Consider the following 288358-nt stretch of genomic DNA (forward strand, 5'->3'; position numbering starts at 1 on the left):
AGGGCATTGTAAATGGCCCTTAGCTCCAGAATATTTATGTGAAGCGAAATTTCCTTGGAAATTTCTTCCCTGTGTGACTGCACCCCAGCCCCGAAGGCTGGCATCCGTGGTCACTAGGACCCAGTCCTGTATTCCGAATCTGCGGCCCTCTAGTAGATGAGCCCTCTGCAGCCACCACAGCAGCGACACCCTGTTTCTTGCTGACAGGGTTATCCGCTGTTGTATCTGTAGATGGGACCCGGACCATTTGTCCCACAGGTCCCACTGGAACGTCCTTGCGTGGAACCTTCCGAATGGAATTATGCTTCGTACGAAGCTACCATTTTTCCCAGGACTCGTGTGCATTGATGTACCGACACCTGTCCTGGTTTTAGGATGTCTCTGACTAGAGATGACAACTCCTCGGCTTTTTCCACTGGAAGAAACACTCTTTTCTGGTCTGTGTCCAGAATCATTCCCAGGAACAGAAGACGTGTCGTCGGGACCAGCTGTGACTTTGGAATATTGAGAATCCAGCCGTGCTGTTGTAGCGCTTCCTGAGAGAGTGCTACCCCCACTACCAACTGTTCTTTGGACCTCGCCTTTATCAGGAGATCATTCAAGTACGGGATAATAAAAACTTCCTTCTTGCGAAGGAGTATCATCATTTCGGTCATTACCTTGGTAAAGACCTTCGGTGCCGTGGACAACTCCAACGGCAGCGTCTGGAACTGATAGTGACAGTCCTGTACCACACCTCTGAGGTACTCCTGGTGAGGAGGGTAAATGGGGACATGCAGGTACGCATCCTTGATGTCCAGGGAGACCCTGTAATCCCCCTCGTCCAGGCTCGTAATAACCGCCCTGAGTGATTCCATCTTGAACTTGAATCTTCTGATATAAAAAATTCAAGTATTTTAATTTTAAGATGGGTCTCACCGAACCGTTCTGTTTCGGTACCACAACCATTGTGGAATAGTAACCCCTTCCTTGCTGAAGGAGGGGCACCTTGACAATCACTTGTTGTGATTATAGTGTTGAATAGCCATCAACACCGCCTCCCTGGCAGAGGGAGTTGCCGGTAAGGCAGATTTTAGGAAACGGCGGGGGGAAGAACGTCTCGAACTCCAGCCTGTACCCCTGAGATACTACTTGAAGGACCCAGGGATCCATGTGAGAGAGCCCACTGGGCGCTGAAATTTCTGAGACGGGCCCCCACCGTACCCGGGTCCGCCTGAGCAGCCCCAGCGTCATGCTGTGGGCTTACCGGATGCAGGGAGGACTTCTGCTCTTGGGAACCAGCTGTGTGCTGCAGCTTTTTCCTCTACCTTTGCCTCTCGGCAAAAAGGATGAGCCTCTAGCCCTCTTGCTTTTCTGGGGCCGAAAGGATTGTACTTGATGATACGGTGCTTTCTTTTATTGTGGGGTAACCTGTGGCAAAAAAGTCGATTTCCCAGCAGTAGCTGTGGAAACGAGGTCTGAAAAAACCATCCCCAAACAGTTTTACCCCCTTATAGGGCAAACTTCCATGTGCCGTTTCGAGTCGGCATCGCCTGACCATTGCCGAGTCCATAACCCCCGTCTGGCGGCAATGGACCTAGCGCTTATTTTTGATGCCAGCCGGCAAATATCCCTCTGTGCATCACGCATGTATAAGACCACGTCTTTTATATGCTCTATTGTCAGCAAAATATTGTCCCTATCCATAGTTATTTTCCGACAGGGAATCTGACCACGCAGCGGGAGCACTGCACATCCATGCCGAAGCAATGGCTGGTCGCAATATAATGCCCGAGTGTGTGACTATATCTTTTAGGGTAACCTCCTGCTTTCTATCAGCAGGTTCCTTCAGGGCCGCCGTATCCAGAGACGGTAGTGCCACCTTTTCTGATAAGTGTGTAAGCGCTGTATCTACCCTATGGGGTGTTTCTCCACATGACCTATCCTCTGGCGGGTAAGGGTACGCTGCCAATAACCGTTTAGAAATTATCAATTTCTTACCGGGGGAAGACCACGCTTCCTCACACACCTCATTTAATTTCTCAGATGCAGAAAAAACTACTAATAGTTTTCTCTCACCAAACACAATACCCTTTTATGTGGTACCTGGGGTATTATCATAAATGTGTAATACATTTTTCATTGCCTCAATCATGTAACGGGTGGACCTATTTGGAGGGTACACTAGTCTCATCGTCGTCGACACTGGAGTCGGTATCCGTGTCGACATCTGTGTCTGCCATCTGAGGTAGCGGGCGTTTTTAGAGCCCCCCATGACATTTGAGACGCTGGAAGCTGAGTAGCCGGCTGTTCTGTGTCGTCGACCTTTTGTGTAAGGAGTTGACACTTTCACGTAATCCTTCCATAAGTCCAACCACACCGGTGTCGACCCCGCAGGGGGTGACAACATATTTACAGGTATTCGCTCCGCCTCCACATCATTATCCTCCACATACATGTCGACACAGCCGTACCGACACACAGCACACACACAGGGAATGCTCTGACAGAGGACAGGACCCCACAAAGCCCTTTGGGGAGACAGAGGGAGAGTATGCCAGCACACACCAGGGCGCTATATATCACAGGGATATCACCTATAAAAAGTGTTTTCCCTTATAGCTGCATATATATTGTATACTGCACCTAAATTGTGCCCCCCCCCCCTTTTTTTAACCCTTTCTGTAGTGTATTAACTGCAGGGGAGAGCCAGGGAGCTTCCCTCCAACGGAGCTGTGAGGGAAAAATGGCGCCAGTGTGCTGAGGGAGATAGCTCCACCCCTTTTTTGCTGACTTTTCTCCCGCATTTTTATGGATTCTGGCAGGGGTTAAAAAGCACCTATATAGCCTCTGGGGCTATATATGGTGCCAGTTTGCCAGCCAAGGTGTCAGTATTGCTGCTCAGGGCGCCCCCCCCCCCCCCCAGCGCTCTGCACCCATCAGTGACCGCAGTGTGAGGTGTGCATGAGGAGCAATGGCGCTCAGCTGCAGTGCTGTGCGCTACCTTGGTGAAGACTGATGTCTTCTGCCGCCGATTTTCTAGACCACTTCTTGCTTCTGGCTCTGTAAGGGGGCCGGCGGCGCGGCTCCGGGACCGGACTCCGAGGCTGGGCCTGTGTTCGATCCCTCTGGAGCTAATGGTGTCCAGTAGCCTAAGAAGCCCAAGCTGGCTGCAAGCAGGCAGGTTCGCTTCTTCTCCCCTTAGTCCCTCGTAGCAGTGAGCCTGTTGCCAGCAGGTCTCACTAAAAATAAAAAACCTAAAACTAAACTTTATCTAAGAAACTCAGGAGAGCCTCCTAGAACGCACCCTTCTCGGCCGGGCACAGAAATCTAACTGAGGTCTGGAGGAGGGTCATAGGGGGAGGAGCCAGTGCACACCAGGTAGTCCTAAAGCTTTCTATTTGTGCCCAGTCTCCTGCGGAGCCGCTATCCCCATGGTCCTTACGGAGTCCCCAGCATCCACTAGGACGTCAGAGAAAAGTAATTTTTATACAATCAAATAATCAAGTCAAATATCGCCAGATGGAGGAAAGACTGCGTCATGCAGCCTTGATGAAGGGAAAGATTCCGAAACCGGTCGGCACTGTATAACAGGAGAATCTTCGTGTTAAAGAGTTTTACCGGACGGAGTTGTGTGCTCCTTTGGAGACGGGTTCCGGGGCCAGCTTCTCCTTAAGTTGACATCATAAGGGCACATATCTCTTAAAAATCCGGTAAACCTCCAACTTTACTTTTTCCTCCATCTGGGGATATTTGAGCTGTGTTTATATCAGTGAGACTCATTATAAAGGCATCATTCAACGCTGTTTGAAATATTTATCTTTGGTAATTCTCCATCTATTACCATTTTTTATATGCATTGGTAACCTTTTACTTTTATTATTTGATAACAGTAGAAAAAATAAGTAATATAACAACAATATTTCTATATTTCTTTAATGCCATGTGTGTTAATGCTGGAGCATAAAGCAGGTGATATAGTATAAAGAAAATAAAAACACAAGAAAATAAAAAGGTACATTGAATCAAGAAGCCACAGTTTGAAGACAAAAGACAGCAAGAAATAATATGAGCATCAAACATATAGGTCAATGACCCAAATGTAACGGCATAAACATGGTAACGCTAAAATAGAATGCTTCAGGGGGCGTGGCCAAGCGGGACGTGGAGTAGCTGCTCTGGCTGAGCGCTCTCCACCTCAAACATCCTGGTGAGATATCCTGGGGTACCCCTCCGAGCCCAAAACCTGCATAACTGGTGGGGGAAGGTACCTGGAGTGTGTGGGGGACCAGTGCTGGTCATCTGCGTGGTGGATCTGGCCGCGGGCGCCTGTTTATTCCCCCCTGGATCTGCGGGCCCGGGGCTGACGCCGTGACTTCCGGCCCCAGCCCGCCCATTCCTGCTGCCGGCTGTGGCCTCCACGGGGTGTTTCCTGCCTGGAACCCGATCGCGGGCGCTCCCTGGGCCGTGCTCCTGAGCCATGAGGTGCAGCCGGACAACCCCGTGGTGGACCGCCAGACATCACCACATCGAGCCGCCGGAAGTTGCTGCTGCCCTGTGGCGCGTCTTCGCCAGCGGCCGCGGCCTCCCTGTGCCGGCTCATTCCTGCTGCCTTCCCGCCGGGACGCTGATCGCTGCGGCTCACTGGGGGGGTGAGTGAACTCGGCCGGGGATCGCTGGACATTACCCCTGTGTGGGCTGGTGAGTCTGCCTCTTCCCTGCTGGCTGATACATCGGAGTGCTCCTATACAGTATACTGCATTGTGGTGGTCCTGCCCCTGGTGCTGCGCATTTCTACCCTTTATTCTCTGTGAGCCCTCACCTGCTGCTGGCTCAGCATCTCCATACAACTCCTGCTCCTTTATTATATATTGTGTATTAATTGGCCCCACGCCATATTTACTGCTCCAGTCTCCGGGAGGTGCTGTGATTTGTGGATCCCCCCCCTGCCTCACGTGTGTGCACGCATTGAAATTAATTTACTGGCAGCCGTGGACTCTACTAATTCTGTGCGGTTGCTGTGTCTCTTTTGAGTGGCCGATCCTGATTTGCTCTAATATATCTAACAATGGTGAGGAACCACCATAAATCTGCCGCGACCCGGCTTGCGCAGTACTTGCATAACCCTGGACGGCATGCGGCGACGCCGGATGGAGGTGGGGATACCCCTCCACCGGTGTCCCCCAGTCAATCATCCTCCTCTGGGGAGGCACCTGATGATGTGCTGCAAAAGGTGTTGGAGGCCCTGGCGGCTAGCGAATCCCGTCTCTCTGACAAGATAGGTCAGGTACAGGCCGATCTGACTCTAATCCATCACGATATCCAGAAGGTAAGAGAACGGGTCGGAGAAGTCGAGACCCGGACCTCCACGTTAGAGGACAAGATCTCACCGCTTAGCTCCCGTGTTACCGCCATGGATGGCCAGCTGTCCGACATAAAAGGCAAGATGCTAGATATGGACGGCAGGCTGTGGAGGAACAACGTCCGCTTTGTGGGACTTCCTGAGAAAGAGGAGGGCATGGCCCCGGATCAGTTTGTTGAATCCTGGCTGAAAAATTCCTTTGGGGCTGACTCCTTTACGCCTTTCTTCACCGTTGAACGGGCTCACAGAATCCCCTTCAGGCCGCTGCCGCCGGGGGCGCCACCGCGCACACTGATAGCGAAATTTCTCCACTACCGTGACCGGGACGCTGTTTTATCTCTGGTGCGCACCAAGGGTCCCCTGATGTGGAACGGCTCCAAAGTTTCTGTATTCCCTGACTTTGCGCTGGAGGTGCAAAAGGACCGTGCACAATTTGTTCCGATTAAAAGACGCCTTAATCTACAGTATGCAATGCTCTTTCCCTCTAGGCCAGAGGTTCCCAAACTGTGTGCCGTGGCTCCCTGGGGTGCCTCGGGACACTTGCAGGGGTGCCCTGGGTTGGTGGTCCAGAACCAATTTAAACTATTCGTGGTCAATATAATAGGCAAAACCAGTGCTGGTGGCTGCCAGTCATAAAATATGTGGCCAAACAGAAGCAAATCTTGTCCCTCACCACACAACTGACCCTAAGGATGACATATAAACGCGATCTACTGAATGTAATATTTCTTTCTAAATTTCTCAATATGACATTTTTGGCCTAGGGGTGCCGTGAAAAAAATTCTGATATTCTAGGGCACCGTGATTCGAAAAAGTTTGGAAACCACTGCTCTAGGCTAAGGGTGGTGGCAGACGGAGAAACTAAATTCTTTGCTACACCCCGGGACGCTGCCATGTGGTTGGATTGATGGGGCCCGGCCAGACGGGCGCTCGCGGCTGATCATTAATGTCGGCTGTATCCTTCTATATATGCTAATGTTTCTTGCTGATATCCATGTTACAGTTTGCTACCTGGTCAATGCTAAGTTGCTTCGGCTGATGGTTATCTTCTCACTTTACTGATGTTTGTATTTAAGGCTCGGGGTGGGGACTCCACACCTGTTTATGTGAGGGTGGGAGACCTACGCCCTTGTCTTTTGGTCATTTCATTCATTGCCCGTTTTATGTTGGTATAGTTTGCTTTTTCTGTGTTATGGGGGGACCAGTTATTGGGATAAGGTATGCCTAAGTTTGGGTGGGTATACAGGTAGGGGGGGCAGGATGGGAGGAATTGTATGTTGTTATTTATTTATTTATTTTTTTCTCAGTGTTGCAGACGCTATGGGCTTCTTGATTTTATTGACTGTATTTGGTGCTGGGGTGGTTGGCTTGCCGGGGATACACGGGACCGGCCATATATGCTATCTTGCCTTGACCTATGGCCTCTAATCAACTCAAACTTCTAGCCTGGAATGTCCGGGGGCTGAATGACAAAGTCATGCGTTCATTAGTGCTCTGTCACTTTAAACAATATGGTGCGGATATTATTTGCCTCATGGAGACCCATCTGGTGGGGGCGAGAGTCCTGGCCCTTAAGAAACCGTGGGTGGGCTGGCCATACCACTCCACCCATACGTCACATTCGCGGGGTGTGTCAATCCTAGTTCGAAGGTCGGTCCCGTTTGTCCTTGAGCAGATCCAATTGGACCAGTGGGGCAGATATGTTTTTCTAAAGTGTCAGGTTTACTCTTTGTCTTTGCTTATCCTGGCTGTTTATATACCGCCCCCTTATTCCCCGCAGGTTCTTAAAAAGGCAGCCGAGTTTATTACATTATACCCGAATGTTGCTATTGTTTGCCTTGGTGACTTTAATAACGTCATTGACCATGCCTTAGATAGAACTAGACTGTCCCCTGATGCTTCGGTGGGGCGCGGGAGGGACTTTGCACTGCTGCTGGACAGTCTGGGCTTGGTCGATGCGTGGAGGGTCCAAAATCCTGGTACACGACAGTATTCTTGTTTTTCTCCTACCTACTTATCCTTCTCCAGGATAGATTTGGCCCTCACCTCCAAGGGCTTACTGCCCAGGCAGGTGGATGTTCAGTACGCTATCAAGGGAATCTCCGATCATTCCCCGGTAATTCTATGTTTGGACATGGGAGACGTTAGGGGGGCACGATTTTGGAGGTTTAATTCCCTTTGGCTGACTCAGCTGGGAACCGGTGCGGAGCTGGTGGAGATGTGGTAGGCCTTTTTGTTGGAGAATCAGGGTTCAGTGTCTGACACAGTATTATGGGATGCCTTTAAGGCATATGTCCGTGGCACCCTGATCAAGGCTGTGGCCGTCTTGAAAACTGGTTATGCCCATGGTGAGCGTGACCTTGAGGCAGGATGGGGAGGCTGGAGCTGCAGTATATGGCTGACGGTCTTGACACTACGAGGGAGAGGTGGTTGCTTGCGCAGGCTAAATGGCGTGATTGCTTGGCTGATAAGGCTAAGTACCGTCTTCTCTATGCTCAACACACATACTATGCGACGGGGGATAGGCCTGGCAGCTTTATGGCAACATTGGCGGGTGCGGACAGGGTATCTCATATGGTGTCTGCAATCTGTACCATTGATAATGTGACCCATTTTAACACCCCCGATATTGTGGGGGAATTTGTAGACTACTATAGACGGCTGTATAGTTTCAGGCTTACTCACACTGCGACGGAAATAAATAATATTCCATTACCCACGTTGTCCCGGGACACAGTAACTTTCTTAGACTCCCCTTTAACGCTAACCGAGGTGGAGTCTGCTGTTAACTCTTTTCCTGGAGGGAAGACCCCGGGTCTTGATGGTATACCCATGGAGCTTTATAAAAAGCACCTCCCTTTTTATGGCCCTAAACTCCTTGCTGTATATAATAAATTACTGGTGCAGGGTAGGTTGCCTGACTCTATGGCTGAGGCCCTAATTATAGTTCTCCTTAAGCCGGATAAAGACCCAACACGGGTCGAATCTTATCGTCCGATTTCCTTGTTGACAACGGATGTTAAGATTTTAGCTAAAATACTAGCGACAATGCTTAGTGCTGTGATTTTACAATTGATACATGAGGACCAATCAGGGTTCATGCTGGGCCGGTCTACTCTACCTAATCTACGTAGACTCTATACGCACCTCCAGGCTCCTCACGAGGGGTCCCGCTCCTCAGCTATAGTTTCCCAGGATGCTGCTAAGGCGTTTGATTCTGTGGAGTGGGGCTTCTTGTGGGGGACATTGGACCGATTTGGTATTGGACCTATTTTTAAAAGGTGGGTCCAACTGCTTTACTCTGCGCCTCGGGCTAGAGTTTCTGTTAACGGCCACATATCCTCCACTTTCTCTCTACAGAGGGGGACGAGACAGGGTTGTCCGTTGTCCCCGATCCTATTTGCTCTGGCCATAGATCCTTTGGCCTGTATTGTTAGATCCTCCCCTCGGGTGGCGGGCCTCCAGTTGGGTGGCAGGGCAGACAAAATTGCTCTTTATGCAGACGATATTATGCTGTTCGTACCTGATTATTTTACCACTATGCCTCATATTTTGGAAGTAATTGACACTTTTGGGGGATTCTCTGGTTTGTCCATCAATTGGGATAAGTCATGCATCATTCCGCTTAGGGGTCCCTGTCCTGTCGGCCCGCCCGGGGGCCTGCTGCTTCGATGGGTGGACTCCTTTAAATACCTGGGGGTATGGGTTACCAACCGGTTCTCGCAATTTATTGATCTTAATATACGTCCACAAATGGACTATCTACGGTCTCGTGCCAGGGTGTGGAGTAAATTGCCACTTACTGTTACGGGAAGGATAAACCTAATTAAAATGGTAGTATTACCCAAAATGCTGTATGTCCTCCAACACTCCCCTGTCTATCTCCCCCAGAGATTGTTTAGTATTATAGATGGTCTCTTGTCCTCACTGGTTTGGTCCAACCGTAGAGCTCGCATTAAATTGGATATCCTAACTAGGCCTCGGAACTTGGGTGGTCTGGCCCTCCCTAAACTTAGCTTCTATTACCTAGCAGCTCAATTATTCCATCTAATTCCTTGGGTCTCTGACTCGTCTGGGGACTTATTAATCTCTTACATATTGCTAGCATCTAAGATCAATTTATCACCCCTCCAGCTCCTCCTTAGCGATAATGTAGCACTCCTTAAGATGCCGTTGGTTAAACAAGCAATAATGGTTTGGAGACAGGTACACTCGGTTCTGGGGGGGGGGGGTTGGGATCCTGACACCCCATTGATGCACACTCGTGCTCTCACACATTTCATGTCCCTACAAATGGGATCGGTGTGGGGACGCTGGGGAATTTCTTCCCTTAATCAACTGTACTCCTCGGGCACGCTTATTTCTTTTGGGCAAATGCAGGCTGAGTTTAATGTACCTGCATCCTATTATTATAGATATATTCAGCTCCGACACGCATGCGCGTCTCAGTTTAGCGATGCTCCACCTCTCCTTCGGAAGTCCCCGGTTCACCTGCTCCTGACAGATACTTTGGGTTCTGGGACGGTTTCTGCTCTCTATTACGCTCTGCTTGGTGCCCATCATTCTGACAGTCTCTTGCACCTTAAAGCTAAATGGGAGGCTGATTTGGGACCGGTTTCTCTAGAGGTATGGGAGGAGGCCTTGGGGAGTTCACGTACCGCTACTACCTCGGTTCGAGTTCAACAGATACAATTGTTTATATTACACCGAGTCTACATCACTCCCACTTGTCTGGTTAGCATAGGGGGACGGGGTGACCCTGGGTGCCCGAAGTGTGCCTCTATGAATGGTACCTTCTGGCATTTACTGTGGGCCTGTCTGGTGGTGCGGAACTTTTGGCAAGCGGTGGTGCGGATGATGGCCTCCACGGGAATCCCCTTTGACGTATTTACCCCTCTTGTGTGTATCTTGGGGGTCATAGACAAGGAGATTTTGGATGCTAATTCTAGAAGATATATTCTTAATTTATGTGCTTTGGCCAAGGTACTGATAGCTCGTTCTTGGATGGCGACTACGGGCCCTGATATCAACAAATGGATCCCGTTAGTAAACTCGGTTGTGTCTCATGAAAAGTTTGTCTATATGTCTAGGAAAGCCCCGGATAAATTTTATAAGATTTGGGATAGGTGGGTTTCGTCCCCACTATACCAGTGTACCCGGGCTTCTGCCTCGCACTGATACCTGGTCATTTCATATGTCACCATTGCATGTACCACTGTAAAGAAAGCACGACACTCGTTTTGTTAACCTGTAATTGTTTGCAACTTTATTAATGTAGATGTGTTTGTATATACGATTATGCTGAATTATATGTATGTACACATAGCGCATGTCCTTTTATGTTGGTTTGTTATTGTATTGTTATGATTGTCTGTCTGTTTGTTTGTTTGTTTGTTTGTTTGTTTGTTTGTTTGTTTGAAAAATTAATAAAAACAGATGGAATTTAAAAAAAAAAATAGAATGGTTCAGATTATCACTTTTTCCAAACATTTCTTATCAAGCAAACTAACGTGGGGAACCAAGGAACATATTGGTGCTTCATGGCAACATAAGAGCACAAAGAGTAAATGGACAAGCATTAGCAATACAAATGCACTAAAAGGCCCTCTAAGTGATGGAGAAAGGGAGGTAGGTGGATAAGCAGTTTATTGTCCTCTATGATCAGTTGTGTGATTGTGTACGGAACCTTTCAGGGGCTGGGTAGCCTTGTTAGGGGCTGGGAAGTCTACAAATTTTCAATGACAAGACAAAGTCTATAAAAGCCTGCCCCTCTCTCAGCGGAATGGTAACAAGCATTGTAGGGTGCCTAGCAGGGCCAGTTCTAGATCTTGTGGCGCCCAGGGCAAACATTTCCTTTGCACCCCCCATTTAAAACACCTGAGGCGTGCATCAAAAATATTGGGGTGTGGCTTAATGGGGAAGGGGGTGTGGCCACATAATAGTACCAATCCACATTACACCGCACAGTTGTGTACGCCAGTCACATTACACCACATAGAGTAACCCCTTATACACATTATGCCATGTTAGAGCCCCTTATACACATTACACTAAACATTACATTAAAGCAGAGCCCCTTTATACGCATTACGTCAGGTAGAGACCCTTTTATACCCGTTACTCCTGATAGAGCCCATTATACACGTTACGCCAGGTAGAGCCCCGTACACATGTTACGCCAGGTGAGACCTGCATGGAAGGACAGTAAAAATATCAAAGGGAGGTGGGCAAAATAGGGCATACAACAGTGGTTGTTACACCAGTTATAGCTGACAAAAATTGTCGTCCCCCCCCCCCTCCAATATTCTGCTAATATTTAAAGTTTCTGCATAAGTTGTTCTTCCACAAATGTATTCTGTTGTTAGTTTCCCACCTACAGTTAATGACTTAGGGGTACATTTACTAAGCAATGAAAAGAGCGGAGAAGTGAGCCAGTGGAGAAGTTGCCCACGGCAACCAATCAGCACAGAAGTAACATCTATAATTTGCACACTATAAAATGATACAGAGCTGCTGATTGGTTGATGGGGAATTTTCTCCACTGGCTCACTTCTCCGCTCTTATCACTGCTTAGTAAATGTTCCCCTAAATGTGTCTTACGTCCTAAGATTTACGGCAGTGACATTTAATTTCTCAGTACAAAATTCTACCTCCCCACATCCCTAATATTCATAACAGGTAATTTATCCTGAAGTGCTCAGTCTGCTGCTTAATAACAATGTGACGTGCTTACAGCCTCTGGCCTCAAGTACCACGCTTAGCGATGTGGCAGCGCCCCACCAAACTGCAGAGATGCAGTGCTGCAACTACTCCCCCCTCCGACCTTTGTACGGCCACTTCTAGAATGCAGTCAGATGTCATCGCGCACTGCAGAGAATTCTGGGAAAGTGGGAGTGTTGGCGCTGACTGCGCTAAGCTGCCTGTACTGAATTTAAATAAACCATGGCAACCTGTGAGCATGCGTGGCACCAGCAGGGTGACTGTGTCGGCACACTTATGGCCGCAGCTCCCAGAGCAATAGCCCTACTTGCCCAGGGCAAGAACCGTTCCTGGTGCCTAGCTCAACATGTAGTACCAAGCTAAAAAGTAAAAAAATAACTGCCTTCAGATACGGTAAAAAAAAAAAAAAACACTGGAGGGAAATGAGCACTGCCGTGGAGAGGGAACAATGCAGTCACAGGGGCAGCTACTTATCATTGGAGGTCCAACAGGCAACTTTAACTGATAGAGAAGAGAAACAGCTATACCTCTGAACCACCTCCAGGTCTTGAGCAGCTGGAAGAACCTCCCGTCAAAGCCCTGGCATGAGTTCCAGATTTCAGGGGATAAGAAGATGCCACCACTTTGTCCATCTAGGACATCTGCCCATCAATATTCAACAACAATATTCCTATGGAAAAGATGTGGAGTGGGCGGGAGGATTGTGTTATTGTCAACTATGAGGGGGGATAGCTAGCTTAAATAGGGAGATATTAAATTAGAAGATGCATACGGTCACTCAGGTGACGTGGCAGGGGAACAGTTGGACCCATGACTTTGAGAGAAGGTGAAAGGAGTGGACCAGGGATAGTTTTCAGTTGGTGAAGCAGTGACCCACCAAAACCATTAAGGCCAGATATCTTCTGGCTCTACTAATAGCACCAGTAGCAGATAAATATCAGTGGTCTTTTTTTTTAAGGAAATGGACACTATAATATAATCATGCCATTTATTTATAAATTAGGTGAGCAAACTAGGACCAAACTGGTTCCTAAGAGAACCATAGAGAGATATACTGTATGATGATGAACCAAGGAACCCTTATAAGTATTCTCATGAACAGTAACATCCCATCATCCTGGCAGAGTATAGAGCCAGGATGAATCTTCTTCTGAAGAGGCCAGGAGATAACCTTGGTCAGCAGAAATAGCGTGACATTTGTTGGAGTATAAACATGTGGCCTGGAACAGACTACTGCCACTGTTGACCTTCTTCATCAAGTCCATAGAAATATGCAGATAATTAAAGTGCCAGAAACACATGGTAGTTTTCAGATGAGGCTTCTTCTTTTCCTGGGGCAATGGCAGAATCTTGTTCTTCTCTCTGAAATTAGAGAGTAATACGACTCTGGTAATCTGGTTGATGTTTCCAGAGCAAAGATAAGCTGGCCACACACTGTCCAATCCATCCACAGATGAATAGAATGTTCCTCTGGTGACAACCTGAATTCTAGACATGAACATCAAAATCACCAGGTAGGTCCATGGGGTCTCCAGTACACACACATTTTCATTTTATTAATTTTCTGAATCTTTTCATCTTAATTTATTGCAGTAATTTAAGAAGGCTCAATACAGGGCCACCTAGTTAAGCAGATCCCTCCTCCTCCTTCTCTCCTGAGGGAGTCTTTAGGGCCCTGAGTAAGAATTGATTGTGCCAGTATGGGCTGATAATAGTGCTGTGTCTTTTGCCACATATTTTATATAGGATGGTCTTCAGGTTGCCGGTGGCGGGCTTCCTGACGACCACCATACCGGCGCCGGAATCCCGACCGCCGGCATTCCAACATCTTTTCTCCCTCTTGAGGATCCACGACCCCCCTGGAGGGAGAATAGATAGCGTAGCGCGCCACCGTGCCCGCAAGGGGTTCATTTGCACGCGCCCAGCTGTCGGTGTGCCGACGGTTGGGATTCTGCTGCCGGTATGCTGGTCGCCGGGACCCTGACCGCCGGCAAACCATACTACACCCTTTAGATAGTGGACATTCCAGTATATGGTTCGATTATACATGTCAGTGCTTGCTGCACATGTGTAAGAGATAAGAATTGTTAACATTATTGTGTACCAGCCAAGTACTTGTTATCATATTGTAGCATCATATGGGGATAAGATCCACCCAGATTCCAGGTTAAATACAGGAAATACTGCACTTGAGACTACAATACATAGTTGATGTCTATCATGTAACTATCTAGATGTAGGAAGATGGCCGAGGCTCCGTGGAACCCACACCCAGTTATTTTGAAAGGGGGGTTTCAAAACAATTGGTTACAGACCAATAAAAAAAATGTATTACATTATGGGAGTTGCATAAGGTATGCACTAAAGAGAATTCTTATTTTATAATTTAACCTGTATACTATTGTAATGCCACAAATCCGGTGCCGGAACTTAAACTACATGTGGGTATTAAATAAATCTGGTTCGGTCAAGATCAGAGAGGCAGATCTGCTTTACCCCTCAGACACAATGATGACACACGGTACAGGATCCAACTCCATTTTATTATTCTATGCTCAAGGGACAGTGATCAGAATGTGTAACAATTACATTAACAAAGTATGTAAAAATTGTGTTGAGAACTCGTTGTTTACGTACACAACAAAGAAACTTGAGTATAAGCTGGCGTTGTCTCTATAATAGGTCAGTCTCGTATAACCAGCAATAACAGTAGACGGGTGAATTGCAGGATTAGGTCAGCAAGCTGGCGTCTTTATATAACACAGTCTCGTATAACGGCCCTCATTCCGAGTTGTTCGCACGCAAGCTGCTTTTAGCAGATTTACTCACGCTAAGCCACCGCCTACTGGGAGTGAATCTTAGCTTCTTAAAATTGCGAACGACGTATTCGCAATATTGCGCTTAGACCTCTCTTAGCAGTTTCTGAGCAGCTCCAGACTTACTCGGCATCTGCGATCAGTTCAGTGCTTGTCGTTCCTGGTTTGACGTCACAAACACACCCAGCGTTCGCCCAGACACTCCCCCGTTTCTCCAGCCACTCCCGCGTTTTTTCCAGAAACGGTAGCGTTTTTTCACACACTCCCATAAAACGGCCAGTTTCCGCCCAGTAACACCCACTTCCTGTCAATCACATTACGATCAACAGAACGATGAAAAAGCCGTGAGTAAAATTCCTAACTGCATAGCAAATTTACTTGGCGCAGTCACACTGCGGACATTGCGCATGCGCGCTAAGCGGAAAATCGCTGCGATGCGAAAAAATTTACAGAGCGAACAACTCGGAATGACCACCAACCAGCGATGATAATTGAGCAGGTAAATTGCGGAAACAGGTTAGTAAGCTGGCGTCTTTATATAACACAGTCTATATAACCCGCCTTTGTAATAGCAACAAGCACACAGGTATACTAGCTTTAAGTACCCTAGCCGCCTCACTACAGCTCAATATTACCATAAGGAACTTTCTTCAGCAGAAACACGTTAGCAAGAGGAAGCAACATTGCCATAAACCATACATTGAACACCTTAAATACATATTATGCCAGCACTATACTCCTACAATCTAACCACAATACATATTCAGCATTTAACCTTATATGTACAACATTTTCTTATATATTTTCCCATTTCCTTCTCTGGCCCTGAGAGTCGGCAGCGGAAGGGCAACCAGGGTCTCGCCACCTGATGCGGCACTTCTGCCACCGCCGACCCAACTCCTCATCTTCGGCGCCACCCGGGATGCAGAGCACTGCACCGGGGTTGCACCCTTGTGTCAACGACTGCTGAGCTACGCTGCACCGTCACCGAGTGCTTCCTACAGCCCCACTGTGTTCCGTCTCTCCAGGGATCTTCTCTGGGTCCTTCTTACAAGGGGGATAAGGGTGTCCTCCATGGTACCTGTGTGCCCGTCGCCTGCAGGTCTTCTCTTCTGCGGCTGGATGGCGTCTCGCACTGCTGGTCGGGATCTCTTCAGGGACTCCGGCTACTCGTCTGGTCCGTCGCTTCCCCGGGTCTTCGGTGATGAAGCGCCGCCAGCCTCTCCGCACTGACAGGTACCTCCACGGGCAGCTCTCCTCCTCTGCGAAGTCCTCACCGATGCCGAACCAACACAACCAGGATCCTCTTCTCCTTTGCAGCTTCGCTCTGGTCCTCGGGTCTTCAGTCCTGGTAAGTTATTCTCCCGTCGCTCCTTTTCCTCTGCTCGATGGCTCCCACAGATTCAGCAATCCAATCCCGACTCCCCCTTTCTATGCTGGGTACCCGCTTATATGGGTCTCTATCTGCTCAGTGCTCCCCTGCCCTAGGTCCTAACTGGTTCCCTAGCCCCAGTAATACAACCTGGGGGCCCAATCAACAGGGGACAATCTTCCCGGGCCTGGCTGTTGCTGGCCAGAGGGGGGGGGGCAGCTCTAAATATAGTGGCGCCAATCTACCTGCCCAGGGCTGACAGGGTCAGTCTGTTTTGTTCATGTGTTTGTAAATCCAGTCATCAGGACACAGAGACATGTGAGTTCACTGCTGTGCTGTTTATTCCCTCACCAACTCCAGGCACACTGCACACTGGACCACCCACTTCCCAGCATCCCCCTGGTCCCAGGGACCATCACTGAAGATTCAGGCTTACCCAGATTAGTAAGGGAGTGTCTACAAATATAAGCATTCTAATACACTAACATCACACAGCTCATGTTATCCTATGGGCTATATTGATTTCTACCCATATGTGAGGGGACAATTTACCCAGGGGGACCCCTGTTTGTCAATATAAACAAAATAAAAATAAGAAACACCTACATATGTGGGGTGTTACACTATGGAACAATGTAGTACATAAGATGAATTCTCTAGCTGCTAGTGCCTTACCCTACCCTTCCCCTTAATGCGTAAACCTAACCCCCCCTCCCCCCCTTTCTGCAGCCTAAACCTCCCTTTTAGTGCCTAAACCTAACCCCCCACCCCGTGGTGCCTAAACCTAATCCCCTCCTCGCAGCCTAACCCTACTTCGCCCCCCCCCCCCTCCCCACAGCCTAACCCTAACCTCCTCGGTGGTGCCTAAACCTAACAGCACTTTCCCCCCACCCCAGCCAATTCCTAACCTTCCTGGCTATACTTACCTTTGGGATCCCGGCTGTGGGTATTCTGGTGTTGGGATGCTGACCTGGTCGGGATTCCAGCGTCTGTGCTCTGACGGGTGTCGGGATTACAGCATCGGTATTTCGACTATCAGGATCCTGACAGCTGGGAACTTGAATGTATACCACAACTGAATAGCAGGCGCAACTGATTGCAGGAATAATCGGAGACGAAGAGTTCCCCAAACATTTCATTGTTATTCAATTCAACATTAGTCCATTCAGCACCCTCTGTGACGCCGACGTTGGCATCCCCATGTCATTCTTCTGCGCTGGGATCCTGCGAGCAGATGGCCCCAGGGAGTGTCGATAGGTATATATAGGTAAATCCCTTTTAATGAAAAGCTGAACTGAATAACAATGAAACGTCGGTGAACCCCTTGTGTGTTGCCTGATTATTCCTGCAAGTGCAGCCTGCAATTTAATAGTGTGTGTCTATATATACGAGAACAGCCATCATCATTACGCCCCCAGCACCCCTGCGTAAACAGACAGCATAGCCACCATCCCCCCTATAAAGAGACAGCACGGGCACATCATCACACCCCCCAGATCACCCCCCTTCCCAGATAGACAGACGCTGCACCAACAATAAGCCCCCCCCACCTTTCCCATAGACATGCAGGACAACACCATCACCCGCTCCACATAGATAGACAGCATAGCACCATCATCCCCCACCCCACCCCATAGACAGGACAGCACCATCAACCCCTCCCCCCACCCCCTCCCCATAGACATTCAGGAGTACCAGCGCTGCCCCTGGCATGTGTCTCACCTGGTACTGCTCCACGGAGTCACGTGCCTGGTCGCTGGCAGGGTCAGTGAAGCTATAAGCAGCGCTGCTACAATGTCTCCCTGCACCACCGGCATCAGCGCCTCTATCCTCTCACAGAGGAGGAGCTGGCAGCTCCTCCTACGTGTCAGCCTGAGCGGCCAGCCTCGTGAAGTGAAGGGAGCTACTGTGCGAGCCGAGGCTGAGCTGTTACAGAAGAAATAAAAACTCAGCTCCTCCGCAATATATTGGCAGCCAGGGGGCGTTTCTAGGTACTCGGAAACCCCCCCTGCGTGCCCGTATGACACCCTATTTTATGAAGCTGAATAACCTGTATTGCCTGAGTATCTCAATGAAGCTAAGTATTACCCTTTACGTTTGTTTGTTTGTTTGTTTGTTTGTTTGTCTCTTATAATAAAGTGAGTTGATGTTATTCAGTCCACTGGTCACATGTATCTATGTTCACTTCAATCAAAAAAGTCCCACCATTAACAAGATCACTCAACCTCCTCTCCAGAGTGAGTCTTCATGTGAGCCTCGAGCAAGCACTTCAGTCGGAAACTTTGACCACACTCAGAACATGGGAACGGCTTTTCCCCTGTGTGAATCGTTTGGTGTACTTTAAGACTGTTTTTATTGGCAAAATAATTCCCGCACTCTAAACACAAGTAAGGTTTCTGCCCAATGTGGATTCTCTGGTGCTGACGTAAACCTCCCTGATCGTGGAAGCATTTTCCACACTCAGAACAAGAAACCGGTTTCCCTCCTGTGTGGATTAATTTGTGACGTTGGAGACTTGAGTTGCCTGTAAAACATTTTCCACATTCAGGACATGAGTACAGTTTCTCACCAGTGTGGGTCCTCTGATGCCGCACAAGATGGGGCTTACAGTGGAAAGCCTTCTTGCACTCCGAACACTCAAATGGTTTCTCTCCAGTGTGAGACCTCTCATGCCGAATGAGACTTGATGTAATACTGAAGGACTTTCCACATTCAGAGCATGAATACGGCTTCTCGCCTGTGTGAGTTTTTCTGTGAACACGAAGATTTGACTGAGAAGGGAATGATTTCCCACATTCTGAGCATATAATTGTGTTACCAGTATGAACTGCTTGATGTACTAAAAGCTGAGGACGGCTGGAAAATCGCTCCTCACACTCAGAGCATGGAAACGGCTTCTCACCTGTATGTGTTCTTAAATGTCTGTCAAGGTTTGGTCTATAATTGAATGTTTTTCCACACTCAGAACATGAAAACAGATTTCTCCCAGTGTGATATGCATGATGTCTCGTGAGGTTTTTTTTGCTGGTAAAACACTTCCCACACTCAGAACATGAAAATGGCTTCTCTCCTGTGTGACTTCTTCCATGCTCCACCAATGTCTGATTACTAGTAAACTGTTTCCCACATTCCGCACATGAATAAGGCTTCTCGCCCGTGTGGCTTCTCTCATGCCGGATTAGAGAGCATTTCCTGGGAAAACACTGCTTGCATTCAGAGCACTGAAATGGCTTCTCACCCGTGTGGGATCTCTGATGTCTTATTAGAAGGGCCTTACGGAGAAAACATCTCCCACATTCAGGGCATTTCATCTTTTTGTTGTGGCATCGCTCATGTCTGGTCAGCTTTGTTTTTGAATCAAAGCATTTCCCACAGTGACTACACTTATTTGCATCTCCAGCTTTGTGACTCTGCTTATGTCTGACAAGGTCGGAGTTGTTAGAAAACCTTACATCACAGTCAGGACACTCGTACCCTCTCTCTGTGCCCGGTCTTGCTTTAGCAGCAGTCCTCTTTCTCTGCTTAGTTACTGATGTGTTTTCGGTATCAGCATTTTGGCGGTTTCCTTCTTCAGAAGACTCTCCATCTGATGCTGTGGGACTCCCACCTTCGTATGACCATTCCGTATCCGAATCTCCAGATGACTTTTCTGTATCAGAGCCTAGAGGATTTCCATCTTCAGGTGAAGACATGTCCATGAGATCTTCTACATATGTTTCTGTGTCGGCCATCTGATACGTGTTCTGAATCTGAGAGACCTGGGTCTTTATGCGATATTGAATCCCTGTTTTTATTTTCCACACGCTTTCTTGTTTCTGGTTTATATTTACTATGATTTTGAATCTGGACTTTTGGATCAGACTATTTATAACACCCAGTGAAGAAATAGCGACAGGAAATGTTTCGTGTTTGTTTTTGACCTCTGATAAATCTGTTGGGAGAAGCAATCATAAAGCATTCATGTTAATGAATATATTCTATCACAGCAAAGTCACACAGCCTTCCCCTCATCTGTATCTCCTGTATCTGCTCTTACCCTTACTAACAAGACCGCTAGAACACTAATAAATGGTCCCATCATCTCCCGTGTATTTCTCTGCATCCTTCTAGTCATCTAACTGGCACCACACTGACTGTGTGGCTGCCAGGCTGAGGGGGACATTTACTAAGCAGTGATAAGAGCGGAGAAGTGAGCCAGTGGAGAAGTTGCCCCATCAACCAATCAGCAGCTCTGTATCATTTTATAGTATGCAAATGATAGCTGTTACTTGAGTGCTGATTGGTTGCCAGGGGCAACTTCTCAACTGGCTCACTTCTCCGCTCTTATCATTGCTTAGTAAATGTCCCCCTTAGTCTCCTCACCAACCCTATTTGCTGTAACCCTAATATGGGCATTGCAGTGACTACCCATTCCCTCCAGGGAGCCCTCCACATAAAGTCCTCAGCAACCCCGAGTCACAGTATCAGGGCACTGAAGGCTCTTGCCCGTTCTGACCCCTAATAAAGGTACATGGAATAAACCAAGAACAATTTCCAGACTGAAGCAAGTCTGCTGGGCGCATCCTGCAGCTTATACCTGGTGCTGTTATGCATGGGTACAGGACAGAGCTGAACGCACGTCAGTTCTGCAGACAATTTTGCTCTGCGCATGTTCCGCAGCCTACGCTCCTCTCCTTGTGATGCAGATTCATACGCAGCTCAGCCACGTCTCCACTTGCAGCAATAGCGATCTAACTGGGCGGCAATGAGGCGGTCAAAGTAAGGCAATGTTCAGTGAGGGCGTGCCAAGGGCATTGTGGGCTTTGCAGGGTTGTGCGTATGTGGAGATAAGCCTGTTTTCGGACATCTGTACACCGTAACGCCTGTCTCAACCCTCTCTCTGCCCCCTCTCTTCCTCTCTCTTTTTTTTACTCTCACCCCTCTCTCTCCCCCATCGCCCCCTCACTCTCTCTATTTCATTCTCTCCCCCTTTTTCCCCACTTCTCTCTCTCCTTCTAAGTCTTTCTCTCTGTCCCTCCCTCTTTCTCTTTTTCTTTCCCCTCTCTCTCTCCCCTACCCCCCCCCCTATATATTGTTTTCTCTCTCCCTCTTTCTGTCTGTCTCTTCCTTACACCTCTTTCTAGCTCTGCCCCCCCCCCCACACACACACACACACACACACACCCCTCCTCTCTCTTTCTCTTTCTCTCTCTCTCCGTCTTTCTATGTCTCTCTTGCTTGGTAAATAGACTCTTTTATCTTTCCAGGATATGTCATCACTCGTAGCCCTCCATGAAAAAATAGAGTGACATCCTGACACCTTATAGGAACCTGACGCACACAATGACACAGTCATCACCCAGACACATCCCCTGGTGTTACTGTATAATGACCCATTCCCAGCAGTCACCTCTCCAGTCATCACCCAGACACATCCCCTGATGTTACTGTATAATGTCCCATTCCCAGCAGTCACCTCTCCAGTCATCACCCAGACACATCCCCCGTTGTTACTTTATAATGTCCCATTCCCAGCAGTCACCTCTCCAGCCATCACCCAGACACATCCCCTGGTGTTACTGTATAATGCCCCATTCCCAGCAGTCACCTCTCCAGTCATCACCCAGACACATCCCCTGATGTTACTGTATAATGTCCCATTCCCAGCAGTCACCTCTCCAGTCATCACCCAGACACATCCCCTGGCGTTACTGTATAATGTCCCACTCCCAGCAGTCACCTCTACAGTTATCACCCAGACACATCCCCTGGTGTTACTGTATAATGTCCCATTCCCAGCAGTCACCTCTCCTGTCATCACCCAGACACATCCCCTGGTGTTACTGTATAATGCCCCATTCCCAGCAGTCACCTCTCCAGTCATCACCCAGACACATCCCCTGGTGTTACTGTATAATGTCCCATTCCCAGCAGTCACCTCTCCAGTCATCACCCAGACACATCCCCTGGTGTTACTGTATAATGTCCCATTCCCAGCAGTCACCTCTCCAGTCATCACCCAGACACATCTCCTGGTGTTACTGTATAATGTCCCATTCCCAGCAGTCACCTCTCCAGTCATCACCCAGACACATCCCCTGGTGTTACTGTATAATGTCCCACTCCCAGCAGTCACCTCTACAGTCATCACCCAGACACATCCCCTGGTGTTACTGTATAATGCCCCATTCCCAGCAGTCACCTCTCCAGTCATCACCCAGACACATCCCCTGGTGTTACTGTATAATGTCCCATTCCCAGCAGTCACCTCTACAGTCATCACCCAGACACATCCCCTGGTGTTACTGTATAATGTCCCACTCCCAGCAGTCACCTCTCCAGTCATCACCCAGACACATCCCCTGGTGTTACTGTATAATGCCCCATTCCCAGCAGTCACCTCTCCAGTCATCACCCAGACACATCCCCTGGTGTTACTGTATAATGCCCCTTTCCCAGCAGTCACCTCTCCAGTCATCACCCAGACACATCCCCTGGTGTTACTGTATAATGCCCCATTCCCAGCAGTCACCTCTCCAGTCATCACCCAGACACATTCCCTAGTGTTACTGTATAATGCCCCACTCCCAGCAGTCACCTCTACAGTCATCACCCAGGCACATCCCCTGGTGTTACTGTATAATGCCCCATTCCCAGCAGTCACCTCTCCAGTCATCACCCAGACACATTGTTAGGGTCTCCTGCCCTGTGCTGCCACGTCGTCATGGCAACCGGGAGACAAGTGCTAGTGGAGTAACCTGAGCGCAGCTGATACTCCGGTTCGGGTCTTTTGCTGTGCAGTGGTTATAGGCTCTGTGCACGGCAGGGGATCCGGTGCTGGTTTTTGTGCTCACAGTCTGTGAGGTCTGAGTGGGGCGTGGACAGCACCTGCTTTATAAGGCCTCTTTTCAGGGTAAGCAGATGCTGCTGAATCTTTGTTGGTTAGTCAGTTCATGAAAGTTAGCCAGTACTGTGTAGCTTGTATTTGTTTGTTGCTTACTGCAAATAGGCCTGGGGATTTGGTATTACACTCTGCCAATCCAGACCTAGCAGTAAGACTGGAGTCAGTCGTTTAGCTTGCTGGGGTTCTGTTACTACTCTGTGAACTTAGCAAGTTTGCGGCTGTATTCTAAGACTTGCCTGTCTAATCCTGTCTCACTGTGCTAGGTGTCAGGGGTCAGTTTAGTGGCAGTAAGCTAAAACCTGTGCACTGCAAGTGAGAATTAGGATTGTGGAGACTCTCCTTGTGTCTATCATTCCATCTCTGACCAAGGAGTTTACTGCCACACCCGTTGGTAACCCTTTAGGGTTTTGCTGTTGCCCTTAGCAACAGCATTTCGGGTTCTCTACGTATTAAAACACAACATCTTGCTTTTTCCATCTGAGCAGTTCTAATACAAGGGAGATACCCAGTTCCTTAGCCTCTGGGCTTCTCTGTTCACTTTGTGTGTATTTTGTTACCCTATCACCTTCTGTGTACGTTATGTCATATTCCCCAGTTTGTCTGTGAGTCCATTTGTTTTGCATAACAGTTCAAACACCAGTACATTCCTGCAGACACTGGAGTGCATAACAGTTCTGACACCAGTACTTTCCTGCAGGCACTGGTGTGCATAACATATTCAGCAGCCTAATACTCCTGTTGAAATTTTGTGGGAATATGGAGCATACCCCTCAAAATACGTTGCAACAGGTGGTCGATCAGGTGCAGGTCCTGACTCGACAATTTAATGATTTGTCCATTAAAATGCACACCTCCCAGGCTGCTGGCGGAGCTCCCGCAGCAGCAGCACCTGCAGGGGTTAAGGAGCCGAAAGTAAATCTCCCGGATCGTTTTTCTGGAGATCGCTCGCAGTTCTTTTGTTTCAAGGAGAGCTGCAAGCTATACTTCCGGCTTAGGCCTCAGTCTTCTGGGTCGGAGATTCAGCGGGTGGGCATAGTGATTTCCTTGCTACAAGAAGACCCACAGGTCTGGGCATATGGGTTGCAGCCTGACTGTCCGTCGCTTAAAAGTGTTGATGCTTTTTTTACGGCACTGGGCATGTTGTATGATGACCCTGACAAGACGGCCTCAGCCGAGGCTCAGATTTCGATCCTTAAGCAAGGGCGAAGGCCAGTTGAGGTTTACTGTACGGAGTTTCGGAGGTTGGCCCATGATACCCAGTGGAATGACCCAGCCCTGAGACACCAGTACCGAAGAGGTCTTTCTAACCAGATAAAGGACCAACTGGTACAATATCCCTTGCCTGATAGCTTGGATCAGCTCATGCAGTTATCCATCCGGGTGGATAGACGGCTGAGAGAGTGTAGGCTTGAAAGGGAGACTGAGATTTCCTTCCTTCCCAAGGGAACCTCAGACTCTGAGGAATTTTCTGAGGAGCCTATGCAGATTGGGGCTACCCGCCTCTCCTCGCGTGAGAAGACGCGGAGGAGACAGCAGGGGTTGTGTTTGTACTGTGGGAATAAAGGTCATGTGGTAGTATCATGCCCAGAAAAGCCGGAAAACTTCAGGGCCTGAGGGTGATGGGAAATATCCTGTCAGGCCAGAAGTCAGAATTTCCCAAGAAGACTTTTATCATTCCGGTGACCTTGAAGATCCTCGGTCAAACTGTCAAGACTGAGGCCTTTGTGGACAGTGGGGCCGACGGGGTTTTTATGGACCGCCAATTCGCCCTGAAACACTCTGTTCCCTTAGTACCCTTGGCATCGGAAATTGAGATTTGTGGGTTAAACGGGGAACCATTATCCCAAGGTAAAATTACCTCTTGCACTAGCCAGATTTCTTTGTTTATTGGAGCCACACACTCTGAAAAATTGTCCTTTTATGTGACTGTCTGTACTTTTGCCCCATTGGTGTTGGGGTTACCCTGGTTAAGGGCCCACAATCCTCAATTTGACTGGGTCTCTGGGGAGATTCTTAGTTGGGGTACTGATTGTTTCAGGAGTTGCTTGAGCCTTCCAGTCAGGCTCTCGCAGCTAAGTTTGCCAGGATTGCCAGGGTGTTATGCAGATTTTGCGGACGTGTTCTCCAAAAAAGTTGCAGAGGTACTACCTCCCCATCGCCCCTATGACTGTGCCATTGATTTGTTGCCAAATGCTAAGCTTCCCAAGAGCAGGTTGTACTCCCTGTCACGTCCTGAGACTCAGGCTATGGCAGAGTACATTCAGGAGAACTTGGCTAAGGGATTTATCAGACCTTCACAGTCTCCAGTTGGGTCGGGGTTCTTCTTCGTGGGTAAAAAGGACGGTTCGTTGCGACCCTGCATCGACTTCAGGGAATTGAACCGTATCACGATTAAAAACTTATACCCACTGCCTCTCATTTCGGTCTTGTTTGACCAGCTTCGTACTGCCACCATTTTTTCTAAGATTGACCTACGCGGTGCGTACAATCTAATCCGAATAAGAGAGGGGGATGAATGGAAGACTGCCTTTAATACCCACTCAGGGCATTATGAATATTTGGTGATGCCTTTTGGGCTCTGTAATGCCCCGGCAGTCTTCCAGGATTTCATGAATGATGTGCTCAGGGAATATTTGGATAGATTCTTAGTTGTATACTTAGATGACATCCTAATCTTCTCCCATTCCCTGGAGGAACATCGGAAGCATGTACGCTTAGTCCTCCAGAAACTCAGAGACCACCGGCTTGGGGCGAAGCTGGAGAAGTGCGAATTTGAAGTTCAGCAAATCGCATTTCTAGGATATATTATCTCCCCAGAAGGTTTCCAAATGGAGGGTTCCAAGGTACAGGCAGTCCTGGATTGGGTGCAGCCCACTAGTTTGAAGGCGCTTCAGCGTTTCCTGGGCTTTGCGAATTTTTATAGACGATTTATCGCTGGATTTTCGTCTATAGTGGCGCCCTTGGTGGCACTCACTAAGAAAGGGGCGGATGTTGCTCACTGGTCTGGTGAGGCTAAAGCGGCTTTTGCCCGTCTCAAAAGGGCATTTGTTTCGGCCAAGGTGCTGCGACACCCAGATCCAGAGCGTCCTTTTGTGGTGGAGGTGGATGCCTCTGAGATGGGTATTGGGGCAGTGCTTTCTCAGATGGGAGTGTCTGATAATCGCCTTCATCCCTGTGCTTACTTTTCCCGTAAATTTTCGCCTGCCGAGATGAATTATGACGTGGGTAACCGGGAATTGTTGGCTATTAAGGATGCACTCGAGGAGTGGAGACACTGGCTTGAGGGGGCTAAGTTTGTGGTCTCAATTCTCACTGACCATAAGAATCTGGCATATTTAGAGTCAGCGAAGCGTCTCAAAGCCAGGCAGGCACGATGGGCTTTGTTTTTTGCTCGCTTTAATTTTTTGATAACATATCGCCCTGGGTCAAAAAACATCAAGGCTGATGCGCTCTCGCGGAGTTTTGCTCCAATCCAGGAGACCACCGAGGAGCCGTTGCCCATTGTTTCCCCATCATGTATTAAAGTGGGCATTACCCAGGACCTCTTATCATTAGTCCTTAGAGCACAGGAGCAGGCTCCTCCAGACCTTCCGGTAGGTCTTTTGTTTGTGCCTCCTAGGTTAAGACAGCGAGTGTTCCTGGAATTCCATGCCAAGAAGTCGGCAGGTCACCCGGGTATTGCCAGAACTCGGGAGTTGCTATCTAGGGCGGTGTGGTGGCCCTCGGTGGCTAAGGATGTGGATCAGTGGGTTCGAGCATGTGACATCTGTGCCCGAAATAAGACTCCTAGAGGGGTTCCTGTTGGCCCATTACATCCACTCTCTATCCCATCTAAGCCATGGACCCACATTTCAATGGATTTTGTGGTGGACTTGCCCAAATCCTCGGGGATGACAGCCATCTGGGTTGTCGTTGACAGGTTTTCGAAGATGGCGCACTTCGTTCCACTGGTTGGGCTGCCATCAGCCAGACGCCTGTCTGAATTATTTATGCTGCATGTTGTGCGTCTCCACGGGTTGCCACTTGATGTGGTCTCTGACCGCGGATCCCAGTTTGTGGCCAAATTCTGGAGGGCATTTTGTTCCGATCTCCAGATTTCTGTCAGCTTGTCGTCAGGCTACCATCCGCAGTCTAATGGGCAGACTGAAAGGGTGAACCAGTCCTTGGAGCAGTTCCTCAGGTGTTATGTCTCCAAGTGTCAGACTGACTGGGTTGCTCATCTGTCCATGGCGGAGTTTGCCTATAACAACGCGGCTCACTCTGCTACAGGGATCTCTCCCTTCCTTTGTGTGTATGGGCATCATCCTAAGGCCAATTCTTTTGACCCCCTGGACTCCACGCCTGGTGGTTCCTCTGTGGTTTCGGTCCTTAGAGGTATTTGGCGGAAAGTGAAGAAAGCCCTTGTGTCTGTGTCATTAGTGACCAAAAGGGTTTTTGATAAGCGGAAAAGACCCTGCAGCTTCAAATTAGGAGACTTCGTCTGGTTGTCTACCAAGAATTTGAAGTTGAGACAGCCATCTCATAAGTTAGGCCCCCGGTTCATCGGCCCTTATAAGATCACCAGGGTTATCAATCCGGTGGCATTTCAGTTAGATCTGCCCCGTTCTTTGGGTATCAATAAAACATTTCATTGTTCCCTTTTAAAACGGGCGATTAGTAATCCTTCTTCCAGTGGAAGACCTTCCCCTCTTCTGATACGTGGCCAGAGGGAGTTTGTTGTTGAAAGGATTCTTGACTCCAAGGTGGTTCGGGGTCGGCTGTCATTTTTGGTGCACTGGAAGGGGTATGGCCCGGAGGAGCGGTCGTGGGTGCGCAGTTGTGATCTTCATGCCCCCAGACTGATACGCTCTTTCTTCTCGCAGTTCCCCGATAAACCCGGTGGTAGGGGTTCTTTGACCCCTCGTCAGAGGGGGGGTACTGTTAGGGTCTCCTGCCCTGTGCTGCCACGTCGTCATGGCAATCGGGAGACAAGTGCTAGTGGAGTAACCTGAGCGCAGCTGATACTCCGGTTCGGGTCTTTTGCTGTGCAGTGGTTATAGGCTCTGTGCACGGCAGGGGATCCGGTGCTGGTTTTTGTGCTCACAGTCTGTGAGGTCTGAGTGGGGCGTGGACAGCACCTGCTTTATAAGGCCTCTTTTCAGGGTAAGCAGATGCTGCTGAATCTTTGTTGGTTAGTCAGTTCATGAAAGTTAGCCAGTACTGTGTAGCTTGTATTTGTTTGTTGCTTACTGCAAATAGGCCTGGGGATTTGGTATTACACTCTGCCAATCCAGACCTAGCAGTAAGACTGGAGTCAGTCGTTTAGCTTGCTGGGGTTCTGTTACTACTCTGTGAACTTAGCAAGTTTGCGGCTGTATTCTAAGACTTGCCTGTCTAATCCTGTCTCACTGTGCTAGGTGTCAGGGGTCAGTTTAGTGGCAGTAAGCTAAAACCTGTGCACTGCAAGTGAGAATTAGGATTGTGGAGACTCTCCTTGTGTCTATCATTCCATCTCTGACCAAGGAGTTTACTGCCACACCCGTTGGTAACCCTTTAGGGTTTTGCTGTTGCCCTTAGCAACAGCATTTCGGGTTCTCTACGTATTAAAACACAACATCTTGCTTTTTCCATCTGAGCAGTTCTAATACAAGGGAGATACCCAGTTCCTTAGCCTCTGGGCTTCTCTGTTCACTTTGTGTGTATTTTGTTACCCTATCACCTTCTGTGTACGTTATGTCATATTCCCCAGTTTGTCTGTGAGTCCATTTGTTTTGCATAACAGTTCAAACACCAGTACATTCCTGCAGACACTGGAGTGCATAACAGTTCTGACACCAGTACTTTCCTGCAGGCACTGGTGTGCATAACACACATCCCCTGGTCTTACTGTATAATGTCCCATTCCCAGCAGTCACCTCTCCAGTTACATCCCCTGGTGTCACTGTATAATGTCCCATTCCCAGCAGTCACCTCTACAGTCATCACCCAGACACATCCCCTGGTGTTACTGTATAATGTTCCATTCCCAGCAGTCACCTCTCCAGTCATCACCCAGACACATCCCCTGGTGTTACTGTATAATGCCCCATTCCCAGCAGTCACCTCTCCAGTCATCACCCAGACACATCCCCTGGTGTTACTGTATAATGTCCCATTCCCAGCAGTCACCTCTCCGGTCATCACCCAGACACATGCCCTGGTGTTACTGTATAATGTCCCATTCCCAGCAGACACCTCTCCAGTTACATCCCCTGGTGTCACTGTATAATGTCCCATTCCAAGCAGTCACCTCTCCAGTCATCACCCAGACACATCCCCTGGTGTTACTGTATAATGTCCCATTCCCAGCAGACACCTCTCCAGTCATCACCCAGACACATACCCTGGTGTTACTGTATAATGCCTCATTCCCAGCAGTCACCTCTCCAGTCATCACCCAGACACCCCCCCTGGTGTTACTGTATAATGTCCCATTCCCAGCAGTCACCTCTCCAGTCATCACCCAGACACATCCCCTGGTGTTACTGTATAACGTCCTATTCCCAGCAGTCACCTCTCCAGTCATCACCCAGACACATCCCCTGGTGTTACTGTATAATGTCCCATTCCCAGCAGTCACCTCTCCAGACACATCCCCTGGTGTTACTATGTAATGCCCCATTCCCAGCAGTCACCTCTCCAGTCACATCCCCGGTGTTACTGTATAATGCCCCATTCCTAGCAGTCACCTCTCCAGTCATCACCCAGACACATCCCCTGGTGTTACTGTATAATGTCCCATTCCCAGCAGTCACCTCTCCAGTCATCACCCAGACACACCCCCTGGTGTTACTGTATAATGCCCCATTCCCAGCAGTCACCTCTCCAGTCACATCCCCTGGTGTTACTGTATAATGTCCCATTCCCAGCAGTCACCTCTCCAGTCATCACCCAGACACATCTCCTGGTGTTACTGTATAATGTCCCATTCCCAGCAGTCACCTCTCCAGTCATCACCCAGACACATCCGCTGGTGTTACTCTATAATGTCCCATTCCCAGCAGTCACCTCTCCAGACACATCCCCTGGTGTTACTATGTAATGCCCCATTCCCTGCAGTCACCTCTCCAGTCACATCCCCAGGTGTTACTGTATAACGTCCTATTCCCAGCAGTCACCTCTCCAGTCATCACCCAGACACATCCCCTGGTGTTACTGTATAATGTCCCATTCCCAGCAGTCACCTCTCCAGTCATCACCCAGACCCCCCCCCCCCCTGGTGTTACTGTATAATGTCCCATTCCCAGCAGTCACCTCTCCAGTCATCACCTAGACACACCCCCTGGTGTTACTGTATAATGTCCCATTCCCAGCAGTCACCTCTCCAGTCATCACCCAGACACATCCCCCGGTGTTACTGTATAATGTCCCATTCCCAGCAGTCACCTCTCCAGTCATCACCCAGACACATCCCCTGGTGTTACTGTATAATGCCCCATTCCCAGCAGTCACCTCTCCAGTCATCACCCAGACCCCCCCCCCCTTGGTGTTACTGTATAATGTCCCTTTCCCAGCAGTCAACTCTCCAGTCATCACCTAGACACCCCCCCTGGTGTTACTGTATAATGTTCCATTCCCAGCAGTCACCTCTCCAGTCATCACCCAGACACATCCCCCGGTGTTACTGTATAATGTCCCATTCCCAGCAGTCACCTCTCCAGTCATCACCCAGACACATCCCCCGGTGTTACTGTATAATGCCCCATTCCCAGCAGTTACCTCTCCTGTCATCACCCAGACACATCCCCCGGTGTTACTGTATAATGTCCCATTACCAGCAGTCACCTCTCCAGTCATCACCCAGACACATCCCCTGGTGTTACTGTATAATGTCCCATTCCCAGCAGTCATCTCTCCAGTCATCACCCAGACACATCCCCTGGTGTTACTGTATAATGTCCCATTCCCAGCAGTCACCTCTCCAGTCATCAGCTGAATTATCTTCTTGGTGAGTACCAGGATCTTCTGGTCATTGTGCCTCTCATGTATCATTGAGTGAGGTGGAGGCACTGTGATGGGGCTGTAGGTTCTTTTCAGTCCTCTTGACTCATGGGGACGGCTGCTGCAATCAGTAAATGGCTTCTTTACAATTTGATTCCTGAGAAAGAGAGAACTATACGTATTACACAAATAAATCTCATTCTCATATTATAGTTCAGGCTTATCAACTTTCCGGGGCAGCTGGGGCAGCATAACAGGGGGCGTGGCCTCATCGTAGGTGGGCAGTATGGGGTCATGAATGCGCAATCGCGTCATAGTGGCCTTGTCTCACCTATTCAATGTTTACCGTTTCAGTGTGAATTGCGTCATCGGGCTCCCTAGACCACCCACAATGAAGGGCGACTGAGGAGGGCTGCGGTGGGTGAGTCCTGATCCGGGAGACTTGCCTACCTTTCTGGGGGCCCGGAGAGCCACATAATTTCTGTGTCCCTCCCAGCCGATCCGGGAGGGTAGGTAAGTATGTTATAGTTACTTTAATATAGATTGGCAATATTACATGTGAAATGGTTGTTTTGTCATGTTTGACTGATTTTAGGGTGGGCCCCCTTCACCTTGTGGGCCCCTGGACATTTGCCAGTCTAGCCACCCTGTATTTATGCCACTGGCCATACATCAGTATACGTCAGAGTTTTGACTATATGCATAATTAGAATAATACAAAGGAGGTATTTATAACTTATACGTATCTTTAACCTAATTTAGATCCCGACTGCATGACCAACTGGGATCCGGTCTTTAGGCCGACAGTAAGTAGGTCGACACTGTCTAGGTCAACCACTATTGGTCGACAGTAAGTAGGTCGACGTGGTTTCTAGGTCGATATGACTAAAGGTCGACATAAGATTTTACATTTCCTTTACTTTTTTGAACTTTTTCATGCTTTACGATTAGTGATGAGTGGGTTCGGTTCCTCGGGAACCGAACCCCCCCGAACTTCACCCATTTTACACGGTTCCGAGGCAGCCTCGAATCCTCCCGCCTTGCTCGGTTAACCCGAGCACGCACGAACGTCATCATCCCGCTGTCGGATTCTCGCGAGATTCATATTCTATATAAGGAGCCGCGCGTCGCCGCCATTTTCACTCGTGCTTTGGAGATGATAGCGAGAGGACGTGGCTGCGTTCTCTCAGTTTCTGTGCTCAGTGTGCTGCAAATATCTGCTCAGTGTGCTGCAAATATCTGTGCTCAGTGTGCTGCAAATATCTACGTTCTCTGCCTGAAAAACGCTCCATATCTGTGTTGCATTGTAGTATATAGTAGGAGGACAGTGCAGAATTTTGCTGACCACCAGTATATATATATAGCAGTACGGTACAGTAGTCCACTGCTCTACCTCTGTGTCGTCAAGTATACTATGCATCCATACCTGTGCTGCATTTTAGTTGTGCGCAGTATATAGTAGGAGGACAGTGCAGAATTTTGCTGACCACCAGTATATATATATATATATCAGTACGGTACAGTAGTCCACTGCTCTACCTCTGTGTCGTCAAGTATACTATGCATCCATACCTGTGCTGCATTTTAGTTGTGCGCAGTATATAGTAGGAGGACAGTGCAGAATTTTGCTGACCACCAGTATATATATAGCAGTACGGTACAGTAGTCCACTGCTCTACCTCTGTGTCGTCAAGTATACTATGCATCCATACCTATGCTGCATTTTAATGGTGCGCAGTATATAGTAGGAGGACAGTGCAGAATTTTGCTGACCACCAGTATATACATAGCAGTACGGTACAGTAGTCCACTGCTCTACCTCTGTGTCATCAAGTATACTGTGCATCCATGCCTGTGCTGCATTTTAGTTGTGCGCAGTATATAGTAGGAGGACATTGCAGAATTTTTCTGACCACCGGTATATATATAGCAGTACGGTACAGTAGTCCACTGCTCTACCTCTGTGTCGTCAAGTATACTATGCATCCATACCTGTTCTGCATTTTAGTTGTGCACAGTATATAGTAGGAGGACAGTGCAGAATTTTGCTGACCACCAGTATATATAGAGCAGTACGGTACAGTAGTCCATTGCTCTACCTCTGTGTCGTCAAGTATACTATGCATCCATACCTGTGCTGCATTTTAGTTGTGCGCAGTATATAGTAGGAGGACAGTGCAGAATTTTGCTGACCACCAGTATATATATAGCAGTACGGCACAGTAGTCCACTGCTCTACATCTGTGTCGTCAAGTATACTATGCATCCATACCTGTGCTGCATTTTAGTTGTGCGCAGTATATAGTAGGAGGACAGTGCAGAATTTTGCTGACCACCAGTATATATATAGCAGTACGGTACAGTAGTCCAGTGCTCTACCTCTGTGTCGTCAAGTATACTACAAAAGTTCAGTAAAATGACCCAAAAATTTAAATTAAAAGCATCTGATGAGAAGCATAAACTTGCCAATATGCCATTTACGACACGGAGTGGCAAGGAACGGCTGAGGCCCTGGCCTATGTTCATGGCTAGTGGTTCAGATTCACATGAGGATGGAAGCACTCATCCTCTCGCTAGAAAACTGCAGTGCCACTCCTAGATGGGCCAGGTAGTTGTGCGCAGTATATAGTAGGAGGACAGTGCAGAATTTTGCTGACCACCAGTATATATATAGCAGTACGGTACAGTAGTCCATTGCTCTACCTCTGTGTCGTCAAGTATACTATGCATCCATACCTGTGCTGCATTTTAGTTGTGCGCAGTATATAGTAGGAGGACAGTGCAGAATTTTGCTGACCACCAGTATATATATATATATATAGCAGTACGGTACAGTAGTCCACTGCTCTACCTCTGTGTCGTCAAGTATACTATGCATCCATACCTGTGCTGCATTTTAGTTGTGTGCAGTATATAGTAGGAGGACAGTGCAGAATTTTGCTGACCACCAGGATATATATAGCAGTACGGTACAGTAGTCCACTGCTCTACCTCTGTGTCGTCAAGTATACTATGCATCCATACCTATGCTGCATTTTAATGGTGCGCAGTATATAGTAGGAGGACAGTGCAGAATTTTGTTGACCACCAGTATATATATAGCAGTACGGTACAGTAGTCCACTGCTCTACCTCTGTGTCATCAAGTATACTGTGAATCCATACCTTGTGCTGCATTTTAGTTGTGCGCAGTATATAGTAGGAGGACAGTGCAGAATTTTTCTGACCACCAGTATATATGTAGCAGTACGGTACAGTAGTCCACTGCTCTACCTCTGTGTCATCAAGTATACTGTGCATCCATACCTGTGCTGCATTTTAGTTGTGCACAGTATATAGTAGGAGGACAGTGCAGAATTTTGCTGACCACCAGTATATATATAGCAGTACGGTACAGTAGTCCATTGCTCTACCTCTGTGTCGTCAAGTATACTATGCATCCATACCTGTGCTGCATTTTAGTTGTGCGTAGTATATAGTAGGAGGACAGTGCAGAATTTTGCTGACCACCAGTATATATATAGCAGTACGGCACCGTAGTCCACTGCTCTACCTCTGTGTCGTCAAGTATACTATGCATCCATACCTGTGCTGCATTTTAGTTGTGCGTAGTATATAGAGATGAGCGCCGGAAATTTTTCGGGTTTTGTGTTTTGGTTTTGGGTTCGGTTCCGCGGCCGTGTTTTGGGTTCGACCGCGTTTTGGCAAAACCTCACCGAATTTTTTTTGTCGGATTCGGGTGTGTTTTGGATTCGGGTGTTTTTTTCCAAAAAACCTAAAAAACAGCTTAAATCATAGAATTTGGCGGTCATTTTGATCCCAAAGTATTATTAACCTCAAAAACCATAATTTCCACTCATTTTCAGTCTATTCTGAATACCTCACACCTCACAATATTATTTTTAGTCCTAAAATTTGCACCGAGGTCGCTGTGTGAGTAAGATAAGCGACCCTAGTGGCCGACACAAACACCGGGCCCATCTAGGAGTGGCACTGCAGTGTCACGCAGGATGTCCCTTCCAAAAAACCCTCCCCAAACAGCACATGACGCAAAGAAAAAAAGAGGCGCAATGAGGTAGCTGTGTGAGTAAGATAAGCGACCCTAGTGGCCGACACAAACACCGGGCCCATCTAGGAGTGGCACTGCAGTGTCACGCAGGATGTCCCTTCCAAAAAACCCTCCCCAAACAGCACATGACGCAAAGAAAAAGAAAAGAAAAAAGAGGTGCAAGATGGAATTGTCCTTGGGCCCTCCCACCCACCCTTATGTTGTATAAACAGGACATGCACACTTTAACCAACCCATCATTTCAGTGACAGGGTCTGCCACACGACTGTGACTGATATGACGGGTTGGTTTGGACCCCACCAAAAAAGAAGCAATTAATCTCTCCTTGCACAAACTGGCTCTACAGAGGCAAGATGTCCACCTCATCATCATCCTCCGATATATCACCGTGTACATCCCCCTCCTCACAGATTATCAATTCGTCCCCACTGGAATCCACCATCTCAGCTCCCTGTGTACTTTGTGGAGGCAATTGCTGCTGGTCAATGTCTCCACGGAGGAATTGATTATAATTCATTTTAATGAACATCATCTTCTCCACATTTTCTGGATGTAACCTCGTACGCCGATTGCTGACAAGGTGAGCGGCGGCACTAAACACTCTTTCGGAGTACACACTTGTGGGAGGGCAACTTAGGTAGAATAAAGCCAGTTTGTGCAAGGGCCTCCAAATTGCCTCTTTTTCCTGCCAGTATAAGTACGGACTGTGTGACGTGCCTACTTGGATGCGGTCACTCATATAATCCTCCACCATTCTTTCAATGGGGAGAGAATCATATGCAGTGACAGTAGACGACATGTCCGTAATCGTTGTCAGGTCCTTCAGTCCGGACCAGATGTCAGCATCAGCAGTCGCTCCAGACTGCCCTGCATCACCGCCAGCGGGTGGGCTCGGAATTCTGAGCCTTTTCCTCGCACCCCCAGTTGCGGGAGAATGTGAAGGAGGAGATGTTGTTGACAGGTCGCGTTCCGCTTGACTTGACAATTTACTCACCAGCAGGTGTTTGAACCCCAGCAGACTTGTGTCTGCCGGAAAGAGAGATCCAAGGTAGGCTTTAAATCTAGGATCGAGCACGGTGGCCAAAATGTAGTGCTCTGATTTCAACAGATTGACCACCCGTGAATCCTTGCTAAGCGAATTAAGGGCTCCATCCACAAGTCCCACATGCCTAGCGGAATCGCTCCGTGTTAGCTCCTCCTTCAATGTCTCCAGCTTCTTCTGCAAAAGCCTGATGAGGGGAATGACCTGACTCAGGCTGGCAGTGTCTGAACTGACTTCACGTGTGGCAAGTTCAAAGGGCATCAGAACCTTGCACAACGTTGAAATCATTCTCCACTGCGCTTGAGACAGGTGCATCCCACCTCCTATATCGTGCTCAATTGTATAGGCTTGAATGGCCTTTTGCTGCTCCTCCAACCTCTGAAGCATATACAGGGTTGAATTCCACCTCGTTACCACTTCTTGCTTCAGATGATGGCAGGGCAGGTTCAGTAGTTTTTGGTGGTGCTCCAGTTTTCTGTACGTGGTGCCTGTACGCCGAAAGTGTCCCGCAATTCTTCTGGCCACCGACAGCATCTCTTGCACGCCCCTGTCGTTTTTTAAAAAATTCTGCACCACCAAATTCAAGGTATGTGCAAAACATGGGACGTGCTGGAATTGGCCCAGATTTAATGCACACACAATATTGCTGGCGTTGTCCGATGCCACAAATCCACAGGAGAGTCCAATTGGGGTAAGCCATTCCGCGATGATCTTCCGCAGTTGCCGTAAGAGGTTTTCAGCTGTGTGCGTATTCTGGAAACCGGTGATACAAAGCGTAGCCTGCCTAGGAAAGAGTTGGCGTTTGCGAGATGCTGCTACTGGTGCCGCCGCTGCTGTTCTTGCGGCGGGAGTCCATACATCTACCCAGTGGGCTGTCACAGTCATATAGTCCTGACCCTGCCCTGCTCCACTTGTCCACATGTCCGTGGTTAAGTGGACATTGGGTACAGCTGCATTTTTTAGGACACTGGTGACTCTTTTTCTGAGGTCTGTGTACATTTTCGGTATCGCCTGCCTAGAGAAATGGAACCTAGATGGTATTTGGTACCGGGGACACAGTACCTCCAACAAGTCTCTAGTTGGCTCTGCAGTAATGATGGATACCGGAACCACGTTTCTCACCACCCAGGATGTCAAGGCCTCAGTTATCCGCTTTGCAGTAGGATGACTGCTGTGATATTTCATCTTCCTCGCAAAGGACTGTTGGACAGTCAATTGCTTGGTGGAAGTAGTAAAAGTGGTCTTACGACTTCCCCTCTGGGATGACCATCGACTCCCAGCAGCAACAACAGCAGCGCCAGCAGCAGTAGGCGTTACACGCAAGGATGCATCGGAGGAATCCCAGGCAGGAGAGGAATCGTCAGAATTGCCAGTGACATGGCCTGCAGGACTATTGGCATTCCTGGGGAAGGAGGAAATTGACACTGAGGGAGTTGGTGGGGTGGTTTGCGTGAGCTTGGTTACAAGAGGAAGGGATTTACTGGTCAGTGGACTGCTTCCGCTGTCGGCCCAAGTTTTTGAACTTGTCACTGACTTATTATGAATGCGCTGCAGGTGACGTATAAGGGAGGATGTTCCGAGGTGGTTAACGTCCTTACCCCTACTTATTACAGCTTGACAAAGGGAACACACGGCTTGACACCTGTTGTCCGCATTTCTGGTGAAATACCTCCACACCAAAGAGCTGATTTTTTTGGTATTTTCACCTGGCATGTCAACGGCCATATTCCTCCCACGGACAACAGGTGTCTCCCCGGGTGCCTGACTTAAACAAACCACCTCACCATCAGAATCCTCCTGGTCAATTTCCTCCCCAGCGCCAGCAACACCCATATCCTCCTCATCCTGGTGTACTTCAACACTGACATCTTCAATCTGACTATCAGGAACTGGACTGCGGGTGCTCCTTCCATCACTTGCAGGGGGCGTGCAAATGGTGGAAGGCGCATGCTCTTCACGTCCAGTGTTGGGAAGGTCAGGCATCGCAACCGACACAATTGGAGTCGGACTCTCCTTGTGGATTTGGGATTTCGAAGAACGCACAGTTCTTTGCGGTGCTACTGCTTTTGCCAGCTTTAGTCTTTTCATTTTTCTAGCGAGAGGCTGAGTGCTTCCATCCTCATGTGAAGCTGAACCACTAGCCATGAACATAGGCCAGGGCCTCAGCCGTTCCTTGCCACTCCGTGTGGTAAATGGCATATTGGCAAGTTTACGCTTCTCCTCCGACAATTTTATTTTAGGTTTTGGAGTCCTTTTTTTACTGATATTTGGTGTTTTGGATTTGACATGCTCTGTACTATGACATTGGGCATCGGCCTTGGCAGACGACGTTGCTGGCATTTCATCGTCTCGGCCATGACTAGTGGCAGCAGCTTCAGCACGAGGTGGAAGTGGATCTTGATCTTTCCCTAATTTTGGAACCTCAACATTTTTGTTCTCCATATTTTAATAGGCACAACTAAAAGGCACCTCAGGTAAACAATGGAGATGGATGGATTGGATACTAGTATACAATTATGGACGGGCTGCCGAGTGCCGACACAGAGGTAGCCACAGCCGTGAACTACCGCACTGTACTGTGTCTGCTGCTAATATATAGACTGGTTGATAAAGAGATAGTATACTCGTAACTAGTATGTATGTATAAAGAAAGAAAGAAAAACCACGGTTAGGTGGTATATACAATTATGGACGGGCTGCCGAGTGCCGACACAGAGGTAGCCACAGCCGTGAACTACCGCACTGTACTGTGTCTGCTGCTAATATAGACTGGTTGATAAAGAGATAGTATACTCGTAACTAGTATGTATGTATAAAGAAAGAAAAAAAAACCACGGTTAGGTGGTATATACAATTATGGACGGGCTGCCGAGTGCCGACACAGAGGTAGCCACAGCCGTGAACTACCGCACTGTACTGTGTCTGCTGCTAATATAGACTGGTTGATAAAGAGATAGTATACTCGTAACTAGTATGTATGTATAAAGAAAGAAAAAAAAACCACGGTTAGGTGGTATATACAATTATGGACGGGCTGCCGAGTGCCGACACAGAGGTAGCCACAGCCGTGAACTACCGCACTGTACTGTGTCTGCTGCTAATATAGACTGGTTGATAAAGAGATAGTATACTCGTAACTAGTATGACTATAAAGAAAGAAAAAAAAAACACGGTTAGGTGGTATATACAATTATGGACGGGCTGCCGAGTGCCGACACAGAGGTAGCCACAGCCGTGAACTACCGCACTGTACTGTGTCTGCTGCTAATATATAGACTGGTTGATAAAGAGATAGTATACTCGTAACTAGTATGTATGTATAAAGAAAGAAAAAAAAACCACGGTTAGGTGGTATATACAATTATGGACGGGCTGCCGAGTGCCGACACAGAGGTAGCCACAGCCGTGAACTACCGCACTGTACTGTGTCTGCTGCTAATATATAGACTGGTTGATAAAGAGATAGTATACTCGTAACTAGTATGTATGTATAAAGAAAGAAAAAAAAACCACTGTTAGGTGGTATATACAATTATGGACGGGCTGCCGAGTGCCGACACAGAGGTAGCCACAGCCGTGAACTACCGCACTGTACTGTGTCTGCTGCTAATATATAGACTGGTTGATAAAGAGATAGTATACTCGTAACTAGTATGTATGTATAAAGAAAGAAAAAAAAACCACGGTTAGGTGGTATATACAATTATGGACGGGCTGCCGAGTGCCGACACAGAGGTAGCCACAGCCGTGAACTACCGCACTGTACTGTGTCTGCTGCTAATATAGACTGGTTGATAAAGAGATAGTATACTCGTAACTAGTATGTATGTATAAAGAAAGAAAAAAAAACCACGGTTAGGTGGTATATACAATTATGGACGGGCTGCCGAGTGCCGACACAGAGGTAGCCACAGCCGTGAACTACCGCACTGTACTGTGTCTGCTGCTAATATAGACTGGTTGATAAAGAGATAGTATACTCGTAACTAGTATGACTATAAAGAAAGAAAAAAAAACCACGGTTAGGTGGTATATACAATTATGGACGGGCTGCCGAGTGCCGACACAGAGGTAGCCACAGCCGTGAACTACCGCACTGTACTGTGTCTGCTGCTAATATAGACTGGTTGATAAAGAGATAGTATACTACTAATATTATATATACTGGTGGTCAGGTCACTGGTCACTAGTCACACTGGCAGTGGCACTCCTGCAGCAAAAGTGTGCACTGTTTAATTTTAATATAATATTATGTACTCCTGGCTCCTGCTATAACCTATAACTGGCACTGCAGTGCTCCCCAGTCTCCCCCACAATTATAAGCTGTGTGAGCTGAGCACAGTCAGATATATATATACATTGATGCAGCACACTGGGCTGAGCAGTGCACACAGATATGGTATGTGACTGAGTCACTGTGTGTATCGTTTTTTTCAGGCAGAGAACGGATATATTAAATAAAACAAACAACTGCACTGTCTGGTTGTCACTGTGGTCGTCAGTCACTAAACTCTGCACTCTCTTCTACAGTATCACAGCCTCAGGTCAATCTCTCTCTCTCTCTCTCTCAACCCTAATCTAAATGGAGAGGACGCCAGCCACGTCCTCTCCCTATCAATCTCAATGCACGTGTGAAAATGGCGGCGACGCGCGGCTCCTTATATAGAATCCGAGTCTCGCGAGAATCCGACAGCGTCATGATGACGTTCGGGCGCGCTCGGGTTAACCGAGCAAGGCGGGAGGATCCGAGTCTGCTCGGACCCGTGAAAAAAACATGAAGTTCGTGCGGGTTCGGATTCAGAGAAACCGAACCCGCTCATCTCTAGTAGTATATAGTAGGAGGACAGTGCAGAATTTTGCTGACCACCAGTATATATATAGCAGTACGGTACAGTAGTCCAGTGCTCTACCTCTGTGTCGTCAAGTATACTACAAAAGTTCAGTAAAATTACCCAAAAATCTAAATTAAAAGCGTCTGATGAGAAGCATAAACTTGCCAATATGACATTTACGACACGGAGTGGCAAGGAACGGCTGAGGCCCTGGCCTATGTTCATGGCTAGTGGTTCAGATTCACATGAGGATGGAAGCACTCATCCTCTCGCTAGAAAACTGCAGTGCCACTCCTAGATGGGCCAGGTGTTTGTGTCGGCCACTTGGGTCGCTTAGCTTAGCCATCCAGCGACCTTGGTGCACCTCTTTTTTTCTTTGCATCATGTGCTGTTTGGGGACTATTTTTTAAATCTGCCATCCTGTCTGACACTGCAGTGCCACTCCTAGATGGGCCAGGTGTTTGTGCCGGCCACTTGGGTCGCTTAGCTTAGCCATCCAGCGACCTCGGTGCAAATTTTAGGACTAAAAATAATATTGTGAGGTGTGAGGTGTTCAGAATAGACTGGAAATGAGTGGAAATTATGGTTATTGAGGTTAATAATACTATGGGATCAAAATGACCCCCAAATTCTGTGATTTAAGCTGTTTTTGAGGGTTTTTGTAAAAAAACCACCCGAATCCAAAACACACCCGAATACGACAAAAAAATTTCAGGGAGGTTTTGCCAAAACGCGTCCGAATCCAAAACACGGCAGCGGAACCGAATCCAAAGCCAAAACACAAAACCCGAAAAATTTCCGGTGCACATCACTATTTACTATCCACGTGGACTACAATTGGGAACAGTAACCTGTGCTGAGCACAGAGGTAGCGGAGCGAGGGACCTTGCCCGAAGCATGGCGAGCGAAGTGAGCCATACGAGGGACACGGGGCACTAATTGGGGTTCCTGGTCACTGTACAGGGAAAACAATACCCCCCCAAAAAAAACTCATGTCGACCTAGTACATGTCGACATAGAGTCCCTGTCGACCTAGAAACCATGTCGACCTACTTACTGTTGACTTAGACACTGTCGACCTAAGTCTTTTTTTTTTTTTAAGTTTTATTGACGGGCAAAAGCAATACAATCAATACACATATACTGCACAGATATACAGAACAGAGACGGTGTTGTCTAGTAAAATATTACGGCAATCAATCAAGGGAAGAAACATAAGAAAGTCAAGAGCATGAACATGGTAAAATATAAGGCGAAGAACACAGATACAATATAAACAAATCAGATCTTTGGGAGGAGAAATTATACCCCTTATCCAGGGGCAAATTAGAACGGAACACCGGAGTCTAACACTACTAGATTGTACCAATCAGTGCTTTGAAAACATTTCTGTAAGGCCTCCTTTAGTGACGGGGATAAAGTTTGAATGTATGGAAGCCATGGGGTATATTTACTAAGCTCCCGATTTTGGCTGATTTTGTGTTTTTTGTTCAAAGTGTCAACTCGGGAATTTACTAATCTCAAATCTCGGCAGTGATGAGGGCATTCGTATTTTCTTTTTTTGAAGGCAGAGAAAAAAAATACGAATGAATACACCATCTGTCAAACATGCCTGTTATTTTATACTGCTCGGTAATTTACTAAAAATTCGTATTCACAATCACTGCCGGCAATAGCCAAACACATGGAACCCCTTTCCCCGACTGGCGGGACCCCCCCCCCCCGTGACTCCTGTCAGTGAAGGTCCCACCAGCCAATCAGGGAGCGCCACGTCATGGCACTCTCCTGCTCCGGTGAGCGCTGCCGGGTGCCGGGTCCCCCATATGCTGCAATGTGACCCCGGTGCAGTAAAGTGATGCTGCAAAACGGCAGTGCACTTTGCAGCACCAAAGGGTCACAGCGCAGGAGAAGGACCTGGCGCCCGGCAGCCTCCTGAAGCAGCGCGGACCGGCTCCCTTGACAGGTGAGTATATTATCCTGCTTGGGAGGTGGGGGCGCGGCGCGCGGGGGTAGTCGCAACTTGGGGGGGGGGGGTCCGGGTGGCACCGGTAGCAGCAAATGCGCAACAGAACAACAGGGTATTTTTTATGAAAAATACCCGACGTCTTGCTGCAGAGTGTCATCGCAGGGACAGAGCTTGACCGCAAGCTCTGTTCCTGCAGGCGGTAATTGATACATCCCTGCGATGTTATCAATTATCGCAGTGTGAGTTGAGGCGAGTTTATAACCTGTCAGCCACATCCTGGATGCGGATGGTGATAAATAGGCCCCTTAGAGAGTATCTGTGGTCCACGTCCTTTCTGGCCTGCTGGATCAAGGTTCCTTATGATCCAGACATGTATATCGAAGTTCCTTATGATTGACTTTATTCTGTGGCAGAATGTGTATAATTTCCCTCTTCCTATTATGTCAGACCAAGGTCTGTTGAAATGAAATGGACTAGGTACAAAATAGACATTTCACCAACACGTTGAACCCATCATCTTTAAACCACCAGACAATTGCAGTGCCTAGTCAGTCACAACATAAACCTAACGTGAAGTACAGCAATTGGAGCCCATCACCCAAAATGTATGAAGGTTTAGCTGAGACTCAAAATTTCCAAGTCCTCACCCTTGAAACAGAACAAACCAGGAGACCAAAGCAACACGGAATCTGAGCAGAAAATAACTCAGTCAGGTTAAAAGTCTGTGTGACTTGGTCTCCAGTGGTCAGGTGTTTGTCTCCTGGGCAGAATGTGGGAGTCTCGGTGAGAACATTCAAGTTTTGTTGGATCTAGGCCTGGACAGGCATCATGGTAGCCCTTGGTCACTCTGAGTTAGCAAGATAAACTTTCGCTGGAGAACAGAAGTAACAATGGCCCTCATTCCGAGTTGTTCGCTCGGAGATTTTCATCGCATCGCAGTGAGAATTCTCTTAGTGCGCATGCGCAATGTTCGCACTGCGACTGCGCCAAGTAACTTTACTATGAAGAAAGTAAGTTTACTCACGGCATTTTCATCGCTCCGACGTTCGCATTGTGATTGACAGGAAATGGGTGTTACTGGGCGGATGCACGGCGTTTTAGGGGCGTGTGGCTGGAAACGCTACCGTTTCCGGAAAAAACGCAGGAGTGGCCGGAGAAACGGTGGGAGTGCCTGGGCGAACGCTGGGTGTGTTTATGACGTCAGCCAGGAACGAAAAGCACTGAACTGATCGCACAGGCAGAGTAAGTCTGAAGCTACTCAGAAACTGCTAACTCGTTTGTAATCGCAATATTGCGCGTACGTCGGTCGCAATTTTAAGAAGCTAAGATTCACTCCCAGTAGGCGGCGGCTTAGCGTGTGTAACTCTGCTACATTCGCCGTGCGAGCGAACAACTCGGAATGAGGGCCAATAGACACAAGCGTACGTTGAAAATTTGAGATAAGGTTTCACCAATCAGAAAAGTTTGGCAACGGGCAGAATGTTTACACAACTGTGACTGTTATCAGGAATTTTTATATATTTATATTGAGTATCCCATATCCAAATATTCCAAAATACGGAAGTTTTGACTGAGACAGTAAAACCTTTGTTTTCTGATGGCTCAATGTACACAAAGTTATTAAAATATTGGCTAAAATGACCTTCAGGCTGTGTGTATAAGGTGTATAAGAGATTTATGGTAGACCTACGATCGTTAAATCTCTTTCTGAGAGGTACACTGGATTCCACAGGGAATAACATCGGGGTGTAGAGTTGGATCTTGATCCGAGGCCCCAACAGGCTAAAGCTTTGACTGTTCCCTGGATGCACTGCACCGCCTCCACTATAGCCCCGCCTCCAGGCACTGGAGCGCAGTTTCGTTAACCAGTCCAATGCAGTTGCAGGTAAAATAGAGCCGGTAGAGATTAGCCACAGAGAGACACATTCTCACGACAGGAGAAGCTACCACCGGCTAATGCCATACAAACCCAAAGAAGCCAAGTGCGTCAGGGTGGGCGCCCTGCGGAATCCAGTGTAGTTTGCATAAAGAGATTTAACTATGGTAAGTCTACCATAACTTTACTTTTCTGCAGCGGGGTACACTTGGCTCCACAGGGAATAACATCGGGGATGTCCTAAAGCAGTTCCTCATGGGAGGGGACGCACTGTAGCGGGCACAAGAACCTGGCGTCCAAAGGAGGCATCCTTGGAGGCAGAAGTATCAAAGGCATAGAACCTGATGAACGTGTTCACTGAGGACCACGTAGCCGCCTTGCACAATTGTTCTGGGGAAGCACCACGGCAGGCCACCCAAGAAGGTCCAACCGACTGAGGAGCTGGGAGACCAGCCTGCGCATAAGCTTGTGCAATCACCATTCTAATCCATCTGGCCAAAATTTGCTTAGTCGCTGGCCAGCCATGCTTGTGAAAACCAAAAAGGACAAAAAGAGAGTCAGATCTCCTGATGGAGGCAGTCCTCTCCACATATATACAGAGATCCCGTACCACATCCAAAGACCGCTCTTTGGAGGACAAACCAGGAGAGATAAAGGCCGGAACCACAATCGCTTGGTTAAGGTGGAAAGATGAAACCACCTTAGGTAGATAACCAGGGCGGACGACAGGACAAAGCGCCTAAGTTCGACACCCTCCTAGCAGAGGCAATAGCCAGCATAAACACGACCTTAAGCGTAAGGCATTTAAGGTCCACAGACTCAAGATGTTCAAATGGAGACTCTTGTAGGGCATTTAAGACAACAGACAAATCCCATGGAGCCACAGGAGGGACATAGGGAGGCTGACCCCCTTTACAGTTGAAAAAACTGACTTGGATTCAAGATGGCCAATTTCAAGATGGCACCCATATTTGTTACATACCCTAAAAGATAGCCCACCTCACCCATACCTAACTGGGCTATTCAGTTATCCCATATCCTGTGCGGTTTTTGAAACAAAAGAGTGTACTGCGACTTTTGAATCACTATATATATATATATATATATATATATATACTTTATTCAGCCATCAACATCACGAATAAAGTCGACATTTTGACACCACAAGGGGTCTTTTTCAAAACAGACATCGGTGTCATCCTCCTTCCATGAAGACCAGAGGTATATTGACAATGCCTCCCAGGCTCTCATAATTACCTCACAACAAATAGGATAATTGGTTAATTAGTCAATGAGCCAACTCAGTCAGATAATTAAGTGCATATATTAGCCAATACCATACTTGCCACCCTCCCGGAATGGCCGGGAGGCTCCCGAAAATCGGGTGGCCCTCCCGGCCCCCCGGAAAGGTGGGCAAGCCTCCCGTTTTCCCTGCAGCCCCTCCACGACCCACCTCGGCCGCCCGCAGGAGAGAACAAGTGGGCGGTCCGAAGGGGTCCGATGATGCAATTCGCACTGAATCACGTCCTCGTAGCTCTGCCACCCGCTATACAGCGCCTATTTTCTCGGCACTGCATAGCGGGGGACGGAGCCACGATGATGCAATCCTGATGTCACGCCCCCGGACTGCCCACTTCCCTGTCGGTCACGACCCCGGACCGCCCATCCTGATGCCGGCCACGACCCAATGCACCTACAACGCTGCCTCCTCCCGGAGGAGGGGTCAGCAAAGTAGGTAAGTGTGGCCAATACATATTGTAATCACATAGTATTCAATAACACATAATGCCAGACATCTGTAGCAGTAAAATATTTTTAAGTAGCCAGACTCACAACAGCGGCAGGATCAGCACAACATCAACCATACTGCAATACAAAGGGCCGCTGGTAAGAAAATTAGCATCGAACACTGTTTAATTTAAAAATACAACAGGACACATACTTGCCAAAGGCACGAGCATAGGCGCCACAGACCTAGAAACTGGAAGACGCAGCGCCGAGAAACACATCAAAGGGACAGAGGCTTGCGTTCCTAGCAAACACTCTGTGTGACACAGGCAGGGCAGCCAAGAGAAATTCTGGGCCCGGGTACAACAACTCCCTGGAGGGGGTGTGACCACAGCATGCTGAGGGTATGGCAACTCCTCTTTGGGGGCGTGTCTAGCACATCAGAAGCACCCACTCACAGAAGCATGGCATGCCTCCCAGCCAGGGCAGTAGAGAGCCTGTCTGGGCCCAGGTACTTTTCAGGGGGCGTGGCCTAATCACAGGAGGCGTGGACCTGGGCCCCCACTGGACATTTCTATCAGACCTGGACCCACGTACTTTATACCCTCTCCCCCCCCCTCTCTTGACGCCACTGGACACAGGGGGCAGCGGCACCCGGAAATGTAATGTAGGAGGTACCTATGCTCCAAACAACTTATAAACATAACATGATTTACAATAAGGCATAGCTGAAAACGGGGAACAAGTCCCAATAGATTATAATATATGCACAATGCTGATGCTAAACCGTAATCACACATGTGCACAATCACATATGTAACTATATAGGTGGCAACCTGTAATCTACTAAATGCCCAATCACAAAAGAGGTACATGGGAACCCAAGAGGCACCGCTCAGCAATTGGGCATTTAGGGGGACATTTACTAAGCAGTGATAAGAGCTGAGAAGTGAGCCAGTGGAGAAACTGCCCATGGCAACCAATCAGCAGCTCTGCATCAATTTCTAGTATGCAAATTATAGATGTTACTTCAGTGCTGATTGGTTGCCATGTGCAACTTCTCCACTGGCTCACTTCTCCGCTCTTATCACTGCTTAGTAAATGTTCCCCTTAATCAATTTTCTTATTTGTTGTGAGGTAATTATGAGGGGTGTGGTTCGTTTTATCGACAGTGCCTAGGTCGACAATGTTTAGGTCGACCACTATTGGTCGACAGTCACTAGGTCGACATGGATGGAAGGTTGACAGGGTTTCTAGGTCGACATGTGCTAGGTCGACAGGTCTAAAGGTCGACATGAGTTTTTTTTTTTTTTTTTGTGTCGTTTTCTTCGTAAAGTGACCGGGATCCCAAATTAGCGCACCGCGTCCCCTCGCATGGCTCGCTTCGCTCACCATGCTTCGGGCATGGTGCCTTCGCTCCGCTACCGCTTCGCTCGGCACACTTTACCGTTCCAATCGTAGTCGACATGGATCGTTAAGTATGAAAAAATAAAAAAATGAAAAAATAAATAAAAAAACTCACGTCGACCTTTAGACCTGTCGACCTAGCACATGTCGACCTAGAACCCTGTCGACCTTCCATCCATGTCGACCTAGTGACTGTCGACCAATAGTGGTCGACCTAAACATTGTCGACCTAGGCACTGTCGATCTTCAGACCGGATCCCAATTATGAGAGCCTGGAATGAATTGTCAGTATACCTCTGGTCTTCATGGTAGGAGGATGTCCCTGATGTCTGTCTTGACAAAGACCCCTTGTGGGGTTGAAATGTCGACCTTATTCGTTATGTTGATGGCTCAGTAAAGTTATACTGATTTGGTGAGCGCCCTCTGTTGGTCAATTTGACCTGATTGGATATATTCGTGGAACACAGGTAATGTTACCACCTATGTGGACCAGTCTGGATCATACTTACCGACTTTTTGGCTGCTCTCTCCAGGGAGAGAGCAGCTAGGTCGGCTTGGCAGGGGGGCGGGCTGCGATGTGCGTGCAGAGGGGGGTGGGCCATGGGTGCGGCGGAGGCGGGCCGGGGGTGTGGCGGAGGCGGGCCAGGGCGTGACCACGGGGGGATCGTGTTGTGTAATCCCCGCCCCCCGCTGTGTAATGCCGCTATTACTGCCATTATACAACAGGGGGCGTGGCTATGATGACGCGTTTCAACAAGAATCGCGTCATCGCCTGCCCGGACCGCCCACTTTACTCGCTAAGTGGGCAGCCGTGCAGGGGGGGACCCCTGAAATCGGGAGACTTGCCTGCTCTTCCGGGGGGCCAGGAGGGTCACCCGATTTTCGGGAGCCTCCCGGCCATTCCGGGAGAGTAGGCAAGTCTGGTCTGGATGTGAGTGCAGATTACAACACAATTTTTATATATATATTTATATATATATATATATATATATATATATATATATATATATATATATACAGTATATATAAACAAAATGCATTGAAATACATATTTTTCTGCAACGCACTGCAGCTGCAGTATGTAAAGCCTGGTGCAGGGCACGGACACAGAGTAGATATATTTCACAGGGTGTGTGACATGATTAAATACATTTATACTTAAAGTACAGTGTGGAAGGGCTGGACAGCACCGTCAGCTAATTGTTTTGCTGGAACTCCAAAGTGCTGTCTGGGGATCTTGTCTCCCTGCCTCTGGAGCCCAAATTTGGCCCGAGAAGGTGGTAAGGTAAATCAGCAGAATCCAGGAAGTAAAGTTATGGGGGGGAACATCCCCCGTTCCGGATTTGCCTGCGCCTGGGTTGAAGTTACCTGTCCATGTGGCAAAACCATCAACCATCGGTGGCAAACCACCAATGGTTGGTAACCATCGAAGGTCATGGCTAATAATTGTGGGATATATACAAAAGCAGCCAGTATTTATCCTGCATGAACAAAAATGTATTTGCCCCCTTGCAGTGCAGCATGGCTTCTCTGGGTGCAAAGGTGGTTCCCTACTGACAATCAGAACGTGATCTCATTCACCTGTGTCAGTAAGTTATCACATAGGATGGTATGTACAACGCTCCCCTTACTGTAAATTACATTTTCCTTTTATTGGCACCAGCTCCCCCCGTCACCCCTCCGTGCTCCTCACATGCCATGCCGTGTCCTGCCATTCCTCGTCCCACAGTCTTCACTGATTTGTGTGAGTTGGGCACTTGCTCCCTACATCAGTAAGGCAGAGCTTCACCCCCTCTATACGCAGCAGGTTATGTGACCACTCATGCAAGTGTACATGTCATGATATAACTTACATTCACTATTTATTTGAACTCTATTTTTATTTAATGACAAAGGGCCTAATTCAGACCTGGTCGCAGCAGCAAAATCTGTCTCTAATGGGCAAAACCATGTGCAGTGCAGGTGGGGCAGATGTAACATGTGCAGAGAGAGTTAGATTTGGGTGGGGGGTGTTTAAGCTGAAATCTAAATTGCAGCAGCCAGTATTTACCCTGCACAGAAACAAAATAACCCACCCAAATCTAACTCTCTCTGCACATGTTACATCTGCCCCACCTGCAGTGCACATGGTTTTGCCCATTAGATAAATATTTTGCTGCTGCTGATATCAGGTCTGAATTAGGTCCTAAGTAACAACAGCAGTGATAATTCAGAGATACCGGTATTGAGTTACACAATACGTAAAAAACAAACAAGTCCAAAGTCTGTCTTCCCCTCAGAGATAAGATATGCCAGAAGCGGTCATCACAGGCTCAGACATATACATTCACTATGATATACTCACTGGGGGTAATTCCAAGTTGATCGTAGCAGGAAATTTTTTAGCAATTGGGCAAAACCATGTCTACTGCAGGGGGGGCAGATATAACATTTGCAGAGAGAGTTAGATTTGGGTGTGGTGTGTTCAATCTGCAATCTAATTTGCAATGTAAAAATAAAGCAGCCAGTATTGACCCTGCACAGAAACAAAATAACCCACCCAAATCTAATTCTCTCTGCACATGTTACATCTGCCACACCTGCAGTGCACATGGTTTTGCCCAATTGCTAACTTTCTTGTTGCTGCGATCAACTCAGAATTAGGCCCACTATACACACAGGTCTGGGACGTGCTCTGTCATTTGGAGCACCATGCTTACTATATGTACATTTAAGGTTAAATATGACCCACAGCTGCTGACAATGATCTATATACACACGGCTATACAGGAGGGCTGACTGGCTGTATGCTCCAGATTCCTGCTACAGTGACAGAGAATAGCTATTACTTACTTTATGTTCTCTTCTCTGGCATCTTCGTAATGGGCAGGGGTATGAGCTACAGCTGGATGGTGTCCCAAGCACCTCCTGCCCCCACAACCCCACACTCTCCTGTGCTGATCAGTGCAGGTAACTCGGCCCGTGCAACGTACAAGTGCTGAAGTGCAGCTGTCCCATCGTGCAGGGGTGTGGTCTCGCCTCATCCCCTCATGCTGATTGGTCAGTGCTACACCCCCCCTGTCTCCTTCCTATGCTAGGATGTTACCAGCCGCCTTCATCATATACAGCTGTGATCTCTGTGCTCAGGATGGCGGTAACTGTCCAAGGGCCGAATATAATATGTTATCTTGTCCTGAAAGCGGCATTTATTAAGGGTAAAGTGGGGAATCAACTTGGTTAAAAGGTTTACATGTAAAAGGTAGACAGACCAAAAGATTAACAGGTTAAAAATGCCCAAAAGGTCAACATGACGATGGTCGGCGCACATTTTTTTTTTTTCAACTTTTTCATACTTTACCATCCACCTAGACTACGTTTGGGAATAGTAACCTGTGCTGAGCGCAGCGGTAGCGGGGCGAGGCGCCTTGCCCCAAGCACGGCGAGCAAAGCGGTAGACTAATGGGGCATTTTTGTGGCAGAAAAGTGACAAAACACCCCCAAAAATAAAAATTGTGTCTCCTTTTTTTTTGTGTTGACCACTTCTATGTCAACCTGTTGACCCTGTCGACCTTTTGACCCGGTCAACATTTTATATTGTCTACCTATTCCTTTTAACCATGTTGACCTAATGCATGTCGACCGTTGGTGGTCGCCCGATAAACTGTAGACCCTTTTAGTGTAGACCTAATGATCCTCACCCGTTGTATGCATTATGTGAGCATCTCTGAATCAGATCCACCATATTGAAATGTGGCAAACACTTTGATTGGATCCTTGGTTCCCTGCAGTGACATATTTATAATGGGTGCAGGACCCCTGGGTCCAGGGAAGGGGGCCCTCACCATACACCCTGCACCCCATACTTTCTTACTCTTCCACAAGTTGTGGAAGACTCCTGATCTTTTCGGTAGTCCCCAGCACCCACAGAGGAGAGGCCGAATCTCCCGCATCCCACCTACTTCCTAGTGAAGGGGGCAGGAGGAGGTTATGCCCAGAATTTTCAGCTTCATGTAGAAGGAGTGGGGCTAATGATGCAAATTTCTGTAATTTGGCTCCACCCCCTGGCTATAGAACCATGAATTGCAGCCTTTTGCCATGATGGGGCGGAGCCTAATGACGTGACAGCCCGCCCCCCTTAGTGGCCCACTGATTCTCCTCTCCAGGTTTCTCCCAGAGAGTTGAAAGTAAAAGGAGGTAAATACGGTCTACTCACTTGCACCACTGGCTAGAGAGGAGGGAGCTCAGACACAGACTGTACACGGGCCCCCTCCTCTTCTAATACACCCCTGAAGAGACACGTGGGGAGGCATGAGGCTGGAAAGACACCTTTGAGCGGGGGATCATGAAGCCAGAGAAGAGGAGGGTCTGATACTGAGTTAGTGCACCTTAACAAACCATGCTGCAATACAAGGGAGCAAATACACTTATCATTCTGCATGCAGAGTAAATACTGTCTGCTTTTGCATGTAGCCCACTGAAAGGATTCCCCCTCTATTCTTTAACCCTCGATGTGATGGCCTCTCAGACGTCCGTGAGTGTAAACCTTTAGCCACAAGTCACATGCACAACACAAGCAGTAAAGATTCACACTGTTTATTGTTCGTTTAACAAAAGTATATAAAAGAAAGGATTTAGGGCGTGTATATCCCAAGTCAATAACTAATTGGACAGAACGCAAAAGGGGCTAACATAACATGATTGGCTAGGAACTGCCGCAGTGGAAGGATATGCATATATGGGCAAGTTGGTACTCAAATAGGAAGGTTATTCACACGGTATAAAAAAGATAAAGACAAGGACAGTAGCAAAAAATGTGCTGGAACATTAAGTTCTATAACACAAGCAACTCTATGACATTGAAGCAGAGACGAGCTTTAACCCTTTCAATCCCCTCTTAGAATCATTATTGTTATACTATATGATTCTTGCAAAGCTTACGTCTTTCTGCACACCAATGGCGCAATTTTTAGCCTGAGCGGGAGTTGCAGTAATTGTTGGGCATTTTAAGAAGGGTTAATCGTTGGGTTAATGATGTTCCGTGTTTATCCTTTTCATCTAGGCTTCAGCGGGCTTATAGCCCCATGGGGTACCTGTGTTCCAGGCAGCCGCGGACCATGAGCTGCAATCATTTCCCCAGTTATGGCCTGTAACGCAAATATAAGGTACCTCGGGGCTTAGGTTGTCTGTGGTGTCAGCGCGGATCTGGTAGTCAACAGACTTTTGGACAGCAGCTAGTTGGGGGAATTGGAAATAATCTAGTATGTAGGTTGCAGTGTATGTGGTGGAAGAGTTATACCATAGTGTCAGTTTCCCTTATTCTGAGTTATATCAACCTCAGTCATTGAGAGGGGAAAATGGGCCAGTAGGGCTATCAAGATAGTCCCCAGGGTAAAGATAGGGGGCATTTTCTTCATCCTCCTCTGGTCTTCTGTCTTCGCTAGGTGGGAGGTCAGGGCTGTCCGCCCCTGTTCGTACCTCACTGGAATCACCTGTTTCCTCCTCTAGGTCTGGTCTAGGAATTTTCTTTACTCGGGAAGCATGGATCCAGGTGGGACTCTCTTCTGTCAGGACTGCGGTTCGGGTTACAGCAACGACTTCCGCCTCTGGGCCATAGGTGAAGTCTCCTGGGCTCTTGCTGCGGGGGAGGATCTTCACCACTACTCTGTCTCCGACCTTAAAAGGGTGTGTTGGTTCCTGTGGATTCAGAGGGTTTTTTACAAGCGACATCATGTTCAATCTCATCAAGTTTGGTTATGAGGGCCCTGACATACTCTTCCCTTATAAATTCTAGATCTCCTTCCTGTATCATCAACGGTTTCTTAGCCCAGGGTGTGGGGAAGGGTCTACCCATTAGTATTTCAAAGGGTGAGTATCCTAGAGTTTTCTGTGGGGTCATTCTGATTTCTGCTAGGATAATGGGAAGGACCTGCTTCCATTTGTGGAAGGTACCTCCTGTGGCCTTCCTTAGTTTGTCTTTGAGGGTCCTATTCATTCTTCCTACGACCCCTGAACTCTGCAGGTGGTACGGGATGTGAAACTTCCACTCCACCTGCAGAGCTTTTACTAAGGCCTGTGTGATTTTGGCTGTAAAGGCTGAGCCTTTATCACTATTTATTTGCAGGGGGCACCCCCATCTAGGGATGATTCTCTGTGTTAGGATTCTTGCTACTGTCTTGGCATCCTCTGACTTAGTTAGGAATACTTCTGGCCAGCGAGAGAACATATCTACAATGACCAGGGCATATTCTTGTTTACCTGTACCAGGGATATGGGTAAAATCAATTTGTAAGTGTGTAAAAGGGGTGGTGGGGTATTCAAGATGCTGGTGTTTAGCTTTATTAGGGTTGTTAGGGTTGTTCCTGAGGCAAGTGATGCATCTGCTAACATACTGGTCCACAAGTGATTTGGCATTAGTAACATAAAAATCATTGGTTAGTAGGAGGAGTGTTGTGGCTTCACCACGGTGACCAACACCACGGCAATGGGCAATGAGCAAAGGGGCACTGGACTGGGGTATACAGAGTTTCCCCTCTTTGCAGATTAATCCTGATTTAGGATTTTTCTGCAGAATTGGGTAAGTCCAGTCGGAGAGATCAGTATTAGTCGCAGCAGCTTGAAGTTTGAGTGAGCAGATGGACGTTGTCAAGGGAGGGACATGCTCTAGTGAGTGCAATGAGTTCTGCAGCTTGCGCGGACTGATAAGGTATTGGTAGGGCTTCCAACACAGTGTCAGGGAGGGTGACAATGGCATAGCCAGCCTGGTATGTATTGTCATTGGGCCTACTGTAGGAGCCGTCAACAAAAATTATGTCTGCGCCTGGTATGGGAATGGTAGACATGTCAAGTCTGGGAGAAGTTTCAGCTTCAATGGAAGCAGCACAGTCATGTAGGTCGGGTGGTTCATCCTCGGGACCTTTCAAGCCTAAAAGGGCATTGAGAATGGGTGCAGGGCCAGAAGAACTAGCAGTGTACTTAATGGTAAGGGTAGGGTTACTCAAAAGGAGTACTTCATATCCACTAAGGCGTTGTGTTGACATGTGCTGTGTGTGTAAGCCTTTAAGTATTGCCAGGACATCATGTGTGGTGTGGAGTACTGTGATGTGGCCTAAAGTGAGGGTAGTGGCCATTTCTGCAACCATTGCACAGGCTGCCAAAGCCCTGAGGCAGGCAGGCATACCTTGCACAGACACTGGCATGACTTTGGAAAAAAAATGCCACGGGGCGCAACTTCCCTCCATGAAACTGTGTGAGCACCCCCGCCATGGTTTTACAATTGTCCCTTGCATATAGATGGAAAGGTAGTACATAATTGGGGAGGCCAAGTGCCGGACTTTTCATCAACATACATTTTAAACTTTCATATGCAGTTAACATTTCTTGTGACCATTGTACAGTTTTAGGTTTGTCCTTCAGTGTAGCTTGTCTCAAAATGTTATCATAATAAGAGCAATCAGAAATCCACTGTCTGCAGTAATTTACCATACCCAGGAAGGACAGTAGTTCCTTCTGGGTAGTTGGGGTGACCAGGCCCAATACAGACTGTATGCGTTGTGGACTGATTTTCCTCTCTCCCTGAGTGAGCACAAAACCTAAGTAATCAACATGCTTTTTACACCATTGCATTTTTGTTTTGGACACCTTGTGTCCACATTCACAAAGCCAGTTTAGTAATGAAACACCATCCTCTCGGCAGGCCTCCTCAGTTTGACTACAGAGCAGCAGATCATCTGCATACTGTAGCAGGACTGAACCATGGTGAGGTTGCCAGGGCCCCAATGTGGCCTGGAGACAACAGGTGCGTCAATAATCTGCACCAGGTAAGTTGTTTACCCTCAAAAGAAAAGGCAAAAAGTAATTGTGTCTGTGAATCTACAGGTATGCTGAAAAAGGCATTCTTCAAATCAATTACAGAGAAGAACGCAGCATCTGCAGGGATTGCAGAAATGAGTGAGTTTACATCTGGAACAATTGGTGCAATTGGGACAATTAACTGATTGATCGCTCTGAGATCCTGTACAAATCTTATACTGCCATCAGCTTTGGCAACAGGGTTCACAGGAGTACAGTATGGTGATACAATATGTCTGAGAATACTCTGTTGTAAGAATTGCTGTATGAGACCTTCTATCTTTTCTGGTGAGAGGGGATACTGCTTTTGATAAACAGGTTGTGAGTCGGGTTTGAGATTGGCCTTATATGGTGTGCATGAGATTAGGCCAGTGTCATATGGACCTTCCGACCAAAGAGCGGGGTTTACTTGAGCTAAGTCAGGCATTGGTGGGTATCCCATTGACTCCCATTGAAGGAGCAGTCTTTTCCAAATCACCATCATATAGGTCAAAACACAAAACACTGGTTGTTGCACCGCTGTCCACAAAAAAGGGAACTTTACTTCCATTTATAATAAGTGGCAGCAGAGGTGAATCTTTCCCTGACTGCGGGGTTGGTTCTGTCTGTCAAAGCGTCTGGAGTTCTGATAGTTATGAGTGAGTGCAGGTTTCTTTACATCAAAACACCCTGCAGCCTCTTTCTCATACAGATGTTTTTTTTTTTTTTTTTTTTTTAAATCTATCGTATTATCAGAAGTCCAGGAAGAGACGCTTTGCTTAACAGAAACTATGACAGAAGGTAGAAGGTTGTTAATGAAGGTGGAAATGAGTAAGCTTTCTGAGTTAAGCAAAGGTAAGCCAGCGTCATCTGTCCAGCAGTCCTTAAACCTTTTCCAAAACTCAGTAACAGACTCCGAGGGTTTCAGTTTACAAGCTACAGCGACAGGCAAAAAAACACAGGCAAAGGAGCACGGGTTTTAAAGACTTCCTTCATATGTGTATAGCTGCGTCCTTTGCAAGCTTTGCGCAAATAAGATATACAGCCATCGAGGGTAATAGTGGGCTTGGGACAGTGTTTTACTATTATCTAAACTCTGGGTTACTGGTGCGTTAGGGATAGAGCTAGTGGACGCACCCTCCAGCAGTGGAGTTGGAGGCGATCCCATCTGGTGTGAAAGGGTTACTGCTGCCAAGAGATCTGTGTCCTCAAGCGCAGGATACATTGGAATGCAAGGGGGAGGCGAGAGGGATTTCAAAGATTTACAGTTTCTCACTTCTTCGCTTCTGTGCTGTTGGGAACTGATATTTTTTTAATCCTCCATATAGAAAGGGTAATTACTGCCTTCCCGTAGGAATGGGTCCTGTCCTGCTTTCTCTGTCTACCCTACTAAATTATCCACCCAGGGATCAATCAAATAATAATCAGAGGTAGAACTGCGGGCCACGTATTCTTTACATGTCTCGGAGGGGGGTATACAGTTTTCTTGCGCTGACCAGAGCCCATAGTAAAAACACAATTTCCAACAACTTTCTATGCATGCATCAGCTAACCAGTTAATTAGTTATTGACAATATCACAATATCATATGCATAGTACTTTAACAAGCAATCGATAGTAATAATCTGTACGTTTACTCACCACTCGTACAGGGACTTGGAAATGCAGCGTATTGTGATAGGAAGCAAGAAAGTTATAAGGGTATTCAACAGACGTATACTTACCACCCGTCAAGCTGAATACATGAAACTTATACTCTAATATCTGTTATGGCCATAACATAATAGACAATCAAATCGAGGTAAAATCTACGTTATGTATAGACTCCCAGGTCTATTTTAAGTATCCCAGATACTAACGTCTCGTTATGTATAGACTCCCAGGTCTATTTTAAGTATCCCAGATACTAACGTCTTTGGAGAGTTGCGCTTGGACCCCCGGTCCCTTCTCAGACGTATCTTTAAGTCCCAGACATTAAAGATGTTTGGTCACGTGTTCCCAGAACACTGACACGGATTCAGCTTCAGTGTATGACCGCAATCCCGTATGGCAAAGACAGACAATAAATTCTCTATCTTACCATCCGGGGACGACCAACTGAATCGCGGACGGAGCCCCCACTTGAAAGGATTCCCCCTCTATTCTTTAACCCTCGATGTGATGGCCTCTCAGACGTCCGTGAGTGTAAACCTTTAGCCACAAGTCACATGCACAACACAAGCAGTAAAGATTCACACTGTTTATTGTTCGTTTAACAAAAGTATATAAAAGAAAGGATTTAGGGCGTGTATATCCCAAGTCAATAACTAATTGGACAGAACGCAAAAGGGGCTAACATAACATGATTGGCTAGGAACTGCCGCAGTGGAAGGATATGCATATATGGGCAAGTTGGTACTCAAATAGGAAGGTTATTCACACGGTATAAAAAAGATAAAGACAAGGACAGTAGCAAAAAATGTGCTGGAACATTAAGTTCTATAACACAAGCAACTCTATGACATTGAAGCAGAGACGAGCTTTAACCCTTTCACCCACAAAGGCTGCACAGCTTTATTTTTACCACTAATGTGTCACTTCTATTACCCCCATCAAAATGAATGGTTGCGGTGTCACCAAACAGACAAGGGCATAGCTACCATAGGTGCAGGGAGTGCAGCTGCTATGGGGCCCAGAGCTGAGAGGAGCCACCTTCCCTATCACACAGTGGCGGTTCTTGCCACGGGCAAGCGGTACTTTTGCCCGGGGCGCCGCCTTCCGGAGGGCGCCGGCGCCATCCGGAGGGCGCCGCACCAGGGCAAGAACCGCCACTGTGCCCCCCGTAGTGCCCTGCTGTGCCCCCCCGCTTTGAAGGGAACCAGACGCGTAGCGTCTAGTTTCCCTTCATGGAGAGGACCTTTGCTGTGCGGTGCGCGATGACGTCATTGCGCACCGCACAGCAAAGGTCCTCTCCATGAAGGGAAACTAGACGCTACGGTCTAGTTTCCCTTCGTCTAGAGGACCTTTGCTGTGCGATGCGCGATGACGTCATCGCGCACCGCACAGCATAGTGGCACAGACACTAGGGGTCATAATTGACCTCTAGTGTCTATGCTGTTCTATGGGAGAGACGTAATAACGTCTCTCCCATAGATCGAAGAGAACAGAAGAGAGGAGGAGAGGAGAAGAGCGGCGCCGCCGGCGGAGGGGGTCTGGATCAGGAACAAGGATGGTAAGTATACTTTTTATTTATTTTTCTTTTTTCTTTCAGCGCGCTGAGCACGCCCCCAATTGAAGCCACGCCCCCCATATTTTGCCCGGGGCGCAACAAATCATAGAACCGGCCTTGCTATCACAGTTACATGTGTTATATACAAGGGTGTAGCTACCATAGGTGCACAAAGTACAGCTGTTATGGGGCCCAGAGATGAGAGGGGCCACCTTCCCTGTCACAGTTACATGTGTTATATACAAGGGCATAGCTACCATAGGTGCAGGGAGAGCAGCTGTTATGGGGCCCAGAGATGAGAGGGGCCACCTTCCCTGTCACAGTTACATGTGTTATATACAAGGGCATAGCTACCATAGGTGCAGGGAGTGCAGCTGCTATGGGGTCCAGAGATGAGAGGAGCCACCTTCCCTGTCACAGTTACATGTGTTGTGTTTTATACAACGACATAGCTACCATAGGTGCAGAGAGTACGGCTGCTATGGGGCCCAGAGCTGAGAGGGGCCACCTTCCCTGTCACAGTTACATGTATTATATACAAGGGCATAGCTACCATAGGTGCAGGGAGAGCAGCTGTTATGGGGCCCAGAGATGAGAGGGGCCACCTTCCCTGTCACAGTTACATGTGTTATATAAAAGGGCGCAGCTACCATAGGAGCAGGGAGTGCAGCTGCTATGGGGCCCAGAGCTGAGAGGAGCCACCTTCCCTGTCACAGTTACATGTGTTATATAAAAGGGCGCAGCTACCATAGGAGCAGGGAGTGCAGCTGCTATGGGGCCCAGAGCTGAGAGGGGCCACCTTCCCTGTCACAGTTACATGTGTTATATACAAGGGCATAGCTACCATAGGTGCAGGGAGTGCAGCTGCTATGGGGCCCAGAGCTGAGAGGGGCCACCTTCCCTGTCACAGTTACATGTGTTATATACAAGGGTGTAGCTACCATAGGTGCAGGGAGTGCAGCTGCTATGGGGCCCAGAGCTGAGAGGAGCCACCTTCCCTGTCACAGTTACATGTGTTATATAAAAGGGCGCAGCTACCATAGGAGCAGGGAGTGCAGCTGCTATGGGGCCCAGAGATGAGAGGAGCCACCTTCCCTGTCACAGTTACATGTGTTATATACAAGGGCATAGCTACCATAGATGCAGGGAGTGCAGCTGCTATGGGGCTCAGAGCTGAGAGGAGCCACCTTCCCTGTCACAGTTACATGTGTTATATACAGGGTGTAGCTACCATAGGAGCAGGGAGTGCAGCTGCTATGGGTCCCAGAGCTGAGAGGAGCCACCTTCCCTGTCACAGTTACATGTGTTATATAAAAGGGCGCAGCTACCATAGATGCAGGGAGTGCAGCTGCTATGGGGCTCAGAGCTGAGAGGAGCCACCTTCCCTGTCACAGTTACATGTGTTATATACAAGGGTGTAGCTACCATAGGTGCCGGGAGTGCAGCTGCTATGGGGCCCAGAGCTGAGAGAAGCCACCTTCCCTGTCACAGTTACATGTGTTATATACAAGGGTGTAGCTACCATAGGTGCCGGGAGTGCAGCTGCTATGGGGCCCAGAGCTGAGAGAAGCCACCTTAACGGTCACAGTTACATGTGTCCAGGGCCCGTCTCATCTCTAGGCTGATTGCCTGTTGCGTCACGATGCCAGGCCCCCATGAGACGTGTCCTCTCATTGTATGTGCACACTGTAAAGCCAGCACTGTCAAGTAGCCTTAGGCCCTGATTCAGATTTGATTGCAAAATCAAACTCTCTAATGGGCAAAACAATGTGCACCGCGGGGGGCAGATGTAACATGTGCAGAGAGAGTTAGATTTGGGTGGGGTGTGTTCAAACTTAAATCTAAATTGCAGTGTAAAAATAAAGTGCACATGGCTTTGCACATTAGAGGAAGATTTCGCTTTTGCGATCAAATCTAAATCAGGGCCTTGCATGTGTCATATACATTTTTCACCACTAGGTGGTACACAGGGGCACTTGCAAACGTTTACCTTGGGGCCTACAATATATCTAGTTACACCCCTGGACCAGCTCATTATAATGTGGTATAAAATGAACTGGAGGGCATTATGTTACATATAACCTGGGGCACTGTAATGTGGCACAATAGGAAGTGTAGGCATTATAGTGAGGCACAGGGCCGGCTCCGGGGTTTTGAGCGCCCCGGGCAGGCGATGGGGGCGTGGCTTCATACAGGGGGCATTGTCACTTACGCCCCCTGTACAGTAGTAGCGCCGATGAAAGATGTGCGGTGCGCAATGACGTCATCGCGCACCGCACAGTAAACGTCCTCTCGACGAAGGGAAACTAGACGCTACGCGTCTAGTTACCTTCGCGGCGGGGGACAGCGGGGGCGCACGGCGGCGGGCAGCGGGGGCGCATGGCACATCAGCAGCGGATCTTGCCGTGGTGCGGCGCGATCCGGATGGCGCCGGCGCCCTCCGGAAGGCGGCGCCCCGGGCAAAAGTCCTTCTTGCCCGTGGCAAGATCCGCTCTTGGTGAGGCATAATATGAATTGGTGGGAGCACTGTACTGTGGGGGTCATTCCGAGTTGTTCGCTCGTTGCCGATTTTCGCAACGGAGCGATTAAGGCTAAAATGCGCATGCGCATGGTACGCAGTGCGCATGCGGTAAGTATTTTAGCACAAAACTTAGTTGATTTACTCACGTCCGAACTAAGAATTTTCTTCGTTGAAGTGATCGGAGTGTGATTGACAGGAAGTGGGTGTTTCTGGGCGGAAACTGCCCGTTTTCTGGGAGTGTGCGGAAAAACGCAGGCGTGTCAGGGAAAAACACGGGAGTGTCTGGAGAAACGGGGGAGTGGCTGGCCGAATGCTGGGCGTGTGTGTGACGTCAAACCAGGAACAAAACGGCCTGAGCTGATCGCAATGTGTGAGTAGGTCTGGAGCTACTCAGAAACTGCTAAGAAATTTCTATTCGCAATTCTGCTAATCTTTCGTTCGCTATTCTGCTAAGATAAGATTCACTCCCAGAGGGCGGCGGCTTAGCGTGTGCAATGCTGCTAAAAGCAGCTAGCGAGCGAACAACTCGGAATGACCACCTGTATGTGGCATAATATGAACTGGGTATACTGTATGGCATAATGTGAATTGGGGGTACTATGGGAATAATGTGTACTGGGGCACTACTGTGGTTCATAAAATTAACTATGGCACTACTATGGGGACAACATTAAAAACTGCTGCGGAAAGTGTCTCTCTAGAAGCACTGGACCATGGGCCCCTTCAAAATGTTGCTATGAGGACCACAAAGTTCTGACTACACCCCTGCAAACAGACATAGGGGGAGATGTACCAAAGCTGTGCGATAGTTAAAGTACCAACCAATCAGTTCCTAGCTGTCATTTTCCAAAGACAGCCTGTAAAGTGACATTAAACCTTCCCACAGGACTTACCTCCTTGTGTACTTACTTTGCACATTTCCAGAGTCCTCCTGACCAGGGCCATAGAGAACAGTGCTGGGCCCAGGTACTGTAGGAGGTGTGATCAAATCATTCAGGCGTGGCCATGCCCGCTACAAATTTAAAAAAAAAAAAAAGATTAATTGTAGCGCTGTGTAGCGGCACTGCATGTCACACTGGGGGCGCCATGCGCACAGCAGTCAGGGGCAGGTAGAGCGGAAGGTGCAATCAGTGCTAGCGCCCCCATGCACACACAGGCAGAGACAGCTGCAGCAGCGGCAACATCCTCCCTGGTAGGGGTGGCCATCGGTGGGTTATCCATCGATGGTTACCATTGATGGTACCATTGATGGATCACCTTGATGGTGTAAAACCACCTGTAAGGAAACCATACATGGTTTTACACATCGATGGTTGTCCCTTCATTATTGTAAAATGAACTGTTGGCCAATCAAAGCTGAGGGGCGTGGCTTCACAGGGGGCAGGGCTAAGCTCCGTGCCCTGACACTTTGAAGAAGAATAAAAAATAAACGGTAGCACTGAACCATCTATAGTGGAAACCATCTGGTTCTCCCTCATCTATGGTAAAAGCATTTGACAACGGTCATAGACCATCGATGATATCGAATCATCGATGGTCGATGGCCATCCTTACTCCCTGGACACCACTACAGCCCTACACACAAGCAGGCAAACGCTATCTGCTGGCGTGTGTCCGGGATGGGCAGCTGTGCTGTATATATAGGCTCATCATACTATCCCTTTAAGCCGGGACACTCATGAATTACACAGGTTCTGTGGCTGGCTGACTTCACACCTGCATGTCACCTGGTTTTAAGCAGCCACAGAACCGGCATAATCCATGAGAATCCCAGTTTAATATCATCTCCTATATAATAGCCCAGATCTGTGACTCTGTGCCTGGGCCTCTAACGCTGGGTGGAGTCACAACGCTGGGCGGAGTCACAGGCATACAGGGCGGGATGTACTAACCGCTGCGTTAAGTGCTATTTTCTCTGCGATCTCACTCACCGCTGCCCGCCGCTTCCCCTTAGCTCCCCCGTCTGCTTTCTCATCTCCTCTTCCTCCTCATCACCGCCGCGACCACTGAGTTCTCATATCGCTGCGCTCCCCCTGGCCGTTGGCGCATGCGCACATCTCAACAAGTCCAACAAGCCTGTGTGCACATACCCGGAAAAACAGTGAGATGTGCGCATGCGCCAACGGCCAGGGGGAGCGCAGCGATATGAGAACTAAGTGGCTGCGGCGGTGATGAGGAGGGAGAGGAGATGAGAAAGCAGACGGGGGAGCTAAGGGGAAGCGGCGGGCAGCGGAGCGGTGAGTGAGATCGCAGAGAAAACAGCACTTAACGCGGCGACTGAGGTTAGTACATCCCGCCCACAGTCACAGATCTGCTCAAAAATATAGGAGAGATGTCTGGATGCAGGCCATGATGATTTGACTGTCTGGTGAGTAGTTAATGCAGCGCCTATGGGCCCCATCCCCCGCACCTGCTACTGCCCCACTTGCGTCAAACCCGCTCTTCCTTCACCCGCTGGGCCTCCCAACCCTGCACCCGCCTCTTCTCCGGGGTATCTCCGATTCCCGGTCTGGCGGTGCTGTGAGCAGCCGGTGACACACAGGAGCGGCGGGGGCAGCAGATCTCGGATTTCTCCAGGCACTCCCGGGAGAAGCTGCTGCAGCTGCTGCAGCAGAGGGAAAAGATGTTCTCTAAGCTGACGCCCATCCTGCAGCAGGTGGTAGAGGCGGTGAGTGCCGGGGGACACCGGGGGCAGCTAGGCCGCAGCACCGGCACTGTTCTGTGTGGGAACCGGAGGCTGGCCTGCGGGGGCAGTCAGGGGGCAGCAGGGAGCGATGATGTAGCCGGAACACCTCATCCCAGGCCCGCCCCCGCCGATTCCTATCTCACCCCCCTGATTAGATATCGGAGAGTGTATTACACACCACACACATATACACCCCTATATACTACACAGCGCACAAATATATACACCATTATATACAGTACTACACACCACACACATACATCCCTATATATTATACACCGCACACATATACACCCCTATATACTACACAGGACACACATATACCCCTATATACTACACACCACACACATATACACCCCCATATACTACACACCACATACATACAGTATACACTCCTATATACTATACACCACACACATATACACCCCTATATACTACACAGCACACACATATACACCCCTATATACGGGTGGTCTTCTGGTTGAATCCCGACACCTGGCATACCGACACATATTCTCCTTCGTGGGGGTCCACGACCCCCCTGGAGGGAGAATAAATAGCGTGTCGCGCGTAGCGCGCCACCGTGCCCGCAGCGTGGCGAGCGCAGGGGCTCATTTGTGCTCGCCACGCTGTCGGTATGCCAGCAGTCGGGCTCCCGGCGACGGTATGCTGGACGCCGGGAGCCCGGCCGCCGGCATACCATACTACACCCCTATATACTACACACCACACACATACACCCCTATATACTACATACCACACACATATACACACCTATATACTACACAGCACACACATTTACACCCCTATATACTACACACCACACACATACACCCCTATATACCCCATTATATATACCTCAATATACCCGCCCCTCCACCACCCGCTGCACCCCAGCACCTGGCCCTTCCCCCACCCACAGCACCCCTAGACCCCTTCCCCTATCCACAGCAACCCTGCACCCGCCCCTTCCCCACCCGCTGCGCCTCCAGACCCCCTACCCCACCCACGGCACCCCCGCAGCCGCCCCTCCACCACCCGCAGTGCCTCCGGCCCTCATCTGCGGCACCCCTGCCCCTCCCCCACCCACAGTGCCTACGGACCCCCTCCCCCACCCGCGGCACCACCGCACCCGCCCCTCCCCCACCCTGCTGCCGGCCACGCCCCCCATACACCTACAACGCTGCCTCCTCCCGGAGGAGGAGGCACCAAAGTAGGTAAGTATGTCCCACCTCACACCCCACCAATCTGTCCTCAACTCCGCAGCTAGGCTAATCTTCCTCTCCCGCAGCTCCACTTCTGCCACTCCCCTTTGACAAAATCTACACTGGCTCCCATTCCCCTACAGAATCCTCTTCAAACTCCTCACCCTCACATACAAGGCCATCTCTAAATCCACTGCTCCCTACATCTCCAACCTCCTCTCCCTTCATACCCCCTCCCGCCCACTACGGTCGGCTGATGACCGTCGCTTCTCCTCTGCCTTGGTCACTGCTTCCCATGCACGAGTTCAGGATTTTGCCCGTGCTGCACCCCTTCAGTGGAACGCGCTCCCCCGCTCCATTAGACTCTCCCGACCTTGCAAAGCTTCAAACGGGCACTGAAAACCCACCTATTTATCAAATAGTACCCCTCCAATGCATAACCTAGTCCTTAGGCTGCCCCTCCATCCCTCTGCCCCACGCCTTGAACATCTCTGCTTTGCTCGCATACCACCATCAGGCTTCCTCCTGCTTCCTTGCACCTCATGTCATCTGTCTGTCACCCCTCCCCACTAGATTGTTAGCTCTTCAGAGCAGGGCCCTCTTTCCTATTGTTGTCTAAGCCCTCTTCTCGACACATTTCACTCAGCGACCATCTTTACCTGCTTTTTTTCCTACTGGGAAAGGCTCCTCTCTATCTATGGCCGCCAGCCCCAAGTAGTACAATGATTACTCCCTTGCTACTTACATCTAAGCTGTATTATGTTTTGAGAATTGTGGTGCTCTTTGTTACCTGTACTCCATTTTTGTTATTTAATTACTGTTATGCTAAGTTTTGTTTCCATGTACTGTCCTTTGTACGGCGCTGCGTAACAGCGTCCCCCTTTTTACACATTACGGCAGACAGCGTCCCCTTTTAACACATTATGGCAGACAGCGTCCCCTTTTTACACACATTACGGCAGACAGCGTCCCCCTTTTTACACATTACGGCAGACAGTGTCTCCTTTTTACACATTACGGCACACAGCGTCCCCTTTTTACACATTACGGCAGACAGCGTCCCCTTTTTACACATTACGGCAGACAGCGTCCCCCTTTTTACACATTACGGCAGACAGCGTCCCCTTTTTACACATTACGGCAGACAGCGTCCCCCTTTTTACACATTACGGCAGACAGCGTCCCCTTTTATCACATTACAGCAGACAGCGTCCCCCTTTTTACACATTACGGCAGACAACGTCCCCTTTTTACACATTACAGCAGATAGCGTCCCCCTTTTTACACATTACGGCAGACAGCGTCTTCTTTTTACACATTACGGCAGACAGCGTCCCCTTTTTACACATTACAGCAGACAGCGTCTTCTTTTTACACATTACGGCAGACAGCGTCCCCTTTTTACACATTACGGCAGACAGCGTCCCCTTTTTACACATTACGGCAGACAGCGTCCCCTTTTTACACATTACGGCAGACAGAGTCTCCCTTTTTACACACATTACGGCAGACAGCGTCCCCTTTTTACACATTACGGCAGACTGCGTCCCCTTTTTACACATTACGGCAGACAGCGTCCCCCTTTTTACACATTACGGCAGACAGCGTCCCCTTTTTACACATTACGGCAGACAGCGTCCCCTTTTTACACATTACGGCAGACAGCATTCCCTGTTTACACCTCCAGCAGCACTGTCCTGGCAGGCACCCATCCCCCCCCCCCCCCCCCCCCACACACACACACACACACGCTGATTGTTGGCCTCAGTAGTACTGCTGGAGGTGAGGCCAACAATCAGCGTGTGGGGGGATGGGTGCCTGCCAGGACAGTGCTGCTGGAGGTGAGGCCAACACTGGCAGGCACACTGTCAGTCTCAGTGCCAGTGGTTACTGATTCACCAAGTGCCGATAGGGCCGCGATACAGCAGCATACTCACTGTCAGGATGATATACAGTGAGTCTCCGTCCTGATCCTGCTGCCTGATTCGATCGGCCGCGGCGCCTCTCGTCTCTGTGTGCCTGGAAATGAAATCCAGTCCACCGCACCACTACGCTGCCCGCTGAGCCTGTCCCGCAACCCGCTCCGTCTCCCGGTTACATGCACTGCAGCAGGAGAGGAGGAGGGAGGGGGGCCCGCTGCACTGACTGACTGTGGGCGTGAGCTGGCTCTGGTCCCAGCGGCAGCTGTCAAATCAGCGCTGATCATCGCTGCGGGAATCACTAATGGAGACAGAGGCAGAGGTGTCTCCGTCTCCCTCAGGGGGGGTTTCTGAATACTCAGAACCCCCCCCCCCCCCCCGCCCCCCCTGCGTGCAGGACAGCACTGCAGCGGCGGCCGGCAGGAGGCAATAACAGACCCTCCAACATGACCCGCCCCAATAGGTACAAAATGCTCTGTTTCTGGACTTCCCTCTTAATTTATGATTTCCATCACCTGTGTTGAACTAGTTAAATGATAAGAAAGCTGTTTCTTCACAGGTGATGGCAATAATGAATTAAGAGGGAAGTCCAGAAACAGAGCATTTAGTACCTAGTGGGGCGGGTCATGTTGGAGGGTATGCAATAAGAGTGGGCGGCAGGCAGCGGCCGTGCGGATGGTGTTGCCAGATGGTGCTCCCACAGTGCAGTTGCACTGTGTGCAATGCCACTCTGGCACACACCTAGTTACAGCTCTGATTCTCCATACAATACAAATATTGAACGCCAGAAAGGCGTGCAGGGGTAAAGGGGGCGTAGCCCCTTGCGACGGTGTGAAGAGCACCCGTAGGGCGCAATGAATCACCTAGTAATAAAGTCATTATAATACATAATAATAAAACATAGCACTTGATCACGAATAAAAGTAACACCAAAGAAAAACCCTCACAGTAATGGCAATATATCATCATATGTGTCAGATACTGGCTGTAGTTACACACTGCTGCCACAAGGCCACAGGTGGCGTCTGTGTCCGCACAGCACACACGGTTTCCGGTTTGTAAGAAGGAGGGCAGGAACGAGGCTTGCGCCGCAAGACCCGGAAATTGGCTGACACGCAAGCCTCGCACCGAAAGCGGCGTCAGGCGAAGGCGAGGAGCACAAGCACCGGATGTTACGTTGAGAAGACTGAAAGCGCTCTATACCGGAGTAGTTGTGACACGCGCTAGTAACAAGTGATGCGCACGCCGGAAGGGACATCCAGAGGCACAAAGGGAACAACTTCCGGTGGGGTTACATGTATCAGCACTTGGAGTACCGGGGTCTCCTTACAGTTGTCATCAAATCGTAGCTGTGTAGGTGAGAGATGCTGTTATTCATCTTATCCATTATGTACCTTCTCATACCCATTATACACCTTATTCATTATCCATTATACACCTGACCTTATTCATTATACACCTGCACTTATTCATTATCCATTATGCCCCTGCAGTAACCCATTATACCCCTGCTCTTACCCATTAAGCCCCTGCACTAACCCATTACGCCCCTGCTCTTACCCGTCACGCCCCTGCTCTTACCCATTACGCACCTGCACTTATTCATTATACCCCTGCTCTTATCCATTATACGCCTTCTCTTATCCTTTATACGCCTTCTCTTATCCTTTATACGCCTTCTCTGGGTGTGGTATGGCTGACCAACGGTTAGCATACCGACGCCGGGATCCCAGCAGCATACCAATGCTGGGCTACCGGGAGGGGAGGGGTGGTAGCAGCGAGTGCAGCAAGCCCCTTGCGGGCTTGCTGCGGTCGCTACGTGTTCTATTCCCACTCTATGGGTGTCGTGGACACCCACAAGTGGAAATAGTCCCTGTTGGTCGGTGTGCAGACCGTCGGGATTGTGAGGGGACGGGATGTTGAGGGAGGTCATGTGACCGTTGGTCTCCTGACCGCCGGCCACATGAATACCACCCCCTTCTCTTACCCATTATACGCCTTCTCTTACCCATTATACGCCTTCTCTTACCCATTATACGCCTTCTCTTACCCATTATACGCCTGCGCTTACCCATTATACGCCTGCGCTTACCCATTATACACCTGCGCTTACCCATTATACACCTGCGCTTACCCATTATACACCTGCGCTCACCCATTATACACCTGCGCTCACCCATTATACACCTGCGCTCACCCATTATACACCTGCGCTTACCCATTATACACCTGCGCTTACCCATTATACACCTGCGCTTACCCATTATACACCTGCACTTACCCATTATGTACCTGCTCTTACCCATTATACACGTGCACTTATCCGTTATGTATCTGCTTTTACCCATTATACACCCGCCCTTACCCATTATACACCTGCCCTTACCCAGTATACACCTGCCCTTACCCATTATACACCTGCCCTTACCCATTATACACCTGCCCTTACCCATTATACACCTGCCCTTACCCATTATACACCTGCCCTTACCCATTATACACCCGCCCTTACCCAGTATACACCCGCCCTTACCCAGTATACACCCGCCCTTACCCAGTATACACCCGCCCTTACCCAGTATACACCCGCCCTTACCCATTATACACCCGCCCTTACCCATTATACACCTGCCCTTACCCATTATACACCTGCCCTTACCCATTATGTACCTGCACTTATCCATTATGTACTTGCTCTTACCCATTATACACCTGCACTTATCCATTATGTACCTGCTCTTACCCATTATACACCTGCACTTATCCATTATGTACCTGCTCTTACCCATTATACACCTGCACTTATCCATTATGTACCTGCTTTTACCCATTATACACCTGCACTTATCCATTATGTACTTGCTCTTACCCATTCACCTGACCTTATACATTATGCCCCTGTTCTTACTCATTATGTACATGCACTTATACCTTACTGTACATACCTGCTCTTATCCATTATACACCTTCACTCTTCCATTATGCACCTGCTCTTATCCATTATATGCCTTCTCTTATTCAATATGTACCTGCTCTTATCCATCTCTTAGTCATGATATGCCATCTTAGTCATGATATGCCATCTTAGTCATGATATGCCATCTTAGTCATGATATGCCATCTCTTAGTCATGATATGCCATCTCTTAGTCATGATATGCCATCTCTTAGTCATGATATGCCATCTCTTAGTCATGATATGCCATCTCTTAGTCATGATATGCCATCTCTTAGTCATGATATGCCATCTCTTAGTCATGATATGCCATCTTAGTCATGATATGCCTTCTCGTATCCATGATATGCTTTCTCGTATCCATGATATGCCTTCTCGTATCCATGATATGCCTTCTCGTATCCATGATATGCCTTCTCGTATCCATGATATGCCTTCTCGTATCCATGATATGCCTTCGCTTAGCCATGATATGCCTTCGCTTAGCCATGATGCGCCCATCTCTTAGCCATGATGCGCCCATCTCTTAGCCATGATGCGCCCATCTCTTAGCCATGATGCGCCCATCTCTTAGCCATGATGCGCCCATCTCTTAGCCATGATGCGCCCATCTCTTAGCCATGATGCGCCCATCTCTTAGCCATGATGCGCCCATCTCTTAGCCATGATGCGCCCATCTCTTAGCCATGATGCGCCCATCTCTTAGCCATGATGCGCCCTTCTCTTAGCCATGATGCGCCCTTCTCTTAGCCATGATGCGCCCTTCTCTTTTCCGATATGTACCTGCACTTATCCATTATACGCCTTCTCTTATCCATGATAAGCTCCCAGGCTACATTCATGATAATGTTTATTACTATATATCATGTAGATCAGCGAGGATGGACAAGGACAGGAGTCGCATCAATGGCCGGATATTAAGTCTCACCCTGGAGATCATCTATGTGCTGACTGGAGAGGTGAGGGAGTTTGGAATTGTCACAGTGTCATCACTCTTATCTCTATTACTAACACAGGGACCTGACTGGGGAGGTGAGGTGGTCTGGGAGTGTCACAGTGACATCACTCTTATCTCTATTACTAACACTGGGACCTGCTGGTGAGTTGAGGGAGTCTGGGAGTGCCACAGTGATGTCTTTCTTATCTCTATTACTAGCACAGGGACCTGACTGGGGAGGTGAGGGTGTCTGGGAGCGTCACAGTGATGTCTCTCTTATCTCTAGTACTAACACAGGGACCTGACTGAGGAAGTGAGGGAGTCTGGGAGTGTCACAGTGACATCTCTCTTATCTCTATTACTAACACAGGGACCTGACTGGGGAGGTGAGGGAGTCTGGGAGTGTCACAGTGACATCTCTCTTATCGTTATTACTAACACAGCGACATTAATGTGTGTGTGTGTGATTAGCACAGTATCATGTCGAATGAGAACGATTCAGACAATGCAGATTGTTTGTCGACTGGTGATGTGTTCCTATAACAGGATGAGGTACCCAATCTCTCTGAAATTGAACCTGAGGGTTTTGGCGGCATTAAATTGATGATTGTGCAGTTGAATGAGAGATTTACTCAATCTGAAAATGAATTGAAAGGTTGGAGGAGATCAGTAGAAGATGCCTTATACACGAGCTCCTCTCCTGCCTCACATCAACCCCCCCTCAGCCATTTCAAAGCGTTCACTTGCACGCATAATGAATGTCGACACAGACACTGATGACGACATCGGGGATGTTGATGACATGAGGGGAGCGGATGCTACCCTTTCAAAAAGCAATCAGGCCATGATTGCAAACATCAGAGAGGTGTTAGACATCACAGATACCACTCCGGCGGAGGTGAAAAAGGCCTATTTGAATAAAAATAAGAAACCTGTGATTACTTTCCCTGTTTCAGAGGAATTGAATGCTATGTTTGAAACTGCCTGGGAAAGTCCAGACAGGAAATTTCAGATTCTTAAAAGACTGATAACATATCCCTTTCCAGAGGATGATAGAGCGAAGTGGGAAAATCCTCCCTTGGTGGACGCATCCGTGTCCAGATTATCAAAAAAGATTACCTTACTCGTCCCAGGCACGGCTTCTTTAAAAGAACCGGCTGACCGCAAGCTTGAAACTACGCTTAAATCTATTTATACCGCTAAAGGTACTATTCTCAGGCCCACTATTGCGGCAGCATGGGTTTCAAATGCGATTGAAAAATACGCAGACAATCTATTAGAGAATATAGACACAATTGACAAAGATGAAATGATCACATCCATAAGTCATATAAAGGATTCTGCGGGTTTCATGGTGGGTGCTATGAAGGACATTGGTTTAATGGCGGCACGGTCATCATCTATGGTGATGTCGGCGCACAGAGGCTTCTGGTTAAACCAGTGGGCAGCGGACACCATCTAAGAAAAATGTAGAGTCCCTCCCGTATGAAGGGGAAGCCCTCTTTGGGGACTCATTAGATAAGTGGATATCTAAGACAACATCGGGTAAGTCATCTTTTCTTCCTTCCGCAGCACCTCCTGCAAAGAAACCATTTTTTGGCCCGCAACAAAATTATTTTCGAGGCGGGAAAGCAGGAAGAGCCAGAGGCTCCACCCCCTTTTTTGGTAGAGGAAGGGGTCGGGGGCGAGGAGGAAAACCTGCAACGGAAGTTGCTCAGGAACAGAAAAATGCAGCTGTTCCTCCATCCACGTCTACAAGACGCTGGGGCTCCCAGCCGGGAGTTCAGTCAGGTGAAAACCACAATCCACTACCGATAGGGATTGCCACACCAGCTTAAAAGCTCCCACCTGGCTAACTTTTCAGGAAACATTAGAAAATGTTATTTAAAATCTGACTAAAATTCAAAAGAAAGTCTCTAAGGCCAGTAGGACCCTGCCTACACCTGGTTTATCCTTTGTTTCTAGCCCAAACTTAATTAAAAAGGAAGTTTTATTAGATGCACTTTCTGAGGTCGCTGGACCTCTTCCTGCTACTGAGGTTTCCAGTCCACAGGTGGACGTTTCCACTGACACAGTGTTGTTTGGCAGCTCAGCTGTGGGGGAATTAAATATTTACCCTCAAACTCTTCCTGAGAAGTCTCTACAGCTGGACAGTCAGTACACTTCTTTGGATATTGAAGTGGGTACGCCGTTAGCCGCACGCTTGGATATCATTCCCGTTGAGAGGGAACGTGTCATTTCTACACGTGGGACACAGGGTCAAGAATCAGACCTGGATTCACCTCTGTCAAAAGATCTTCCAAGGCAGGGTATCGAGACCAAGAGCACTTCTTCACACAAACGTTCAAAACAGAAGGATAAACAGACGTCTAAGTCTACGTCAATTAAAGTCGTGTTGGAGGTTTCCAGCAGGTAAGCAAGTCCTTTGAAATGTCCCTCAAGGGGTCAAAAGACCGTTTTACCTCAAACTGAGGTTCTGGACACGTTGTTCCAAGTGGACAAGACCACACACAGTGGCAAGAAGGCCCAACTGGGTTCCAAGGGCGTGTTGGTTAATTGAAGTATTCCCTCCGGTTCCACAAAGAAGATCACAAGCTCTGATCGAGGCCCCAAGAGGGCTGGGGAAATTTTGTTATTGAATTCTCAAGTTAATTTTAAAAGTTCCAAAACTGCTTCCTCGTCAGGTCGACTAGGGTCGGCGGGAACCAGTTCTTTACCAAAGCTTACAGCAACTGAATTTGATGGGATGGAGGTCGAACGTCAGAAGGGAATTCCGTACAAAGTCATTCCTACCCTTATTCAGGCTAGAAAGGTGGTAACGTCAAAACATTACCATCGTATTTGGAGAAAATAAGTGTCTTGATGTGAATCAAAGAAGCTTCCTACGGAAAAGTTCCAATTAAGTCGCTTACTACTTTTTCTACAGTCGGGTGTGGTTCGCTCAAGGTCCAAATTTTGGCCTTGTCTATTTTTTTTCCAGAAACAATTGGCTGCACTCCCTGAGGTACAGACTTTCTTACAGGGTGTTCTACACATCCAACCTCCCTTTGTGCCTCCTACGGAGCCTTGGGATCTTGATATAGTGTTGGGATTCCTGCAATCGGACTGGTTTGAACCTTTAGGGGAGGTAGATTTAAAGTTTCTTACATGGAAGGCGGGCACTCTGTTAGCCTTGGCATCAGCAAGACGAGTGTCAGAATTGGGGGCCTTGTCTCATGAGAGCCCCTACTTAATTTTTCATGAGGATAGAGCTGAGCTACGTACGCGTCAGCAATTTCTTCCTAAGGTTGTATCTGTGTTTCATATCAACCAACCTATTGTAGTGCCAGTGGCTACTGACACGTCTATTTCAGCAAAGTCCTTGGACGTGGTCCGGGCGTTGCAGACGTACGTTAGGAGGACTGCTCCTGTTCGAAAGACAGAAGCACTGTTAGTGCTTTATGATCCCAAAAAGATTGGGTGTCCTGCGTCAAAGCAGACGATCTTTCGCTGGATCAGATGTACGATTCAGCATGCTTATTCTAAGGCAGGTTTGCCTCAACCAAAATCGGTTAAAGCTCACTCTACTCGTAAAGTGGGTTCTTCCTGGGCGGCTACCCGGGGTGTCTCGGCTGTTCAACTTTGCCGAGTAGCTACTTGGTCACGGTCAAACACATTTACTAAGTTCTACAAGTTTGATACTTTGGCCTCTGAAGACCTTAAATTTGGTCATTCAGTTTTGCAGGGAACATCTGCACTTTCCCTCCCCTATTGGGAGCTTTGATATCATCCCCATGGTTTTTATGGACCCCCAACATCCTCAAGGACGTAACAGAAAACAGGATTTTATATACCTACTGGTAAATCCTTTTCTCGTAGTCCATAGCGGATGTTGGGCGCCCGCCCAGTGCTCCTGTTTCCTGCACGGTTATTACTTGTTAAGTAATGGCAGCTTTTGTTGCCACCTTTTTGTCATGCATGTTGGCATGTTTTGTTTGGTTATATGCTGGTTGCATGGTTATAAATGAAGTGTGAGTTGGCGTTAATCTCGCCACATATTTGTAATTTCTTCTCTGGAAGATGTCCATCTCCTCAGGCACCGTTCCTAAACGGAGTTCTGGAGGAGGGGCATAGAGGGAGAAGCCAGCCCACACTATTAAGTTTTTTATAGTGCCAAGTGCTCCACAGGACCCGTCTATATCCCATGGTTTTTATGGACCCCAATATCCTCTACGGACTACGAGAAAAGGATTTACTGGTAGGTATATAAAATCCTGTTTTTACCCTAAAACATTTTTAATGATGTGAATACTGTGTACTGTAGGCAATACTGCAATATTCTTGTTGAGCTTTTGATGCATACTGATATTTGATGAGTCTCTCTTTAACATGCAGGATTATGCTGTTGTGAAGAAAAGAAAAGTCACGGTGCCTCCACCTCACTCACTGATACATGAGAGGCACAATGACCAGAAGATCCTGGAACTCACCAACAAGATCATTCATCTGCTGACTGGAGAGGTGACTGCTGGGAATGAGTCATTGGGGCAGATGTATTAACCTGGAGAAGGCATAAGGAAGTAATAAACCAGTGATAAAGCGTTGATATGTGCAAGATGATAACGCACCAGCCAATCAGCTCCTAACTGCTAATTTACATATGGGAGCTGATTGGCTGGTGCGTCTATCACCTAGCACTTATCACTAGTTTATCACTTCCTTATGCCTTCTCCAGGTTAATACATCTTCCCCACTGTACAGTAACACCAGGGGATGTGACTGCTAGGACTTGGGCATTGTACAGTAACACCAGGGATGTGACCGGAGAGATGAACGCTGGGAATGGGGCATTGTACAGTAACATCAGGGGATGTGACTGGAGAGGTGACTGCGAGGAATGGGGCATTATACAATAACACCAGGGGATGTGATTGGAGAGGTGACTGCTAGGACTGTGGCATTGTACTGTAATACCGGAGGTGTGACTAGAGAGGTAGTTGCTTGGACTGGGCCATTGTACAGTAACACCGGGGGATGTGACTGTGAGGAATGGGGCATTGTACAGTAACGGGGGATGTGACTGGATAGGTGACTGCTGGGAATGGAGCATTGTACAGTAACACCTGGGGATGTGACCGGATAGGTGATTGCTAGGAATGGGGTATTGTACAGTAACACCGGGGGAGGTGACTGCTGGGAATGGGGCATTGTACAGTAACAACAGGGGATGTGACCGAAGGGGTGACTGCTGGGAATGGGGCATTGTACAGTAACACCAGGGGATGTGACTGGAGAGGTGACTGCTGGGAATGGGGCATTGTACAGTAACACCACGGGATGTGACTGGAGAGGTGACTGCTGGGAATGGGGCATTGTACAGTAACAGCAGGGGATGTGACTGGAGAGGTGACTGCTGGGAATTCGGTATTGTACAGTAACACCGGAGGATGGGACTGGAGAGGTGACTGCTGGAAATAAAAAACAGCATTTCTGCACATGCGGCGCAATGCGCACGTGCGACGTATGGGCACAACGATGTAGTTTTACACAGGGTCTAGCGATGCATTTCAGTCGCACTGCTTGCCGCAGAGTGATTGACATGAAGTGGGCGTTTCTGGGTGGCAACTGACCGTTTTCAGGGAGTGTGCGGAAAAACGCAGTTGTGGCTGGGCGAACGCTGGGCGGGTTTGTGACGTGAAATCCGGAACTTAGTAGTCTGAAGTGATCGCAAGTGCTGAGTAGGTTTTGAGCTACGCTGAAACTACACAAAAAAAATTTGTAGCCTCCCTGCGATACAACCGTTCGCACTTCTGCTAAGCTAAAATACACTCCCAGTAAGCGGCGGCATAGCGTTTGCATGGCTGCTAAAAACTGGTAGCGAGCGATCAACTCGGAATGATCTCCATTGTACAGTAACACCGGGAGATGTGACCGGAGAGGTGAACGCTGGGAATGGGGCATTGTACAGTAACACCAGGGGATGTGACCGGAGAGGTGACTGCTGGGAATGGGGTATTGTACAGTAACATTGAGGATGTGACTGGAGAGGTGACTGCTAGAAATGAGGCATTGTACAGTAACACTGGGGATGTGACTGGAGAGGTGACTGCTGGGAATGGGACATTATACAGTAACACCAGGGGAAGTGTCTGGGTGATGACTGGAGAGGTGGCTGCTGGGAATGGGGCATTATACAGTAACACCAGGGGATGTGACTGGAGAGATGACTGGAGAGGTGACTGCTGGGAATGGGGCATTATACAGTAACACCAGGGGGTGTGTCTGGGTGATGACTGGAGAGGTGACTGCTGGGAATGGGACATTATACAGTAACACCAGGGGGTGTGTCTGGGTGATGACTGGAGAGGTGACTGCTGGGAATGGGACATTATACAGTAACACCAGGGGAAGTGTCTGGGTGATGACTGGAGAGGTGACTGCTGGGAATGGGACATTGTACAGTAACACCAGGGGATGTGTCTGGGTGATGACTGGAGAGGTGACTGCTGGGATGGGGCATTGTACAGTAACACCAGGGGATGTGTCTGGAGAGGTGACTGCTGGGAATGGGGCATTGTACAGTAACACCAGGGGATGTGTCTGGAGAGGTGACTGCTGGGAATGGGGCATTGTACAGTAACACTGGGAGATGTGACTGGAGAGGTGACTGCTGGGATGGGGCATTGTACAGTAACTCCAGGAGATGTGTCTGGAAAGGTGACAGCTGGGAATGGGGCATTGTACAGTAACACTGGGAGATGTGACTGGAGAGGTGACTGCTGGGAATGGGGAATTGTACAGTAACACCGGGGGATGTGACCGGAGAGGTGACCGCTTGGACTGGGGCATGGATGATGGCTGTATAATTGTGTTTGTCAGACTGGATATGGGTGTGGCAGTAGTGGCCTATTATATATTTCTCTATCGTCCTAGTGGATGCTGGGGTTCCTGAAAGGACCATGGGGAATAGCGGCTCCGCAGGAGACAGGGCACAAAAAGTAAAGCTTTTCCAGATCAGGTGGTGTGCACTGGCTCCTCCCCCTATGACCCTCCTCCAGACTCCAGTTAGATTTTTGTGCCCGGCCGAGAAGGGTGCAATCTAGGTGGCTCTCCTAAAGAGCTGCTTAGAAAAAGTTTAGCTAGGTTTTTTATTTTACAGTGATTCCTGCTGGCAACAGGATCACTGCAGCGAGGGACTGAGGGGAGAAGGAGTCAACTCACCTGCGTGCAGGATGGATTGGCTTCTTGGCTACTGGACATCAAGCTCCAGAGGGACGATCACAGGTACAGCCTGGATGGTCACCAGAGCCGCGCCGCCGGCCCCCTTGCAGATGCTGAAGTCAGAAGAGGTCCAGAATCGGCGGCTGAAGACTCCTGCAGTCTTCTAAAGGTAGCGCACAGCACTGCAGCTGTGCGCCATTTTCCTCTCAGCACACTTCACACGCGGTCACTGAGGGTGCAGGGCGCTGGGGGGGGGCGCCCTGGGAGGCAAATGTAACCTATATAAAGGCTAAAAATACCTCACATATAGCCCCCAGAGGCTATATGGAGATATTTAACCCCTGCCTGATTTCTCTAAATAGCGGGAGACGAGCCCGCCAGAAAAGGGGCGGGGCCTATCTCCTCAGCACACGGCGCCATTTCCTCTCACAGCTCCGCTGGTCAGGACGGCTCCCAAGTCTCTCCCCTGCACTGCACTACAGAAACAGGGTAAAACAGAGAGGGGGGGCAAATTTATGGCGATATTTTGATATAACAAAGCAGCTATAAGGGAACACTTATTATAAGGCTATCCCTGATATATATATAGCGCTTTTGGTGTGTGCTGGCAAACTCTCCCTCTGTCTCCCCAAAGGGCTAGTGGGTCCTGTCTTCGTTAGGAGCATTCCCTGTGTGTCTGCTGTGTGTCGGTACGTGTGTGTCGACATGTATGAGGACGATATTGGCGTGGAGGCGGAGCAATTGCCAAATATGAGGATGTCACCCCCTAGGGAGTCGACACCAGAATGGATGCCTTTATTTATGGAACTACGGGATAGTGTCAACACGCTAAAGCAGTCGTTTGACGACATGAGACGGCCGGACAATCAATTAGTGCCTGTCCAGGCGACTCAAACACCGTCAAGGGCTGTGAAACGCCCTTTGCCTCAGTCGGTCGACACAGACCCAGACACAGGCACTGACTCCAGTGGTGACGGTGACGAATCAACCGTATTTTCCAGTAGGGCCACACGTTATATGATTTTGGCAATGAAGGAGGCGTTACATTTAGCTGATACTACAGGTACCACTAAACAGGGTATTATGTGGGGTGTGAAAAAACTACCTATAGTTTTTCCTGAATCAGAAGAATTAAATGACGTGTGTAATGAAGCGTGGGTTGCCCCTGATAAAAAGCTGATAATTTCAAAGAAATTATTGGCATTATACCCTTTCCCGCCAGAGGTTAGGGAGCGCTGGGAAACACCTCCTAGGGTGGACAAGGCGCTAACACGCTTATCTAAACAAGTGGCGTTACCCTCTCCTGAGACGGCCGCACTTAAAGATCCATCAGATAGGAGGATGGAAAATATCCAAAAAAGTATATACACACATGCAGGTGTTATACTACGACCAGCTATAGCGACTGCCTGGATGTGCAGTGCTGGGGTAGTTTGGTCAGAGTCCCTGATTGAAAATATTGATACCCTGGACAGGGACAATATTTTACTGTCGTTAGAACAAATAAAGGATGCATTTCTTTATATGCGTGATGCACAGAGGGATATCTGCACACTGGCATCACGGGTAAGTGCTATGTCCATTTCGGCCAGAAGAGCTTTATGGACGCGACAGTGGACAGGCGATGCGGATTCAAAACGGCATATGGAAGTTTTGCAGTATAAAGGGGAGGAGTTATTTGGAGTCGGTCTATCAGATTTGGTGGCCACGGCTACAGCCGGGAAATCCACCTTTCTACCTCAAGTCAGTCCCCAACAGAAAAAGGCACCGACCTTTCAACCGCAGCCCTTTCGTTCCTTTAAAAATAAGAGAGCAAAGGGCTATTCATATCTGCCACGAGGCAGAGGTCGAGGGAAGAGACAGCAACAGGCAGCTCCTTCCCAGGAACAGAAGCCCTCCCCGGCTTCTACAAAAGCCTCAGCATGACGCTGGGGCTTCTCAAGCGGACTCGGGGACGGTGGGGGGTCGTCTCAAAAATTACAGCGCGCAGTGGGCTCACTCGCAGGTAGATCCCTGGATCCTGCAGATAATATCTCAAGGGTACAGGTTGGAATTAGAGACAGATCCACCTCGCCGTTTCCTGAAGTCTGCTTTACCAACGTCCCCCTCCGAAAGGGAGACGGTTTTGGAAGCCATTCACAAGCTGTACTCTCAGCAGGTGATAGTCAAGGTACCTCTTCTACAACAAGGGAAGGGGTATTATTCCACTCTTTTTGTGGTACCGAAGCCGGATGGCTCGGTAAGGCCTATTCTAAATCTGAAGTCCTTGAACCTGTACATAAAGAAGTTCAAGTTCAAGATGGAGTCACTCAGAGCAGTGATAGCGAACCTGGAAGAGGGGGACTTTATGGTATCCTTGGACATCAAGGATGCGTATCTCCACGTTCCAATTTACCCCTCACACCAGGGGTACCTCAGGTTCGTTGTACAAAACTGTCACTATCAGTTTCAGACGCTGCCGTTCGGATTGTCCACGGCACCTCGGGTCTTTACAAAGGTAATGGCCGAGATGATGATTCTTCTTCGAAGAAAAGGCATATTAATTATCCCATACTTGGACGATCTCCTAATAAGGGCAAGGTCCAGAGAACAGCTAGAGATGGGATTAGCACTGTCTCAAGAAGTGCTAAAACAGCACGGGTGGATTCTGAATATTCCAAAATCCCAGTTAATGCCGACAACTCGTCTGCTGTTCCTAGGGATGATTCTGGACACTGTTCAGAAAAAGGTTTTTCTCCCGGAGGAAAAAGCCAAGGAGTTATCCGAGCTTGTCAGGAACCTCCTAAAACCAGGAAAGGTGTCTGTACATCAATGCACAAGAGTCCTGGGAAAAATGGTGGCTTCTTACGAAGCAATTCCATTCGGCAGATTCCACGCAAGAATTTTCCAAAGGGATCTGTTGGACAAATGGTCAGGGTCGCATCTTCAGATGCACCTACGGATAACCCTGTCTCCAAGGACAAGGGTGTCTCTTCTGTGGTGGTTGCAGAGTCCTCATCTATTGGAGGGCCGCAGATTCGGCATACAGGATTGGATCCTGGTGACCACGGACGCCAGCCTGAGAGGCTGGGGAGCAGTCACACAAGGAAGAAACTTCCAGGGAGTATGGACGAGCCTGGAAACGTCTCTTCACATAAACATTCTGGAACTAAGAGCAATATACAATGCTCTAAGCCAGGCAGAACCTCTGCTTCAAGGAAAACCGGTGTTGATCCAGTCGGACAACATCACGGCAGTCGCCCATGTGAACAGACAGGGCGGCACAAGAAGCAGGAGTGCAATGGCAGAAGCTGCAAGGATTCTTCGCTGGGCAGAGAATCATGTGATAGCACTGTCAGCAGTGTTCATCCCGGGAGTGGACAACTGGGAAGCAGACTTCCTCAGCAGACACGATCTTCACCCGGGAGAGTGGGGACTTCATCCAGAAGTCTTCCACATGCTGGTAACCCGTTGGGAAAGACCAATGGTGGACATGATGGCGTCTCGCCTCAACAAAAAACTGGACAGGTATTGCGCCAGGTCAAGAGATCCGCAGGCAATAGCTGTGGACGCGCTGGTAACGCCTTGGGTGTACCAGTCGGTGTATGTGTTTCCTCCTCTGCCTCTCGTACCAAAAGTATTGAGAATTATACGGCAAAGAGGCGTAAGAACGATACTAGTGGTTCCGGATTGGCCAAGAAGGACTTGGTACCCGGAACTTCAAGAGATGATCACGGAAGATCCGTGGCCTCTACCTCTAAGGAGGGACTTGCTTCAGCAGGGTCCCTGTCTGTTTCAAGACTTACCGCGGCTGCGTTTGACGGCATGGCGGTTGAACGCCGGATCCTAAAGGAAAAAGGCATGCCGGAAGAAGTCATTCCTACTTTGATTAAAGCAAGGAAGGAAGTAACCATGCAACATTATCACCGAATTTGGTGAAAATATGTTGCGTGGTGCGAAGATCGGAGTGCTCCGACGGAGGAATTTCAACTGGGTCGATTCCTACATTTCCTGCAATCAGGATTGTCTATGGGTCTCAAATTGGGATCTATTAAGGTTCAAATTTCGGCCCTGTCGATTTTCTTTCAAAAAGAATTGGCTTCAGTCCCTGAAGTCCAGACCTTTGTTAAGGGAGTGCTGCATATACAGCCTCCTGTGGTGCCTCCAGTGGCACCGTGGGATCTCAATGTGGTTTTGGACTTTCTAAAATCTCATTGGTTTGAACCACTAAAAAAGGTGGATTTGAAATATCTCACATGGAAAGTGACCATGCTTCTAGCTCTGGCTTCGGCCAGGAGAGTGTCAGAACTGGCAGCTTTATCTTACAAAAGCCCATATCTGATTTTCCATTCGGACAGGGCAGAACTGCGGACTCGTCCGCATTTTCTCCCTAAGGTGGTGTCAGCATTTCATCTGAACCAGCCTATTGTAGTGCCTGCGGCTACAAGTGACTTGGAGGACTCCAAGTTACTGGACGTTGTCAGAGCATTAAAAATATATATTGCAAGGACAGCTGGAGTCAGAAAATCTGACTCGTTGTTTATATTGTATGCACCCAACAAGATGGGTGCTCCTGCGTCTAAGCAGACGATTGCTCGTTGGATCTGTAGCACAATCCAACTTGCACATTCTGTGGCAGGCCTGCCACAGCCTAAATCTGTAAAGGCCCACTCCACAAGGAAGGTGGGCTCATCTTGGGCGGCTGCCCGAGGGGTCTCGGCATTACAACTCTGCCGAGCAGCTACGTGGTCAGGGGAGAACACGTTTGTAAAATTTTACAAATTTGATACTCTGGCTAAGGAGGACCTGGAGTTCTCTCATTCGGTGCTGCAGAGTCATCCGCACTCTCCCGCCCGTTTGGGAGCTTTGGTATAATCCCCATGGTCCTTTCAGGAACCCCAGCATCCACTAGGACGATAGAGAAAATAAGATTTTACTTACCGATAAATCTATTTCTCGGAGTCCGTAGTGGATGCTGGGCGCCCATCCCAAGTGCGGATTATCTGCAATAATTGTACATAGTTATTGTTAACAAATTCGGGTTATTGTTGAAGGAAGCCATCTTTCAGAGGCTCCGCTGTTATCATACTGTTAACTGGGTTTAGATCACAAGTTGTACGGTGTGATTGGTGTGGCTGGTATGAGTCTTACCCGGGATTCAAAATCCTCCCTTATTGTGTACGCTCGTCCGGGCACAGTACCTAACTGGAGTCTGGAGGAGGGTCATAGGGGGAGGAGCCAGTGCACACCACCTGATCTGGAAAAGCTTTACTTTTTGTGCCCTGTCTCCTGCGGAGCCGCTATTCCCCATGGTCCTTTCAGGAACCCCAGCATCCACTACGGACTCCGAGAAATAGATTTATCGGTAAGTAAAATCTTATTATATATATATATATATATATATATATATATATATATGAGCTTCAAATTAGTCTGTGCGGTCTCTCATCAATGCGCATGCATCGGGCCCGGCTGTCATGAAACCGCTATACGGAGGCCCAAGCTCTATTTCCAAAGCCTGGGTGTTGCGTTCCTTTCAAGTGCAAGTTCTTAACCTATGAGTCATAAACACAAAGACACGGTGGCTCTTCCCTTCTGTATACATCTGGGTTCCCTGCCTACTGCCTGTATACAGCGTGCTCACTGCATTATCACACATACTTCACCATTCTGTCACATTATTATTGACGCATAAGACGATGTCCTGACATCAGGAAGAAGTAAAGTGACCGTGATGACTGTACTTCCACCTACGGACACCGGGGGGCTACTGAGCAAGTGCGTCTTTCCAGCTGTGCATGCGCAATGTGGAAGGCCCCGTGATGCAACGTGGACAGCTGTTGTGGGGGCCGATAGACAGACAGCAGGAGATATGTCCCCTCATTTCTGCTTTCCTAATTGGTGCATTTAACGGATTCTTATTGGCAATTACCAATCAGATTCTGGTTCTCCATTCTCTATTGCATTCAACAAAATTATAGAATCTGCTCGTCTGTTTTAAAAGCTCTAGTACGTCTGCCCCCTGCTGGCAGCTACCAGTGCACTATGGGTTATACATGCACGTGGGAAGCTAGATGTTACTGCACAGAGCCTATAAGTTCTCTGTAGTGATAGCAGAGGACAGGAACTGTGGGTGTGATAACACGGGAGCTCCCGATATAGTTTTTATTGCATTTTTCTTTAGCTATATGTTAGATTTTTTAAATATTTTCTAAGTAACGCGTTACTTTAAAGGTTTTACATGCAGTATTTGATTAGTTCAAACTGGACCCTAGGTCCTGAGCTCAGTGTATGGCCTGGCCAATATAGGGTAACCTTTGGAGATTAGTGTTGCTGTCTTGTTTCTCAGGAGTGGGAGTCCGTAGGAGAAGACGAGGAGGAGACGCTGAAGAGTCACTTGCCCCTCGCACCGTCCGGTAAGAGGCGATTACACAGTCCTGTTTGTGTTTAAGTCATTACATTATGGATTAATGTATAGTTATAATAGCAGTGTTCCTATTAGTCTTGGAGGGACAGGTGACGAGATCTATCCCTGCCCCTATATCACAGGCTTCCTTTTCTTTTATATTGTTCTCAAATCACTTCTCTTCATACCATCGGTACGCACAGTCCGGCCCTCCAGCTGCTGTGTAACTGCCCATCAGAACTGTGACGGGGCATGCTGGGATGTGTATTTCGACCGCAGCTGGAGGGCCGCATTTTGCCAACTCCTGTTTACTCTTCTTTTTTTTTTTTTATTCTTTTTTTTTTTTTCATTTTGCAATATAGAACATTTTCCAAACATTTCAGCATACATATCAAAAAAATAGACCGTAGATAACAGTCTCATAGTTTATCAACTGTGGTTACAAAACATAAATAAGTAGTTGCGAAGAAGAAGGATTAACAGATTCATAGATGCCATCTTAAACTGCGTAACGTTAAGCCGAAGTTACAGAATCAGAAATAAGGAGCAATCCCATAACAATATCGCTTAGTAACACAGTATTTATACAAAGTGTAAGGTAGCGAGCATTTGGAAACAAACAAAGAGAGGAAGACAAGGGGAAGAAGGGAACATGGGAGAAGAGGAAGGGGGGGGGGGGGGGGAGTAGAAAGGCCACAATCATAGAACACTGTAGAAACCAGTGTGGGGGCCTCGACAGCCTCCATCAGCCGTGAATAGTCAGGGTGCGTCATCAGCATATGTCCTAGTGGTCTTAAAGTCTATCCAAAGAAGCCAAGTAGCTATATAGTCTGAGTATTTGTCTAAGGCGGCAGAATAAACATCCTCCATATGCATGTAAAAGTCCATGCGTTGGAACCATTCCCATATTGTCGGTGGGTTAGTGGATCGCCAGTGCACCGGAAGTACAGCTCATGCCGCATTGTTTAAGTGTTTAAGGAGGGATTTCTTGTAGTGGGAGAGGGGAATATCGGAATGTGATCTTATTAGACCTTCCCGGGGGGAATAATGGATTGTCGAAAATAGGCATAAGGGATGTTCGTTTAGATGAGATTCCCATCTTGTAGCGGATCGTCCGCCATAAAGCCACGGTGGGCCCCACAGTGGGATGTAATGAGCGACTAAATTTAGGAGACCAGGGCACCGCTTGTAGGTTAAGATTGATGGAAGAAGACTCCAGGTCAACCCACTGCTTCCTATGTGAAGTGGGGCGGGACCAGTCTACAATTCTATGTAGTAGTGTGGCATGGTAGTATGTAGAAATCATAGGTAACTGTTGCCCGCCTTGAGATTTCAGCCTAGATAAATGGCTATGCTTGAACCTAGGCTTCCGTCCGCCCCAAATGAAGTGGCTTATCGCCTTGTGTGCTTCAGCTAAGAATTGAGGGGGGAGTTTCAGTGGGACGGTTTGAAAAAGGTATAGCAACCTGGGGAGAATGTTCATCTTCACTATATTTATTCGGCCTAGCCATGAGAACCTCTGCGTGAGCCAGTGCTTCATCTCCTGTCTCAGTTTGCGAAGTAGCGGTATATGGTTAATATTGACTATAGTGTTGAGTGCCGATGGGATTTGAACTCCTAAATATGTAATGTGGGATTTTTGCCATGTGAATTGAAATGACTGCGACAAGAGGGATGCCGTTGTAGGCGGGAGCGTGACATTCATTGCCATAGATTTCGAGTACTTAATTTTAAAGTTCGACAAATTTCCGAACCGTGCAAATTCTTTCATAAGATTGGGTAGAGAATTCAAAGGATTCGTTATGGCCGCCAATAAGTCGTCTGCAAAGAGGGCCAGACGATGGTTCAATTTTGCCCACCTGCAGGCCCGTAATGTTAGAGTTGCACCTGATCGCCCTAGCCAGGGCCTCCATGCATAGAACAAAGATTAAGGGTGACAGCGGGCAACCCTGGCGTGTGCCGTTGGAAATTGATATGGGTTCAGAGAGGACGCCATTCACCCTAACCCGAGCAGACGGAGCTCTATATAATGAGAGAATCCTCTGCAGGAAAACCTCTCCTAGACCCAAGCGCCGAATCACTGCCTCTATAAAATCCCAATCTACCCGATCGAAGGCCTTTTCTGCGTCTGTGGAGAGGAGCATGAGAGGAGTACCAGTTATCTGCGCGTGCGCTATCAGATCAATAACTCTAATAGTATTATCCCTTGCCTCTCTGCCCATAACAAATCCGACCTGATCAGGGTGTAGTATATCTGGCAGTAATGGTCTAAGACGATTAGCCATGAGTTTTGCAAATAATTTAACATCTACATTTAACAGCGAAATCGGCCTATAGCTGGAAGGGAGTGTCGGGTCTTTAGAGTCTTTCGGGATGACAGTAATATGGGCACTCAAGGACTGGCCTGATAGAGGGGCCGCTGATGATATGGCATTGCAGGCCTGCAGGAGAAGGGGGACGAGTTTGTCCTGAAAGGCCTTATAATATGTGACCGGGAAACCATCCGGCCCCGGGCTTTTACCGTTGGGGGACGACTTTAGGACAGCCAGCAGTTCTTCCCCAGTAAAAGGGTCATCTAGGGCCTGGGTAATGTCCATTGAGAGAGTCGGGAATGTAATTTCATCTAAAAACGTCTGTATGTTGTGCTTGTGATCTTTGCGTGCAGTTGATGTCCGCTTAGAGGTCAGATTGTACAAAGCCGAATAATAATTATGGAAAATCTCCGCTATCTCTGCATCAGAGGCCCGGGACCTCCCGTCGGCGTCCGTGAGTTTGGATATGTACGTTAAAGATCTCTGAGCTCTAAGAGCACGAGCCAGAAGTCTACCGGGTTTATTTCCCCATCTATGATATTTATGTCGACATTTACGGAACGCCCTACGGGTACCATCGCTGAGTAAAGTATTAAGAGCTTGCCTTGCTGTTTGAAGCTCAGCAAAGATGTCCGACGTCAATGTGGACTTATGAGTCAGTTCCAGTTTTTTTATTTTCTCTAGTAAGGCGTTTCTACACTCGACCTTCTGTTTTTTCAGACGGGAGCCTAGTTGTATGCACTGGCCTCTAATCACACACTTATGTGCCTCCCACAATATAACCGGGGATACATCATCAGTTGCATTCAAAGAGATGTAATCTTCTATAGCTGTCTCAATCTGGGCTCGGCAAACAGGGTCCCGAAGGAGTTGTTCATTAAACCGCCAGCGCCAGTGTTTAGGGGGGGATGACGGAGAGAGAGAGTGAGCGTAATTGGGGCATGGTCTGATATTGTCACTTGGCCGATAGTTGCATCAACCAATAGATCCAAATGTGCATGGCTCACGCAGAGGTAATCTATTCGAGAATATGAGTTATGTGGGGGTGAGTAAAAGGTAAAGTCCCTATCTGAAGGGTGCAGAAGGCGCCAAGCGTCAACCAGTTGGAAGTCATGTAAAACAGCTCTAAAGCGTCTGGACTCTCTAAGAGTATTCCGTGGAGTCCCAGAGGAGGAATCCAAACGGGGTTCAAGGACCCAGTTAAGATCTCCTCCCACCACCAGAGTACCCATCAGGTTTTGCTCGAAGAGTTCTAATGATTCCCTAAGAAACCGAGTTTGGCCTCGGTTAGGGAGGTAGAGATTTACAAAGGTGAATGTCTGGTGGGCAATGGTAGCTTTAACTAGAATCCCCCTCCCATCACCAATCAACTTTTCGGAGATATCTAGCAGTCGCAGATGCTTAGCAAAAAGAATGGCAACACCCCTAGCCTTCGCTCCAGAATAATCGTTAAAGTAACCATTGGGAAAGTGACGAGAGCGAAGTCCCGGGGCGGCCCCCTGCTTGAAATGTGTTTCCTGTAAGAAAACAACCTCCGCCCCATCAATATGCAAGGTGCGTAGTAGGCCTGATCTCTTTTCTGGGATATTTAACCCTTTCACATTGTAGGAAACAATTTTTAAGCTAGCCATACTGAAAGGAATGCAGGGATCAACAGACTGAATGGTATACCATGACTACGGCTCCGACTTATTGCCGCACTATAGATATCCTGAAATTGGTGGTGGCACGGGAGGGAAGGGGTAGGTGGGTAAACACATGAGGAAAGGAAGGAGGACATAGACGTTTTAACATAGAAAAAGAAAAGGAAAAACCAAAGATAAAACCTAGACAACAACAAATAGTAGCAGTCTCTGCATTGATAGCCATGGGTAAAAATTAAGCATCCCATGGTCTAAAAAATATACAGCAGAGAGGGGGGTCAAAGGGTGATACCGGGCTCAACAATTTGAAATAGTAGAGTAAAAGGGTATTTTAAAGGGATACGTCATGGTCCGGAAGGAAATGAGCGGGAGAAAATCAATCAACCGCCACCTCCCATCACGCCACCTAAACCCACACATTCTACAAGAAACCTCCCAGGTTAGGTACGTGAGTCACAGTTAACCTTAAGAGAGTAATAGGCAATCACTGAGCAGCAAAAGCTCACACAGTAAACAACCAATACGAAAGATCAATGTGAGCAGTCAGTGAGACAATTAAGAAAAAAGGATATCACAAGTTAGGATGGCAAACGCAGTCATGGAATGTCAGATGTTTCATCAGTCCTGCCAGTCCGATTACTTCGTCTGGAGGCATCCACTCTTTTCCAAGGCTCCCTGCGGGGTAGTGTCACAGCGGGAAGCTGCAGAGGGTCCGTCCAATTTGGCAGCGATATTAACGGTAGCCCCAGTGCGGTGCAGAAAGACGAGACACCATCATAGTCCTCAAGAACATATCGGTTCCCATCCCGGTAAAGGAAAGCCCCAGCGAAATCTGATATCTTTCTTCCGAAGAGCCTCCGTGAGGGGGTGGAGAAAATGCCTCTGTTGTAGGGTCACCCAAGAAAGGTCCTTGAAGATCTGTATGTGGTGGCCATTAAAATCTATGGTCGTGGCCTGTCTGGACTTCTGTAGGATAGTCTTTCACCTGAAAGTAATGTAGCCGGCAGATGACATCTCTAGGCCGCTCCGTGTGCGCTCCTCTCGGCCGTAGTGCCCGATGTGCTCTGTCAAACACTATTTGAGAGCTGGGGTCGGCACCAAGGAGGCCGTTGAATACTGCAGTCAATGCCGCAACCAAGCCCTGTGGCGGCACATCTTCGGGTAGACCTTTGACCCTCAAGTTATTCCGCCTACCTCTGTTATCTATATCATCCAGTCTACGTCTCATTTCAGCGGTGGTACATGAGTATCGAGATACAAGATCGTGGAGGTCGGCGAGCTTAGAGTCCGTTTCATCACTGTGATCTTCCAGTTCGACCACTCTATTTGCCACTTGCGTGAGATCAGACTGGATGGTGGAGAGACTCGCTTGTAGGGAATCATGAATCCTTTTTTCCATGTTGGACAAATCTTGTTGAATGTCCTGGCGAGTCGGAAGAGAGCGCAGTTGTAAGAGGATTGTCGCCATATCGGCGGAGTCTTTACTGGCAGGCCCGGCTTGGCAGTGTTTTGGAGAGGGCGGGGTTCCAGCATCCTCCATGATGGTTGACGGTAAAGAGCCAGAGAGAAGCGCGGAGGTAGTGGGGTCAGGAACGGGGGTGCCAAATAGAGTATGAAAGGCTGCAGCTTGTGTGGTTGCGGATTTTGCTTTTGATGCGTTACCAGAGCGGCGCCGTCTTGTCATTTGTCTGAGTGAAGAGAACAGAATCCAGAACAGAGCCCCGAGGGAGCAAAAATTAGGACATATCCCGATTAGTAGTATAGCCCGCTATCCCCTCTGTGTGGCCTGGTCATATTATAGCATAATATACGTCAGGCAAACGCCTGTAAGCACTGGAGGCAGCAGTATGGCAGCATATAGGACAGGGCTGGTTACATGCCACATTTGGCGCTCACATAGCCCCGGTGGGGAGGCCACGGTAACACTAGCGGCTGTTAGGAAGACAGACACGGAGACGCAAGGTAGGCGGTTCATACGATATGTCTCAGCTGGGCTCTTCAGGTAGCTCGTAACAGCTTGGGAAGAGAGAGTTCTTGGCAACTCTAAAGCAAAGCCGGGGGTGTCGCCCAGCCACAATGGAGGAGTCCAGGCAGACGAGGGACGCGTCGACAGGACAGGGGGCCAGGTCTGTTGTATCCGCCCCTACGGCCTTGGTAATCTGGGCTTCCCCCTCACGGCCTCGGGGCGTAACGCTAGGCAGCTAGAGGTTGTAGGGGTCTGTGTCGACCCCCCCGCTCCGTCCAGTGGGCCACCCACAGCCGCGGGCGGACTCGCAGAGGGGCAGGCTGTTTACTCTTCTTGACAGAATGCCGACCTTGCTTTTATATTATCATGATAGATCTTTTGGGGCGGGATGTAATGAATTACAAGTTCAGGAGAAATGCGGGGTGCCGGACGATCTGAGACGGGTTTTTTTTTTTTTTTTTTATAAAGAGGCAACCGTTTACAAGTCAGAACCATGCCTTGTAAATGATTGCCCCTTTAAAAATTGTCCAAACTCTGACTTGGTTATATCCCGCCCTTTTTATCGACATTGACGAGATTTAAACAAGAGAATAAAAAATCAGGAAACCTAAATTTGTTGCCACTGATCCTCAATAAAATAGTTTAAAGTGTCTATGTACTAAGACTTAGAGAGCAATAAAGCACCAGCCAGTCAGCTCCTGTCATTTTTCAGACACCACCTGTACCATGGCACGTATGAGCTGATTGGCCAGTACTTTATCTCCGCCCACTTTGTGTCTCTCTCCAAGGCTTAGTACGTAGACCCTTAAATCTTCTGGGTGAGGCAAAACTTTGTTTTCAGGGGAATAATGTTCACGCATATTATCATTATAATTTTAGGGGGGAAAAATAATTGCCATTTTCAGACCTGGGCCGTACTTTGTTCGGTGGTCATCTGACATTCTACTGCAGTTATGTTAAAAAGGGAAGCATTATCTCTTTACTCCATGATGGACAGCTGAATATATTCCCATGTGTGAAGGGCGGTGTCCTAATAGGACCTGAATCGGATCAAAAAAGCTGAGAATGCAGTCATTCGAGCTGCTGTGACATCACCGGCCCATCAGTGTACGTATAAGTCACACAAGTTATGTCTGCATAGCAAGTGTGCCGGGCTGTCAGTCACTCTGTCAGCGCAGTCAGTGGAGCACATCCCTTCCTGACATGGCAACTCAGTCATCAGGGCGTAAGAGGTTATGATGGACTTAATGATAAACGCTCCCGATATTTTATGTATATTCAGCAATACACAGCCTTTGGTACGTGTCGTTTTTACTTAGTTGATTTAGTTCTTCAATGTGTACAGTTAGCATCATCGGAGGCTTCTACTTAAGGTCCATGTGAGGGATTATTTACTGTGTGGAAAGGACTGGTGTTTGGGAGCATGTCCTCTGTGTTTTATATTCTTTCTTCCTGGTGCCTCTTATTACTGATTCGCTTCACATCCACCTAACACTTTGGGTTCGATTCAATTATCCAGGAGGTTCAGTGCATAATGGCGCTACCCGAGGTGTTAGACTGACAAGACGTGACCTAGTTTCGCTCACACCTCATACAGGAGTAAGTGACGCCTTACCGTAACACACTAATGCACACAGCCACACATCACGCAAGGTTTCGGTGGGAACTCGGGGCAAATTTAAAGTTCTCTCCCCTTTCTATCTGCAGTAGTATGGGCTGAGTTAATAAATAATTACAAATAATTGTTAATGATTATATAATGCCAGGTTATGGCGGATGGACAATTGGTGGTGTACACATAGAAGGGAATTAACATTGGAATATACGGAACTGCCCTGAACTTCATAACTGTAGTTTTGTCTTTATAGGCAGGAGAGAGAGGAATCGGCAGCAGAAAGAAAGTAATATGCCACTATATAGGTCATTGGTACGCCCTCATCTAGAATACTGTGTTCAATTCTGGAGGCCATATCTTCAAAAGGATATTAATACATTAGAGACTGTACAAAGAAGGATGACTAAAATGGTGCACGGCCTACATCACAAAACATACCCAGAAAGACTAAGAAATCTCAATATGTATAGTTTGGAGCAGAGAAGGGAAAGGGGGGACAGGATAGAAACTTTCAAATATATCAAGGGTTTTAACACAGTCCAGGAGGGAAACATTCTCCAAATGAAGAGAAGCAATAGGACACGAGGACACGCACTGAGACTGGGGGGGGGGAGGTTCATGGGAAATTTGCGGAAAAATTATTTCACAGAAAGGGTAGTGGACAAGTGGAATAGCCTCCCCTCAGAGGTGGTAGAGGCTAAGACAGTAGAACAATTAAACATGCATGGAATAGACATAAGGATATCCTTACAAAGGAATAGGGATCAAATAAGGTTTGGGGTAAAAATATAGTAAAAAAAGGGGGCAGACTAGATGGACCAAGTGGTTCTTCTCCGCTATCAAATTCTATGTCTCTAGGGCAGAGGTTCTCAAACTCAGTCCTCAGGACCCCACACAGTGCATGTTTTGCAGGTAACCCAGCAGGTGCACAGGTGTATTCATTACTCACTGACACATTTTAAAAGGTCCACAGGTGGAGCTAATTATTTCACTTGCGATTCTGTGAGGAGACCTGCAAAACATGCACTGTGTGGGCCCCTGAGGACCGTGTTTGAGAACCTCTGCTCTAGGGTATGCATACAGGCTCATACTATACAATAATGTGTTCAGACCAGGGTCACTTTTTTACTTAATACCCGAATCCTAAACTTTGCATTTCATTCTAATCAAGATCAATATCTTTTTGCCAGGTGTTTCTGAACGTACCGTGAATAAATCCACATCGACTCGCGTGAAGGAGGAACTTGGCCTGGGTGAAGACAGAGACCTCAGCCGCACAGACCTGTACACACCCACAGATCGCGCACAGTCTATATCTACGTACGTCAAGAAGGAATCTGTCTCCTGTGAGGAGGGCGATCCCCCAGACACTGACCTAGGTTCACCCACAGGTGGCGCACACACAGTACAGTCCGTTTTGTGTGGAGATGTAAATGACCTTTCCCCAGCCACTAGCGATACGCAACATGCGCCTAGTCCTACTCAGGCGGGATCTTGTGAAGAAGGAGACCTCAGTGATTACCCACCCTGCCCTGACACGTACGACAACGAAGACAGTGAAACGTACGTTGGAAATGAGTCTGGTGAAACGTTCCGCTGCAGATCACCTTCTCCCTCCAGCTCACCCCCGCTCAGCTCGGATTTGTACGTGTGCTTAGAGTGTCAGGAGTGCTTTACCAATAATGCAGATCTGGCAGTGCACCAGGCTGCCCACAGAGCCCCACACTCAGTGATATGCTCGTACTGCGGGAAGTACTTTGCCTCTAAGTCTCTGCTCTCCAGGCATCAGAGAATCCACACAGGAGAGAAGCCCTATACCTGCGCCGTTTGCGGGAAGTCCTTCAACCAGAAGTCGCTGCTGGTTACGCATTACAGGACCCACACGGGGGAGAAGCCATACTCCTGCACCCAGTGTGGCAAGTGCTTCATCAGCAAATCCAAACTCAGCCTGCACCAGAGAACCCACACTGGGGAGAAACCCTTCTCATGCCTGGACTGCAACAAGCGCTTCAGCTGCAGCACCAACCTCATACTCCACCAGAGAACCCACACCGGGGAGAAACCCTTCTCCTGCTCGGACTGCGGCAAGTGCTTCAGCCGCAGTGCCCACCTCATCCTGCACCAGCGCATCCACACCGGGGTGAAGCCCTACTCCTGCGACGAGTGCGGGAAGTGCTTCAGCCGCAGCGCCCACCTCATTCTGCACTCACGGATCCACACCGGGGAGAAGCCTTATGCCTGCTCCTGCTGCGGGAGGTGCTTCAGCCAGAAGTCATCCCTGAGGACACACTGGAGGACCCACACTGGGGAGAAGCCCTACTCCTGTGCCCAGTGCGGCAAGAGCTTCACTAAGAAGACTGTTCTTAGCAACCACCTTAAAAGCCACAGTTAAAGCCCTTTTTTTATATTCGGACTTGCTTCTGCTAAACTGTGGAACGCCTGGTTGCGTGGGATCCGGACAGAATGTCTGCATGTTCTGTTTGTCGACGTGGACATATGGTCGACAAGACAAATTTCAACATGGTTAATACAGACTCATTCGTAATGCCCACATTTTAACATTTCTGAAATGTCGACTTTTCATATCACACCCAGTTATGGGATCGGGTAGAATGTTGCCAGATTCTGACTGTCGACACGGACCTAGGGTGAAAAAGACAAATGTCAACATGCGTAAAATGCTGACATATTGTTGATGTGGTCTAAGTTTAAAATGCTGACGTGTTCATAATGTCAACATTTAACATGACTTTTCATATTACACCCAGTTATGGGAACTGGGCAGAATGTCGACAGGTTCTGAATGTTGACCGTCAGAATATAAACCTGGACATAAGGTAAAGGGAAAAAAATGTCGACATGTCCATGTCAGTATCAGAATGTCGTCAGTACAGTTTGTGCTAATTTTAGCGTTAGGCTACAATATGCAAAATACGTCGACACCGGTGTTGACATGTCAAATGACGATATTACAGTGGTTCTCAAACTCGGTCCTCAGGACCCCACACAGTGCATGTTTTGCAGGTAACCCAGCAGGTGCGCAGGTGTATTCATTATTCACTGACACATTTTAAAAGGTCCACAGGTGGAGCAAATTATTTCACTTGTGATTCTTTGAGGAGACCTGCAAAACATGCACTGTGTGGGGTCCTGAGGACCGAGTTTGAGAACCTGTGCGATATTATAAACATGTAGGCATTTTAACCATGTCGATATTTGTGAACGTCAAAACGCTTTTAGTCGGCCTAATGTCCAAGACTGAAAAATCAGAACCTGTCGTCATTCTGTTGACTTTTTATACCACACCGTAGGCATATGTCGATGTATCAAATTATGTCACATTATTAAAGCTTGCATGTGGACTTGGGTCGTTTGTAGTTTCCCTGACATCACAATCACTTTGAAATATGTATGTTTTTGGTAAACTGTATAGTAGTTAGAAAGGAAATAATTTTTTTAATATTCCAATAGTTACAGCTGCTGTTGGTATAGGGAGTAAGATGAATGAAGGGTTCGGATGTCACTGGTTGGAGAATTCAGCTACCTAATGGAACACAGTGGGGCAGGGGCACTGAGAGGGGAGCGGGTACAAGATGGCGGAGGTGCAACAAGTTAATGGAACACAGTGGGGCAGGGGCGCGCTGGGACAGGGGCGGGTGCGAGATGGCGGTGCTGCAGCAAGTTAATGGAACACAGTGAGGCAGGGGTGCTGAGGGAGGAGCGGGGCCGGGTACAAGATGGCGGCACAGCAAGTTAATGGAACACTGGTGCTGGAAGGGGGGTGGGTACAAGATGGTGGTACTGCAGCAAGTTAATGGAACACAGTGGGGCAGGGGTGCTGGAGTGGGTGCTGGTACAAGATGGCGGTGGCGCAGCACGTTAATGGAACACAGTGGGGCAGCGGAGATGAGAGGGGGGGATGGGGTACAAGATGGCTGCGCAGCAAGTTAATGGTACACAGTGGGGCAGGGGCGCTGGAACGGGGGCTGTTACAAGATGGTGGTGTTGCAGCAAGTTAATGGAACACAGTGGGGCAGGGGTACAAGGGCGCCCTGGGCAGCATATAAACCTCAAAAATAAGACTGGCAAGAGGGGAAATAGGTGCCTAGGCACTGTCCTAACCCCCGCCAGTATAAAGATTTGGTTGAAAAAAGCGGGACTGAAGCGCACCATTGAGGGGGCAGGGCTTAGTCCTCTCAGCTCACACAGCTCAGTGCCATTTTCTATGCAGACCTTCCTCACACTTCTGAATAAATATCAGGGTGCAAAACGGAGGCGGGGGGAGCACAGAAATATTTGTGCAATATATTTAATAAAAAAGCGCTGCAGTTCTGGGGCATTCCTTAGTGTTTCAGAACCGGTGATTAGACGCTGGGTTGTGGGCTGGCAATCTTCCTCTGTGTCTCCCTGACAGACTTTACTGTGGGTCTGTCCCCTATATGCCCGGTGCGTCGGTGGGTTTTGGTACACGTGTGTCGACATGTCTGAGGCTGAGTGCTCCTCCCACAAACGGCTGTGGTAGTGACCCTGTCTGTACCGCCGGTTCCTGGTGGTACTTGGTACATGTGTGTCGACACGTCAGTGGCTGAATGTTTTTCCCAAGAGAAAACGATATTAGGGACACAGACGTGTGTGGGTGGCCATGTAGGCATCACCAATATCTGTGTGGGAAAAAATTTGCATAGCAGAAAGAGTGTGTGTGTGTATATATATATATATATATATATATATATATATATCTCTATCATAGCTCTGTGTCCCAAACACAGACGTCCAAATATCTATGGAGGATGCCATGTTCATAGCTATATTTCCCTCAGACCCCTCGGGGTTGCAAAAATTTTATTTTGCCCAGTTACTACTTGCACATTAAAGACGTCACCGAGGACTCTGGCTGTTCCTGACAGAGGGGTCTATGTGTGTGTGTGTATATATAATTGTGTATGTGTATATGTGTGTGTGTATATATATATATATATATATATATAAAGTTATAATGAAAGCTGAGGTATCATTCCTCCTTCTCATGTGCAGACTCTCTCTGTGTGAGAAAGTCTGGGTCAGCCTTGACAAGATGGTTTCAAATCCTCATGAGGATTCTGATTGTTTATTTCTTTTCCCGCCGCGGACAGAATAAAGTGGGAGTCGCCCCCTGTTCTGCACGGGGCCCTGTCACAAATCCAGCAGGTCGTATGCAGGAATCTACGTTATATTCTAGTTATGTGTCCACGACTACATTAGTTAGTCCTGCCATTACATGCGCATGGGGGAGTAGTAATATTCAAATATGGTCGGGTACCTTGTCATCCGATGTAGATACCCTGGGGAATACGCCTTATGTTGGGTCATATCAAGGACACGGCAGCATACTTTCGTGCGACTGCAAGGGATATAGGACTCTTGGGTTCACGGCCAATTCTATGGCGGTCTCGGCAATGCTGGCGGCAATGCTGATGTTGACTCAGAGAAGAAGGGGAGTCTCTTCCCTATGAAGGTGACGCCTGGTTGGATGACGGCCTAGTTAATTTGATCTTGACAGCTGCCGCTGGTAAGTCCGCCTTCTTGCCCTATGTTCCCTCACTAGGGATGATGACACACCATTGTCGGATGCAGTCATTTCGGCCCAATAGATGCAGATTCCTCTTTCTTTGCAGGTAGAGGAAGGAGAAACGGGAAGAGGTCTGCAACCTCTTCAAGATCACAGGAGAAGAGATCATCCTCTGTTTTCTGCCACATCCACCTCATGACGCTGGGACTCTTGCGGGAGCCCACACTGGTGGGACCACGTCTAAAACTCTTCAGTCAGTCCTGGAACGGACCTGGACCCGGGGGCTTTTACGAATAGTGTCCCAAGGGTTCATACTGGAGTTTCCAGACGTTACTCCTCACCAAGGTTTCAAATTACCGATTCTCCTATGAACGGGGAGGTAGAATGCGACGCAATACAAGGGTTGTTTCAGGATCAGGTCATTGGCCTGGTTTCCCCTGTCACAGCAGGGAGAAGGCTTTTATTCAAGCCTCTTCGTGGTCCCGAAGCCAGACGGCTCGGTCAGGCCAATCCTAAAGCTGAAATCCCTCAATTTCTACTTAAAGAAATTCAAATCCAAGATGGAATCTCTCAGGGCAGTGATTTCCAATTTGGAAAAAGGAGTTTTTTTCATGGTCTCAGTAGACATAACAGAGGCCTGATTAATTCAGGGTTGTCATTACCAAAGTCAGATGTTGCCGTTTGGGCTGGCCACGGCTCTAAGGATTTTCACCAGGGTGATGGCAGTAATGATGGTTCTCCGTCGCTAGTAAGGAGTCACAATTATCCCGTACTGGGACGGTCTCCTGATATCGGCGAGATCAAGGAACCAGTTGGTGCGAAACATTGCACTCTCCCTGACAGTTCTTCAACAACATGTTGGCTCCTGAACTTGCCAGAATCACTGTTGATCCCAATGACGCGGTTGTCGGTTTTGGGAATAATGCTAGACACAGAACTACAGAGAGTTTTTTGCTTCCAGGGGAAAAGGCTCTGGAGATCCAGAGTCTGGTCAAACAAATTCCGATACCATCAAGAGTGTCAATTCATCAATACATTCGGTTGCTGAAAAAGATGGTTGCGGCCTACGAGGCCACTCAGTTTGGCAGGTTCAATGCCAGGGTGTTCCAGTGGGACCTGTTGGACAAGTGGTCCGGTTCCCACCTACACATACACCGGAGGATAATCCTGTCTTCCAAGACTAGAATCTCACTCCTGTGGTGGCTGTGCAGTTCTCACCTCCTAGAGGGGCGCAGGTTCGAGATCCAGGACTGGATCCTAGCGACCACGGATGCAAGCCTCCGAGGTGGGGGGGCAGTCACACAGGGGGGGAAACTTCCAAGGAAGATGGTCAAGTTAGGGCCGTTTACATTGGTTTTCTACAAACGAAGAGCAGAACAGCAATGGCAGAAACCACAAGGATTTTCCGCTGGGTGGAAAAACATACAAGCGCTCTGTCGGCGAGGTTCGTTCCAAGAGTGGACAACTGAGAAGCAGACTTCCTCAGCAGGCACGATCTCCATCCAGGAGAGGGGAGACCTCCTCCAAGTAGTCTTCGAAGAGGTGACATGTCGTTGGAATTTCCTCAAGTAGGAATGATGGCATCTTGTTTCAACAAGAAGCTTCAGAATTCCAGGTCAAGGGACCCTAAAACAGGAACAGGGAATACACTGGTGACACCGTGGGTGTTTTCAATCGTTATATGTATTCCCTACGTTTTCTCTCGTTCCAAAAATTCTGGGATTATTGAAAGGAATTCCAGCGAGCCTCATGGTCCCAGACTGGTCAAGGAGAGCTTGGTATCCAGATCTCAGGAATTACTCATAGGAGATCCCTGGTTTTTTCCTTTGCGCAAGGACCTACTGCGGCTGGGGCCATGCGTGTATTAGGACTTACCGCGACTACGTATAAACATTACTGCTGTATTTGGAGAAAATAAGTTTCTTGGTGTGAATCCAAGAAGACTCCTATTGCAAAGTTTTCAGCTAGGACGTTTTCTCCATTTTCTACAAGCAGGTGTGGATGCGGGCCTAAACTTGGCCTCAATTATAATCGGCCTTAGCGGGTTTCTTTCAGAATAAATTGGACTCCCAGAAGTTCAGACTGTCGTGAAGGGCGTGTTGCACATCCAACCTCCATTTGTGCCCCATTGGCACCATGAGATCTTAATGGGGTGTTGCAGTTCCTTCAATCACTTTGGTTTGAACCTTTAAGTAAGGAGGAGTGAATTTCCTCACTTGGAAAGTGGTCGTCAGGTTGGCCTTGGCATGCGCAAGGCGAGGGTCTGAGTTAGCGGCTTGGTCGCACAAGAGACCTTATTTGATCTTCCATGAAGATAGAGCAGAGTTGGAAACTCGTCTACAATTTCTACCGAAGGTGGTTTCTTCTTTCCACATGCACCAACCTTTTGTGGTGCCTGTGACTACCGACGCCTTCGCTGAGTCGAAGTCTCTGCATGTGGTCAGAGTTTTGAAAATTTATGTCGCCAGGACGGCTCCGTTTAGGAACACAGACTCTGTTTGTCCAATTTGCTCCCAACGAGATCGGGTGTCCTGCTTCCAAGCAGACCGCTGCGCACTGGATCTGTGGTACGATTCAGCATGCTCATCTCACGGCAGGATTGCCGTTACTGAAATAGGTAAAGGCCCATTCTACTAGAAAGGTGGGCTCGTCCAGGGCGGTTGACCGGGGAGTCTCGGCATTGCAACTTTGCCGAGCAGATTTTAGCAGACAATTTGGCTAAGTAATACAGGTTAATACCTTGGCCAAGGTTGACCTCACGTTTGGTCATTCGGTTCTGCAGAGTCGTCCGCACTCTCCCGCCCATTCTAGCGCTTTGGTATAACCCCATGGTTCTTGATGTGACCCCAGCATCCTCCAGGACGTATGAGAATATAGGATTTTACTACCTACCGGTAAATCCTTTTCTCTTAGTCCGTAGAGGATGCTTGGCGTCCGTCCCAGTGCTGCAATTGTTCATGCCGTTGGTTTGTATTCTGTGGAATGCCACGTTCTGCGGCATGCTTGAGATGTGAGCTGGTAAGATGCTCACCGTGGTTTAACAATAAATCCTTTCCTCGAAAATGTCCGTCTCCCTGGGCACAGTTCCTATAACTGGAGTCTGGAGGAGGGGCATAGAGGGAGGAGCCAGTTCACACCCATTCAAAGTCTTAAAGTGCCCATGTCTCCTGTGGATCCCGTCTATACCCCATGGTTCTTGATGTGACCCCAGCATCCTCTACGGACTGAGAAAAGGATTTACTGGTAGGTATTAAAATCCTATTTTATTCCATATAGAAACATCACTTGCCAGCGAATATATTAAAAGGACAGATTTGTGATATTCCAGAGAGAAAAGTGATTAAAATCTGTGATCTGTAATCAGCTACGTATCAGACACCAAATAAGCTTTATTTCCTTTTGTGTACATGTGTGTGTAAAGGCCTATATAGACGGGCCGATGCAGGAGAGATGTGTGCTGAGCAAACCGCTCAGCACACATCTCTCCCGCCGCTCAGCACAGCGCGATGTGTGCTGAGCGTGTGGGGGGAGATGGGGGGGCCGCTCATTTCACCCAGCGGGTGAAGTGAGCGACCCGCTAGATTGGCCTGCGTCCAGGCCAGTCTAGCAGCAACGATAGCGATGCGCGGGGCTGCGCATCGCTATTGCTGTAGGGGGTACACACGGAGCGATCTTGCTGAAAATCTAAGCAATCTAGTCAGATTGCTTAGATTATCGCTCCGTGTGTACCCCCCGTTATACCCTCATTACCTCATATAGGGTTATCTCTATATTATGGATAAACGAATTGGCCGCAGGGTTTACCCCGAAGCTAATTTATTGCGTTGTGGAACCCCGCGCACTAGTAGCTGCTAGGAAATATCTACATTAAATACTGTACATACACCCTCTGCATTTAACACGCAGGAAAACCCAACTAGATTCCGCATTTTCCAGATGTTTTACCGCACAGGGAAAAGGTTCATTAATTGAACAGCTATTCACCTGCGGCGCAATTAAATAGCTGCTGAGTAAACCCTGCTACTAATTGAATCCCCCCCTCCCCTCCTTAATATTTCTTAGACTATAGATCCTTAAGTCATTAGACTAGCCTCACCTGATTGGTTCACTTCAAGCTATGATAGCACCCCCTAGTGGTATACAGATTTAGATCAGTGTCAGTGACTGAGAGTACCACCATTCACACCTGTGCACTAGACATCACTGAGGTGCGGGCCAGGACACCCCCCTTACAGCTAAACTAAGGTGAAAAAGATAGATGTGTGCCTGGCAGCTGCCATATTTCTTTTATATCCTGCTCACAGGTATCACCTACTATGTTAGCTGCCAGTCAGTCAGCCATGTTGTTTCGGTATCAGTCTGCCTCCTGTATGCTTCATATATTATATCCTGGGAGGACCGGAAGGTGCAGCGAAAGGACTAGTAAATAGTGACAAGACTAGGACCTATACGACAGGACTAGTTACCAGCCCGTAAAAATGACGGAACAACATAATGGTAATGCCAGCGCCAGCGGCTGTGTGTGCCAGAACAGAGCAACACTTGAATTGCTGCGTTGGGTGCCATCTAGTGGCTGCCGACCTGCATAATACTTGAATTACCCCCATAGAGATGAGGAGCAGCGTTAGCCTTTTATTATATAGGGTGGCACACTGATAGCTCAGGAAGACACAGGATTTCAGCATACAGAGACAGGACAGATAGACCCATGGCCAGGACACAGGCACACTGACAGGGCGCGGAGACACACTGACCGGACCGTGAGACACATGGCGAGGAGACATTGACAGGGTGGGGGGGACACAATGACAGGGCGGGGAGACACATGGCGAGGAGACACTGACAGTGCGGGGGGGACACAGACAACACGGGGAGACACAAAGACAGGGCATGGGGACACTGACAGGGCGGGGAGACACTGACATGGCTTGGAGACACACTGCCGGTGGGGAGACACATGGCAAGGAGACACTGATAGGGCGGGGAGACACATGGCGAGGAGACACACTGACAGGGTGGGGAAACACACTGACGGGACAGGGAGCCATTGATAGGACGGGGAGACACACTAACAGACATGGCCATTACCCAGTCACACTGACAGGATGAGAAGACACACAGGGTGTGGAGACACACGGCCATGACGCAGTCACACTGACAGGACGGGGAGACACACTAGCAGAGGCACCAACAACTGGGAAAGAGACAGGAAATGGACAATGACAGGAGAGGGCGTCACATACAGGGCACCTCAGCTATATATTGTTGTGACCCACTGATGACAGGGGAGACCCCACTAATATGTGCGCACCTGGACAGATGGACGGCCTTTATCGTGAGAATGTCGACACTGGTGAAATGCCGACATTAGAATGACAAACATCCCTGGTGATCTAGTGGTGACTTACCTGGAACAGCGGTGACGTTAGGATGACCTCTGCCGGCGAGTATTGCTAAATCCCCCCTTAAGTCCCTAACCCTCCCCTCTCGCAGCCTAACCCTAATGCTAAGCTGCCGGCCTGTGTAGAATGTCAGCGTTTCAGATGTGAACGTGTTTTATACTCTGATCAGGACATCATTTGATATCTGCTAACATCTCCCTTTCCACATTTGTTTTATTACCCCGCGTTGCTGGGTCACATGGTGAGTATGTAGCGCCTCTGCAATGTAAGTGCACATCTGGGCAGGGGGCAGTAGTCCTGCACCAATACATTTCCTGCCGCATTACAGCCGTGGATTGGGCCCATCGCACTAAGCACAGGGCCACAGGTTACACTTTCCCTAATGCAGTGTTCATCAACCTCCTCAGTAGCAGTCCAGGTTTTAAGAATAGCCCATACTTGCGTGTCACCTGCAATTGAACTCCCCCCTTAGTGTGCCCAGAGGACTGAGGGCGGGAAATACTGCTGCTCTAATTGTAGTTACCATTATATGTGTGTGTGTGTGTGTGTGTGTGTGTGTGTGTGTGTGTGTGTGTGCGCGCGCGCGCGCGCCAGAACAGAGCAACACTTGAATTGCTGCGTTGGGTGCCATCTAGTGGCCGCCGACATGCATACTACTTGAATTACCCCCATAGAGATGAGGAGCAGCGTTAGTCTTTTATTATATGGGGTGGCACACTGATAGCTCAGGAAGACACAGGATTTGAGCATACAGAGACAGGACAGGGAGACCCATGGCCAGGACACAGGCACACTGACAGGACAGGGAGACACCCTGACGGGGTGCGGAGACACACTGACCGGACGTGAGACACATGGTGAGGAGACACTGACAGGGTGGGGAGACGCATGGCGTGGAGACACTGACAGGGGGGGATACACATGGCGAGGAGACACTGACAGGATGAGGAGACACACTGACTGGACCGTGAGACACATGGTGAGGAGACACTGACAGGGTGGGGAGACACATGGCGTGGAGACACTGACAGGGGGGGGAGGATACACATGGCGAGGAGACACTGACAGGACGGGGAGACACACTGACTGGGTGTGGAGACACACTGACAGACACGGCCATTACCCAGTCACACTGACAGGATGAGAAGAGACACAGGGTGCGGAGACACACGGCCATGACACAGTCACACTGACAGGACGGGGAGACACACTAGCAGGCACTAACGACTGGGAAAGAGACAGGAAATGGACATTGACAGGAGAGGGCGTCACGTACAGGGCACATTTGCTATATATTGTTGTCACCCACTATTGACAGGGGAGACCCCACTAATATGTGAGCACCTGGACAGACGTCCTTCATTGTGAGAATGTCGACAGTGATAAAATGTCAACATTAGAATGAGGACAAACATCCCTGGTGATATAGTGGAGACTTACCTGTAACAGCAATGACGTCAGGGTGACCTCTGCCGGCGAGTATTGCTAAATCCCCCCTTTAGTCCCTAACCCTCCCCTCTCGCAGCCTAACCCTAAAACCTCCTTCACATTCAGCGATATGCCGCAGAGCTGCCCGACGGCGGATAAGGGCGACCTGGTGGCGGGGGGGGGGGGGAGATGATGGGGGGGGAAGTGAAGTTTCTTCACTCCCCTCGTCACCCGGCTCCACAGCACTGCATGCTAATATGGACAATCTCGTCGATATCGGCCTGCATGCGTAAGCAGCGGGGCACCAACGATGAACGAGTGCGGGGCCACGCATCGTTAATCGTTGGTGCCTACACACTGAACGATATGAACGAGTTCTCATTCATTAATGAACGAGAACATTTATATAGTTTAGTAAAATCTATTAGTGTGCGGAACCCTTTATGCTAAGCTTCTGGCCTGTGCAGAATGTGAACGTGTTTTATACTCTGATCAGGACATCATTTGATACCTGCTAACATCACCGTTTCCACATTTGTTTTATTACCCCGCGTTGCTGGGTCACATGGTGACTATGTAGCGCCTCTGCAATGTAAGTGCACATCTGGGCAGGGGGCAGTAGTCCTGCACCAATACGCTTCCTGCCGCATTACAGCCGTGGATTGGGCCCATCGCACTAAGCACAGGGCCACAGGTTACACTTTCCCTAATGCATTGTTCACCAACCTCCTCAATGCACAGTAGCAGTCCAGCTTTTTAGAATAGCCCATACTTGCGTGTCACCCATCACCGGCAATTGAATTCCCCCCTTTAGTGTGCCTTGAGGACTGAGGGCGGGAAATACTGTTGCCCTAATTGTAGTTACCATTAATACTGTATACCCGGTATATACACAACACACACACACACACACACACACACACACACACACACAAGTGCATGCAGTCATTAATAACATGTTTTTTATTTGCAGTAGCAGGAACAACAGGAAATGAAACTCTAGATGAGCAGGAAGAGTGGGATACAATGTAACACTTCTGTCTGTCCTGCTCTGAGAGCACATGCAGGTCACCCACTCAGACACTGGGGGCCATCAAGACTTGTAACAATCCATGTGCTGCATCCTCACCCAGAGATCACACATAGAAAGCATGAACAGGTAATGCTGCAGCTTCTGTGATACAACCAGACTAAAGGAAAATATATGTGAATGCAGGTTACATAAAGCACAACCGCTTCTCAGCAGCAAAGGCGTAATATTCCCCCATATTACATGGCTAATAATAATAATAATAGCTCTTACAACCTAACCTATATAAACTGAACTTCTGAACTGTGATTTATCATTAAGTGACCAATGACCCCTGCATCTTATAAAGCTCCAGGACACATAATACTTAATCAGAGAGCTAGGCAGTAAAGTGAGTGAATGCCAACTGCTGCAAACGCTGTGCAAAATATAGTCAAAGCATTAAATACTATATGTATGTATGTATGTATGTATGTATGTATGTATGTATATATATATATATATATATATATATATATATATATATACATAATGAATGACACCCTTACTGTGTGCAAATATAACAATCACATAAATTGTGCAGGAATGAGGTAGGATGAATAGGGGGTGGGCGGGGGAGGGAGGGGTTGTGCCAAAGGAACCAGGGTAGTGGCAGCTGCACACTGCCTGCATATAGCCTGGTAGAACTGCAAGTCTCAGCATGGGAGAGACACAGGATGACTTGCTGAAACTCTTAGCAGTCCTGGCTGGTCTCTTGCTGAAGGAGGGGGCCTTGGCCAGTCCAGCAGGAGCATCACAGGGTTGGTGAATGGCTGTTGGCCTGATGGATCAACCTGGCAGCCTGGCATCTGGGTGGGGTATACACACGTTCCTCCTCCTCTGGTGGGTCCTCTTTGATGGTGAAGGTGGGGTGGACATCAGGAGCCTGTAACAATTCCCGCAGGGTTGGGGTGTGGAAGGAAAAATTCCTGGGGTCTCCTTGGGAGAAGTTGTCCATAGATGAGCCCATACTGCCCTGGTCGGTGTAATATGGGCTGGGTGAAGGGTGAGTGTAGCAGTAGGGTGGTCTGCTGCTGCTTTTGGAGGAAGGGGCACCCTGGACAAACATGTAGCAGCTGGTGGCAGGTGCTGGTGGAGCAGGTCTCTCTGGCACAAACCTGCAGCAGCTGTTGGTGGGCGCGGGCAGGGCAGGCCTCATTGGCAGAGCCCCTCTGGTTGGGTTCGCCATGGGCCCTCCTGCTGCTGGGTTGATCAGTGGGATCAGCAGCTCCTCATCTTGGTCTTGTGCTCTTCTCCGTGCGGCCATAACTCGCTGGCTCAGCTCCAGCAAGTAGCACTTCTGGCACTGGCAGTGCCTCCATAGGCAGAAATACTTGTGGCCCCGCAGGGGCGTGACATAGCCATGGTTCTTGCAGCGGGAGCATGTGAGAGTGCGCCTAGGAGGGTCCCTGCAGCTCCAAGTGTTCAGAGGGACAGGGTTGGTGGGTCTGGAGAACATCTCAGCAGCTTGCTGGCTCTAGATGCTTCTCCTCCAGGGGGTGACTGAGTAAATGAGAGGAGCTGCACTGGGGCCTGTACTTATAAGAGCTTCACAAACTATCGCAGCAGTGCCATCTGCTGGCTGAGAGAGGACCTCCCAGTCACATCATGGTAGTCTCCTGGTAACTTGTGGTTTATCACGGTCCCACCAATACTAATAATTTCATTTATATGGTGCTCTTTCTCCAACAGGACTCAAGGCGCTTATGGGCAACTTCTCCACTGACTCACTTCTCCACACTTTTCACTGCTTCATGAATAGATCCGCATTAGCACTAGATTGATCTGCATGACTTAAGACATCCTGGTACTGTGCATTTATAGACACATCCTAATACTGTGCATTTATAGACACATCCTTGTACTGTGCATTTATAGACACATCCTGGTCCTGTGCATTTACAGAGACATCCTGATAATGTGCATTTATAGAGACATCCTGGTACTGTGCATTTATAGACACATCCTGGTACTGTGCATTAGACACATCCTGTTACTGTGCATTTATAGCAGTGGTGCAAGTCGAAATATTTTCTTAGTGGTACTGAGTGCCGAAAAATGGGCGTGGTCATGTGTTGTGAGGGTGTGTGGCCTCATGCTGCTAGTGGGAGTGGCTACATGACACTAGCACCGTAGCTACACGACAGCCCCTTTTTTTTTCTTAATCTGGAGGCAAGGCTAAACACATACCTCCCAACTGTCCCGCTATTCGGACCCTGTCCCGCTGTCCCACCCGCGGGCAGTAGTGTCCCGTGGGCGGGGGGGCAGTTGGGGGGAGGCTTTGATCACCCGCTGCTCTGCTCTGCAAAGCATCCGGTGATCACTGAATACATGCTGTGCGCACGCGCACGGCATGTATTCAGAGCTAGGAGGGGAGCGTGGGCTGCCCAGCTGCTCGGGGAGCGTTGGGCACGCCCCCAAAAGGCAGAAAAACGGGCCGTTTGGTGAGGACACGCCCACTCGAGTGAGGCCACGCCCATCGCGGGTGAGGCCACCCCCCCTTTGGGTCGGGTCCCGCTTTCTTACAGCCACAAGTTGGGAGGTATGCTAAACATATATAGTAATGCCTCCAGTATAATAGAAATATATAGTGATGACCCCAATTTAATAACAATATATAGTAATGCCTCCATTATAGCAGGAAAATACAGTCACTGTCGCACTCCCAGTAACCCTGACAGAGTGGGAGGAGCCGTCATGCTGCCAAGCACCATGGTCTTGTTCATACCTCCCAACGAAAAGGGGGCGTGGTCTTGCTCGTGAAAGGGGGCGTGGCCTCGCCAAACGGCCCGTTTTTTTCCATTTTGGGGGCGTGCCCAGCGCTCCCCGAGCAGCTGGGCAGCCCCTGCTCCCCTCCTAGCTCTGAATACATGCCGTGCACATGTGCACAGCATGTATTCAGTGATCACCGGTTGCTTTGCAGAGCAGAGCAGCGGGTGATCAAAGCCTCCCCCCAACTGCCCCCCCCACCCCCACCCGCGGGACACTGCTGCCCGCGGGTGAGACAGCGGGACAGGGTCCGAATATCGGGACTGTCCCGCTGAAAGCGGGACAGTTGGGAGGTATGGTCTTGTTGCTTTGTGGCACATTATAATTGTGGTAATGGCAAAGTGTGTGGCAGGTGGTACTGCGTACCCGCTGCCAAATTCTTAAGGGTACTCCGTACCCGAGCGTACCCACATACTTGCACCGCTGATTTATAGACACATCCTGTTACTGTGCATTTATAGACACATCCCAGTACTGTGCATTAGACACATCCTGGTACTGTGCATTAGACACATCCTGGTACTGTGCATTTATGGACACATCCTGGTACTGTGCATTTATAGACATATCCTGGTACTGTGCATTAGACACATCCTGGTACTGTGCATTTATGGACACATCCTGGTACTGTGCATTTATAGACACATCCTGGTACTGTGCATTAGACACATCCTGGTACTGTGCATTTATGGACACATCCTGGTACTGTGCATTTATAGACATATCCTGGTACTGTGCATTTATAGACACATCCCGGTACTGTGCATTTATAGACATATCCTGGTACTGTGCATTTATAGATACATCCCGGTACTGTGCATTTATACTGACATCCCGGTACTGTGCATTTATAGCCACATCCTGATACTGTGCATTTATACTGACATCTCGGTACTGTGCATTTATAGACACATCCTGGTACTGGGCATTAGACACATCCTGGTACTGTGCATTTATACTGATATCTCGGTACTGTGCATTTATAGAGACATCCCAGTACTGTGCATTTATAGACGCATCCCGGTACTGTGCATTAGACACATCCCGGTACTGTGCATTTATAGACACATCCTGGTACTGTGCATTTATAGACACATCCCGGTACTGTGCATTTATAGAGACATCCCGGTACTGTGCATTTATAGAGACATCCCGGTACTGTTCATTTATAGACGCATCCTGGTACTGTGCATTTATAGACACATCCTGGAACTGTGCATTTATACTGACATCTCGGTACTGTGCATTTATAGACACATCCTGGAACTGTGCATTTATACTGACATCTCGGTACTGTGCATTTATAGACACATCCCAGTACTGTGCATTTATAGAGACATCCCGGTACTGTGCATTTATAGACACATCCCAGTACTGTGCATTTATAGAGACATCCCGGTACTGTGCATTTATAGACACATCCCGATACTGTGCATTTATAGAGACATCCCGGTACTGTGCATTTATAGACACATCCCGGTACTGTGCATTTATAGACACGTCCCGGTACTGTGCATTTTCAGAGACATCCTGATACTGTGCATTTACAGACACATCCTGGTACTGTGCATTTACAAACACATCCTGGTACTGTGCATTTACAAACACATCCTGGTACTGTGCATTTATAGACACATCCCGGTACTGTGCATTTATAGACACGTCCCGGTACTGTGCATTTATAGACACGTCCCGGTACTGTGCATTTATAGACACGTCCCGGTACTGTGCATTTATAGACACGTCCCGGTACTGTGCATTTATAGACACGTCCCGGTACTGTGCATTTATAGACACGTCCCGGTACTGTGCATTTATAGACACGTCCCGGTACTGTGCATTTTCAGAGACATCCTGGTACTGTGCATTTATAGACACGTCCCGGTACTGTGCATTTATAGACACGTCCCGGTACTGTGCATTTTCAGAGACATCCTGGTACTGTGCATTCACAGACACATTTGGTACTGTGCATTTACAAACACATCCTGGTACTGTGCATTTACAAACACATCCTGGTACTGTGCATTTACAGACACATCCTGGTACTGTGCATTTATAGACACATCCTGGTACTGTGCATTTATAGACACATCCTGGTACTGTGCATTTCTAGACACATCCTGGTACTGTGCATTTATAGATACATCCTGGTACTGTGCATTTATAGACACATCCTGGTACTGTGCATTTCTAGACACATCCTGGTACTGTGCATTTACAGACACATCCTGGTACTGTGCATTTATAGACACGTCCTGGTACTGTGCATTTATAGACACGTCCCGGTACTATGCATTTATAGACACATCCTGGTACTGTGCATTTACAGACATTTACAGACACATCCTGGTACTGTGCATTTATAGACACATATCCTGGTACTGTGCATTTATAGACACGTCCTGGTACTGTGCATTTATAGACACATATCCTGGTACTGTGCATTTATAGACACATCCTGGTACTGTGCATTTATAGACACATATCCTGGTACTGTGCATTTATAGACACGTACTGGTATCAGAGCCGTAACCAGGTGTGTGTCGGCGGCATATATGCACTGTGGTCGCAGCACCGCTGGCAACACCCGTAGTTTCGGTGTGCTGTGCAGCTGCAGGCAGCAATGCCCGATCCCACCCATTCCCACTGCCTTCAGCTTATACTGCAGCCCAGACACCCCCTCCCCCTGACGGGGGGTTAAACTGAACGGCGGATAATACTGCCCAATCCCCCCACCCATGCTGCCGTAAAACGACAGTGCACTGATGCACAGGAATTACTTCTTAAAACAAGCCTCCCCTGTGCATCAGCTCGCTATGAACCATTCCTGTAGGCCCGCAATGCTCCACCTATATGTGACATCACAGTGTATGACATCACATAGGGGTGAAGCAGTGCCGCAGAATCTTTTTTATTTAATTTTTTCGGGGAAGGGGGGGGGGGGGGGGGGATCCTGTCTATTTTGTATTTTGTCAGTCCCGGGCTCCACAATTTCTGGAGACATTTGATGCAATTACAACAATTGTGTCTGTTCCGTTCCTGCTCAGATCTGCAACTGTAACCAGCAATACTGCTGCAAGCCTGGACTGGTCTGCAAAATCAGGACTGGCAAAGAGGTCCCCGCCGAAATTTCTGCCGCCAGAACTAGGCCCAGTGACACATATAGCAGGGAAACCCATGGCATGGAGTCCCCACATCACAGCTCCCAGCCAGCACAGGGCTGTGACCTTAGGGACTGGGTCTGCAAAAGCCCACCATGTGCTGATACCACTAGGGCTCTACCCTGGCTGGTGGGCAGTGGCCTTGCACTGGGGCCTGCCACTGTCAAGGGGCCCAAAGCTAGCGCGGCATGTAAATGAGTCAAACTGACTCATTACATGCCGCTGTGTGCTGCGGGCCACCGCCGCCCACCGAGGAGAGGAGCAGCAAGGATGCAGCGGCCACGGGGGGGGAAGGAGGAGGAGGGAGGTGGAGGAGGGAGCCGCAGCAGCGCAGTGTAATTGGTGGAGGCTCTGCTGCAGCTGTCCCTCTCCGTCCACATAGGCTGTCCTCCGCTGCTCTGAATGCTGGGATGTGCTTCCCTCATCACAGCAGCGGCGGGCAGCCTATGTGGAAGGAGAGGGACAAATGCAGCGGCGCCTCCACCAATTACATTGTGCTGCTGCGGCTCCCGAGTCCCCCTCCCTCCACCTCACTCTCCCCTGTCCAGGATCTGCGGCTGCCTGACAGTGACTGCTTGCACCAACGAGCCTGACTGCCAGCAGAGACAGTAAGTATAATCTATTCTGTCTGTCTGTCTATCTATCCATCTATCTATCTATTCTGTCTGTCTGCCTTAATGTGTAAAAAGGGGACTCTGTCTGCCGTAATGTGTAAAAAAGGGGACGCTGTCTGCCGTAATGTGTAAAAAAGGGGACGCTGTCTGCCGTAATGTGTAAAAAGGGGGACACTGTCTGCCGTAATGTGTAAAAAGGGGACGCTGTCTGCTATATTGTGTAAAAAAGGGGACGCTGTCTGCCGTAATGTGTAAAAAGGGGGACTGTCTGCCGTAATGTGTAAAAAAGGGGACGCTGTCTGCCATAATGTGTAAGATGGGGACTCTGTCTGCCGTAATGTGTAAAAAAGGGGGACTGTCTGCTGTAATGTGTAAAAAGGGGGACGCTGTCTGCCGTAATGTGTACAAAGGGGACGCTGTCTGCCGTAATGTGTAAAAAGGGGACGCTGTCTGCCGTAATGTATAAAAAGGGGGACTCTGTCTGCCGTAATGTGTAAGAAGGGGACGCTGTCTGTCGTAATGTGTAACAAAAAGGGGACGCTGTCTGCCGTAATGTGTAAAAAGGGGACGCTGTCTGCCGTAATATGTAAAAAGGGGACTCTGTCTGCCGTAATGTGTAAAAAGGGGGACTGTCTGCTGTAATGTGTAAAAAGGGGATGCTGTCTGCCGTAATGTGTAAAAAGGGGGACGCTGTCTGCTGTATTGTGTAAAAAAGGGGACACTGTCTGCCATAATGTGTAAGAAGGGGACGCTGTATGTCGTAATGTGTAACAAAAAGGGGACGCTGTCTGCCGTAATGTGTAAAAAGGGGACTCTGTCTGCCGTAAGGTGTAAAAAGGGGTGTAGTGGTGCTACTGTGCGGCGTAATTTGAATAATGGTGACTACTGTGCACCGTTATATGAATTGGTATTATTTGTGGCCACACCCCTTTCCCACGAAGCCACGCCCCTATATATTTTTGCACGCGCACTGCCCATGTTTTGCATAGAGGGGGGGCTCCGATGCCGTTTCATGCACACAGCGCTAAAATGTCTAGTTACGGCACTGTTGCTAGGTATTAATTTCCCTGGCCCTGAGCAGGTCCCCCTCACCAGATCCTCTCCAGGGGTGAGGGGGTGGACTTGGACGGGATAAGGAGGGGGCAAAGAATTTGTCGCACCTGAGCCCACCGCTCACTAGTTCTGTCGCTGCCGGTGGGGCTGGGGTAGTAGCATAGTTAATCTGTGGGTTTTTGCTCATGAACTACAGGTCCCAGCAAGCCTTTTCATTACCAATTTTAATTGCTGCCAGGGCACTTGGCGGGGGTGGTCTTCAGGTTGCCGAATGTCGGGATCCCGGCGCCGGAATCCCGACACCCAGCATACCGACATTCTCCCTCGTGGGGGTCCACGACCCCCCTGGAGGGAGAATAAATACCGTGCCCGCAAGGGGCTCATTTGTGCTCGCCACGCTGTCGCAGGGAACCCGGCTGCCGGCAAACCATACTACACCCCTCGGTGGAACCCTTTGACACAGTGGCAGCTGCAGTCCATGCAGTCAGGATCTCTTTTTTTTTTTACACTCTTTTCTGTGTGTATGGCAGTGGCCATCAGCGGTCCTGATATTGATGGCAGGTTTACACCATCGGTGGCCATCAGTGGAGGCGGGACGTAGTGGGCCAGTCAGGGAAGGGTGCGTGGCTTCGCTGATTGTGTTTGGGGGTGGAGCTGTACTCCGTCAGGGGAGAAAAAATAAGAATTTACTTACCGATAATTCTATTTCTCGTAGTCCGTAGTGGATGCTGGGGACTCCGTCAGGACCATGGGGATTAGCGGCTCCGCAGGAGACAGGGCACAAAAGTAAAAGCTTTAGGACTAGGTGGTGTGCACTGGCTCCTCCCCCTATGACCCTCCTCCAAGCCTCAGGACACTGTGCCCGGACGAGCGTACACAATAAGGAAGGATTTTGAATCCCGGGTAAGACTCATACCAGCCACACCAATCACACTGTACAACTTGTGATCTGAACCCAGTTAACAGCATGATAACAGAGGAGCCTCTGAAAAGATGGCTCACAACAATAATAACCCGATTTTTGTAACAATAACTATGTACAAGTATTGCAGACAATCCGCACTTGGGATGGGCGCCCAGCATCCACTACGGACTACGAGAAATAGAATTATCGGTAAGTAAATTCTTATTTTCTCTGACGTCCTAAGTGGATGCTGGGGACTCCGTCAGGACCATGGGGATTATACCAAAGCTCCCAAACGGGCGGGAGAGTGCGGATGACTCTGCAGCACCGAATGAGAGAACTCCAGGTCCTCCTCAGCCAGGGTATCAAATTTGTAGAATTTAGCAAACGTGTTTGCCCCTGACCAAGTAGCAGCTCGGCAAAGTTGTAAAGCCGAGACCCCTCGGGCAGCCGCCCAAGATGAGCCCACCTTCCTTGTGGAATGGGCATTTACAGATTTTGGCTGTGGCAGGCCTGCCACAGAATGTGCAAGCTGAATTGTACTACAAATCCAACGAGCAATCGTCTGCTTAGAAGCAGGAGCACCCAGCTTGTTGGGTGCATACAGGATAAACAGCGAGTCAGTTTTCCTGACTCCAGCCGTCCTGGAAATATATATTTTCAGGGCCCTGACAACGTCTAGCAACTTGGAGTCCTCCAAGTCCCTAGTAGCCGCAGGCACCACAATAGGTTGGTTCAGGTGAAACGCTGACACCACCTTAGGGAGAAACTGTGGACGAGTCCGCAATTCTGCCCTGTCCGAATGGAAAATCAGATATGGGCTTTTGTGAGACAAAGCCGCCAATTCTGACACTCGCCTGGCCGAGGCCAGGGCCAACAGCATGGTCACTTTCCATGTGAGATATTTCAAATCCACAGATTTGAGCGGTTCAAACCAATGTGATTTGAGGAATCCCAGAACTACGTTGAGATCCCACGGTGCCACTGGAGGCACAAAAGGGGGTTGTATATGCAGTACTCCCTTGACGAATGTCTGGACTTCAGGAACTGAAGCCAATTCTTTCTGGAAGAAAATCGACAGGGCCGAAATTTGAACCTTAATGGACCCCAATTTGAGGCCCATAGACACTCCTGTTTGCAGGAAATGCAGGAATCGACCGAGTTGAAATTCCTCCGTGGGGGCCTTCCTGGCCTCACACCACGCAACATTTTCGCCAAATGCGGTGATAATGTTGTGCGGTCACCTCCTTCCTGGCTTTGACCAGGGTAGGTATGACCTCTTCCGGAATGCCTTTTTCCCTTAGGATCCGGCGTTCAACCGCCATGCCGTCAAACGCAGCCGCGGTAAGTCTCGAAACAGACAGGGTCCTTGCTGAAGCAAGTCCCTTCTTAACGGCAGAGGCCATGGGTCCTATGTGAGCATCTCTTGAAGTTCCGGAGCCACGAGTATAGTTCTTACTCCTCTCCGTCTTATAATTCTCAGTACCTTGGGTATGAGAGGAAGAGGAGGGAACACATACACTGACTGGTACACCCACGGTGTTACCAGAGCGTCCACAGCTATTGCCTGAGGGTCCCTTGACCTGGCGCAATACCTGTTATTGATTTATGGAATCATATTTATGAATATTAATATTTAATATATCATATATGGTATTTAATATGTGGATATATTTCAATTAATATGCATTTATCATATATATCTGCAAGTATATTATGTCAGGCTTACTAAGTGGCTGATAAATATATGCAGTCCTTATATATATATATATATGACTTATGAAATTATGAAGTTAAGATTCCTTAAAGAGAGTTCAAGCTTGAATATTACCGCTCTTTTTATATGATTCTTTATTTACAGGCAGATCAAATCGTACAGAATAAGATATACACAGTAGTGATATATATACTAATTATAATTATATTAAGCTATGCTATGTTTCCTTCGTTACATAACATAAAACAACATGACATAAGTTTCACAAACAGTTTCAATTATTATCATATTTATACTTGCAAGTTAAAGATTGCCATCCCAAGAATCATTCCTTCTGCATGTTCTCCATGACTTCTCCTCCTGACTGACTTCCTTCCTTCTCCTTCTTCGTCTCCCTCTCCCTCTTCCTTCCTAACTCCTAACTACAAGTCTGGTCCTTTTATCTCATATTTTACCAATTCAAACTATCATATTCTCATAGTTTCCAATGGAATAGGTAATTATAGGTTTGTCAGATTCCAAGGTGTAATAAAACAAACATTGAACTGGGCTGTCGTGTCCTGTTCACGGAGGCATGGTGTCATAAAAGTGTGGTGTCCACACTGCCTTAAGCAAGTATAGTATTGTAAAATCTGGAATGTCTTTTCATCCAAAGTTCTGTTGTATTGACAAGTTTTCCTGGGGTCGGTTACACAATGTTTTATCAATGGATGTGATCTCTTTTCATAGTAGTTAATTTATACTCCCTAGCTTTTAACCTTCACTGGACAATAGACAAACCAGTAGATTCTGATCTACTGTAAGCACACCTGTGAATTCCAATGACCAACAGAGCTCTGTCACATACCTATTATCATTTATGGCCTAATACCTTTTCTCTACAATGACTCTTGATCTTACTGTAACCTCTCTGGCCTTATTTATGACTAGAGCAGAATAAACCTGTTCCCTACACTATTTTTTACCATCTTGCTGTAAAACACAAATATACAGTATATCTATATAAACACATACACAAACCTAATTTCTTAAATCAGCTAAACATTACCTCATACATTCAAACTTATTTCATATCTATTCCTTACTATATATATCCACTATACTGTCCACTATGGTAACATCGCCTATTTATAATGAATTATATTTTGATTCAGACAACATCTATTGCCCTAATATTAGACTAAGTGCAGACAATTACCTATAAGGCAACAGTCGCCCCCTTGTGGCCATGAGAAATTATTTTGATTGGCCACACATTAAACTAGCGTAATTGCTTCCAAATACATTTCAAAATATTTCTTCAAAACATAACTTTTGTTGTAACCCTAATATATACCATAAGTGTAATAATAATAACCATTGTGATTTTAAAAAATCTCTAAAAATTCTTAGCTTACCTAACCTTATTCTACTTTTTAACTAAAGCAGACCAAGACTGAGGTTTTTATTCAGTATTCATGAGGAAAACTAATTTCTACAGACATTTGGAATACCATAGCCCAATTGTAGACCTTTTTTCTGTATCTGGATCAGTACATTTGGACATTTTTGCTGTTCTTGGCTGTAGCAATTTACTGGGATAAGACTGTCATCTGCGTGGTTTGCTTGCAATTGGAGACGCCTTGCGTCTGCATTATGGAGGCAGTTGAAGTAGAATTCTTCATAGCAGCTGCTCCTTTGCTTGCCATTTCGCTGTTTGACGCAGAGGGCTGTGTATTTTGCGTACTATGATCTTGAGTTTGCAACTCAGTACTTGTGATGACCCTCGGTAATGGTCTTTATCCTTGTGCGTCCTTTAAATGTTTTTCCAATGCCGCAGTTGTGACAAGTGTCCATATTGCTTTTGCACAAACAGGTTGTGATTTTGAATAGAACAGGCATATATGAAAGTCTTTTCTTTCTTTCTTTCTCTTTCTTTCTTTCTTTCTTTCTTTCTTTCTTGTAGGTCTTAATTGTCTTCGGGCAATAGTACCACAAATGGCTGTGAGTAGTACACCTACTCTGTTTACTGTATTTCCTCACTGAATAAATTACCATGCAGTCTTAAGTCTCCTTATTTTACCTTGAACCTATTTATACATCTCAATCTTAAATAAACTTATACCAGTTTAACCCATATAAAGGCGTTTTCTATCCTACCTATATTTTGACTAATAATTATTTAAAATGCTTTTGATGTGTATATAGTAACATCCTATCAATACAATAAATGAATATAATTTTGCTTCAAACAGATATTAAATATCATTTAGGAATGGCTTTAAATATATCTAATTCCATCCAATATTATTTTATATGCAGCCATGTGCATATACAGTTGACCCTGTTACGCTACAAATAATTCCCTTTGACTTGTTACAGTCTTTATTAAGAGAATTATTCATCCCACTTAATAATCTTGTCCCAATTTGTTAAAACGCGGTATACCATCCTGTATTAGATATTTAATTACTTTTGAAGCTTTTACGAAGGAAGCATAGGTAGTATCTACTGTGTAATATATAAAAAAAACATAAAATATTTACAAGGTATATAATACAATGATATAAAATATATATCAGACAAATGTTTACATATATGTGATTAAGGTATATGAAGGGATGAGACAGTTCTGTATAATCACAGTGATGAGATGTGCTGTACACTGTTTTGGGAGTGTACATGTAGTTTGAAAGACAAGTAATGATTACTTGTGATGAAAAGGTTAATGAAAACATTCCCCTTTCTTGTGAAACTGGAAAACTCCTTGAGGATTTGTCCATATATCAGTCTTTAGGGATGCTATGTAGATTTTGCTGGATAGCAGCGATGAAAGGGTTAATTAAGACCTTTTCCCTTGTAAATTGGAGTCTTTTTGGAGTCTTGCACCATTCTGTATACAGGTTGCCAGGATTACTATGAATCAAAACAAAAATACATACAATGAATATCACAGATATTTATACAGTGATTTAACATAGCTTTGCTATGCATTCTGTCCTATCTGCTGCATGTTATCAGGTACAGAATTTACAAATGTGTCTTTAAAGATTGAAGAACAAACAAACAATTGTTTCTGGCCTGTGCCAATCTTTCCTGTCACCTTGTGTGTCAATGACAGCACAATTGTCGCTGCAGATATGATGCTGGTTTAATTTGGAAACTGTGGCTGTTGGAACATCAAAGCAAACAATGGCTACATTGGATCTAACAAGTAAAGGAATGATACTACCGTATTCACTTGTGACCATACTCCCTTGTGATGCAGCCTGGTCCCAGACTGTCTCCAACCATAGCGTTTGCTGCTTGGCATGGCTTCTTGGTCTTGAAGCATCTTGTATTTCCTGAAAAATATTCTTGTGGGGAGAGAAACTTGTTAGACTTTGCCAAATATGTTTTGTAGGTTCCAGGGCCTTCTGTTTGTCCACACCTTTAATAAAATGGTTATGGCACCAGTGCATAAAAACATTTTCATCCTGGTGATCCTTTTTGTCATTGTTAATTGGTGTGTGGTTTGCAGAATGACATTCTGCATGTGGTCTCTCTGAGAGCCTGCAAACATTTGCACCATCACTAGATGTCTCTGAGTGTTGTGTGGGGGTTACAAAAGTTTGGGAACTTTGTTTGTAAACATGCATTCCTGAATTAATTTCATGGATTTTCCCTTTAAACATGTTCCCAGGTGAATACATTTCAAGGTTTGCAACTCTGGTTGCCATGGGAGTTTTCACCATGGGGAATTTCTCCACCCCTGTGTGCACTGTACTGCAGCTATCAGTGTTTAAGTCTGCTGACAATTCACCTTTGCCTAAGGGCATAACAAATTCTTCATTTACATTGGGAACTCTGAGAGTGTATTCAGCAGAATACTCATAATCTGAATTACACTGATCTTCCCCCTTACTAGACACAGTATAGGGGACATCTCCTATTGCTGCTACCTCCTTTACATTAATGTGCTGTCTGATGATAGACACATCCTGCACATTGCTACTTTCTTCCTTTACCAAAGAGGCTGTTCTGCTGGTGGTCTGTGTGACCATAGCAGACTCTGTGTGCTGCACATGGACAATGCTGTCCTGAGTCTCACCTACATCTACAATGTTCTCCCTTGTACTTTCTTTTATCTCCTCCTGAGAGGTCATGACAGTTTGCTTACAATCTGCCAGGCTTTTTGCTTCTGCCCCAAACTTTTTCTGTTTATTTTTCTGTTTAAGGGACTTAAATAATGAATGCATTTTTGCATTAATGGTCAGGCACGCCTTACGAAGACGTGAACCTGATCCTTCTTTACATTTCTGTTTGGCTTCTAAAGCCGCAGTTCTGCGCATTTTTCTTAATGCTACAGAAAACTTTTGCATTTTTAACATTGCAATCATTTACAATGCTAAATTTTTATATTCCTTGTTTTTGTACTGACGGTATCCTCTCCTTAAGATTGACCGGTGTCTTAAGGTTAAACTCTAATACCTGGTACATATATTCATTTATTTGGAAATACTCATTTCCACTGTGCACATTTTCTATTCTAGGCCTTTAAATTCTTTATTCTCATTTGTAACCTATTCCACTGTGATCTTGTACTTTGCCAGCAGGCTTACAGCCATTGGTGCTGCTTCCTAATAGATATTATGTTAGTTAAAATAACGTATATTGCACTAACACATTTATCCTAGGTTATACAGAATACAAAATTGACATTACACAATGGTAATAAATTTTCATAGATACATCCCCACCGTGATTCTGCAGATTTGGTAGCCAGCTTATAGCATTTGCTACTCCTCATAAATATTATAAATCAGATAATCAGATTCAGTAATAACAAGTCCAATTCGTGGTCGCCAATATTGATTTATGGAATCATATTTATGAATATTAATATTTAATATATCATATATGGTATTTAATATGTGGATATATTTCAATTAATATGCATTTATCATATATATCTGCAAGTATATTATGTCAGGCTTACTAAGTGGCTGATAAATATATGCAGTCCTTATATATATATATATATGACTTATGAAATTATGAAGTTAAGATTCCTTAAAGAGAGTTCAAGCTTGAATATTACCGCTCTTTTTATATGATTCTTTATTTACAGGCAGATCAAATCGTACAGAATAAGATATACACAGTAGTGATATATATACTAATTATAATTATATTAAGCTATGCTATGTTTCCTTCGTTACATAACATAAAACAACATGACATAAGTTTCACAAACAGTTTCAATTATTATCATATTTATACTTGCAAGTTAAAGATTGCCATCCCAAGAATCATTCCTTCTGCATGTTCTCCATGACTTCTCCTCCTGACTGACTTCCTTCCTTCTCCTTCTTCGTCTCCCTCTCCCTCTTCCTTCCTAACTCCTAACTACAAGTCTGGTCCTTTTATCTCATATTTTACCAATTCAAACTATCATATTCTCATAGTTTCCAATGGAATAGGTAATTATAGGTTTGTCAGATTCCAAGGTGTAATAAAACAAACATTGAACTGGGCTGTCGTGTCCTGTTCACGGAGGCATGGTGTCATAAAAGTGTGGTGTCCACACTGCCTTAAGCAAGTATAGTATTGTAAAATCTGGAATGTCTTTTCATCCAAAGTTCTGTTGTATTGACAAGTTTTCCTGGGGTCGGTTACACAATGTTTTATCAATGGATGTGATCTCTTTTCATAGTAGTTAATTTATACTCCCTAGCTTTTAACCTTCACTGGACAATAGACAAACCAGTAGATTCTGATCTACTGTAAGCACACCTGTGAATTCCAATGACCAACAGAGCTCTGTCACATACCTATTATCATTTATGGCCTAATACCTTTTCTCTACAATGACTCTTGATCTTACTGTAACCTCTCTGGCCTTATTTATGACTAGAGCAGAATAAACCTGTTCCCTACACTATTTTTTACCATCTTGCTGTAAAACACAAATATACAGTATATCTATATAAACACATACACAAACCTAATTTCTTAAATCAGCTAAACATTACCTCATACATTCAAACTTATTTCATATCTATTCCTTACTATATATATCCACTATACTGTCCACTATGGTAACATCGCCTATTTATAATGAATTATATTTTGATTCAGACAACATCTATTGCCCTAATATTAGACTAAGTGCAGACAATTACCTATAAGGCAACACTGTCCAGTTTTTTGTTGAGGCGGGACGCCATCATGTCCACCTTTGGTTTTTCCCAACGGTTCACAATCATGTGGAAGACTTCCGTGTGAAGTCCCCACTCTCCCGGGTGGAGGTCGTGCCTGCTGAGGAAGTCTGCTTCCCAGTTGTCCACTCCCGGAATGAACACTGCTGACAGTGCTATCACATGATTTTCCGCCCAGCGAAGAATCCTTGCAGCTTCTGCCATTGCCCTCCTGCTTCTTGTGCTGCCCTGTTTGTTTACGTGGGCGACTGCCGTGATGTTGTCCGACTGGATCAGCACCGGCTGACCTTGAAGCAGAGGTCTTGCTAGGCATAGAGCATTATAAATTGCCCTTAGCTCCAGTATATTTATGTGGAGAGAAGTCTCTAGACTTGACCACGTTCCCTGGAAATTTCTTCCCTGTGTGACTGCTCCCCAGCCTCTCAGGCTGGCATCCGTGGTCACCAGGATCCAATCCTGAATGCCGAATCTGCGGCCCTCTAGTAGATGAGCACTCTGCAGCCACCACAGAAGAGACACCCTTGTCCTCGGAGACAGGGTTATCCGCTGATGCATCTGAAGATGCGATCCGGACCATTTGTCCAGCAGATCCCACTGAAAAGTTCTTGCGTGAAATCTGCCGAATGGAATCGCTTCGTAAGAAGCCACCATTTTTCCCAGGACCCTTGTGCAATGATGCACTGACACTTTTCCTGGTTTTAGGAGGTTCCTGACTAGCTCGGATAACTCCCTGGCTTTCTCCTCCGGGAGAAACACCTTTTTCTGGACTGTGTCCAGAATCATCCCTAGGAACAGCAGACGTGTCGTCGGGATCAGCTGCGATTTTGGAATATTTAGAATCCACCCGTGCTGTTGTAGCAGTACCCGAGATAGTGCTACTCCGACCTCCAACTGTTCCCTGGACTTTGCCCTTATCAGGAGATCGTCCAAGTAAGGGATAATTTAGACGCCTTTTCTTCGAAGAAGAATCATCATTTCGGCCATTACCTTGGTAAAGACCCGGGGTGCCGTGGACAATCCAAACGGCAGCGTCTGAAACTGATAATGACAGTTCTGTACTACGAACCTGAGGTACCCTTGGTGAGAAGGGCAAATTGGGACATGAAGGTAAGCATCCTTGATGTCCAGGGACACCATATAGTCCCCTTCTTCCAGGTTCGCTATCACTGCTCTGAGTGACTCCATCTTGAATTTGAACCTTTGTATGTAAGTGTTCAAAGATTTCAGATTTAGAATAGGTCTCACCGAGCCGTCCGGCTTCGGTACCACAAATAGTGTGGAATAATACCCCTTTCCCTGTTGTAGGAGGGGTACTTTGATTATCACCTGCTGGGAATACAGCTTGTGAATTGCTTCCAATACTGCCTCCCTGTCGGAGGGAGACGTTGGTAAAGCAGACTTCAGGAACCTGCGAGGGGGAGACGTCTCGAATTCCAATCTGTACCCCTGGGATACTACCTGTAGGATCCAGGGGTCCACTTGCGAGTGAGCCCACTGCGCGCTGAAACTCTTGAGACGACCCCCCACCGCACCTGAGTCCGCTTGTAAGGCCCCAGCGTCATGCTGAGGACTTGGCAGAAGCGGTGGAGGGCTTCTGTTCCTGGGAAGAGGCTGTCTGCTGCAGTCTTTTTCCCTTTCCTCTACCCCGGGGCAGATATGACTGGCCTTTTGCCCGCTTGCCCTTATGGGGACGAAAGGACTGAGGCTGAAAAGACGGTGTCTTTTTCTGCTGAGAGGTGAGTTGGGGTAAAAAGGTGGATTTTCCAGCTATTGCCGTGGCCACCAGGTCCGAAAGACCGACCCCAAATAACTCCTCCCCTTTATACGGCAATACTTCCATATGCCGTTTGGAATCCGCATCACCTGACCACTGTCGTGTCCATAAACATCTTCTGGCAGAAATGGACATCGCACTTACTCTTGATGCCAGGGTGCAAATATCCCTCTGTGCATCACGCATATATAGAAACGCATCTTTTAAACGCTCTATAGTCAATAAAATACTGTCCCTGTCCAGGGTATCAATATTTTCAGTCAGGGACTCCGACCACGCCACCCCAGCGCTGCACATCCAGGCTGAGGCAATCGCTGGTCGCCGTATAACACCAGTATGTGTGTATATACTTTTTAGGACATTTTCCAGCTTCCTATCAACTGGCTCCTTGAGGGCGGCCGTATCAGGAGACGGTAACGCCACTTGTTTTGATAAGCGTGTGAGTGCCTTATCCACCCTAGGGGGTGTTTCCCAACGCGCCCTAACTTCTGGCGGGAAAGGGTATAATGCCAATAATTTATCGGGGGAGACCCACGCATCATCACACACTTCATTTAATTCTTCTGATTCAGGAAAAACTACGGGTAGTTTTTTCACACCCCACATAATACCCTTTTTTGTGGTACTCGTAGTATCAGAAATATGCAAAGCCTCCTTCATTGCCGTGATCATGTAACGTGTGGCCCTACTGGAAAATACGTTTGTTTCTTCACCGTCGACACTGGAGTCAGTGTCCGTGTCTGTGTCGACCGACTGAGGTAATGGGCGCTTTTGACGGTGTTTGAGACGCCTGGACAGGCACTAACTGACTTGCCGGCTGTCTCATGTCGTCAACAGTTTTTTGTAAAGTGCTGACACTATCACGTAATTCCTTAAATAAGACCATCCAGTCAGGTGTCGACTCCCTAGGGGGTGACATCACTAATACAGGCAATTGCTCCGCCTCCACACCATTTTCCTCCTCATACATGTCGACACACGCGTACCAACACACAGCACACACACAGGGAATGCTCTGATAGAGGACAGGACCCCACTAGCCCTTTGGGGAGACAGAGGGAGAGTTTGCCAGCACACACCAGAGCGCTATATATGTATAGGGACAACCTTATAAATAAGTGTTTCTCCCTTATAGCTGCTATATATGTTTTTATATGCCAAATTAGTGCCCCCCCCCCCCTCTCTTTTTTACCCTGTTTCTGTAGTGCAGGGGAGAGTCAGGGAGACGTCCTTCCAGCTGAGCTGTGAGGGAAAATGGCGCTTGTGTGCTGAGGAGATAGGCTCCGCCCCCTTCACGGCGGCCTTTCTCCCGCTTTTTATGAGGTAAAATGGCAGGGGTTAAATACATCCATATAGCCCAGGAGCTATATGTGATGTATTTTTTACCATAAATAGTGTTTTCATTGCGTCTCAGGGCGCCCCCCCCCAGCGCCCTGCACCCTCAGTGACCGGAGTGTGAAGTGTGCTGAGAGCAATGGCGCACAGCTGCAGTGCTGTGCGCTACCTTTCTTGAAGACAAGATGCCTTCTGCCGCCGATTTCTGGACCTCTTCACTCTTCTGGCTCTGTAAGGGGGCCGGCGGCGCGGCTCCGGGACCCATCCATGGCTGGGCCTGTGATCGTCCCACTGGAGCTAATGTCCAGTAGCCAAGAAGCCCAATCCACTCTGCACGCAGGTGAGTTCGCTTCTTCTCCCCTTAGTCCCTCGATGCAGTGAGCCTGTTGCCAGCAGGACTCACTGAAAATAAAAAAACCTAAGTCTATACTTTTATTCTAAGCAGCTCAGGAGAGCTACCTAGATTGCACCCTTCTCGGCCGGGCACAAAAACCTAACTGAGGCTTGGAGGAGGGTCATAGGGGGAGGAGCCAGTGCACACCACCTAGTCATAAAGCTTTTACTTTTGTGCCCTGTCTCCTGCGGAGCCGCTAATCCCCATGGTCCTGACGGAGTCCCCAGCATCCACTTAGGACGTCAGAGAAATACCCTAAAGCATCAATGACAAACCATCGATGTTTGTCTCCCACCCATATGTACCACTCATGATAGGCTTATTGGTATGATAGAATGTGACCGATTGTGTTATACAATGTCCCGATTGCCACGCTATTACTGACCGCTGGTGTCATGCATCAGATGGCGTATTGATCTAGCATCCGCGTGGACTACTACCAGTGACGAGCGCACACTATTAGGACCACCATCCATACCATATGAGGTGCATGTACTTTATATAACGGCATCCATCCTGTGCAGAACATCCGCCCGTGTTCTATATACTCGCTGTGGGACCTGTTCATGATTGATGCTCCATCATTAAGTATACAACTCACCGCAAAGTATTGTGCTCTGGTTGCTCCTGGGATCCGGGTTGGATATGAAATCCCGGTGGCGGGATGCCGGCTGTCATTATCCCAGCAGCGGGGCGAGCGCAAAGACTCCCCTTGCAGGGGCTTACTGCGCTCGCCACAGGTTCTATTCCCACTCCATGGGTATTGTGGACACCCACGAGTGGGAATAGCCCTGGCGAGGATGTCGTTATTCTCAGCTGTAGGGATTCAGGTGTTGGGATCCTGAACGCTGGGACCCCGACAGCCGGGATATTAACTACATCCCCTGGCATCCCTATCTCTGACACTCACTGACAATTACTAAATGCAAGCCGAGGAACACTGGCACAGATAGGGGAAGGGCAGGGAGGCTGGTGCAGACATAAGGACAAAGAGGCTGGCGCAGACAGGGGAAGGGCAAGGAGTCTGGCGCAGACAGGGGAAGGGCAAAGAGGCTGGCAAAGACAGGGGAAGGACAAGGAGGCTGGCACAGTCAGGGAAAGGACAAGGAGGCTGGCAGAGACAGGGAAAGGACAAGGAGGCTGGCACAGATAGGGGAAGGACAAGGAGGCTTGCAAAGACAGGGGAAGGACATGGAGGCTGGCACAGATAGGGAAAGGACAAGGAGGCTGGCACAGATAGGGGAAGGACAAGGAGGCTTGCAAAGACAGGGGAAGGACAAGGAGGCTGGCACAGACAATGGAAGGACAAGGAGGCTGGCAAAAACAGGTGAAGGACATGGAGGCTGGCACAGATAGGGGAAGGGCAAGGAGGCTGGCGCAGACAGGGGAAGGGCAGGGAGGCTGGCACAGATAGGGGAAGGACAAGGAGGCTTGCAAAGACGGGAAGGACAAGGAGGCTGGCACAGACAATGGAAGGACAAGGAGGCTGGCAAAAACAGGTGAAGGACATGGAGGCTGGCACAGATAGGGGAAGGGCAAGGAGGCTGGCGCAGACAGGGGAAGGGCAAGGAGGCTGGCGCAGACAGGTTAAGGACAAGGAGGCTGGCACAGATGGGGAAGGACAAGGAGGCTGGCAAAGACAGGGGAAGGACAAGGAGGCTGGCAAAGACAGGGGAAGGACAAGGAGGCTGGCAAAGACAGGGGAAGGACAAGGAGGCTGGCAAAGACAGGGGAAGGACAAGGAGGCTGGCACAAACAGGAAGGGCAGGTAGGCTGGCGCAAACAGGAAGGGCAGGGATGCTGGCACAGACATGGGAAGGGCAAGGAGTCTGGCACAGACGGGGAAGGACAGGGAAGCTGGCGCAGACAAAGGAAGGACAAGGAGGCTGGCACATACAGGGAAGGACAAGGAGTCTGGCACAGACAGGGGAAGGGCAGGGAGGCTGGTGCAGACAGGGGAAGGGCAGGGAGGCTGGTGCAGACAGGGGAAGTGCAGGGAGGCTGGCGCAGACAGGGGAAGGACAAGGGGGCTGGCAAAGACAGGGGAAGGACAAGGAGGCTGGCAAAGACAGGGGAAGGACAAGGAGGCTGACACATATGGAAGGGCAGGGAGGCTGGTGCAAACGGGAAGGGCAGGGAGTCTGGCACAGACAGGGGAAGGGCAGGTAGGCTGACACAGAGGAAGGGCAGGGAGGCTGACACAGACAGGGGAATGGCAGAGAACATGGCACAGACAGCGTAGGGTGATAGAATGAGGACACAGAGGCACACTTACCTTGTTACAGACAGTGAGTCCCACCAGCAACTGCCCCAGTGGGTCAGTCTGACACGGCCTGCATTCTGTGCACAACTACTAGCCACCTACAGTGTAGGCTATTCTGAGGAACCAGAGGAAGCGGCTGTAAGAGCTCCTGGCGAGGTGTCATTCTATGCCAGAAGCAGGTTTTCAGCTTTTGTGTGTCCTACTGATATTCCTCCGGATGACATGCAATCATGTCGATATGGCCTAAATGTCGACACTGAATGCCGTCAAAATGTTGACACGGTTTTAGGGTTGGGTTTCAACAAGGCTTAGGTGCAGAATTAGGTTTACATGTAAAATTCCAATCAACATTATGTCAGTGTCGACATAATATATCACATCCCTTTATAGAGGTATTTATTTATTGACATTTATTTATATCGGGCACGCATATTCCGTTGTGCTTTACAAGTGGAACAAGCCAATAAGAAATCAGACTGGGTATTAAAAATGACATAGAAAGAGGTAAAAGGACCTTGCCCACAAGCTTACAATCTATAGGTTTACAGTGAAACACAAGGTTAGCACTCTACACCCTGCATAGTTGCTCAGCTGCATTGGCTACATGATCCAGTCACACAGTAGTGTAGGTCTGCGGTCAGAGGGCAGAGGGTTGTGCAGAGAGAGAACACATGTAAGTTTTGTGTGAACTGTGTAGGTGGGTTGGTGAGTAGAATATCTTATGGAGGGTACATGGGTGATCATTTTGGCTGCAGCTGGGATTACTGACAGCCCCAACTAAGTGTCTGAGAAACTTTATACGTCATTTTAGGAAGTGACATTACACATTTTTTGGTCAAAGGTCATTGAATATATCTGCGATGAGATTGGGGTACCATGCGTTCAGTAATGATTAGGTCCGTCTAGGATGTCCTATCTTCCAGAAGTGACAATCTGTGACAATTCGGAGCTATAACCACAAAGGTTGGCAACTATCAGCCATGATGATAAGCAGAATGTAAGGAGAGAACACCAATCATCTTCATCTAGTATTACGCCCATTGCGTACCAGGGTAGGTGTCTGCGGACCTTGTGCCTCATCGACAGACTTTGGGAAGCCGGTCTTTGCAGGAGGTCCCAGAGGATATGAGGTAGAGGACGCAGTTGTGTAGAGTCAGGTGGCGAACATATTAAAAAGAAAGATGCAATATGCTATGCAATAGGTTCCAGCTTAAGGGTCTGGCTTGTTTTCAGTGAGATCGCCGCTAAATTTAAAGCGGCAATTCGTTCTAAGGCTGGTTTTGCCTCATATCTAATTGGCGCTACAAACCTAGCGACAAGCTTGCTGAAAAACACGCCGGTCGCTTAAACTTGGAGCCTATTGCATAGCCCCCTAAGCCTTCCAGGTATGCCATCTTTTATAGGTACAGCCAACATTCCCCCACATGTTGACTGAGCTGAAATAAACAGTCCACACCACCACACCAATAAATTATTAGTTCCCACCCCCACCATTACCTTAATAGCTACATTACATTAATAGCCCCCACCATCCCCACACAGGTACCTTCCCTCCTGTACTCTTCTGCCTGTCTCTCTCGTACTGCCTTCACATGTGGGATGGTGTACAGGACACGAGGTGCACCCCCCTCCCCCCCCATGTGTGACATGCGACTGACAGGGGGCAAAGCAGGAACACACGTAGCAGAATGATCAGGGTGACCTTCCGGCCACATTCGATAAGCACCCAGCGCCCTGGCTTGTGTCCTAGACCACTCTCCATTCCCGGGTTAGGGTAGGATTACAGGATCGGCTTCTTATAGCGTGTGTACTTACATTAAAATACCTGGCGGTTACCCAGAGCTTTCATTGGCTCCTGCACCTGGCCCCTCTGTAATGTCATCCACCGTCATTCAGAGAAGGAAGATTGCATGTACAGTGCCCAAAGCTAATTAAGCATTATTAATAAGTTATTATATTTACGACGCAGTGGGTTTTTTAAGCCACCAATTATCGCTGGATTTATAACAATAGTAATAGATGCAAAACAAGCATGATATAGTATCTAGTACTACTGCCCCTTAAAGTTCGCCGGTCAAAGCTGCCCAGAAACCCCCCCCCCATTTAGGCCAAGACTCACTTTCCCCCACGGCTAAGTAGCCAGGGAGACACCAGAGGCCAGAGCTGGCACGGCACCCGCTGTAAGTAATGGCACCTGATGTGTATACCCAGGAACATAAGTGCCTGCAGGCTGACAGAAGAAGACTTACAAGACCCCGGTGTCTGCTGCAGGTGACCGCTGGATACAGACAGTGGCTGACGGATGTGCCCTTCTACTAGAAGCTATTATCTCTATGGGAACAATCGCTTCATGCTTATGTGAGAAGGTTGAGTATACCTACAGCCTCTATGGCGTCTATGACAAACCGGGACTGTCAGACATTATAAATGAGAAGCCCTAACACACCATCCTGCAGCACTAAGGAGTAAGGAGAGCGAAGTGGTGAACTGAACTCTTATACAGAATCCTTACACTTATCCCTACAACAAACTGGGCCTGAAACCTGGACACTAACCAAAAACCCAAGCTCATACTTTCGTTTCATTTCATGAAGTGTGAAAGGATCCCTACCTCTCTTTGATTACCTCGATTTGATGGCCACTGACGTCAGTGAGAGCAATCCTTAACGTTACAGATAATACACGACACCATGTAGTTAAGAATCACTCTGCGTTTATTGTTCATAACAATGGTATATAAGGCATCATTGTCTAGGGAGGGATTGGAATGTCCAGGGAGGGGTAGGCAAAAGTAAATACTTTATTGGTTTAACTTTACTGCATAGGAGGGATAAAACAGGCTACATGGGGGGATGTAGGATACAGCCTAGTACTTCATCTAGGGGTGGTGATTTCACACAGTTCCCAACAAACTATGGGTGGAGCTATATTCATTTTATGCAATGCAAGCTAAATCCAAGGCAAAAGAAAAAGAAACAATATTTACACAATGCACAATGACAGAGGAGATTTAACCCTTCAATCCCCTCTTAGAATCATGATTGTTATACGACATGATTCTTCTGTAGAGCCCCCTTTTTGTTTCTCCAATTTTTTAGATATTGAACATAATCATCGGGGCCTTTGCTATCAGAGGAGGTGATGGGGCTAGTGGTAACATCATAATACATCAAGACTGTGTCAATACCTTTAGATGTGAGTCTCTTTCCACAGGGAATCACACAATAAACTATGAGACCTATAAAGATTAAAGTTATTATTATGAATATACTTATTTGCACAAGAGCCTGTTTCCAATTTTCAATCCACCCAAAATATTGGCTCCATGGGTTATCAACACCCGAATTTTTCTTAAGTTCTATGGATAAGGTTTCTAATTTGTTTATGGCTAAAGTAACCTTACCATTAGGACCAGTGTTGTCAGGAATATATGTACAACAGCCTTCCACCTTACTAATGTAAACACATGTACCGCCTTTTTCTGCTAGAATCATGTCAAGAGCCATTCTATTTTGGAAGGTCATTTGGGAAGTGGCTTCTAGCTGTTCAGCTATACCTTTAAGAGCATCTTTGGTATCATTAACAAATCTTTGTTGGTTATAATATATATAATTAATCCAGGCTACGTTTTTATTTATAGTTATTATAGGAAACAATGACTCAAAACCCGCAGCCACCTCATCTCTAGCTTTGAACTCATTTGGAACACCTCTTGGGACCCCTATAGTATCAATGTATACGTGTGGGTCAAAGCTACCTCCTGGGAGTGCTCTTTTCTTTCGATTAGCAGGTGTATTAGAGGGAGGAGTGGGGTCATCGGTGATCATTAGGAGTGGCATTATGACTTTGGCTAGGGCACACTCACCATACCATGGTGTGTCTAATTTAGTTCTAAGCTTCATATCCCCACATATATAATAAATGTCACCTAGTGATCTAGTTTGGTTAACTAAAACAGTTGTTCTTTTATTTGCACAGTACCCTGGTGGGAAGGTTTTTAAATTTCTACCTGTGGTAGTGTTAGATGTATAACAGGTATAGTTTCCAGGATATATGGTTATGGTGCTTCCTGGGTTGGGATTTTTTGACAATATGGGATATTCCCTTTTCCACATTTCGCACTGACTGTCATTTGTTTTGGTGTCATTAAAAAGGCTGAAAAAACAATGTTCCTGTTCTAGGGGTATATTAAGGGGCACTGTACCTAGGTGGGGCCTAGATTTGCCACAGACATAGCAGTTACTTTTATTATGTTTGCTAGCACTATACTTCATCCATTCTAACCAGAAATTGATGTCAGAGAAACCAGTTTCAATAGCTAGGGTGTCTTTAAAGGTGGGATTGTTAACGGCCATCATATCCTTGAAGGTGGTTATATGAGGTTTCAAGAGGTTGGGGCGTGGTTTAGGGGGCTTGAGCTGGGCATACTTTTCATTGTTAAACATATCCTGTAACAAGAATGGTGTAAGGGATGGGTTTAAAAAAAAGGATTCACCTAGGACATAGGTGCCTGCATCAGTAGACTGGGGATGTTTTATGCTTAATATGAATTTACTATCACATCTGTTTTGTCTATGAAGGGTAAGACGGGTAAGCAGGGACTCACCATATTTGTCTTTTCTTGAGAGAGCCTCTTTGGGCTGGTATCCATAACTATGGCCAGAATTCCATCCCACTGATCCCCAATACGCACATTTATTTCCCCAATATTTACTAGTAACACAAATATAGGCTTCAGTGGGGGTATTACGTGTACCATACTGATCACACTGCCAGGCATAATGTTTGTTAAGACAGGGAGCAATGGTACAGAAATCTATTTTATAGGCGGCAACCTCAGTATTGGAGGAGTTATACCAAAATGTGTAGGTGCCGGATTTTTGTGTAATGTCTACTTCAGCTGTAGCTTGGCAAGTGAGGACCATTAGGATTATCAACATAGTCCCCAGGATAGAGGTAGGGGACAGGTTCCTCATCCTCCTCTGTTCTTCTGTCTTCGCTAGGTGGGAGGTCAGGGCTGTCTGCCCCCGTTCGTACCTCGCTGGAATCACTTGCTTCCCTCTCTAGGTCTGGTCTAGGAACCTTTTTCACTCGGGATGCATGGATCCAGGTGGGGCTTTCCTCTGTCAGGACTGCTGTTCTGGTTACTGCTACGACCTCTGTCTCTGGACCGTAGGTGAAGTCTCCTGGGTTCTTGTTCCTGGGGAGCACCTTCACCACGACTCTGTCTCCGACTTTAAAGGGGTGTGTAGGTTCCTGTGGATTCAAAGGGTTTTTACAAACAACCTCATGTTCAATTTCATTCAGTTTTGTTATCAGGGACCTGACATACTCTTCTCTGATGAGTTCTAGATCTCCCTCCTGTATTACTAATGGTTTCTTAGCCCAGGGTGTAGGAAAAGGCCTACCCATTAGTATTTCAAATGGGGAGTAACCCAAAGTCTTTTGTGGGGTCATTCTGATCTCTGCTAGGATAATAGGAAGGACCTTCTTCCATTTATGGAAGGTACCCCCTGTGGCCTTCCTAAGCTTGTCTTTGAGGGTCCTATTCATGCGTTCTACGACCCCTGAACTCTGCGGGTGATACGGGATGTGGAATTTCCATTCCACCTGCAGGGCCTTTACCAAGGCCTGTGTAATTTTTGCTGTAAAGGCGGAGCCTTTATCACTATTGATTTGCAATGGGCACCCCCATCTGGGGATGATTTCCTGAGTTAGGATCCTAGCAACTGTCTTTGCATCCTCAGATTTAGTGGGGAATACCTCTGGCCATCGAGAGAACATGTCTACAATGACCAGGGCATACTCCTGTTTACCAATACCTGGGATATGGGTGAAGTCAATTTGCAGGTGTGTAAAGGGTGTGGTGGGGTATTCAAGATGCTGATGTTTTGCCTTGTCAGGGTTGTTGGGGTTGTTTCGCAGACAAGTGATGCATCTACTGACATACTGATCTACTAATGACTTGGCATCCGTGACATAGAAATCATTACGTAAGAGTAAGGTAGTTGTTGCCTTACTGTGGTGTCCTATGCCATGGTAGTGGGCAATAAACAAGGGTGCACTGGACTGGGGTATACAAGGTTTCCCCTCTTTGCAGATTAATCCTGTTTTAGGATTCTTCTGCAAAACTGGGTAAGTCCAGTCAGCTAGGTCGGCATTGGAGGCTGAGGCCTGTAACTGGGTGATCAGGTAGTGGTTGTCGAGAGCTGGGGGGGTCATGATGGACATGTGGGCCTGAGTGATGGGCTGTGAGGCCGCATGTTTGGCAGCAGAGTCAGCAAGAGCATTTCCAAGGGAGACTGCATCCTTCCCCCCCGTGTGTGCCCTGCAATGGAGGATTGCAATGTCAGAGGGCAGGGTTATGGCATGCAGAAGGTCAGAGATGAGTTGGGCATGTGATATGCCTTTTCCATCAGCTCCAAGGAAACCACGGCGTCGCCAAATGACCCCATGGTCATGCACGACGCCGTACCCGTATTTGGAGTCAGTGTAGATGGTGACTGGTTTATTCCGGTAAAGGTGACAAGCCCTTGTGAGAGCAATGAGCTCTGCAGCCTGTGCTGACTGGTAAGGAATGGGCTGTGCTTCCAGAATAATGTCAGGGAGAGTGACAATAGCATAACCCGCTTGGTACGTGGTGTCATTGGGTCTGCTACAGGAACCATCTACAAAAATGACATCCGCGTCGGGGACAGGGACAGGGGACATGTCCAGTCTGGGGGATGTTTCTGACTCAATGGAAGCTGAGCAGTCATGGGGTTCAGGAGGGTGGTCTTCAGGACCTTTGAGCCCCAGTAGAGCGTTGAGAATGGGTGCAGGACCTGAAGAGTTGGTGGCATACTTAATGGTGAGTGAGGGGTTGTTCAAAAGGAGAACCTCATATCCACTGAGGCGCTGAGCTGACATGTGTTGTGTGTGTAACCCTTTTAAAATGGTTAGAACATCATGAGTGGTGTGAAGTATTGTTGTGTGGCCTAGGGTGAGTGTGGTGGCCATTTCAGTTACCATTGCACAGGCTGCAAGTGCCCTGAGGCAAGCAGGCATACCTTGCACTGTGACAGGCATTACTTTGGAAAAAAATGCCACTGGGCGCAACTTTCCTCCATGAAACTGTGTGAGCACCCCCGCCATGGTTTTACAATTGTCCCTTGCAAACAAATGAAAAGGTAGTACATAGTTGGGGAGGCCAAGTGCCGGACTTTTCATTAACATACACTTTAAGCTTTCATATGCAGTTAACATTTCTTGTGACCATTGTACAGTGTTAGGTTTGTCTTTCAGTGTGGCTTGTCTCAAGATGTTATCATAATAGGAACAATCAGATATCCACTGTCTGCAGTAATTTACCATACCCAGAAAAGACAGCAGTTCCCTCTGGGTAGTTGGGGTGACCAGGCCCAATACAGACTGAATGCGCTGTGGACTGACTTTCCTTTCCCCCTGAGTGAGCACAAAACCTAAGTAATCCACATGCTTCTTACACCATTGCATTTTTGTTTTGGACACCTTGTGTCCACATTCACAGAGCCAGTTTAACAGTGATATACCATCCTCCCGGCAGGCCTCCTCAGTTTGACTACAGAGCAGCAGATCATCTGCATACTGTAGCAGGACTGAACCATGGTGAGGGTGCCAGGGCCCCAATGTGGCCTGGAGTACAATGCTATACACAACAGGTGCGTCAATGAAGCCCTGGGGTAAACGACACCAGGTGAGTTGCTTGCCCTCAAAAGAAAAGGCAAAAAGTAACTGTGTCTGTGCATCCACTGGAATGCTAAAAAATGCATTTTTTAAATCAATTACCGAAAAAAATGCAGCATCTGCAGGGATAGCTGAAATGAGTGAGTTAATGTCAGGTACAATGGGTGCTATAGGCACAATGAGTTGGTTAATTGCCCTAAGGTCTTGTACAAACCTTACACTGCCATCTGACTTAGCAACTGGGTTGACTGGTGTGCAGTAAGGTGAAATTACGTGTCTGAGAATGCCTTGTTGGAGAAACTGTTGTATCATTGGTCTAAGACCTTCAATCTTCTCTTGTGACAAGGGGTATTGCTTTTGATAGACAGGTTGTGTGTCAGGTTTCAGGGTTGCTATGACACTGGCCGCAAGGAATGAGGCCAGTGTCATAGGGACCCTCCGACCATAGAGCAGGGTTTACTTTGTCAAAATCAGGTGTAATGTCTGTTGCTTCCCACACCGGTAGGTGTGGGGACTCAACCTCCAGGCCACTGCCAGTGGGTGAAGGGAGAATGGAGATTTCGAGCCTGCTAAGAAGATCCCTTCCCAGAAGATTAATTGGACATTCAGGTATTACAGTGAAATTGTGTTTACCCATATATGTGCCTCCCGTGGTTCTGACACTAAGGGCATCTGTCAGGTAAGCATCTGTGGGTATCCCATTGATTCCCATTGAAGGAGCAGTCTTTACCAAATGACCATCGTACAGGTCGACACACAAAACACTAGTAGTTGCCCCGCTATCTACCAGGAAAGGGATTGCTCTCTTTCCTATAATCAAGGTTAGTAGCGGTGGGTCCTTCCAGTGTCTGGTGAGCTGGGCAAAGGCTGGGATACCCTCCTCCGGGCCCCGTCAGTGGGAGGGGTCCTGCCAGTCAACTCGGAATCGGACATGATCCTGAAAGGGGTTGTTGTGTGACTGTCGGGGATGATCCCGGGAGGGAGCCGGAGCTTGGGGCTGTCGGTGGTTTTGTGGGGGACAAGGGCAATCCCTTGCCCAGTGATCGTCCCTTCCACAGTTGAAGCAGGAGGTTTGTTTCCTGCTGGCAGAGTCAGGGGGGTGGGGTGGCCTGGCTTGTGGGTTTGGGTTTTGATATCGGGCTGGATTGCGGGGTGGGCCAGTAAAGTGCTGCTGGCGTCTATCTCCCCGGTTTCTCTGATTTTGGTAATTATGAGTTGGGGCATTCTGCAAGGGTTTTTTAACATCAAAGCATCCTGCAGCTTCCTTTTCATATAAGTGCTTTTCAAATTCCTTAATATTATCAGAGGTCCAGGAAGAAACACCTTGCTTAACAGGGACCATAACAGATGGCAACAAGTTATTTACAAAGGTAGAAATTAGTAAATGGTCTGTATCTACAAGAGTAAGACCTGCATCTTCAGACCAACACTTTTTAAACCTCTTCCAAAACTCAGTGACAGTTTCAGTGGGCTTTTGTTTACATGCTACGGCAATGGGAAGAGAAGCCCGGGTTTTAAAAATCTCTTTCATATGGGTCTCAATTTCCTTCCACATCTCCGTTACACCGTCCCCAGTATTGAGAGGGTAGCGAACGGCATCGTTAAGGGTGGTAGGAGTGTTTATGGTGGGAATCTTTTTCCAATCCCACCCGTTGTAATGGTCTATAACCCCATCTATGATCAGCTTCATATCTTCTTGAGTATAGCTGCGTCCTGTGCAAGCCTTTTTCAAGTAAGCTATGCAGCCGTCAGGTGCAACAGTGGGTTTGGGACAGTTCTTAACAATTCTGTCTAAATCCTCTATTTCAATGGGTTTCTTTAACAACTGATCCCCTACTGTCATAAAGGGCAGGTGCTGGGTGGCGACACCGAGGAAACCAGTGCCGGATCGCGTTGTGGAGGGGGTGAGAGGGTTGTCAGTAGCAATAGTTAAGTCAGCGTTGCGGCGGGAGGCGGTTTGTCTGTTAGGAGTCTGGACTGTAGTTTCAAGCTTGGTTACATCTATGTGGAGGGTACTGTCAGGGGGGGCTATTTCTCCTTCAGAGCCTCCTGAGCCTCCTTCCCCTCCTCCTCCTCCCCCTCCTCCTTGCATTGGCATTCGTGACAAGGCAATTGCAGCTAAAAGATCTGTGTCTTTTAAGGAGGGATATAGGGGAGTGTAAGGCGGGGGAGAAGAATTTTTCAGAAACTTGTTGCTTCTAAATTCCTCAGCTTTATGCAGTCTGGAAGTTACAGATTTTATTCTACGCTGTTTCTGCTTGATATTCTTGTCATACCAATGAGGTGCTATCGTGAGCCATTGCTCTCCTCCAGCACGCATATATGTCATGTCCCATTGTGGGTCATGATCATACCATGGCCAGGCTTCCTTGTCTTCCAGACAAAGACCTTTGACCATGTCCATATAAAAGGGATAATTAATACCGTCACGGGGGAATGGACTGGGGCTGCCAACTTTCTCTGTCCATCCTGCTAAGTTATCCACCCAAGGGTTAACTAAATAATAATCTGTGGTGGAGTTACGGGCAACATATTCCTTACATGTCTCCCCTGGTAAAGGTGGAGGATAAATGACTGTCTTACTCTGACCCCCTCCCATAGTAAAGAATACAATCTACACCAGCTTTCTACGCAATTTCTACAACAACTTATAACAACTGTCTATGCAATATCACAACAAAAATGCAGTTTAAAAAAAAACCTTCTATACAATTTCACAACAAAAAGACTTTCTATGCAATTTCACAACAAAAAGACTTTCTATGCAATTTCACAACAAAAAAAAATGCAATTTACAAAAACTTTCTATGCATGCATTAGCTAACACCAGTTAATTAGTCATTGACAATATCACAATATTATCTGTATAGTGAGAACATGAAATCTTTTGACGGGTACGCTTACCTTCGTACAAGATGTCAGAAAAATACAGCGATTTAAACAGGAAGCAAGAAAAGTGTTTTGAGTAAAGATATCTGGCAGACGAAAACTTACCAGCCGTCTGGACCAAACATAAGAACTTATCACACTACAAACATACAAGAATATATAGGCGATCAAATCGGGGTATTTTCTACGTTACGTATAGACCCCAGGTCTATTTTTTTTAAGTATCCCAGATACTAACGTCTTTGGAGAATTGCGCTTTTCTCAGACGTATCTTTAAGTCCCAGACATTAAAGATTATATGGTATCCCTGATACCTGTTTTATGTTTTTACATAAAACTTCGTAATATTAAGTCCCGGACTTAAATATTACCTTGTCACGTGTTCCCGGAACACTGACACGGATTCAGCTTCAGTGTATGACCGCAATCCTGTATGGCAAAGTCAGACAATAAATTCTCTATTTTTACCATTCAGGGACGATCACTGAATCCCGGACATAGAGCTCCCAGCTGAAAGGATCCCTACCTCTCTTTGATTACCTCGATTTGATGGCCACTGACGTCAGTGAGAGCAATCCTTAACGTTACAGATAATACACGACACCATGTAGTTAAGAATCACTCTGCGTTTATTGTTCATAACAATGGTATATAAGGCATCATTGTCTAGGGAGGGATTGGAATGTCCAGGGAGGGGTAGGCAAAAGTAAATACTTTATTGGTTTAACTTTACTGCATAGGAGGGATAAAACAGGCTACATGGGGGGATGTAGGATACAGCCTAGTACTTCATCTAGGGGTGGTGATTTCACACAGTTCCCAACAAACTATGGGTGGAGCTATATTCATTTTATGCAATGCAAGCTAAATCCAAGGCAAAAGAAAAAGAAACAATATTTACACAATGCACAATGACAGAGGAGATTTAACCCTTCAAAGTGATGTACTGAGCCTGATACATGTTTGTAAGTAAAGCAAATTGTCAAGCAACTGGGCAAAACCATGTTGCACTGCAGGTGGGGCAGATGTAACGTGCAGAGAGAGTTAGATTTGATTGGGTGATATAGTTTCTCTGCAGGGTAAATACTGGCTGCATTTGCATGTAGCCCACAATTGTTAGACCGCTTTATTTTTACACTGCAATGGACACACCCCGCCCAAATCTAACTCTCTCTGCACATGTTACATCTGCCCCACCTGCAGCGCAACATGGTTTTGCTCAGTTGCTTGCTCTTTTGCTTTACTTACAGACATGAATCAAGCCCTATGGGTGGTAGCGTGGGTAAAACAGTAAAGGCACAGAACCGTATACATCAGACAAAACTTTGCACCTTGTATGAATTATCATCTCTACAAGCTTGGCATGACAAACGTTTCCTGCTTAGTGGCCTGCGACCGAATGAGGGCTCCTCCCAGGGCAGAGTCCTTTTAAACCTCGAAACTCATCCATGTGACCCTACGATACAGCCCTGGGCAGATATAGAGCATCACTGAGGACTCTGGACAGAAGATACGCCAGAGGCGGTTTATTGTATAAAGAAACAGATGACGCACGATTAGTTACAGAGAGGGAAAACTGTACATAACTGTTCGTGTTATACAATGAAACATGAAGGTGCGTTACTGGTGCCCATTCAGAGCACTGTCCATCCTGGCCGTGTACAAAACATTCACAGGAAGAAACAATTTCCAAAGAAGATTAAGAGGGAACAGGGCCAACTCAGAGCTGGATGAAGACGAGGCCACTAGTCTTTGACTTTGTGTAAATGGAGCTACAAAGCTCTTTCCTGGTGTACTTCGTGCTGCAGAATGCGTAAGGACCGAAATCCCACTGTCAGTGTCTGTAGATGCTGTAATACCACCTGATGCTTCCTTATACACCATCACAGATCGCACCATCGAAACATCCAACAGCCCAAAGGCAGGTGCAGGTTCTCCGTCAGGATATGCCCTCCAGTGTGAGCAATTAGGACACTACAGCGACATGCCCATAAGATGGACCCCGCCCGTCCGTGCACCTCTCCATGCAAGGCATCTCTGTTACGGTGTTTCTCCATAGCGACTCCGTGTACACCACCACTGCATGCAGTTCCACATCAGGCTCAACGTGTCCACTTGGCTATGATTCCACAATTACTGAGTGCATTTTAAGTCTGGACCATAGTACGAGGCCCTCAGTGAGTCAGCGAGTTCTCCAGTGAGTGCACCCTCTGGTGTAGAAGGAGGTGAGTGCTACGGGTAAAACACTTCCCGCACTCGGAGCAGGGATACGGCCTCTCGCCCGTGTGGGTCCTCTGATGGGTGATGAGGACAGACTTCTGGTTGAAGGCTTTCCCGCATTCGGAGCAGGTGAAAGGTTTCTCCCCCGAGTGGATCCTCTGGTGCACGGTGAGGTGGGTGCTGCGAGAGAAGCACTTGCCGCACTCGGCGCAGGAGTACGGCTTCTCCCCCGAGTGCGTCCTGACGTGCTTCACCAACGACGTCTTCTGGGCGAAGCACTTGGCGCACTCGGGGCAGGCGAAGGGCTTCTCCCCCGTGTGAGTCCTCTCGTGCTTTATCAGCAGCGACTTCTGGTTGAAGCACTTGCCGCACTCGGGGCAGGCGAAGGGCTTCTCCCCGGTGTGGATCCTCTGGTGCCTGACGAAAGGCGACTTGCTGGTGAAGAACTTGCCGCACACGGAGCAGGAGTAGGGCTTCTCCCCCGTGTGGGTCCTCTGGTGTATGACCAGCAGGGACTTCTGGCCGAAGCCCTTGCCGCAGTCGGAGCAGACGAAGGGCTTCTCCCCCGTGTGGGTCCGGTGGTGCAAGATGAGGTTGGTGCTGCTGCTGAAGTTCTTCCCGCAGGTGCCACAGGAGTAGGGCTTCTCCCCCGAGTGAGACCTCAGGTGTTTGATGAGCGAGGACTGTTGGGTGAAGCACTTCCCGCAGTCGGTGCAGAAGAAGGGCTTCTCCCCGGTGTGGATCCTCTGGTGCGTTATCAGCAGTGATTTCAGGGGGAAGGATTTCTTGCACTCGGAGCAGGTGTAAGGCTTCGGCCTGGTGTGGATCCGCCGGTGCTTGGCCAGCTGAGACTTCTTCGCGAAGCACTTGCCGCAGTCAGGGCATGCCAACGAGTGAGGCCCTTTGTAGATGAGCTGGTGCTTCAGGAACTCGGAGCTCTTGGTGAAGCTCTTCTTGCACTCGGGGCAGCTGTAGGTCTTCTCCGCTATCTGCGGCGCCGGGCAGGAGGTCTGCTGGCTTGGTCGTTTATCGCACTCTCTGGGCCTCACCTTCTGCACATTACCGCCCTCTGTATGAGGCGATGTGGACTCAGCATGCGCATCCAGATCGGTGTCCGTTAGGTTGCCCTCTTCTTCTGAGGCGGATTCCTCTTTGATACGAATGGAAATGTAACTCGTTTCGATGTCTTCCTCACCAGAAACAGACTCCTCCTTTTTACGAGAAGGTGTAGATCGCGCAAGACCGGTGGGTGCATAATTATCAACATCTGTTTCATCGTCTTCTTCACACAACACCGATTCCTCCTTAACACGAGTAGAGCGATGATCTGCATGATCTGTGGGTGTATAAACGTCGGTGTCGCTCACGTCTTCTCCATCGCTAGAGCTGGACTCCTCCTTGATGGTCACTAACGTGTACTCTATCTCTGCACTGTCGGCGGCTGTATTGTGGTCTGCGTCGGTGACATTTTCTTCCTCGTTGTCCGACTGTATAATATCAGATGGAGGTTCAGGCTCTGCATGATCAGACCTCTCTGTGGAAAAGAAGTGAATGATGAGTACGGGCACATTGTAGTACTCTAACTTCTAATGGGGGGGGGGATCCGGTCTGAAGATAAACACTGTCTAGGTCGACAATGTTTAGGTCGACCACTATAGGTCGACTGTCACTAGGTCGGCAGGGTTGGAAGGTCGACAGGGTTTCTAGGTCAACATGTGCTAGGTTGACAGGTCAAAAGGTCGACATGAGTTTTTTTTGTTTTTTTAATCTTTTTTTGAACTTTTTCATACTTAACAATCCACGTGGACTACGATTGGAACGGTAACCTGTGCCGAGCGCAGCGAGGCACCTTGCCAGAAGCACCTTGCCACGGTGCACTAATTCAGCTTCCCGATCATTGTACGCAGAAAACGACACAACCCCCCCCCAAACCTCATGTCGACCTTTTGACCTGTCGACCTAGCACATGTCGACCTTCCAACCCTGTCGACCTAGTGACTGTTGACCTATAGTGGTCGACCTAAACATTGTCGACCTAGACACTGTCGATCTAATGATCCACAATCCTGATGGGGACAGACGCACCAGAGGGGGTGACCAAAATGATGGGCAAGAGTGTGGCAACCACAGGCTAATGGCAAAAAATTCTAAATTGTCTGATTGGGTCTCAAAGATCAAAATTCTAAATATATATATAGTACTAACGGTACACAAATGGCAACTGCCCCCTGCAGGGGTGGTTTAAGAGAGGACGGGCTCCATGTGGGCCCCCAGCTCTCTGACAGCGCAGTAGACTCCGGCTTTGTGCCAGAATCTACTGTGCATACGAAGGTCTCCAGAAACATGGCGCCCATGCTATGTTGCCAGAGACGTCTCTACTGCTCATGCGCAAATCACAAGGGAAAATGGGCGCCATTTTTCTGGTGACTTCTGGCTACAGCGCTGGCCATTTTTCTGGTGACTTCTGTCTACAGTATTGGCCATTTTTCTGGTGACTTCTGTCTACAGTGCTGGCCATTTTTCTGGTGACTTCTGTCTATAGCACTGCCCATTTTTCTGGTGACTTCTGTCTACAGTGCTGGCCATTTTTCTGGTGACTTCTGGCTACAGTGCTGGGCATTTTTCTGGTGACTTCTGTCTATAGCATTATCTATTTTTCTGGTGACTTCTGTCTACAGTGCTGGCCATTTTTCTGGTGACTTCTGGCTACAGTGCTGGCCATTTTTCCGGTGACTTCTGTCTGCAGCGCCGGCCGACACGGGTCTCTGGACAGGTAAGTAACGTATAATTCTATAAGTACAGGGTGTGTGGCGTGGGCCCTCCTGGTCCCAGGAGCCCAAGTGCACAGCACACACTCTATAGATACACCAATGGCCACCTGTGCTTTTGTCGCCAAGTACGTTCAGTGGCTCCAATACCGTACCCTCGCCCTTACCTCATGTACAGGCTCATCGAGTGGCCATCTGCCTTACCCTCCTGGTGAGTTAAAACCGCCTGACCCACAAGACACAGTGAGTTTGCCCATGTCCTTGGCCTAACTATGCTCTTGTTTCAGTGCTGCGTGTTGTTCCTCAGATATGTCTCTGTACATTGTATTGTACTTACGATAGCTGAAGTGATACGGTTTCTATCTGTATTTATTTCCTACGGCGCTGCAGACAATTTGTGGCGACTTGAAAATAAAGTACCACAGCTAGAACACTGTGCGCAGCTCTGGAGGTGATATCACCAGAACAACGTAAGTGATGCTGGCCAGACACTGCACTGACCAGCTGACAGGGACGGGGAGGAGGCGGCTGCCCCATAGTCGGACTTCCGGGATTCTGACCGCATCCCACAGGGTCATATTGTTTTAATCTTGCATACGTTTATGGGAAGTACATGGAACAAAGCTAGGACTGTCCGGACAGTACACCACAAGAACCTATCCACCCTTGAGACTGCATTTATCTCTTTACGGTCGGGGGTTACAGCTCCACTTACCCGGTGATGTGAGGGGTTGGTTATTCCTCATCATCACCTTCTTGCTACAACCCCGATCTCGTTTTACACACTCCTGAAATGAGAAATAGACAGTGACATCCTCACACCTTATATGAACCTGACACACACAATGATACAGTCATCACCCAGACACATCCCCTGGTGTTACTGTATAATGTCCCATTCCCAGCAGTCACCTCTCCAGTCACATCCGCTGGTGTCACTGTATAATGTCCCATTCCCAGCAGTCACCTCTCCAGTCACTTCCCCTGGTGTTACTGTATAATGTCCCATTCCCAGCAGTCACCTCTCCAGTCATCACCCAGACACATCCCCCGGTGTTACTGTATAATGTCCCATTCCCAGCAGTCACCTCTCCAGTCATCACCCAGACACATGCCCTGGTGTTACTGTATAATGCCCCATTCCCAGCAGTCACCTCTCCAGTCATCACCCAGACACATCCCCTGGTGTTACTGTATAATGTCCCATTCCCAGCAGTCACCTCTCCAGTCACATCCGCTGGTGTCACTGTATAATGTCCCATTCCCAGCAGTCACCTCTCCAGTCACTTCCCCTGGTGTTACTGTATAATGTCCCATTCCCAGCAGTCACCTCTCCAGTCATCACCCAGACACATCCCCCGGTGTTACTGTATAATGCCCCATTCCCAGCAGTCACCTCTCCAGTCATCACCCAGACACATGCCCTGGTGTTACTGTATAATGCCCCATTCCCAGCAGTCACCTCTCCAGTCCTCACCCAGACACATGCCCTGGTGTTACTGTATAATGTCCCATTCCCAGCAGTCACCTCTCCAGTCATCACCCAGACACATCCCCTGGTGTTACTGTATAATGTCCCATTCCCAGCAGTCACCTCTCCAGTCATCACCCAGACACATCCCCTGGTGTTACTGTATAATGTCCCATTCCCAGCAGTCACCTCTCCAGTCATCACCCAGACACATCCCCTGGTGTTACTGTATAATGTCCCATTCCCAGCAGTCACCTCTCCAGTCATCACCCAGACACATCCCCTGGTGTTACTGTATAATGCCCCATTCCCAGCAGTCACCTCTCCAGTCACATCCGCTGGTGTCACTGTATAATGTCCCATTCCCAGCAGTCACCTCTCCAGTCACATCCCCTGGTGTTACTGTATAATGTCCCATTCCCAGCAGTCACCTCTCCAGTCATCACCCAGACACATCCCCTGGTGTTACTGTATAATACCCCATTCCCAGCAGTCACCTCTCCAGTCATCACCCAGACACATCCCCTGGTGTTACTGTATAATGTCCCATTCCCAGCAGTCACCTCTCCAGTCATCACCCAGACACATCCCCTGGTGTTACTGTATAATGTCCCATTCCCAGCAGTCACCTCTCCAGTCATCACCCAGAAACGTCCCCTGGTGTTACTGTATAATGTCCCATTCCCAGCAGTCACCTCTCCAGTCATCACCCAGACACGTCCCCTGGTGTTACTGTATAATGCCCCATTCCCAGCAGTCACCTCTCCAGTCATCACCCAGACACGTCCCCTGGTGTTACTGTATAATGTCCCATTCCCAGCAGTCACCTCTCCAGTCATTACCCAGACACGTCCCCTGGTGTTACTGTATAATGTCCCATTCCCAGCAGTCACCTCTCCAGTCATCACCCAGACACGTCCCCTGGTGTTACTGTATAATGCCCCATTCCCAGCAGTCACCTCTCCAGTCATCACCCAGACACATCCCCTGGTGTTACTGTATAATGTCCCATTCTCAGCAGTCACCTCTCCAGTCATCACCCAGACACATCCCCTGGTGTTACTGTATAATGTCCCATTCCCAGCAGTCACCTCTCCAGTCATCACCCAGACACATCCCCTGGTGTTACTGTATAATGCCCCATTCCCAGCAGTCACCTCTCCAGTCACATCCGCTGGTGTCACTGTATAATGTCCCATTCCCAGCAGTCACCTCTCCAGTCACATCCCCTGGTGTTACTGTATAATGTCCCATTCCCAGCAGTCACCTCTCCAGTCATCACCCAGACACATCCCCTGGTGTTACTGTATAATACCCCATTCCCAGCAGTCACCTCTCCAGTCATCACCCAGACACATCCCCTGGTGTTACTGTATAATGTCCCATTCCCAGCAGTCACCTCTCCAGTCATCACCCAGACACATCCTCTGGTGTTACTGTATAATGTCCCATTCCCAGCAGTCACCTCTCCAGTCATCACCCAGACACATCCCCTGGTGTTACTGTATAATGTCCCATTCCCAGCAGTCACCTCTCCAGTCACATCCACTGGTGTCACTGTATAATGTCCCATTCCCAGCAGTCACCTCTCCAGTCACATCCCCTGGTGTTACTGTATAATGTCCCATTCCCAGCAGTCACCTCTCCAGTCATCACCCAGACACATCCCCTGGTGTTACTGTATAATGCCCCATTCCCAGCAGTCACCTCTCCAGTCATCACCCAGACACATCCCCTGGTGTTACTGTATAATGTCCCATTCCCAGCAGTCACCTCTCCAGTCATCACCCAGACACATCCCCTGGTGTTACTGTATAATGTCCCATTCCCAGCAGTCACCTCTCCAGTCATCACCCAGACACATCCCCTGGTGTTACTGTATAATGTCCCATTCCCAGCAGTCACCTCTCCAGTCACATCCGCTGGTGTCACTGTATAATGTCCCATTCCCAGCAGTCACCTCTCCAGTCATCACCCAGACACATCCCCTGGTGTTACTGTATAATGTCCCATTCCCAGCAGTCACCTCTCCAGTCATCACCCAGACACATCCCCTGGTGTTACTGTATAATGTCCCATTCCCAGCAGTCACCTCTCCAGTCATCACCCAGACACATCCCCTGGTGTTACTGTATAATGTCCCATTCCCAGCAGTCACCTCTCCAGTCACATCCGCTGGTGTCACTGTATAATGTCCCATTCCCAGCAGTCACCTCTCCAGTCACATCCCCTGGTGTTACTGTATAATGTCCCATTCCCAGCAGTCACCTCTCCAGTCATCACCCAGACTCATCCCCTGGTGTTACTGTATAATGCCCCATTCCCAGCAGTCACCTCTCCAGTCATCACCCAGACACATCCCCTGGTGTTACTGTATAGTGTCCCATTCCCAGCAGTCACCTCTCCAGTCATCACCCAGACACATCCCCTGGTGTTACTGTATAATGTCCCATTCCCAGCAGTCACCTCTCCAGTCATCACCCAGACACATCCCCTGGTGTTACTGTATAATGTCCCATTCCCAGCAGTCACCTCTCCAGTCACATCCGCTGGTGTCACTGTATAATGTCCCATTCCCAGCAGTCACCTCTCCAGTCACTTCCCCTGGTGTTACTGTATAATGTCCCATTCCCAGCAGTCACCTCTCCAGTCATCACCCAGACACATCCCCTGGTGTTACTGTATAATGCCCCATTCCCAGCAGTCACCTCTCCAGTCATCACCCAGACACATCCCCTGGTGTTACTGTATAATGTCCCATTCTCAGCAGTCACCTCTCCAGTCATCACCCAGACACATCCCCTGGTGTTACTGTATAATGTCCCATTCCCAGCAGTCACCTCTCCAGTCATCACCCAGACACATCCCCTGGTGTTACTGTATAATGTCCCATTCCCAGCAGTCACCTCTCCAGTCATCACCCAGACACATCCCCTGGTGTTACTGTATAATGTCCCATTCCCAGCAGTCACCTCTCCAGTCATCACCCAGACACATCCCCTGGTGTTACTGTATAATGCCCCATTCCCAGCAGTCACCTCTCCAGTCACATCCGCTGGTGTCACTGTATAATGTCCCATTCCCAGCAGTCACCTCTCCAGTCACATCCCCTGGTGTTACTGTATAATGTCCCATTCCCAGCAGTCACCTCTCCAGTCATCACCCAGACACATCCCCTGGTGTTACTGTATAATACCCCATTCCCAGCAGTCACCTCTCCAGTCATCACCCAGACACATCCCCTGGTGTTACTGTATAATGTCCCATTCCCAGCAGTCACCTCTCCAGTCATCACCCAGACACATCCCCTGGTGTTACTGTATAATGTCCCATTCCCAGCAGTCACCTCTCCAGTCATCACCCAGACACGTCCCCTGGTGTTACTGTATAATGTCCCATTCCCAGCAGTCACCTCTCCAGTTATCACCCAGACACGTCCCCTGGTGTTACTGTATAATGCCCCATTCCCAGCAGTCACCTCTCCAGTCATCACCCAGACACGTCCCCTGGTGTTACTGTATAATGTCCCATTCCCAGCAGTCACCTCTCCAGTCATTACCCAGACACGTCCCCTGGTGTTACTGTATAATGTCCCATTCCCAGCAGTCACCTCTCCAGTCATCACCCAGACACGTCCCCTGGTGTTACTGTATAATGCCCCATTCCCAGCAGTCACCTCTCCAGTCATCACCCAGACACGTCCCCTGGTGTTACTGTATAATGTCCCATTCCCAGCAGTCACCTCTCCAGTCATCACCCAGACACATCCCCTGGTGTTACTGTATAATGCCCCATTCCCAGCAGTCACCTCTCCAGTCATCACCCAGACACGTCCCCTGGTGTTACTGTATAATGCCCCATTCCCAGCAGTCACCTCTCCAGTCATCACCCAGACACATCCCCTGGTGTTACTGTATAATGTCCCATTCCCAGCAGTCACCTCTCCAGTCATTACCCAGACACATCCCCTGGTGTTACTGTATAATATCCCATCCCTAGCAGTCACCTTTCCCGTCATCACCCAGACACATCCCCTGGTGTTACTGTATAATGTCCCATTCCCAGTAGTCACCTCTCCAGTCACATCCCCTGGTGTTACTGTATAATGTCCCATTCCCAGCAGTCACCTCTCCGGTCATCACCCAGACACATCCCCTGGTGTTACTGTATAATGTCCCATTCCCAGCAGTCACCTCTCCAGTCATCACCCAGACACATCCTCTAGTGTTACTGTATAATGTCCCATTCCCAGCAGTCACCTCTCCAGTCATCACCCAGACACATCCCCTGGTGTTACTGTATAATGTCCCATTCCCAGCAGTCACCTCTCCAGTCATCACCCAGACACATCCCCTGGTGTTACTGTATAATGCCCCATTCCCAGCAGTCACCTCTCCAGTCAGCAGCTGAATGATCTTGTTGGCGAGTTCCAGGATCTTCTGGTCATTGTGCCTCTCATGTATCAGTGAGTGAGGTGGAGGCACTGTGATGGGGATCTGGGTCCTGCTCAGTTCTCCTGACACACGGGAACGGCTGTTGGGTGTCGCACGCTCCCCAGATGTCTTCTTCACTATTATATAGCCCTACAACACACCGATATCATCATTACTATATACAATATTCTCTTTCTCTGAAATGATGCTTTGACCAGATAAAAAGAATGACTACACTTTGGGGTTGGGGGCAGACACAGTACAAAACACAACATACCAATAAAAGGATGTCAAAAAAATCATCATCAATTGTTCATCCAATCCTGGAAAGTGCCAGGCAGGGCGGCCATTTTGGGCGCGCTACACTGGTTACACTGGGAGGGATAAGCAATGCCCGGAGACGTAATAGGCACTGGGGAACTACAAGATACAGGAAATGTGATTCTACACAGCTAATACCAACAGAATGGACATGGACTGTTCGTCTTAGCCGCAAGTGTACCAGGCGAGGCGGCCATTTTGGAGGCTCTACATTGGTTGAAATGAGCAGGATATTAGTTCCGTTTGTGTTTCATCCTAACCATGAACTACGCGGCAGGGGAAGCCATTTGTATAAATGAGAGACGCAGCGGAGGGACATATAAAAGAGAGAAGATACATGTAAGCAGCGAGGAAAGCAGGGAGTGGGGAGGCTAGGTGGTACAAGCTGCAATATGGTTACAATGACAGCTGACTGAATCAGGCCCTCAAAGACTGCCACGAGCACAAGATGAGCAGTTACAGTATTATGTGTTCAAGCAATGATGAGACGACTGAGCTGAATAGTGCAGGGCCTTCTCCCCTCAGGGCGCTAGCACTCTACTTTGTATTTGTAAAGAGCTAGGTCGGCTTGAGATAGGACTTGCTGACATAGTGTGCAGCTGTACTCAGGGCTTCCTTCTAAATGTAACGTAAAAAAAAAACCTAAAATACAGCAGCAGCTCCCCGCACTGTTACAAGGCCATGCCACCACGCTGTGTTGTGTGGAAAGTATAATTCAAGAGCATGATTATGAGTATGAGTAGGTATATATTAAGCACTGTATACTTTTTAAGAGCTCAGGTAAAAATCCAGCAAAAACATTACCATACGTTGTCTTTTGAGAAATTCAAAGGGAAAATTTAAAACAGTTTAAAGATACATTTAGCAGTGGTTTGGGTATAATAATATCTATTTACCAAATATAACATTAAGGGGGTAATTCCAAGTTGATCGCAGCAGGAAAAATGTTAGCAGTTGGGCAAATCCATGTGCACTGCAGGGGGGGGGGGGGGGGGGGGCGCAGATATAACATTTGCAGAGAGAGTTAGATTTGGGTGGGTTATTTTATTTCTGTGCAGGGTAAATACTGGCTGCTTTATTTTTACACTGCAATTTAGATTGCAGATTGAACTCACCACACCCAAATCTATCTCTCTCTGCACATGTTATATCTGCCTCCCCTGCAGTGCACATGGTTTTGCCCAACTGCTAACAAAGTTCCTGCTGCGATCAACTCAGAATTACCACCTAAATTCACTGTGACACTCCCAGACCCCCTCACCTCCCCAGTCAGGTCCCTGTTAGTAATAGACATGAGAGTGACGTCACTGTGACATTCCCAGACTCCCTCACCTCCCCAGTCAGGTACCTGTGTTAGTAATAGAGATAAGTGATGTCACTGTGACGCTCCCAGACCCCCTCACCTCCCCAGTCAGGTCCCTGTGTTAGTAATAGACATAAGAGTGACGTCACTGTGTCACTCCCAGACCCCCTCACCTGTCCAGTCAGGTCCCTGTGTTAGTAATAGAGATAAGAGTAACATCACTGTGACACTCCCAGACCCCCTCACCTCTACAGTCAGGTCCCTGTGTTAGTAACACAGTTGAGTGATGTCACTGTGACACTCCCAGACTCCCTCACCTCCCCAGTCAGGTCCCTGTGTTAGTAATAGAGATAAGAGTGACGTCACTGTGACACTCCCAGACCCCCTCACCTCTCCAGTCAGGTCCCTGTGTTAGTAGTAGAGATAAGAGTGATGTCACTGTGACACTCCCAGACCCCCTCACCTCTACAGTCAGGTCCCGGTGTTAATAACACAGATGAGTGATGTCACTGTGATGTTCCAGACTCCCTCACCTCCCCAGTCAGGTCCCTGTGTTAGTAATAGAGATGAGTGATGTCACTGTGACACTCCTAGACTCCCTCACCTCCCCAGTCAGCAGGTAGATGATCTCCAGGGTGAGATTTAATATTCTCTCAGATTCATGATTCCGGTCTTTCTCCATTTTCCGGGATGGTAATCTAAAAACAACTTATCCCCTATAGATGGTGTTCAGCATCAGTTGACCTCTTTGGGTACAGGGCCCTGATCCCTACAGTGTAAATATGTTTGAAGGAAAAAAGATTAATGTTATCACATCTTTACATATGGCAGAAAAAAGGAAGATATTGTGACAATCTTTTTAACAGGATACAAAAACAGCAATTATTTTAGTTTCCACCAAAAATGCAGCAAACACTATAATGTGACCTACAGGGATATACCCAGCCCCAATGTGTATATATGTCAGTGACAGGGATACACCCAGCTGCAATGTGTATAATGTGCAATATATGTGACTGACAGGGATATACTCAGACCCAATGTGTATTATATGTGACTGACAGGGATATACCCAGCCCCAATGTGTATTATATGTGACTGACAGGAATATACTCAGTCCCAATGTGTATTATATGTGACTGAGAGGATATACCCAGCCCCAATGTGTATAATGTGTATTATATGTGACTGAGAGGATATACCCAGCCCCAATGTGTATAATGTGTATTATATGTGACTGACAGGGATATACCCAGCCCCAATGTGTATTATATGTGACTGACAGGGATATACCCAGCCCCAATGTATATTATATGTGACTGACAGGGATATACCCAGCCCCAATGTGTATTATATGTAACTGACAGGGATATACTCAGTCCCAATGTGTATTATGTGACTGACAGGGATATACCCAGCCCCAATGTGTATAATGTGTATTATGTGAGACTGACAGAGATATTCTCATCCCCATTGTGTATAATGTGTATTATATGTGACTGACAGGGATATACTCAGCCCCAATGTGTATTATATGTGACTGACAGGGATATACCCAGCCCCAATGTGTATAATGTGCAATATATGTGACTGACAGGGATATACCTGGCCCCAGTGTGTATAATGGGCCTGATTCAGGTTGGATCGCAATACGCAATCCAACCGCAAAAACTACGAAGAGAATGGATGCGGGCACATGCACAGGGCTCGTCCTGTGCATGCGCCCACATTTTCTGTCGCACCCCGCAGAAAATGGAATCGCCTCTGCCTGTCAATCAGGCAGAGGCATTCGCAGGCTTGGGGGGTGCCAACGCTCCGTTTCCAAGGTGGAGACGGAGCGTTGCGGTGGCGGCGACAGAGATACGGGGATGTGGCGGCGCAAACAGGGGGCGTGATCGGGGTGGCTGCGTGACGTAACACGCAGCCGCTGCGACCACTAAGATGGCGGCGGACCTCCTGCGGGCGCAGCTAAGCGGCGCCGGCAGGAGGCTACTCTATTTTTAGAGTTCATGCTGAAATTGCGGCGCGACCGCAATTTCAGCGTAGTCAGCGGAAGGGGAGCAGTCAGTAAGCTGGGCAGCCTTGCCCTGCAATGGGCGGCCCCAAGCATGTGATCCAAAGAATTGCAAATTAGCAGAATTTGCAATCCTTACTGAATCAGGTCCAATGTGTTATATTACATATATCAGTGACATGGCCAGCCCCAGTGTGTACATGTGACTTATACAATAATAGCCATACACATGTGTAAGTAAGACACAGGGCTATCAGACATATAACACATCATATATAATGGTATATAATGACCTCCCACCTGTATGATATGTATGATCCTGAATTTCCCCCAGTGAATGAGATAAGGGAAGAATCCTCGGGAACCTGCAGCCAGCGGAAGATATCGCTTGGTGCCACCGGACATAGCTCCACCCATTCATTTTCCTCCTCCTCACTTTGCGTTCCACGCGACTTCCGGGTTGTGCGTTCCATATGACTTTCGGGCTCTGCGTTCCACCGTATTTCCGGGTTCTGCTCCGTCTTTGAAAAATTACATCACAGTGTGCTGGGGGAGGGGGCTGGCGGCTTTAGTATCTATTATTAGAACACTGACAACTATGGGTGCTGGTATTTGCATTTACTTCCACTGCTAAAGCATGTTACTAAGGAGGAGCTGTGTAACAAGCAATGCAAACATGGAGGTTATTTCACTGGGGCTGAGCACTATCTGTACTCATTATCACACTGATTCCCGCATTGAAGTAATCTGCGGGGTATATGTCGGCTTGCGCAGTGGTTAGCATTGCTGATTCACATTCCAGTTTATGGGCTTCTGAAAACATATGTGTGATTGAGTACATGGTCTTTGTGCTTCACTGCATGGTATGATCGCCATTATATATACAATGATCATGATTCATTTTGCCAAGGTGGTCACTGTAGTGTGAGGGGCAGACAACTGTGGCATTCCAACCTTCCAATAGCCCCGATGCCACCACGGTTGAGGCTAGATCCAAGTGGCCTAATATCAACCATGCCACCACGGCATTCCAACATCACTCAATGCAAATGGAATCAACATGCCAGTCACTTGCCCCAAATTTACGCCACATGCCATTAAGATCTGCCACCGGCTCCAAAACAGCAGCACAAGCCCTCAGATCAAACATGCCACTCTGATACCCTCACCGTACTTGCCGAATGCTAAAGGGGGCATTATCCTGCTCTGCCAAATGGAATGGGGCATGTGATGCAGGCCACCAACCGTTCCATCCACCGCCCACACATAAATCTACTCTCACCCATTTTCTCTCTCACCCTGTTATTCTCTCTCTCAACCTCCATCTCTCTATCCATCAGCCCGTCTTCCCCATGTGTCTCTCAAACAGAGAAGACTCATGACTGTGCACCTAATTCAGACCGGATCACTGCTGTGCGAATCGCAAGGCGGCTGATTATCGAACGACTGCACGTGTACAGATAGTAATGCGCAGACGCAAGGCCAAACTGTAAAAAAATCCTGCGGTTTTTTTATCGCTAGGCATACACAGATTGAGTGACAGGAAGCGGGTAATTGGGGGTGGTAACTTTTGCAATTTTCTGGCAGTGTTAGGAAAAACGCAGGCGTTCTCAAGCGTGTTCAGGGAGGGTGTGTGACGTCAGCCCCGGCCCGATCAGCCTGTTCTTATCGCACTGTAGGAGTAGGTCCTGGGCTACACACAGACTGGAAAAATCATTCAATGGTGAGTGAGTTGCGAACGGATTTGCAGCTGGCCAATGTCTGGCGAAGTTTTTGCACGGCGTACGTGTGCATTCGCAGACTTGTACAGGGCGGGTTTTCACTCTCTATGGGCGGCGGCCAGGACTGAATTAGGCCCTAAATTTGATACCATCCATTATATAAGGAAATATAGAGCACTTTATACATGTGGGATTGTGCGCTAGTGCTCCGTACACTTGGGGAAGGGATACAGATTTTTTTATTTTCATGTATGTCCTGTGCTGATGACTAATAACACCAAGGAATGAACCATTCACATGCACATCTGTGACTGCTTCCACCTCTACATTGTATGTAAGGAACACAAAATGGCCGCCAAAATGGCATCCTAGGGCAATGCAAGTGTCAGATACATATAACCCAGCATACAGACCGATACACGCCTCCTTGCACTGTTGAAAAGCATAGTTGCGAAAATTCTGCTATATTCTCAGGTATTATTATGTCTGTTCCCCCCGTGACCGTCTGCAGTGTACAAGTGAGCGCTTAAAACGTAAATTACCTCACAATACAGTAGCTATTTATAGAATAGGAGCCCTTACCACAATATTTGTCGACATTGGTCGCATTCAGACCTGAACGCTGTTGTGCGAATTCGCAAGGCGGCCGATTATCGATTAACCGTGCATGCGTACGGATCGTAATGCGCACACGCGAGGCCAAACTGCAAAAGAATCCAGCAATTTTTTTTATCGCTAGGCGTATGCAAGTTGACAGGAAGCGGATGTTTGGGAGGTGGTAACTAGCCATTTTCTGTGAGTGTCATGAAAAACGCAGGCATTCCCAAGTGTTTTCACGGATTTGCAGCTGACCGGCGTTTGCATAGCTTTTCGCACGGCGTACGCAGTCTTGCACGGTGGTGGATTTTCACTCTGTCTGGGCGGCGACTATCCAATCGCAGAACTCTGCAAATTCGCAAGGAGCGATCAGGTCTGAATTAGACCCACAGTCCATTATTGCGACATTGATCTTTCAGAGTGACACTCTATCATTTTAACTTTAAATGCTGTGTACATTTTAATATTTCGCCTTTTTCAGTTAGTTGTTTTGGGTTTTCTAATATTTTTGTCAAACTAAATAATAGAACCACAATCATACATATCATCCAATAAGGAATTACAAAACATAAAAAAACACTAAACAGCGCTTAAGTGGACAGAGGAACGAATTACAGACATAAAACCCTATTCAGCAGCAGTTGCAGTTTTGTTTTTTTTAGGCGCAGAGTGGCTATATTTTCCGTTGCAGCGGCCGAATGTGACATCACGCAGCTGCCCCAAAAAACGGACCAACCCCGCCCCCATTTTAACTGCACTGCGTCACCTCCCCCGACCGCCCCGCGAATGCCTCTGCTTGTCTATCAGAGTAGTTTGCATTACTGAGATGCGATTGCATGTCCCAGCCTGCGCACTGCGTCGCAAACCGGGGAGATGCGATCACGATCTGCCTTATTGCCAACAAGACGGAGAATTAATGAAGAACGTGAAAAAATGCAATCAAACCACTATGATCTCTACGTTGGGGAGAGACAGAGGGAGGGTGCAGAATATTATGTCAACATCCACATGTCGACACTGACGTAATATTGACATTGTTAAAATGTCAACAATGTCCTTTTAGTGTATTTCTATCCCTAACGGCAACCCTAATTCTAATGAAAATGCCAACATTTCCTACGTCAACATTCTGTAAATGTCGACATTTTAACCATGTCGGCATCACAATTGTCGATCCTCTGCTGTCAACACCCTGTCTACATTTTGATTGGTGGCTTAATGGCTGCACACCCAGAGGAAGGGTTAAAATGAAAATACAACAAACCCGAAACGTATAAATTACATTTATTGTACTAAGCTATCAAACATGGAAAATATGTTATAAATATTTTTGAAAAACTTTTTGGAAACGCCTATGAAAAACACCAACGATTTCTGCCCCCTGTGAAGTTTTCGACACGTGGAAAGACCAGACATCTCCAGAAGATGTTCCTCACACTCAGAGAATGAGATAGAGCCTATTTGTGGGTTTTTATGTGATTACAGAGCATGTTCTTGAGTCGGAAGCTCTTCCCGCATTCTGGGCAGGAAAAGGGCTTCTCTCCGGTGTGAATGGTTTGGTGGCGGGTAAGTTGGATCTTCTGAGTGAAGCGCTTGCCGCACTCTGTGCACGGGAAGGGTTTCTCTCCCGTGTGGACCCTCTGATGTACGGAGAGGTCGGACCTCTGCAGAAAGCATTTCCCGCATTGGGGGCAGCTGAAGAGGTTCTCCCGCGTGTGGACCTTCTGGTGCAGCTGCAGGCAGTGCTTCTCCCGAAACCGCTTCCCGCAGTCGGCGCAGGAGAAGGGCTTCTCCCCGGTGTGGATTCCCTGATGTTTTGCCAGGTTGGTTTTGGAGGCGAAGCTTTTCCCGCACTCAGAGCATATAAGGGATTCCCCCCGCCTGTGGCTTATCTGATGCGTCTGAAGATCCGATTTGCTTGGAAAGCAGGTGTAGCACTTAGAGCAGACGAATGTCTTTTGTGCTGTTTGGGCAGGCGGACAAGTTGTGTTTTTTAGGCTTTTACTATATCCAGGACTCTTTAATGATACTTTTCTGCTTCTCATGTGTTGACGGCTTTCTGCCTTCTCATGTTCTCCGGCGTTGTTTACTATATGATGCGTATTTTTCATGTGTGTATCAATAGAACGGTCTGTGAGATCTACTTGTTTGTTTTTAGCATGAGTGGAGGTATATGGTGTATGATCTGTGGGTGTAGCAATGTCGTTGTGTAGGAAATATCCCACACGCGGGACTGATCGCTTCCTAATATGAGTAGATGTATATTGTGTATGACCTGTGGGTGTACAAATTGCAGTATTTGTGAGGTTTTCTCCATCGCACAAGGCTGATCCCTCTATAATATGAGTAGATGTATACCGTGTATGATATGTGGGAACATAATTATCAGTGAGGTCTACTCCATCACATGAGGCTGGTTCCTCCTTACTATGAGTAGATGTATATTGTGTATGACCTGTGGGTGTATACAGGTCAGTGTGTGTGAGGTCTCCTCCATCACATGAGACTGGTTCCTCCTTACTATGAGTAGATGTATATTGTGTATGACCTGTGGGTGTATACAGGTCAGTGTGTGTGAGGTCTCCTCCATCACATGAGACTGGTTCCTCCTTACTATGAGTAGATGTATATTGTGTATGACCTGTGGGTTTATACTGGTCAGTGTGTGTGAGGTCTCCTCCATCACATGAGACTGGTTCCTCCTTACTATGAGTAGATGTATACTGTGTATGACCTGTGTGTGTATACAGGTCAGTGTGTGTGAGGTCTTCTCCATCACATAAGACTGGTTCCTCCTTACTATGAGTAGATGTATACTGTGTATGACCTGTGGGTGTATACAGGTCAGTGTGCGTGAGGTCTTCTCCATCACATGAGACCAATCCCTCCTTACCATGAGTAGATGAATACGGTGTATGATATGTGGGAGAATAATTATCACTGAGGTCTCCTCCATCACATGATATGGTTTCCTCCTTAGTATAAGTAGATGTATATGGTATAGCACAGGTGGGATTATAAATGGCAGTGTCCGTAAGATCTCCTTCCTTACCGGAGATTGATTCCGTCTTAATAGGAGTAGATGCAGTGTATATATTATCTATGGATGTATGAATATTCGTGGCAAGATTTTCCTGTTCGTCGGAGACTGACCTCACCTTAATAGGAGATGTATAATGACCTGTGGGAGTATAAATATCAGTGCCTGCGAGGTCTCCTTGTTCGCAGGAGTCCAGTTCCTTCTTAATAGGAGTACGGGTATACTGTGTATCACCGGTGAGTGTACAAAGATCTGTGATTTTCTCTTCCGGGCTTGACATTGCTTTATAACTGTTGTCTTCCAATGAATTGTTAATGACTGCTTCGTGCGATGAGGGGTGTCTTGAACCACGGTTATCTTCAGTGGCACTTTGTTCTTCACCGATAGACCCTCCAGACTGAATGCAATATGGAACTCCGCCATCTGAAGCTCTGGTATCTGTTATAAAGAAAAAGAATTGGAATAATATCGCCCATCTCTTTCCGAATCGCTGCGAGGTTTTGTCTTGTCTTAGATCATAAAAAGAATTGTTAAAGGAAAACAAAACAACAAAAAAAGCCCTCCATTTCCAAGGCTTGCAATGTATTGCCATGACAAACTTCTGTAGGACACAAGGTGTGAGAGCTTCTCGGTAGCCCTACAGGGGAGATGAAAACCACACAATTAGGGCTTTGGCACGAGATGCCCACAAGCCTTTTTCTGATAAGGATAGGGCTTGTTCTTTGACTATTAGCCCATATTATGTCTGAAATGGGCTTTAAGGTTCTAATGACTATGGGCCCGATTCCGTAAGGATTGCAAATTCTGCTTATTAGAAGAAATTGCAATCCTTGTGAATGCATGCTGACCGCCCCCACCCCTTCCCCCCATCCTTGATCAAGCAGATGCCATCTTTCTGATCGTGGTGGCTGCGTGTGATGTCATGCAGCTGCCGCGATCATGCCCAAGCCACACTCACGCCACCCCCATCCCCCCGTTTGGAGGTAGCAGCCCCTGTTTCCCCCGCCCCCGCAATGCTCTGTCTCCTACGAAACGGAGCGTTGCCGTCCAACCCCATCCCGCCCCTGCCTCTGCCTGGTTGACAGGCAGAGGCATTCACATTTTCTGCGGGCACCAGCCAGTATGGGTGCTGCGCATGAGCCCGCATCATTTTCGGAACTTTTATGGTTAGATCGCGTTTTTGTGGTTGGATCTCCACATACAGTCTTTCCAGCTCAAGCATTAACATCAAGGCCAAAAGGTAACCGCCTGCGAGGCGCCGGCGGCAGCGAGATTCCGTCCATTTAGCCGCTGGATTCAGTGTGGCAATTTTTCAAAGGCAAAACCAGGTTGGCTGGGGTCTTTATGTGCACAAACCTTTTCACCACACTATTATGTCACCATTCAACTCCTCGTCTTTTAGTTAGGGGTACAAGGCAAGGTAATCCTTTATCACCCGTACTCTTTACATAGGACCTGTCCTCTGTCCTTTATTAGTGGGCACATTAAAATTGGCAACGGGGAAGTGAAATATCCTTCATTACCGAGGCATTCCCTACCCTATTCTGTTTTTAATGGTTCAATATGGACAGATTTTAGAATATTCCATAAATCTGCCTTATATACGTGACCAAGGGGGATATAGTTTAAACTTGGAAGTAGAGAAAGAGAGAGATGAAGTATCAGCCAATCAGCTCCTAACTGCCATGTTACAGGCTGTGTTAAAAAAATTACAGTTCGGAGCCAATTGGTTGGTACTTTATCCCTCTCCAATGTTTGATACATTTCCCCCAAAGAAAGGAAGGAGACTTAACATATTTATATATGATTCGGTTGGACAGGGCAAACCCTCCAGTTTATATTGCTAATCCATAATCACCCATGTAAAGTTTATACACAGAGGAAAGAGACGGACACTATAAGACAATGGCTTTCACATACTTAGGTGGAAGAATCATCAAACCATCCAAAGAACACAATGGAGAAGAAACTCATGGCAACCAATCAGATTCTAGCTACCATTTATCGTGTACCTTTTAGAACATTACACCTAGAATCTGATCGGTTGCCATGGGCAACGTCTCAACTTCTCCTCTTTTGAAGATTTGTTAAATCTCCCCTTTAGTCCTGCGTTGCAGAAGCCAACATCCTTGACATAATAGCTGTGTACATAACTGAACCCTTTTACTAGCGCTTGGCCTATGTAAATAAAGATTAATGTTAGTCAGGACCTTCCATAGGTCTGAATTTTCCTCTTGAGGCCTACTAGCAGTGTGTAAAGGGATTGGAACTTTGCTGTTCCGAAGCCTTCAGCTGAGAACCATGAGCCCGCCCAAGAGGAGAAGGGTATGCAGCCACGTTGGGTACAAGGCAGGTCAACAAATGCTGTAGTTATCCCTGGAGCTTCTCCTCTGTGGCCGCCTCAGTTAAGTGCCTTAGGTAACAATCCTAATTTCACAGGGCTTTGTTTTTGATGTTATAGCTACTCCAGCTCCCTCCGGAGATAGAGAAGATATTTACCACCATCAGGCTGGGAGTCCTCCTGCTTCCAGGGTCGTAGTGCAAGAAGTAAGAGCAAATAGATCCAATCTAATTGCTGCCTTTGCAGCTGGGTCTTCAAGGTCTACTTAAAGATCCTTCATCAGACTAAGATATCACCCTCGATGATATGGGCGACCACTTTGGCTAGGCTGGGGCATGTAGCGGAGATGGCATCTCTAAGGTAAGCCCAGCTTGCCCTGCCGGGTGAGGTTTTGGAAGAAGCCCGCTGCGTGTTAATAAGAGGGCAGGCAAGTAGAAGTAGTGGCCTTCAATTGCTCTTGGAGCAGTCTGCCTACATGTCATCTGCTGAGAGGTCCCCCTTTTTTGTATATATGTTTCATGTGGTTATACTCTACATAGCTTGTGGGATTTTGGAACAAGGTGCTTATACCAACAGTTACAAATCAAATATATAAACATTGCATTGACTTATCCTTGCTCTTACCCAGTGATCCCATGGTCTGGTCTTCTGCCGCAGTCACGTCCTTGTAATATTCCTTTTTCCTGTACACATGCTGCCACACCTATGTACAGAGATAAGACAGTGACATCCTCACACCTTATAGGAACCTGACACACACAATGATACAGTCATCACCTAGACACATCCCCTGGTGTTACTGTATAATGTCCCATTCCCAGCAGTCACCTCTCCAGTCATCACCCAGACACATCCCCTGGTGTTACTGTATATTGCCCCATTCCCAGCAGTCACCTCTCCAGTCATCATCCAGTCACATCCCCTGGTGTTACTGTATAATGTCCCATTCCCAGCAGTCACCTCTCCAGTCATCACCTAGACACACCCCCTGGTGTTACTGTATAATGCCCCATTCCCAGCAGTCACCTCTCCAGTCATCACCCAGACACATCCCCTGGTGTTACTGTATAACGTCCCATTCCCAGCAGTCACCTCTCCTGTCATCACCCAGACACATCCCCTGGTGTCACTGTATAATGTCCCATTCCCAGCAGTTACCTCTCCAGTCATCACCCTGACACATCTCCTGGTGTTACTGTATAATGCCCCATTCCCAGCAGTCACCTCTCCAGTCATCACCCAGACACATCCCCCGGTGTTACTGTATAATGCTCCATTCCCAGCAGTCACCTCTCCAGTCATCACCCAGACACATCCCTGGTGTTACTGTATAATGTCCTATTCCCAGCAGTTACCTCTCCAGTCATCACCCTGACACATCTCCTGGTGTTACTGTATAATGCCCCATTCCCAGCAGTCACCTCTCCAGTCATCACCCAGACACATCCCCTGGTGTTACTGTATAATGTGTCCTAGGCTGGATTTCAGCCACTGAAGAGAGACTCTTGGATCTCCTGCCAGTGGACCGCGCCAGCCATTTACTAGTCCAGAGAGCCAATAGCAGCTATGCACCAGTGTGCAAGGGCAGCCTCCTCTCTGAGCCCCATTATGCCAGCACAGAACTACAGGATCAGCAAGTAGACTATAAGGACATCACTATGTAACCACCAGAGATTTGGAGGTCTGCATGGCAAAGCCACCAGTGATAAGGTCTAAATCATCTTATATGTAGTAGTAACAGAGCAATGTAATATAGCTGCACAGGGTCTTCTTATGCTGTAATTAGGGAGTCAGACTGGGTTTATTATATTATCTGTTCCTCCACTCATTAGTGGAATCATGGCACCAGAAAATAAGATTTTACTTACCGGTAAATCTATTTCTCGTAGTCCGTAGTGGATGCTGGGGACTCCGTAAGGACCATGGGGAATAGACGGGCTCCGCAGGAGACAGGGCACTTTAAGAAAGAATTTGGATTCTGGTGTGTTCTGGCTCCTCCCTCTATGTCCCTCCTCCAGACCTCAGTTAGAGAAACTGTGCCCGGAAGAGCTGACAGTACAAGGAAAGGATTTTGGAATCCAGGGCAAGACTCATACCAGCCACACCAATCACACCGTATCACTCGTGATAAATTTACCCAGTTAACAGTATGAACAACAACGGAGCATCAGATCAACCCTGATGCAACCAAACATAACCCTTATTTAAGCAATAACTATATACAAGCATTGCAGAAGAAGTCCGCACTTGGGACGGGCGCCCAGCATCCACTACGGACTACGAGAAATAGATTTACCGGTAAGTAAAATCTTATTTTCTCGAACGTCCTAGTGGATGCTGGGGACTCCGTAAGGACCATGGGGATTATACCAAAGCTCCCAAACGGGCGTGAGAGTGCGGATGACTCTGCAGCACCGAATGAGCAAACACAAGGTCCTCCTCAGCCAGGGTATCAAACTTGTAGAACTTTGCAAAAGTGTTTGAACCTGACCAAGTAGCCGCTCGGCAAAGTTGTAATGCCGAGACCCCTCGGGCAGCCGCCCAAGAAGAGCCCACCTTCCTTGTGGAGTGGGCTTTTACTGATTTTGGAAGCGGCAATCCAGCCGCAGAATGAGCCTGCTGAATCGTGTTACAGATCCAGCGAGCAATAGTTTGCTTTGAAGCAGGAGCACCCAGCTTGTTGGATGCATACAGGATAAACAGCGACTCAGTCTTCCTGACTCTAGCCGTTCTGGCTACATAAACCTTCAAAGCCCTGACCGCATCTAGTAACTCGGAATCCTCCAAGTCACGAGTAGCCACAGGCACCACAATAGGTTGGTTCATATGAAAAGATGACACCACTTTTGGCAGAAATTGTGGACGGGTCCGCAATTCTGCCCTGTCCATATGGAAAACCAGATAAGGGCTTTTATGTGACAAAGCCGCTAATTCTGACACACGCCTAGCCGAAGCCAAGGCTAATAGCATGACCACCTTCCACGTGAGATATTTTAACTCCACCGTTTTGAGTGGCTCAAACCAGTGTGACTTCAGGAAACTCAACACCACATTAAGATCCCAAGGTGCCACTGGAGGCACAAAAGGGGGCTGAATATGCAGCACTCCCTTTACAAACGTCTGAACTTCAGGAAGAGAAGCCAGTTCCTTTTGAAAGAAAATGGATAGGGCTGAAATCTGGACCTTAATGGAACCCAATTTCAGGCACAAAGTCACTCCCGACTGTAGGAAGTGAAGGAAACGGCCCAGCTGGAATTCCTCCGTAGGGGCATTCCTGGCCTCACACCAAGCAACATATTTTCGCCATATACGGTGATAATGTTTAGCCGTCACGTCCTTCCTAGCCTTTATCAGCGTAGGAATAACCTCATCCGGAATGCCTTTTTCTGCTAGGATCCGGCGTTCAACCGCCATGCCGTCAAACGCAGCCGCGGTAAGTCTTGGAACAGACAGAGCCCCTGTTGCAACAAGTCCTGTCTTAGAGGCAGAGGCCACGGGTCCTCTGTGAGCATTTCTTGCAGATCTGGATACCAAGTCCTTCTTGGCCAATCCGGAACAATGAGTATTGTTCTCACTCCTCTTTTTCTTATGATTCTCAGCACCTTGGGTATAAGAGGAAGAGGAGGGAATACATAGACCGACTGGAACACCCATGGTGTCACTAGTGCGTCTACAGCTATCGCCTGAGGGTCTCTTGACCTGGCGCAATACCTCTGTAGCTTTTTGTTGAGGCGGGATGCCATCATATCCACCTGTGGCAGTTCCCACCGACTTGCAATCTGCGTGAAGACTTCTTGATGAAGTCCCCACTCTCCCGGGTGGAGGTCGTGCCTGCTGAGGAAGTCTGCTTCCCAGTTGTCCACTCCCGGAATGAACACTGCTGACAGTGCTCTTACGTGATTCTCCGCCCAGCGAAGAATTCTGGTGGCTTCCGCCATCGCCACCCTGCTCCTTGTGCAGCCTTGGCGGTTTACATGAGCCACTGCGGTGATGTTGTCTGACTGAATCAGAACCGGTTGGTCGCGAAGCAGGGTCTCCGCTTGACGTAGGGCGTTGTATATGGCCCTTAGTTCCAGGAGATTGATGTGAAGGCAAGTCTCCTGACTTGACCACAGACCTTGGAAGTTTTTTCCCTGTGTGACTGCCCCCCACCCTTGGAGGCTTGCATCCGTGTTCACCAGGACCCAGTCCTGAATGCCGAATCTGCGTCCCTCGAGAAGGTGAGCACTCTGCAGCCACCACAGGAGAGACACCCTGGCCCTGGGGGATAGGGTGATCAGCCGATGCATCTGTAGATGTGATCCGGACCACTTGTCCAACAGATCCCATTGAAAGGTCCTCGCATGGAACCTGCCGAATGGAATGGCCTCGTATGATGCCACCATCTTTCCCAGGACTCGCGTGCAGTGATGCACCGACACCTGTTTTGGTTTTAATAGGTCTCTGACCAGTGTCATGAGCTCCTGAGCTTTCTCCATCGGGAGATAAACCCTCTTCTGGTCTGTGTCCAGAATCATGCCCAGGAAGGGCAGACGAGTCGTAGGAATCAGCAGCGACTTTGGAATATTTAGAATCCAGCCGTGCTGTTGTAACACCTCCCGAGAGCGTGCTACGCTGATCAGCAACTGCTCTCTGGACCTCGCCTTTATGAGGAGATCGTCCAAGTATGGGATAATTGTGACCCCTTGCTTCCGCAGGAGCACCATCATCTCCGCCATTACCTTGGTAAATATTCTCTGTGCCGTGGAGAGACCAAACGGCAACGTCTGGAATTGGTAATGACAATCCTGTACCACAAATCTGAGGTACGCCTGATGAGGTGGATAAATGGGGACATGAAGGTAAGCATCCTTTATGTCCAGAGACACCATAAAATCCCCCCCTTCCAGGCTTGCGATGACCGCTCTGAGCGATTCCATCTTGAACTTGAACCTTTTTTCAGGTATATGTTCAGGGATTTTAAATTCAATATGGGTCTGACCGAACCGTCCGGTTTCGGTACCACAAACATGGTCGAATAGTAACCCCTTCCCTGTTGAAGGAGGGGAACCTTTACCACCACCTGCTGAAGATACAATTTGTGAATTGCAGCTAACACTATTTCCCTCTCTAAGGGGGAAGCTGACAGGAGCGATTTGAGGCAACGGTGAGGGGGCATCTCTTCGAATTCCAGCTTGTATCCCTGAGACACAATCTCTATAGCCCAGGGATCCACCTGGGAGTGAACCCACTTGTGGCTGAAATTTCGGAGACGCGCCCCCACCGGGCCTAGCTCCGCCTGTGGAGCCCCAGCGTCATGCGGTGGATTTAGTGGAAGCCGGGGAGGACTTCTGTTCCTGGGAACTAGCTGTATTGTGCAGCTTCTTTCCTCTACCCCTGCCTCTGGCAAGAAAGGACGCACCTCGTACTTTCTTGCCTTTTTGTGATCGAAAGGACTGCATTTGATAATACGGTGCTTTCTTAGGTTGTGAGGGAATAAATGGCAAAAAATTTGACTTTCCAGCCGTAGCTGTGGAGACCAGGTCCAAGAGACCGTCCCTAAACAATTCCTCACCCTTGTAAGGTAAAACCTCCATGTGCCTTTTTGAGTCGGCATCGCCTGTCCACTGCCTAGTCCACAGGACCCTTCTGGCAGAAATCGACATTGCATTTATTCTAGAGCCCAGTAGGCTAATGTCTCCAGAATCCGTGTCGACATCTGTGTCAACAATTTGGGATAGTGGGCGCTTCTGAGACCCTGACGGCCTCTGCGACATAGGATCAGGCATGGGCTGAGACCCCGGCTGTCCCAAGGCTTCAGCTTTATCCAACCTTTTATGCAAGGAATTAACATTATCATTTAAAACCTTCCACATATCCATCCAATCGGGTGTCGGCTCCGTCGGCGGCGACCCCACATTCATTTGCTCCCGCTCTGCTTTCACATAGCCTTCCTCGTCAAACATGCCGACACAAGCGTACCGACACACCACACACACAGGGGATGCTCTTTTTGAAGACAGTTCCCCCACAAGGCCTTTTGGAGAGACAGAGAGAGAGTATGCCAGCACACACCCCAGCGCTATATGTCCCAGGAGTCACACAGTAACTTAGTGTTAACCCAGTAGCTGCTGTATATATTGTTTTTGCGCCAAATTTATGTCCCCCCCCCCTCTCTTTTTACCCTCTTCTACCGTAATTCTGCAGGGGAGAGCCTGGGGAGCTTCCTCTCAGCGGAGCTGTGGAGAGAAAATGGCGCTGGTGAGTGCTGAGGAAGAAGCCCAGCCCCCTCAGCGGCGAGCTTCTGTCCCGCGTTTGTGTGTAAAATAATGGCGGGGGCTTATGCATATATACAGTGCCCAACTGTATATATGCTACTTTTTGCCAAGAGGTTCCTAATTGCTGCCCAGGGCGCCCCCCTACCTGCGCCCTACAGTGACCGGAGTATGTGGGTTTAGTGTGGGAGCAATGGCGCACAGCTGCAGTGCTGTGCGCTACCTCATGTGAAGACTGGAGTCTTCTGCCGCCGATTTCGACGTCTTCTTGCTTCTGACACCGGCTTCTGTCTTATGGCTCTGCGAGGGGGGCGGCGGCGCGGCTACGGGATCGGACGACCAAGGGTGCGATCCTGTGTACGATCCCTCTGGAGCTAATGGTGTCCAGTAGCCTAAGAAGCAGGACCTATCTTCAGTGAGTAGGGCTGCTTCTCTCCCCTCAGTCCCACGTAGCAGAGAGCCTGTTGCCAGCAGATCTCTCTGAAAATAAAAAACCTAACAAAATACTTTCTTTTTAGCAAGCTCAGGAAAGCTCACTAAGTAGCACCCAGCTCGTCCGGGCACAGATTCAAACTGAGGTCTGGAGGAGGGACATAAAGGGAGGAGCCAGAACACACCAGAATCCAAATTCTTTCTTAAAGTGCCCTGTCTCCTGCGGAGCCCGTCTATTCCCCATGGTCCTTACGGAGTCCCCAGCATCCACTAGGACGTTAGAGAAATTCAGAATTGATAATGTCCTAGCAGTGCTCACCTCTCCAGTCAGCAGGTGGATGATCTTGTTGTTCAGTTCCAGGATCTTCTGGTCATTGTGTCTCTCATGTATCAGTGAGTGAGGTGGAGGCACCGGGATAGGGCTCTGGATCCTGCTCAGTCCCCCTGATATATGGTATTTGCTGCTGGGTGTGACACGCCCATTGGATGTCTTCTTCTTTACTGTATAATCCTGTGCAGACAAACACTATGACATATATGCTGTACAAATTCTATAAACATATCAAGGTCTTCAAACATGCAAATAGTTAATTTCCATATTACATACTATTCAGGTGTCTGTTTTACTGCAGTGAAGGCTGAGCCACTGCGACACCCCCAGACTCCCTCACCTCCCCAGTAAGGTCCCTGTGTTAGTGATAGAGATAAGAGCAATGTCACTGTGACACTCCCAGACTCCCTCACCACCCCAGTCAGGTCCCTCTGTTAGTAATAGAGATAAGAGTGATGTCACTGTGACACTCCCAGACTCCCTCACCTCCCTAGTCAGGTCCCTGTGTTTGTAATAGAAATCAGAGTGATGTCACTGTGACGCTCCCAGACTCCCTCACCTCCCAGTCAGGTCCCTGTGTTAGTAATAGAGATGAGCGATGTCACTGTGACGCTCCCAGACTCCCTCACCTCCTCAGTCAGGTCCATGTGTTAGTAATATGTTCGGAATAGAGATAAAAGTGATGTCACTGTGACTCCCAGACCCCCTCACCTCCCCAGTCAGGTCCCTGTGTTGGTAATAGAGATCAGTGATGTCACTATGACACTCCCAGACTCCCTAGTCAGGTCCCTGTGTTAGTATTAGAGATCAGAGATGTCACTGTGACACTCCCAGACTCCCTCACCTCCCCAGTCAGGTCCCTACATCAGTAATAGAGATCAGAGTGATGTCACTATGACGCTCCCAGACTCCCTCACCTCCCCAGTCAGGTACCTTTATTAGTAATAGAGATAAGAGTGATGTCACTGTGACTCCCAGACTCCCTCACCTCCCCAGTAAGGTCCCTGTGTTGGTAATAGAGATGAGTGATGTCACTGTGACACTCCCAGACTCCCTCACGTCCCCAATCAGGTCTCTGTGTTAGTAATAAAGGTAAGAGTGACGTCACTGTGACACTCCCAGACTCCCTCACCTCCCCAGACAGTAGGAAGATGATCTCCAGGGTGAGGTTTATTATCATCTCAGTCATGTTATTCTGGTCCTTGTCCATCCTCAGTGAATTAGTTCCGTGACTCTGTTATAAGTGAATGTGTGACTTTACAGAGGTCCCAGGAGACTTTTTCTTCGCTACATTGAAGCTTGATCACCTATACACAATCAAGTAGAAAAGCAATAATGTATATATGCACACTCACACAATGCTTTAGTTACAGCGTTGTCACACCGCATATTATAAACATTTCATTAATATAGCGCACACGTACTACGCCGCATCCGACAGTTCATATTTAATCATTCCCATCAGTCCCTGCCCCAGTGTAGCTTATAATTTACATTCAAAATAACATATACACGTTAAATTCACTGAGTTATTTATCAGTAGAAGCTAGCAATGCTAACCACTGTAACACCGCGCCATTCGCAGTACAGAATATACAGTATAACTAGACTTTAACGTGTATTTCTGCTTTTAAAGGACTCGCGCCAATAGTTGGCAGGATGAACCTTTATTGACCATCAGATGTGGATCTAGCACAGTCACACGGTACAACTGAGCGGTGTCTCCCAGCGAGTGACATCTGTCCTGTACCACATAACTATATGAGCCAAGTGGCCGTATTGCTCATGTCACATGACCCATCTGATCACATGACTGCATGTATGGCTGCCATGGAGAATAAAACACACAGCTCTCTGCTTTAAACTGAAACCTGTATATCATAATCATGAATGACACAGACATTATTCTAAAGCAAATATGACAATACCGCATCACAGCTCAGGATAACAGAGACACACAGGGAAAGCACACACTCCCATGTTATATATACAAATACATGTGCATGCAATGCATTATTAGGACAGGTGAAGACACATATGGATATGAACTCAGGGAATAAAGATGCACTTCCATTACATATACATGAGCATACATTGTATACTCTATTTTGCAAGACACACAGTGGTGTGACTGCAGGCAACAATCAGCTACAATGCAGCTTATTAGCCATATTACCTGAATCCCCTCTGCATAGCCCAATCCAAACTGTAACTCTCTATGCTCTCCAACAGGAAACTGCGGGACCATCTAATTTCCGGGTGGTGAGGAGCTCTACATGACTTCCTGGTTTTGCGTTCCACCCGACTTCCTGGTTTTGCTGTCCACCTGACTTCCTGGTTCTGCGTTCCACCTGGCTTCCTGGTTCTGCGTTCCACCTGACTTCCTGGTTCTGCGTTCCACCTGAATTACTCTACTTCCTGATTCTGCGTTCCAAGCTTATTAAGTAGTGTCTATAGCTAAGTGTGGATCCCAGAGAGCTCTGGTTAATCTAGTCCAGCTAAGTGCATTGGGTAATGTGATGTGGATGTATGGTTACATGTGTGACTGTGATGCTGTTTGAATGAGTCGAACATTAAATATTACATGGAATGGATACATTTTATGAATGAACTTTATTGATAAACTTATGTTCCTTCATACCCTAATCAGGTTTAATGCATGTTACCTAGTAACCAGCTATTTTACCCCCTTGAACTGTTCCACCTTCATAGGGTCCACACAGTATTCTTATATTTCTAGAAAAAAAAAAAATCTTAAAAAAAATTACCTTTTTATACACTGGATACTGTATGGAATACAGTATTAATATTTAACACTATATAGATGGTCTTATAGTATAGGCTGTATCAAACATTTAAATACTATAAATAAATAGGTCAGGAAAAATAAGATTTTACTTACCGGTAAATCTATTTCTCGTAGTCCGTAGTGGATGCTGGGGACTCCGTAAGGACCATGGGGAATAGACGGGCACCGCAGGAGACAGGGCACTTTAAGAAAGAATTTGGATTCTGGTGTGTTCTGGCTCCTCCCTCTATGTCCCTCCTCCAGACCTCAGTTAGAGAAACTGTGCCCGGAAGAGCTGACAGTACAAGGAAAGGATTTTGGAATCCAGGGCAAGACTCATACCAGTCACACCAATCACACCGTATAACTTGTGATAAACATACCCAGTTAACAGTATGAACAACAACGGAGCATCAGATCAACCCTGATGCAACCATAACATAACCCTTATTTAAGCAATAACTATATACAAGTATTGCAGAAGAAGTCCGCACTTGGGACGGGCGCCCAGCATCCACTACGGACTACGAGAAATAGATTTACTGGTAAGTAAAATCTTATTTTCTCTAACGTCCTAGTGGATGCTGGGGACTCCGTAAGGACCATGGGGATTATACCAAAGCTCCCAAACGGGCGGGAGAGTGCGGATGACTCTGCAGCACCGAATGAGCAAACACAAGGTCCTCCTCAGCCAGGGTATCAAACTTGTAGAACTCTGCAAAAGTGTTAGAATCTGACCAAGTAGCTGCTCGGCAAAGCTGTAATGCCGAGACCCCTCGGGCAGCCGCCCAAGAAGAGCCCACCTTCCTTGTGGAGTGGGCTTTTACTGATTTTGGCAGCGTCAATCCAGCCGCAGAATGAGCCTGCTGAATCATGCTACAGATCCAGCGAGCAATAGTTTGCTTTGAAGCAGGAGCACCCAGCTTGTTGGATGCATACAGGATAAACAGCGACTCAGTTTTCCTGACTCTAGCTGTTCTGGCTACATAAACCTTCAAAGCCCTGACCACATCTAGTAACTCGGAATCCTCCAAGTCACGAGTAGCCACAGGCACCACAATAGGTTGGTTCATGTGAAAAGATGACACCACTTCTGGCAGAAATTGTGGACGGGTCCGCAAATCTGCCCTGTCCATATGGAAAACCAGATAGGGGCTTTTATGTGACAAAGCCGCTAATTCTGACACACGCCTAGCTGAAGCCAAGGCTAATAGCATGACCACCTTCCACGTGAGAAATTTTAACTCCACGGTTTTAAGTGGCTCAAACCAGTGTGACTTCAGGAAACTCAACACCACGTTAAGATCCCAAGGTGCCACTGGAGGCACAAAAGGGGGCTGAATATGCAGCACTCCCTTCACAAACGTCTGAACTTCAGGCAGAGAAGCCAGTTCTTTTTGAAAGAAAATAGACAGGGCCGAAATCTGGACCTTAATGGAACCCAATTTTAGGCCCAAAGTCACTCCCGCCTGTAGGAAGTGAAGGAAACGGCCCAGCTGGAATTCCTCCGTGGGGGCATTCCTAGCCTCACACCAAGCAACATATTTTCACCATATACGGTGATAATGTTTTGCCGTCACGTCCTTCCTAGCCTTTATCAGCGTAGGAATGACCTCATCCGGAATGCCTTTTTCTGCTAGGATCCGGCGTTCAACCGCCATGCCGTCAAATGCAGCCGCGGTAAGTCTTGGAACAGACAGGGCCCCTGTTGCAACAAGTCCTGTCTTAGAGGCAGAGGCCACGGTTCCTCTGTGAGCATTTCTTGCAGATCTGGATACCAAGTCCTTCTTGGCCAATCCGGAACAATGAGTATTGTTCTCACTCCTCTTTTTCTTATGATTCTCAGCACCTTGGGTATGAGAGGAAGAGGAGGAAATACATAAACCGACTGGAACACCCACGGTGTCACTAGTGCGACTACAGCTATCGTCTGAGGGTCTCTTGACCTGGCGCAATACCTCTGTAGCTTTTTGTTGAGGCGGGATGCCATCATGTCTACCTGTGGCAGTTCCCACCGACTTGCACTCTGCGTGAAGACTTCTTGATGAAGTCCCCACTCTCCCAGGTGGAGGTCGTGCCTGCTGAGGAAGTCTGCTTCCCAGTTGTCCACTCCCGGAATGAACACTGCTGACAGTGCGCTTACGTGATTCTCCGCCCAGCGAAGAATTCTGGTGGCTTCCGCCATCGCCACCCTGCTCCTTGTGCCGCCTTGGCGGTTTACATGAGCCACTGCGGTGATGTTGTCTGACTGAATCAGAACCGATTGGTCGCAAAGCAGGGTCTCCGCTTGACGTAGGGCGTTGTATATGGCCCTTAGTTCCAGGATACTGATGTGAAGGCAAGTCTCCTGACTTGACCACAGACCTTGGAAATTTCTTCCCTGTGTGACTGCCCCCCACCCTCGGAGGCTTGCATCCGTGGTCACCAAGACCCAGTCCTGAATGCCGAATCTGCGGCCCTCGAGAAGGTGAGCACTCTGCAGCCACCACAGGAGAGACACCCTGGCCCTGGGGGATAGGGTGATCAGCCGATGCATCTGAAGATGTGATCCGGACCACTTGTCCAACAGATCCCATTGAAAGGTCCTCGCATGGAACCTGCCGAAGGGAATGGCCTCGTATGATGCCACCATCTTTCCCAGGACTCGCGTGCAGTGATGCACCGACACCTGCTTTGGTTTTAATAGGTCTCTGACCAGTGTCATGAGCTCCTGAGCCTTCTCCATCGGGAGATAAACCCTCTTCTGGTCTGTATCCAGAATCATGCCCAGGAAGGCCAGACGAGTCGTAGGAATCAACTGCGACTTTGGAATATTTAGAATCCAGCCGTGCTGTTGTAACACTTCCCGAGAGCGTGCTACGCTGATCAGCAACTGCTCTCTGGACCTCGCCTTTATGAGGAGATCGTCCAAGTATGGGATAATTGTGACCCCTTGCTTTCGCAGGAGCACCATCATTTCCGCCATTACCTTGGTAAATATTCTCGGTGCCGTGGAGAGACCAAACGGCAACGTCTGGAATTGGTAATGACAGTCCTGTACCACAAATCTGAGGTACGCCTGATGAGGTGAATAAATGGGGACATGAAGTTATGCATCCTTTATGTCCAGAGACACCAAAAAATCCCCCCCTTCCAGGCTTGCGATGACCGCTCTGAGCGATTCCATCTTGAACTTGAACCTTTTCAGGTATATGTTCAGGGATTTTAAATTAAAAATGGGTCTGACCGAACCATCCGGTTTCGGTACCACAAACATGGTCGAATAATAACCCTTTCCTTGTTGAAGGAAGGGAACCTTGACCACCACCTGCTGAAGATACAATTTGTGAATTGCAGCTAACACCATTTCCCTCTCCAAGGGGGAAGCTGGCAGGGCCGATTTGAGGTATCGGTGAGGGGGCATCTCCTCGAATTCCAGCTTGTATCCCTGAGACACAATCTCTATTGCCCAGGGATCCACCTGGGAGTGAACCCACTTGTGGCTGAAATTTCGGAGACGCGCCCCCACCGGGCCTAGCTCCGCCTGTGGAGCCCTAGCGTCATGCGGTGGATTTAGTGGAAGCCGGGAGGACTTCTGCTCCTGGGAACTAGCTGTGTTGTGCAGCTTCTTTCCTCTGCCCCTGCCTCTGGCAAGAAAGGACGCACCTCGGACTTTCTTGCCTTTATGTGAACGAAAGGACTGCATTTGGTAATACGGTGCTTTCTTAGGTTGTGAGGGAACATATTGCAAAAAATGTGACTTTCCAGCAGTGGAGACCAGGTCCGAGAGACCCTCCCCAAACAATTCCTCACCCTTGTAAGGTAAAACCTCCATGTGCCTTTTTGAGTCGGCATCGCCTGTCCATTGCCGAGTCCACAGGACCCTTCTGGCAGAAATCGACATTGCATTTATTCTAGAGCCCAGTAGGCTAATGTCTCTTTGAGCATCTCATATATATAGGACAGCGTCTTTTATATGCCCCAGGGTCATTAATATAGTACCCTTGTCCAAGGTATCAAGTTCCTCAGATAAGGTATCCGTCCATGCTGCTACCGCACTACATACCCAGGCTGACGCAATTGCCGGCCTTAGTAAAGTACCTGAATGTGTATAAATGGACTTCAGGGTACCCTCTTGCTTTCTATCCGCAGCATCTTTGAGGGTGGCCGTATCCTGTGACGGCAGGGCTACCTTCTTGGATAAGCGTGTTAGAGCTTTGTCCACCCTAGGGGAGGATTCCCAGCGTAACCTGTCCGTTGGCGGGAAGGGATACGCCATAAGCATCCTCCTAGAAATCTGCAGTTTTTTATCTGGAGATTCCCAAGCCTTTTCACATAACTCATTTAGCTCGTGTGAAGGGGGAAAGGTCACCTCCTGCCTTTTTTCCCCATACATATGAACCCTCTTGTCAGGGACTGGGGTTTCCTCTGTGATGTGCAACACATCCTTCATTGCTATAATCATATAACGGATGGCTTTTGCCACTTTAGGCTGTAACTTTGCATCATCATAATCGACACTGGAGTCAGAATCCATGTCGGTATCTGTGTCAACAATTTGGGATAGTGGGCGCTTCTGAGACCCTGACAGCCTCTGCGACATCGGATCAGGCATGGGCTGAGACCCTGACTGTCCTAAGGTTTCAGCTTTATCCAACCTTTTATGCAAGGAATTAACATTATCATTTAAAACCTTCCACATATCCATCCAATCAGGTGTCGGCGCAGTCGGCGGAGACACCCCATCCATTTGCTCCCGCTCTGCTTCCACATAGCCTTCCTCGTCAAACATGTCGACACAGGCGTACCGACACACACACACACACACACACACACACACACACACACACACACACACACACACACACACACACACACACACGGGATGCTCTTTTTTGAAGACAGTTCCCCCACAAGGCCCTTTGGAGAGACAGAGAGAGAGTATGCCAGCACACACCCCAGCGCTATATGACCCAGGAATCACACAGTAACTTAGTGTTAACCCAGTAGCTGCTGTATATTATGTTTTTGTGCCTAATTTATGTGCCCCGCCCCTCTCTTTTTACCCTCTTCTACCGTGAATCTGCAGGGGAGAGCCTGGGGAGCTTCCTCTCAGCGGAGCTGTGGAGAGAAAATGGCGCTGGTGAGTGCTGAGGAAGAAGCCCCGCCCCCTCAGCGGCGGGCTTCTGTCCCGCGTTTCTGTATAATATAATGGCGGGGGCTCATGCATATATACAGTGCCCAACTGTATATATGCCCACTTTTGCCAAGAGGTCCTAATTGCTGCCCAGGGCGCCCTCCCCTTCGCCCTGCACCCTACAGTGACCGAAGTATGTGGGTGTAGTGTGGGAGCAATGGCGCACAGCTGCAGTGCTGTGCGATACCTCAGTTTGAAGACTGGAGTCTTCTGCCGCCGATTTCGAAGTCTTCTTGCTTCTTTCACCCGGCTTCTGTCTTCCGGCTCTGCGAGGGGGACGGCGGCGTGGCTCCGGGATCGGACGACAAAGGGTGAGATCCTGTGTACGATCCCTCTGGAGCTAATGGTGTCCAGTAGCCTAAGAAGCAGGACCTATCTTCAGAGAGTAGGGCTGCTTCTCTCCCCTCAGTCCCACGATGCAGGGAGTCTGTTGCCAGCAGATCTCCCTGAAAATAAAAAACCTAACAAAATACTTTCTCACAGCAAGCTCAGGAGAGCTCACTAAACAGCACCCAGCTCGTCCGGGCACAGATTCAAACTGAGGTCTGGAGGAGGGACATAGAGGGAGGAGCCAGAGCACACCAGAATCTAAATTCTTTCTTAAAGTGCCCATGTCTCCTGCGGAGCCCGTCTATTCCCCATGGTCCTTACGGAGTCCCCAGCATCCACTAGGACGTTAGAGAAAAGTTAAACATACTATAATAAATAAACACTCAAACATAATAGAACCAGTACTGCAGTTTCTAAGCACATGTTCTCCCACCTCTTGGTAAAGCTACTGTCTCTTCTTCCTGGCAGCTACTCTCTGGTTCAGTGTACTGATTGAGGACTCAGATCCACACACTCAGCAAACTTGGTAGAAGTTGCTACCACTGAGCCTGTGCAGCAGCTCTGCTCTGTCCCTTAAACTGCATGATGTGGCGGCAGCTCTAGTAATCGTATTATATACCATTGCTGTTGTTGTCATAATTTGAGTCACTTGCCAAGAGGAGGGGGGTTTCCAGGAAACCCCCCCCCCCCACCCCACATTTGCCTATGACACGTACTCCAGAACTCCTCCACATACCACTGAGACCTCCCCACATTGCCCAACATGCTGCTCAGACCTAAGGGCCTTCTTCTGCCCAAAGCTGAACTGATTGGGACTGTCTTACTATAACAATATGTCCTCAGGTTGCTGGTATCCTTGTTGTAGTGGGACCAGCCCAACCTAGCTTAGCATGGATCTTGTCGGGACTTTTGTGAGGGGACCCCACACCGTTTGATATTGTTTATTGGCCGTAACCAGGCCAGGCTAAAGGGCCCATGTGTCAAACACCCTCAAGCTGGTTAAACAAGAGTTTCTGCATATTTTTCTCAAATGTAAGTTTCACACCTGCGCATAAAAGGTTCAGAGTAGGAGCTATCGACACCCTATATCTCCTGTGCTCATGACTACAATGTTGCCTACAGGTGCCATTGATGGCAGAGAAAAAATTGGATCTTCACCATCAAATACAAAACCATCTACCATCTGTTGTTAACCATTGATGGTTGATGCCTACCCCTACAGGCATTCCCAACCTCATTCCCCAAGGCACAACAACAGAGCAGGTTTTAGTGATATCCAGGCTTGATCACAGATGGTTAAATCAAAATAACGTAGGTGCTAATTAACTCACCTGTGTTCAAGCATGGATATGACTAAAACCAGGACTGTTATTGTGCTTTGAAGACTAAGGTTGGCTGCTTTAGGGAGAAATAAGAAAACAGAAGCACTTAGTTGCTCCTCCAGTGATTACATCACGTCTGGTGAGGACTTATGGTTGATGTTCATGGAATCCCTTAAGAACATGAGGATCAGCAAGTCTTCGTCCATCATCTGACTCTCTTGGGCACCTGTGTGATTGGCAATAGCGGAGTGACCAAGATGTAGGATCCGTGCTGGAACCAGGGAAGGAGCCATCAGAGAACTACTGCACACACAGCTACCCAGAGGTGTCCACTTATAGACTTGTATAGTGCTGTCCATGCATGTCTTACATGCGGCTGTTCCATTCACATGTGAGAGCCTATGAAAGATGACTCGTGTCCTCGTTCTCGGACCCAGACTTGGCAGTAAGGTTCCAGCCGCTCATCTCTGCCCATGTAATGTCAAACTAATAGGGGAAACATTACTGAGAGGCGGGTTTGCCAGGGTTTAGAAACTGCTGCTGACCGTCGGTGGGCCAGGTTCCCAGTCCAAGATACAGCATTTACTAAAGGTTGCTTTGACCTTGTTAAAGAACCCAACTATCCCCGTCGGTTTACAAAACCCTACGTCACAATCCCATCTTGGATTAAAAGAGCTATTATCTGTGCAGGTGAAAATAGGATTTTGGTACCTACCGGTAAATCCTTTTCTCGTAGTCCGTAGAGGATTCTGGGGTCCACATTAGTACCATGGGGTATAGACGGGTCCACCAGGAGCCATTGGCACTTCAAGAGTTTTAGAGTGTGGGCTGGCTCCTCCCTCTATGCCCCTCCTACCAGACCCAGTCTAGAAACTGTGCCCGAGGAGATGACATACTTCGAGAGAAGGATTATACACAGATAGTGGTGAGATTCAAACCAGCTCACACGTACAGGGCACATCAAGCCAACTAGCTTGAACTACTCAGCAACAGCTGAAACATTACAAAACAAAGCAGTACTCAACTAAAACGAAGTTGTACTGAACCAAACTACATTTGCAGGAAAACGAAGCACTGAGTAATTGAGGAGTCAGTAGGTTGGTTGATATGAAATGCCAACATAACCTTCGGAAGAAACTGCTGACGAGTCCAGAGCTCAGCTCGATCTTCATGGAAGATTATGTAAGGACTTCTACAGGATAAAGCCCCCAGCTCGGACACATGTCTAGCAGAAGCTAAGGCCAACAAAGTGACCGCCTTCCAAGTAAGAAATTTGAGCTCTACCTCCTGTAGAGGCTCAAACCAATCCTATTGGAGGAACTGCAACACCACGTTAAGGTCCCAAGGCGCCGTAGGCGGTACAAAGGGAGGTTGGATATGCAGAACTCCCTTCAAAAAGGTCTGAACCTCAGGTAGGGCAGCCAATTGTTTCTGAAAGAAAATGGATAGGGCTGAAATCTGGACCTTCACAGATCCCAACTTCAGACCCATATCCACTCCTGCTTGCAGGAAGAGGAGGAAAGGTCCCAGTTGAAACTCCACTGTAGGAAACTACTTTGACTCACACCAAGAGACATATTTCTTCCAAATACGATGGTAATGTTTAGACGTTACCCCTTTCCTAGCCTGTGTGAGGGTATGAATAACTTTCTTCGGAATGCCCTTCCGAGCAAGAATCAGGCGCTCAACTTCCATGCCGTCAAACGTAGCCGTGGTAAGTCTTGATAGGCGAACGGCCCCTGCTGCAGCAGGTACTCCCGAAGAGGAAGATGCCTCGGCTCTTCTTGCAGTAGATTCAGAAGGTCCACGTACCAAGCCCTTCTTGGCCAGTCTGGGGCAATGAGGATCGCTTGAACCCTTGTTCTCCTTATGAGCTTTAGGATTCTTGGGATGAGTGGGAGTGGTAGAAACACGTACACTGACTGGAACACCCATGGAGACACCAGGGCGTCCACTGCCACTGTCTGTGGGTCCCTCGACCTGGAACAATAACACCAAAGCTTCTTGTTGAGACGAGAGGCCATCATGTCTATTTGGGGTAAACCCCAAAGATCTGTTACTTCCTTGAACACCTCCGGATGGAGTCCCCACTCTCCTGGATGGAGATCGTGTCTGCTTCCCAGGTGTCTACTCCCAGAATGAAGATGGCTGACAGCGCCAACGCGTGCTTTTCTGTCCAGAGGAGTATTCTTGTCACCTCTGAAATTGCCGTTCTGCTCTTCGTTCCACCCTGTCGGCTTATGTAAGCCACTGTTGTTACGTTGTCCAACTGCACTTGAATGGCCCGATTTCTCAGAAGAGGGGCTGCCTGAAGAAGACCGTTGTAGATGGCTCTTATTTCCAGAATGTTGATGGGCAGGCCGGCTTCCAGGCTTGACCACCGTCCTTGGAAGGTTACTCCATGAGTGACTGCTCCCCAGCCCCTGAGGCTCGCATCCATTATTAGCAGGACCCAGTCCTGAATCCCGAACCTGCGGCCTTTCAGAAGGTGTGGCAATTGGAGCCACCAGAGGAGTGAAATCCTCGCCCTTGGCGACAGACGAATTCTCCGGTGTATGTGGAGGTGAGATCCCGACCACTTGTCCAGGAGATCCAGTTGGAAGGTCCGAGCATGGAACCTCCCGTACTGGAGGGCCTCGTAAGAGGCCACCATCTTTCCCAATAGGCGAATGCATTGATGAACCGACACCCAGGCTTCAAGACATCCCGGACCACGGATGGACCACCAATGCCTTTTCCTGCGGAAGAAACACCCGCTGCACTTCCGTATCTAGGATCATTCACAGAAATTACAATCTCTGGGTTAGTTCCAGATGTGAATTTGGAAAGTTCCGAGTCCAACCGTGACTCTGGAGCAGTCGTGTTGTGAGAACAATGGACTGCAGCAGCTTCTCCTTGGACGATGCCTTTATCAGGAGATCGTCCAGATATGGAATGATGTTCACACCCTGCTTGCGGAGGAGAATAATTTCCGCCACCACCTTGGTAAACACCCTCGGTGCTGTGGAGAAGCCGAATGGCAGGGCCTGGAACTGAAAATGACAGTCCAGCAATGCGAAGCGGAGATAAGCCTGATGCGGCAGCCAGAGTGGAATGTGAAGGTACGCATCCTTGATATCCAGAGATACCAGGAATTCCCCCTCTTCCAGACCTGATATCACCGCCCTGAGAGACTCCATCTTGAACTTGAACTCCTTTAGAAAGGGATTCAATGATTTTAGGTTCAGAATGGGCCTGACCGAAGAATCCGGTTACGGTACCACAAAAAGGTTCGAATAGTAACCTTTGTTCAGCATGTGAGGTGGTACCGGCACAATGGGGGTCATTTTAACCTGTTCGCACGCAGCGGTTTTTTCGCACGCAGCGGTTCTGGCCTTTCTAGGCTTGTTAGGCCGAAAGGACTGCGGTGAAGGACTTACCCGCTGTAGCGGTGGATATCCACGCGTCTAGAGCTTCCCCAAAGAGAGCCTGACCTGTATAGGGTAGCGACTCCACACTTCTTCTGGATTCCGCGTCGGCCAACCAGTGGCGCAGCCACAGTCCCCAATGAGCTGAAACAGACATGGAAGAAATTCCCGCAGCCATGGAACCCAGGTCTTTCATGGATTCTACCATAAAACCTGCAAAATCATGAATGTTGCGTAAATACGATGCAACGTCATCCCTATCCATCGTATCCCAATCCTCAAGCAAGGTAGCCGACCACTTCACTATTGCTTTGGCAATCCATGCACTAGCAATAGTGGGACGTAATATGGCCCCAGAGGAAGTATACATTGATTTAAGCGTGTTATCAATTTTTCTATCTGCCGGCTCCTTTAAGGTGGTAGATCCCGGAACAGGCAAAACCACCTTCTTTGAGAGTCTGGACACAGATGCGTCAACAATCGGAGGGTTTTCCCACTTTTTCCTATCCTGCTCAGGGAAAGGAAAAGCCATCTGAACCCTTTTAGGGATCTGGAACTTTCTCTCAGGGTTTTCCCATGCTTTTTCAAATATAGCATTCAACTCCTTTGACGCAGGGAAGGTTAGCGAGGCTTTTTTATTATCAGTGAAAAAAGCCTCCTCAACCTGCTCAGGTGTGGTATCATTAACATTTAACACATCCCTGACAGCCTCTATCAATAATTGCACCCCCCTTGCAAGAGATGCGGAACCCCGCAACACATCCCCATCACCATCTGTAGTGTAGAATCGGTATCCGTGTCATCTTATGTGACATACACAAGCGCACGTTTGTGGGGGTATATAGCATGGGTGTCCTGAGGTACCAGACATAGGCCATACAGCCATAGAGCTCTGTAATACCTGGGTTGCAGATTCATTACTAGCAACCCTGTCAGAAATCGGAGAAATCCAAGTTTTGATAGAGGAAAACCACTCTGGTTCCCTTGCTGGAATCTGTGCTAAACCAGTGCTAACCTGATTACATGGAATGGGATCTTCCTGGGAGGATAAATCTTCTGCAGCATATGACACAGTGTCCCTCTACATAGCTAAAGGAGACCATCAACACTCCACACACACACACAGGTGGGGGCAGACAGAGTTTCCCCCCTAAGAATGGCAAGAGACACAGAGATTGGAGCCAACCCATAAAACAGCGCTTTTAGTAAAAGGCAACACCTTACCAGCGCAGACTGTGTCCCTTAATAGGAGACACAGTAGTTTTACAGCCTCCCCTCCCTTCTACAGCCCCCTGGTACCGTGTACAGTCAGATGGAGCTGCTGTGGAGGGACCTGTTCTTCCATCCAGCACTGTGCAGGCAGGAAAATGGCGCTGGAACGCTGCTGGGTCCGCTCTGAGAAGCTCCACCCGCTTAATGGCGCTGTCTTCCCGCTCTTCAGATTTTTATACTGGCTTGAGGAAATTTGATGGCTGAGATCCGCGGAACCCGACAGGCTTGTTGACCAGTGTGGGGGTAAGTGCTGGCCCAGGGCGCACCTCACAGCGCCGCACTATGTGCCTCTGGTACTTTCCCAGGAGCGCAGTTAGTACTGCGCTCCATCCCCGTTGCCGCCATCTTCACACCGCCCGCCCCCCGCTTGCTAGAGGGGTCGGTGACTAACTCACTTCTTCAGCTCTGTAAGGGGTTAGCGGCATGCTGCTGTTGCGAGCGGCCCTCTGTGGCGGAGACCGTTCCGACCCCTCTGGAGCTCAGTGCCCAGTCAGCGGAGTCAGTGGCTCAGACCCCGCAGGGCGGACACTGCTCCCCCCCTTAGTCCCTCGCTGCAGGCAGGCTGTTGCCAACAGCCTCCTGTAAAAGAATAAACTCTAAAATAACTTTTACTAGAAAAGCTCTGTAGAACTCCCGTAGCTGTGACCGACTCCTCCGGGCACATTTTCTAAACTGAGTCTGGTAGGAGGGGCATAGAGGAAGGAGCCAGCCCACACTCTAAAACTCTTGAATTGCCAATGGCTCCGGGTGGACCCGTCTATACCCCATGGTACTAATGTGGACCCCAGTATCCTCTAGGACGTAAGAGAAAGTGAAGAAAAGATAAAATGGCACGTTGTACCCTTCAGAATTGCTAACCAGCCCTAGCCCATGAAACATGCTGGTAATGGAAAACTCGTGAGGACATAGGTGATTTTCTACTAACCAGCACTAGGCTTTACCAGCCAGGGCTGGTGAAACCATAGAGGGTAGGAACACAGTGTGATGGGTAAGTACATATCATCATTCCACCAGTCCTAGGCTTGCCGACACCAGGGCTGGGTTCCCTAGAGGGGTCTGGCCTGCAAAAAAAAGCTGTAAGGGCTCCACTCCTAAGCATAACCAGCCCTAGTGCCAATAGTACTGGGGCTCTTCCCGCACTCAAGCACTGATAGGGTACTAGCGGTAGAAATTCGGTTTTAAACATTTCATCTCTGGTGCACTAAAATAAGAATTTACTTACCGATAATTCTATTTCTCATAGTCCGTAGTGGATGCTGGGGACTCCGTAAGGACCATGGGGAATAGCGGCTCCGCAGGAGACTGGGCACATCTAAAGAAAGCTTTAGGACTATCTGGTGTGCACTGGCTCCTCCCACTATGACCCTCCTCCAAGCCTCAGTTAGGATACTGTGCCCGGACGAGCGTACACAATAAGGAAGGATTTTGAATCCCGGGTAAGACTCATACCAGCCACACCAATCACACCGTATAACCTGTGATCTGAACCCAGTTAACAGCATGATAACAGAGGAGCCTCTGAAAGATGGCTCACAACAATAATAACCCGATTTTTGTAACAATAACTATGTACAAGTATTGCAGACAATCCGCACTTGGGATGGGCGCCCAGCATCCACTACGGACTATGAGAAATAGAATTATCGGTAAGTAAATTCTTATTTTCTCTAACGTCCTAAGTGGATGCTGGGGACTCCGTAAGGACCATGGGGATTATACCAAAGCTCCCAAACGGGCGGGAGAGTGCGGATGACTCTGCAGCACCAAATGAGAGAACTCCAGGTCCTCCTCAGCCAGGATATCAATTTTGTAGAATTTTACAAACGTATTTGCTCCTGACCAAGTAGCTGCTCGGCAAAGTTGTAAAGCTGAGACCCCTTGGGCAGCCGCCCAAGATGAGCCCACCTTCCTTGTGGAGTGGGCATTTACAGATTTTTGGCTGTGGCAGGCCTGCCACAGAATGTGCAAGCTGAATTGTACTACAAATCCAACGAGCAATAGTCTGCTTAGAAGCAGGAGCACCCAGCTTGTTGGGTGCATACAGGATAAACAGCGAGTCAGATTTCCTGACTCCAGCCCTCCTGGAAACATATATTTTCAGGGCCCTGACAACGTCTAGCAACTTGGAGTCCTCCAAGTCCCTAGTAGCCGCAGGCACCACAAATAGGTTGGTTCAGGTGAAACGCTGAAACCACCTTAGGGAGAAACTGAGGACGAGTCCTCAATTCCGCCCTGTCCGAATGGAACATCAGATAAGGGCTTTTTCAGGATAAAGCCGCCAATTCTGACACGCGCCTGGCCCAGGCCAGGGCCAACAGCATGACCACTTTCCATGTGAGATATTTTAAGTCCACAGATTTAAGTGGTTCAAACCAATGTGACTTTTGGAACCCAAAACTACATTGAGATCCCAAAGTGCCACTGGAGGCACAAAAGGAGGCTGTATATGCAGTACCCCTTTTACAAACGTCTGAACTTCAGGGACTGAAGCTAGTTCTTTTTGGAAGAAAATTGACAGGGCCGAAATTTGAACCTTAATGGACCCCAATTTCAGGCCCATAGACACTCCTGTTTGCAGGAAATGTAGGAATCGACCCAGTTGAATTTCCACCGTCGGGCCTTACTGGCCTCGCACCACGCAACATATTTTCGCCAATTGCGGTGATAATGTTTTTGCGGTTACATCCTTCCTGGCTTTGATCAGGATAGGGATGACTTCATCCGGAATGCCTTTTTTCCTTCAGGATCCGGCGTTCAACCGCCATGCCGTCAAACGCAGCCGCGGTAAGTCTTGGAACAGACAGGGTCCTTGCTGGAGCAGGTCCCTTCTTAGAGGTAGAGGCCACGGATCCTCCGTGAGCATCTCTTGAAGTTCCGGTTACCAAGTCCTTCTTGGCCAATCCGGAGCCACGAATATAGTGCTTACTCCTCTCCATCTTATCAATCTCAGTACCTTGGGTATGAGAGGCAGAGGAGGGAACACATACCCTGACTGGTACACCCACGGTGTTACCAGAGCGTCTACAGTTATTGCCTGAGGGTCCCTGGACCTGGCGCAATACCTGTCGAGTTTTTCCCAACGGTTTATAATCATGTGGAAGACTTCTGGGTGAAGTCCCCACTCTCCCGGGTGGAGGTCGTGCTGAGGAAGTCTGCTTCCCAGTTGTCCACTCCCGGAATGAATACTGCTGACAGTGCTATCACATGATTTTCCGCCCAGCGAAGAATCCTTGCAGCTTCTGCCATTGCCCTCCTGCTTCTTGTGCCACCCTGTCTGTTTACGTGGGTGACTGCCGTGATGTTGTCCGACTGGATCAACACCGGCTGACCTTGAAGCAGAGGTCTTGCTAAGCTTAGAGCATTGTAAATGTCCCTTAGCTTCAGGATATTTATGTGAAGTGATGTCTCCAGGCTTGACCATAAGTCCTGGATATTCCTTCCCTGTGTGACTGCTCCCCAGCCTCGCAGGCTGGCATCCGTGGTTACCAGGACCCAGTCCTGAATGCCGAATCTGCGGCCCTCTAGAAGATGAGCACTCTGCAACCACCACAGGAGGGACCCCTTGTCCTTGGTGACAGGGTTATCCGCTGATGCATCTGAAGATACGACCCGGACCATTTGTCCAGCAGGTCCCACTGGAAAGTTCTTGCGTGGAATCTGCCGAATGGGATTGCTTCATAGGAAGCCACCATTTTACCCAGAACCCTTGTGCATTGACGCACTGAGACTTGGCTCGGTTTTAGGAGGTTCCTGACTAGCTCGGATAACTCCCTGGCTTTCTCCTCCGGGAGAAACACCTTTTTCTGGACTGTGTCCAGGATCATCCCTAGGAACAGAAGACAAGTCGTCGGAACCAGCTGCGATTTTGGAATATTGAGAATCCAACTGTGCTGCAGCAACACTACCTGAGATAGTGCTACACCGACCTCCAACTGTTCCCTGGATCTTACCCTTATCAGGGAATTGTCCAAGTAAGGGATAACTAAAATTTCCTTCCTTTGAAGGAATATCATCATTTCGGCCATTACCTTGGTAAAGACCCGGGGTGCCGTGGACCATCCATACGGCAGCGTCTGAACTGATAGTGACAGTTCTGTACCATAAACCTGAGGTACCCTTGGTGAGAAGGGTAAATTTTGACATGAAGGTAAGCATCCTTGATGTCCCGAGACATCATGTAGTCCCCTTCTTCCAGGTTCGCAATCACTGCTCTGAGTGACTCAATCTTGAATTTGAACCTCTGTATGTAAGTGTTCAAAGATTTTAGATTTAGAATCGGTCTCACCGAGCCGTCCGGCTTCGGTACCACAACAGTGTGGAATAATACCCCGTTCCCTGTTGCAGGAGGGGTATCTTGATTATCACCTGCTGGGAATACAGCTTGTGAATGGCTTCCAAAACTGTCTCCCTGTCAGAAGGAGACATCGGTAAAGCCGACTTTAGGAAACGGCGAGGGGGAGACGTCTCGAATTCTAATTTGTACCCCTGAGATATCACCTGAAGGATCCAGGGGTCTACTTGCGAGTGAGCCCACTGCGCGCTGAAATTCATTGAGACGGGCCACCCACCGTGCCTGATTCTGCTTGTAAAGCCCCAGCGTATACTGAGGGCTTGGCAGAGGCGGGAGAGGGTTTCTGTTCCTGGGAACTGGCTGATTTCTGCAGCCTTTTTCCTCTCCCTCTGTCACGGGGCAGAAATGAGGAACCTTTTGCCCGCTTATCCACGAAAAGACTGCGCCAGATAATACGGCGTCTTCTCATGTTGAGAGGCGACCTGGGGTACAAACGTGGATTTCCCAGCTGTTGCCGTGGCCACCAGGTCTGAAAGACCGACCCCAAATAACCTTAATATGGCAATACTTCCAAATGCCGTTTGGAATACGCATCACCTGACCACTGACGTGTCCATAACCCTCTACTGGTAGAAATGGACAACGCACTTAGACTTGATGCCAGTCGGCAAATATTCCGCTGTGCATCACGCATATATAGAAATGCATGTTTCAAATGCTCTATAGGCAAAAATATACTGTCCCTATCTAGGGTATCAATATTTTCAGTCAGGGAATCCGACCACGCCAACCCAGCACTGCACATCCAGGCTGAGGCGATTGCTGGTCGCAGTATAACACCAGTATGTATGTAAATACATTTTAGGATACCCTCCTGCTTTCTATCAGCAGGATCCTTAAGGGCGGCCATCTCAGGAGAGGATAGAGCCCTTACAAGCGTGTGAGCGCTTTATCCACCCTAGGGGGTGTTTCCCAACGCACCCTAACCTCTGGCGGGAAAGGATATAATGCCAATAACATTTTAGAAATTATCAGTTGTTATCGGGGGAAACCCACGCATCATCACACACCTCATTTAATTTCTCAGATTCAGGAAAACTACAGGTAGTTTTTCCTCACCGAACATAATACCCCTTTTTGGTGGTACTCGTATTATCAGAAATGTGTAAAACATTTTTCATTGCCTCAATCATGTAACGTGTGGCCCTACTGGAAGTCACATTTGTCTCTTCACCGTCGACACTGGAGTCAGTATCCGTGTCGGCATCTATATCTGCCATCTGAGGTAACGGGCGCTTTAGAGCCCCTGGCGGCCTATGAGACGTCTGGACAGGCACAAGCTGAGTAGCCGGCTGTCTCATGTCAACCACTGTCTTTTATACAGAGCTGACACTGTCACGTAATTTCTTCCAACAGTTCATCCACTCAGGTGTCGACCCCCTAGGGGGTGACATCACTATTACAGGCAATCTGCTCCGTCTCCACATCATTTTTCTCCTCATACATGTCGACACAAAAGTACCGACATACAGCACACACACAGGGAATGCTCTGATAGAGGACAGGACCCCACTAGCCCTTTGGGGAGACAGAGGGAGAGTTTGCCAGCACACACCAGAGCGCTATATATATACAGGGATAACCTTATATAAGTGTTTTTCCCCTTATAGCTGCTGTATAGTTAACACTGCGCCTAATTTGTGCCCCCCTCTCTTTTTTAACCCTTTCTGTAGTGTAGTGACTGCAGGGGAGAGCCAGGGAGCTTCCCTCCAACGGAGCTGTGAGGGAAAATGGCGCCAGTGTGCTGAGGAGATAGGCTCCGCCCCCTTATCGGCGGCCTTATCTCCCGTTTTTTTATGTATTTTGGCAGGGGTTAAATGCATCCATATAGCCCAGGAGCTATATGTGATGCATTTTTTGCCATCCAAGGTGTTTATTATTGCATCTCAGGGCGCCCCCCCCAGCGCCCTGCACCCTCAGTGACCGGAGTGTGAAGTGTGCTGAGAGCAATGGCGCACAGCTGCAGTGCTGTGCGCTACCTTGTTGAAGACAGGACGTCTTCTGCCGCCGATTTTCCGGACCTCTTCTGCCTTCTGGCTCTGTAAGGGGGCCGGCGGCGCGGCTCTGGGACCCATCCAAGCTGGGCCTGTGATCGTCCCTCTGGAGCTAATGTCCAGTAGCCTAAGAAGCCCAATCCACTCTGCACGCAGGTGAGTTCGCTTCTTCTCCCCTTAGTTCCTCGATGCAGTGAGCCTGTTGCCAGCAGGTCTCACTGAAAATAAAAAACCTAAACTAAAACTTTCACTAAGAAGCTCAGGAGAGCCCCTAGTGTGCACCCTTCTCGTTCGGGCACAGAGATCTAACTGAGGCTTGGAGGAGGGTCATAGTGGGAGGAGCCAGTGCACACCAGATAGTCCTAAAGCTTTCTTTAGATGTGCCCAGTCTCCTGCGGAGCCGCTATTCCCCATGGTCCTTACGGAGTCCCCAGCATCCACTTAGGACGTTAGAGAAAAGTTAACAGCAAGGTAAGGTACCAAAAATGGCTGGAGAAACACAAGTGTCTGCATGCCCTGACACCTGTGCCTACAAGTAGTGCGTTCAGGGGTGTTGAGAGGGAGGGGCGGGAATGGGCACCTGATTACCCGGTCCCAGGCCAGCCGCTGAGGGGGACATTGCGTCGGGTGATGTTCACGAACCCAGGCGATGACCAGAGCCTTGTGTCTAGGGGTCAGCAATGGGGCCAGAGAGGGTATTTTTTTGTAGTTGTTGGCCACAGTGGTGTTGCAATTGTGGTACACCTGTGGAATTGTTGCACGTGAAAATCCAACTTTCCTGTTGATTTTGGAGCTTCCAATCTCTCCAGCACAGGTGTATTTCATATATTAACCCATAATTGCTTTCTTACGTCTACATTATCAGTATTTGAATGATTGCTTTAAATCTATAGACTGAAAATGTGCAATGATAAAAAAAAAGTTAAAAATGTTATTTTATTCACATACTTTATATCTATAGACATTTTATGTGTTTGCTGCATTTTACATCATTATTTATTGTCTTCACATAGGTAAAAACTTATTTTTTTACTTTCATACAGTGGTCTGTGACCAGGTCTACTATATCCATCTCAGTATTGTCTTTGCACCCGTATGGTCTGAAATACCATAAGTAGCCATTAGTTGCCCATGAGAGGCCTTACTCTGAATTCTACGCACTCTCTGCTGCGGAAAACGTACAACACAATTCATAATAGACTCGTGGTTTTGTTGTATATACACTGTATATGTGTTTTCCCCTCTTATTACATAAGCATAGTAAAAAATATAGAACACCTGGTCAAGGGGATACTTTCGAAGGTTAGTTATAAAAAAATTTTTCCACACAATATTAAAATTTTGAATAGAGTTTACGAACTGCACCGTGTCGTCTGACGTTCTCCACTGATAACTTATCTTACACAGGAACTGCAGTATATAGTGTATATGAAAAATAGTGCAGATTTTGCCAACCAGTGTTCACAAAATACAGTACATTCTCCTGAAATTGCATATTAGACTTCAGATGAGAATCCAGAGAGGTAGGTAGGGTCTACAGAGGTCACTGCATAGTCGTCAATCCCCTAGATAAGTGACCACCGTTGGTTATGCAATAAAATACTGTATATCTAAAAAAGAGCCATGTTTGCAGAGGCACGTAAGCGTTATAGAAAAATAATCACCTAGGGAGATGTGTATTACAGTTGATGTTGATAACAAGACGGGTGGGGCAGCAGATAGCATCAATGGACTCTCCCAGGGGCGGTTTATCCACAGGAGCTACGCTATGAGAATGACGGGGGTAGGGGTAAGAGTGCGACCTGTACAGTTGGGAGTAGGGTTCAGCTAAAGGCGGGCCACCTACTGTAATAAGGGTGATTAATTCTGCTGGCTCATGTTGTGTGTATAGAAATGAGTGCCGTAGGAAGGGTGGCTAGGCGGAGAGTACAGTGGATACGTTGGCGGGGGATAAGGGGCACTGAGATGATGGTGAATTAAATTCATCATTGAAATTTTCAAATTTAGCAGTCGGTCCGGGGCTACACTCCGTACATTCCCTATCAGGCTTTTGCAAAACATGGACGCCTCGTCCTCGTCTTTTGGGGGCGGCAGGGTGGCCACCCTTTGCTTCTCTATGTAGCCCTGTAACTGGCTCTTCAAGCTGTCAATAATATTGACCAGCGCAGCCGTGTGGACGTCCGTGTCTACGATCCGTTTCTTATTTTTCCTCTGTGAGCGTGCGACCGGCGGCCTGGGGGGCGGGACGTGAGGAGACGGCACTTCTGCTTCCACTGTGGAAGTAGGCGGATCGTCTGTCGACAGTCCTGAAACACTCTGCGCTTCTCCTTCTGAGGCGATCATGGCATCATCCTCCACACTGCCCGACGCATTGGTGGACTCATCTCTGCCTGAAGTCCTTTAGCAATGAAATAAAAAACGAATGAGATCATATTTCTTATTTTAACTAATATATGACCATGCATCAAGATGGCTACTTACCCACGGAGCTCCATACTTGGCTTCAGAAACATCAATTGTTTAAACAGAGGGTGAGTGTGTATCTTCTTTGGTACTGAGCCACTTGGAGCAGATGTGATAGCCTGCAGATCTTTCCGGAAGCGATCCTTAAGTGACCGCCACTTCACGTGCAACTCTCTGTCTGTAGAGCCATAAAACAGTGTGTATATAGAAATATATACATGTACAGTACAGAATGTAATATATGTGAAACGTGCTATTTATACGTACACAATGAAATATATGTGAAACGCGCTATTTACATGTACAGAATATAATATATGTGAAACGCGCTATCTATATGTACAGAACAGAATAAAATATATGTGAAACGCGCTATTTATATGTACAGAATGAAATATATGTGAAACGCGCTATTTATATGAACAGAATATAATATATGTGAAACGCACTATTTATATGTACAGTACAGAATAAAATATATGTGAAACACGCTATTTATATGTACAGAATAAAATATATGTGAAACACGCTATTTATATGTACAGAATTAAATATATGTGAAACACGCTATTTATATCTACAGATTATAATATATATGAAACGCGCTATTTATATGTACAGAATGTAATATATGTGAAACATGCTTTTTATATGTACAGTACAGAATGTAACATATATGAAATGCGCTGTTTATATGTACAGTACAGAATGTAATATATGTGAAACGTTCTATTTATACGTGCAGTACAGAAGGTAATATATGTGAAACGCGCTATTTCTATGTACAGAATGAAATATATGTGAATCGCGCTATTTATATGTACAGAATATGTGAAACGTACTATTTATATGTACAGTACAGAATAAAATATATGTGAAACGCGCTATTTATATGTACAGAATGAAATATATGTGAAATGCGCTATTTATACGTACATAATATATGTGAAACGCGCTATTTATATGTACAGAATGTAATATATGTGAAACATGCTTTTTATATGTACAGTACAGAATGTAACATATATGAAATGCGCTGTTTATATGTACAGTACAGAATGTAATATATGTGAAACGTGCTATTTATACGTGCAGTACAGAATGTAATATATGTGAAACGCGCTATTTCTATGTACAGAATGAAATATATGTGAAACGCGCTATTTATATGTACAGAATATGTGAAACGTACTATTTATATGTACAGTACAGAATATAATATATGTGAAACGCGCTATTTATATGCACAGAATGAAATATATAATGTGAAATGCGCTATTTATATGTACATAATATATGTGAAACGCGCTATTTCTATGTACAGAATGAAATATATGTGAAACGCGCTATTTATATGTACAGAATATGTGAAACGTACTATTTATATGTACAGTACAGAATATAATATATGTGAAACGCGCTATTTATATGTACAGAACGAAATATATAATGTGAAATGCGCTATTTATATGTACATAATATATGTGAAACGCGCTATTTATATGTACAGAATGTAATATATTTGAAACGTGCTTTTTATATGTACAGTACAGAATGTAACATATATGAAATGCGCTGTTTATATGTACAGTACAGAATGTAATATATGTGAAACGTGCTATTTATACGTGCAGTACAGAATGTAATAATGTGAAATGCGCTATTTATATGTACAGAATGAAATGTATGTGAAACGCGCTATTTATATGTACAGAATATATGTGAAACTTACTATTTATATGTACAGAATATAATATATGTGAAACACACTATTTATATGTACAGTGCAGAATAAAATATATGTGAAACGCGCTATTTATATGTACAGAGTGAAATATATGTGAAACGCACTATTTATATGTACAGAATACAATACAGGTTGAGTATCCCATATCCAAATATTCCGAAATACGGAATATTCCGAAATACGGACTTTTTTGAGTGAGAGTGAGATAGTGAAATCTTTGTTTTCTGTGGCTCAATGTACTCAAACTTTGTTTAATACACAAAGTTATTAAAAATATTGTATTAAATGAACTTCAGGCTGTGTGTATAAGGTGTATATGGAACATAAATGAATTGTGTGAATGTACACACACTTTTTTTAGTGCACTAAGTTATTGAAAATATTGGCTAAAATTACCTTCAAGCTGTGTGTATAAGGTGTATATGTAACATAAATACATTCTGTGCTTAGACATGGGTCCCATCACCATAATATCTCATTATGGTATGCAATTATTCCAAAATACGGAAAAATCCGATATCCAAAATACCTCTGGTCCCAAGCATTTTGGATAAGGGATACTCAACCTGTATATGTGAAACGTGCTATTTATATGTACAGAATATAATATATGTGAAACGTGCTATTTATATGTACAGAATATATGTGAAACGCGCTATTTTTATGTACAGAATGTAATATATTTGAAACGTGCTTTTTATATGTACAGCACAGAATGTAACATATGAAATGCGCAGTTTATATGTACAGTACAGAATGTAATATATGTGAAACGCACTATTTATACGTGCAGTACAGAATGTAATATATGTGGAACGCGCTATTTATAGCAGTGTTATGTTTATTACCTTTAGAGTCTTGATTTAACCTATGTGATCATTTCTTTGCACGCATTTTATGTGGTTGCTATGTCGACCGTCAGAATACCAATGGATGGTGTGACTGTAAATTCAATGTGAGTTGTGTGTGTCTGCGTGATGAAGATGCACATTTATGCAAAATGGAATACTGAATGTACAGCCTGGTGCTCACACATTACGCATGGTGCTAGGAAGACATATATGTAATAAGACTAGGCACATGCATGATAAACTATTACTAGGTGGAGCTGATATGTACATGGAAACCAGCACCGTAAGTGGTCAGACAATTACCTTTCTCAATCTTCTCCAGCTTGCTCATGAACTCCCAATTGGGCACGAGGGCCCTGCAAATGGATTCCCAGCTCTCGTCCCTCTTGTACTTATTGTAATGGAGGGGGTGGGAGGAGTCAAACAGGTTTGGGTGCAGCTGCATGGCGCTGGCCAGCTTCTCCAGATCCATCTTGGTCACCCCTCTCTCTCTTTGCCGCCAGCTTCCTGTGGGAAAACATGGAAGCCTTCTTGTTACATCCACACGTGTGCTAAAGGCATAGGCCTATGCTTCTCCAACCAATGAGACTGTGCTCAAAACGTGTCGCTATTGTGGTGCAATGTGTGTTCTAACCGCGCTGATGCGTGTAGCGTGTTCTGGAATGGAACAAGACGTGTTCAAATATGCTCGCCTGGGCCAGCTCAGCAGAAAATGCACGTGTACGGTGCTGGACTGGGGCATAAAGGGCCCGCCGGGGCGGGGGGGGGGGGGAGGGGGATGCAGTGGGTGGGACCCATGACTAGGATTTGTGTCCAGTCCCTAGATGGGGTGTGGCCTAGTGAAGTCGATATACATGCCACTGTAATAAAATATACAACTATCTAAGCTCTTACCACTGGGATGACTTCATTGGAGGTAAGCGAATGACAGCAGAGCTACAATGCCATTCCCATCACTGGCGGGGACTGTGGTGTTCTTTATGCTCAAGCACACAGCCAACAAGAGGAGGGGACAGGGGGCGTGTGGTGTATTTTCTATAGATGTGACCCAAGCACCCATACTTATCAATGGTCCTGCTCCAGCAGGTAAATGACCCTCTAATAGAAAAACAATGTCTAATTTCAATGCATGGTCTAGAACTTGACCCTTAGGGGAGGGGGCAGGGCCTCAGGCAGTGGAGCACTCCAGTGGGCCAGTCCAATATATATATATATATATATATATATATATAGTCTGTTTATCTCTACATTATCTGAATCAGTACGTTTGTACTGACAAGCTACGGCGTACAATAAGACCTTAAGGAAATGACTACTTTCTGTATATACTGTGTATTGCTCACCTGTGCTGATATCTATAGGGATTTCCTCTTCCTTAATTGCCCTCCCCTCCTTAATCTCTTCTTTAATAACAATATTGAAATCACTCAGGTCTTCAACCTAGAAAAAAAATATTTGTTCCACAAAACATTAATACTTAACTATAATTTTACTATTTCAGTAACACAGACGGATCTCATAGCTACAGTATACACCTATAGATATTCTATTACTGCAACTCTATATATACCTATGCAGCGTCAATGCAAGTCACTTGTAAACTGTTATCAGAAACCGTAATCTCACCTACCTGGTAATCCTGGGGGACAGTGTGATTCTCCTCTGTATGGTCCTGGGAATAAAGAGGACGGGGACATCTCTCTGGGGTATTCCTGTTACTGGCCCCATCTGTAGGAGACACACAGTGACTGTGGCCAGAAAATACCTGTGAGCGATGTTACATAGCTGCGTTATAACGAGGCACCACTGTAGTGTTAATGGTTAGTTAATTGCCACCATGTCCTGCAGAGTTGTAGAGAGTAAGTAGTACTTCAGAGAGAGTGTGTATAAGGAAAAGCGTTTTAAAGCCTTGTTTATATGTGTTTAATGATGTGTGTATTATTAGGGGCCACCTGGATGTGTGGATGGACCATGGAGAGGTATGTGTGTGTGGGGGGGGGGGGGCCTGTCCCAGCCAGACCTCTTGCAGCTAGTCCGGGACGGGTGCAAGCTGGATGATATATCGCTGATATGGATGATATAGCGCCTGACACAGACGAAGGCCCTATATTTCTAACTGTGCAATCAAAGGCATAGTGCCCATTCATCTGAGGGACAATTAGGGACCATACGTTGGCCTTGAAAGATTCTTTGGCCCATCATAACGGGATACGGTCGTTAGGTCGACAGTCATTAGGTGGACATGGTCACTAGGTCGACCTGTACTAGGTCGACAGGTCAAAAGGTCAGCATGAGTTTTCCAATTTTTTTTTTGACTTTTTCATACTTTACGATCCATGTGGACTACAATTGGGAACGGTAACCTTGCCCGAAGCATGGCGAGCGTAGCGAGCCATGCGAGGGGACACCATGCACTAATTGGGGTTCCCCGTCACTTTACCAAGAAAACGACACAAAAAAAGTTTAAAAACTCACGTCAACCTTTTGACCTGTCGACCTAGTACAGGTAGACCTAATGACCATGTCAACCTAGTTACCCTGTCGGCCTAATGCATGTCGACCAATAGTGGTCGACCTAATGACTGTCAACCTAAGTTGGGTTGACCCAACGAACCATACCCATCATAACCACGGAACAATTTCTGTGCCCAGGGCTTCACTTTTGTTTAAAGTTTATTTTGAGCTAAACTTGTCAGTGAATAGAACCACTGACTTCCCGAAATGGGGCGTGCTCTAAAAGAAGACTACATGTTAAGAGTGCCACAGCCAATCACAATCTGTAGTGCTAGAAGACTGGTACTGATCACTGCACAGTCTCTGATCTATAGTGTCATAGGCAGATAGCCTGAACATACCTGGAACCCTTTTGGATTCTTCTCCTAGTGCAGAAAGTTCTGCAATGGGAAACTGCTGGTGGGATTCATGTGCTGGTAGGGTACATGTATTATAAAACATTAATGTCATTCCCGGTGTGATTTTGTAGTAGCCACTAGTCCTAGGTTTTGGAGTCCTGTCCGTGACCTGCCATCTGCTGGCTAAGTTCTCTTCCTCCTTCCTCCCAGCTGCCATTATGGATAACGTATCTACATATTCACCCTTTGCCATCTCCCTGAAAGTGCTCTGGCAAAGCCCTGTACCCACTGGTATGTTGGCACAAGAGTACACATCCGCAGTTGTCCCTCCCACCCCCACTGATGGCACAGATAGACCCAGGCTGGTGCTATAAGCAGAGGCTTGTGGATGGAAGGGCAGTGAAAGGTAAGGAGGGACAGTGGGAGGAACAGCGAGTGGACCTGGGGTGTAATGACTAGTGGATAGTTTTCAAGGCAGGGAATGTGAAGGATGTTTAGGTCCTGGGGGAGGGAATGAGGATGACCATTGATGGTTTGAAAGCCATTGACGGCCAGTGGCAAGTGATGTGGCCATCGAAGGTGGCCCCCTGATGCTGCAAATTGGGCGCAGAGGTTCGATGTTCTAGATGTGGCTGCACTCTACACAAGCACCCAACCATCAATGGTAGAGCTGTCGATGACCATGCCTAAGAGGCAGTGTTGACACCTTAAGTGGTAAGAGAGTGGTAAAGGGCTGGCACTCAGAGAAGGCAGGAGAAGGGAGGCAAACAGCACTGGTGCAAGAAGGAGGCTGGGGTCTGGCATGATGCTACCTGCACAGATTAGTACCCCAGGGATTCCCTGATCAGTCTCACCTGGATCTTCAGCACCGGACGTTCCCTGGTCACGTCCAGCGGCCTCTGGTTCCGGCACACTGGCAGTGATGCGCGCTGCTGCCTCTGCCGCCTTCCCCCTGGGCTGCCGTCCAGAGGAGCCAGAGCGGCGTGTGAAGGATGCCCGTTTCTTTGCTGGAGGGGCCTCTTCGTACTCTCGGTGCATTGCTGAGTTAGCCCTGGTCCGCTGCTGAGGTCCCTGGTCCATGGAGCCTGCCAACAACAGACACGACGTTAGTGCTTGCCGCCCCATGTTCCTCCCAAAGAGTTTTTTTTTTCTGGAAGCGATGAAGAGGAGGTCAGCTTGTTACTCTCCACCGGGAAACACCTCAGTTGGTTAGATTATATTCTATTTACTAAATGGGATGGGTAGGCGGGAACTTCTGTTTCTCCGCTGTGCAATTAACCACTTACCTAAGTAGCCTCAATTTAGGGTGAAGGCCATCCCTATCCTACTAGAGGGTGTACTGTTGTCCGGCAGAGAGACAGTGCTATAACTCCACTCTATGAGTGTGAGAGGGGAGGTTGGGCAAAAACCGAGCCTTTCCTGGCCTGCTGTTCCCTCATTAGTCTGTACTGACAGACTGATAAGAGATTCTGATAAGATAAGAGATTGCTGGACAGAACAAGGAGAATATGTGACTCTGTTCTGTACTTAGTACCTGTGCTGATATCTGTGGATATTTCCTCCTCCTTAATCCTCACATATGTCTCCTGGCCATTCTCGGCTCTCACATCCCTCCGAACATCACCCTAGATATTGCAAGACATAACGTAACTCATGAAGGACAACACTGGAACACAAGAGCGCGATAACCAGTGCAGGTATCTACCTGCAAATCCTGCGATGGCTTTACGTCATCTTCATTTCTACATCGCTTGCTGTCCATCTGTGGTCAGAGGAGAAGTAACAGACGGTGGAACTGAGGATGGAGTTGCAAGGAAAATATACATGAAGGTCTATTGCTGCATTGTTCCTTACAGCGAACCTACCTGCTAAGTATTCACAATTATTGTCCATTTAGGATTTCAGCATGTTTGTAGACTGACAAGTGTCCATTCTAGCACCCTGCACCTGTCACAACCCGTGCAGTTCCACTTTCCCCTCTGGAGTGTCACTCTCTGCTCTGGTGCTTCTAGCACACTCTGGTCCGTATCAGTACTGGAAAGAGGAACTGCACGGGTTGTGATTGGTGCAGAGTGGTAGAATGAACACAACTGCCTGCTTGTTTCCCTGCACACGCGGGTCAGTTCTATGGCTGGACAAGAATCTGGGGGAACGTGATAAGTGCCTGATCGTCAGTTGCGTCACAAGATTGCACCGGAGGTGTCAGGCAGGCGATGAGAGCATGAAGGTGCAGGACACAATGTATTTAGACTAAAGACTGGCGATATGGAATTTAATTAAGATTGCCTACATAACGAGAGGTCATTATTGGGATGTAAGCATAGCAGGAAGTCTGCTTAAAAGGCTAACTGCGACTTAGTGGAGGCAGCCATTTTGTGGCTGAACCAACATTCATGAACATGCATTCACTAAATGTCCAATCAGGAACTGCCTCTCATGTCTATCAGTGCATCATTCCCTGTGGCTCTCAGCCAGCTCTTCTACCATGGACCCAGTAAAAGTAGGGACAGCTGAAGCTTGGAGAGCACTGCACAGATAAACTAGTCTAGGGGACGAAGAACTGGGACAACCCCTCTAAAAATGGTAATCCTCATTAAAAGAGGATGCCTAAGACATCCTTTACGCTAGGAGCACCCCTAAAGTAAAACGACCATCCAACATATTCATTTTGTGAGCATACAGAGTTAAAGACCTGGCAACCTTAATGCTTATAGCACCTTCCCAGATGCCTTCAACTCAGATGTCCCTTTCTTTGGAAGCCTTGATTTCTACTGCACACAGCTCATAATGGCTGTCAGTCCTCCATATTGGAGGCCAGGTTGTTATCGCTGTACAGTGCTGTGCACACCTCGTAACATTATAAATAAAAGGTTAATAATATTTGCTTGAGATCTTGAAGACCCTTATTAATTCTGCCTCAATCTTCCAGCCACAAGAAGGCTAATGGAGCGGAAATGAGCCAAGCTACACCTCCTCCCCAAGTACGCCAATCTAAGGGAATAGATCAGTGACTGCCCCATCTGGGTCATGGACCTGTTCTCAGACGTTCCTTAGTAGGAGAAGAAAGTTGATCACTACCAGTCTGTACTACTGATCACATTGATCAGCTACTTGTCCTGCATTAATTTCTGATTGTCTGGAAGAGTTTAATGCAGGGGAGGAAGTGGAGTCTCATGAGGGGCATAAGAGGAGGTAAGTAATGCCTCTGTGCCACCAAAGGCTACACTCTATAGGGCAAGATGGGCCACCAGAGACAGTGTATGATATTTAGCTACACTGGTCACAAGAAGTCTTCGGTTATCTATGGCCATGCTTGGTCAAAAGGGTATATGCTACACTGTCCTACCAGGGCCAAGGCAATCTACAGTCACACTGGCCACTCAAGGACCAGGCCATCTATGGCCACAAGTGGACTGTCCGGTGACACTGTCCCAATGGGATTAGGCAATCTATGGTCACAATGGGCAAACAAGGAGTGGGCCATCTATAGCAACACTATCCCCAAGGGTCGTAGGCAATCTATGGCTACACTGGGTAATAGGAACTGGACCATCTATGGTCACACTGGCCCAAATAGTGACCAGCTGATATATGGCTAAACTGGACCAATTGGACCTGCAATACCCAGCACAAGACTCTTGAGTTGTGCCAAAAGGGAGTGCGCTCTGAAAGTAAGGGCTGAATTGTGAACCAGGGACTGTGCTCTGCATTGTGCAACCAGAGAGTGGGCTCTGCAAAGGTGCAACCAGGTACTGGGCTCTTATACTCTCAGCTTTATACACTGGCCACACCTCCCCTACATAAATCACAACCAGAAACCAATGAAGACAGGCTCATCCCCTCCTGCACTCTGCTCCCTAATGACCGGCCTGGCATGCCAATTAGTAACAGCAATGCTATCTACTCCGCCTACACTGCTCTCATATCACAGCGCATTACAGATAGAAGTTATGGCTTACCGACAGAAGCTTCCCTGCCCCTATTAACTAACATACCGGAACAGGAAGTTGACCCTAGGTGCTCCGCGGATCCACTTCCGCCAGGAGGTTTGCGTTCCACCACACTTCCGGGGTTTGCGGTCCAACACTATCTTGTATTTTTCTTTACCCCTGCGATGTCCGCTGGAGCCCGCCTCACTCCAGGCTGACAGCCGCAGCACGCACTGAGGTATAATACCCACAGTCCCTATTATCAATCCCAATTATACCACAAATAATAAAGGGTTCAAGGGAGGTGGAACGCACAACCAGGAAGTCGGGTGGAACGCACAACCAGGAAGTCGGGTGGAACGCACAACCTGGGAACACTGTATTGGCATCTGGCTAAGATAGAAGCAGCAGAGAGGAGACATTTTCTTGCTGATGTGACTGTAAGTGACATCAAGTAATGACATTTATATAAGCAGTTATTAAATGTCTGTGACTTGTTTTTTAAACCATTTCATACAGGTGGAGCAGACTATTGTGCCCTATGATAGTGCCACTTCAGCCAGGTTAATAGTGTTTACTGTGTCCTAATTCTCTCGATATAATTGGAATATACTGTGCTACATACACTAGTTATGCAAATTAGTGTATGTAGCGCAATGTAGCAGGTCTTCGGGAAAATGGCCGCTGCACCATTTTCCCTAAGACCTGCGCATGCGCACTACACTCTACTAGTGACGCTCATGCTTAAAGACTACTGCACTGCCAGCTAAGAGAATGGGTCTTGGACGGAGACTGCACATGGGTCCCTCACCTGTCGCACTCTCTGCCTTGGTGTCCTCTTTGAATTTTTGGGCATCCAAATTCAGCCAGTATCCAAAACCTTTTCAACACATCTAAAAAAAAAAATCCTAGAATACGTCCCTATCTCACAGAAGATATTGCATGCGCCTCTACACAGGTACGCATTGCAGCTTATGCAGAAGGAGTACTACACCAGTTGGTGGAGCAGAAATTGCGTCAAATCACTCTTCAGGTGCTCACAACAGCGTGCAAACACATGTGCGTCCAATCCATACATATGTTGGTTTTTGATGCGACTTGCACCTGTCTTCCCGCAGATTAGGGATGGACATCGGAACACGATGGTTTGAAACAATCAATGTTTTTTATTTTATGTTAGTGTTTCCGATGGCAGGATTCTGATGTTGGCCACCATAGAATGTTAAACATTTGATGGGTTCCCGATCTTTATTCAGGTCCTGCCCCCCAGTACCATTCCCGGCCGGCCACGCTGCAGAAGTGTTGCGCATGCACAAACAGGCTTTTTGCGCATGCACAAATCAAATGAATTTTCTTCTCTCAAATTCTTTTGATGCAATAGTTAGTTACCATCGCATCGAAAGATTAGATGACGGAAGCCCAGCCATCACTTGATGGTGGGCATCCGATGTCCATCCCTACCGCAGATCAGGATAGGGTAGTGGCGTTCCACTGGAAACCAAGTAGGCCTACAGCCAAGGTCTTCCTTCAATTGCAAATACATTACAGTCCTGGGAAGAGGTGGCTGTATAGATGGAGAAGACTCAATGCTTGCCTGTGGCCATGTGGTGGGTCTAAGCACTTTAGGATGCTGATCACAGTCAACATAATGAGCGAAACCGCTAGGCCCTGACTGCCGCTTCTTTCTTCACGCCCGCGTAAGATGGGTATTCTATCTGTTCTATTAGAAAGGATTTACAAGCTAAAGTGATGGCAAATAGGAAATATGTTTCTTATACAAGGGAAGCAGCTGGAAACATTGGTGCAACTCCGTCGTATGGGTCTGGGGTGTGCACCTGCCATAAAACGGGCGCACATGCAGTAGTTGCTGAGTGGAATGCACCTTGGAACACGACACAGAGGATAATACGCTCATCTTCTTTCCTCAATGTCAGCTGTAATTTACGCCTATCCTGCATAGCACGATGATGCGATTCACTGTCACGTCAACACGTCCCCTTCCTCGGGGATGTAATGCCGGGAATTCACGGTAAAACCCAGACCTCCAGGAGTCAAGTGCCACAAAGTTGGGGTAGTATGCCCACAATGGCTCCCATCGTGGCCCCATATACGCTTCTGAGGTGCACTGACCCCAGCAATCAGCAACTTTCCCCTGCTTGTGTTGTACTTGAACCGTGTTTTACTAATAAAGTTCATCCAGACTATGCGTTCCACCCGACTTCCGGTTTATGCGGTCCACCACACGACTTCATAGATATGCGTTCCACTCGACTTCCTGGCTGTGCGTTCCACTCGACTTCCTGGCTGTGCGTTCCACCAGGGTTCCTGCCCGTGCGTTCCACCTCATTTCCGGTTCCTAGCAGCCCATCTCTCGGCCTAGCCAAGGCCGGCGGGAGCCGTGGTCGTTGTTAACTTCGCTCTGTCCTCGGGCCAGGTTTAGGAATAGCCTTGTCACATGACCGGCGGCGGCCCAATCCGCTTCCAGTAGGTTATCGCCGGGCGAAGGGTTACCTAGCAACCGAGCAGGTGCTGCAGCCGGGACACAGGTATGTATGGGGCCAGGTGTGCTGTGCACTGCCAGTTGGTCTCTGGGGTCACCATGCTCTGCATAACTCCAAGCGGCTGGTCATCAGAATGCTGAATTACCCCATATATGTGTATGGATATATATATATATATATAAAACTTATTGTCCAATGCCCCTATACAGATTTTCTGTGTACTGTAGCACCATCCTGGGTAGCAATGTGGCGGATTGTAGGCACAGACCCAGCTCTTGCCCTTGGACATATGGACTGGGTATAGCCTCTGTTCCTGGGTATGGTACATAGCCATATTAAAGGGGGAATCAGGGCATACTGTACCCCGGGCCCCTTTCTGTCAAGGGGCCACCCAACCAGAGCACACTGACATCACTAGCTCTCCCTCTTGTGCAGAACCAGGCTGCCAGGATGTGAGCAGGACAGTATGCATTGCAGGCAGAGACACAGGAGTATCCGGTTTCATGAGATACCAACGGAAATTCCTGACCAGAGGAGAGATAGCAGAGGGGAGATAGCTGTAAGTGACCCAGGGATCCCAGCTTCTCCTCCCGCCTGGGTGTCGGGGTCTTGTATAACCTGTTATCTAATGAGAGCATTCACATCTAGAGGGAGACACACACAGGGCATCTTCCCGAGTCCTGTCCCAGTGTGTTAGTAGCACAGAGGCTGCTGTTTTTGCAAGATAAATTATAGATATTATTTTCCTCTGTGTATTTTAAGGTTGTTTAAGTTGTCTTTGTACCACTACAGGAAAACGGTATACAATATTTGTATCTCTTTTAGGTGGAGCTATAAACAGTACCCATGCTTTATTAAACGAGAAGGTTAAATCTAATATACACCATTGGTTTATATTTAATATACACAATCTATACCTCCCATTCCAGGATGGACAAAATGTCTGCCTGGACTTTCCTCTTAATTATGATTATAATAATTTTTGTTGAAATACCTTTTTTATCAATGAAATAGTTCAACACATGTGATGCCAATCATATATTAAAAGGGAAGTTCAAGTAGAGAGCATGTTGTCCCTCCCAGAATGGGTCAAGTTGAGAACTATGCACAATCTCATATACACCCTCCCCCTCCACCAGGGCCCCCCTGTCTTACGTGCCCCAGGCCCCCTCAAGGCTTAATCCAGCCGTGATATGGTATATGTAGTCTCATGTCGTCATAGTTGTTATGTTGACATAATGGATGTCGGCATTGCAGTGTTAGCCTGTCCGCAGTCAAAGTTGTAACTGGAAAAGTGTTATGTTGACATGTACGGTGTCAACATTATGACCATTATCTACATGTCATCATAACGTCCATATCGACATTCTGAGTGCCAGCATTCAGACATTTTGTACCACACCGTCTAGATATGATGAGAGAGTACAGTGTTGGAGGGTGAAGATGGATAGTAGGGATATTGAGGGAGAGGAGAAAGAGGATAATGAAGGAAGGAAGGATGATAGCAGGGGTAATGAGGGAGGGAGACAGACAGAGGATAATGATGGAAGGAAGGATGATAGCAGGGGTAATGAGGGAGGGAAACAGAGGATAATGATGGAAGACAGGATGATAGCAGGGGTAATGAGGGAGGTGTGAAAGAGGATAATGATGGAAGGAAGGATGATAGCAGGGGAAATGAGGGAGGGAGAAGAGGATAATGATGATAGCAGGAGTAATGAGGGAGGGAGAAAGAGGATAATGATGGAAGGATGATAGCAGGGGTAATGAGGGAGGGGTTAAAGAGAATAATGATGGAAGGAAGGATGATAGCAGGGGTAATGATGGAGGGAGAAAAAGGATAATGATGGAAGGAAGGATGATAGCAGGGGTAATGAGGGAGGGAGAAAGAGAATAATGATGGAAGGAAGGATGATAGCAGGGGTAATGATGGAGGGAGAAAGAGGATAATGATGGAAGGAAGGATGATAGCAGGGGTAATGAGGGAGAGAGAAAGAGGATAACGATGGAATGAAGGATGATAGAGGGGTAATGAGGGAGGGGAGAAAGAGGATAATTATGGAAGGAAGGATGATAGCAGGGGTAATGAGAGAGGTGTGAAAGAGGATAATGATGGAAGGAAGGATGATAGCAGGGGTAATGAGGGAGGGGTGAAAAAGGATAAAGATGGAAGGAAGGATGATAGCAGGGGTAATGAGGGATGGAGACAGAGGATAATGATGGAAGGAAAGATGATAGCAGGGGTAATGATGGAGGGAGAAAGAGGATAATGATGGAAGGAAGGATGATAGCAGGGGTAATGATGGAGGGAGAAAGAGGATAATGATGGAAGGAAGGATGATAGCAGGGGTAATGAGGGAGGGAGAAAGAAAGAGGATAATGATGGAAGGAAGGATGATAGCAGGGGTAATGAGGGAGGGAGAAAGAGGATAAGGATGGAAGGAAGGATGATAGCAGGGGTAATGAGGGAGGGAGAAAGAGGATAATGATGGAAGGAAGGATGATAAAAGGGGTAATGAGGGAGGGACAAGAGGATAATGATGGAAGGAAGGATGATAGCAGGGGTAATGAGGGAGGGGTGAAAGAGAATAATGATGGAAGGAAGGATGATAGCAGGGGTAATGAGGGAGGGGTGAAAAAGAATAATGATGGAAGGAAGGCTGATAGCAGGGGTAATGAGGAAGGGGTGAAAGAGGATAATGATGGCAGGAAGGATGATAGCAGGGGTAATGAGGTAGGGGTGAAAAAGAATAATGATGGAAGGAAGGCTGATAGCAGGGGTAATGAGGGAGGGGTGAAAGAGGATAATGATGGAAGGAAGGATGATAGCAGGGGTAATGAGGGAGGGGTGAAAAAGAATAATGATGGAAGGAAGGCTGATAGCAGGGGTAATGAGGAAGGGGTGAAAGAGGATAATGATGGCAGGAAGGATGATAGCAGGGGTAATGAGGTAGGGGTGAAAAAGAATAATGATGGAAGGAAGGCTGATAGCAGGGGTAATGAGGGAGGGGTGAAAGAGGATAATGATGGAAGGAAGGATGATAGCAGGGGTAATGAGGGAGGGGTGAAAAAGAATAATGATGGAAGGAAGGATGATATCAGGGGTAATGAGGGAGGGGTGAAAGAGGATAATGATGGAAGGAAGGATGATAGCAGGGGTAATGAGGAAGGGAGAAAGAGGATAATGATGGAAGGAAGGATGATAGCAGGGGTAATGAGGGAGGGGTGAAAGAGAATAATGATGGAAGGAAGGATGATAGCAGGGGTAATGAGGGAGGGGTGAAAAAGAATAATGATGGAAGGAAGGATGATAGCAGGGGTAATGAGGGAGGGGTGAAAGAGGATAATGATGGAAGGAAGGATGATAGCAGGGGTAATGAGAGAGGGGTGAAAAAGAATAATGATGGAAGGAAGGCTGATAGCAGGGGTAATGAGGAAGGGGTGAAAGAGGATAATGATGGCAGGAAGGATGATAGCAGGGGTAATGAGGTAGGGGTGAAAAAGAATAATGATGGAAGGAAGGCTGATAGCAGGGGTAATGAGGGAGGGGTGAAAGAGGATAATGATGGAAGGAAGGATGATAGCAGGGGTAATGAGGGAGGGGTGAAAAAGAATAATGATGGAAGGAAGGCTGATAGCAGGGGTAATGAGGAAGGGGTGAAAGAGGATAATGATGGCAGGAAGGATGATAGCAGGGGTAATGAGGTAGGGGTGAAAAAGAATAATGATGGAAGGAAGGCTGATAGCAGGGGTAATGAGGGAGGGGTGAAAGAGGATAATGATGGAAGGAAGGATGATAGCAGGGGTAATGAGGGAGGGGTGAAAAAGAATAATGATGGAAGGAAGGATGATATCAGGGGTAATGAGGGAGGGGTGAAAGAGGATAATGATGGAAGGAAGGATGATAGCAGGGGTAATGAGGAAGGGAGAAAGAGGATAATGATGGAAGGAAGGATGATAGCAGGGGTAATGAGGGAGGGGTGAAAGAGAATAATGATGGAAGGAAGGATGATAGCAGGGGTAATGAGGGAGGGGTGAAAAAGAATAATGATGGAAGGAAGGATGATAGCAGGGGTAATGAGGGAGGGGTGAAAGAGGATAATGATGGAAGGAAGGATGATAGCAGGGGTAATGAGAGAGGGGTGAAAAAGAATAATGATGGAAGGAAGGCTGATAGCAGGGGTAATGAGGAAGGGGTGAAAGAGGATAATGATGGCAGGAAGGATGATAGCAGGGGTAATGAGGTAGGGGTGAAAAAGAATAATGATGGAAGGAAGGCTGATAGCAGAGGTAATGAGGGAGGGGTGAAAGAGGATAATGATGGAAGGAAGGATGATAGCAGGGGTAATGAGGGAGGGGTGAAAAAGAATAATGATGGAAGGAAGGCTGATAGCAGGGGTAATGAGGAAGGGGTGAAAGAGGATAATGATGGCAGGAAGGATGGTAGCAGGGGTAATGAGGTAGGGGTGAAAAAGAATAATGATGGAAGGAAGGCTGATAGCAGGGGTAATGAGGGAGGGGTGAAAGAGGATAATGATGGAAGGAAGGATGATAGCAGGGGTAATGAGGGAGGAGTGAAAAAGAATAATTATGGAAGGAAGGATGATATCAGGGGTAATGAGGGAGGGGTGAAAGAGGATAATGATGGAAGGAAGGATGATAGCAGGGGTAATGAGGAAGGGAGAAAGAGGATAATGATGGAAGGAAGGATGATAGCAGGGGTAATGAGGGAGGGGTGAAAGAGGATAATGATGGAAAGAAGGATGATAGCAGGGGTAATGAGGGAGGGGTGAAAGAGAATAATGATGGAAGGAAGGATGATAGCAGGGGTAATGAGGGAGGGGTGAAAGAGGATAATGATGGAAGGAAGGCTGATAGCAGGGGTAATGAGGGACGGGTGAAAGAGAATAATGATGGAAGGAAGGATAATAGCAGGGGTAATGAGGGAGGGGTGAAAGAGGATAATGATGGAAGGAAGGATGATAGCAGGGGTAATGAGGGACGGGTGAAAGAGAATAATGATGGAAGGAAGGATAATAGCAGGGGTAATGAGGGAGGGGTGAAAGAGGATAATGATAGAAGGAAGGATGACAGCAGGGGTAATGAGGGAGGGAGAAAGAGGATAATGATAGCAGGGGTAATGAGGAAGGGTGAAAGAGGATAATGATGGACGGAAGGATGATAGCAGGGGTAATGAGGGACGGGTGAAAGAGAATAATGATGGAAGGAAGGATAATAGCAGGGGTAATGAGGGAGGGGTGAAAAAGGATAATGATGGAAGGAAGGATGACAGCAGGGGTAATGAGGGAGGGAGAAAGAGGATAATGATGATAGCAGGGGTAATGAGGAAGGGAGAAAGAGGATAATGATGGAAGGAACGATGATAGCAGCGGTAATGAGGGAGGGAGAAAGAGGATAATGATGGAAGAAAGGATGAAAGCAGGGGTAATGAGTGAAGAGGATTATGATGGAAGGAAGGATGATAGCAGGGGTAATGAGGGAGGGAGAAAGAGGATAATGATGGAAGGAAGGATGATAGCAGGGGTAATGAGGAAGGGAGAAAGGATAATGATGGAAGGAACGATGATAGCAGGGGTAATGAGGGAGGGAGAAAGGATAATGATGGAAGGAACGATGATAGCAGGGGTAATGAGGGAGGGAGAAAGAGGATAATGATGGAAGGAAGGATGATAAGAGGGGTAATGAGGGAGGGAGACAGAGGATAATGATGGAAGGAAGGATGATAGCAGGGGTAATGAGGGAGGGAGAAGAGGATAATGATGATAGCAGAGGTAATGAGGGAGGGAGAAAGAGGATAATGATGGAAGGAAGGATGATAGCAGGGGTAATGAGGGAGGGAGAAAGAGGATAATGATGGAAGGAAGGATGATAGCAGGGGTAATGAGGGAGGGAAACAGAGGATAATGATGGAAGGAAGGATGACAGCAGGGGTAATGAGGGAGGGAGAAGAGGATAATGATGATAGCAGGAGTAATGAGGGGGGAGAGAGAGGATAATGATGGAAGGAAGGATGATAGCAGGGGTAATGAGGGAGGGAGACAGAGGATAATGATGGAAGGAAGGATGATAGCAGGGGTAATGAGGGAGGGAGAAGATGATGATAGCAGGGGTAATGAGGATGGGAGAAAGAGGATAATGATCGAAGGAAGGATGATAGCAGGGGTAATGAGGGAGGGAGAAAGAGGATAATGATGGAAGGATGATAGCAGGGGTAATGAGAGAGGGAGAAGAGGATAATGATGATAGCAGGGGTGATGAGGGAGGGAGAAAGAGGATAATGATGGAAGGAAGGATGATAGCAGGGGTAATGAGGGAGGGAGACAGAGGATAATGATGGAAGGAAGGATGATAGCAGGGGTAATGAGGAGGGAGAAAGAGGATAATGATGGAAGGAAGGATGATAGCAGGGGTAATTAAGGAGGGAGACAGAGGATAATGATGGAAGGAAGGATGATAGCAGGGGTAATGAGGGAGGGAGAAAGAGGATAATGATGGAAGGAAGGATGATAGCAGGGGTAATGAGAGAGGGAGAAGAGGATAATGATGATAGCAGGGGTGATAAGGGAGGGAGAAAGAGGATAATGATGGAAGGAAGGATGATAGCAGGGGTAATGAGGGAGGGAGACAGAGGATAATGATGGAAGGAAGGATGATAAGAGGGGTAATGAGGGAGGGAGACAGAGGATAATGGTGGAAGGAAGGATGATAGCAGGGGTAATTAAGAAGGGAGACAGAGGATAATGATGGAAGGAAGGATGATAGCAGGGGTAATGAGGGAGGGAGAAAGAGGGTAATGATGGAAGGAAGGATGATAGCACGGGTAATGAGGGAGAAAGAGGATAATGAAGGAAGGATGATAGCAGGGGTAATGAGGGAGGGGTGAAACAGAATAATGATGGAAGGAAGGATGATAGCAGGGGTAATGAGAGAGAGAAAGAGGATAATGATGGAAGAAAGGATGATAGCAGGGGTAATGATGGATGGAGAAAGAGGATAATGATGGAAGGAAGGATGATAGCAGGGGTAATGAGGGAGGGAGAAAGAGGATAACGATGGAATGAAGGATGATAGAAGGGGTAATGAGGGTGGGGAGAAAGAGGATAATTATGGAAGGAAGGATGATAGCAGGGGTAATGAGGGAGGGGTGAAAGAGGATAATGATGGAAGGAAGGATGATAGCAGGGGTAATGAGGGAGGGGTGAAAGAGGATAAAGATGGAAGGAAGGATGATAGCAGGGGTAATGATGGATGGAGACAGAGGATAATGATGGAAGGAAGGATGATAGCAGGGGTTATGAGGGAGGGAGAAGAGGATAATGATGATAGCAGGGGTAATGAGGAAGGGAGAAAGAGGATAATGATGGAAGGAAGGATGATAGCAGGGGTAATGAGGGAGGGGTGAAAGAGAATAATGATGGAAGGAAGGATGATAGCAGGGGTAATGAGGGAGGGGTAAAAGAGAATAATGATGGAAGGAAGGATGATAGCAGGGGTAATGAGGGAGGGGTGAAAGAGAATAATGATGGAAGGAAGGATGATAGCAGGGGTAATGATGGAGGGAGAAATAGGATAATTATGGAAGGAAGGATGATAGCAGGGGTAATGAGGGAGGGGTGAAAGAGGATAATGATGGAAGGAAGGATGATAGCAGGGGTAATGAGGGTGGGAGAAGAGGATAATGATGGAAGGAAGGATGATAGCAGGGGTAATGAGGGAGAAGAGGATAATGATGGAAGGAAGGATGATAGCAGTGGTAATGATGGAGGGAGGGTTGAAAGAGAATAATGATGGAAGGAAGGGTGATAGCAGGGGTAATGAGGGAGGGGTGAAAGAGAATAATGATGGAAGGAAGGATGATAGCAGGGGTAATGAGGGAGGAAGAAAGAGGATAATGATGGAAGGAAGGATGATAGCAGGGGTAATGTGGGAGGGAGAAAGAGGATAATGATGGAAGGAAGGATGATAGCAGGGGTAATGAGGGAGGGAGAAAGAGGATAATGATGGAAGGTAGGATGATAGCAGGGGTAATGAGGAAGGGAGAAAGGATAATGATGGAAGGAAGGAAGGATGATAGCAGGGGTAATGAGGGAGGGAGAAAGAGGATAATGATGGGAGGAAGGATGATAGCAGGGGTAATGAGGGAGGGAGGGTTGAAAGATAATAATGATGGAAGGAAGGATGATAGCAGGGGTAATGAGGGAGGGAGAAAGAGGATAATGATGGATGGAAGGATGATAGCAGGAGTAATGAGGGTGGGAGAAGAGGATAATGATGGAAGGAAGGATGATAGCAGGGGTAATGAGGGAGGGAGGGTTGAAAGAGAATAATGATGGAAGGAAGGATGATAGCAGGGGTAATGAGGGAGGGAGAAAGAAAGAAGATAATGATGGAAGGAAGGATGATAGCAGGGGTAATGAGGGAGGGAGAAAGAGGATAATGATGGAAGGTAGGATGATAGCAGGGGTAATGAGGAAGGGAGAAAGAGGATAATGAAGGAAGGAAGGATGGATGATAGCAGGGGTAATGAGGGAGGGAGAAAGAGGATAATGATGGAAGGAAGGATGATAGCAGGGGTAATGAGGGAGGGAAAAAGGATAATGATGGAAGGTAGGATGACAGCAGGGGTAATGAGGAAGGGAGAAAGAGGATAATGATGGAAGGAAGGATGATAGCAGGGGTAATGAGGGAGGGAGAAAGAGGATAATGATGGAAGGAAGGATGATAGCAGGGGTAATAAAGGAAGGGAGAAAGAGGATAATGATGGAAGGAAGCATGATAGCAGGGGTAATGAGGAGGGAGACAGAGGATAATGATGGAAGAAAGGATGATAGCAGGGGTAATGAGGGAGGGAGAGAGAGGATAATGATGGAAGGAAGGATGATAGCAGGGGTAATGAGGGAGGGAGAAAGAGAATAATGATGGAAGGAAGGATGATAGCAGGGGTAATGAGGGAGGGAGACAGAGAATAATGATGGAAGGAAGGAAGGATGATAGCAGGGGTAATGAGGGAGGGGTGAAACAGAATAATGATGGAAGGAAGAATGATAGCATGGGTAATGAGGGAGGGGTGAAAGAGAATAATGATGGAAGGAAGGATGCTAGCAGGGGTAATGATGGAGGGAGAAAGAGGATAATGATGAATGGAAGGAAAGATGATAGCAGGGGTAATGAGGGAGGGAGAAAGAGGATAATGATGGGAGGATGATAGCAAGGGTAATGAAGGAGGGAGAAAGGATAATGATGATAGCAGGGGTAATGAGGGAGGGAGAAAGAGGATAATGATGGAAGGAAGGATGATAGCAGGGGTAATGAGGGAGGGAGAAAGAGGATAATGATGGAAGGAAGGATGATAGCAGGGGTAATGATGGAGGGAGAAAGAGGATAATGATGGAAGGAAGAATGATAGCAGGGGTAATGAGGGAGGGAGAAATAGGATAACGATGGAATGAAGGATGATAGCAGGGGTAATGAGGGCGGTGTGAAAGAGGATAATGATGGAAGGAAGGATGATAGCAGGGGTAATGAGGGAGGGAGACAGAGGATAATGATGGAAGGAAGGATGATAGCAGGGGTAATGAGGGAGGGAGAAGAGGATAATGATGATAGCAGGGGTAATGAGGGAGGGAGAAAGAGGATAATGATGGAAGGAAGGATGATAGCAGGGGTAATGAGGGAGGGAGAAAGGATAATGATGGAAGGTAGGATGATAGCAGGGGTAATGAGGAAGGGAGAAAGAGGATAATGATGGAAGGAAGGATGATAGCAGGGGTAATGATGGAGGGAGAAAGAGGATAATGATGGAAGAAAGGATGATAGCAGGGGTAATGAGGGAGGGAGAGAGAGGATAATGATGGAAGGAAGGATGATAGGGGTAATGAGGGAGGGAGACAGAGGATAATGATGGAAGGAAGGATGATAGCAGGGTAATGAGGGAGGGAGAAAGAGAATAATGATGGAAGGAACGATGATAGCAGGGGTAATGAGGGAGCGAGACAGAGGATAATGATGGAAGGAAGGATGATAGCAGGGGTAATGAGGGAGGGGTGAAACAGAATAATGATGGAAGGAAGAATGATAGCATGGGTAATGAGGGAGGGGTGAAAGAGAATAATGATGGAAGGAAGGATGATAGCAGGGGTAATGATGGAGGGAGAAAGAGGATAATGATGAATGGAAGGAAGGATGATAGCAGGGGTAATGAGGGAGGGATAAAGAGGATAATGATGGAAGGAAGGATGATAGCAAGGGTAATGAGGGAGGGAGAAAGAGGATAATGATGGATGGAAGGATGATAGCAGGGGTAATGAGGGAGGGAGAAAGAGGATAATGATGGAAGGAAGGATGAAAGCAGGGGTAATGAGGGAGGGAGAAATAGGATAATGATGGAAGGAATGATGATAGCAGGGGTAATGAGGGAGGGAAAAAGAGGATAATGATGGAACGAAGGATGATAGCAGGGGTAATGAGGGAGGGAGAAGAGGATAATGATGATAGCAGGGGTAATGAGGGAGGGAGAAAGGGGATAATGATGGAAGGAAGGATGATAGCAGGGGTAATGAGGGAGGGGTGAAAGAGAATAATGATGGAAGGAAGGATGATAGCAGGGGTAATGATGGAGGGAGAAAGAGGATAATGATGGGAGGAAGAATGATAGCAGGGGTAATGAGGGAGGGAGAAAGAGGATAACGATGGAATGAAGGATGATAGCAGGGGTAATGAGGGCGGTGTGAAAGAGGATAATGATGGAAGGAAGGATGATAGCAGGGGTAATGAGGGAGGGAGAAGAGGATAATGATGATAGCAGGGGTAATGAGGGAGGGAGAAAGAGGATAATGATGGAAGGAAGGATGATAGCAGGGGTAATGAGGGATGGGTGAAAGAGAATAATGATGGAAGGAAGGATGATAGCAGGGGTAATGAGGGAGGGGTGAACGAGAATAATGGGGGTCATTCCGAGTTGTTCGCTCTGTATTTTTTTCTCGCAACGGAGCGATTAGTCGCTAATGCGCATGCGCAATGTCCGCAGTGCGACTGCGCCAAGTAAATTTGCTATGCAGTTAGATATTTTACTCACGGCATTACGAGGTTTTTTCTTCGTTCTGGTGATCGTAATGTGATTGACAGGAAGTGGGTGTTTCTGGGCGGAAACAGGCCGTTTTATGGGTGTGTGCGAAAAAACGCTACCGTTTCTGGGAAAAACGCGGGAGTGGCTGGAGAAACGGAAGAGTGTCTGGGCGAACGCTGGGTGTGTTTGTGACGTCAAACCAGGAACGACAAGCACTGAACTGATCGCAGATGCCGAGTACGTGTGGAGCTACTCAGAAACTGCTAAGAGGTGTCTATTCGCTATTTTGCTAATCTTTCGTTCGCAATTTTGATAAGCTAAGATTCACTCCCAGTAGGCTGCGGCTTAGCGTGTGCAAAGCTGCTTAAAGCAGCTTGCGAGCGAACAACTCGGAATGACCCCCAATGATGGAAGGAAGGATGATAGCAGTGGTAATGAGGGAGGGGTGAACGAATAATGATGGAAGGAAGGATGATAGCAGGGGTAATGATGGAGGGAGAAAGAGGATAATGATGGAAGGAAGGATGATAGCAGGGGTAATGAGGGAGGGAGAAGAGGATAATGATGGAAGGAAGGATGATAGCAGGGGTAATGAGGGAGGGAGGGTTGAAAGAGAATAATGATGGAAGGATGATAGCAGGGGTAATGAGGGAGGGAGAAAGAGGATAATGATGGAAGGAAGGATGATAGCAGGGGTAATGAGGGAGGGAGAAGAGGATAATGATGGAAGGAAGGATGATAGCAGGGGTAATGAGGGAGTGAGGGTTGAAAGAGAATAATGATGGAAGGAAGGATGATAGCAGGGGTAATGAGGGAGGGAGACAGAGGATAATGATGGAAGGAAGGATGATAGCAGGGGTAATGAGGGAGGGAGAAAGAGGATAATGATGGAAGGAAGGATGATAGCAGGGGTAATGAGGGAGGGAGACAGAGGATAATGATGATAGCAGGGGTAATGAGGGAGGGAGACAGAGGATAATGATGATAGCAGGGGTAATGAGGGAGGGAGGGAGAAAGAGGATAATGATGGATGGAAGGAAGGATGATAGCAGGGGTAAAGAGGGATGGGTGAAAGAGAATAATGATGGAAGGAAGGATGATAGCAGGGGTAATGAGGGAGGGGTGAAAGAGAATAATGATGGAAGGAAGGATGATAGCAGGGGTAATGATGGAGGGAGAACGAGGATAATGATGGATGGAAGGAAGGATGATAGCAAGGGTACTGAGGGAGGGAGAAAGGATAATGATGGAAGGAAGGATGATAGCAGGGGTAATGAGGGAGGGAGAGTTGAAAGAGAATAATGATGGAAGGAAGGATGTTAGCAGGGGTAATGAGGGAGGGAGAAAGAGGATAATGATGGAAGGAAGGATGATAGCAGGGGTAATGAGGGAGGGAGAAAGAGGATAATGATGGAAGGAAGGATGATAGCAGGGGTAATGAGGAAGGGAGAAAGAGGATAATGATGGAAGGAATGATGATAGCAGGGGTAATGAGGGAGGGGTGAAAGAGAATAATGATGGAAGGAAGGACGATAGCAGGGGTAATGAGGGAGGGAGACAGAGGATAATGATGGAAGGAAGGATGATAGCAGGGTGTCACAACTGAGGGTTTTAGCTGACAGGAGGAAGCCTCAGTTGTAGGGGCTGAGAAGAACTTAAACCGGGGAGGTTTAATCAGACCCCTGGACATGTAAGTATTAAAAGGAAACCCGAAGGTGTGACCATGACAAACAGGTAAAAGTAAATTAAAAGTTTATTGACAAACTCCGTGTAACAACAGACAGCAAATGATGACAGTGGCAATAAATAATATTCCTGGAACACTTTGACCATGGAAGGTGTAACAGAGCACTGGTAGGTTAAGAACAGCTGTTAAAGTCCTTGATGGAAAAACCTTACCAGGCCTGGCTGTAGTAGTGCAGATAACCAAGGAACATGCCAGTAGATGGAATAGATGAAGCTGGTAACTTGAATCAGCTGTTGTGTTTGCTGGATAGAACCAGCCAGGTGGTAAGACACGGAGTGGATGCTGAGTGGGATCAGCCAGGTGATAAAGTCACTGAGTGAATGCTGGATGGAACCAGCCAGGTAATGATACACGGAGTGGAAACTGTAAGATGCTAGGGAGCTTGGAAACAGAGGAGTTAAAGGAAGGTTACCGGTGGTAGTGGATACTGCTGATAAGTAGGAATCCGCTGGAACAACACCGGCACTTTAAGGATACTGGAAACTGCTGGAAGCAGGCTGCTGGAAGTAGATGGGTTAATAGCTGGAAGCTGGATCAGCCACGGAGGACTGCAGAGTCAGGCTGCACCGCAGGATGGTAGGCAGGTGCGGGTCTCTTAGTGGAACCTGGAAAAACAACCACAGGAGAGAGACTGAAAATAAGATTTTACTTACCGATAAATCTATTTCTCGGAGTCCGTAGTGGATGCTGGGGTTCCTGAAAGGACCATGGGGAATAGCGGCTCCGCAGGAGACAGGGCACAAAAAGTAAATCTTTTCCGATCAGGTGGTGTGCACTGGCTCCTCCCCCTATGACCCTCCTCCAGACTCCAGTTAGGTACTGTGCCCGGACGAGCGTACACAATAAGGGAGGATTTTGAATCCCGGGTAAGACTCATACCAGCCACACCAATCACACCGTACAACTTGTGATCTAAACCCAGTTAACAGTATGATAACAGCGGAGCCTCTGAAAGATGGCTTCCTTCAACAATAACCCGAATTAGTTAACAATAACTATGTACAATTTATGCAGATAATCCGCACTTGGGATGGGCGCCCAGCATCCACTACGGACTCCGAGAAATAGATTTATCGGTAAGTAAAATCTTATTTTCTCTATCGTCCTAGTGGATGCTGGGGTTCCTGAAAGGACCATGGGGATTATACCAAAGCTCCCAAACGGGCGGGAGAGTGCGGATGACTCTGCAGCACCGAATGAGAGAACTCCAGGTCCTCCTTAGCCAGAGTATCAAATTTGTAAAATTTTACAAACGTGTTCTCCCCTGACCACGTAGCTGCTCGGCAAAGTTGTAATGCCGAGACCCCTCGGGCAGCCGCCCAAGATGAGCCCACCTTCCTTGTGGAGTGGGCCTTTACAGATTTAGGCTGTGGCAGGCCTGCCACAGAATGTGCAAGTTGGATTGTGCTACAGATCCAACGAGCAATCGTCTGCTTAGACGCAGGAGCACCCATCTTGTTGGGTGCATACAATATAAACAACGAGTCAGATTTTCTGACTCCAGCTGTCCTTGCAATATATATTTTTAATGCTCTGACAACGTCCAGTAACTTGGAGTCCTCCAAGTCACTTGTAGCCGCAGGCACTACAATAGGCTGGTTCAGATGAAATGCTGACACCACCTTAGGGAGAAAATGCGGACGAGTCCGCAGTTCTGCCCTGTCCGAATGGAAAATCAGATATGGGCTTTTGTAAGATAAAGCTGCCAATTCTGACACTCTCCTGGCAGAAGCCAGGGCTAGAAGCATGGTCACTTTCCATGTGAGATATTTCAAATCCACCTTTTTTAGTGGTTCAAACCAATGAGATTTTAGGAAGTCCAAAACCACATTGAGATCCCACGGTGCCACTGGAGGCACCACAGGAGGCTGTATATGCAGCACTCCCTTAACAAAGGTCTGGACTTCAGGGACTGAAGCCAATTCTTTTTGAAAGAAAATCGACAGGGCCGAAATTTGAACCTTAATAGATCCCAATTTGAGACCCATTGACAATCCTGATTGCAGGAAATGTAGGAATCGACCCAGTTGAAATTCCTCCGTCGGAGCACTCCGATCTTCGCACCACGCAACATATTTTCGCCAAATTCGGTGATAATGTTGCACGGTTACTTCCTTCCTTGCTTTAATCAAAGTAGGAATGACTTCTTCCGGCATGCCTTTTTCCTTTAGGATCCGGCGTTCAACCGCCATGCCGTCAAACGCAGCCGCGGTAAGTCTTGAAACAGACAGGGACCCTGCTGAAGCAAGTCCCTCCTTAGAGGTAGAGGCCACGGATCTTCCGTGATCATCTCTTGAAGTTCCGGGTACCAAGTCCTCCTTGGCCAATCCGGAACCACTAGTATCGTTCTTACGCCTCCTTGCCGTATAATTCTCAATACTTTTGGTATGAGAGGCAGAGGAGGAAACACATACACCGACTGGTACACCCAAGGCGTTACCAGCGCGTCCACAGCTATTGCCTGCGGATCTCTTGACCTGGCGCAATACCTGTCCAGTTTTTTGTTGAGGCGAGACGCCATCATGTCCACCATTGGTCTTTCCCAACGGGTTACCAGCATGTGGAAGACTTCTGGATGAAGTCCCCACTCTCCCGGGTGAAGATCGTGTCTGCTGAGGAAGTCTGCTTCCCAGTTGTCCACTCCCGGGATGAACACTGCTGACAGTGCTATCACATGATTCTCTGCCCAGCGAAGAATCCTTGCAGCTTCTGCCATTGCACTCCTGCTTCTTGTGCCGCCCTGTCTGTTCACATGGGCGACTGCCGTGATGTTGTCCGACTGGATCAACACCGGTTTTCCCTGAAGCAGAGGTTCTGCTTGGTTTAGAGCATTGTATATTGCTCTTAGTTCCAGAATGTTTATGTGAAGAGACGTTTCCAGGCTCGTCCATACTCCCTGGAAGTTTCTTCCTTGTGTGACTGCTCCCCAGCCTCTCAGGCTGGCGTCCGTGGTCACCAGGATCCAATCCTGTATGCCGAATCTGCGGCCCTCCAATAGATGAGCACTCTGCAACCACCACAGAAGAGACACCCTTGTCCTTGGAGACAGGGTTATCCGTAGGTGCATCTGAAGATGCGACCCTGACCATTTGTCCAACAGATCTCTTTGGAAAATTCTTGCGTGGAATCTGCCGAATGGAATCGCTTCGTAAGAAGCCACCATTTTTCCCAGGACTCTTGTGCATTGATGTACAGATACCTTTCCTGGTTTTAGGAGGTTCCTGACAAGCTCGGATAACTCCTTGGCTTTTTCCTCCGGGAGAAAAACCTTTTTCTGAACCGTGTCCAGAATCATCCCTAGGAACAGCAGACGAGTTGTCGGCATTAACTGGGATTTTGGAATATTCAGAATCCACCCGTGCTGTTTTAGCACTTCTTGAGACAGTGCTAATCCCATCTCTAGCTGTTCTCTGGACCTCGCCCTTATTAGGAGATCGTCCAAGTATGGGATAATTAATACGCCTTTTCTTCGAAGAAGCATCATCATCTCGGCCATTACCTTTGTAAAGATCCGAGGTGCCGTGGACAATCCGAACGGCAGCGTCTGAAACTGATAGTGACAGTTTTGTACAACGAACCTGAGGTACCCCTGGTGTGAGGGGTAAATTGGAACGTGGAGATACGCATCCTTGATGTCCAAGGATACCATAAAGTCCCCCTCTTCCAGGTTCGCTATCACTGCTCTGAGTGACTCCATTTTGAACTTGAACTTCTTTATGTACAGGTTCAAGGACTTCAGATTTAGAATAGGCCTTACCGAGCCATCCGGCTTCGGTACCACAAACAGAGTGGAATAATACCCCTTCCCTTGTTGCAGAAGAGGTACCTTGACTATCACCTGCTGAGAGTACAGCTTGTGAATGGCTTCCAACACCGTCTCCCTTTCGGAGGGGGACGTTGGTAAAGCAGACTTCAGGAAACGGCGAGGTGGATCTGTCTCTAATTCCAACCTGTATCCCTGAGATATTATCTGCAGGATCCAGGGATCTACTTGCGAGTGAGCCCACTGCGCGCTGTAATTTTTGAGACGACCCCCCACCGTCCCCGAGTCCGCTTGAGAAGCCCCAGCGTCATGCTGAGGCTTTTGTAGAAGCCGGGGAGGGCTTCTGATCCTGGGAAGGAGCTGCGTGTTGCTGTCTCTTCCCTCGACCTTTGCCTCGTGGCAGATATGAATAGCCCTTTGCTCTCTTATTTTTAAAGGAACGAAAAGGCTGCGGTTGAAAAGTCGGTGCCTTTTTCTGTTGGGGAGTGACTTGAGGTAGAAAGGTGGATTTCCCGGCTGTAGCCGTGGCCACCAAATCTGATAGACCGACTCCAAATAACTCCTCCCCCTTATACGGCAAAACTTCCATATGCCGTTTTGAATCCGCATCGCCTGTCCACTGTCGCGTCCATAAAGCTCTTCTGGCCGAAATGGACATAGCACTTACCCGTGATGCCAGTGTGCATATATCCCTCTGTGCATCACGCATATAAAGAAATGCATCCTTTATTTGTTCTAACGACAGTAAAATATTGTCCCTGTCCAGGGTATCAATATTTTCAATCAGGGACTCTGACCAAACTACCCCCGCACTGCCCATCCAGGCAGTTGCTACAGCTGGTCGTAGTATAACACCTGCATGTGTGTATATACTTTTTTGGATATTTTCCATCCTCCTATCTGATGGATCTTTAAGTGCGGCCGTCTCAGGAGAGGGTAACGCCACTTGTTTAGATAAGCGTGTTAGCGCCTTGTCCACCCTAGGAGGTGTTTCCCAGCGCTCCCTAACCTCTGGCGGGAAAGGGTATAATGCCAATAATTTCTTTGAAATTATCAGCTTTTTATCAGGGGCAACCCACGCTTCATTACACACGTCATTTAGTTCTTCTGATTCAGGAAAAACTATAGGTAGTTTTTTCATACCCCACATAATACCCTGTTTAGTGGTACCTGTAGTATCAGCTAAATGTAACGCCTCCTTCATTGCCAAAATCATATAACGTGTGGCCCTACTGGAAAATACGGTTGATTCGTCACCGTCACCACTGGAGTCATCGCCTGTGTCTGGGTCTGTGTCGACCGACTGAGGCAAAGGGCGTTTCACAGCCCCTGACGGTGTTTGAGTCGCCTGGACAGGCACTAATTGATTGTCCGGCCGTCTCATGTCGTCAAACGACTGCTTTAGCGTGTTGACACTATCCCGTAGTTCCATAAATAAAGGCATCCATTCTGGTGTCGACCCCCTAGGAGGTGACATCCCCATATTTGGCAATTGCTCCGCCTCCACACCAATATCGTCCTCATACATGTCGACACACACGTACCGACACACAGCAGACACACAGGGAATGCTCCTAATGAAGACAGGACCCACTAGCCCTTTGGGGAGACAGAGGGAGAGTTTGCCAGCACACACCAAAAGCGCTATATATATATCAGGGATAGCCTTATAATAAGTGCTCCCCTATAGCTGCTTTGTTATATAAAAATATCGCCATAAATTTGCCCCCCCTCTCTGTTTTACCCTGTTTCTGTAGTGCAGTGCAGGGGAGAGACCTGGGAGCCGTCCTGACCAGCGGAGCTGTGAGAGGAAATGGCGCCGTGTGCTGAGGAGATAGGCCCCGCCCCTTTTCCGGCGGGCTCGTCTCCCGCTATTTAGAGAAATCAGGCAGGGGTTAAATATCTCCATATAGCCTCTAGGGCTATATGTGAGGTATTTTTAGCCTTTTTAGGTACTCATTTGCCTCCCAGGGCGCCCCCCTCCCAGCGCCCTGCACCCTCAGTGACTGCCGTGTGAAGTGTGCTGAGAGGAAAATGGCGCACAGCTGCAGTGCTGTGCGCTACCTTTAGAAGACTGCAGGAGTCTTCAGCCGCCGATTCTGGACCTCTTCTGTCTTCAGCATCTGCAAGGGGGCCGGCGGCGCGGCTCCGGTGACCATCCAGGCTGTACCTGTGATCGTCCCTCTGGAGCTTGATGTCCAGTAGCCAAGAAGCCAATCCATCCTGCACGCAGGTGAGTTGACTCCTTCTCCCCTCAGTCCCTCGCTGCAGTGATCCTGTTGCCAGCAGGAATCACTGTAAAATAAAAAACCTAGCTAAACTTTCTCTAAGCAGCTCTTTAGGAGAGCCACCTAGATTGCACCCTTCTCGGCCGGGCACAAAAATCTAACTGGAGTCTGGAGGAGGGTCATAGGGGGAGGAGCCAGTGCACACCACCTGATCGGAAAAGCTTTACTTTTTGTGCCCTGTCTCCTGCGGAGCCGCTATTCCCCATGGTCCTTTCAGGAACCCCAGCATCCACTAGGACGATAGAGAAACAAGGTATGACAAACAAAGCACTGACCATTTCCTGGCCCAGGCACATGACACTTATACCTGCAGCAATGCAGGCATTGGCTGGGCAATTATGCAGATTTCCAGAGGCAGTGGATTGGTGGAACTGAGACGTGATTGGATCCAACATGGCTGCGCCCATGTTAGAACTTGGAGGGAAAGCTGGTTTGGAAACCATGTGGAAACATAACAGTAATGGCGGCGCCGGCCGCAGAGGACAGGAGACGCCATGCAGGCTTCAAACATGGCGCCGCTGTGACAGTGTCTCAGCGTGACAGGAGGGATATGCAGAATGTGGACACAGATGAGATCCGGCCTTGGAACGCTGAGCCAGCCTCAGGAGACATCTGAAAGGCAAGTAAGGGCGTCCAGATACCCGGATCGTGACAGCACCCCCCCCCTTTAGGAGTGGCCCCAGGACACTTCTTAGGCTTTAGAGGAAACTTCGAGTGGAAATTCCGGACCAAGACAGGAGCATGGACATCTGAGGCATTGGTCCAAGAGCGTTCTTCAGGACCATAGCCCTTCCAGTCAATAAGATACTGCAACTGACCGTAACGGAAACGTGAGTCCAGAATTTTGGCCACCTCATACTCGACTCCCCGTTGAGTCTGAACTTTAGGAGCTGGAGGAAGTGCAGAATGAAACCGATTCAGGATCAGCGGTTTCAACAGGGAAACATGAAATGTCCTGGGTATTTTCAAGAAGGGAGGTAACTGGAATCTGTAAGCAACGGGATTGATGACTTGTTCAATTTTAAAAGGACCGATGAAACGAGGTGCAAATTTCATGCTGGGAACTCTCAACCTCAAATTCTTCGTGGACAACCATACACGATCACCCACCTTGAGAGCAGGAACCGCTCTACGCTTCCTATCGGCAAACTTCTTGTACCTGAATGAGGCTTTAAGCAGGGCCGCGCGGACATTCTTCCAGTTATTTGAAAACTGACGCAAGGTGACATCCACTGCTGGAACAGAAGTTGCTGGAAGCGGTTGGAATTCTGGAACTTTAGGGTGGAATCCATAGTTGATGAAGAATGGTGTTGAAGAAGATGAGGAATGGTATTGATTGTTGTGGCTAAACTCGGCCCAAGGAAGGAGTTGAACCCAGTCATCTTGGGAGGAAGACACATAAATGCGGAGGAAGGCCTCCAAGTCCTGATTCACCCTCTCGGTCTGACCATTGGTCTGAGGATGGTAAGCTGTAGAAAACTTTAACTTGACTTTGAGGGCTTGACACAAACTTCGACAAAATTTGGCTACGAATTGTACTCCACGATCGGAGATGATCTCAACAGGAAGACCGTGAAGTCGGAAGATCTCTTGAATAAACACTTGAGCCAACTTGGAAGCTGACGGAAGACCGGTGAGGGGTATGAAATGTGCCATCTTGGTGAACCGGTCAACTACCACCCAGATGGTATTAAACTTGTTGCACATAGGCAGGTCTGTAACAAAGTCCATCGACAAATGGGTCCACGGTCGACGGGGAACAGATAATGGAACCAGTTGCCCTGCAGGCGACTGGCGGGAGACTTTGTGTTGGGCACACTTCGGGCAAGAAGCAATAAACTCCATGACGTCCTTCTTCAGAGTTGGCCACCAGTAGGACCTAGAAATAAATTCAAGGGTTTTCTGAATGCCTGTATGTCCGGCAAAACGGGAAGCATGGGCCCAATGCATGAGCTTCTTCCTTAACACCGGCTTCACAAAACTTTTCCCTGGTGGAGGCGTAGAGTCCATCCCTACCGTGGAGAATGCCAACGGATTAATAATAGGATGCTTGTCCGCTGACTCCGACTCATTTTCTTGCCCCCATGAGCGGGAAAGGGCATCGGCCTTGCGATTCTGAGAACCCGGACAGAACTGGAGTTTAAAGTCAAACCTGGAAAAGAAAAGTGCCCATCTGGCCTGACGAGGGTTAAGACATTGTGCGCTTTTCAGATATAAAAGATTCTTGTGGTCGGTAAGTATAGTAATTGAATGAGAAGCTCCCTCCAACAGATATCTCCATTCCTCTAGAGCGAGCTTGATGGCTAGCAACTCCTGGTCGCCAATGGCATAGTTGCGCTCAGCTGGGGAGAACTTCCGGGAGAAGAAATTGCAAGGATGTAGATGGCCATCTTTAGCCCTCTGGGATAACACCGCTCCTACTCCAACGGAGGAGGCATCCACCTCTAAGATGAAAGGAGAGTCGATGTCGGGCTGTTTCAGAACTGGTGCAGAGATGAAATGTTGCTTTAGGAGATGAAAAGCTTGCGTAGCTTCTTCAGACCACTTGGACGGGTTAGCACCCTTCTTGGTTAATGCAGTGATAGGCGCCACAATGGTGGAAAAGTCTCGTATATACTTTCTGTAATAATTGGCGAACCCTAAGAACCTCTGGACCCCTTTGAGGGTTAAGGGTATCGGCCAATTCTGGATTGCTTGTAGTTTCTCAGGATCCATCTCTAGTCCGGAACCGGACACAATGTAACCTAGAAACGGAATGGATTTAACTTCAAAAACACATTTCTCCAATGTGCAATAGAGATGATTGACACGGAGACGGGACAGAACCTCCTTTACCCAAAAACGATGTTCCTCTAGATTATTGGCAAAGATGAGGATATCATCTAGATATACCACGACATGGCGGTATAAGATGTCTCTGAAGATCTCATTGACGAAATGCTGGAAGACAGCTGGAGCATTGCTCAATCCGAAGGGCATGACGAGGTACTCATAATGTCCATCACGGGTGTTAAAGGCGGTCTTCCACTCGTCACCCTCACGGATCCGGATGAGATTGTAGGCACCCCTCAAATCCAACTTTGTAAAGATGGTTGCTCCGCTGACTCTATCGAAGAGCTCTGTAATCAAGGGTAAAGGATACCGATTCTTGACGGTAATGTCATTCAGACCTCTGTAGTCGATGCACGGCCGCAGACCACCGTCTTTCTTCTTAACGAAGAAGAAAGAAGAAGCCTGCGCCAGCTGGAGAAGAAGAAGGTCGGATAAAACCCTTCGCCAGGTTCTCTTTGATGTACTCCTCCATGGAGTGCGTCACAGGCAGAGACAACAGATAAGTTCGGCCTCGAGGTTGAACCTTCCCTGGAATGAGATCAATTGGGCAGTCCCATTCTCTATGAGGAGGAAGGATATCAGCAGAAGCTTTACTGAACACGTCCGTGTAGTCTTGATATGGAGGAGGTGGAACATCAGACGACCTGGGGAAAGAAGAACAAACAGGAAGCACTTTGGACAAACAGGTCTCCGCACAGGAGAGACCCCATGCTAGTATCTGCGTGGTCGTCCAGTCAATCGATGGATTGTGGAGGCGGAGCCATGGAAGGCCCAAAACCACTGGATGTGTGGCTCTTGGAATCACTAGGAAGGAAATAAATTCTGCATGAAGAACTCCCACTCTCAGACGAACTGGTAGAGTCCTTAGAGAAATAACTGCGTCAAATATCTTGCTTCCATCCACGGCAGTCAAGGAGATGGACGAGGAAAGTCTCTCGGTGGGTAGGGACCACCGTTTAACATAAGCTTCGGTTATGAAATTCCCAGCTGCTCCGGAATCAAGGACAATGACGTTCCTGTAACGTTGAGCAATTTGAAGCGAGACTGGGAGATTACAATCACGAGGAGATGGAGAGGAGAGCATTACTCCTAGCCGGCCCTCTCCTTGGCGAGCTAGGACTTGAAGTCCCGGACGTTTGGGACAGGCATTGATTGCGTGAGACGGAGCTGCACAGTAGAGACAGAGGAACTCGGAAAGACGTCTTCGGCGCTCAGCAGGGGATAGACGGGAACGACCAATTTGCATGGGCTCATCTTCGGACGGAGACGGTTGACGAGGAGGAGAAGCAGAAGATTTTGGAGTGGATGACCTTCCCCACTCAATTGCTCTTTCGCTGAACCGTAGATCAACCTTCGTGCATAATGAAATTAGCTCATCCAACTTAGAGGGCAAGTCTCTGGTAGCTAACTCATCCTTGATGCGCTCAGATAAGCCATGCCAGAATGCAGCATACAGGGCCTCGTCGTTCCATGCCAGTTCGGATGCCAGGATTTGGAACTGTATTAGATACTGTCCCACAGTACGTGTTCCCTGGCGTAAACGGAGAATCTCAGATGCAGCAGAGGTTACCCGGCCTGGCTCGTCGAAGATGCGCCTGAATGTTGCCACAAAGTCAGTATAGGAGGACAGCAGGGGATCAGACTTCTCCCATAAAGGTGATGCCCAGTCAAGGGCTGAGCCGCTGAGAAGGGAGATGATATAGGCAATTTTAGTACAATCACTGGGGAAATTGCCAGGTTGAAGCTCAAAATGGATTTCGCATTGGTTGAGAAATCCCCTGCAGAACCTTGAAGATCCGTCAAATTTTGCTGGCGTTGGAAGATGAAGACGTGGAATGGAAATGGGCAAGGTGGGTGGGGTTACAGCAGGTGTCACTGTGGTGGACGCACCGGACGTGTCAGGTTCACGGAGGGTCGTTTGAATCCCATCCAGCCGCGTAGAGAGATCCTGGAGACAGCAGATGATATGGCCTTGTGCAGCCTCCTGATGTTCAAGTCGGGCTGCCAGTTCTTGCATCGGCCTAGCCGCTTGATCCTGGTCTCCGGCTGGATTCATATGGTCAGTGCTTACTGTCACAACTGAGGGTTTTAGCTGACAGGAGGAAGCCTCAGTTGTAGGGGCTGAGAAGAACTTAAACCGGGGAGGTTTAATCAGACCCCTGGACATGTAAGTATTAAAAGGAAACCCGAAGGTGTGACCATGACAAACAGGTAAAAGTAAATTAAAAGTTTATTGACAAACTCCGTGTAACAACAGACAGCAAATGATGACAGTGGCAATAAATAATATTCCTGGAACACTTTGACCATGGAAGGTGTAACAGAGCACTGGTAGGTTAAGAACAGCTGTTAAAGTCCTTGATGGAAAAACCTTACCAGGCCTGGCTGTAGTAGTGCAGATAACCAAGGAACATGCCAGTAGATGGAATAGATGAAGCTGGTAACTTGAATCAGCTGTTGTGTTTGCTGGATAGAACCAGCCAGGTGGTAAGACACGGAGTGGATGCTGAGTGGGATCAGCCAGGTGATAAAGTCACTGAGTGAATGCTGGATGGAACCAGCCAGGTAATGATACACGGAGTGGAAACTGTAAGATGCTAGGGAGCGTGGAAACAGAGGAGTTAAAGGAAGGTTACCGGTGGTAGTGGATACTGCTGATAAGTAGGAATCCGCTGGAACAACACCGGCACTTTAAGGATACTGGAAACTGCTGGAAGCAGGCTGCTGGAAGCAGATGGGTTAATAGCTGGAAGCTGGATCAGCCACGGAGGACTGCAGAGTCAGGCTGCACCGCAGGATGGTAGGCAGGTGCGGGTCTCTTTAGTGGATGCTGGAGACAGGAGCTGGAACCTGGAAAAACAACCACAGGAGAGAGACTGGAACAAGGTATGACAAACAAAGCACTGACCATTTCCTGGCCCAGGCACATGACACTTATACCTGCAGCAATGCAGGCATTGGCTGGGCAATTATGCAGATTTCCAGAGGCAGTGGATTGGTGGAACTGAGATATGTGATTGGATCCAACATGGCTGCGCCCATGTTAGAACTTGGAGGGAAAGCTGGTTTGGAAACCATGTGGAAACATAACAGTAATGGCGGCGCCGGCCGCAGAGGACAGGAGACGCCATGCAGGATTCAAACATGGTGCCGCTGTGACAGCGTCTCAACGTGACAGGAGGGATATGCAGAATGTGGACACAGATGAGATCCGGCCTTGGAACGCTGAGCCAGCCTCAGGAGACATCTGAAAGGCAAGTAATGGCGTCCAGATACCCAGATCGTGACACAGGGGTAATGAGGGAGGGAGAAAGAGGATAATGATGGAAGGAAGGATGATAGCAGGGGTAATGAGGGAGGGAGAAAGAGGATAATGATGGAAGGAAGGATGATAGCAGGGGTAATGAGGGAGGGAGAAAGAGGATAATGATGGATGATAGCAAGGGTAATGAGGGAGGGGAGAAAGAAGATAATTATGGAAGGAAGGATGATAGCAGGGGTAATGAGGGAGGGGTGAAAGAGGATAATGATGGAAGGAAGGATGATAGCAGGGGTAATGAGGGAGGGGTGAAAGAGGATAATGATGGAAGGAAGGATGATAGCAGGGGTAATGAGGGAGGGAGACAGGATAATGATGATAGCAGGGGTAATGAGGGAGCGAGAAAGGATAATGATGGATGGAAGCAAGGATGATAGCAGGGGTAATTAAGGAGGGAGACAGAGGATAATGATGGAAGGAAGGATGATAGCAGGGGTAATGAGGGAGGGAGAAAGAGAATAATGATGGAAGGAAGGATGATAGCAGGGGTAATGAGGGAGGGAGACAGAGGATAATGATGGAAGGAAGGATGATAGCAGGGGTAATGAGGGAGGGAGAAAGAGGATAACGATGGAAGGAAGGATGATAGCAGGGGTAATGAGGGAGGGGTGAAAGAGGATAATGATGGAAGGAAGGATGATAGCAGGGGTAATGAGGGAGGGAGACAGGATAATGATGATAGCAGGGGTAATGAGGGAGGGAGAAAGAGGATAATGATGGATGGAAGCAAGGATGATAGCAGGGGTAATTAAGGAGGGAGACAGAGGATAATGATGGAAGGAAGGATGATAGCAGGGGTAATTAAGGAGGGAGACAGAGGATAATGATGGAAGGAAGGATGATAGCAGGGGTAATGAGGGAGGGAGAAAGAGGATAATGATGGATGGAAGGATGATAGCAGGGGCAATGAGAGAGGGAGAAGAGGATAATGATGATAGCAGGGGTGATGAGGGAGGGAGAAAGAGGATAATGATGGAAGGAAGGATGATAGGGGTAATGAGGGAGGGAGACAGAGGATAATGATGGAAGGAAGGATGATAGCAGGGGTAATGAGGGAGGGAGAAAGAGGATAATGATAGAAGGAAGGATGATAGCAGGGGTAATGAGGGAGGGAGAAAGAGGATAACGATGGAAGGAAGGATGATAGCAGGGGTAATGAGGGAGGGATACAGAGGATAATGATGATAGCAGGGGTAATGAGGGAGGGAGAAAGAGGATAATGATGGATGGAAGCAAGGATGATAGCAGGGGTAATGAGGGAGGGGTGAAAGAGAATAATGATGGAAGGAAGGATGATAGCAGGGGTAATGAGGGAGGGGTGAAAGAGAATAATGATTGAAGGAAGGATGATAGCAGGGGTAATGATGGAGGGAGAAAGGATAATGATGGATGGAAGGAAGGATGATAGCAGGGGTAATGAGGGATGGAGAAAGGATAATGATGGAAGGAAGGATGATAGCAGGGGTAATGAGGGAGGGAGAAAGAGGATAATGATGGAAGGAAGGATGATAGCAGGGGTAATGAGGGAGGGAGAAAGAGGATAATGATGGAAGGAAGGATGATAGTAGAGATATTGAGGAGGGTAGAAAGAGAATAATGAAGGAAGAAAGGACAACATCAGGGATAATCAGAGAGGGGAGAAAGATGATAATGATGGAAGGAAGGATGATAGTAGGGATATTGAGGGAGGGGAGAAAGAGGATAATGAAGGACGAAAGGGCATCATCAGGGATAAGGAGAGAGGGGAGAAAGAGGATAATGATGGAAGGAAGGATGATAGCAGGGATAATGAAGGAGGGGGAAAGAGGATAAAGAAGGAAGAAAGGACAGCATCAGGGATAATGAGGGAACGGGAGAAAGAGGATAATGATGGAAGGAAGGATGATAGCAGGGATAATGAAGGAGGGGGAAAGAGGATAAAGAAGGAAGAAAGGACAGCATGAGGGATAATGAAGAAACGAGAGAAAGAGGATAATGATGGAAGGAAGGATGAGAGCAGGGGTAATTAGGGACAACCGAGGGGTGAAGGAGGATTGTGTTCATATTTGATTGTTTTTGCCATCTGTAATTGAACTCATACAGCACGTAGGCGTAATGTAGTAGCACAAGCGTAAGAGTCATAGCATAAAAACAAAAACCAAAAAAACGCATCAAGCTTTGCGGTTCCCGTTTTTATATGACCCATGAGCTTTGGAAACTTGACCCTCCCTCCACGATCTCTTTAAAGCATAATGTTTTCTGTGGTGTTAGGAATTATTGTCTAGGGATTATCAGGCAATAACTACAGTACTCCCCTCTTTCAAACAGGTGTGCCCTCTTGTGTATGTGCCAACATGGGCACTTTTAGTGTCCTACACCGTGCTACCATTACTTGCACTACAATTTTTTTCGTGTATTGTAGTGAAATGCCAGAGCAATCACTTCCTTACTACCTGTAGTTATCACTTGTGGGGACTTCTTAAGTATCTTCTTTCACTGCCAACAGTGCTTGTGTGCTTGAGGTCAAGTAGGACAAGTCCTCCACACACCTGATGTACATGCTAGGGACGAGTCATACTCGTCCTTAGCACTCAAGGAGGGCATACCTGGACTTCCCACACGTGGCGTACTGCTATGAGCAATTACACAGCTGAGGGAGAGATTTTAATTTCGTCTTCATCCTCACAGGGCTCTTGAAACAATAAGGATGAGGGACTAAAGGGCCATTCCTGGTCATTCTGTATAATGCTGGAAATCAAAATAAGTTTAATTGGTGTGACAGAAATACCAATAAGCATCACCAGTCATGTTTTGTGTAACAGGATGCCCATGGCAAAATGTGCTGGAACAGTCCAAGAACCACCGTATTGAAAATGTATTTTATCATGTATTTATAGATTGAGTTGTGAGATCACGGAGAAACCAGTCTATAGAGGAGAGAGCTTCTGGCCGATCTACTGAGGATGGACAAGGACAGGAGTCGCATGACTGAGAGGATATTAAATATCACCCTGGAGATCATCTACCTGCTGACTGGGGAGGTGAGGGAGTCTGGAAGCGTCACAGTGACATCACTCATCTCTATTACTGACACAGGGTCCTGACTGGAGAGGTGAGGGGGTCTGGGAGTGTCACAGTGACATCACTCTTATCCCTATTACTGACACAGGGTCCTGACTGGAGAGGTGAGGGAATATGGGAGTGTCACAGTGATATCACTCTTATCTCTATTAATAACACAGGGACCTGACTGAGGAGGTGAGGGAATATGGGAGCGTCACAGTGACATCACTCTTATCTCTATTATTAACACAGGGACCAGACTGGGGAGGAGAATGGGTATGGAAGTGTCTTAGTGACATCACTCTTATCTCTATTACTAACACAGGGACCTGACTGGGGAGGAGAGGGGGTATGGAAGTGTCACAGTGACATCACTCTTATCTCTGTTACTAACACAGGGTCCTGACTGGGGAGGTGAGGGGCTCAGGGAGTATCACAGTGACATTACTCTGTATTTTGTTCCTACAATCGGAAATTGCAGAGCAAGTAATTCAACTGGAGTTAAAAAAAAAAGTAAAGAGAATTTAGGAGGGTGGTGAGGAAGCTCTAGTCAGAAGTTGGAATGGAAAGTGTGTCCAAACCAGTTTTATGTGAGAAGCATTCGGAGCTACACTTTGTGTGGATTTTTATGCCTGCAAATTGTGTCTATTCATGTACCAGGAAAGTGTATTTTACCTTTTATGCTGAATATTTTTTGCTTCTTTTTATGCAGAATTACATAGTAATAAAACAGACATTGGAAGAGCATGAAACACCTAGCAGCTGTCACCGTGTGTCCGAGGGATCAAGCAGGACCTGGAACCCCATCCTGCTGCCTCCACCTCACTCACTGATACATGAGAGGCACAATAACCAGAAGATCCTGAATCTGACTAGCAAGATCATTCAGCTGCTGACTGGAGAGGTGACTGCTGGGAATGGGGCATTATACAGTAACACCGGGGGATGTGTCTGGGTGATGACTGGAGAGGTGACTGCTGGGAATGGGACATTATACAGTAACACCAGGGGATGTGTCTGGGTGATGACTGGAGAGGTGACTGCTGGGAATGGGACATTATACAGTAACACCAGGGGATGTGTCTGGGTGATGACTGGAGAGGTGACTGCTGGGAATGGGGCATTATACAGTAACACCAGGGGATGTGTCTGGGTGATGACTGGAGAGGTGACTGCTGGGAATGGGACATTATACAGTAACACCAGGGGATGTGTCTGGGTGATGACTGGAGAGGTGACTGCTGGGAATGGGGCATTATACAGTAACACCTTGGGATGTGTCTGGGTGATGACTGGAGAGGTAACTGCTGGGAATGGGACATTATACAGTAACACCAGGAGATGTGTCTGGGTGATGACTGGAGAGGTGACTGCTGGGAATGGGACATTATACAGTAACACCAGGAGATGTGTCTGGGTGATGACTGGAGAGGTAACTGCTGGGAATGGGACATTATACAGTAACACCAAGGGATGTGTCTGGGTGATGACTGGAGAGGTAACTGCTGGGAATGGGGCATTATACAGTAACACCGGGGGATGTGTCTGGGTGATGACTGGAGAGGTGACTGCTGGGAATGGGACATTATACAGTAACACCAGGGAATGTGTCTGGGTGATGACTGGAGAGGTGACTGCTGGGAATGGGACATTATACAGTAACACCGGGGGATGTGTCTGGGTGATGACTGGAGAGGTGATTGCTGGGAATGGGGCATTATACAGTAACACCGGGGGATGTGTCTGGGTGATGACTGGAGAGGTGACTGCTGGGAATGGGGCATTATACAGTAACACCAGGGGATGTGTCTGGGTGATGACTGGAGAGGTGATTGCTGGGAATGGGACATTATACAGTAACACCAGGGGATGTGTCTGAGTGATGACTGGAGAGGTGACTGCTGGGAATGGGGCATTATACAGTAACACCAGGGGATGTGTCTGGGTGATGACTGGAGAGGTGACTGCTGGGAATGGGGCATTATACAGTAACACCAGGGAATGTGTCTGGGTGATGACTGGAGAGGTGACTGCTGGGAATGGGGCATTATACAGTAACACCAGGGGATGTGTCTGGGTGATGACTGGAGAGGTGACTGCTGGGAATGGGACATTAATACAGTAACACCAGGGGATGTGACTGGAAAGGTGACTGCTGGGAATGGGACATTATACAGTAACACCACGGGATGTGACTGGAAAGGTGACTGCTGGGAATGGGACATTATACAGTAACACCAGGGGATGTGACTGGAAAGGTGACTGCTGGGAATGGGACATTAATACAGTAACACCAGGGGATGTGACTGGAAAGGTGACTGCTGGGAATGGGACATTATACAGTAACACCAGGGGATGTGTCTGGGTGATGACTGGAGAGGTGACTGCTGGGAATGGGACATTATACAGTAACACCAGGGGATGTGTCTGGGTGATGACTGGAGAGGTGACTGCTGGGAATGGGACATTATACAGTAACACCAGGGGATGTGTCTGGGTGATGACTGGAGAGGTGACTGCTGGGCATGGGACATTATACAGTAACACCAGGGGATGTGTCTGGGTGATGACGAGAGGTGACTGCTGGGAATGGGACATTATACAGTAACACCAGGGGATGTGTCTGGGTGATGACTGGAGAGGTGACTGCTGGGAATGGGACATTATACAGTAACACCAGGGGATGTGTCTGGGTGATGACTGGAGAGGTGACTGCTGGGCATGGGACATTATACAGTAACACCAGGGGATGTGTCTGGGTGATGACGAGAGGTGACTGCTGGGAATGGGACATTATACAGTAACACCGGGGGATGTGTCTGGGTGATGACTGGAGAGGTGACTGCTGGGATTGGGACATTATACAGTAACACCAGGGGATGTGTCTGGGTGATGACTGGAGAGGTGACTGCTGGGATTGGGACATTATACAGTAACACCAGGGGATGTGTCTGGGTGCAGGTACCTACAGACTGTTACTGTTAGGTGTCAGCGGTCTCTCACACTCTGTTCCATGGCTGTACAGTCCATCTGGGCTATAACCTCCAAACAGATCTGCTCATGGTCTGACACCATAAAAATTGGCATTGGATGTGACTCATAATCAGGCCCCTATGGGATGGTACTCTTAAATGTTTTCTTAATTTAAATACTCTGGCTCCCTGGGGAGTGGATAGGCGGATTCCTTGACCTATGGTCCCTGTGATGGGTTTAATCTGCAGGCCACAAATCCGGGAGGGGACTGTACAAGACAACAGGAGAGCGCATGCAAAGTGCTGTTGGCTTCATTAGCTGGGAAGTGCTGAGTTATGGCCCCACTGGGTCTGCACCTTCCAAGTCCCTCACTCTTACGTTTGGCTGCATGTGTCCTCAAGGGGCTCCCGTGTAGGCTGAGACTTGTTTTATAGTCCCTGATATACACATGGGCACACCTTGGGAATGTGACGCTGGAACTACTTGTGGGTCGGACGTTGTGCCCTGTCTGAAGCTTGGTACTGTACCTGGGGAATGGGATGCTGAAGCTACAGTACTTGTGGGTAGGTCATTGTGCCCTGTCTGAAGCTACTGTAGGTAGCTGGGGAGATGTTTCTGTGCGTCATTCATCACACTGTGTGTTTTCCATACAGGAGTATATAGAGGAACACAGGGGTCTGTACAAGGATGTGATGATGGAGAATCACCGGCCCCTCACATCACTGGGTAAGAAGAGCGTTAGTTGTGTATATAGGAGATGTCGTCACTGTTTATGTAAATACATTGGGGGTTATTCCGAGTTGATCGCTCGCTAGCAGTTTTTAGCAGCCGTGTAAACGCATTGTCGCCGCCCACTGGGGAGTGTATTTTCGCTTTGCAGAAGTGAGAACGCTTGTGCAGCAGAGCGCCGGCAAAATCTTTTTGTGCAAAACAAGACCAGCCCTGTAGTTACTCTTCGTGTGCGTTGATTCTAGCGACGGAGGGATGGCTTTTGACATCACACACCGCCCAGCCACGCCTGCGTTTTTTCTTCCACGCCTGCGTTTTTCTAAGCACTCCCTGAAAACGGTCTGTTGACACCCAGAAACGCCCACTTCATGTCAATCTTCCTGCGTTCGGCCGTGCAACAGGAATGTTCGTTGCACTCTGTGCAAACCCACGATGCTTATTGTATCCGTACGACGCGCCTGCGCATTGCGGTGCATACGCATGCGCATAAATGCCGATTTTTAGCCCGATCGTTACGCTGCGAACAACGGCAGCTAGCGATCAACTCGGAATGACCGCCATTGTTATATATGTACGGAGTGTGACAGATCATGTGTAGGATCCATGCCGCGCATACGTTGGACCCTTGCGGTGCAGGTGTCCTATGTCCCTGCACACAGTGCGGCTGCAGACATCATGTGAGTGACATTTTGCACCCGTTTGGGGGCAGGGATGCGGCAAGCGATGGGTTCCGTTTCAGAAGCAAATTGCAGAGCAAATTGGTGCATTTACAGAGCTGCAGACGTTTCAGCTAATATGCAGAACTGGGTGGAATGAGGGCCGGTCCTGGCTAAGCAATGGAGTAGGAGCTCCGGGGGGGTCTGGTTTTGTGGCGCAGTGCTAGAAGGAGATTTCATTTTGCTTAGTGAGATGAAAGGGTCCAGGGTCTTCAGTATTAGTAGTGTTGTGATCTGGAGGGGAACATAGTAGTTACCACACCCAAATGGGCTAGAATTTTGCACCAGCTGTGAGCTGGATGGGGGTATATATTCAGTGACACACCTTTTGCAGTTGGTCTCCGGTAGAGGAACGCATTTCTTTGTGCACTCGCAACAAATATAATAAGGTGCACACAAAAGTGTCACATTTAATATAAAACAGTCCCAATTGCCGCTCACTTTACACCGTAAATGAGACGGAATGGACGCGTTTCTTAGCAGCTCCAGAGGTTCACACCAATATCCACTTTCATCCTGGTCAGACGATCCACCACTTCCTGTAAGCTCTCACTCCTCCGCCGCATGTCCTCGCTAATCCCCTGCTCCAGTATCCCACCACAATCAGAGCTTTCTCCTCAGAGATCACTGTTGCTGTCCGGTTCATTTCACAGTCCTGCATCAGATCTTTATGAACTGTTGGGAAGCCATCCGACGTTTATCTACAATTGCATACCGTTCAATACGGCCAAGATCCACGTCAGAGCTCCCGTTTACCACATTACCGGAGACTGCCTCCTTGTTGTGGTCACCCCGCGTCATGGCTTCCATACCATCTAAAGTAACAAAAATATTGCTACTCAGGCTAATCTTTATCTGACCTGCTGTTGCATACTATACAGACCTCCTACTTGCATGGTAGCCCAGCCATAGGGCACGCACTTGGTCTGCGTATCTTCTTTATATTCAGTCTTCTCCAGTTCAAGATCCAGTACAAGCATGGCTTATATTATCAACCATGGAGAACTACAGCGCGCTCGAATATGTTTCTCATCAACCACTCTGGGACTAGTTCCCACAGACTATATCCCATGTTAGCTGTATCTGGCCTTTCCGACTTTTCCCCCCATTATAAACCCAGCAGCCACCCTCCAAGAATTCTCCTACATACTCAAGATTCTGCATTCAGAACAGGGATCATCGCCTGGCCATGAATGAAATCAGATGGCGCAATGAAGTCTAGCTGCCAATGTGGTTTTCCGAGTTCCACCCCCTCATCCTTGAGTTCCAACTAATCGGCCAAGTGCTTGACCCCCTCGTTCTGAAGATCACAAAATGTGAAGCCCATAGTGCTGCAGTAAAATCAGAAAATTGTCCAGCTTTGATGTAGCTCCTTTTCTCAGGAAGAATCTGATGTTATCTACCAGTCACGACTCTCAAGAACTCTCTCCTCTTCCCTGCTGGATAAGGAGCTATGAGCAGACGGGATAACAAAAGCACATCCACTCTTTAGCAGAAGCATTAATGAAGAATCGATGACTTCATAGGTGAAATTTAGGCCCTATGCTAATGAACATACATCCTGGTGGAGATAACTGTCTGACTTTACCAATCATATGCAGTGCTAGAGAGAGAAATTAACGTGATCGGAATTGGAGTCTATTACAGAGAAGGTGGAAACCCAATAAAGTCTAAGCTTGTGACACATGTCCACCACTGGCCATTAGTTGACTCTCTGTCTGAATGGTTCACTCAATGGCTTGTCCAGAAGGCACCTAAAGGCATAGCTTTAGAAATTTAGCAGCTTCCACTCTTATGAGGTTGCTCGTTTTTGATACAGTGGATAAATCTGATTCTATGTTGGCCAACAAGCTATGGCATTAATAGCCCATCCCAATGTTTCAGAAAGAAGAATAAAGTGCAAAATCTGATTCCCACAACCCCAATGTGATAGCTGAGGAACTTCTGAGATTTGATGAGGTACAACGCAGTATTTCCAAGACATCTAACTCCAGTAAAGTGAATGGTGCTTTGGACTCCCACCGAATCCTCCTGCCCAACCGCTCACCGGAATGTTTAGCAGCAAGTAATGATCTCTGATGGAACCATGCAAACCCTCAAATTGCTAAAACCATTTGCCACGGTTTCCTTACTTCCCTATTTTGTAAGAAGCTTGTGACGTTATTGTTCAGATGCTGGTGGACTTGTTTGACACCATCCTAGAGGCCTGTGATCCGGCCAGTACGAGAGCCAACGCAGTGGTGATCCCAAAGCCTGTTCACTGCTATAAGCCCATTTCATTAACTGTGGCCTTAAATTCTAATTATATTCTTCTGTTACCTAATATATGCTCATCTCAGTATTTGGGAATGGCAGGTGGTATCTAACCTCTAACTGACTTTGGTGTCTTCTCTATGACCCCTTCTCTTTTTGACATAGTGGAAAAAAAATCAATATCCCGTCTATTAATCTATTTCACACTATTTTTATGATAATAATAATAAAAGTTAAATTTTATGGAGAAGTGATAACCAGACCACCTCTCTCTATGTGCACCGATAGTACAGCCCTTTTTTCTTCTCTTGTTGGCATTTACTCTAGCTGTAGTTGGTAGCACCCCCACAATAAATGGTAATTACCAATAATTTACAGGGGTCTCTTACGGAACTTTTGTTCCTAATGTTTATCTAGCTAATTGTGTGTGTGCAGACACATCCCCATCTCTATTTCACAATCTCCAGATTAAACACTTCCACCAAACTACAAAGAATCCCAGATGAGAATAGCTCTACAGGACCTGACATGGTCACTTGTCTCTACTACTTCTATTTCTATGGTGTCCATTTGTTTTGTATTGCTTGCTACATCCTTTGTCGCTGGCTACTTCCCTGGAGCCCAAGGCTCTCGTGGGTTCCAGGGACTACGATCGAGGTATCGAAGGTGGGCAGGGAGGGGCTAAGCTTGCCATATGGGTCAAAGCCATGTAGACAGATAATGGCACAGTATTGTTTGTCAACTCTGCCCGTAATTGTGGGATGAAATTTCCTGATAAAGATAATACGTATACAGTGTATTGTTGAGGTTTTAAAGAAAACGTACTAGAACACAAGCCATGCTACTTCTACCAGCCCCATCAGTACCGACAATATTGCTCCCAGTTAAACCAGCTACAGTAATTCTACATAAACCTACACCATCCACGCTTCTACTTCCCTCATTCTACTGCTTCCCACACCAACACCAGCCGTACTCTACTGCTTCCCGCACCAACATGAGCCCTTCTCTACTGTTTCCTGCACCAACACCAGCCGTACTCTACTGCTTCCCGCACCAACACCAGCCCTACTCTACTGCTTCCTGCACCAACACCAGCCGTACTCTACTGCTTCCCACACCAACACCAGCCGTACTCTACTGCTTCCCGCACCAACACCAGCCGTGCTCTACTGCTTCCCGCACCAACATGAGCCCTACTCTACTGCTTCCCGCACCAACACCAGCCCTACTCTACTGCTTCCCGCACCAACACCAGCCCTACTCTACTGCTTCCCGCACCAACACCAGCCCTACTCAACTGCTTCCCGTACCAACATGAGCCCTACTCTACTGCTTCCCGCACCAACATGAGCCCTACTCTACTGCTTCCCGCACCAACATGAGCCCTACTCTACTGCTTCCCGTACCAACATGAGCCCCACTCTACTGCAACCCGCATCAACACTAGACGTACTCTACTGCTTCCTGCACCAACATGAGCCCCACTCTACTGCAACCCGTATCAACCCTAGACGTACTCTACTGCTTCCCGCACCAACATGAGCCCTACGCTACTACAACCCGCATCAACCCTAGACGTACTCTACTGCTTCCTGCACCAACATGAGCCCTACTCTACTGCTTCCCGCACCAAAATGAGCCCCACTCTACTGCAACCCGCATCAACCCTAGACGTACTCTACTGCTTCCTGCACCAACACCAGTCGTACTCTACTGCTTCCTGCACCAACACCAGTCGTACTCTACTGCTTCCTGCACCAACACGAGCCCTACTCTACTGCTTCCTGCACCAACATGAGCCCTACTCTACTGCTTCCCGCACCAACACTACACGTACTCTACTGCTTCCCGCACCAACATGAGCTCTACTCTACTGCTTCCCACACCAACACCAGCCATACTCTACTGATTCCTGCACCAACATGAGCCCTACTCTACTGCTTCCTGCACCAACATGAGCCCTACTCTACTGCTTCCCGCACCAACACCACACGTACTCTACTGCTTCCCGCACCAACATGAGCCCTACTCTACTGCTTCCCGCACCAACATAAGCCCTACTCTACTGCTTCCCGCACCAACATGAGCCACACTCTACTGCAACCCGCATCAACCCTAGACGTACTCCACTGCTTCCCGCGCCAACATGAGCCCTACTCTACTGCTTCCCGCACCAACATGAGCCCTACTCTACTACAACCCGCATCAACCCTAGACGTACTCTACTGCTTCCTGCAGCAACACCAGTCGTACTCTACTGCTTCCCGCACCAACACCAGCCGTACTCTACTGCTTCCCGCACCAACACCAGCCATACTCCTCTGATTCCCGCACCAACACCAGCCGCGCTCTACTGCTTCCTGCACCAACATGAGCCCTACTTTACTGCTTCCCGTACCAACATGAGCCCTACTCTACTGCTTCCAGCACCAACACCAACCGTACTCTGCTGATTCCCACACCAACACCAGCCACACTCTACTGATTCCTTCACCAACACCAGCCTTACTCTACTGCTTCCCGCACCAACATGAGCCCTACTCTACTGCTTCCAGCACCAACACCAACCGTACTCTGCTGATTCCAACACCAACACCAGCCACACTCTACTGATTCCTTCACCAACACCAGCCTTACTCTACTGCTTCCCGCACTAACATGAGCCCTACTCTACTGCTTCCCGCACCAACACCAACCGTACTCTGCTGATTCCCGCACCAACACCAACCGTACTCTGCTGATTCCCACAACAACACCAACCGTACTCTGCTGATTCCCACACCAACATGAGCCGTTCTCTGCTGATTCCCACACCAACATGAGCCGTACTCTGCTGATTCCCGCACCAACACCAGCCGCGCTCTACTGCTTCCCGCACCAACATGAGCCCTACTCTACTGCTTCCCGCACCAGCACCACACGTATTCTACTGCTTCCGCATCAACACCAGCCGCACTCTACTGACTACACACTGTCCTGTACAGCAGTGTCAATCCTAGGAGCCTTTGCTCTGCTTTATCATCCCTGTGCTTATATCATCTAATCCCAATGTATTTCTTTCTCACAGGTCTCAATGAGGATACAAAGATATCTGGAGGATCCCGACCCCTGGATTGTATGACTGCGGATCACAGTCTTCTAGATATTCAGACTTCAAAATCCTCATCAGCAGATGGACGTAAGGATGATGTCACTGACAAGTCAACATCGTGTGATCATACGCCGTACACATCCACTGATATAAAGGAGGAATCGCCATCCGCAGATCAGATACAGATTCCTTCTGATATTAAGGAGGAATCCGCCTCACGCGGAGAAGGAAATGTTACAGACACTGACCGTTCCGCACCACAGGACCCATGTAATGTGAAGGAGGAGTCATGTGAAGAGGCGGAGCTTACCGACACGGACAGCTATACACAAGCGGATGATATAAAATATGCCTCTCTCCATATTAAGGAGGAGACCCTCTCGGGTGATGAAGGAAACCTCTCAGACACTGACCAGTCCTCGCCCACAGATATTATAGAGTATACAACTATTCACATTAAAGAGGAGACAGTCTCTGGGGATGAAGGAACCCCCCCAGATAACACCCAGACGAGCTCTTCTTACATTGACAAGTACGGCCACAGCTACAAACAAGGCGCCACGGCAGAGAAGCCCTTCTCTTGCTCCGAGTGTGGGAAGAAGTTCAAGCATAACTCCAAGCTCATCAGCCATCGGAGAACTCACACGGGGGATAAACCCTTCTCCTGCTCCGAGTGCGGCAAATCCTTCAACTGCAAAACGGATTGCCAAACGCACCAGAGAATCCACACGGGGGAGAAGCCCTACTCCTGCCCAGACTGCGGCAAACGCTTTAACGTCAAATCCAATCTGGTCACCCACCAGAGGATTCACACGGGGGAGAAGCCGTACTCCTGCTCCGTCTGCGGCAAGTGCTTCATAAGTAACTCCAACCTGGTCACCCACCAGAGAATCCACACTGGGGAGAAGCCCTACGCCTGCCCTGAGTGCGGGAGGTGTTTTAGCAACAAGTCTGAGTACAACAGACACCAGCGGAGCCACACGGGGGAGAAGCCCTACCCCTGCACCGAGTGCGGGAAGTGCTTCATCAGCAAGGCGGAACTGAACAGCCACCAGAGAATCCACACAGGTGACAAACCCTTCTCCTGCGCCCAGTGCGGGAAATGTTTCAGCAGAAAGACCCAGTTCATGACCCACCAGTGGATCCACACCGGGGAGAAGCAGTTCTCCTGCTCGGAGTGCGGCAAGTATTTCAGCAGCAAGTCCAACCTGGTGACTCATCGGAAGATCCACACCGGGCAGAAGCAGTACGTCTGCCCCATCTGTGGCAAGTGCTTCAACAACAGCTCCAACCTGGCCTCCCACCAGAAGATCCACACGGGCGACCGGCCCTTCTCTTGCTCCGAGTGCGGGAAATGCTTCATCACCAACTCCCAGCTGGTGGCCCATCGGAGGAGCCACACGGGGGAGAAGCCCTATTCCTGCTCCGAGTGCGGCAAGTGCTTCAGCAGCAGCTCAGAGTGCAGCAGGCACAAGAGGATACACACGGGAGAGAGGCCATATGCCTGCTCCGAATGTGACAAATGCTACATCAGTAAGTCCAATCTCGTCATACACCTGCGGACTCACACAGGAGAAAAGCCCTTTACCTGCTCCGAGTGTGGGAAGAGTTTTATTAGCAATTCCGACCTTATTAAGCATCAGCGAATCCACACCCGGTAGAAAGCATTCTCGCTCTACGTACAAATGACCCATTGTAGTGAAGCGCAAGAACATTTTTCGTGGGAAGGGGCAATACCTATCTTGTTTTCAGTCTAGTAGACCTACAGATGTCCAATGGAATGGATGAGGAGATACTTATAAGCTTCTTACCCAAGAGTTTGCTTGGAGTTAGGTGGAAAGCATAAAAAGAACATAATTGATAAACAACAACCAACAAATAAAGACTCCCATTTTAACATTTTTACGTCATTTGTAGGTGTGAATATGGAATTTTATACTAAGCAGCATTTCGACCATCTTGTACATGGCGGACAGAGGGCTGCCTCGATTATGTCCTTCAAACTAGCCGCTTCCGTGCTGTATAAACTGATCTAGCTAGCTGGACGCTAACGGAAACTATTTACTGTGCATGTCTGTTTTATACACTGTCTGGAATGTTAATGATATTAAAGTTGAATAATAGCTGCTGGTACTTTATTTATTTAAGAAAAAACGAAGTTAATGTCCTGTTCACCTCCTGTGTACGTGAGTCGCCTAAGAGCCTTTTGCAGCAGTTAGGTCTCAAATCAGCCCGGCTCAGAATACCTAGAGTATTACCAATAATACACAGGGAAGTCAAGTGAATCTACTGACCTATCCAGTATTGGCCAATGATCTACCCGGTTAAGTGGATCTCTCCAAGACGAATCACTGAATATTATTTCTAAGCTGCCTCCCAATGACCAGATGACCCAATGACCATTTACTCTGAGGAATCCTGTAAAGCTTTTCTGATGTTCAAGAATGTGTAGAGGATCCTCTCTCTGCTGCTCCCTCAATCATAGTGAATATAGTATCAGCTGGAGCACGTCCGCCGGGTCTCACACACCAAACCCACTGAGGGGATCTATCCCATTGACCAGTAAGGGAGAGATGTCTTGGGGTGGCTGGACAGGAGAACATATCACCAGTGGGTTTGGAATTGGTGGCACTTCTGGACCTGCATGTCTCGGGGTGTGTCTGGCTTATCCTTAATAATTCATGATTTAACTTGGAGGTTTATATTATCTAAGCAAGAAAAAAAGGGCACCCTGAATGATAACAGAAACCAGATTTAAATTCCACATGATATTAGAATTCAGAGATCTTGGTTACATATATTTGCACAAATGTATGAATAAGCCCCAAAGCCACGTCAAGGCCTCTCTGTATATTTGGGGTCCCTAGCGCTATATCTAGGTGCAGGGTGTGGCACCCCAAAAAAATCAGCATAAGCCAGAAATCCCAGTGCAGCATACCAGTGAAAAAACGATAGTATTAATAAATGAGTGTTAGGAAGCCGAAGCTATGAAGGAAGTGATACAAAAATGAGATGTAATTAAAATGAAGAAATAGTGTTACAGAAATTAGTAAGTGATAAGTGTTAATAGAATGTAAAGGTATGCCACACTAAAGCCATCCAGCTCAGCCAGTCCAGGGGCACCACACCCCACACCTCCATTACCCCAATCTGAGTCTACGATTAACTATCAAGGAGCCACATGATAATGTCTCCTAACTTAAATATATCTAAGATAAGAGCTACCTACCTTGGAGCAACCCCATAATGCTCCATGTGGCATGTCAGGGCCTGCACCTCCTCCTAATGCAGGAACCTCTCTGTCTCTATATAGCATCTGAGCATCTGCCACTATATAGGTTTATATTATCTGCAAGCTTCATTGTTTTTGCCACCACCTCCATTGCTTCCTGTTGACGTGATTGTTTTGACATTGATAGCAGTAGAACGCTAGCCATGAGTTAGCAATTTGCTTATTGTATCTGGGTCACTGTGTGACCCTGTAAGGCATCCCACTTGGAATAGACAAAACAGGGGCACTTCACCTTTGCTCTCGGGAATATTTTTAGAGGCCACGGCTTGGATAGAAAATATTATGTATATTCCATTCTCCAAGATAACTATTCATGTAATATTATCTTTCTCTTACGTCCTAGAGGATACTGGGGTCCACATTAATACCATGGGGTATAGACGGGTCCACTAGGAGCCATGGGCACTTTAAGAAATCAATAGTGTGGGCTGGCTCCTCCCTCTATGCCCCTCCTACCAGACTCAGGTTAGAAAATATGCCCGGAGGAGCCGGTCACGCTTTGGAGAGCTCCTGAAGAGTTTTCCACCTTTATTTTAAATGGGTTTTTTTTCAGTCAGGTCTGTTTTGGCAGCAGTCTGACTGCTTCCTGGGACTTAGGGGGGAGAACGGCCCAACTTCCTTAGAGTTAATGGTCCCGTTTCTCTGCTGACAGGACACTGAGCTCCTGAGGGAGCCATTCGCAAGCCACACCACGGCGCAGCATACCCTCCCGCAGCACGCCGCCACCCCCTAACAGAGTCTGAAGACAGAAGAGTGGTGAGTACAGTGTCGGCGTCCCGGTTAGCGGGTCGCAGGTGGGAATGGCGGCACAAGGGTGGGAGCGCAGCTCTGAGTACAGGCTGCGCTCCAGGGGGCTCAGAAGGCACACACTGCAGTGTGTCCCGCTGTGAGGGGCGTGCTGAGCCACCATTGATACCCACACTGGCCACAACTATCTAACGGGTTTTAACCCTTGGTTGGTCATTATATTACCTCAGACCAGTATAATAAATGCGGGAAGCCACACGCCATTACAGGGGGCGGGGCTTCACTCAGAGCGGATCCTACAGCTCTCCGGCGCCATTTTCCCTCTGCAGCTCATACAGGCAGCATTCACAGGGAAGCGCAGCTCCTCCACAAGGACTCCAAGTCTCCTCAGCGGTACCAGGGGGTCTTAGTGAAGGGGGAGAGCAGTGTTAAGATTATAAGCACTACTGAGATGTTAGTTCTTGCGACCCAGCTAAGTTTCACTTTTGCTAAAGGGGCGCTGTGTGGCTGGCTCTGACTTCTGTGTCTCTCTGAAGACCCTGCCTACATATACTGTGTTTTCACCTGGTGTCTGTGTGTGTGTCCCTTCACAATCGTGTCCAGGGACTATTTCTTGTACAGCGGAATGTCTCTCATCCCCTGGGGACTCACTACCCTGTACCCAGGATAGTGCTCACTCCCAGTCCAGTGGGGCTGAACCCCCATGGTTAGCATCCATAAAAGGGATGATTTCTAATATTTCCACTAAACTGTCTCATAATGAGAAGGAGACGCAATTCTTACGGCAGTCTATGGATGACCTGATAAATAAAGATTCAGCTCACATGCCTGCGTCTCAAGCCCTCGCCATTTGCCCACAAAAGCGTACTCTGGCCCAAATCATGCAGGATGATACTGATCCTGATACATCAGATCCAGAGGAGGGTGAAGTAGATGCGAGTGGGGGGGATGCTGTCTTGTCACAGGGGATTCAGGCTCTCATTGAGGCTATCAGAACTGTCCTGCACATTCCTCACAGGACAGAGGAGGTAGAGGAGGAATCTTATTTTAATACTAAAAAATCCTCAGCTACTTTTCCCGCTTCAAAGGAATTGAATGCCCTCTTTGAAGAGGCTTGGGTAAAGCCTGCCAAGAAATTTCAGATCCCTAAAAGGTTGCTTTCTTCCTTTCCCTTTCCATTAGATGATAGGAAGAAATGGGAGAACCCACCGATTGTGGACGCATCGGTGTCCAGGTTGTCTCGTAAGATAGTCTTACCGGTTCCCGGGGCTGCGTCCTTAAAAGACACGGCTGACCGCAAGATTGAGACCACTCACAAATCCCTATACACGGCTGCTGGGGTGGCCCAGAGACCCATTATTGCTTGTGCATGGATCACTAGGGCCATTGCTAAATGGTCAAGTAATCTAATTGATGGGTTAGATTCCTTACCCAGGGGGAAGATGATTTTACTCCTACAGCATATTCAGGACTCTGCTAATTTTATGGTGGAGGCCATAAAAGAAATTGGTGTGCTCAACGCACGCACCACTGCCATGGCAGTGTCAGCACGCAGGGGATTGTGGCTACACCAGTAGACTGCGGATGCGGACTCCAGGAAAGGAGTGGAAAATCTGCCTTTCACAGGAGAGGTCCTGTTCGGGGATGAACTGGATAAGCTAATATCCAAGGCTACGGCGGGTAAGTCTACATACCTTCCTTCCGCAGCTATCCCAGGTAGGAAAGCCTACTCTGCTACAACTCTGCAGTCCTTTCGGACGGCTAAATTCAAGGGCAAATCCAAGGGATCTTTTACAGCCTTCAAAGGGAATAGAAGTAAGTCCACAAAAACCCGCACTGCAGGTTCTCAGGAACAGGCCTCAGGGTCTGCTTCCTCAAAGCCTTCAGAATGACGGTGGAACACACTGCCTGGAAGACAGGCAGGTGGGAGCCCGGTTACGTTGTTTCAGTCACATTTGGGCAACGTCATGCCAGGATCCCTGGGTCAAAGATCTTATAGCACAGGGATACAGACTGGAGTTTCAGGAACACCCACCTCCCAGATTCTTCATATCTGGCTTACCAGCTTCTCCAGAAGCCAGTTCAACCTTACAAGCAGCAATTCAAAAACTGGTACTGACTCAGGTCATTGTTCTAGTTCCTCTTCTCCTGCAAAACAAAGGTTTTTATTCCAAACTGTTTGTGGTACCGAAACCGGACGGTTCGGTAAGGCCCATTTTAAACCTCAAGTCACTGAACCCGTACTTAAGGGTGTTCAAATTCAAGTTGGAGTCTCTGAAAGCGGTGATCTCAGGTCTGGAGGAGGAGGAATTCCTGGTGTCTCTCGACATCAAGGATGCGTACCTTCACATTCCGATTTGGCTGCCTCATCAGGCGTATCTAAGGTTTGCAATGCAGGACTGTAACTTCCAGTTTCAGGCCCTGCCATTTGGCCTCTCCGCGGCACCGAGAGTTTTCACCAAGGCGATGGCAGAGATGATGTTTCTCCTCCGCAAATAGGGAGTGAACATCATACCATACCTGGACGACCTGCTGATAAAAGCGCCTTCCAGGGAGAGGTTGTTGGACAGCATTGCCCTTTCAACCAGACTTCTCCAGGATCATGGGTGGATTCTGAACCTGCCAAAATCCCACCTGGAACCTACATGGAGGCTTCCGTTCCTAGGAATGATCCAGAGGAGGAACAAAAGGTGTTCCTTCCATTGGAAAAGGCATTGGTAATACAGTCAATGGTGCGGGATGTCTTAAAACCAACGCGGATATCGGTGCATCTGTGCATTCGCCTTCTGGGGAAGATGGTAGTCTCTTACGAGGCTCTGCAGTACGGAAGGTTTCATGCCAGGCCATTCCAGCTGGATCTGTTGGACAAATGGTCCGGATCACATCTTCACATGCACCAGAGCATACGCCTGTCGCCAAAAGCCAGGATTTCTCTTCTATGGTGGCTCCAGACTTCTCACCTGACCGAGGGTCGACGGTTCGGGATTCAAAATTGGATTCTGCTAACCACGGACGCAAGCCTCAGAGGTTGGGGAGCAGTCACTCAGGGGGAACAGTTCCAAGGAAAATGGTCAAGTCAGGAAGCCATTCTCCCGAAAAACATTTTGGAACTAAGGGCCATATACAACGCCCTTCTACAGGCATCGCATCTTCTTCAAGATCAAGCCATTCAGGTTCAGTCGGACAATGTGACGGCCGTAACGTACATAAACCGACAGGGCGGAACGAAGAGCAGAGCTGCAATGTCAGAGGTAACAAAATTCTCCCCTGAGCAGAAAGACACGCGGTGGCGCTGTCGGCAATCTTCATTCTGGGACTAGACAACTGGGAAGTGGACTTCCTTAGCAGACATGACCTCCATCCAGGAGAGTGGGGCCTTCACCCGCAGGTGTTCAAGTCCTTAACACAGGCTTTTTCAACCAGTGTGCCGTGGCACACTAGTGTGCCGCGACCAGCTGCAAGGTGTGCCGCGGAGCCAGAGCAGCTTCCTGCACCTTCAGAGTGAACTGTTGGCCTGGGCTCTTCTTAGAGGATCAGTCGTGCTCCGGCCATGACCTATGCCTTGAAAACGATGTGATATCATAGGTCACAGCCGCCGCGTCTCACCACCCAGCCAGCCCACCCGCCTGCATACACATCTTCCAGTTCCCGCCTGCATACACAGCTTTCCTTCCCACCCACATCCACACCTGCCCGACCGCCCGCTGCTCAGTATTCGCAGAACTCCACTATGAACAACCCCCGCCACTGAGGGACAGGGATGAGGACAGCTGATAATATTTGTTATTTTATTTCTCATGTGGGGAACAATACGATTTCAATAGGATTTATGTGGGGAGAATAAGAATTTATGGGTTTATGGGGGGGGCAATGTGAATAATTCATATGGGGAGCAATAGGATTATGTGGGGAGCAATGTGATTGTTTTTTTCTGTGTAGGCCAATGTATGTGTGGATTTTTTTTTATTTTGTATTTTTTTTTTACTGTGAGGGCCAATGTGTGTGTTTTGTTTTTTTCTGTGGGGAACTGATGGTGTGCCTTGGCAATTTCGGTGTGCCACGAGTAAAAAAAAGGTTGAAAATCACTGCCTTAACAAGTCGGTGGGGAATTCCACAGATAGACATAATGGCCTCTTGTCTCAAGAGGAAGCTAAAGCGCTATTGTTCCAGGTCGAAGGACCCACAAGCAGTGGCGGTGGACGCTCTGGTGACTCCATGGGTTTACCAGATGGTTTACGTATTCCCACCTCTTCCACTAATCCTAAAAATTCTCAAGAGAATAAAAAGGGAAAAGGTTCAAGCACTTCTCATTGCTCAGATTGGCCGAAAAGGGTCTGGTATGCGGATCTACTGGAGTTGCTCCTGGAGGACCCATGGCCTCTACCTATGCGAGAGGATCTTCTGCAACAGGGGCCGTTCGTCTTTCAAGACTTACCGCGGCTACGTCTGACGGCATGGCAGTTGAATGTCAGATTTTAGCCCGGAAAGGCATTCTGAACAAGGTTATTCCAACCCTGATCCAAGCTAGGAAAGGGGTAACATCTAAACATTACCACTGTATTTGGAAAAAATATGTCTCGGTGTGTGAAAACAGGAAATTTCCTGCAGTGGAATTTCAACTGGGACGTTGTCTCCTTTTTCTACAGTCAGGTGTGGATGTGGGCTTACGTTTAGGCTCCTTGAAAGTCCAGATTTTGGCCTTGTTCATTTTATTCCAGAAACAATTGGCTTCCCTCCCTGAGGTTCAGATATTCTTGAAGGGGGTTCTGCACATCCAACCGCCCTTTGTGCCTCTCACGGCACCTTGGGATCTTAACATGGTGTTGCAGTTTCTGCAATCAGACTGGTTTGAACCTTTACAGGAGGTTGACGTTAAGATTCTTACGTGGAAGACTGTTACACTGTTGGCCTTGGCTTCCACAAGGCGTGTGTCCGAACTGGGGGCGTTGTCTCACAAAAGCCCCTTTTTGTTTTTTCATGAGGATAGAGCTGAACTCAGAACTCGTCAGCAATTTCTTCCTAAGGTGGTGTCTGTGTTTCATATCAACCAACCTATTGTGGTTCTGGTGCTTACTGACACCTCTGCTACCTCAAAGTCCCTGATGTTGTGAGGGCTTTGAGGATCTGCGTGAAGAGGACTGCTCGTCACAGAAAATCTGACTTGCTGTTTGTTCTCTATGATCCCAAGAAAATTGGGTGTCCTGCTTCAAAGCAGTCTATTGCTCGCTGGTTCAGGCTTACTATCCAGAAGGCTTATTCATCGGCAGGATTGCCGGTTCCTAAAGTACAGGCCCACTCTACTAGGTCAGTGGGTTCTTCCTGGGCGGCTGCCCGGGGTGTCTCGGCTTTACAGTTCTGTCAAGCAGCTACTTGGTCATGATCGATCACGTTTGCTAAGTTATACAAGTTCGATACTTTGGCTTCTGAGGACCTTCAGTTTGGTCAATCAGTCCTGCAGGAACTTCAGCACTCTCCCACCCGGTTTAGGAGCTTTGGTACATCCCCATGGTACTAATGTGGACCCCAGTATCCTCTAGGACGTAAAAGAAAATAGGATTTTAATTGCCTACCGGTAAATCCTTTTCTTGTAGTCCGTAAAGGATACTGGGCATCCACCTGGTGCTTCGATTTTCTGCACTGTTACTTGGTTAAGTATTCTTGTTGGTTCAGCCGTTGCTATTCCTTTTCAAGTTTGGTTAGCATGGCTTTCCTCTTGTTTGTGTGTGCTGGTTCGAATCTCACCACTGTTCAGTTAAATCCTTCTCTCGAAGTATGTCCATCTCCTCGGGCACAGTTTCTAGACTGAGTCTGGTAGGAGGGGCATAGAGGGAGGAGCCAGCCCACACAATTGATTTCTTAAAGTGCCCATGGCTCCTAGTGGACCCGTCTATACCCCATGGTACTAATGTGGACCCCAGTATCCTCTACGGACTACGAGAAAAGGATTTTACCGGTAGGTAATTAAAATCCTATTTTTTCTTATGCCTTCTTTTCTCTCTCCTCTCAAGTTCCCATGTTTGTACCAATAAGAATACAGAAGAAAACAAATGCTTAATACCACTCCAGCTCACAGTCACACCATTAATCTTATCTCCACTTTCGACTTTCTATCTTCTGTCGGAGAAATATATGTTATGGTAAGAACTTACCTAAGTCCACAGGATAACAATGGGATATGATGAAGCAACAATGGATTTGCACCAATCGGTCAAAACTTTTCCGGCATCCCAGCATGCAACGGGCCCGTCCATATATCCCCGCCTCCTTGCTCAGGCAAATCAGTTGTATTCCAAAGCTCAAGGCAGGAGCATCATAGAGAGCCCTAATCAGGTGAGAAAAACACACATGCACACCCTTCCGTACAAGAAGGAAGAGGTTAGTGAGTAAAAGGATCCTCAAATCAGGTGCGTCAGGGTGGGATCCCTGTGGATCCTGTGGACTTAGGAGAAATACCATTATCAACGGTAAGTTCTTACCATAACGTATATTTCTCCGGCAGGGTCCACAGGTTACCCACAGGATAACCATGGGATTTCCCAAAGCAATTTAGTGGTGCGGATGCTACTGATTGGACAGGAGAATTCTTCGCCCGAATTCAGCGTCATGAGAGGCGAAGGTATCCAAGGCATAATGTCTAATGAATGTGTGGCTACCTTACATCTCTGTTCTGCTGAAGCACCATGTTGTGCTGCCCATGATGGACCTACCTTACGAGTAGAGTGAGCAGAGACATTAGCCGGAACCAGGAGATCAACCTAAGAATATGCTTCTGAAATCGTCATCCGAAGCCACCTCGCCAGTGTCTGCTTATCAGCAGGCCATTCTCTCTTGTGAAATCCGTAGAGAATGAAGAGAGAATCTGTCTTTTTGATGGCAATGGTACGATCCACGTAGATCCTTAATGCACGGACCACGTCCAGCGATGCAGAAAGGCCCGGTACCTGGAAAGCTGGAACTACAATTTCTTCATTAAGGTGGAATTTAGACACCACCTTCGGGAAGATACCTAGATCTAGTTCTAAGAACTGCTTTATCTGGATAAAAAAATCAGAAATGGAGAATGACATGACAACGCCCCTAAATCTGATAGTCTTCTAGCTGACGCCATAGCCAGTCGAAAGAGAACTTTAGCTGTCAACCATTTATGATCCACTTTATTAAGTGGTTCAAACAGGGCAACTTGAAGGGCTTTCAGGACTAGACTTAAGTCCCAAGGCACTGTAGGAGGAACAAAAGGAGGTTGAATGCTCAGCATTCCCTTGAAAAAAGTACGTACATCCTGTAAATTGGCAATTTTCTTTGGGAACCATACAGTCAATGCTGACACTTGCACTCTCAAGGAAGCCACCTTCAAACCTTTATCCATTCCTGCCTGAATTACCTGTTGTCAGAATCCTCTTGACTTCAGGATAGAGGTTTCAAGAGCCACACCGTCAAAGACAGTCGATCCAGATGTCTGTGATAACAAGGACCCTGCATCAGTAGATCTGGATGTTGAGGGAGCAGAAGTGTAACATCCATCGACAACCTCTGCAGATCTGTGTACCAATGTCTTCTGGGCCAAGCCGGAGCTATTAGTATCACGGCACCTTTCCCTTGATTTATCTTTCTCCCCACCCTGGGTAATAGGGTGATTAGAGGAAACACATAAGCTAGATGAAAGTCCCATCTCACTGACAGGGCATCCACAAAGATCGCTCTGGGATCATTTGTTCTTGACCCGTATGTGAGAACTTGGTTGTTCAGACGGGACGCCATGAGATCTATCTCTGGCAACCCCCACTTGTCTACTGAATGGCGTGTCGACTGAGAAAGTCTGCTTCCCAGTTTAGGACTCCCGGAACGAACACTGCGGACAAGGGTGGATGATGAAGTTCTGCCCACTTTAGTATGTGACTTACCTCCTTCATCGCTTTTCGGCTGCGAGTTCCTAGCTGATGGTTGAGGTACGCTACCGCCGTCGCATTGAGCGATCTGGACTGGTTTTCCCTGTAGAAATGTCCTTTGCCTGAATCAGTGCCATGTATATGGCCGGAAGTTCCAATATGTTTATTGGCAGGCAACTTTCTTCCCTGGTCCATTGCCCCTGAAAACACAACCTTCCTGACACTGCTCTCCAGCCCTGGAAACTAGCGTCTGTCGTCAGAATTTCCCAATCTGATATCCAAAGGGGTCTTTCCTTGTCCAGATGGGATGTCTGTAGCCACCAGGCTAATGACCTTCCTAGTTCTATCGTAAGAGACATGGGGCTATATTTACTAAGATTCGTGTTGTTGCCAATTTGGAGGGAGATTAAATACGAATGACATCGAATGTGTGAATTTGCAACTTTTTGAATTTTTGACGCCTCATTTAATATGCTGTCGTATTCTGCATTTTCGTTTTTTCCGATGTCGATGTCATTCGTATTTTCGGCCACTGTTTTACGGGAGTGATTAGTAAAACACTGCCGAAATTAGCACAATGAATCTCGGCCGGATCTGTGAGATCCGTGCAGGGCTTCATTGTGCACCTTTAAAAAAAAAAGAAAGTATTAAAAATCATGTAAAAATTTGCGTGGGGTCCCCCCTCCTAAGCATAACCAGCCTCGGGCTCTTTGAGCCGGTCCTGGTTGTAAAAATATGGGGGGGAAATTGACAGGGGTTCCCCCATATTTGATCAACCAGCACCGGGCTCTGCGCCTGGTCCTGGTGCAAAAAATATGGGGGACAAAAAGCGTAGGGGTCCCCCGTATTTTTTGAACCAGCACCGGGCTCCACTAGTCAGAGAGATAATGCCACAGCCAGGGGACACTTTTATATAGGTCCCTGCGGCCCTGGCATTCAATCACTAACAAGTCACCCCTGGCTGGGGTACCCTGGAGGAGTGGGAACCCCTTAAATCAAGGGCCCCCCCCCTCCAGCCACCCAAGGGCCAGGGGTGAAGCCCGAGGCTGTCCCCCCCCATCCAAGGGCGGCGGATGGGGGGCTGAAAGCCTTTTGTGGAACAAAAATGAATATTGTTTTTTGTAGCAGAACTACAAGTCCCAGCAAGCATCCCCCGCAAGCCTGTGCGCTACATTGTATCTCTGCCGTGTGCTGCCTGACTGACAGCTCAGGAGCGCACAGCCAATCAGGAGAGTGCCATGATGTGGCACTCCCTGATTGGCTGAAGGGACCCTCTTTGACAGGAGTCACGGGGGGTCCCGGCAGTCGGGGAAAGGGGATCCATGTGTAAACATGGATCCCCTTTTAGTGCGTGGTTCGGGTTATGCGTTTTATTGTTTTGCCAAATCCCTGGATTATAATTTATAAGAAGAGGACCGATCTACACAGGATTTTTTGTAAGTATAATATTATTTACAGGTACCCCAGGATTCTACGTGGAGAAGGGGACCGACTCTTCGTGTCAACATAGGTAAGTATGTATGAATGTAAGTGTGCATGTATGTAATAAAGTTATACTTTCACGGTGTGTGTCTCTTGTTTTTTTGGGGGGTATTTTTTTGTAGTAGAACTACAGGTACCAGCGGGCCTGTTTCCCCCCCCCCCCGCATGCAGGTACTTGTGGTTCTCCAAGTACCAGCTTGCGGGGGAGGCTTGCTGGGACTTGTAGTTCTGCTACAAAAAACAATATTCACTTTTTTTCACAAAAGGCTATCAGCCCCCCATCCGCCGCACTTGGATGGGGGGGAACAGCCTCGGGCTTCACCCCTGGCCCTTGGGTGGCTGGAGGGGGGGACCCCTTGATTTAGGGGGTTTCTACTCCTCCAGAGTACCCTGGCCAGGTGTGACTAGTGATTTGATGCCAGGGCCGCAGGGACCTATATAAAAGTGTCCCCCGGCTGTGGCATTATCTCTCTGACTAGTGGAGCCCGGTGCTGGTTCAAAAAATACGGGGGACCCCTACGCTTTTTGTCCCCCGTATTTTTTGCACCAGGATCAGGCGCAGAGCCCGGTGCTGGTTGTTAAAATATGGGGGAACCCCTGTCAATTTTCCCCCCATATTTTTTCAACCAGGACCGGCTCAAAGAGCCCGAGGCTGGTTATGCTTAGGAGGGGAGACCCCACGCAATTTTTTTTCTACTTTTTAACACTTTCCCACCCCTTCCCACTGATAAACATGCACGGATCTCATGGATCCGTGCATGACTATCAGAACACGGTAAAAAAAAAGCAGGTTTGTTTTAAAACTGCTTTTTTTTACGATTTGTATTTTTTCACGGCAGTGTTTGTGAATTAGAATTTTTTGTAAATTACCGAGTTCTATACCTAAACAGCCGCGTTTGACCGATGGTGTATTCATTCGTATTTTTTATCTTTGACTTTCAAAAAAATACGAATGTCCTCATCACTGCCGAGATTTGAGTTTAGTAAATTCCCGAGATGACACTTTGAGGAGAAAAACATCAAATCGGTCAAAATCGGGAGTTTAGTAAATATACCCGATGGTCTGTGTTTTTATCGTCTGATGCAACCCATTCCATTTGGCAAGAATCAGATGCTGCAGAGGCCTCGAGTGGAATTGTGCATACTCCAAGATGTCGAATGATGACACCATCAAACCCATCACGCGCATTGCTGCGTGAATGGATACCTTTTGACTGTGTAACAAGTCCTAAATCCTTGATTGGACCTTGGATATCTTGTTCAGAGGTAAACTTACTCTCTGAATACTAGAGATGTGCACCGGAAATTTTTCGGGTTTTGTGTTTTGGTTTTGGGTTCGGTTCCGTGGCCGTGTTTTGGGTTCGAACGCGTTTTGGCAAAACCTCACCGAATTTTTTTTGTCGGATTCGGGTGTGTTTTGGATTCGGGTGTTTTTTTTCAAAAAAAACTAAAACAGCTTAAATCATAGAATTTGGGGGTCATTTTGATCCCAAAGTATTATTAACCTCAATAACCATAATTTCCACTCATTTTCAGTCTATTCTGAACACCTCACACCTCACAATATTATTTTTAGTCCTAAAATTTGCACCGAGGTCGCTGGATGACTAAGCTCAGCGACCCAAGTGGCCGACACAAACACCTGGCCCATCTAGGAGTGGCACTGCAGTGTCACGCAGGATGGCCCTTCCAAAAAACACTCCCCAAACAGCACATGACGCAAAGAAAAATGAAAGAAAAAAGAGGTGCAAGATGGAATTGTCCTTGGGCCCTCCCACCCACCCTTATGTTGTATAAACAGGACATGCACACTTTAACCAACCCATCATTTCAGTGACAGGGTCTGCCACACGACTGTGGCTAAAATGACGGGTTGGTTTGGACCCCCACCAAAAAAGAAGCAATTAATCTGTCCTTGCACAAACTGGCTCTACAGAGGCAAGATGTCCACCTCATCATCATCCTCCGATTCATCACCGTGTACATCCCCCTCCTCACAGATTATCAATTCGTCCCCACTGGAATCCACCATCACAGCTCCCTGTGTACTTTGTGGAGGCAATTGCTGCTGGTGAATGTCTCCATGGAGGAATTGATTATAATTCATTTTAATGAACATCATCTTCTCCACATTTTCTGGAAGTAACCTCGTACGCCGATTGCTGACAAGGTGAGCGGCGGCACTAAACACTCTTTCGGAGTACACACTTGTGTGAGGGCAACTTAGGTAGAATAAAGCCAGTTTGTGCAAGGGCCTCCAAATTGCCTCTTTTTCCTGCCAGTATACGTACGGACTGTCTGGCGTGCCTACTTGGATGCGGTCACTCATATAATCCTCCACCATTCTTTCAATGGAGAGAGAATCATATGCAGTGCCAGTAGACGACATGTCCGTAATCGTTGGCAGGTCCTTCAGTCCGGACCAGATGTCAGCATCAGCAGTCGCTCCAGACTGCCCTGCATCACCGCCAGCGGGTGGGCTCGGAATTCTGAGCCTTTTCCTCGCACCCCCAGTTGCGGGAGAATGTGAAGGAGGAGATGTTGACAGGTCGCGTTCCGCTTGACTTGACAATTTTCTCACCAGCAGTTCTTTGAACCCCTGCAGACTTGTGTCTGCCAGAAAGAGAGATCCAAGGTAGGTTTTAAATCTAGGATCGAGCACGGTGGCCAAAATGTAGTGCTCTGATTTCAACTGATTGACCACCCGTGAATCCTTGGTAAGCGAATTAAGGGCTCCATCCACAAGTCCCACATGCCTAGCGGAATCGCTCAGTGTTAGCTCCTCCTTCAATGTCTCCAGCTTCTTCTGCAAAAGCCTGATGAGGGGAATGACCTGACTCAGGCTGGCAGTGTCTGAACTGACTTCACGTGTGGCAAGTTCAAAAGGTTGCAGAACCTTGCACAACGTTGAAATCATTCTCCACTGCGCTTGAGACAGGTGCATTCCACCTCCTATATCGTGGTCAGTTGTATAGGCTTGAATGGCCTTTTGCTGCTCCTCCAACCTCTGAAGCATATAGAGGGTTGAATTCCACCTCGTTACCACTTCTTGCTTCAGATGATGGCAGGGCAGGTTCAGGCGTTTTTGGTGTTGCTCCAGTCTTCTGTACGTGGTGCCTGTACGCCGAAAGTGTCCCGCAATTCTTCTGGCCACCGACAGCATCTCTTGCACGCCCCTGTCGTTTTTTTAAATAATTCTGCACCACCAAATTCAAGGTATGTGCAAAACATGGGACGTGCTGGAATTTGCCCAGATTTAATGCACACACAATATTGCTGTCGTTGTCCGATGCCACAAATCCACAGGAGAGTCCAATTGGGGTAAGCCATTCTGCGATGATCTTCCTCAGTTGCCGTAAGAGGTTTTCAGCTGTGTGCGTATTCTGGAAAGCGGTGATACAAAGCGTAGCCTGCCTAGGAAAGAGTTGGCGTTTGCGAGATGCTGCTACTGGTGCCGCCGCTGCTGTTCTTGCGGCGGGAGTCAATACATCTACCCAGTGGGCTGTCACAGTCATATAGTCCTGAGTCTGCCCTGCTCCACTTGTCCACATGTCCGTGGTTAAGTGGACATTGGGTACAACTGCATTTTTTAGGACACAGGTGAGTCTTTTTCTGAGGTCTGTGTACATTTTCGGTATCGCCTGCCTAGAGAAATGGAACCTAGATGGTATTTGGTACCGGGGACACAGTACCTCAAACAAGTCTATAGTTGGCTCTGCAGTAATGATGGATACCGGAACCACGTTTCTCACCGCCCAGGATGCCAAGGCCTCAGTTATCTGCTTTGCAGCAGGATGACTGCTGTGATATTTCATCTTCCTCGCAAAGGACTGTTGGACAGTCAACTGCTTGGTGGAAGTAGTAAAAGTCGTCTTACGACTTCCCCTCTGGGATGACCATCGACTCCCAGCAGCAACAACAGCAGCGCCAGCAGCAGTAGGCGTTACACGCAAGGATGCATCGGAGGAATCCCAGGCAGGAGAGGACTCGTCAGAATTGCCAGTGACATGGCCTGCAGGACTATTGGCATTCCTGGGGAAGGAGGAAATTGATACTGAGGGAGTTGGTGGGGTGGTTTGCGTGAGCTTGGTTACAAGAGGAAGGGATTTACTGGTCAGTGGACTGCTTCCGCTGTCACCCAAAGTTTTTGAACTTGTCACTGACTTATGATGAATGCGCTGCAGGTGACGTATAAGGGAGGATGTTCCGAGGTGGTTAACGTCCTTACCCCTACTTATTACAGCTTGACAAAGGCAACACACGGCTTGACACCTGTTGTCCGCATTTCTGTTTAAATACTTCCACACCGAAGAGCTGATTTTTTTTTGGTATTTTCACCAGGCATGTCAATGGCCATATTCCTCCCACGGACAACAGGTGTCTCCCCGGGTGCCTGACTTAAACAAACCACCTCACCATCAGAATCCTCCTTGTCAATTTCCTCCCCAGCGCCAGCAACACCCATATCTTCCTCATCCTGGTGTACTTCAACACTGACATCTTCAATCTGACTATCAGGAACTGGACTGCGGGTGCTCCTTCCAGCACTTGCAGGGGGCGTGCAAATGGTGGAAGGCGCATGCTCTTCACGTCCAGTGTTGGGAAGGTCAGGCATCGCAACCGACACAATTGGACTCTCCTTGTGGATTTGTGATTTCGAAGAACGCACAGTTCTTTGCTGTGCTTTTGCCAGCTTAAGTCTTTTAATTTTTCTAGCGAGAGGCTGAGTGCTTCCATCCTCATGTGAAGCTGAACCACTAGCCATGAACATAGGCCAGGGCCTCAGCCGTTCCTTGCCACTCCGTGTGGTAAATGGCATATTGGCAAGTTTACGCTTCTCCTCCGACGATTTTATTTTAGATTTTTGAGTCCTTTTTTTACTGATATTTTGTGTTTTGGATTTTACATGCTCTGTACTATGACATTGGGCATCGGCCTTGGCAGACGACGTTGATGGAATTTCATCGTCTCGGCCATGACTAGTGGCAGCAGCTTCAGCACGAGGTGGAAGTGGATCTTGATCTTTCCCTATTTTTGGAACCTCAACATTTTTGTTCTCCATTTTTAATAGGCACAACTAAAAGGCACCTCAGGTAAACAATGGAGATGGATGGATACTAGTATACTTATGGATGACGAGTGACTGACGACACAGAGGTAGCTACAGCCGTGGACTACCGTACTGCGTCTGCTAGTATAGAGATGATAATGATATAAAAAATATATATATATCACTACTGCAGGTATATATAATATAATGACGGACCTGCTGGACACTGTCAGCAGACTCCTAAACTACTAGTATGAAGAAGATAGAAAAATAAACCCCACCACAGGTAGGTATACAATTATGGACGAGCACTGACGACACAGAGGTAGCCACAGCCGTGGACTACCGTACTGCGTCTGCTAATATAGAGATGATAAAGATGATAGAGATGAACAAAAAAAATATAACACTACTGCAGGTAAATATTTATATAATATAATGAATGACGGACCTGCTGGACACTGTCAGCAGAATGCGTTTATAGAATAAAAAATAAAAAAACCACAGGAGTGTTTAACTTTTTCAGGCAGACAATATACTGGTGGTCACTGGTCAGTCACACTGGCAGCAAAAGTGTGCACTGTACTCCTGCTATAACTGCACCCCAGTCTCCCCCACAATTCAGCTGTGTGAGCAGTGAGCACTCAGCACAGTCAGATATACATAGATGATATTATCATGCAGCACACTGAGGCTGAGCACAGATATGGTATGTGACTGTGTATCGTTTTTTTTTTTCAGGTAGAGAACGGATTATATTAAATAATAAATAAAACTGGTGGTGGTTGAAGAAGATAGAAAAAAAAAAACCACCACAGGTAGGTATACAATTATGGACGAGCACTGACGACACAGAGGTAGCTACAGCCGTGGACTACCGTACTGCGTCTGCTAGTATAGAGATGATAATGATATAAAAAAAAATATATATATATCACTACTGCAGGTATATATAATATAATGACGGACCTGCTGGACACTGTCAGCAGACTCCTAAACTACTAGTATGAAGAAGATAGAAAAATAAACCCCACCACAGGTAGGTATACAATTATGGACGAGCACTGACGACACAGAGGTAGCTACAGCCGTGGACTACCATACTGCGTCTGCTAGTATAGAGATGATAATGATATAAAAAATATATATATATCACTACTGCAGGTATATATTATATAATGACGGACCTGCTGGACACTGTCAGCAGACTCCTAAACTACTAGTATGAAGAAGATAGAAAAATAAACCCCACCACAGGTAGGTATACAATTATGGACGAGCACTGACGACACAGAGGTAGCTACAGCCGTGGACTACCGTACTGCGTCTGCTAGTATAGAGATGATAATGATATAAAAAATATATATATATCACTACTGCAGGTATATATAATATAATGACGGACCTGCTGGACACTGTCAGCAGACTCCTAAACTACTAGTATGAAGAAGATAGAAAAAAAAAAACCACCACAGGTAGGTATACAATTATGGACGAGCACTGACGACACAGAGGTAGCTACAGCCGTGGACTACCGTACTGCGTCTGCTAGTATAGAGATGATAATGATATAAAAAATATATATATATCACTACTGCAGGTATATATAATATAATGACGGACCTGCTGGACACTGTCAGCAGACTCCTAAACTACTAGTATGAAGAAGATAGAAAAAAAAAACCCACCACAGGTAGGTATACAATTATGGACGAGCACTGACGACACAGAGGTAGCTACAGCCGTGGACTACCATACTGCGTCTGCTAATATAGAGATGATAAAGATGATAGAGATGAACAAAAAAAATATAACACTACTGCAGGTAAATATTTATATAATATAATGAATGACGGACCTGCTGGACACTGTCAGCAGAATGCGTTTATAGAATAAATAAAAAAAACACCACAGGAGTGTTTAACTTTTTCAGGCAGACAATATACTGGTGGTCACTGGTCAGTCACACTGGCAGCAAAAGTGTGCACTGTACTCCTGCTATAACTGCACCCCAGTCTCCCCCACAATTCAGCTGTGTGAGCAGTGAGCACTCAGCACAGTCAGATATACATAGATGATATTATCATGCAGCACACTGAGGCTGAGCACAGATATGGTATGTGACTGTGTATCGTTTTTTTTTTTCAGGCAGAGAACGGATTATATTAAATAATAAATAAAACTGATGGTGGTTGAAGAAGATAGAAAAAAAAACCCCACCACAGGTAGGTATACAATTATGGACGAGCACTGACGACACAGAGGTAGCTAAGCCATGGACTACCGTACTGCGTCTGCTAGTATAGAGATGATAATGATATAAAAAATATATATATATCACTACTGCAGGTATATATAATATAATGACGGACCTGCTGGACACTGTCAGCAGACTCCTAAACTACTAGTATGAAGAAGATAGAAAAATAAACCCCACCACAGGTAGGTATACAATTATGGACGAGCACTGACGACACAGAGGTAGCCACAGCCGTGGACTACCGTACTGCGTCTGCTAATATAGAGATGATAGAGATGAACAAAAAAAATATAACACTACTGCAGGTAAATATTTATATAATATAATGAATGACGGACCTGCTGGACACTGTCAGCAGAATGCGTTTATAGAATAAAAAAAAAAAACACCACAGGAGTGTTTAACTTTTTCAGGCAGACAATATACTGGTGGTCACTGGTCAGTCACACTGGCAGCAAAAGTGTGCACTGTACTCCTGCTATAACTGCACCCCAGTCTCCCCCACAATTCAGCTGTGTGAGCAGTGAGCACTCAGCACAGTCAGATATACATAGATGATATTATCATGCAGCACACTGAGGCTGAGCACAGATATGGTATGTGACTGTGTATCGTTTTTTTTTCAGGCAGAGAACGGATTATATTAAATAATAAATAAAACTGGTGGTGGTCACTAGTAACTATCAGCAAAACTCTGCACTCTGAGTACTCCTAATGCTCCCCAAAATTACTAAGTTAGTAGTAAATCAACTCAAGTGTCTCTATCTATTCTAACGGAGAGGACGCCAGCCACGTCCTCTCCCTATCAATCTCAATGCACGTGTGAAAATGGCGGCGACGCGCGGCTCCTTATATAGAATCCGAGTCTCGCGATAGAATACGAGCCTCGCGAGAATCCGACAGCGGGATGATGACGTTCAGGCGCGCTCGGGTTAACCGAGCAAGGCGGGAAGATCCGAGTCTGCCTCGGACCCGTGTAAAAAGGCTGAAGTTCGGGGGGGTTCGGATTCCGAGGAACCGAACCCGCTCATCTCTACTGAATACCTGAATCCAGTACAGCCCCCAAGTGAGTCATCCGTTGTGACGGAACCAGAGATGATTTTGCCCAGTTTATGAACCACCCGTGGTTCTGCAGACACGTTACTGTCTGTTGCAGATGACATAAGAGCAAATCCTGTGTCTGTGCCAGGATTAAAAGATCGTCGAGGTATAGAAAAATTCTTATCCCTTGCTGGCGGAGATAAGCTGCCATTACCACCATAATCTTGGTAAATACTCTGGGAGCTGTGGCTAACCCAAAAGGTAGGGCCTGGAACTGAAAATGCTGTTGGAGGATAGCGAACCTGAGATATCACTGATGGGACAGCGCTATAGGAACATGTAGGTAAGCATCCTGTATATCCAGGGATACCATAAAATCCCTTGGCTCCATGGCCAAAATGATGGAAACCGAGGTACCCAAATGTATTTGTTCAGCACTTTGAGATTGAGGATGGGCCGAAAAGACCCATTTGGCTTCTGAACTAAAAACAGGTTGGAGTAAAAACCCTGTCCCCGTTGTGCAGGTGGAACTGGAATGACTACTCCTGAGTGAAGCAATTTCTGAACTGCCTCTAACAAAGCCCTGGCCTTCGTCTCTACCAGAGACGGGCTGATACAAAAAAATCTTCGAGGAGGGTGCTTCTTGAAGGCAAAAGCATAACCTAGAGATACCACTTCCTGCACCCAGGCATCTGTTGTAGACTGCTGCCAGATCTGAAGAACTGAAGAAGTCGGCCCCCACCCTGGGGTCCCTCAGGTGGAGGCCCGCACCATCAGGGTGATGGTTTATTATCTGTCTTCCCAACCGGTCCTCTGGTAGCCCAATGCTTTTTAGTCTTACCAGATTTCTTTTATTGGGCCTGCTTTCCATCACTTTTTCCTTTAGTTTTTCCTTGAGACCGAAAGGGCCGAAAAGCTGGAACTTTATGTTTGAAATTGTATGTGGAAGGAAATTTGACCTTCTTGGAGTCTGCCTATGACTCCAGAATATCTGTCTATTCTTTACCAAAAAGAATATCTCCAGAAAAAGGTAACTATTCCAAAACCATCTTAGATTCTGAATCAGCTTTCCACGTATATAGCCAAACTGCTCTGCGAGCAGCTATTGTTGAAGCTGATGCCCTGGAGGCAATAGTACCCATATCCAATGCTGCTTCTTCCAGGAACATTGCAGCCTGTTTTATATGAGCTATATGAGATTTCTGCTGTCTAGAAGCTATAGAAAAATCCCCCTCCAATGCATCAGACCAGGCAGCCACTGCCTTTGCCATCCAAGCTGAGGCCATGGCTGGCCTTATGACTGCCCCAGACAGGGAAAAAATGTTTTTTAGAAAACCATCTACTTTCCTATCCATGACATCATTTAATGATGTTGAAGGCAAAGGTAATGTAGATTTTCGCACTAATCAAATTACATGCGTATCTACTTTAGGAGCCACCTCCCTTTTGAAACAATCCCCAGCTGGAAGAGGATAATTGGAATTCCATTTCAGCTGGAAGAGGATAATTGGACTTCCATTTCTTAGGAATTCTAAACTTCTTATTGGGCGTAGCCAAAGCCTCTCCCATAATTTCCGTCAGCTGTTCTGACCTTGGAAACTCAGTCTTAACTGTTTTGAGACGTTTAAACACAGGTGCCTTGGTTTTTAACACAGGCTCTGCTGAATCTTCTAAGGATAGAATGGCTTTCATTGCTTTAATTAACTCGGCTATATCCACTGAGCTGAGACCTTCCTCCTCCTCTTCGTATACCAAAGTAGAATTAATTGAGCTTTCATCTTCCGATGAATCCTCATCTGAATCATGTGTAGCCTGTGAGGGTGAAGATTTACTTACGACCGGTTTATCAGCTTGTTTCTTTTGAGAAGCTGCTGTTGGAAGTGATACACCATAGGTGGGGAGCTGCATGTAAGTGTTAATAGTATAACCTATCCCTGGTATAGGAGTTGGAGGAATTATCCATTCAGCTATACTGGATAAAGTCTGTGCAAACATAGCCCAAGGTGGATCCATCTGCACCTGAATCTGCCTTCTATTTTTCATTAACCCCTGATGAAAGCTACAACAATTTGCACACAAACCATCCTGAACTAGATCCTGAGAGGATAACACAGTTTTGAAAGACAAACATGATATGAGTGTTGGTGTTGCTGTGAGTGTACCTTCCTCAGCTTTGCCGCTCTTAGACATGATAAATAATCAACACTTCCACAGTGTACTACATAATTTGTGACTGTAATCACTTTAAACTTCTTAAAGTGACATACGATCCGACCCTACCCATGCACCAGCATTGAGGATCGGAATAAACAAACTGACAGAAATATAGTAAAGTCAGCAATCACACTAGCAGTCAGTCACAGGTTATACATTAGTATATTAAGCAATATGAGCACATCATCAACTACAACTACATTTTAAGTATGTAGTAGAACATATTACTGCATCATGTTTAAACAGATCTAACGTATTCAGACGCAAATGCGAAAGAAACAACAGTAAATGTATGCAGACTCATATGCAATAGGCACTTATCTAACTATTCGTACTCAAAAGATAGAGACTTTAGTACTGTATAACCCGTACTCAGTAGAGTGGGATACAGGGAGACTCCCCTCGCTTCCAGGACCGATCAATACGTTAGCAAACGCTGAGTGGATCCAGACGCTACTAGTGTACACTGCTGCTCCATGAACCTATAGTGAACACCAGTGCCGTAACTAGACATTTTAGCGCTGTGTGCAAGAAACGGCATCACCGCCCCCCCTTAATGCAAACCGGCGGCAGTGCGTGCCGTAGGCACGTGCAAAAATTCTAGGGGCGTGGCTTCACGGGAAAGGGGTGTGGCCACATAATAATACCAATTCATAAAATGGTGCACAGTAGTCTCCATTATTCAAATTACCCCGCACAGTAGCACCACTACACCAGGTAGAACCCCTTTTACACATTACGGCAGACGGCGTCCCCTTTTTTACACATTACGGCAGACAGTGTCCCCTTTTTTTACACATTACGGCAGACAGCGTCCCCTTTTTTTACACATTACGGCAGACAGCGTCCCCTTTTTTTACACATTACGGCAGACAGCGTCCCCTTTTTTACACATTACGGCAGACAGAGTCCCCTTTTTTACACATTACGGCAGCCAGTCCCTCTTTTTATACATTACGGCAGACAGAATAGATAGATAGATAGATAGATAGATAGATAGATAGATAGATAGATAGCTGTGAGAATGGTGACCCTGGCAGGTGGGTAGAGTAGATAGAGAGCAAGCTAGTACCCCTGGAAGGTTATCAGGGGTGAGAGAGAGAAGGTAGGTGTCACTGGCAGGTAACTAGGGCAGATGGAAAGCAAGTTGGTGCCCCTGACAGATAAGCAGGGCAGATAGAGAGCAAGTACTGTAGGTACCCTAGGCAGGTGAGTGGGCTAGATGCAAAGTAGGTAGAGTCAGAGTAGCACAGCAGCCCCTGAAATCCCAGCCTAGGGGGGCAAGATCACTGCACACTGCTGCGGATCTTACCTTTTGATGCACATACTGTAGCAGGCATTACATGCTGGGGCAGCTGGGTGACAGGTCCTGTCTACTGACAACGAGCCTGCAGCTCCAACCTCGGATATTCAGGAAGCCGGCAGCCTGTCAGTGTCCCAACCTCTCCTCCTAAATGACAACTCCGCCGGCCAATCGCCGCTCACCCCACCCTTTGTCCCGCTCAGCTGACCTGACTTACAGCAGCGGCAGCCAAGCAGCCACCACCAAATCCATTCCCCCCTCACTTTACTATGACATACGGCAGTATATTGAATTTGGCGCTGGCCGCTGCGAATGCTCCTAATTTGCTGTCAGTCTGTGAGCAGCCAATCAGGTTGCATCGCAGTCAGCTGCCACGGCCGAGCTCTGCTTGGGCTGGGGACAGAAGTGCTGAAAGTCCCCCCTTGAAGGGCAGCGCTGCAGCGGCGGGAGGCAGTGATAGAGGGAGCGGCGGCCGTTGCAGAGGTGGGCGGCGGTGATAGAGGGAGCGGCAGCCGTTGCAGCGGCGGTGATAGAGGGAGCGGCGGCCGTGCGGGTGGTGTTGCCAGATGGTGCGCCCACAGTGCAGTTGCGCTGTGGGCAAGGCACCGCTGGCACTCACCTAGTTACGGCACTGGTGAACACAGACGCACCAGTCACACAGTGGCCTATGCTGCGACTGGGTCCTCTACGTGTACAGCGTCTGAGACGGAAGCGGGAAACAGTTCATGGCGGGAGACTCAGAGGAAACTGGTCATGAACCGGGGGGAGGGGCGACCAGGAGAGCGTATGACTCCCCACTGCTGACATCAACCCTAGGGATCGCGGCCTCATACTATTCCTGGAGCCTCTGATCCCTAAGGCCTAGCGCTGGTGCACCCGAGGTGGCAGCCACATTAGCGACTGTTTGGTGGTCTCCTCCCAATACAGTGCGGCTGTGTCCATATTCCCCTTCTAAGCGGAACCGATGCCTTACCTTCTCCTGTATCCGGCCACAGCCTGGTAACGTCTGCTGGACCTGCTAGTATATCCGACACAGACGCCTGTCAAAACAGCACTGTACTCGTGGGTAAGCGTTGTCGCGACCTGGCGGAGAGTTGTTGGAGCGACTCTTTCTAAGGTACATATAAGACGCTGTTTAGAAAGATAACACAAAAAATAGTAAGACTATAAAAATAAAATAAAGCTTAGGGCTGCTAAAAAGCAGCAGCCCTCTGACCATGGTCTGGCTCCTGCCGCACCAAACAAAAAACTGATTTGCCTGAGCAAGTAGGCGGGGATATATGGACGGGCCCGTTGCATGCTGGGAGGCCGGAAAAGCTTTGACCGATTGGTGCAAATCCGCTGTCGCTTCATCATATCCCATCGTTATCCTGTGGATAACCTGTGGCCCCTCCGGAGAATAGCATTTTCATACAGTGGAAATTTATAGGATGCCATTCAGAATATGGGGGAAGGGGGGCATCATAATGTATAGAACCATATAAATAACTATATGGTAGATAAAGTGGGCAAATCGGGAACAGTAAGTCCCAAAATGAAACCAATGGGAGAGAGCAGAAGGGATTCCTAGGTTCTAGACTGGGGTCTACCGCCTGTCCTGCTGAAATATCTACTTCTCATCCCCTCACACATGTCTACAAAAATAAATAACTTCCCATCTCCTGGATGGCTAACAAGGCTTCAGTCCAGATGCAATGATGCCTGATACAGTAGACTGTCAAAGCTCCACTACTGCCTAGAGGCAAGAATATCTAGGGAGGGGGTTGCTAATTGTAGACTTCAGACCAAAGCAAAAGAAAACTTGTCACTATAAAACAGTAACTTAGGGGCAGATTTATTAAGCTTGGTGAAGTGATAAATTGGAAGGTGATAAAGGACCAGCCAGTCAGCTCCTGTCATTTTTCAAACCCATCCTGTGACATGGTAGTTAGGATCTGATTGGCTGGTCCTTTATCACCTTCCACTTTATCACTTCACCGAGCTTAATAAATCTGCCCCTAATACACCTTTCACACCGCAGCTATAACCCGGTAAATTGACGTTTTTTAAGCCTTCCAAAACGGTTCTAGCTGCGGTGTGAAAGGGCCACTTTGAATTTACTGGTTACAGATTACTGGTATTTTAAAACGGTTAAAAAGCAGGGTCCTACACGGTTCAGACCCGTTTCATTGTGCAATGTGAAAGGCTCTGAAACGGTATTTCCAAACCACAGAAGGTGATAGGCTGTCTCCATGTGTGATGTCACCAGGCAGAAGCAGGAAATAAACTGGAGGAAACACATGAGAGTGAAGCAGCATTTTTTTTATACAGAATACAGTTTAAAATGGCAAATTGGAGTGATGAGGAGGTTAGGGAGCTGCTTAGGATGAGAGGGGATGAAGAAATTGCTAGACAAATCACTGGGACAGTGAAGGATGCAGTAATCTACAAAAACATGGTAAAGATGCTAGAAGCTGCTGGGTTCCATCGTACGACTAGACAAATTATTAATAATTAATTAATAATTATTAATAATGTGTGGGCCAGAAAAGTCCATTTAAAATGACAACCACTGTTTTCTATGGGAGAAACGGGTTCAGTGTGAAAGGTACCAAAACGGTAATGAAACGGTAATATACCAGTTACAACATGCGATGTGAAGGGGGTTTAACTGCTCAGACCCGTTTTAAGAACCGTTTAAAGAACCATTTCAAAAGCAGGGTTTGCGATGTGAAAGCAGCATTAGTTGCTATTGTGTTGTTTTGTTTCAGTCCTTGTCTATGTATTATGTAATTGCTTAAGACATTGTGAAATGCCAGTGTATGTACTGTGGTGCTGAAAGTTTGTGAATCCTTCCGAATTTTTCTATATTTCTGCTGAAATGTGGCCTTTAACTACCTCAGATTTTCACACAAGTCCTAAAAGTAGATAAAGAGAACCAAATCAAACAAATGAGACAAAAAAATTAGACATGCTCATTTTTTTATTGAGGGAAATGATCCAATATCACGTATCTGTGAGTAGCATAAGTATGTGAACCTTTGCTTTCAGTATCTGGTATGACCCCCTTGTGCAGTAATAACTGTATCTAAATGTTTCCAGTAATTGTTGATTTGTCCTGAACATCAGCTTGGAGGAATTTTACCCCATTCCTCTACAAAACAGCTTCAACCCTGTTATGTTGGTGGGTTTCCTCCCATGAACTGCTCATTTCAGGTCCTACCCCAACATTTAGATCGGATGAAGGTCAGGACTTTGACTTGGCCATTCCAAAACTTTACATTTATTCTTCTTTAACTATTATTTGTACAAATAACTTGTGTGCTTTGGGTCGTTGTCTTGCTGCATGACTCATGTTCTCTTAAGATACAGCTCATGGACTGATGTCCTGACATTTTCCTTTAGAATATTCTGGTATAATTCAGAATTCATTGTCCCATCAATGATGGCAAGTGGTCCTGGGCCAGATGCAGCAAAACAGGCCCAAACCATGATACCACCACCACCGTGTTTCACAGATGGTATGAGGCTTTTATGCTGGAATGCAGTGTTCTCCTTTCTCCAAACAGAACGCTTCTCATTTAAGCCAAAAAGCTCTATTTTGGACTCATCTGTCCACAAAACATTGTTCCAATAGCCTTCTGGCTTGTCCAGGTGATCCTTAGCAAACTGCAGACAGACAGCAATGTTTCTTTTTGGAAAGCAGTGGATTTCTCCTTGCAATCTTGCCATGCACACCATTGTTGTTCATTGTCCTCTTGATGGTGGACTCATGAACATCAACATTAGCTAATGTGAGAAAGGCCTTCAGTTGCTTAGAGGTTACCTTGGGTTCCTTTGTGGCTTTGCGGACTATTAGACGCCTTGCTCTTGGTGTGATCTTTGTTGGTTGACCACTCTTGGGGAGGGTAATAATGGTCTGGAATTTCCTCCATTTGTACACAATGGGGTACATTTACTAAGCTCCCGATTTTGACCGAGATGGTGTTTTTTCATCAAAGTGTCATCTCAGGAATTTACTAAACTCAAATCACGGCAGTGATGAGGGCATTCGTATTTTTATTACGGCTGTGTTGTAATACACCATCGGTCAAACGCGGCTGTTTAGGTATAGAACTCGGTCATTTACTATGCATTCGTATTTGAAATCTCTACCGAGAAAGAGCATTTGCACTCGTAAAAAAAATACAATTCGTAAAAAAACACGGGAAAAAAGTAGACCTGCTTTTGAGAAGCGTGTTTACATGTGTTCCGACTTCATCATTAATCACACCTGCATTTTTGGCCCTTTAAAAGGTGGGCCAGCACATTTGCCAAATCAATCACTCTGAAATGGCTGCTGCCGTGTGTAGCAGTGAATTTGGTTTTGCTGTGGGATTCCTGAGACTGCTCCATGAGGCTACAAGAAACCAGGGCCAGGAAAGTGAACATGGTCAGCAGGATGTACAGGTGCCGCGGAGGCTGCGCAGGCCTCGCTTTTTTAGGGGGCGTTTGAACTTAAACGCATTGGCCGATGGCCAGGTCATACAGATGTTCAGGCTAAATAGGACCAACATTTTCCGTCTGAATGACCTAGTCAAACTGGACCTAGACCCTGAGACAGCACGCTCTCGCTCTGTCTCAGGCCTGCACAAACTCCTGGCTGTGTTGAACTTTATGGCTACTGGCAGCTTTCAGGCTGTGACAGGCGATGTAATAGGAATCTCACAGCCCACCTTTTCAAAATCTTTAAATCAGGTGAGGCAAACCATACATACTCCTCTATGGCCCATTTCTGTATTGTGTAATGTGAATTTATAACAGTATATTTTAACAAAGTGCTTAAGACACTCACCTTATATGTTTGACTGTACACTCAGGTTTTGGATGCATTTGAACCACACATAGATGCCTCTATCTGCTTCCCTACCCAGGAGTCTCAGTGGCATGCAGTCAGGGTAGCTTTCTATGAGCTTGCTGGCATGCCAAATGTGCTGGGTGCCATAGATTGCACACACGTTGAGCTGAGACCACCTAGGGGCAGGCAATATATTTATATAAATAGACATTTTGGCCAATCAACTAATGTCCAGGTGGTTTGTGATGCAAAACTCAAAATTATGAGTGTTGTTGCGGGTTACCCTGGCGGCTGCGATGACTCCTTCATCCTCAGTCAGTCATCCCTCTTTGATAAATTTGAGGCTGGAGAAATGCCGGATGGCTAGCTGCTGGGTATGTACCAAGTATTTGTGTTTAATTTTGTGCTTACCTCAACCTGCATATTATGTTAGCACTGTGTTTGTGCATCAATGTTTTACAATGCTGCTAATCTCTGTTTTTCAGGTGATGGGGGTTATGGCTGCTACTCTTGGCTTCTGACTCCATTGTCCGCCCCTGATTCCCCTGCTGAACACAATTACAATCATGCACATAAGTCTACGCGGAATGTGATAGAACGATGTTTTGGTGTACTGAAATCAAGGTTTCGGTGTCTGGATAAGTCTGCCGGGCTTTTGTTGTATAGTCCCTTAAAGGTGACTAGGATTGTGTTCTGCTGCTGTTTTCTTCATAACATGTGTTTGCAGCAACATCTGCCACATGATGATGATGATGAAGAAAACAGTCAGCAAGCAGAGGAGTTAGAAACATCTGGCGACACTGTGAGTACAGATATAGGGAGGCAGGTAAGGCAAGACCTGATTTTGGCACATTTTAGTGGTAAGTAAATTTGCCTGTGTGCTTTGTATGAACAATTAAGGCACAACAATGTTTTTTTCTGTAGTAATGTGGCTCTTGCTCCCTCTTGAGCTAGTCAGCTGAGTGTTGTTTATTTGCTTGATATGTGTTTATGTCTAACTGTTGGGTATCAGTTACTTAGCTAATTGTATAGCGGTTTTGGAAAGTAATTATGTCTTTATAATGTTCAAAGTTTTTTAAACACATTCAAAGGTAATGTTTGCCACAATACTACATAATAATTTAGTATGCACTAACAACCATTATTGTTTAGCCTATTGTTTGTGTTTGTTGTGTGTCGACTTTCTTCTAAAGCTGTGTTTCAAATGTTACCTCATTAGCACAACATAATGGACATTTAGTATTGTGTGCCAATTAGCCATACATACATTGACTAACACCAACCTTCCAACATTTTTGACACATAATTATGGCTGTGATGTGGTAATCGTTCATGTTAGTAATGATGCTAGAATATTCCCAACACATGTGAGTGTTAACTCTAAGAAATTTCCTCTTACACTGACAGTTTTTTGCACATAACACATTGCACATCAATCACTTTTCACATTTATTACTGTACAACATGTGTTTTCATTACAAATAACTGCTATTGTGTAGACCTAGTTTTGTCAACAATGTGTATCCAGCTGCAGGGTGGACTATTTCTTAGGCTGTTCTTTGGTGGGTGACGTGGGTTTGGTTTGAGCAGTGGAGCGGGTTCGGCTGGATGTTCAAACTGGTGATGAAATTGGGGTCTGTGTAGGTGTGTTGGTCCCTGAGCTGGAACCTTGTTGGTGTTGTGCCAACAAATTAATATTTTGGCTGAGGTTTGCCAGGGTTGCGGTTAGTTGTGTTGTGGCTGTTGTGTTGTTGTCTATGATGCGAGACATGGTTTCTGATAAAATTTGATTACTTTAAATTAACTGAATGAGGGCCTGTTGATGTCGGTGTTGCTCATCCATTATGCGCTGAAAGGTAACAATAAGTTGGCTGTTATCTGCTCTCATCTGCTCCATACTGTTTGCGACTCTGCATAGCTGGACATTGAGCCTGGTTATGTTTCTACACAGTCTCGGTAGATGATGGGGCAGACAGGCTAGGTATTGGGTGTGTGTGCGTAGGCAATCAATATTCTGTGCCTGTTGTTGGTTCCATGTTGCCCAAAATGATGGCTCAGGTTGGTGGGGTGGGGTTGTTTGGCTCAATTGTGGGTGTGGTGACATTTGAGGTGGCGGGGTACTTTCCTGAGACGTGCTTGGTTGGTGAACATCTATTGCTTGCAGTTGGAGGGTGTATGTTTCCTGTTCAGATTCCTGCTGGGCTTCCGGGGGCATGATGTCTGGTTCTGTATGGGGTTTAAAGGGACAACATTTGAGTGTATTTTAAAATTATGTTGGTTTTGATATTTAGTTTAACTTTCTAGACTTGTTTGTCAAACATTTTTCTTAAGCAAATGAGGATGTTCACCTAGACTCGTATACACAATCAAAAAGACAAATTCTGATGGTTTTTATGTTGACAAAAATGACTTCAAAACAAAAGTGGACACATGTTTGACAAATAACATACTTACGAAACAAACAGAGAGAGGTATGAAGTTTACACCATGAAAAAAAGTGATTTGTCACCCGCCATATTGTACTTCCATTAAAATATCAAACAGTAAATGACAATATGAATTCTATCACCATTGTGAAAGGGTGTGAAACTACCTGAAGCTCAATATTTTACTATTTAAAAAAAAAAAAAAAAAAATACTACTGTAAGGCGCAAGAGAACACTTTAATTTTTTTTTTTTTTAAATTGGTTTTGAATTTAAACAATTTGCAAGCCATGTGCTTGCTGCTGTGGATAAGTACTATGATTATTACATTTTTTGGCTGATGTGTAATTTGTGTTTACTCACCAGACAGCTGAGGGGAATGTGGACCCTGTGATTGAGTACTCTCCAAAATGTGTTCTGGTGGCTGAGGCAACACAGTAGAAATAAGACGTGGGGGTGTGCTTAATGCTGGTGTTGGTGCGACGTCAGGATGACGTCTCTTGCTAGGCCTGCTCGTGTGGCTGCCAGACCCCTGTGAAGGACGTCTTTGTGGACTGTGATGCGATGTTGAAGTTCCTATGGATTATTGCAAACATTAGTCTTTTTTCTTTTTTGTGGTGGACACATTAACAGGTGTCGTTTTTGCGTTACCTGTATCGCCAGCATCCACAGCTCTTGACAGTGTTGCTTGTGTTCTGGAAGTGGTGGCTTGCTTTCGTACTGTAAAAATGATACATTGGTGTTTATGACCTTTAATTACAGTATGTACTTTTGTAAGCAGCAACATTTAGTGATGTGGACATATGTTTACCATTATGGGAACAGTTTCTAACAATAAATGTTGAAACAATGGTTTGGTTCATTTTTTGTAAACAGACTAATGTGGTTCCATTTCCAAAGACATAAACATAGCCAAGTAGTCTAATTTTCCATGGCCAACAGCTGAATATACACACATGTATTACCATATATTTTACATTATTACATTTATGAGTAAATTTGTTTTTAAAAAATATAAAATCTGAAAAAAAATATTTTTTAATAAAAAAAAAAACATACAATACTTAGCCATCTACACTAACATATTGGCCACAAAGACAAGTAAAAATACAGCAGACATTAAACAAAATTCACAAAAAAAAAACATTACTACCTAACACCTCACTATACAAACACAAAATATATTAAAAAAAACACAGAAATAGATAATCAATTTAGAACATAAAAATATATTAACAATACAATATCATTTTAAAAATACTAATTAGACATAAACACATATGCAGATATAACAGATTAGTAAAAATACACTCACCATCAGGCCTAGGACGATCGAATCCCGCACATTAGTCGCACCAACAACTTCATGCGGAATAAGGGTCTGCACAGGTTCCTCCCACTCCCGATAAGACGCTATAAAGGGATGGCCACCCCCTGTTTGCCTGGCTGACTTAGCCTCCTTTGCCATCTTGGCCTTGACACAGCGCTTGATGTCGTAGAATCTCTTCCGACACGTGTCCTTGGTCCTCTTCACCACACCCTCACTGTTTACTGCCGCTACTACCTTCCCCCACAGAACAGTTTTCCTGCGCGAAGGCACCTTGCCCGCATCACGCCCAAACAGCTGGCGATGATGGCGCATCAACTCATGCACCAAAGCCATATTTCCCGCAAAGCTAAATTTAACATTTCTGCCCGTCTTGGTAGTGGTGCGTGGCTGCGGAGCAACACCACCATCACTGTCACTATCACTCGAGGCCACAGCAGCAACCTCCCCCTCCTCCCTCTCACTCACCTCCTCCACCTCACTCACCTCCTCCACCTCCCTCACCTCCTCCCTCTCACTCACCTCCTCCCTCTCACTCACCTCTGACTGGGACATAATAATGACAAACAACAAATAACACTAATAAAAAATAAAAAAAACACAAAACACACTCCTCCACTACCACTGCACACCAACCACACACACACACACACACACACACACACACACACACACACACACACACACACACACACACACACACACAATGACAATAGACTGAAAGTAAAATGCACAAACTAAAAATGACACAAACTTTTAAGAGACCACACAACAATTGCCACAAGACTACTTACACACACAATACAGCACTCAACAATCGCAAGAAACCTCCAAAACCGACCAACAAATCACCAACTCCAAAGCACCAACTTCCTCTCACCTCTCCACTAGCTAAACCCACGAGGTGCGGCTGGTTGGGGGCGTTTTTATACTAATGAGCACAGACACTCCTCCATGACAAACACAACCAATCACGGATGAGTGACGAAAACGAGAGTAAGAAAATAACGCAGCCAGGAAGGGTCAAAAACACTGCCGTGGAAATTAAAGATACGAATTCGTAAAAAGACCACAAAATACGGCCGGGAAAACAAGAGTCGGCCGCGAACACATAAAAAAAATATGAATGACATCGACATCGGAAAATACGAAAACATAAATTACGAACGCTTAGTAAATGAGCCGTAAAAAAACCAAAAAGTTGCAAATTCACACTACCGATGTCAGTCGCGTTTCAACTTCAAACAAATTCTGAACATTACGAATCTTAGTAAATAATAGAGATGTGCACCGGAAATTTTTCGGGTTTTGTGTTTTGGTTTTGGGTTTGGTTCCGTGGCCGTGTTTTGGGTTCGAACGCGTTTTGGCAAAACCTCACCGAATTTTTTTTGTCGGATTCGGGTGTGTTTTGGATTCGGGTGTTTTTTTTCAAAAAACCCTAAAAAACAGCTTAAATCATATAATTTGGGGGTCATTTTGATCCCAAAGTATTATTAACCTCAATAACCATAATTTCCACTCATTTTCAGTCTATTCTGAACACCTCACACCTCACAATATTATTTTTAGTCCTAAAATTTGCACCGAGGTCGCTGGATGACTAAGCTCAGCGACCCAAGTGGCCGACACAAACACCTGGCCCATCTAGGAGTGGCACTGCAGTGTCACGCAGGATGGCCCTTCCAAAAAACACTCCCCAAACAGCACATGACGCAAAGAAAAAAATAGGCGCAATGAGGTAGCTGTGTGACTAAGCTCAGCGACCCAAGTGGCTGACACAAACACCTGGCCCATCTAGGAGTGGAGCAAACATAGAATAAAGAAGACTCTTGTTTGGGTGCACTCTTGTTAATGTTGTATTTATCGATATTATTAAAACATAACTTTTATTATGCTTTGTTAAAATAAAGTCAGTATCCACTCAATCTCCCCATGGAGTTATTATCAAGCAAAGAAAGGGAAAACCCACAGATGTATCATTGGGGAAAAGGGTAAAAAGGGTTTGTATGTTCTGGTTTAGCCTATCCCAATATAGACTGGCATAGAGGTGTAGATATAATCACCATACACCTGTTCTCATGCCATACCAGTACAAGCGATGCTTGTGTTAATGGGACCAAAGTTGGTCATGCACAAATAGGTATCAATTACACTAGGAGTGTTTGTAACAAGTATATACTACCTAATCCGAGATTATGTTCTCCAACTACCCTCATATCTGAAGGACACCTCGGACCTATTGCGTAAAATTCATAACATCATTTTCGAAGATAGCTTCTATCTTGTGACTTTGGATGTTGAAGCATTGTACACTAGCATTGACCACCAAGCGGGTTTGAGGGCTACTAAATATTTCCTCGATGGAGGAGAGAAGAGTGCCTTTAATGATCTCTTATACTCCCTACTAGCTTTTGTATTACAGAAGAACTACTTCACTTTCCAAGAACATTTCTATCTCCAAGTCAGGGGCACCGCCATGGGGGCAGCGTGTGCACCAACGTATGCAAATCTTTTTCTTGGGTGGTGGGAAAAGATGTCTGTCTTCACTGATATCAATGACAAATATACAGCACACATTATACTATGGCTGCGATACATAGACGACATATTCGTCATTTGGGATGGAGACTCTGATTTGCTTCAGGAATTTATTCAACTTCTTAACACAAACAATTTGAATTTGAAATTAACGCATACTATCAGCCAAGAACGGATAACCTTCCTTGATGTCTATATATACAAATCCCCCAAGGGGTACCTGGCAACTGAGCTGTATAGAAAAGAAACGGCGACCAATACCCTACTGTTCCAAACAAGCGCACATTTCCCTCCCACGGTGGAAAATATCCCCAAAGGAGAATTCTTAAGACTCAGACGCAATTGTTCAGAGGAAGAGGTGTTTAAAGTCAAAAGTCGGGAATTGACCCAACGACTACGAGAAAGGGGCTACAGTAAACGCTCATTGAAGAGGGCATGTACTGAAGTAACCAAAATACCAAGAGATTCTCTGATTTTCTCAGCCAAATCGATAACACATCGAGAGAAGGATGAAAAGATCAGATTCATTGGGACTTTTTGCCCGGAATGGAGGCTAATAAAAAAAGCAATAGAGAAACATCTTCCTATTCTGAAGTTAGACAGTGATCTAGCACCCTTCATAGACGACAATATTCAGATGAGTTGGAGGAGAGCTAAGAACATTAAGGACCTCCTAGTTAGGAGTCATTTTCAAAAACCAATGGCAAAATCGAACACACCAACTGGCTCCTTCCCCTGCGGGCATTGTAAAGCTTGTCCCCTCATATTGAAGACTAATTCCGTGACCGATCGCTATGGAGAATCAATTCAGATCAAACACTTTTTCAATTGCAGCACCCAGGGAGTGATATACTGTATAGAGTGTAGCTGCAATTTAAAATACGTCGGGATGACGACAAGGAAATTAAAAGAACGTGTATTGGAACATGTAGGGAATTGCCGAAACGTCAATAGTGATCTGACCCGAATGAAAAAATTGACCCCGGTGGCACGACATTTCCATTCTCATCACACGGATTTTTCAAAAGAATTTAAGGTGTTTGGTCTGGATAAAGTCCAACTGGGAATAAGAGGAGGTGATATGACGCAAGAACTGCTCAAACGAGAAACGGAATGGATTTTTAAATTGAATACATACAGACCCCAGGGACTCAATGAGAGCTTTAACTACAGTGCCTTCCTTTGAAAATTCCGTGGTAGCAATGTTAACACACAGATTCAAGTATCACCTAATTTGAATCCAACAAGGACCCAAACCCTTAGCACCCACAGTTTGAAGCAATCCACTTCCCCATCACACCATGCACCTTCCAAGTAAATAATTCATACTACTCCTTTCACTCTCATTCCCACGCATGTTAGGCTCTTACCACATTCTAATACACCACACTACATCACTTACCCAATCAGCCCAGTTTCATACACACCTTCATTTTTCCCCCCTTCCCCCTTTCCCCTTTTTCCCCCCTTCCCCCCCCCCCCCAAACCCGCCCCCCCCCCCACACACACACACAACAAAGGTCACAGACACCTTTCACCTATTTATCAATGACTAAACAATATTCCCCACTTACACATAGGCAAAATCAATTGGCAATTCAAGCCAATATACACTTCCTACATTTGGCCCTTCCACATCCTGTCACCTCAACAAATCCCTAGTGGCGTTTCAAGCCTCTATACAATCACCTCCTCAATCAGCCCTCCTACCATCCTTTCTCCCAATTTTCCTTCCCACCCCCCACAATTTTCTCCCTTCCCCCCCTCCCTCCCCCCCCAAAAAAAAAAACCCCTCACCCTTCTATCCACATCAGAATACAAATCAGACCCAAATCTTGTCATTTCATCATAGCCAAACAAACTCCCCCTCCCACACCTCCTTTTTTTTTTTTTTTTTTCCCCCATTTTTTTGCACACCCAATATCCTATCACTACGACAACAGACTAACGTCTCCTGACCCATTTATTAACCATAAGCTGGACAACAATACGCCAGCATTTCCAATAGCTGATAGCCAAGCAACATGACATCCTCCATTCTATTAAATACACGCAGGCTAATAGGCCAGCGATCTCTGTATCAAACCCACAGTGACCTATTATTAAACTAGAATGCAAAACTCCAGCAATCCAATCGGTCTGCTGCTATGCAACGAGACGCCACCTTTCTTAACAGACTCCAGGTCACGACACAATAAATGGTTGCTATGGCAGCAGACCCGCCCACCTGCAGCAGCACTGGTCCAGCGGGTGTCCGGCCGGATGGCAATATAGCCAGGCACACTGAGTGTCTTCTCCCCCGCAGCGCGCGGACCATTTCCCTTCCCCTTTTCCTCTTTCTGCTGTCCCTCTAGTCTTTCTTTCTATTCTCTCCTTCCATATTTTTTCTAATAATTTTTCTTCCTCCCGAGCGTCCTAGAGAATAGGACCTCCCCGTCACCTCCCATAAGCCGATGCCTTCTAGGTTGCCTAGCAACCACATACACACCCGCGACTTCCGCCTATACAGCGGGAGCTGTACATCTCCTCTCTCCTACTCGAGCGTCCCAGAGAATAGGACCTCCCCGTCACCTCCCATAAGCCGATGCCTTCTAGGTTGCCTAGCAACCACAAACAAACCCACGACTTCCGCCTATACAGCGGGAGCTGAACATCTCCTCTCTCCTACTACAGCGTCCCAGAGAATAGGACCTCCCCGTCACCTCCTATAAGCCGATGCCCTCTAGGTTGCCTAGCAACCACATACACACCCACGACCTCCGCTTATACAGCGGGAGCTGAACATCTCCTCTCTCCTACTCGAGCGTCCCAGAGAATAGGACCTCCCCGTCACCTCCCATAAGCCGATGCTTTCCAGGTTGCCAAGCAACCACATACACACCCACGGCTTCCGCCGAACAGCAGGAGCTGGACTTCTAATTAAGAGACAAGCAGCCATTGGCTGACCAATTAATAACAGGGCTTTTAAACCCGGCACAACATCAGAATACCAGCATTGGAAGTGAGCAAGCCCGCTTTGACGGGTGAAACGCGTTTTCCTACCCAAATATGCATCAAGAACTCTGAGCAAGGCATGCAATAGGATCCTATCATGGGAGAATATCAGCGCTACTAATCACCCTTAACTGACCCAGCGACCTGGGCGGTACCCGGTATCATTTTTGATATCTTTTCTTTATTCTTGTCTGACCTGTAATTTTCGTTGGTGCATACAAATAACTGGTGTTCAAAACAGCATACTTATCCCATGTGTAGCTAAATAATGGAGATGACAGCTCCAGCCATGATACACGTATGCTAAAATTGATTGGTATGTTACCTTCATTCGTCATACATTCCTGCATACACTTTATTTTGGGACTTTCTTCCTGATAATATTGGATATGCTGTTCAAATTGAATTGAGAAAGTGTGTGGATGTAATTTCTCCCATGTAAGGGCATTTCCACAGTTAACCCATATAGAGACACCGTGAACATATATCGAATATAATACATATATCTAATTATGCTTGAATATAGCATTGTACTATCTTCTTCTCTCTACTAAAGATTTCATCCCTCTTTCTATTTTCGTGGACTCTCATCCATGATTCCTGGGAGTAATCCCAGGTCTAACATAGACAGCAGATCCACACTTCTTCCTTAATCTACTGAATAGGTGCACTCTCATTGGTGAGTGGGACACCTCATTCACAGGTTACTATCATACCTCACCGCTAGAGCCCAATCTCGTCTGATCTTGGAAGCAAAACGGTGATGGGCTGGGTCAGTATCTGAGGGGTGACCCTCAGAGAATACCCAGTGTAGTAATCTGAGGTTGTCTCATTTTAAAACTCAATACCAACAGCAGTATCACCACTACTTCTTCCTTCCCACTTATATCCTGATTCTTTTCAGGCAAGAATCGATTAGGAATCAATAACTTATTTCCAGCGACATCAGGCACACCTATCAGGTTATGTGTGCTGAGGATAGGATGAGATAGTATATACATGTTTTAAACACTCCCGGTGTAATTGATATCTATTCGTGCATGACCAACTGTGGTCCCACTAATACAAGCATTGCTTGTACTGGTATAGCATGAGAACAGGTGTATGGTGATTTTTTCAGGCAAGAATCAATAGGAATCAATAACTTATCAATTCCAGCGATATCAGGCACACCTATTAGTTTTTGTGTGCTGAGGATAGGATTAGGTAGTATATACTTGTTACAAACACTCCCAGTGTAATTGATACCTATTTGTGCATGACCAACTTTGGTCCCATTAACACAAGCATCGCTTGTACTGGTATGGCATGAGAACAGGTGTATGGTGATTATATCTACACCTCTATGCCAGTCTATATTGGGATAGGCTAAACCAGAACATACAAACCCTTTTTACCCTTTTCCCCAATGATACATCTGTGGGTTTTCCCTTTCTTTGCTTGATAATAACTCCATGGGGAGATTGAGTGGATACTGACTTTATTTTAACAAAGCATAATAAAAGTTATGTTTTAATAATATCGATAAATACAACATTAACAAGAGTGCACCCAAACAAGAGTCTTCTTTATTCTATGTTTGCTCCAGCTTTTCTCTGACTCTGGGTGCACCACCAGACGGTAATTAAGAGATTATCTCTGTATAAACGTATACTGGTTCACATAAACACATGTAATTGTGTAATACTGGTGCGGAATCACCAACCTTTCTCGGTAAACCATCTAGGAGTGGCACTGCAGTGTCACGCAGGATGGCCCTTCCAAAAAACACTACCCAAACAGCACATGACGCAAAGAAAAAAAGAGACGCAATGAGGTAGCTGTGTGAGTAAGCTAAGCGACCCTAGTGGCCGACACAAACACCTGGCCCATCTAGGAGTGGCACTGCAGTGTCAGGCCGGATGGCCCTTCCAAAAAACACTCCCCAAACAGCACATGACGCAAAGAAGAAAAAAAAGAGGCGCAATGAGGTAGCTGTGTGACTAAGATAAGTGACCCTAGTGGCCGACACAAACACCTGGCCCATATAGGAGTGGCACTGCAGTGTCACGCAGGATGGCCCTTCCAAAAAATACTCCCCAAACAGCACATGACGCAAAGAAGAAAAAAAAAAGGCGCAATGAGGTAGCTGTGTGACTAAGATAAGCGACCCTAGTGGCCGACACAAACACCTGGCCCATCTAGGAGTGGCACTGCAGTGTCACGTAGGATGGCCCTTCCAAAAAACACTCCCCAAACAGCACATGACGCAAAGAAAAATGAAAGAAAAAAGAGGTGCAAGATGGAATTGTCCTTGGGCCCTCCCACCCACCCTTATGTTGTATAAACAGGACATGCACACTTTAACCAACCCATCATTTCAGTGACAGGGTCTGCCACATGACTGTGACTGAAATGACGGGTTGGTTTGGACCCCCACCAAAAAAGAAGCAATTAATCTCTCCTTGCACAAACTGGCTCTACAGAGGCAAGATGTCCACCTCATCATCATCCTCCGATTCATCACCGTGTACATCCCCCTCCTCACAGATTATCAATTCGTCCCCACTGGAATCCACCATCACAGCTCCCTGTGTACTTTGTGGAGGCAATTGCTGCTGGTGAATGTCTCCATGGAGGAATTGATTATAATTCATTTTAATGAACATCATCTTCTCCACATTTTCTGGAAGTAACCTCGTACGCCGATTGCTGACAAGGTGAGCGGCGGCACTAAACACTCTTTCGGAGTACACACTTGTGGGAGGGCAACTTAGGTAGAATAAAGCCAGTTTGTGCAAGGGCCTCCAAATTGCCTCTTTTTCCTGCCAGTATACGTACGGACTGTCTGACGTGCCTACTTGGATGCGGTCACTCATATAATCCTCCACCATTCTTTCAATGGTGAGAGAATCATATGCAGTGACAGTAGACGACATGTCCGTAATCGTTGGCAGGTCCTTCAGTCCGGACTAGATGTCAGCATCAGCAGTCGCTCCAGACTGCCCTGCATCACCGCCAGCGGGTGGGCTCGGAATTCTGAGCCTTTTCCTCGCACCCCCAGTTGCGGGAGAATGTGAAGGAGGAGATGTTGACAGGTCGCGTTCCGCTTGACTTGACAATTTTCTCACCAGCAGTTCTTTGAACCCCTGCAGACTTGTGTCTGCCGGAAAGAGAGATACAACGTAGGTTTTAAATCTAGGATCGAGCACGGTGGCCAAAATGTAGTACTCTGATTTCAACAGATTGACCACCCGTGAATCCTTGTTAAGCGAATTAAGGGCTCCATCCACAAGTCCCACATGCCTAGCGGAATCGCTCAGTGTTAGCTCCTCCTTCAATGTCTCCAGCTTCTTCTGCAAAAGCCTGATGAGGGGAATGACCTGACTCAGGCTGGCAGTGTCTGAACTGACTTCACGTGTGGCAAGTTCAAAAGGTTGCAGAACCTTGCACAACGTTGAAATCATTCTCCACTGCGCTTGAGACAGGTGCATTCCACCTCCTATATCGTGGTAAGTTGTATAGGCTTGAATGGCCTTTTGCTGCTCCTCCAACCTCTGAAGCATATAGAGGGTTGAATTCCACCTCGTTACCACCTCTTGCTTCAGATGATGGCAGGGCAGGTTCAGGCGTTTTTGGTGTTGCTCCAGTCTTCTGTACGTGGTGCCTGTACGCCGAAAGTGTCCCGCAATTCTTCTGGCCACCGACAGCATCTCTTGCACGCCCCTGTCGTTTTTTAAATAATTCTGCACCACCAAATTCAAGGTATGTGCAAAACATGGGACGTGCTGGAATTTGCCCATATTTAATGCACACACAATATTGCTGGCGTTGTCCGATGCCACAAATCCACAGGAGAGTCCAATTGGGGTAAGCCATTCTGCGATGATCTTCCTCAGTTGCCGTAAGAGGTTTTCAGCTGTGTGCGTATTCTGGAAAGCGGTGATACAAAGCGTAGCCTGCCTAGGAAAGAGTTGGCGTTTGCGAGATGCTGCTACTGGTGCCGCCGCTGCTGTTCTTGCGGCGGGAGTCAATACATCTACCCAGTGGGCTGTCACAGTCATATAGTCCTGAGTCTGCCCTGCTCCACTTGTCCACATGTCCGTGGTTAAGTGGACATTGGGTACAACTGCATTTTTTAGGACACTGGTGAGTCTTTTTCTGAGGTCTGTGTACATTTTCGGTATCGCCTGCCTAGAGAAATGGAACCTAGATGGTATTTGGTACCGGGGACACAGTACCTCAAACAAGTCTATAGTTGGCTCTGCAGTAATGATGGATACCGGAACCACGTTTCTCACCGCCCAGGATGCCAAGGCCTCAGTTATCCGCTTTGCAGCAGGATGACTGCTGTGATATTTCATCTTCCTCGCAAAGGACTGTTGGACAGTCAATTGCTTGGTGGAGGTAGTAAAAGTGGTCTTACGACTTCCCCTCTGGGATGACCATCGACTCCCAGCAGCAACAACAGCAGCGCCAGCAGTAGTAGGCGTTACACTCAAGGATGCATCGGAGGAATCCCAGGCAGGAGAGGACTCGTCAGAATTGCCAGTGACATGGCCAGCAGGACTATTGGCATTCCTGGGGAAGGAGGAAATTGACACTGAGGGAGTTGGTGGGGTGGTTTGCGTGAGCTTGGTTACAAGAGGAAGGGATTTACTGGTCAGTGGACTGCTTCCGCTGTCGCCCAAAGTTTTTGAACTTGTCACTGACTTATGATGAATGCGCTGCAGGTGACGTATAAGGGAGGATGTTCCGAGGTGGTTAACGTCCTTACCCCTACTTATTACAGCTTGACAAAGGCAACACACGGCTTGACACCTGTTGTCCGCATTTCTGTTGAAATACTTCCACACCGAAGAGCTGATTTTTTTGGTATTTTCACCAGGCATGTCAATGGCCATATTCCTCCCACGGACAACAGGTGTCTCCCCGGGTGCCTGACTTAAACAAACCACCTCACCATCAGAATCCTCCTTGTCAATTTCCTCCCCAGCGCCAGCAACACCCATATCCTCCTCATCCTGGTGTACTTCAACACTGACATCTTCAATCTATCAGGAACTGGACTGCGGGTGCTCCTTCCAGCACTTGCAGGGGGCGTGCAAATGGTGGAAGGCGCATGCTCTTCACGTCCAGTGTTGGGAAGGTCAGGCATCGCAACCGACACAATTGGACTCTCCTTGTGGATTTGTGATTTCGAAGAACGCACAGTTCTTTGCTGTGCTTTTGCCAGCTTAAGTCTTTTCATTTTTCTAGCGAGAGGCTGAGTGCTTCCATCCTCATGTGAAGCTGAACCACTAGCCATGAACATAGGCCAGGGCCTCAGCCGTTCCTTGCCACTCCGTGTGGTAAATGGCATATTGGCAAGTTTACGCTTCTCCTCCGACGATTTTATTTTAGATTTTTTAGTCCTTTTTTTACTGATATTTTGTGTTTTGGATTTTACATGCTCTGTACTATGACATTGGGCATCGGCCTTGGTAGACGACGTTGATGGAATTTCATCGTCTCGGCCATGACTAGTGGCAGCAGCTTCAGCACGAGGTGGAAGTGGATCTTGATCTTTCCCTATTTTTGGAACCTCAACATTTTTGTTCTCCATATTTTAATAGGCACAACTAAAAGGCACCTCAGGTAAACAATGGAGATGGATGGATACTAGTATACTTATGGATGACGAGTGACTGACGACACAGAGGTAGCTACAGCCGTGGACTACCGTACTGCGTCTGCTAGTATAGAGATGATAATGATATAAAAAATATATATATATCACTACTGCAGGTATATATAATATAATGACGGACCTGCTGGACACTGTCAGCAGACTCCTAAACTACTAGTATGAAGAAGATAGAAAAAAAAACGCCACCACAGGTAGGTATACAATTATGGACGAGCACTGACGACACAGAGGTAGCTACAGCCGTGGACTACCGTACTGCGTCTGCTAGTATAGAGATGATAATGATATAAAAAATATATATATATCACTACTGCAGGTATATATAATATAATGACGGACCTGCTGGACACTGTCAGCAGACTCCTAAACTACTAGTATGAAGAAGATAGAAAAAAAAACCCCACCACAGGTAGGTATACAATTATGGACGAGCACTGACGACACAGAGGTAGCTACAGCCGTGGACTACCGTACTGCGTCTGCTAGTATAGAGATGATAATGATATTAAAAATATATATATATCACTACTGCAGGTATATATAATATAATGACGGACCTGCTGGACACTGTCAGCAGACTCCTAAACTACTAGTATGAAGAAGATAGAAAAAAAACCCCCACCACAGGTAGGTATACAATTATGGACGAGCACTGACGACACAGAGGTAGCTACAGCCGTGGACTACCGTACTGCGTCTGCTAGTATAGAGATGATAATGATATAAAAAATATATATATATCACTACTGCAGGTATATATAATATAATGACGGACCTGCTGGACACTGTCAGCAGACTCCTAAACTATTAGTATGAAGAAGATAGAAAAAAAAAACCCACCACAGGTAGGTATACAATTATGGACGAGCACTGACGACACAGAGGTAGCTACAGCCATGGACTACCGTACTGCGTCTGCTAGTATAGAGATGATAATGATATAAAAAATATATATATATCACTACTGCAGGTATATATAATATAATGACGGACCTGCTGGACACTGTCAGCAGACTCCTAAACTACTAGTATGAAGAAGATAGAAAAAAAAAACCCACCACAGGTAGGTATACAATTATGGACGAGCACTGACGACACAGAGGTAGCCACAGCCGTGGACTACCGTACTGCGTCTGCTAATATAGAGATGATAAAGATGATAGAGATGAACAAAAAAAATATAACACTACTGCAGGTAAATATTTATATAATATAATGAATGACGGACCTGCTGGACACTGTCAGCAGAATGCGTTTATAGAATAAATAAAAAAAACACCACAGGAGTGTTTAACTTTTTCAGGCAGACAATATACTGGTGGTCACTGGTCAGTCACACTGGCAGCAAAAGTGTGCACTGTACTCCTGCTATAACTGCACCCCAGTCTCCCCCACAATTCAGCTGTGTGAGCAGTGAGCACTCAGCACAGTCAGATATACATAGATAATATTATCATGCAGCACACTGAGGCTGAGCACAGATATGGTATGTGACTGTGTATCGTTTTTTTTTCAGGCAGAGAACGGATTATATTAAATAATAAATAAAACTGGTGGTGGTCACTAGTAACTATCAGCAAAACTCTGCACTCTGAGTACTCCTAATGCTCCCCAAAATTACTAAGTTAGTAGTAAATCAACTCAAGTGTCTCTATCTATTCTAACGGAGAGGACGCCAGCCACGTCCTCTCCCTATCAATCTCAATGCACGTGTGAAAATGGCGGCGACGCGCGGCTCCTTATATAGAATCCGAGTCTCGCGATAGAATACGAGCCTCGCGAGAATCCGACAGCGGGATGATGACGTTCGGGCGTGCTCGGGTTAACCGAGCAAGGCGGGAAGATCCGAGTCTGCCTCGGACCCGTGTAAAAAGGCTGAAGTTCGGGGGGGGTTCGGATTCCGAGGAACCGAACCCGCTCATCTCTAGTAAATATACCCCAATCTGTCTGTTGATTTGTAGAGTCCAAACTCTTTAGAGATGGTTTTGTAACCTTTCCCAGCCTGATGAGCATCAACAACTCTTCTTCTGAGGTCCTCAGAAATCTCCTTTGTTTGTGGCATGATACATATCCACCAACATGTTGTGAACTTCAGACTTTGATAGATCCCTGTTCTTTTAGAAAGACAGGTTGTCCAGTCACACCTGATCGTCATCCCATAGATTGAAAATACCTGACTCTAATTTCACCTTCCAAATATCAGTTAAGCCTAAAGGTTCACATACTTTTGCACTCACAGATATGTGATATTGGATCATTTTCCTCAATAAAAAATGAGCACGTCTCATTTTTTTGTCTCATTTGTTTGATTTGGTTCTCTTTATCTACTTTTAGGATTTGTGTGAAAATTTGAGGTAGTTTTTAGTAGAGATGAGCGCCTGAAATTTTTCGGGTTTTGTGTTTTGGTTTTGGGTTCGGTTCCGCGGCCGTGTTTTGGGTTCGAACGCGTTTTGGCAAAACCTCACCGAATTTTTTTTGTCGGATTCGGGTGTGTTTTGGATTCGGGTGTTTTTTTCAAAAAACACTAAAAAACAGCTTAAATCATAGAATTTGGGGGTCATTTTGATCCCAAAGTATTATTAACCTCAAAAACCATAATTTACACTCATTTTCAGTCTATTCTGAATACCTCACACCTCACAATATTATTTTTAGTCCTAAAATTTGCACC

At 47.4% G+C, this 288358-nt stretch overlaps 5 protein-coding genes, 1 long non-coding RNA gene and 1 pseudogene across 9 annotated transcripts; 2 read left to right on the forward strand and 5 right to left on the reverse strand.

The window, feature by feature from the left end:
* Positions 1 to 17933: 17933 nt before the first annotated feature.
* On the reverse strand, positions 17934 to 31242 carry LOC134983968 (gastrula zinc finger protein XlCGF57.1-like). Its single transcript, XM_063949611.1, has 2 exons — positions 31068 to 31242; positions 17934 to 20180 (listed from the first exon to the last, which is right to left on the reverse strand). Exon 2 carries the CDS (start codon positions 19978 to 19980, stop codon positions 18466 to 18468), a length of 1515 nt encoding a protein of 504 aa, XP_063805681.1. The 5' UTR covers positions 19981 to 20180; positions 31068 to 31242; the 3' UTR covers positions 17934 to 18465.
* Positions 31243 to 68512: 37270 nt separating this feature from the next.
* Positions 68513 to 242768, forward strand: LOC134984004 (zinc finger protein 160-like). Its single transcript, XM_063949663.1, has 10 exons — positions 68513 to 68712; positions 71182 to 71269; positions 75622 to 75747; positions 84776 to 84842; positions 93559 to 94755; positions 156908 to 157245; positions 230751 to 230858; positions 231593 to 231784; positions 234507 to 234579; positions 240622 to 242768. The coding sequence occupies exons 2-10, from the start codon at positions 71192 to 71194 to the stop codon at positions 242304 to 242306; spliced, it is 3864 nt and encodes a 1287-aa protein (XP_063805733.1). The 5' UTR covers positions 68513 to 68712; positions 71182 to 71191; the 3' UTR covers positions 242307 to 242768.
* Positions 139186 to 153519, reverse strand: LOC134983957 (oocyte zinc finger protein XlCOF22-like). Its single transcript, XM_063949592.1, has 5 exons — positions 153405 to 153519; positions 151695 to 151859; positions 149425 to 149616; positions 144278 to 144350; positions 139186 to 142328 (listed from the first exon to the last, which is right to left on the reverse strand). Exons 2-5 carry the CDS (start codon positions 151770 to 151772, stop codon positions 140749 to 140751), a joined length of 1923 nt encoding a protein of 640 aa, XP_063805662.1. The 5' UTR covers positions 151773 to 151859; positions 153405 to 153519; the 3' UTR covers positions 139186 to 140748.
* LOC134983943 (oocyte zinc finger protein XlCOF7.1-like) lies at positions 156691 to 170091 on the reverse strand. Of its 2 annotated transcripts, none has more exons than XM_063949557.1 (5): positions 169997 to 170091; positions 168953 to 169127; positions 167809 to 168000; positions 161428 to 161506; positions 156691 to 158900 (listed from the first exon to the last, which is right to left on the reverse strand). In XM_063949557.1, the coding sequence occupies exons 2-5, from the start codon at positions 169028 to 169030 to the stop codon at positions 156880 to 156882; spliced, it is 2370 nt and encodes a 789-aa protein (XP_063805627.1). In that variant the 5' UTR covers positions 169031 to 169127; positions 169997 to 170091; the 3' UTR covers positions 156691 to 156879. The 2 variants fall into 2 exon arrangements, with proteins under 2 accessions (XP_063805627.1, XP_063805628.1); XM_063949558.1 differs by lacking the exon at positions 156691 to 158900 and adding an exon at positions 158939 to 159099.
* LOC134983976 (uncharacterized) lies at positions 189383 to 200369 on the reverse strand. Of its 3 annotated transcripts, none has more exons than XM_063949628.1 (9): positions 200333 to 200369; positions 198079 to 198135; positions 197908 to 197998; positions 197228 to 197458; positions 195152 to 195249; positions 194865 to 194961; positions 193825 to 194028; positions 190942 to 191101; positions 189383 to 190858 (listed from the first exon to the last, which is right to left on the reverse strand). In XM_063949628.1, exons 2-9 carry the CDS (start codon positions 198133 to 198135, stop codon positions 190321 to 190323), a joined length of 1476 nt encoding a protein of 491 aa, XP_063805698.1. In that variant the 5' UTR covers positions 200333 to 200369; the 3' UTR covers positions 189383 to 190320. The 3 variants fall into 3 exon arrangements, with proteins under 3 accessions (XP_063805698.1, XP_063805696.1, XP_063805697.1); XM_063949626.1 differs by having other exon boundaries at positions 198079 to 198168; XM_063949627.1 differs by lacking the exon at positions 200333 to 200369 and adding an exon at positions 198239 to 200319.
* Positions 242769 to 272138: 29370 nt separating the features above from the next.
* On the reverse strand, positions 272139 to 273861 carry LOC134983991 (uncharacterized). The gene is made up of 3 exons (XR_010191702.1): positions 273812 to 273861; positions 273524 to 273736; positions 272139 to 272962 (listed from the first exon to the last, which is right to left on the reverse strand). It is a non-coding gene; the product is annotated as an uncharacterized LOC134983991 (long non-coding RNA).
* A 6860-nt stretch (positions 273862 to 280721) lies between these two features.
* Positions 280722 to 280839, forward strand: LOC134984014 (5S ribosomal RNA; annotated as a pseudogene).
* The last annotated feature ends 7519 nt before the right edge of the window (positions 280840 to 288358 follow it).

The sequence above is a fragment of the Pseudophryne corroboree genome (genome assembly GCF_028390025.1).
Source record: "Pseudophryne corroboree isolate aPseCor3 chromosome 3 unlocalized genomic scaffold, aPseCor3.hap2 SUPER_3_unloc_3, whole genome shotgun sequence".
NCBI classification, from domain to species: domain Eukaryota; kingdom Metazoa; phylum Chordata; class Amphibia; order Anura; family Myobatrachidae; genus Pseudophryne; species Pseudophryne corroboree.

Excerpts from the sequence above, each read along its gene's own strand:
- LOC134983943 (XM_063949557.1), bottom strand. The coding sequence starts at position 169,030 with ATGGACAAGGACCAGAATAACATGACTGAGATGATAATAAACCTCACC. Across the intron at positions 168,001-168,952 it reads TCTTCCTACTGTCTGGGGAG|GATTATACAGTAAAGAAGAA; the intron begins GTGAGGGAGTCT and ends TTGTCTGCACAG. Across the intron at positions 158,901-161,427 it reads CCAGACCATGGGATCACTGG|ATACCAGAGCTTCAGATGGC; the intron begins GTAAGAGCAAGG and ends TCTTTATAACAG.
- LOC134983976 (XM_063949628.1), bottom strand. The coding sequence starts at position 198,135 with ATGGACAGCAAGCGATGTAGAAATGAAGATGACGTAAAGCCATCGCAG. Across the intron at positions 194,962-195,151 it reads CTGTCCCCCAGGATTACCAG|GTTGAAGACCTGAGTGATTT; the intron begins GTAGGTGAGATT and ends TTTTTTTTCTAG. Across the intron at positions 190,859-190,941 it reads CCAAGTATGGAGCTCCGTGG|GACTTCAGGCAGAGATGAGT; the intron begins GTAAGTAGCCAT and ends TCATTGCTAAAG.
- LOC134983968 (XM_063949611.1), bottom strand. The coding sequence starts at position 19,980 with ATGGCCGACACAGAAACATATGTAGAAGATCTCATGGACATGTCTTCA.
- LOC134984004 (XM_063949663.1), top strand. The coding sequence starts at position 71,192 with ATGGACAAGGACAGGAGTCGCATCAATGGCCGGATATTAAGTCTCACC. Across the intron at positions 157,246-230,750 it reads ATTCCCTGATGTTTTGCCAG|AGGAGAGAGCTTCTGGCCGA; the intron begins GTTGGTTTTGGA and ends ACCAGTCTATAG. Across the intron at positions 234,580-240,621 it reads CCGGCCCCTCACATCACTGG|GTCTCAATGAGGATACAAAG; the intron begins GTAAGAAGAGCG and ends TCTTTCTCACAG.
- LOC134983957 (XM_063949592.1), bottom strand. The coding sequence starts at position 151,772 with ATGGAGAAAGACCGGAATCATGAATCTGAGAGAATATTAAATCTCACC. Across the intron at positions 144,351-149,424 it reads TTCAGCTGCTGACTGGAGAG|GAGTGTGTAAAACGAGATCG; the intron begins GTGACTGCTGGG and ends TTCTCATTTCAG. Across the intron at positions 142,329-144,277 it reads CCAACCCCTCACATCACCGG|AGAGGTCTGATCATGCAGAG; the intron begins GTAAGTGGAGCT and ends TCTTTTCCACAG.